At 37.8% G+C, this 288,358-nt stretch overlaps 3 protein-coding genes across 4 annotated transcripts; all 3 read right to left on the reverse strand.

Annotated features, from left to right (window-relative positions):
- Window positions 1-11,868: 11,868 nt before the first annotated feature.
- LOC118845328 (interleukin 18 receptor accessory protein) lies at window positions 11,869-40,088 on the reverse strand. Its single transcript, XM_036753225.1, has 11 exons — window positions 40,072-40,088; window positions 36,149-36,261; window positions 35,268-35,586; window positions 34,993-35,176; window positions 29,193-29,343; window positions 26,666-26,737; window positions 25,547-25,670; window positions 23,626-23,777; window positions 22,555-22,692; window positions 12,544-12,717; window positions 11,869-12,388 (listed from the first exon to the last, which is right to left on the reverse strand). Exons 2-11 carry the CDS (start codon window positions 36,219-36,221, stop codon window positions 12,000-12,002), a joined length of 1,776 nt encoding a protein of 591 aa, XP_036609120.1. The 5' UTR covers window positions 36,222-36,261; window positions 40,072-40,088; the 3' UTR covers window positions 11,869-11,999.
- A 26,773-nt stretch (window positions 40,089-66,861) lies between these two features.
- IL18R1 (interleukin 18 receptor 1) lies at window positions 66,862-112,696 on the reverse strand. The gene is made up of 12 exons (XM_036757985.1): window positions 112,405-112,696; window positions 112,074-112,244; window positions 107,525-107,602; window positions 105,535-105,775; window positions 91,002-91,167; window positions 86,813-86,960; window positions 84,698-84,760; window positions 82,549-82,663; window positions 77,565-77,704; window positions 74,705-74,854; window positions 70,291-70,449; window positions 66,862-67,960 (listed from the first exon to the last, which is right to left on the reverse strand). The coding sequence occupies exons 3-12, from the start codon at window positions 107,580-107,582 to the stop codon at window positions 67,590-67,592; spliced, it is 1,611 nt and encodes a 536-aa protein (XP_036613880.1). The 5' UTR covers window positions 107,583-107,602; window positions 112,074-112,244; window positions 112,405-112,696; the 3' UTR covers window positions 66,862-67,589.
- A 15,629-nt stretch (window positions 112,697-128,325) lies between these two features.
- IL1RL1 (interleukin 1 receptor like 1) lies at window positions 128,326-181,550 on the reverse strand. Of its 2 annotated transcripts, XM_036758274.1 has the most exons (12): window positions 181,453-181,550; window positions 157,969-158,004; window positions 156,239-156,412; window positions 154,756-154,966; window positions 149,444-149,618; window positions 149,191-149,353; window positions 145,944-146,015; window positions 143,632-143,773; window positions 143,401-143,537; window positions 136,343-136,489; window positions 133,668-133,835; window positions 128,326-129,578 (listed from the first exon to the last, which is right to left on the reverse strand). In XM_036758274.1, the coding sequence occupies exons 3-12, from the start codon at window positions 156,360-156,362 to the stop codon at window positions 129,229-129,231; spliced, it is 1,689 nt and encodes a 562-aa protein (XP_036614169.1). In that variant the 5' UTR covers window positions 156,363-156,412; window positions 157,969-158,004; window positions 181,453-181,550; the 3' UTR covers window positions 128,326-129,228. The 2 variants fall into 2 exon arrangements, with proteins under 2 accessions (XP_036614169.1, XP_036614170.1); XM_036758275.1 differs by lacking the exon at window positions 157,969-158,004.
- Window positions 181,551-288,358: the final 106,808 nt, after the last annotated feature.

Raw genomic sequence — 288,358 nt, forward strand, 5'->3', positions numbered from 1 at the left:
CTGTTTCCTCTGCAGCAATAAAAAATGACATTGTGCTTTTACATATATTATCCCATTTAAACCCCACAATGGCCCTGCCAAGTAGTACTGTAGGTATCATTATGGCCATTTCACAGATGAGGAAACTGAGTCTGTCACAGGTAAACTGACTTGCCTAAACTTGCATGCCTACTAAGTGTTAAGAGGTGGGATTTGAGTAAAGGTCTTCCTGACTTTTAAATCTAGTGCTCTAACCATTAGGCCGTGCTGCCTCTCAAATGGCCTAGATAATCTCTTAAGATGTCTTCCAGGTATTACATTCTATGACTATGACATGTGTAAGTTACCCCTGACCCAGGACTTTCAGGCCTGGTTCCTTTTCCTGACGACAATTTGTCTGCTGGTTACTAAGATTGCTTTGACCTTTAGATGTAACACAGTTTCTTCATGCTTTAGAGGTGACACTGTTTCTTCATGGTTTAGATGTAACATGGTTTCTTGATGCTCTGCTCTGGATACCAGAGAATTACTTACGTGCTTGGATTAGCTCCTTCTCCCCAATTTTGGACTCAGCAAAGGCCCTCAAATCAACTCAGCTCCTTTTCCTGTTCAAAATTAATGGCCTCTTTGGACCTTCCATCACATTCTTCTTTCTGGTTAGAAATTGACAGAACTTAGATAACAGACACATCTTGAAAATAGTGAATACGTCGTACCTTTCTGGACACAACTACCAGGTCTACCTACTGCTCTCTACTTTCAGATTAGAAACTCTTCTTAAATCTCCTGGTTTCTTCTTCTTCCTCTTCTCTTCCCCAGGAAAGTAGATTCTCCAGAATTCAGTTTAACAAGAAAACTATTTTTCACCCGCAACCATTCAGGGAATCATTATTCCCACTCTCAGGAAGGCTAGGTCTCACTCAGTACCATAGACTTCCTCAGACAGCTTCAGTACCATCACAGGCCTCCTTGTGATACCTGAAGATATGACTCTCTAGGTGGTAAAATAATTTCTCTCTTTTCTTTCTTTCTCTTTAGCAAAGAAAAGAAAAGAAAGGAAGGGAAGGCAAAGGAAAAGAAAGAAGAGAAAAGAAAAGGAAGGAAAAGCAGAGAAAAGGAAAGGAAAAACAAGGCAAGAAAAGAAAAAAAGGGAAAAATGAAAAAGAAAAGAAACTTGAATTTTCTTTGATGAGGGGAAGGGGGGAGGGGAGGAATAAGCATTTGCATACAACACATTCTCATTTTATCCGCTGGGAGGTCGGTGCTAGTATTATCTCCATTTCACATTTGAGAAAACTGAGATAAAGAGATTAAGTGACTTGCCCAGGTTTACACAGCTTGTAAGTGCCCAAGGCTGAATTTGAACTCAGGTCCTCCTGACTCCAAACCCAGTGTTCTTTACACTGTAACACCTAGTTAAGAACAAAGCTACCAAACCAGGTAGGTGGTCCATTGGACAGAGTGCTTGATTTGGAGTCAAGAAGATGTGAGTTCAAACCCTGTCTCAGTTATTTACTAGCTGTATGAGTGTGAGCAAGTCATTTCTCTACTCCAAGACTCTGTTTCTTTATCTATAAGATGGGGATAATGATAGTACCTGCTTCATAGGGTTGTTGTAAGGCCCAGACAACAGAGGAAAAAAATTATTTTATGTTCCCTTCCATACCCTGAAAAAACAAAAAGATAAATAAAGTCCTTGCAACAGGTCGCATAGTTGGAACAACAAGTTCTCACATTGGTTATAGACAAATGTGTGTGTTTCGTTCCATATTGAGTCCATCAGTTCTCTGTCAGGAGGCTGGTTACATTTTTTATCATCGGGACTCTGGAGTCACGTTTGATCATTATGTTGATCATTGTTCTCAAGTCTTTCAAAATTGTTCCTTTTTTAAATGTTGTTATTGTATTAATTGTTCTTTGGCTTCTGCCCACTTAATTCTGCATCGTTTCACACAAGTCTCCCTAGGTTTCCTTGAAGCTTTATCATTTCTTACAGCACAATAATATTCCATTATGTTTATATAACATAATTGGTTCGGGCATTCCCCAATTGATAGGTACCTTCAGTTTCCAATTCTTTGATACCACAAAAAGAGTTGCTATAAATATTTTTGTTCATACGGTTTTTTGCTCCTTTCTTTGGTAACCTTAGATTTAGAACTGAAAAGGAACTTAAAAGTAACCAAGTCTAGTCACCTCAGTTTTCAGAGTTGAAAACATAGGCCCAGAAATTTTAAGAGACTTGTCCATGGTCATATAGGTAGTTACCAATAGAGTCAGGATTTTAACCCACTTCCTCTGACTCCAAAGCCAGCATTCTCTTCATTGTACCATGAAATAAGAAGATCATTGTTCAAATGTAGATTTCTAGGGTGGGGCTAACATATAATAAAGTTGCTAGGAGATCAACAGGACTCAGGGTTCATTTTATGCATGAGCAGAGTAGAAAGTCATTTATGTTAAGGGAAATAGGAAGATTCATGTGCCCCTCTCTAATTTCTGCTGCTGCACTTGACAGAGTGACCATGATTCCATTGTTAAATATTTTATTTGGATTAAAGTATTGTCATCATATTTTTTTAAAGAAATGAATGTCCTATGAATGAGATGCTATAGTAAGTAAGCATCAGTCCTTAACACCTTACCGTGAATTTGCATACCCCTTGCTTTCCTCCAATACAGCTAGCTGAGAATATAATACTTAAGAAAGAATATTGGTATAGAAGGAAGAAAAGAATATACTTTATGCACATTGGATATGCCCAGGGAAAGCAGGAATATTTGACCTTAGAGAATTATATATGTATATATAAAGAATATATATGTGTGTATATATGTATATATATACACATACACATATATAGATATATAAATACATATGTAAATATATGTATATTTATAGAAAGAGAGAATATATTAGAGAATATATGTATATATGTATATTGTGCTTATATATACATATACACATACACATATATGTGTGTATGCGTGCATACACAGACACACACACACACACACAGTCAAGGGGTGGGAACAGGGCTTCTGGAATCCCACTGGAGCATAAAGCTCTCTTTAGGATCTTTGCCATTGGCCTCATGTAGCAAGTGGCATTTGATCTGAGATTGGAAGTCTAATTCAGCTTTGCTTCATACAGTCAGAGATCTAGTCGTCTTTAAATCATCCTAGAAATGCTTTATGGCAGTTTATTTAACTTAAGAAGTTGTCTGCATTATCACACCACTGCCACACTTGCCAGGAAGAAGAACTACACCAATGGGAAATAAGTGAAAAGAATGCCTGGTGATAATATTTTTAGCCATAAAAACAAAAGAAGAAGGTCATATATTTGGAATCAGAAGGGACCTTAAGTCATTTAATCCAATTTCCTCCTTTTGGAGATGTGGAAATTGAGGCCTAACAACTTGCCCAATTTCACAGAGGTAGAAGTAGCAGAGCCAAGGGTTGAATTCAGATCCTCTGATGCCAAAGCCCACACTCTTCCCACTGTTCCATATTCAGTTGGAATTCAATAGGAGGGTGCAGCCACATTAATAAAACCACAGGTTCTTAAGGGAAAATGTGAGAGATAGGGAAAGTTAGGTTTCTACAGAAGAGTTAATTAAGTTCCACAGAATAATTGATTAAGTGTCAGCTTGAACAAAGAAGGAGTAAAGATTAACCAGGATGAGAGCCCTCAGCCAATGGGAATAGAGTTTGTGGTTTTGCAGAAACCTCAGTTTCATGATATAAGCAAAACTGGCCTAAACTGGCCAGATAATGGTCAAGGTTGAAGAGACAACTGCTTAATTGGCTAATTGAATATTACCTCACACACCCACAGGGAGGAGCTTTCCATCATTTTTGAACATGGGACATATGTTGAGGAGGGGGGAACATGCCAAGGAGTTGCATGTTGGGGGCATATAGGGAAGATTGTGACCTAGAAGGCAGTGGACCAATCTGTTCCCTGAAGGGAGGTACTGAGCTGATCAGTCTATGTCAGTCTAACAGAATAAAGTTGGTCTCACTCCTGTACTCTCTACTCCCTCTTCCTAAAGAAGGGTGGAGTCCGCTCCTGGACAGGAACGTTTACCAATTCCTTTGAATTCCTCAATGATAATAAATTGCCTTTGATACCTGAATTTCAGTGTCAAGCCTATTTCTAACAAACAGGAACTTTTTCCATAGTAAATTACCAATAAACTCCTAGATTACTGCCTATAGGAGCAATTTAGCATAAAAGCATATCATTTTAGAGCTGGAAAAGGCCTTTGAGATAATCTAGTGAACTTCCTTTATTTTACAAATGAGAATACTGCACCAGAGAAGATAAGTGATCACCCAGCTCACACAGCCAGTTGGTGATGAAAAAGGCTTCTACTCCAGGACTCATGACTCCCAATTTGGGGCTCTTCCCATCATACCATGGCTCATCTTTAACCTCTTCACTCTGCTTTTCAATTGGGATATCAACTTAGTGCCAGTTCTTCAGTGGTTTTTATGATGTGGGTGCCTTTGGGATGTGAAAGGAGACCTGAAATTTTCTTCACACAGGCCACCAGGCAGCAACTGAATGGTAGTAATTTCTAGCCACTTCCAAATTGGAACATATTCAGACCACAGAAGATGACATGTCCCAAAAGACCAATCCTACAAGTTGGTTTGCTTCTTTGTCTAAAATGACAGATCATTCCATCTCAATGGAGGTCTTAGAGGATAAAGTTGCTATAGCAGTTAGCAATATGTAAGGATGCTGCTTTAGCACAACCAGGCATACTGAATATAGCTCAGATGATTAAACTTAGAGAATGAAATTACCTCAATACTTCAGTGGAGTAATTTAATTTTTTAAGGGATCTGTGATCTCATCAATATGTATATTCCACTCCATGATAAAGCTCACAGCATATATATGTGTGTGTGTACACACATATACACGTATGTATATTTATGTATGTATGTGTGCATGTATACACACACACACCCAATATCACTAGAAGAGTGATGAATTTAAGACAGATCTTTGTTTTAGGGAGAAACTTGGGGTCTGCAGTTTCCTAAAGCCAATAACAGCTTACTGTCCACCTGGTGAATTTTAGACTCCTCTTAGTGTTAATTTGCAGTGTGTCTCCAAATGAGTTCTATGGACAATCTATTCAACTGTGTGATGGTCTAAATAATCAGCTTTCTTTATCCACTTGTTTTTGCCTGTATGGATTGGATAGTGAGGCTGAACTCTTTTCAGTGATTAGAGATCTTCTCTAGGAGGCTTTGAAGCGTTGCAGGGTTTACTGCGATAAGCAATACATTATCTGTAAAGAAGATCATCTGAATGACATCATTATTTATAGTCTCCATCTTTGATTTGAACTCTATGCTAGATATCATTCAGAAAAATATCAAACTCCTTGGAAAAGGACCCAACTACTTATTTTAAGCTTGATGCTAATACTCAGAGAGTTGTCAAACAAAGATCATGCATTTTGCTATACTTTCAAAGACATTTGTATAATCTTGACATAGGCATGGGAAACACTTTTGGAGGACAGTCTTTCAGGTGACATTTAGCTCTACTAAATCAAATACTTTTTTAATAATCAATCAACACAGTCTTATACTCACTAAGTCTTTCAGTTAGTCATGTGACTATAAAAGTGTTCTGCCAAAGAATGGCATCCACAAAAACCTCCATGCCATCTTCTCATATCTTGTTTAAGGATGGCCTTGATGTATATGTAGGCTATTCTCTTAACAGTTTTGTAGAGAGGTGAGAAAGTAGAGATATGGGTCAGCAATTATTGTATTCTCTCTATTATCTTTTTAATAATAATGTTACAAGATTGATTTTATGCTGTTGGTATAGTCCTGTCTCAGAAATCTTGAAATTTGATTTCTCAACATCTTTAAAACTTTAGTATTTCAGCATAGACTTTATCAATGTTTGGTTCACAGTTGTTCCCTACATTTGTTTTCTTAAGGACCATGACCATTTCTTCATGCAGTACATCAGGACTGTGATGTTAGAATCCAAATGTGGTGGTACCATAGTTTTTGATGGTGAAAAGAATTTATTATAAAAATCTTTATATATTTTTGAATTTTTCATCAGTTTGTTGGCTTCCTTCCAGTTTCGTCTTTAAACATCCTAGAGATAGCTTTACGTGGTTGGATATCTTACTAAACTTCTTTTAAATTTATTTTTACCTGCACCATTTCTTGCCATGTTATGATGTGACACTTCATGGTCTCCACCTTCTGTTTTCTTTAAAATTCAATAAATGAATTTACTAAAGATTAAATTTAAAGTGTTGGTTTTGGCTACTATGTTCTCTGTCTGGAAAAGATCAAGTATTTATTGTTTAATGGGAAATTTCTAGGTCTTTTGATCTTTTCCTTATCACAATTAATTTATATATCAGTTAAAGGTTTTTGGGAATTGGTGTTCATCAATTTCTCATTTTTCATACCAAGAGCTAATTTAAACAGATTATATTGGAGTCATTTCAATTGTATACCATATCTTTCCATCATTTTTATTAGAATCACAAGTATACAACTGGAAAGGACTTAGAGAATATATAGTCTAACACATTCTTTTTATGGATGAGGAAACTGAGGCGCGGAGAGGTTAAGTTGTCCAAGATTACACAAGTAGCAAAGAGCAGAATCACAATTTGAATTCAAGTCTTTGAATTGATTTTAATCTTTGTTCTAACAATTTGATAGCATGACTGTACATAGACAGCTGATTTCTGAATGAATCCTATACTAGTAAAAGAGTCATTTCCTTTTTATCAAAATATTATCAGTTTCTTTTTTTGTTGCTATTTGGTACTTACCATGTCCAGCACCTTCTTCATTTCTGGAAGAAAGTATCATGATATATTAATGTCAAACCTCTTTGTAGAATTAGGTCCTTCTTGTTTCTTATTCTTGACTCATATTTACCAATGCACTTTCCCATTCTTCCCTATGCCCACCTTTGCAATCAAATTGCAAGATATCAAAATATAGGTTGATATAGTCTGGAGGGCATTCTTGACCTCTCCATGGAATTTTCCTGACTCCTCAACTTTTGAAATAGATGTTAGTTCATAAGCTGAAATGATTGTCAGTGTTTTATTTGCAAATTCTTATCTTGAACATTGAAATATGAGATAACCACATGTCCCATGAAGGGATGTTTCATATTGCTTTCGCTGCAAGGAAAAACCAGCCTCTCCTGTTTCTTTACCTTTTCAAGGAGGACCTGTGAGCCATCCTAAAACTTAGTTGCACTTTCTTTTTTGTCTTTTGGATTTGTTTGTGACAAGAATGTCAAGATGACTGAATTCAGTTCTTCCAGTGGTGGGTCAGCTCATTGATCACTTGATAAAGATCTCACATTTATAATATCAACAATTAATTTAATGTTTATATATAGAGAAAACTATGAGAGAATAGTAGTAGGAGTCAGTATGATAAAGGTCAAAAGCCTGTTAAAATTTCCCACATAACATAGCCATTTCTACTTGTATAGAAGTGAGGAACATGATCAGTGGGGTGAAAATGAAGGAATAACATGGAAGGGGAGGTTAGATAAGTCTCTTCAATATGGCATCATGGCTCTTTTTTCATTTTGGGTTAATTTACTTAGTCATGTATATATTTAAAGAAAAAAACCTTTAGAACTAAAATAGGTTTATGATCATAAATTAATCATTGAATTGAAAGACTCAGGAAAGACTGTGATGAATCAAATATAGCTATCCCTTTCACATGGTGACTTTCCCCCATTGTGGTTTTGATATATCACTGGTTGGCATAAGAAATTAAATGGGAATTTGAGGGGAGTTATGCAGATGATACAGATGACACAGAAAAAGTTTAGAAACAAAACATTTTCCTTGGATTTTTCAGATCAGGAGGGCACTGCACCCTTAAACCCTGAGATGTGGAAGGCATAACTGGTTGTTAAATTCACAGAAGAGTACACCAAAGATGAGCACAATCACATTATTAGAAGACATTGACAGCTTTGTAGCATTAGGTGTGAATTTCCCTTCCATGAATGTGTTCTTTGTACCTATACTTTTCCATATGGATGCTTTGGCTACATGTGTTCCTATGTGTGGATAATCCACACATTATACCTATGTAGGGCCACTCTTACCACTAAGGACATGTTTAATTGTGGGTGTGGACTCAAACCTGTTATTATTTTTTTTTATGTTGCTATTTCCTTAAATGGCTTTGTTATGAACTGTATTTGTTCTCTGGCTGATTAATAGAAGTAGGTACATTGGTGGCTTGGCAAAGATTTGGCAAAGATTCTTACCTGCCTTTATACTGTGTGTATAAAGCATATATATATGTGTACGTATATATATATATATATAGTATATATGTATAACATGAAGTATATGTATGTGTGTGCATATATACAATGTATATATCAAGTATAGTATATAGTAGCTGACTAGAGAATTGTTGGAGTAGGGTGGGTAATGTTGAGGTAATACAGATAGTCTAAAAATGCTTAGCATCCTACCAGTTGGCCTCCAAGACTGGAGAAGCAGACAGGGGCTTCACAGGATTGCGGACCATTAGCCAAAGAATTCACCAGCTGACTGGTGATGAGCCTCTCTGTACTTAGCAGTTATAGTCTATTGCCAAGACCATATTAGAAGTCATCTCAGCAAGGCAGAACATGCTAGCACTTGTGGTCTGCTAGCATAACTAGCAAGAACCCACTAATACTTCCACACCTCTATGAGTCACCAAGGAGGAACTTTGTGTCGAATGAAACTAATCTCAACTATATCAGGCTAGTTATCCTCTCATCTAGGACTCCATTCATTTAATAAATATTTAATGAGTACCTACTACAAGGAGAACAATGCATTAAGTCACTCATGCCTGGACTCTGTCTCTCTCTCTCTGGATTCCTTCCCTTTCTCTTCCTTGTCACATTGTCACATTGGAAAATCCTCTACCCTGAGACCCTTCCCACCTGATTTGTGACTTCTTCCCCACAACTACATTTTAAGAAGGATTCCAGCCTTCTAAATTGTAAGTTCCTTGAGGGCAGGAACTGTCTTTTGCCTCTTTTTGTATACCCAACACTTAGCATAGTGCTTGGAATGTAATAGGTGCTAAGTTGTTGTTCAGTCATTTCAGTCATGTCCAAGTCTTTGAGACCCCATTTGGGGTTTCATTGGCAAAGATATTGGAGTGGTTTGCCATTCCCTTCCCCAGCCTTTTTTACAAATGAGGAATGGAGGCCAACAGGGTTAAGTGACTTGCCCAGGGTCACGCAGCTAGTAAATGTCTTAGGTAAGATTTAAACTCAGGCAGAGGAGTCTTCCTGATTCTATCCACTGAGCCATCTAACTGTCCTAATAAATATATAATAGGAGCTTAATAAATATTTATTGATTGCTTGATTAATTGATCTCATGTCCAAGCTCTCTTGGCTCCTCCTTTCCTTGTCCTGCTACATTCTCCCTCTCAACTCTTCTTGCCCCTTTCTGGCTCTCTTTTTGGGGAATATCTTCCTCAATAAGAAAGTAAGGTCCTCGATGGCAAGGTCTATCTTGCTTGCTTGTATTTGTATCCCCAGTGATTAGCACAGTGCCTGAGACAGAGTGAATACTTAATAAATGCTTTGTCTATTTCTCTCTTTCTAAATGCTGTGTACTTATTCCAACCATACTCTAAGACTACTTTAGGAATTATGCACAGAGCTCCTGTCTCAGAAAGCTTTATTTGTTTGTTTGTTTACTGATGGTGTAGTCAAAACAACTCTGGACTGGAAGTCCTATGACCTGGTTCTAGTTCCAGGCTTTCCATTTACTAGCTGTGTGACTTTAGGCGAGTCAGTCACTTAAAAACTTTCTGAACCTGATTTGTAAAATTGGAATCACACAGTCTCAGAGTTCTCAGGCGCCTGAGGGCCCAGCACATGATGGAACAAGGATCCCCTCTGTAACCATTGGTTATCCATCTTGTATTTGCTTGAAGAGTTCTGGTGAATAAGAATCCACCAACTCCTCGGGCAGCCCATTATACTCTGATCAGAAAAAGTATTTTTTAGATTTTTTTCTCCTTTTTTTTAAAGGAGTGGCTGGCTCGCCAGGATGATGATATTGTTCTGTGTACTTATTTTGTATTGTCCTTGTGGTATGGTTTTATTGCTATGGTAATATTGACACCCGTTTCCCATGGACCTATGTAATGGATACAGAGATCTAGGGGCCCACAAGTGAGTCATGTGGCCACTCTGATGATGAGATATTATGTTAAATATTTTGCAAAAGTGATGTGTTCATTTCGGCGGGGGCAGGGGGGGATTCCATTGTACAAAAACAAAAAAAGAAGGCAACGTTAAAGGGATTAATCATCTTACTTTAATCCAACATATGAATACCATTCACTTAGTTCAGGGGAAAAAGCCAGCACCCTGAACTTCAGAGCAAATACAAACAAATTACAAACATTGACAGACAGGCCAAATACAACCCATAGTTACCAACATCTAAGTTCAGCTCGGGAGCTCATAGCAAGGGCTGGCCCAGAGTCACATGCGCCACCATGACTGTGGGTCAGAGCTCCAAAAAAGAGAAAGCCAGCCCCTGGTTTTATATCTTTTGCTGGGTCAAGGGAGAGTCACACATGTGACTCACCCACGTGACCTAAAATGGTCACAAAGATGCAACTTAAACCCACGTGGTCTAAAAGCCTCTGATGTCGCAAACATGTCACTCAAACCCATGTAAACTAGGCTTTCCCTTGAGGTAAGGAGGTCCTCAAGGACTCCTAATTTAATCAAGAAAATAAAAGTCAAACCCTTCAAGGGCACTTGGTTGAACTAAGTTCTAGGAGCCCATTTTGATTGCCAACACATTTGCCTAGCATCTGCTTGGCCTATACATTTTTTTTAAACATATCCTCGCTTGAATCCCAGATCCAGTGGTATTTAACAACTAGATATCGTTTTTTAAAAAAAGTACACAGGGCATACTTTTGTGTTTAATTTGCATTATTAACATTTTCTCCATTACTTTCTTAAATCTATAAAATGATAAATCAAGCCCTGATGTTTATGGCGTTTCCCGATTTCCAAGGCTTAAAATGTAACAAGCAGTCCTCCTGACTGTTGAGGGTTGGCTCCAGCACACCCTTGTTGTCTTCCTCTGTTCATTTCTGACTCCTGGGTTCCCCACTCATGAAATCATCAACTCTCAGAAGTGGAAGTGCCTTTTGTGCTTACGTAGACCTGCTTTCATTTTACAGACAAAGTGGTCCAGAGACATGTAATGGCTTGCTTAAAGTAACTAACTAAAAATTAACTTAGTGGCTAACTTGAGACTACAGCCTTCACCTTTCTTTCTACCTATGGTCCAGTGTCCTTTCCACTCCACCATGCTGTCTCCCTATTATTCACACCTGCTCTCCTGGATGCTTATCTTGTTAGTCACAGGCTTGAGTATTTAAGACCATCCCAGTCCTTACTCTTCCTTGTGGTCACACCCATCTGCTTCCCCATCCACACCCCCTCCTTCCCAACACCCCAGATGGGTCAGTGGAGCAATGAACAGTAACTCTGCCAAGAAACCTTCAGCTAGGTTCATAATCATTTCAAATGCAAAACCTTTATTTGATTTTGTTAACAGATGAAAAAAAAAGTCATGAATACAATATATCCATTAATCATTTTAAATGACAATATATGCCCCTAAAGTACATAGATGAGCTTTAGTAATCTCTTTTTCTGCTGTTGAATTCACTCCCATATCAGAGGGGAAAAATGTCAAGAACCCTTGGATGATGGGCAACACGGGGCTTGGGGGACGTATAGCCTTTCCAGTGAAAGAAGCCTAAGGTTGAACAATACTTTCCTAAGCTTGTTGCTGTGCCCACACTGGCACTGACTTAGAGGAAACCTTCCAGTGTATTCCCTGCAGTCCCTTGGGAAGGCAGGAGGCAGCTCTTCTAACTTTACCATTCCTTGAGCCAGTAGCGCCTCCCAGTGGTTTCTCTCATAGTGAATAACTTTCTTCTTTTTGTTTTAATGAGAAAATTCTTGGAAAAATCTTGAACCCTTTCTCTCCTAATCCCCGATGGTTTTTCACAGGCATATGGTAGCGAACGCAGTTCCAGAATCGGGAATCTGAAGGAGCTGATTTTGAACTTCTCCAAGTGATGGTGGGAAGTACAGTAAGGGCTTTCTTCACTCGGTGAGGTAAAGAATCTGGCTCTTTGAAGGGAGAAAATTTAATTAAAATGAGTTTCAATGTTTGGTCTTCCAAGGCAAGATTGACTGCAGCTTGCAATTCAAAGACAGTGGGGCTGCTCACATAGCTGGGGCTCAGGATACAAATGACTCTCCGACTCTGCTTGATAATTTTCACGATATCGTCTGTGTAAGCTGGAGGGAAAGAAACAAGTATTTCATTATGTATACTCTGTGACACCCCTCACCAGTGCAAACTTCAGAGGTCTTGGTGTCCTCCATGAAATCTAGTGGGTGCTAACAACACAGATGCCCAAGTAATGAAGGAAACTCTACCTACACCCACTTACCTCCTCCTGGGATCACATCCCTTTCAAACAAACACAAAGTGTATCCATATTTTTTTTCCAACACTTTAGGGAGTAAATCCAATGCAAAGCTTTCCTCATTCAGAGATGAAGGGTCCAGGCTGTCAAAGGAGTCTTGTTTAGCATAAGACACAAAGGCATCAAATTCTTTTCTATCTGATGAGGAAAAAAAGAGGGAGCATTTAATTCATTTTCTGTTTTAACATCATCTATAATTGACATGTAATTTCAGTTGTGTCTGATTCTTTGTGATTCCATTTGGGGTTTTCTTGGTCATGATATTGGAGTGGTTTGCCATTTCCTTCTCCAGCTCATTTAAGGATGAGATAACTGAGGCAAACAGGGTTAAATGATTTGCCCAGGGGTCACACATCTAGTAAGTGTCTGAGGCCAGTTTTGAACTCATAAATATGAGTCTTCCTGACTCTAGGCCCAGTACTCTATCCACTGGGACACCTAGCTGCCCATCATATAAAATGGATACATCCATAGGCTTACATAAGGTACATGAAAAAGTATGCATTAATATACTGATTTCATTTATCAAAAAAAAATATGATATGAAATACTTTGCAAATCTCAAAGTACTATATCAGTTACTAATTAATAATGAATTACATTTATTATTAGTAATTTGTTAATAATTGGTGGGGCAGCTAGGTGGCACAGTAGATAGAGTGCTGGGCTTGGAATCAGGAAGACACATCTTCCTGGGCTCAAAACTGGCCTTAGACATTTATTAGCTGTATGACCCCGGACAAGTCAATTAACCCTGTTTACCTCCATTTCTTCATCTATAAAATGAAGGAAATATATCCAAAATATTTGCCAAGAAAACCTCAAAAAGGGTCATAAAGAATTGGACACAAAGTGAAAAAGGAGTAAACAACAAATTAGTTGATAGTATTTAAAAAGTTGATATGCTCATTTAATGACCAATAGTACTAGCCTGGAGTTAGGAAGATTTGGGTTCAAGTCTTACTTTCAACATACACTGTCTGTGTGACCCTGGGCCAGTCATTTAATTCTTTAATGCTCTCTGTTGGATTGTAAATGGTGGAACAATTGTTGATTTGCTTTGGTAAAGGACCTCACCTGAAATGGCACATGTAATCCCTCTCCCAGAAAGGAATCATGAGGCATACAAATCTCCATGCCAAGGGCATAGTAGAATAGGCACTTTTTAATTTTAGGTGAATGCTTGGATTTGAGTTAGACAAATAATGTTTCAGGATTCTGTCATGACACAAACCAATCATTCTTGGAAAACAGTGACTGAATTCATCAATGTTTATTAGAAGGAAAAGGCAAATATGTGAAAAGAGAGATGGTATTAAAAACTGATGATTGGTTCTCTGTTTGGATACAATAGTGGACTTTATTTTAGTGGACTTAAAGTTTTCCATAGCTTTCTATCTCACACTAATTTTGTGAGATAAATTAGCTTTGATTTGCCCATTTTAGGGGTAAGGGAATTCTAAGAGGTAATGTGACTAGCCAGTAAGTGTTCCCACAAGAGTTTGATGCAGATATTTCCATTGTCTAATTATCTACTATCTAGTCTAATTATCTACTATATTTATTATCTAATGATGCACATAGCAGTTCTCTGTTGCCTCCATGACCTTCATAACAGATAGCAACTAAATATCTCATCCAAAACCTTTTTTTTTAATTAAAAGAAAATAAAACTGGGTCTCCCAGTTTTATCCAGGTTGGAAATGCAGTGTCCACTTACAAGTCTGATCCTACTACTGATCATCATGGGAGCTTTTTGACTTCTATGTCTGGCCTGGGTAGTTTCCCTCCTTCCTAATGCAAGCTTCCATGGATCCGCCATGTTGATTCAGAATTTAGTGTGATCAGCTTAGCCAACTGTAGGTCAGAATTGCTGAGCTCAAGGGATCTGCCAATCAGTCTCAGCTACCACTAACTGATCCATCCAACACTTTCCCTAATTTTGGAGGTTGCTGTTTGTTGTTGTTTAATCATTTTTGATTCACATCCAACTCTTTGTGAACTCTTTTGGGAGTTTTCTTGGAAAAGACACTGGAATGGTTTGCCATTTCCTTCTCCTGTTCATTTTACAGATGAGGAATTGAGGTAAACAGGGTTAAATGACTTGCCCAGGATCACATAGTTAGAAAGTTAGAAAGTATCTAAGACAGGATCTGATCAGGTCTTTCTGACTTCAGACCCCAGCATCCTACCCACATCCTATCCATCCTATCCAGTGCCACCTACCAGACAAATTTTGTGGGTCCGTATTGGTTTAAAGTTATAAGGGGCTAATTACAGGCCATACTCCATTGCAGGGAATTCCATTATAATGCAATAAAATAAAATAAAATACTACCACCAACAGCAACTCTTCAAAATGAAGTTTTCTATGAAAGCCAGTCAGTGGCCCACTTATTTAAAAGTGAGGTTTCACACAAAAAATTCCAGAAATCACAACAACACAACTTGGATTTCTCCTTAAAGTTCATTGTGATGACATTTTGCTCAGGCAGCAATAACAATTACCTATAATTATGTAGCTTTTATTATACCTACATTTTACTCTCCCATAAATTTCTTTATTCTTAATAGTAATTTCCATCTTCAAAGCTCTATGGAAAAAGTGTGCTAGCAAAACTAACACATAATTAAAGTAGTGTTGCCTGGATTTTAATCTTGGCCTTTTCCCTAGCTTGCCTTGGGGGACAAGTCACTTAACATCTTGCAATCTCAGTTTACATGTTTGTAAAACAAAGATAATACAACTCTGCATACGTCACAGGAATATTTTGATAGGAAAATGAGAAAATAGATGTGAAAGTGCTTTGAGATGCATAAAACAATAATCTTGAATTTGGCATCAGAGAAGAAAGACCTATTTTCTTACTCTAGCCCTTATGAGCTTCGTGGCCATGCTAAGTCATCTAACAACAGTGATGATGAAAATGATGATGAAATTGATGTATGTGATGAGTAAGAGTAAATACATGAGGTCAAAGCCTCAGTTTCTTGTCTGTAAAATGGGAATGATATTTGTATTGGCAACCTCTGAGTGTTAAAGAGAGGAAAATGCTAAATTATAGTATATTATATGAACATGAAACTAAATTATATTAAGTAGGCATAAATTCACACACACGCATATACATATATATAATGATTGCTCTTATTACAGCATTCTGAATGATTCATAAAGTATATTTATTTCCTTTACCAAATTTTGGACATATATTATTAAATGGTGTTCTATAGTTTATGTGAGGTAGAAAGAGCTCTGGCTCTGGAGTCAGAGGACTGAGGTTCAAATTCTGCATCTGATCTTTACTACCTATGTGACTTTAGTTCAGTCACTTAGCCTTCCCAGGTCTCAGTTTTCTCATCTGAAAGATGGGGGCTTGGACTAGATGATTTCTAAGGTCCCTGCCAGCTCTAGGGCTGTGATTCAATAATGATGATTGTGATAATTATAATTATAATGATGATTATCATCATGATTCACTGTAGCATCTTTCCATATCATTCAGTTAGTCAACAAGCATTTATTAAGCACACACACATATGTATATATGTATGTATGAAACACTGTACTAAGCACTAGCGATACAAAGAAAGAAAAAAAAACAACAGTCCTTACCCTCAAGGAGCTCACATTCTAATTGGGGGAGACTAAATGCCAACACTTAAGTATGTATGAGATATATACAGAGTAAATTAGAAAAAATCTCAGAGGGTGACACTAACAGTGGTAAGGTAGGAAAAGGGACTGAGAAAAACTTCTTTCAGAAAGTGGGATTCGGGTTAAGTCCTGAAAGAAACCAGGAGATGGAGATGAGGAGAGACACCATTCTAGGCATGGGAGATAGCCAACAGAAAGGCCCAGAGTTGAGAGAGGGAATGTTGTATTCAAGGAATAGCAAGAAGGATCATGTTGCTGGATCATAGAATACATGGAGGGGAGTATAAAGTGTAAGGAAACTGGACGTGCATAAAGGTCTCTGGTTGGGAAGGCTTTAAATGGCAAAGGATTTTATATTTGATCCTGAATATAATAGGGAGCTACTGTAGTTCACTAAGTAGGGGGCATGGCATGGTCAAACCTTTGCTTTAGAAAGATCATATTGGCAACTGGGTGGAGGCTAGACTGAAGGTAGGGAAACAAAATTAGAAATCTATTTCAATAGACCAGGAGTAAAGTGAAGATTTTGTACTAGGGCTATGTCAGAGGAGAAAAGGAGACGTGTTTTGCAGGTAGAAATGACAGGACCCAGCAACAAACTGAATATATGGGGTGTGGAATGTGGAGTGAGGAATAAAGGATGACACTGAGGTCAACAGCCTGGGACAATTAGAGAATGGTTGTGCCCTTGAGAGTAAAGGGAAAGTTGGGAAATGGGGAAAGTGTGAAAAGAAATATAATGAGCTCTGTTTTTGGAAAGTTGAGTTGAATGTTTATGGACATCTAATTTGAGATGTCTAATAGGTAAGTTACTGATGTGAGACTGGAGGTCTGCTGGATAAGTAGATCTTAGAATTAGTAATTGAATACAGAAAAGCTGACAAGATCACCAACCAAGGGAAAAGAGAAAAGGGCAATTGTAGACCTTTAGGATCATACGGTTAATCGTTTCACCTGGATGAAAATCCAGCAAAGGAGGGTGGAGAAGACACATCAGATGGGTAGGAAATAGGACCATGAGAGAGCAGTGTCACAAAATCCTAGAGAAGAGACAAAACCAAGGAGAAAAGAAACCATCTCTTCCTTTTTAAGCCACTAGGTCTATTTATATTTTGTTGGTGCACTTAGCATACGCAGTGGAATCCTAGCGTCACCAAGCTTTGCTTAGGTTTTAGTTGACCCAATTTGAAAGCAATTTAAAAGCCCACCACTAAAGTCCCACTCTAATGCTTTATTAAGGAAAGGAGATGAGTTTGTCTTCTTCCATCAACATAGTGAAATCTTTGTCAAGTCCTTCCAAGCTAGAAAGGCCCCAAGCATGAACCTGAACATAGACTATGCAGCTGCTGAAACCAGATAGTCTAGTGAGCCAGCTTAGTGAGGGTAAAACTAGCTAAGGTCAGAGACTCATCACCAGACATCTGGCAATGGAGTGATGGATTTTCTGGCCATAGTAAATCATGGAGACTACTGAGGTTTAGAAATGGTATACTCTCTCACCTTGAGAGATCATGGGTTCCCTCTCTTTCAAAGTCTTCAAGAAAAGCTGGACAGCTATTTGTTGGGTGTGTTATAATAAGTATTCCTTTCCTGTGTGGGTTGAAATATATAGCCTTCTGATCCTCAGATTCTGTGATTCTGTGACTCAATGAGTGCCCACAACATTGAAATATCATACCTTTTGAGGTGCTAAAGTAATTTAAAAGTAAGCTAAAACTTTACTGAGAAGATTGAGGCCATTTGCCAAAAGCTACTTCCTCTCTAATTCTCCATCTTCAGACCCCGTAACATTATCTCCTGTTCTCTCATCTATTATTTTTTAATTTTTTTCTATTTTTTTTCTTTTGCAGGGGGGAAGGCAGGGCAATTGGGGTAAAGTGACTTGCCCAAGGTCACACAGCTAGTAAGTGTGTCAAGTATCTGAGGCCGGATTTGAACTCAAGTCCTCCTGACTCCAGGGCCGATGCTCTACTCACTGTGCCACCTAGCTGCCCCTCTCTCATCTATTTTAGTTTCTGAAGAGGTGGCCTTTCAAAGCTCACCCTTCAACTTGACCCTTTGATCTTATCCCTTCCAGTCCCTTCTTGTACTTGCTCTTCCAATCAGCCCATCTCAATTCCAGTCTCTATCCCATGGTTCTTTTCCTACTGTCTAGAAAGAGAGCTGAATGTCCCTCTTCCTTAAAAACCTTTACTTGACCCTGCCTCACTTCAAAGCTAGCATTCTCTACCTCTGTTCCTTTTCGTAGCCAAATTCTAGAAAAAGTCATTTACAATGAACCATCTACACCGAGTCCGCTTCTGCTCTCAGTCCCTTCTCACTCCTTTCTAATCTAGAATCTAACCTCATCACTCAACCAAAATTACTCTATCCTGGACATTAAGACAATCTTTTAATGGTCTGCCTTCCTCAAGACTTTCTCCACTCCAATTCATCTTCCACATCTTCTCCTAACAGAGAAGTCTGGCCATGTCATTTGACAGTCAAAACTCTTCACAACTTGGCATCTTCCTACCTTTTCAGTCTTCTTAAACATTACCCCTTTTCCCACACTCTACAATCCAGCAATACTGGCCTCCTTCTTGTTCCTCAAACAGGATGCTCCCATCTCCATCGCCTTTGCCCTGGCTGTCTCCCAGGTCTGGAATATTCTTCTCCACCTTACCCTCAGCCTAAGGGGGACCTTCAGCAGGATATTTTCCCTGGTACCCCCAGCTGATAATTCCTTGTATTTAGTGATTTGTGACCTTGTGATTACCTTGTATTTAGTTTTTAATTCAATTTTATTTTATTTTTTGGTCCCTTGTGTCTACTTTGCATCTAAATTGCATGTACCTACATATGGATGTAGAATATAAGCCATTAAAGGGCATTTTGATTTTTTTCTTTCTACCCCTAGCTCATATTGCAGTAGCCTTTAATAAATGCTTTTTGGTTGATTGACTGACTGAACTCCCAAAGATCCAATGATATTTTAAATGCAAAGTCCAATGGCTTTTTTTCCAGTCTTAATCTTTCATGACCTTACTCTAGCATTTGATATTGTTTGCTACCATCTCTTCCTACATATTCTTTCTTTTCTGGGCTTTTCCCCTCTTTTTCTCCTCCTATCTGCATAACTGACCCTTCTCAAGTCTTCTTTGGTGGGTCTTCATGTTTTATCTGCTAATTATCAATGTCTTCTGTTATTGTTGTTCAGTTGCTTCAGTTATGCCTGACCCTTTGTGACCCCATTTGGGACTTTCTTGATAAAGATACTAGAGCGATTTGCCATTTCTTTCTCCAGCTCATGTTTACAGATAAGAAACTAAAGCAAAAGGATTACATAACTTGCCCAGGGTCACACAGCTAGCAAGTGTCTGAGGCCAGATTTGAATTCAGGAAGACGAGTCTTTCTGACTTCAGGCCTGGCACTGTATCCACTGCACCACTGGTAAATAGTAAGTACTTATTAAATACCTGAATAAATTAACTGGAATTCAAAGAAAGTTTCTAAATATTGCCATCAGAGGGCACTATATTACTGCTCTAAAAATATAACTTTGAAATTCAGGACTAGATGGCAAAAAAAAAAAAAAATCAAAGAATTTAAGAGCTGAAGAGATCTTACCGTAATCTGATTTTTAGTCACCCTCCTTCATTTTACAGATGAGAGGTAGATAATTTCCTGAAGTTTAAAAGTCAGTTACTTGGTCACTAAGGCACTATCAGAGTCTTACAATGAAAAAAAAAACAAGCCATTTTAATGTTTTAGAGCTGACTAACTTATCTTTGCAAAATTTAAAGATTTCTTTGTGTTGTAATTCTTTTTAGTAAGGAGCATGTGTAGTTACTCTGAGGTTCCTACTAAGATACATCCTATAGTACCTGTTGAATTGAAAGAACGTTTTAAAACCAATTACTAAAACTACAAAGACCAGGTATGATGGGGTGAAATTTGTTTTGGCCCAACTACAAATTAAATCAGGGGTATCTAAGTGGTTCAGTGGATAGAGTACCTGGCCTGGAGCCAGGAAGACCTGCATTCAAATCCAGCCTCTGACACTCACTAGCTGTGTAACCATAGACAAGTCATGTAACTCTGTTTGCTTCAGTTTCCTTATCTGTAAAGAGTTGGAGGGGAAAAAAAGCAGTTCCAGTATCTTTGCCAAGAATACCCTAAATGGGGTCACAAAGAATCAAACACTACTGGAACCATTGAACAACAAGGAGAAATGAAATCTACATTCCCCTACCCCCAGCCTCATTCATGTATCACAATACCTTATATCTGAATGCAGTTTCTGAAAGTTATTTTTCCCCCCCATAACAGATCAAATCTAAATAATAGCTTGAAATGGTGGGGAAAAGGCTCAATCTAGAAATAGGAGAAGCTAGGGTTCAAATCTTACCTCTGATATTTACTAATTCTGTGACTCTAGGCAAGTCACTTAAACTCCCTGAATTTAGGACCACTAAACTGTCTAATCTAAGAGATTAGAGTAATTGTGTCAATGAGAGTTTTAAGGATCAACTAAAGATAGAATATGTGCAGTAATTTACAAAAGTTTAAAACATTATATAAATAAATATAATCTTCTACTCATGCTTTTTCTTTAGGTTTTGTGAAAATTGTATTTTACCTCATTATGGATTTTGGCATTTAGACTAGAGTATGGAAAGCACAAGGTAGTCAGGTGATCGGCTCCCTATAAGAAGTCATTTCAAACTCAACATGTCCACCTCATTATTCTGCCTCATCCCCACCCCCAAGACCTCCTCTATTCTAGACATCCTTGAGGCACTACCATCCTCCCTGTCACCTGGACTTCTAACTGCAATATTATCTCTGATTCCTCTCTCTTGACCACAACGTATATCTGATCAGTTGTCAGATCCCATAATTTTTTTCTCCACAATATCTCTTACAAACTCTCTTTTCTCTTCACTCACACAAATAGCAGCCTAATTCATGCTTTTATGACCTCTTGTTTGGACTATCGCAATAAGCTTACCCTGTCTCAAATCCTTCGCTATTCTATACCATCATCAACTCAGCTACCAAAATGATTTCACCACCCTGCTTAAGAAACTCCATTAAATGTTAAATTTGAAGTCCTTTGTCATTAAAAGCTCTTTATATCTTGGCCCCTTCTGACCTTTTCAATCTTTGTGCATTACATCCCCCTCCACATATTCTACAATCTAGCAATACTGGCCTACCTTGTCCATGACACCCCTATCTCCAGCCTCCATGCCTTGGTACTGGATTTTTTGACCTCAAGAAATCTTGGCTCCTTTAAGACTCAGCTCAAACACGAAATCCTGCAGGAGACTTTTCCTTGTCCCAGCTAATAGTGCAGTCTCTTCTAGGGTTACCTACCATATTCTTTTTATTTATCTTGTTTATTCTGATTTATAGATGTCTCCCCGAGTTCAGCATAAATTCTTTGAGACTGGGTACTGTTTTTGCTTTCTCTTTGTTTCTCAAGTGCTTAGAGCAGCACCTGGCACATAGTAAGCCCTTAATAAATGCCTGTTGTTGAATTGATTGAGAGTACCCACGCTGGGATGGTGGCTACATGTCTGTAATCTGTGCTACCTGGGAGCTTGAGGCTGGAGGATCTCAGTTCTGAGGTATCCACATTAAGTTCACCATTAATATGGTGAGGCTTTTGGAAAGCAGGACCACTAAGCTGCCTAAGGAAGGCAAATCAGCCCAGGTCAGAAAACAGGGCAGGTTATGGAATTTCTTAAGTGGGGTGGTGATGTGAACCTGTTCACAGTGTAGGAAATCATTTTGGTAGCTGAGATGATAATGGTGCAGAATGGGGAAGGACTTCAGATGAGGAGAAGTTATTGCTAACAGATTAGCTCTCATGCTAATCAGAGTGGAATCGACCCTGTATTTCCAGCCTGGGTGAGATAGTAAGCACCAGTCTTAATTTAAAAACAAAAGCAAGACAAAGCAATTTCCCCTCAAAAAAACCCAAATCTTACCAATTCAAACAGCATAGCCCAGTGGTTAAGACAACTATTTTTTGGAAAATCATTTTTTTTTATTATGAATTACAAATTCTCTGCTTCCCTCTAGCTATTCCCCTACCTATTAAGAAGGCAAGCAATATGATATCCATTATACATGTGAAATCACGCAAAACATATTTCCATATTTGCTGTTGCAAATAAAAAAGCAAGAAACATAAAGAAAACGAAAAAAATATATTTTAATCTGAACTCGGACTTCATCGATACTAAGAGAACATTTTCAAACATCCACTTGCTATTGACCATATATTTCAGTTCCTTAAGAGAAAATCCAAGGCTGCAGAACTTACCCCCTAGAGTTTCATCCTTGGCTTGGTAAGTTCGGTACAGAAGGACTATTTCAACCCAGTAACGGTAGATGAAGGCAGTTGCCATGAGGATTGACACAAGTGTTATGGTGGTGCCAAATAGTATGTATGTGAAAAGCACTGGGAAGAAAAAATATCACAGCTGTTATTCTCCATTAATACTCTTGCAAGCAACAGGTCTAGAGAAAAGACCACTTTTGCATAAGAATACATTGTGGAGGAACCCATATTCCCAAACAGAACCTTTTAGCTTACAATCGTTTTCACAAAAACTCCTCCATTGGAAGCATTCCATCCATATGTTTTAACTCTTTGGAGAAAACTAGATGAAAGGTGGTGTTGGATGTATAGAGAGTCCTGTATTTGGTATTGGATCTCAACTTGCCACTTAATAGCTATGTGACAAGGTATTTAATCTCTCTGGGCTTGTTTTCTCATTTTAAAAGTTAGGTGGTTGGGATTAGATGATTTTGAAAGTCCCTTCCAGTTATAAAATAAGATGCTTATCATTTTGGGATGAGTGAGGAAGCCCAGGAACCCTGGGAATTTGTCATATAGTATTAGATAGGTTGCAGGCTCTCAGATGATTGGCTCTTGCTCAAGAAAAGTCTAGATTGTTACAAGGGCCCTGTTGGTTTCTGGAGTCAGCAGATAGAACACTGGGCCTGGAGGTGGGAAGACCTAAGTTCAAATCCAGCCTCAGACACTTCCTAGCTGAGTGACCTTAGGCAAAATACTTAACCTCTGTCTGCCTCAATTTCCTGAAACATAAAGTAGGGATAATAATAGCACCTACCTCCCAGGGTTATTGTGAGCATCAAATGAGACAATATTTGTAAAACACTGGTATATAGTAGGTGCTTAATAAAAGCTTATTTCTTTTCCTTCTTCCTAATGAATATGAGCAATAAGATTAGTCCCCAGGGGTAGGCAGTTACTTAGAAGTGAAGTCAAATGGAACTAGATATCTCCTTGACAACAAAGTTTACCTCATACCCACTTCCCTGTAGACGTGGATAGACCACATCTCTAACATGATGCTTTGGGGTTTACCTCCTCTTTTCTGTTTTAGCTTGATGGTCCGTGTACTATTCCCCACAGAATTCTGAGCAAAACATATAAAATTCCTTAGTAGATCCTTTTTAGTTACTTGCTTCAAGAAGGCAGTATAATATATAGTTTTCTTCTCCACTTGATTGATGATACTGGGAAAGAAAGACACTACCGTCATGTACCTGGGTCATCACCTATGCAAAGAACATAAGTCAGCACCTCTTGTGAGCCTACTCAGCTGTCACCTAATACTTATCTATAGTCATAAAAATGAGAAATTTATTACAGAAGTGGCATAAAGTGGAAGGAAAGTGTAGAATTTGGAGTCAGAGAACTCAGGTTTGAATCCCTAGCTTTGCTACTCACTACCTATCCAAAGTCTCTCTCCCAAACCATTCTCCCAAAGACAAAAGTGTTTGGACCACAGTTTCATATCTGCAGAATGATAGGTTTGGCCTACATAATTTCTAAAGACTCTTGTCTATCTAGATCCTATGATTCAATGTCTTTATGATTTAATCTGGTTGCATTTAATAGGAATAAGAAGTCAGACTGGATTGTAATGCTGGATTCTCTTGTCCTGATAGTAATGATATGGATTAAGAATCAAAGCATTGAATACCTTTACCAGAGATATACCTCATCTGTCAATCAATAAATATTTAATGAGTGTCTACCATGTGCCAGGGCAAGGTTACTGGGGCTTGGAGATTTAAGGGTATTGGCAAGCTACTGAAGAAGGCAAGGGCAGGGGTGGGGGGAAGGGTTGGGTAGGTAGGAGTAAAGGCATAGTAGTTTCTAGTTGGTGACAAGGACATCCAGTTGATGACAGGACAGTCAGAACAGAGAAGGGAGCAGTTTGATTGTCCCTCTCATAGAATCTAAAGCCTTGGTGCCATATATAGGAATTGAGAAAGAAGCTTAGCCCTAGCCTAATGAACCCACCCATTCTCCAGAAAACCCTTTCTCTCAGAGTAGTGAGTGGCCCAAGGCCTGCCTTGAAACATATCTCACCACCTAAAAAGATGGGTACCTGGAAGGACCACAGTATCCTTCAACCTGTTTGAGTTGCTTGTCCTGAGTCATAGGATCATGTAATAATGCTCTGGAAGAAACAGTGGCCCTGATGAAGGCCAAGAGTGTGTGTGTGTGTGTGTGTGTGTGTGTGTGTGTGTGTGTGTGCATGAATGAGCAGGGTACATAGAGAAAGGACTATATATGGTTTGTGGTTTTACATGTACATATGAGAAAGATGTACATATATGTATGTACAGGGGCTGACCCATGATCCCACTTCTTATAACCTTAGAAAAGTCCCTTAACCTTTCTCTACTTCAGTTTCCTCATCTATATGGCTTCTAAGTTCCTTCCACATCTTGTGCTATGATTCTATGATCCCATTTCATTGATGTAGGAATTCCTAATGAAGCATCTCCTTCTACTGTTGTAGACTGGTATTTGTTCTGTGACTTACAATCACAGAAAGTTGTCTGGGAAACTGAAACATTAAGTGACTTGCCCAGGGTCACATGGTATGTGTGAGAGGTAAGGCTTGAGTCCTGGTCTTCTCTCTCTGACTATCCATCTACCTGCCATCTTTTTTTCTCTCCCTAAATGTATGTATACACACATATATTTATATGTATGTATATATGTAAAATCATATGTGCACAATGTATATACATATGTGTGTACCTGCACACACAGTTTTCCAAAATCTTATTAAATCTATTAAAGTTTAAACCTACACTAAGACTTTTCAGATACCCTGTATAATTTATAGGTTCAGAAATCTAGAGCTAAGAAGGATTTTAGGAGTCAACTGGTTCCTTTATTTCATTTTCAGATGATTAAACTGATATGTAAGAGGATAAAACATTTCATAAAGTTGAAGTTTGATTTCACTGGATTTTCATCTTACCTTATATTTTCTTGTCTTAGTTCTTCCCTGTTAAGCTCAGCATCTTCAACATACCATTTTATTACAGGGTTGAAATTTCTTTCCTGGCCAAAATGTGCTTTGCATTCAAGAGTCAATGGCATTCCTGGAAATAGGGAATGGGAAAGAAGAATATGATCATTTTACAGATGAAGAAACTGAGGCTGCAGGTGGTACAAAAAGCAAGGGAGTTGTTCTCAAAGATGAACACTGCCACACAGGAATGGCAGTTCTGGTAGAAGAGATGCAAATAAGGAGCAACAGAGATAAGTGGCTTCCATTGTCCCTATGTTGTATCAGTAAGGCAAGATTCATGACCTGGAGGATGACCACGAACAGTCCTGTATGGTTTGGAATTGCAAAGTATGAAAAACTCTTTAGGTAGAAGGCAGAGGAAGTATAACATTTATTTAGACTCCAGAGGATAAAATCTCAAGACCAATATCTCCAATTTGATATAGCAGTAATTATATTCCAAAACCAGTAATCCCACCTCAATGTAGCAACAAGGAAACTATAACATAATAGATAGCAAGGCACCAAGTCATCCTGTAACCTTCCCCCTTGCTAGAGCCTTCCTGTAAACAATCCCTCATGAATCCTAACTCTCTGCTCAGCACTCTCTTCTGCAGCTTTGCTGACCTTGGCTCTCTCAATGTCTGCTCTTCAGCACCCTCTTGATGTCTGCTGCCTCAATGTCTTCTTCTCAGTTCTGTTGCTCTCAGTTCTGCTGCTCTCAGTTCTGTCCCTCTTCAATTCTGATTCTCTCACAGCTATGCTCTCCTTATGTACGGTCCTAGCTGACGTCTGATTGGTTAGAACTCAGGTCTCTGATTGGCTGAATTCATGATTGACTAGAACTCAGCGCACATACCATTGGCTCTGGTCTCAGCAACTCCCCTTAGGGCCCTGATGGCTTTACGCCCAAATCACCTTAGTACCTGGTGAGTAGAGGCTTTAGCCCTACTTACAAAGATATAATCAAGCTTTCTCACCTAGCGCCACCCAAGGCCTATTGAATGGGTAGGGAAGATCTTTGATCACATTAATACTAAATATGTCCATGGTCCTTTCCAAGGAGAGAAATATGTCCCAACTTACCAAGTTCCACTTCCAACGTGAACTTGTCATGTGGTGGATCAGAAATGATAGGTGTGAATGAAGTATTTTGCACTAGAAGAGAAAACAAAACTTTACTCTTTATACTATGGAAACTGACAAATTTATTTATAACCTTTTAGAACAAGGTCTTGATTTGGAGACAAGTATTTCAAATTTTCATCCTTCCTCATCAATTCTTACCACTGTGATACTAGGACAGCAGGTTTTTTGTTTTGTTATGTTGTGTTATATTATGTGTATGTTGGGAGTGGGGGTTGGGACTCTTATCTTAAAGCCTTCTAGATGAAAGTAAATTCCCCAAAGACTCAGTAAGGGAGTACTATGGCACAGTATTTTCTTCACAAGTTGAGACAGGCTTATGGAACAACAGTTGACAGTTTTGAGATTATGACCCCTTCCTTGAAGAGCAATGACTAGCCTGAGATCACATGGGTGATACACACACACACACACACACACACACACATATAAACACATGCACAGGCACATGCATACCCCTACTCACACACATCTATACAGGGTGTTCAAAAAATCTTCTGCTATTGAACCTTCAAATAGCACCAAGGCTTTTGGGACAGCTTGTATATACATATATACCTCCCCATAAACCTGCTTCTCTTCCCTCACCTTAATATTATACATCTTTCATTCTTCTCAATGAATTCCATTATTATCTTATCTATCACTGAGGAGTACCCCTTTAATAGGTTTACTGGCATGGCATTAAAAATGTAAATTAACATTACTGGTAGTCTCATTAATATTATTATTGGCATGGTTCAGCCATGGACAATGGATATTCCTCCAGCTATTCTATTTGTTCCTTATATCTTTAAGAAGCACTTTGAAAATTTTGATTGATTCCCAAAATATATAGATTTTGTACAATTAAAAAATACATAGATATTGTCTCCCATTTAGTGATTATATATCTTGAATGTACATAGTTGTTGTCATAACATCTCCCTAATTAGATAAAGTGTACATTCCTTGAGAGCAGGAACTTTTATTTTTTTCATATCTTCATCAAGTAGTAAAATTCCTGGCATAAAGTAATACCTTAATAACTGCTTGTTGTCCATGATAACATACATACAGCAGATTGGGAAAACCTTACCTAAAAATTAGGTATAAGGCATTATTAGTATAAATAAGAATTTCTGCCACTGGTGCATTCATTGCAAACCATGCCTAGGGCAATATGGAACCAGCAGTTGGTGAGGACACTAGGCTATGGAGAAAGACAGGAGCCCTACATACCACAAGGCTGCCCCTCCTCTATCTCCCCTTCCCCTTCCTGCCAAGGAATCATGCCATTTGATAACTTTCAGTTTCAACTTATCTTCCTTGATGTTGTTGTTTAGTTGTTGTCGTGTCTAACTCTCCATGACCTTGTGGACCATTCTGTTTATGAGATTTTCTTGGCAAAGATATGGAACGGTTGGCCATTTCCTTCTCCAGTGGATTAAAACAAACAGAAGCTGTGACTTACCCAGGGTCCCACAGATAATAAGTGTTTGAGATCAGATTTGAATTCAAGTTTTCCTGACTCTAGGCCCAGAATTCTATCCACTGAGCCACACAGCTGCTTCTTTTTTTTTCTTTTATAGGTAACTGCTAAGGTCAGTTTTTGCTGTTCTTGTTGTTTTCCCATATTAGACATCCTAAAAAGAAATCTTGCTGTTGGGGAGAGGAAAGGTGCTGGAATGGAAACTATTATAGGGAGGCAGTTAGGTGGCACAGAGGATAGAACATTGAACCTGGAGTCAGGAAGACCTGATTTCAAATCCAGCCCCAGAAACTTATTAACTGTGTGTCCCTGGGTAAGTCATTTAACTTCAGTTTTCTCATCTGTGAAATTAGTATAATAATAGCACCTACCTCCCAGGGTTGTTGCAGGGACAAAGAGAGATAATATTTGTAAAGTTGTTTGTAGGCCTTAAAACAATTTATAAATGGTAGGTATCATTATTATTATTATTATTGTAGACAACAGATAATTTGTGAGAGAGTTCTGAAGGAAGCTGGGGAAACATTTGTTTTATTTTATTGATATAACCTTTACAGATAAAATGTTTTGAAAGCTTTCAACTCTAATAGCCAAAATTGCACTAAAACTTTTGGGATACTGATTTTTAAAACTGCATAGACTTTGTAAATTTATGGGGGGAAACCCTCTACATAGAGAAATTAAATAAAGTTTTTTATTAACTTGTACTTTTTTTCCGTGACTAGAGCTTTCATCTGACTATTACTTTGCACTTTATGAAAATCACTTTTGTGACTGAATGGGAGATGGATTGGGATGGAGAGAAGGTTGAGGCAAGTAGACTCATCAGAAAGCTATTACAATCATAAAGGCATGAGGTGATAGAAGGCCTGCACCAGAGTGGTGGAAATGTCAAAGGAGAGAGTAATGACACTAAGACCAACTAGCTTAATTTAATGTGAATCAGAATCTCAGTGCTACATTTTAAGGAATTGCATTGAACTAAATACTACTTACCAATGGTTTTCACTTCAACAACTGCTCTGACTATCCACCAAGTTGAGTTAATAGACTGGTTATAATCACATACATACAAACCACGATTGTAATGGTAAATGTCATCAAAGATTATGTTAGTGTTTTTCCAATTAGGACATAGCATTCCATTCTAATCCAAGAGAAAACAGAAATCAAATAATTAGACTTTTAATTTTGTCATTAATTCATAGTAGTGGTCCCATTCCCTGTGACATGACACGCCATAGTAAACCTTGATGATTTGGTCAGTCCAAATTATAGAAAGTCCCACCCTTGCAAACCACCTTTGCCTCAAGAGTTATTTGTAAATTGGTTTGGAATTTGGAATGCATTTTCCCACAGAAACAATATTATATGAATTAGTTGGACCCTCCTCCCTGTCATAATCAAGTTCAAAAAAAGCTTCTTATATTTCTGAGGTATTGTGCCATTAGAACTTTAGTCAATAGTAGTCAATAGTGAATAAAGAAGCGGTAAGCAATCAATCAATGAACATCTGTTAAAGACCAACTATGTGCCAGGCACTGTGCTAAGCACTGGAGATACAAGAAGAGGCAAAAATCCCTTCCCCCAAGGAGTTTGTAATCTAGTAGGTGAGACAACATGAAAACAAATATATTCAAAACAGGCTATATACAGTATAAATAGGTAATAATTAACAGATAGAAGGCTCTAGAATTAAGAGGGGCTACAGAAGGCTTCCTATAGGAAGTGGGATTTTAGTAGGGACTTAAAGGATGACAGGGAGGCTAGTAGTCAGGGCAGATGGAGGAGAGCATTCCAGGTATGAGGGACAGCCAGAGAAAATGCCTGGAGCTGAGAGCTTGAGCATCTTGTTTGTGGAACAGCTAGGAGGTCAGTGTCAATGGATCAAATAGTAGGTGTTGGGGTATAATGTCTAAGAGGACTGAAAAAGTAGAAGGTTATGAAGGCTTTGAATGCCAAAAAGAGCATTTTGTATTTAGTCCTGGATATAACAGAGAGAAATTAGAGTTTATTGAATAGGAGGGGGTGACACAAGCAAGCCTGCACTTTATGAAAATCACTTTTGTGACCGAATGGGAGATGGATGGGATGGGGAGAAGGCTGAGGCAAGTAGACTCATCAGAAAGCTACTACAATCATAAAGGCATGAGGTGAGAGAAGGCCTGCACCAGAGTGGTGGAAATGTCAAAGGAGAGAAGGATGTACTCAAGGAATGTTGAAAAAGTGAAATTTACAAGTCTTGACAATAGGTTGGATATGGAGGGTGAAAGATAGTAAGGAATCCAGGATGAATTCTGGGTTGCAAGCCTGAGAGACTGGAAGGATGGTGTTGCCCTCTACAGTAATAGAGAAGGTAAGATGGGGGAAAGATAGATAGATAGATAGATAGATAGATAGATAGATAGATAGATAGATAGATGGATAGACATAGATGAATAGATGGATGGATGGATGGATGGATGGATGGATGGATGGATGGATACATATATAGAGAGAGATAGATAGGAAAGATAACGAATTTCATTTTTGACACATTGAGGTTAAGGTATTTACTGGACATCTGAAAGGAAGTTGGAGATGGGAGATTGGAGGTCAGCAGAGAGTTTGGGGCAGGATAGGTAGATTTGAGAATCAACAGCATAGAGATGGTAATTAAACCCACAGGAACTGAGATCACCAAGTGAAGTAGTATAAAGGGAGAAGAGAAGAGTCTAGAACAGAACACTGAGGGGACATCTATAGTTAGAGGGTGTGATCCTGCAAAGGAGGCAGAGAAGTTGTCAGATAGGTAGGAAGAGAAACAGAGAGATTAGTGCTCCCAAAACCTAGAGATTACAGATTATCAAGAAGAAGAAAGTGATAACAGTGTTGAAGGATGCAGGTCAAGTGGAATAAGGCCATTGGATTTGACAATTAAGAGATCATTAGTAACTTCAGAAAGAATACTTTCAGTGGAATGATAAGGTTGGAGGCAGGATTTTAAGGGGTTAAGAACAGAGTGAGAAGAAAGTGGAGGCACCTATTACAGATAGGTTTTTCAATGAGTTTAGCTACAAAGGCAGAAGAGATATAGGGCAATAGTAACTGGGGATGGAAGGATCAAGTGAAGGTTTTTTTTCAAGATAAGGGAGACAGCTCCATGTTTCTAGGCAGTAGAAAATAAGCCAATAAAAAGAAAAAGTTTGAAAATAAGTGAAAAATGGGGACAACAGAGGGGGCAATATGTTACAGGAGGCAGAATGGAATGAGATCACCTTAACAAGTAGAGAAGTTAGCTTCAGTAAGGGATAAGACCAATTCATCATGTGAGATGGGAGGAGAATATAGTGGCAGAAAGCATCTATTATGTGCTAGAAAAAGTGCTAAGCACTAGGAATACAAATATGCAAAACACAGACAATTGCCTTCAAAAAGCATACAAAAGACAACATACAAGAAAAAGCTGAAAAGTGGGTGGAGAAGTCAGAGACATCCAAAATGAGAAATGTGTGCAGCCACAGAACTCAAGGATCAAAATGACTAAGGTATTCTAAAACCTTAGGAACAATGTTTCTAAGGGAAAACTTGTTTAAGATTAGAGGCAAAGAATTTATTTCCTCTCATTCTGGTGAGTTTGAGGATTTTCTTTTCCCATCTTCCCCATTTGCAAGGCAGAAGACTCTCTTAGCCACAGGACACTAATGACGGCTCTTGTGTCTTAGGAAAGAGGATCTTCAGTGTCAGGGGCTGCAAGATGATCTTCAGTGTGAGGGGCTGTGATGGTTAAGGGGCAATGCTGGTGAGCACAGAAGGGAAGAGGTGTTTCCAGAGGCTACAGCTGGCAAGGAACTATCAGGGTCATAGCATCAAGAAATGTGTGCTGGACATTCCCTAATTGATAAATGGGAATAGGAACAGGCAGTTTTCAGATGAAGCAACCACAGCTATTTATAGTGATATGAAGAAATGTTCTAAGCCACTACTGATTAGAGAAATGCATAATGGAAACAACTGAGAGGTACCACCTCACACTTATCAGATTTGCTAATATGACAGAAAAGGAAAATGATGAATGTTGGAGAGGATATGGGAAAATTGGGACACTCATGCATTGCTGATGGAGTTGTGAACTGATCCAACTATTCTGGAAAGCAATTTGGAATTATGCCCAAAGGGTAATCAGACTGTGCATACCCTTTGATTCAGCAATACCACTACTAGGTCTGTATCCCAAAAAGATCACAAAAAAGGAAAAGGACCTACATACACAAAAATATTTATAGCAGCTCTTTTTTTATGGTGGCAAAGAATTGGAAACTTAGGGGATGCCCATCAATTAGGGAATGGCTGAAAAAGCTATGGTATGTGAACATAATGGAGTACCTTGTGCTATAAGAAATGATGAGCAGGCAGATTTCAGAAAAACTTAGAAGGGCTTACATAAACTGATGCTGAGTGAAGTGAGCAGAATCAGCAACATTGTGCAATTATCAACTGTGAATAACTTAGTTCTTCTCAGCAATACTATGATCCAAGACAAACACAAAGGACTCACAAAGGAAAATGCTAACCACATTTAGAGAAAAAACTGATGGAGTCTGAATGCAGATCAAAGCATATTATTTTCACTTTCTATTTTTGTGGTTCTTTTCTTTTTTCCTGTTTCTTCTTTCACACTTCTTTCACAACATGACTAACATGGAAATGTGTTTTACATGATTGCACATACATAACCTATATCAAATTGCTTAGAGAGGAGATAGTGAGGGAGGAAGGAAAAATGTCGAACTCAATTTAAAAAAATGAAAGTTAATAATTGTTTCTATATGTAATTGAAAAAATAAAATGCTGGGTTTTTTTTTAGAAAAAAAGGATACCTGAAGCCAGTTTGAAATGGGAGAGCTGACTGTTAAGTTTTATTTTTTGTTCATTATTTAGACTTAAAACTTGATGAAGAAAATGTTAATAATGAAGATTTAACTTAAAGGTATGTCCTACATATGTTTTATTATTTGGAAAGCCAGTTATTAAAATTTTACCAGCATACACCTACATAGTATCACAGGTTTAGAGCTGGAAGGTATCTTAGAGATCATCTACTTTAATTCTCTCATTTTTGAACCCCAGAAAGAGGAAGGGATTTGTGTACAGTCACACTGGTAATAAGCAGATGTAGGATCTGAACATAGGTCCTCTGATTCCCATCCAATGTACGTTCTGCTGTACCATGTTGCTGCTTCCAAAATGGATGGTAACAAAAGGTTTCACTAAGTGACTTGCCATTGCTAAGTTGACAGGGAGGCAGGGAAGTGGAGTTTGGGGTTGGAGAGGTGATAGAACTAAATATGCAGGAGCTCTTGCAATAAAAGCAATGAAAATAGTGATAAAATACTAGAACAAATATGCCACTGATTATGAATCATTAATTTATACTTAGATTGAACCTCAAAATGAGTTTTCCCAATAGTATCAAATGCTACAAATTCTAATTGTTCTTCCAGTACCACAACTAAAGTTTTCTATTCTCATAATCTTTTTTTTTCTTGTGAGATTGAGTCTCCCTGTCTTACTTGGGCTAGAAGTACAGTAGCCACTCTTGGGCACAGAAGCCTTAACCTGCTGTGCTTTTCTAACATAGCCAGTTTGCCCCTCCTTATGAATCATGGCGACCCTCTGCTCCTCAAGGTTCACCATATTAGTCTCAGACTTATCATATACACCCATTAGCCTATTGCCCTACTGCATCTCAGAACTCCTATACTCAATGATTTACAAAATCTCAATAGTAGGGGTTACAGGCATATACCATAATGCTGTTCTCATAATTTGCTTTCCTGATCAGAGGCATTATGCAGTTAGTAGTCATCCTTCTCAGCTAACTTACCTCATAAATGGAAGCAAAAATGCTCAATACTTAGTGTGTGGTCTAGAGCTTCTTATTCTTGTTGTATTAACTCAATAATGTAAGAAAATTAATGTTTCCTCCCTTTCCCAAATTCCTAGAAAAAAACTTGCTTTCCCTTTCTTTCCTCTCATTCTCTCTTCAATACTCTTCAATTTGGCTGCCCACCTCCTCACATAACTGAAACTACTCTCTTCAAAGTTACCAATAATCTCTTATCTGGTAGACCTAATGGTCTTTTCTCAGACCTTATACTTCCATTTGACTCTGTTTACCACCTTCTCCTCCTGGACATGCTTTTCCTTTCTGGAATTTCATGACACTTAATTTTTCTTAGTTCCTTTCTAATCTGTTTGACAACTCTTCTCAGTCTCCTTTGCTGGTTCATCTTCCATATCATGCCACCTAACCATGGATATGCCAAAAAGTTCTGTATTGAGCCTTCTTTTCTCTCCATGTTCTCTTCTGCCCTGAGCTGTGCCCAACCTCCTGACCTTAACTTCAAACATGTATTCCATTCCTTCGAGGTCCTACCTTCTGCTTTTTCAGATAATAATTAATTATCTAACAAATTAAGCTGGGCTAGGTTAACAGATGCTAATGTGCTCATGGGTTATCTTTCCCTACATAATATTTACATTTCAACAAAAATATTCTAGAGATGATACTTTAACCTTAAGACATGACTCTAAGGCTGGGATCTTTTGGCACTCTTTGCACAATTCTACCTAAGTGCTATAAAGGATGAGTGAGCAACCTTGGCATCAGAGCTTAAGTCTGCTGGGTCTACTGTAGGGACAATTCTATAGAATCGGGAGAATGTGTATTTAAGTCTTTTAGGTGCCCATTATGAGAATGGTGCTTGTGTTTTATACTTGATATCTCTTGGTGACACAATTCAGTCATTCTTACCTTGTACCATGTCATGTCTTGCCTTTGTAAATCTCCCTCACAATTCACCCCAGGACAAGGAATTGAATCAGTGCTACCAATAACAAGGTATAGCTCATTTTTTACGGAGTCCATACAGGGTGTCTTTTCCTTTGGCTGAACTTCTACAGTTATATTAAGAAAACAAGTAATCCCCTTTGATTTTCTGGAAAAGATAACAAGCTCCAGTAAACATAGTTACTGTATTAAAATAAAACAAATATTAGATAGTACTTTCAGATAGGAATGAGCATTACCTGGACTCCTCTACAAGCTTCGGTTTATACTTGATTGCACAAATATAAGACCCAGCGTCATTGATACCAATTGGTGAAAACTGAAGTAAATTGTTTTCCCATGTGATATGAGGGTGGTCATTCTGAATAGCATATGGTTGTGATCCATTTTGAGGTTGTTTGTACCACTGGAACCCTTCACATGCAGTTCTACTACACATCTTTTTGCTTGAATGATCCCTCCTATTGCAGAGACCTAGTTTAGGAATATCACAGAATAATACAAACTTCTCTCCGCTCCTTGCACGGTATCTCCAGGTGTTTTCTGTAGAAGGGCAGCCTGAAAAAGAGAGTAACAGAGAACTGTAGAAACTAGTAATAGGATGAAACTCATAGTCAGATTCCATTTGATGAGTATACCAATGTCTTCTATAATCTTATTTGACAGCAGTTTAATCTTGGTAGCAAGGTACTTATGTGCTTATGCATATTCCTCAAAATAAAACTTTTTTCTACATACACTACCTTAACAAAAAACTGCTACATTTTTAAGCATGGCAATTATCTCTTTGAAGGCTCGTAAAAGCACTTGAAGACATCTGAACTGCCCAATATACTAAAAGTAAGAGACAGACAGCCTGATCATGGCTCATGGTTTTTTGACTGCCTTCACTACTCTCCCATTTGCTGCAAATGGATCCCTGTGTAACTGTTCACTATAGCAGCTAGAAACAATGCTCTCCCAATATTTTCTCCCTCTTTTCCTACTATAGAAGCTTAAAAAAGTCCTCCTTAAAGGCAATAGAAATCATGTGAGTGAATATACACACTAGTTATATTGATGTATCATCTATCACTTTGGACTTTCTCCACAATATGGAAAATGAAAGGTATTTCCTTACCTGACAGATCAGAGTCTGCTTTGACGCCTACCCTTATGACAAGGCAAAGAAAGATGCAAAACAAAGAAAACATTTTGTTTTCTGTGTTCTTGCTTTGCTTCAGTATATCTATGCTGTTGAAAGATCACAATACAGAGTGAATTAGGTCTTCACCTTCATAATCACCTTCATTTCCCTAAAATGACAAATGGGAAATGAGGGAACAGAGGCCAGTTTCATAACAAAAGTCACACAGGAAGTTCTGGGTTGACAAGATCTATGAGAATGAGCTCTTATGCACAATGTTCTTTGGAAAAACAATATGACTTTGACATTCTAAATGGTATGTAATAGTTTCATATTATGTATGTATGTAGAAAGGGAATGCATCAAAAACTCCATTATAGCATTAAAGCTTTAGAATTTTTCCAGTTTGAGGGGGCTATATTTCCTTTTTGAACTTTTTCTCACCTAGAAAGATTGTTTCCATTGACCCTTTGGAAGGTCCTAGATGGTGGTTTCCTAAAGAGATGACTATAGCTAAAGAAAATGTCAGATTGCCCATAGTAAAACTAGAGGTTGGGATGACATTTGTACAAACTAACAATGTGGTAAAAGTCTAAAAGCAGCTTAAAAGTGGAGATGGAAAAGGGCAGAATTATATTAATAGCCAATAAATGTATCAATTCTTATTGCTTTTTTTTCATCAGATTATGGTTCCTTAGTTATTCCCAGATTATTTCCTGTTGGTCACAACTAGCCGTATAACTTTAGGCAAATCATATAAATTTTTTAGGTATGTTTCCTCATCTATGAAGTGGAAAAATTGTACAATTTGTATTAATGTTCCTTCTAACTTTCAATTTCAAAGTTTATATGATCTGTGTCTTCAGTCTCAAGTTTGTCTGACTCAATGCTAATTGCTGGCACTAGGAAGATATATCACAGAATCCTTGAGCTAGAAGATATTTGAAGTTCATCCAGCCTAGTGTGCTGACCCTAACTTTTCATTGTTCTTTAAATTTATGCAATTACATATTCTATAAATGTTTAAAATTCATACAATTTCCAGAAAAATTACAAGCAGAAACAACTTATGCTAAACTGAAAGTTTTTCTATAGGGTTTTGTGTTGTTGATGACTAATTTATTGTCTTCTGTAGCATTGCAATGTGAAATTCATAATTTTGTATACTCACAAATAAAAATATTTTTGCAATTTGTTCTACAAATAGTACTTGAATTTTTTCAGATTACATAGTACAGTCAAAGGAGTATTGTGTCCAATATTTAGAATGGAAGGGAACTTTGAGACTATTAAGTCAATTCCTTCATTTAACAAATGAGAAAACCAAGGCCTAGATAGAGGAGGTAAGATGCTAAAGATCACACAAGAAGCAAGAGTCAGTATTTGATCCCAGGTCTTCTGACACCAGATCAAGCAATCTTTCTCTTGAGCAACTCTTCTTCCTTTCATATACCAAAAAAAGAACTTCAAGGAACTAAAAATGTGACAGGGTTTAAGCTGTTGCTCAATAGAAAGCCATCATCTTGCTTGACTAACAGACCCTGCTCTAGCCCCCATTTGTTTTCTACTACCTGTGTTTCAGCATCTCTGAAGTGACCATCTTTTTCCAACTCAGACTGCCCCACACCAATGTTCACCAATGTGCACAGCTTAAAAATAATAATACATATGTACATGCAAATGAGGCTACATAAACCATAGTTCAAAAATATATAAATACCCATGTGTTCCAATGAGGTATGTTAATCAGATATCACAAGCAGATATTAATATTGTAGAGCTATGTTTTAAGGAAAAATGTGCAGTGGGAATCTAGTCCTAATCATCTGAAATACTAACAAGAGAATGCCATTTCAAATCTATTTTACAAACTTAGGAAAGTTAAATTGAGTGAAAGGGTCAGAATATCATAATAAATACAAAAGTTGCCAGATAGCACCAAATGTAAGTACAATGTACAAAGAACGGAAACTCAGATGCATCATAACGTTTCAATGCATGAAAAAGTCTGACTTTTCTTTTGTCTTTTTTGGGGGGGGCAGGGCAATTGGGGTTAAGTGATTTGCCCAAGATCACACAGCTAGGGCATGTGTCAAGTGTCTGAGGCTGGATTTGAACTCAGGTCCTCCTGACTCCAGGGCTGGTGCTCTACTCACTGCACCACCTAGCTGCCCCTAAAAGTCTGACTTTTTGATACACAAAACCTACAACATGTTGGATATAGGACACCTTAAAAAACTTTAAAAGATAAAAAAACCCATTTGATAACCATCTCAAGTTCAAAGAGTCTCTTCCAAGTAGGGATCAGTAGTGTAGTTAGCACAGTGCAAAATTTGATTATTGACCCTTTGCCCAACACACATATACTTGTGTGCACGCACACACACACACACAAGTTCTAGGATCCTTTCTGCCATCTTAAACTGCCTACAATTCTTTCCTATGTATACCTTTGCATCTATGGAGACAATGGAGAGGTGGAGAGATGAAGCTTTATCATTTTCTTAGCTGTTAGTTTAAATCTCTTATTTGACAAGGCCTCCTTTGAAGGGCATTCACTCTCTATTTTGTTGTTGTTGAGTCATTTCAGTCATGTCCAACTCTCTGTGACCTGGTCTGGGGTTTTCTTGGCAAAGATACTGGAGTGATTCACCATTCCCTTTTCCAGCTCATTTTGCAGATAAGGAACTGAGGCAAACAGGGTTATGTGACTTGCCCAGGGATGCACAGCTAGTAAATGTCTGAGGTGAAATTTGAACTTATGAAGATGACTTCCTGATTGCAAGTCCAGTGCTCTATCTGCTGTGCCACCTACTTTACCCTCTCCCACTATTACCAGGTAGTTTTTAAAAGATTCCCTAATATAAACTCAAAGCCCCTATGCAACAAACACATTGTGTGAAATAAAGCACTAGGAGGCATTGGCTAAATTAAGTTACACTCTACATGTATGAACATAAAGAGTAACTTTAATGACAGACAGAGTAGGTGGCCACCTACATGGTTTGATTTTAGGGACTCTGGAAGATACCTTTGCTTTCCCCTAATGTATGACATGGGAAATTCCTTCATTTTAAATCCAGAGATAAGACTGAAAATGCAAATAAATCTGAGAGAGGTGTTATCTTAAAATCAGAAATATCTAAATAACTGACTTCAATGTTTTCCATGTAGAATACAATGAACAAATATTTGTAAAGAAAAAAATGAATATAACCTCATTTCATGAGAATAGATTTTTAAATGGGAAAGGAAAGAGATAGAAAAAGAGCTTGAAAAAAGGGGAGAAAGATGACAGGCAGAAATAAAAGGGAAGACTAAGGTACACAAAAGAAGCATATTGCCTGAAGACAGTCCTAATGAAAGCATTTCAGTGGATTTTTTTAAGAGAATATTTTATGGTTTTTGCTGTTCTTGCTATTTTTTAATTACTTGCTTTTTAAAGAAAAGTAAGACCAGAAGAGGTTTGGGGAAAAGTGATCTGTGTAAAAACAATGAGAAAAATAAATTCTTACATAAGGTCCAACATATCCTATTTCTATCTGGTGCATGAGAGGAAGCACAGTCCCTGCTCTCAAACAATTGATAAGCTCTAATGTGAATAATCTAATTTAGACATCATGAGTCCATCCATACTCTAATATTTTCATTATTAATTCCTCAAAACATACTTTATTCATAAAAACATTCTTTATTCAAAAATATTCATAAAAATATAGAATAATCTATATTCATAAAAGAGTATACAGTGTATATACACCCTAGTTATGGGCACTTCTCATCTGCTACAACCATTTGCTAATAGGAAAGCTAGCCCGGAGGATGTGCCATTTGTTGCCAGCACTGCCCAAGTCATTTGCGCATGGGTATTTTATCAGTAGCACCCAAAATTGAATGATGGGTAACAATTGTCTTACCTTGGTTACCAGTAGTGAGGCATGAGAAGTGCAGAGAGAGCTGTATTTCCTTCCTATTTCAGTCATTTCAAGGTAATGCAACTGATGAGAAGCTTTTGGGAATATCCATTTTCATATTATCCCATGTTTTTCATAGCCAGAGTGAGAGAGCACACGGGAAAAAAAAAAAACCAAATTTTAGGGTCTGATGTTGATAAATTAGACCTGTAAAAAGAAAGGAACCATTATCATGAAACCTTCAGTTAGCCAGCAGGAATTTTAACTTAAGTTTTAAACAAGCCCCTAAAAAGGGTTGTTTTCAACCAGATAAATGGTCGTTTTGTACAAAACCAGATTCACCATTCTTCTGTCAAGCGGAGGAAATATCACATATTTTAAAACCTTAAAAGATGAGCATCTACAAACTCTTCCTCTGGCCATCTGATTCAGTCTGATAAGATGTGTGGTCTGGTTAAAATGAAAGAGTATATATGCCTATTTCTTTTAAAGGAAATTCCTCTGTACAGACCCTTTCTCAAGTGTGGTTTTTTTCTTGTAATACTAACTAAAGAACATGTATATTAGTTGTAACCTCAAGACTGAATAAGCTTCTTCTGGTATTTCTTTCATATCAAAAGCAAACAAATGAGGGTGAAAAATCCCTCTGAATTCCTCTCATATAAAGTAACTGTTTGGTTCATTTGGTTGGGGTTTTTTGGTGTTTTGGTTTTGGTTTTTTTTTGTTTGTTTTTGTTTTTGGGGGGTTTTTTGTCTGGTTAGTTGGTTTTACTGGAAGGGAAATAACATTTACATAACAAAATCTTGACAGTTTTACAGTTTCTGTTCCAAAAAATGAAACATTCACAATGGATGATGTAATTAGGAGGGTTCTATACAGCTTCTGGAAATCATTTACAAATATTTAATAACCTGGTGCATAAATAAAATTATAGTACCTACATGAATACAAAGGAATAGGGACAGAAAAATGAAAGAAAGGAAGAAATTCATAAAATCCTATATATGTCCAAAATCTTTTTGGTGGGAGACATAGAAGAAGCAAGAAAGAGTACAGTGACTTGTAATTGCATTCTACTGAGATCCCCAGGCAAACAACAGCTGAACTGGTTCTATTTGTTTTGAGATTCTAGCATAAAGCCATTGATAGTAATCAAAGGGAATTGAGCAAGGTAGCTATTATGAGAAAAGGCAAAAGAGAACTATTTACAAAGGTTTCCCTAGGGGTCAACAAAAATGGAGGAAAAAAAGTAAGAGAAAAAGTGAGAAGAGTGCTTTGCATAAATAAAACTTTCAATGGGAGCCCCATTGACTGGAGAATTTATTAGCCGGCGGCCATTGGGATACTGCAATGGCCATGTGTTGGGGTGATTTGGCTTATATAGGATATGTGGGAGTACAGGGCAGGGAAACAGGAAAAAAGGTCCTGGCTGATCAAAAGATTCAGTCAGGTTATCGTACTAGTGGGATAATCTTATTTACATTCCTTGGTGGAGTCATGGAGCCCCAGGGATATCTGCTAGAAAGGGTCTGCCAGGTTATCCTTCAGTGGGATGGTCCTATCTATTGACATTCCTTGGTGGAGTCATGGAGTCCCAGGGGGTTTGCTAAATGCCAAAGATATCTGAGTCCATTCTTTCTGGGGGTGCTTGTCAGTAGCTAGGGGTTACTCAGGGGTTCCTAATTTTCCCTGTATTACACAACACATAAGGGACGCAGTTTTAACTCAAGTTCCACATAACATTGGTCCTATCACATTCACCCAAATAAGGCATGACTGATGGATGAGTCCTCTTCCCAGTTACCATTAGACTAGGTCACAAAGATCTCTCCCAAAGATCACCATTTGCCCCTTGAGACATGTATGCTATGCCAGACAAAAACCTGGGATTCTGGGTTCTGAGGTTCCCTCCTGACTTTCCAAAGGTCATGAGAACAGATATGCCTTTACCTAGAACAGAGAAGAACAAGTACAAAGGCCAAGGACCTAAGTCCATGACCTTCCTAGGGAAGTCCTTTCCCTTTATAGCATTGTCTCTCACCAACCATTTTGAGTGAAGTCAAACTACCAGAACAGAGGCTAAAAGAATGAGATGAGAGATCAAGTCAGTGCTGACTCAGACCTTTTAAATGCCTCTGAAGCCAATAAAAGTTCTTCCCATTCACCATGTTGTCAGACAGTGAGAATCAGTTATAGATATCTGTATACCCTCCCCAGGCACTTACATGTTACATCACAACTCTCCTAGAAGCTTTAAATGGAAATGAAATGAAGAGAAAATTGCCTTCATATATTTGCCCAGCTAAATAAAGTAGCAGCTTCCTTCAAAAATCAGCTTAGATGCCACCTTCTCCCTGAGGCCCTTCCTAATTCCCTTTGGTAGTTATTGCTCTCTAACTCTTGAAATTACATCATATGACTTTGTATATACTTTTTTATTTACTTAACTTTGTATGTATCCTAATCTCCTGGGAAAATATATTCTCCTTGAGGGCAGAGGCAACTTCTTTTCTTTGTTTTTGTCTCTGTAGCCCCAGTTCTTAGCAAATACTAACCCTACATACAAGAGGTGCTTAATTAATTCTTGTAAAATTGAGTTTAAGAATACCAATGGTACTGGGAAAACTTTAAAATTACCATGGAGTCACTTTATAGGACTAGACAAAATAATAACAAAGCTCATCCAGAGGAGCAAAGAGTCGAAAATCTCAAGGGAAAGGATGAAAGAAAAATAGAGATGAAGGCAGCCTAGTATATTCTGGTAAATAGTTTGTATACACTCCAAAAATCAATAAACTAATCTTTGACTCAGAAATAACACTGTTAGGCATATGTTTCAAAGAAGTAAAAGACAGAGGGAACAGAGAGATATGCTTGAAAATATTTACAGAAGTTCTTTTTGTTAAGCAAAGTATTATAAACAATATGGGTGACTTCTGGATTAGGTAAGCAATAGGATGGTAGGCTAAACATTTTCTCTAATACTTATGACCCCTCAGATTGTGCCAAAGATAAAGCAACTTCAGCTATCCCTGTGGTCTGGGACACCAAGAATACAAAAGAAGGTTAAAAAAAAAGGAAATGACATTCACTGACTCTAAGCTTACTCAGCACTCCTACCCCTTCTCCCATTTTACCAGCAGGAAGGAATGCACTAGCAGATGCAAAGACACACAAAGGCTTACATCAAAACCTATCCCTACACTTTAGTCTCCTCTTCATCTTTCCAATGTCATAGAAACTCCAGATCTAGACTGTGGAAGTTTCCTTGGGCCTTAACATCTGATTTGCCCATAGCCTTTCAGGAATAAAAGCCTGCTTGGTGCTGCAACCCAGAAGCACCAATACTGCAAAGTTCTCAACTGCTGGTAGTTCTGAACGGCTGGTTCTGGAGAAAGCAGATCCTGAACTGCTTGTGCTAGCAAGTTTTTAACTGCCAGTGCTGGGCCAAAGAACCAATGAACAGAGGGAATGGAACAGGTTCTAGGGGCCCATTGCACTGTTTGTGGAATTGTGTGTATGGAGACTTGTGCAACACTCCACCAAGCCTGAAGGGAGAGCAGAACATCCACTTGGGGCCAGTTCTGGACCCAAAATCAGTTGAGATAAAGATGAAAGGTGGTGATCTGTGAATTGCCCAGAGTGAGAGGAGACTGATACACTTTAAAATCCAGCTTCTAAGGAAACCACACTTAGAGGGAAGGGAATCAGGAGTGAGCAATAAAGAAAAGAAAAGAAAAGAAAAGAAAAGAAAAGAAAAGAAAAGAAAAGAAAAGAAAAGAAAAGAAAAGAAAAGAGAAGAGAAGAGAAGAGAAGAGAAGAGAAGAGAAGAGAAGAGAAGAGAAGAGAAGAGAAGAAAAGAAAAGAAAAGAAAAGAGAAGAGAAGAAAAGAAAAGAAAAGAAAGGAGGAGAGAAAGAGAGACAGAGAGAAAGAGATGGAGAGACAGAGAGAGTTAAAAAAATTTAAGGAAGAAGAAATCTCAAAGATCTTGAACATAAACAGATAAATCCATAGGAAGAACAGAAGGAAATCTGGCCTATACATATAGTAAAAGAATTCAAGGATCTGTGAATAAATGGTACAAAATAAAGTAAAATGATCCGACATTTGATGAGGCAGTGAACCCTGTGGGAATTAAGAACATGAAAATACAACATACTGTTCCTGTATGATTTAAAAGAGAAATGTGAATTAGGAGAGCAAAATTATGGTCTGCACAGCAAAAATAATAAGGAGAATAGAAAAACTTGAATCTGCAGCGGCAAGCCTCACCAAAGAAACAAAAGAGAGAAAAACAGATTGGGAATGCAAATACACAGAAGTGAAAGACAATCCAAAAGAAGAGGATCAAAAAACAAGAACACTAAAAGAAAATATACTCACTATGTAAGCAAAACATACAGATCTTGAAGACAGGATGAGTAGAAACAATCCAAGGATCATATTTCTCCCAGAAGCACATGATAGGACAAAAAAAAAACCTTGGTTGGTTGTTGTCCCTCATTCTGGAAGAGTACTAAAATGACACTGTGGTGTGGTCAAGGTACAGGGTATCCAACAACGATTGATCAGACCAATATGAGCTCTGAAGGCTCTATCACAGGTCAGGCACAAATAGTCTGTATGAACATCTCTGATGAAATCTCTACGTTTGGAAACCATGGGGTAAGCCCTACAAGGCAATGGCAGAAAGCACATGGAGAGCAGAATTTATAATGGACACCTTGAAAATTTTGAATGTGTGAAAAACACAGAGAAAAGTGAGAGACCATATGACTATAGGAGTTGGTTGGCTGTTGTCCTTTGTTTTCAAAGGGGACAAAAATGACTGTGTTGGGGTGTATCTGACTGTGGCTGATCAGATCAATATGAGATCAGAAGGCTCTACCATAGGTTGGGCACAGATAATCCATATGAACATTTGGCATGGAGATGTCTCTAAATTTGTGCTTCTTGTGTTTCTTTTGAGCTACTGTAAAGGCAAGTAAAGTGGGATTTTTTGCTGTTTTTCTGTGTGCGTCATTCAATTTGCCAGCCTCAGTCTTACATGCCTCTGTGCTGAGCCAAACAGACATATGCATGTGGGCTCTAGTCAATCAGATGCTGAGTAGAACTGTATATATAAAGAGCTGGTGTTGAGGAAGTAGACATTAAGAAAATCAGCACTGAGGGAGTGAGCCAGCAATGAGAAGAAAAGAATGAGAGAAGACCTCTGAAGGTAGAGACTTGCTGAAGGAGCCTCTGAACTTTGAAAGTGAAAAGAGCTGTACTGCAGAAACCTGCCCATGGAAAGGAGGCTTAGCTTAAGACCCTTTTGAGAGCTGTTAAAGCGAGCTGAGCTGTTATCACAGAGCCTCTGGACTTTGGAAGTGAATTCAGATGACCATGCTAGTGATGTGTGTAAGTATTGCTGTTGTTCTGTTAAGCTTTGTTTTTCCAGGGGCAGAAGCTGCTGGCCCTGGAGCCTGCTGTCAGGAAGGAGCAGGAAGATCCTGGAATAGAGCAGTCCCCATGAGCTGAGGCAAGGAACAGGAGCAGAGAGCTGCCTGCCTGTGAACCCAGGTGAGAGTCAGGAGCAGTCATCTTAGAGGAAGAGCCATGGAACTTGGAAGTCAACCTTGAGTTAAGATGAAAGGACTTTACTTGGACACTTGGTATTGATTAAGGAGATTGTTCTTACTGTGACCTAGGCGTGGATAGTATGGTATTTTCTGCTACCCCTTAAGGATGTATTGTGCTAGTGAAGACCCTAGCCTGGTGTAATGACAATTTAGATTTGAAGATCTTTCCCACCCATTGATAGGCCATATGACCTGTTTATGTCGCAGGACGCCTAAGTCACATGTGGTAGGAGGAGCTTGCTGAGAGGAAAAGGAAAGTGTGTCACAGGAAATGCTCATAGAGAATGCAGTTAGAGCTGAGGGAAAGAGCAGACCTTTGGTCGCTCTGAGTATGTTTGTGGGAAGGCCCCAGCAGGGGGGTCATAAGCTTGTGAGATGGATTGGTTCTCTGCTGTGACTTCATGTATTGAATTCCTTGCTGCTATGATGGATTGGGCTTATTGGTTTCGGGATCTGGTCCCCTGATGTCTAAGCAAATGTTTTACTTCTTCTACCTTCTATGTGGAGAGTCTCTTATATTTTGCAATACAGACCCATGCAGGCATTTTGACAATTATCATCTATATTGTGATTATTGCCTTGCTATACAATTGGCTCCGGATTTATGACTTATGCAAAGTGGCCCAGTAGAATTGTAAGAGACTGTACAAGATGACTATGCAAACTGGTGTTTATGGCAAAAAACAACCAAGTTGAAATGTACCCTTAGGATTTTGGTCTAGGAAACTACCTTCATCTGGAATACAATATACACCTTTTGAAAAGCAGCTATTAGCTGCATATTGGACTTTAGTAGAGACTGAACAACTGACTCTGGGCCATGAAGTGATATTGAGGCTGGAATCCTGATTATGACCTGGGTAATGAGTAGCCCAGCTTCTCACAGAATTTGACATGGTCGAGAGGCTAGCATAATTAAATGGAAATGGTACATTCAAATAGGTTTAAAACAGGCAAAAGTGAAGTTTCTGCTCTATGTGAATTTATAGTAAGCATAGATATTGAGGGAAATGACAAATCCCCTGAACCAAGGCAACAGTTGGTACAGTCCTTGATAAAGTGGAATGACAGATATGATGGACTAACTGAAGAACAGAAGAAACATTCATGGTTTACTGATGGGACTCATATTTGGGTCATAAAATACATTGGAAAACAGTAGCCTACAACCCATGTACTAAGAGAACTTTGGAAAGTACTGGGATAGGTGGAAGTAGTCAATATTCTAAATTTATGGCAGTACATCAAGCTATTAAAGAAGAACAAGGAAGGTAGTGTCATATATTTACTGAATTGTGGACAGTAGCTAATGAGTTAGCTACTTGGATGCTCATGTGGAAAAATCAAAATTGGGAAATTCATGGTAAACAAGTTTGGGGCAAAGAATTATGGGAAGATATATGGGACATGTCTTTGGTTACTAATTTGTTAGTTTTTCATGTAGATGCTCACATGGCCCTCACTACGCCAGAACATGAGTACAATGCACATGCTGATCGACTAGCTAAGATTGCTACTGAACATATTTTCCCTACTCTGACACTAGCTGATGATTCAGTACTAGCAAAGTGGGTCAAAAAAATGGCCAGCCATTTAGGGGTCCAGGTCACACACTGGTGGGGCACAAGATTGAGGTATTAGTATCTCTCATTCATTGTTAAAACAAGTAACAGAGAAATGTTATATATGTCAATTGGAAAAGAAACGAACTGTTCCTTGGGTAGTAACTAGAGAAATAGCAAGGGGAAAAGTTCCAGCCTAGTTTTGGCAGATAGATTATAGTGGACCACTACCCCAAGACAAAGGATGTAAATTTATATGTACTTCTGTTGACATCTATTCAGGTGGGACATGTCTTTGGTTACTATTCAGATATACTAGTGGCTTGTCCTTATAAGAATGCAGCTCTGAAAAATACCTGCAAAACTCTAGATATCATAAGTCTATATTATGGAACCCCAATGCAAGTTCAAAGTGACAATGGTTCACATTTCAAAGGTAATGAAATGAAGAGATGTTGTGTATTGAACAATATAGAATGGATATATCATATTCCGTATTATCCACAAGCCTCTGGGTTAATTGAAAGAATGAATGAATTATTGAAAGAACAGTTCAAATAATTTGTATCAACATTAGAAGGATAATTTGTTCACTGCTTTAGGTAATTTGAATAACAGACCATTAGAAGGAAGTCCACCTCTAGCCAGAATGATGACCCCAAATCTGCAGATTAGAAAACAGCAAACACATAAGATCTCATATATTGAGTATTGGACTCCGCCAATGCTGGAGATGTCCCACCACTGTATCCAAGAATACCTAGTTCGGCAGGATGTGATTTACATTGTTTAGAGAACTTTTGGTTGGATAGAAAAGAAATAAGAAATATCTCTGCTGGGATATGTATGAGAATCTCTAAGAATCATTTTGGACAGATATTACCTAAATCAGGATTAGCAGCTTGAGGAATACATGTATTGGCTGGAGTGATATTATCCAGGAGAAATTATTGTGACATTCCAGAATATGGGTTTAGAACCCATACAGTTTTGTAATCAAATGATTATTATTCCTTGTGAAACCATACCCCTTATGAAGACTGACCCTCCTTCCAAAATAACTATCAGAGGAAATGAAGGACTTGGTTCTACTGATAGAATACAATTGGGAGCTCAAATATGGGTAAAACAGAAGCCAGACTATGTTCCAAAGACTGCAGAAATTATAGAACATGGGAAGGATAATACCATAACTTTTGTTTACTCAGGAGAAAATAATTATCAAATTGTATCCTTGACTCATGTATTCCATTGTGAATGAGGCTATGATTGTTTCCTTGTTTCTTTTTGGCTTTTGTCTGTTAAATTCGTTTGTGAGATTCGTTTCCTGCAAGCTTAGTACTATCCACCTGCAGATGCCTGATTGCTTAAGCCAGATGTCACCCTCTGATGTGTTCAGATGTCATCTCCGGACCTGTCCATGACTCTGATGTGTCATTCCTGGACTTGTCCACAACTGTGATGTGTCATCACTGGACCTGATGACCGTAATGGGCCATCCCTAGACCTTGCGTCAAATGAGTTCCAGATGCCAGCTTGCTAAAGAACTGACCTCTTGAATGGTACTTTTTACCTCTTGGGGCAGGGACAGCTCCACATCCAATTTCTGTAGGAAGAAGCTATGGAGGATGAGAGTTTTGCCCTTTACCCCAAGATTTTGAGCCCCATTCGTTTGAGGGGGGAATGATGACATTGTTTTATATACTTATTTTGTGTTATCCCTGTTATATTATTCTAAAGTTCTGTAGACACCAGTTATCCCATAACTCCCATTGCCCTATGTAATGGATAAGAAAGGTATTTGGGCCGAATGAAACGACAATTTACATTTGAAGAAATTCTCCACCCATTAATAAGCCATGTGACCTACTTATGTCCCAGGAAGCCTAACTCACATGTGGTGGGAGGAGCTTGCTGAGAGGAAAAGGAAAGTGCGTCACAGGAAATGCAGAAAGAGCAGCTAGAGCTGAGGGAAAGAGCAGACTTGGGGTGGCTCTGAGTGTGTTTGTGGGAAGGCCCCAGCAGGGGGCTCATAAGCTTATGAGAGGGATTGGTTCTTTGCTGTGATTTTGTGTATTGAATTCTTTGCTGCTATGATGGGTTAGGCTTATTGGTGTTGGGATCTGGTCTTCTGGTATCTAAATAAATGTTTTACCTTCTATGTGGAGAGTCTCTCATACTTTGCGATTTGGAACTACATGGGCATTTTGACAATTATCATCTATATTGTGATCATTGCCTTGCTAATACACCTGGAACCTCCTGATTTGGGGGATGCAATGATATATGCTGTGTAGTGCAATGTTCTTTCACACACACATACACACATATATATAAATATAGATACAGATATAGATATGTTTTGCTTAAAGATGTTGCTATGAATGTTATGCTTTACTTTATTGAACAATATTTAGTTTTGAATAAATAGAAAGTTCATTATACTATGCGATTAGACCCTTAAAATTATTCACAGCAGCAGTTCTCAGGTGTGCTGCCATGACTGGCATTACAAGTACCAAAATTCAGCTTTGCTCATTGAGCACAGAACCTGCTTTGATACGGGCATACCATTCTGGGTGGTCCTTTGCCAGTGCTTTCTATGTCTCACAATCAATTCCAAAGTTCTTCAGAGAGACCGTGAGAGTATCCTTGTATCACTTCTGGCTTCCGTGGGAGTCTTTGCCTTGTGTGAGTTCTCTGTAAATAGTCTTTTAGGCAAACATACATTTAACATTCAAACAATGTGCCAGCCCACCAGAGTTGTGTCCTTTGTAGCAGAGTTTGAATGCTTAGCAATTTAGCTCAAGAAAGGACCTCAGCATTTGATACCTTATCTTGCACATGATCTTCAGAATCTTCCTAAGACAATTTATATGGAAGCAATTCATTTTCCTGGCATGTCACTGATATACTGTCCAGGTTTTACAGGCATACAACAATGAGGTGAGCACAACAGCTCTGTAGACCTCTGATTTGGTAGGCAGTCTAATAACTCTTCTCTCCCACACTTTCTTTTTTTTCCTTTCTACCTATATTGTGTACTTATTGCATCTATTATTTTCCTGTTTCTGGTTACTTCACTCTATGTCACATGTTTCTTTGAATTTTTTCTTTTATAAGACATATATACGACATATGAATGTCAAATAGATGTATATATATGTATATAATATGATTTTTATATTCCACTGCATTTATGTGCCAGATTTCATTTAGCTAGACCTCTATCAATGGGTACCTATTTTGCTTCTTTTTCTTGGGTATGAAAAAGTGCTGAAAATAATTTTTTTTTTGAGGAGGGAAGGTAGGGCAATCGGGGTTAAGTGACTTCCCCAAGGTCACACAGCTAGTAAGTGTCAAGTGTCTGTGGCTGGATTTGAATGCAGGTCTTACTGATTCCAGGGCTGGTGCTTTACTTGATGTGCCATGTAGCTGCCCCTAAGAATATTTTTTTAACAATATATGGAATGTTTTTCCTCTCTTTAAATTCCTTGGTGGCAGAGTATTGACTCTTTCTTTTGTCATCTTTGTCAACTTGCTGTGTTTGAGTTGTTCTGATGTACATACATTATATTCTTTTATGATTTGGAGCATTCTTTCGTATGTTTGTTAATTGTTTGTACTTCTCTTTTCTTGAGAATTTTTTGTTCTTATCTGCTAAACATTTATCCATTGATGAATGGCTTTGATCTTAAATATTTATGAAATTCCCTATATACTTTGGATATTAGAAATTTATGAGAAAATTTATATATTTTTTCCAGTTCCAAATTTCTCCTTATCCAACTGCATTGATTGTATAAAAAGATTTTCAGTTTAATGAAATCAAAATGACATTTTATCTTTTATGATCTTTTATCTCCCCCATCTAATTAAGAATTCTCCCCCTATTGTATTTGAATTCTTAGCTAAAAATGGGATAGTAGTGGTCACAAAAAGATAACCTAGACAAATTAAATAACTTGAAATTGAAAGACTTTTGCATAAACAATAGTAACACAATTAGGATAAGAAGGGAAGCAGTCAAATGGAAAGAAAATGAATCAAATATCTTTGATAGGGCTTAGTATCTAAACTATATAAGCAACTAATAAATATATATGACCAAATGGCTGTTTCTTTCAGAGCCTCCAAAATACTGAGTTAGCTCTGGCAATGCATGCATAAACCACATCATCTATGTGCACATCCCTGGAAAGTATCCCAGGATAAGTGAACTTATCTATAGCATTCAACATTTCTGCATTTGCTGTAACCAATGGTTCCACATATGTATAACGTGGTGCTGGCTGGTACAGAACCTGTGTTTTCCTGGTGTTAATTGTTGGGTCAAAATTCCCACAAGCAACAGAGAAATTCTTATCTGGTCAGAGGTGCAGTTACACCTCCCTACCATACCAAATGCTGGGTGTATGGCCTAGAATTGCTCAGGCAATTGTCAAAACAGGGTTGAAATGACTGAGGGTATACCTTTCTTCCTGCCTCATTTTACAGTCCTCTGTTTCTGGGCCCCCTCCCACCCTCCTGCAATACAAACTTGTTTTCTTACTCCCATTAAGTTAAGTTCTTAGCGTGCCCATTGCTCTTGAGATCTATTTACAGCAGCTGGATCTTATATGGGATTGCAGCAGAACCCATGTGTTAAAATTGTATTTTGTCCTGGTTGTCCTAAACACCTTCTCTTCTTGTCCCCCCCTTCTAGTCAGTATAATAAGTTTATTAGTAGTCAGGATAAAGAAACAATAGCAGGAAATAAGATCACAAAGGTGAACCCGGAAATCCCATACAAACTACCCCAAAGATCAAAGCAACATAATTTACAAATTGTTTTACGTATGAGCCAAAACTCACATTATAGTAGTATCAGGGGAAGCCGTCTAGGCTCTGCTTGTCAAGATTCTGTTGTAATAATATGGAAAGTCCCAGACAAAATCCAATACAGGTCCAGATCAGCAAAATATCAAAAAGATGATAACTTTGAGATGTAAATTTGAAGTTTTACCAATAACTTTGAGATGATTTGGATATATTAATGAAATAACCCCAAGGTTGCACAAATATTATTGGTCTGTTTCAAAAAAAAAAACAGCCTATAAAAATGAGACCTCAAAAATTCCTGGTCACTGAGAACTCTTCCATCTTCATCCAGTCCATGCTGCCGAATGCTCTCAACTCTAATCCTTGGTTACAAGAGTGTTATTTTCTGCCTTTTCCTGGCCATCCCTCTGCCCCCTGCTGCTCCTATCTTTCTAAGGTTCCTTTCCTTCACCATCCCATTTCCCCTGTCCTGAGTCATGCCATCTGACACCATATCCCTCCCCACTTTTTGCTGCTTGTCTCTGTGCCTTATTAAAGTTTTAAAGTATGATTGCCACCCCATTTTCCACAACCAAATATGGTCATTGAGTACTGTATCAGTAAGGCAATAATAACAATGTAGATGATAGTCGTCAAAATGCCTATGTAGTTCTGTATTGCAAAGTATACGAGACTCTCCACATAGAGGGTAGAAAAAGTAAACCACTTAGACACCAAGCCATTTATCCAATCTATCAGAGCAGTAAAACATGGAGCCTCACCATCCCAAAAACCTCTCTGACCCCCTGCTGGGGTCTTCCCAAAAACAAACTCACAGTGGATGTGTCATAGCCTGTTCAGCTATCAGAGGTCGACTTGTGTTACCTCAGCTCTAACAATGACAATGGCCGTTAACAGCCATAACAGCTCTCTCTCTCAGCATTTTCCATGACACAACTTCTTTTTCCTCTCAGCACAGGTGACATAGGCTTCCTTTGATGTAAGCAGGTCACATGGTTTATTAATGGGTGGGAAAGATATTCAAATCTAAATTGCTATTACAAGTGCCCAAAGAACCAAGAGGTGCCAGCCCCATTGTCATAATTTCATAAATTAATTATTAACTCAACCCACAACTATGGATGTGGGTTTTGAGAGAATGTGGCAGCTCAGAAAGCTACATAAAGCAAGAGTTCTTAATGTCAAGTCCATGAATTTTTAACATATATATTTTTATAATCAATCAGGGGATAAATATTTATTAAGTATGGGCTATTTGCCAGGCTCTATGCTAAATGCTGAGAATACAAAGAAAGGTAAAAGACAGACCCTGGCCTTGAGAGCTCGTAAACTCATGGGAATAACAACATGCAAACGACTACGTACAAATTAAGCTATGCGAAGGCAGGTGTCTTAACTTCGTATCTGCCCAGTGCTTAAAAACCTTTATTCTATGCACTGATGTAATCGTATGTATTTCAAGTTTTGTTTTTTACAACATTATTCTGGGGAATCCATAGGTTTCACCAACTGCCAAAGGGGCTCGTGACAGGACAGGACACATTAAGAATTCCTGACACAAGACTGATCTACAAGTCACTATCCAGTAAAGACATCAACATGCCATTGGTTCCAGTAGCCCAGCGCCAGTTTCCAGTACCTGACAGTCACATGTTGTTGCTGCTGTTGTTGAGTCATTTAAGTTGTATCCCACTCTTCATGACCCCATTTGAAGTTTTCTTGGCAAAGGAAGTGGAGTAGTTTGCCATTTCCTACTCCGGCTCATTTTATAGGTGAGGAAACTGAGGCAGACAGGGTGAAGTGATTTGCCTCACACAGCTAGCAAGTGTTTGAGGCCAGATATGAATTTAGGTCTTCTTGACTTCAGGTTCAACGCTCTATCCACTGTGTCATTTAGCTGTCCTCACAGTCATGTACCAGTCAATGAAATCAGTAGATTCCTATCAGGGCACCCCACCCACTCTGGTTTATGAAGGGCAAGACATGGCTACCCTATAGCAGCACCAGAAGTTTTAACCAGGATTCTCAGTACTTCCACTCTAACTCCCTTAGCATGTTCAACTGGGGAGGGTGGGTACAAAAGGAAGTGATGGTTGTTTCTTGCTGGGTTAAGAGGGAAAATCATTTCGAGTTACTATCAAGACAACTGTTGCTGCTATTCTTTCTAAAATAGGTTTTGGCACAGAGGCACATTAAAAAAAAAAGCTGCCTAGGGCTTCAGTGGATCCAGCAGCATGACTAATGATTTACACTTTGCAACTAACCTTGTCTTAGGTTAATACCTAGTATGGTCATTTAGAAGGAAGCATTCAGGGAGAGAAAGATAAAATAAAAAATATCTACAAAATGCTTTAAATGGTTTATCAAATGGGAAGTAAACATTAAAATTCCTTCAGCTTCTTCCAGTTCCTTCCCAACTTCAGCAAAAGCTGCCACCACTCTATTGTTACAGGAAATGAAAGGATGTAGCCACCTCATGAAAACCATAGGCCAACCACGATTGATGCTCATAAAGTAACTCATGTAGAGAGAGAGTCAGACACAGGAGGAAGAGTAGTTCTGCAGGTTTTGAGGAGTTTTCTTCTATTTTCCTTATCCTATCCTCATGCATTTCTTTGGGTAGAAACATGTTAACTTTCCAAGTTACTCCAAAGGAAGAGAGAGGAGAAGGGAAAGGGAATCTGGTAGGGTTTATATCACCTCCTAATGTTGTGGGGGATATGCTTGTGGGCGTATTCTAACTAAAAACATACCAAAAGGTAAATTAAATTCAAAAGCCTATTCCCAGTAACAGGTAGGAACAAAGTTTGCCATCATTTCATACCCCACCTTAGAACTGTTTGTTCTTTTATGCCCTCTTCTCACCTATTCAAGATAACCAGTGATTTCATGTGACTTTCATTCAGAGTAAACTTGGATCTTTCTTTTAAGGCCATGTCCAATTTTCTTGACCTTTTACTGATTAGAGCAATTCAGTTTCCTGGCATGTCACTGATATACTGTCCAGATTTTACAGGCGTACAACAAGGAGGTGAGCACAACAGCTCTGTAGACCTCTGATTTGGCAGGCAGTCTAATAACTCTTCTCTCCCACACTTTCTTTTTTTTTTTCTTTCTACCTATATTGTGTACTTATTGCATCTATTATTTTCCTGTTTCTGATTACTTCACTCTATGTCAATGTTTCTTTGAATTTTTTCTTTTATAAGACATATATATGACATATGAATGTCATATAGATGTATATATATGCATATAATATGATTTTTATATTCCACTGCATTTATGTGCCAGATTTCATTTAGCTAGACCTCTATCAATGGGTACCTATTTTGCTTCTTTTTCTTGGGTATGAAAAAGTGCTGAAAATAATTTTTTTTTGAGGAGGGAAGGATAAATTAGAGACTCTGGCTGGAGATGATATGAGACAGAAGAATGTTGAGTGAAAAAAATTCCTTCTGGATTTTTTAGTTATTGGTCATAGCAGGCATTTCAACCCAGAGAAATAAGTGAACTTTGTTGGTCATGGTATCTAATACCACCAAGGTGACATTGCAACCATTGGATTGTAACAGGTACATTACAAAGTATAGGGATAGTAGTACTCAGAGATAGAGGGGGAAATAAGAGGTTCCAATAGCTCAGTGGGTTACCTGGTAGAATACTTAGCTACATATTTCATAGGGCTGGACATACAAACAATCATGTCTTGGTTGTAACCATCAAAAGTCCCAGGAGAATTTGTAAGGATTTGAATGGAAGTCCCCCTACCACACACACACACACACACACACACACACACACCCCACCACCACCACCACCAGCACCACCACCACCACCACTATGGACTGTCACCAGGCTGTTACGGTAGAGAAAGAGATCATTGAGCATTACCAGGAATATATAGTGACAGCAACCAACAAATTTATCCTTCATCAGATGTTGGTCTTATACCTTCCTGAAGGGCTGGGGAAATGGGTTCATATGAAAATTAGAGTTTTCAGTATACCACATATACCTACATATTGTAATTTGTGAGAAAATAGGTAATGATAAAATTCAACATATCAAAAAAATCTGAAATTGATTCATCTCCCAGGTATTCTAGGTTTCTATGACAGGTGTGGGTGATAATGGAGAGTCACACTCTTTAAAAAAGGTGTTTCCAATTGCCTTAGAGCTCTATGAGAAAAGGTACCAAGCTGTTTATCTTTTCTGACCCACAATTCCAATATTGGGCGCAATCCTCAAGGATGTCAGAGAGAAAGACCCAATATATACTAAAATATTTTTTAGCAGCACTTTTCATGGTACTACAGACTGGATGAAAGGCAATACGGTATAGTGCAGGAGTGTCATGTAGCTCACAACAGTGAGTGAACCTGTACCAGGATAAAATGTAATGGAAAAATATTTAACAAAATAAAAATACAATAAAACATAGATAATATTAATTTGTGGATTTCTAAGTCAGTATGTGATTTGCAGGTAGGGATCCTTATGTATATCTTAGTGGCCCCATTTTTAATGGAGTTTGACACTACTGATGTGTGGTATAATAGGCTACTCTAGAGTTGCTGTCTCCAAAGCTACCAATAATCTCTTAATCATCAAATTTATTGGCCTTTTCTCAATCCTCATTCTTCTTGACTTTTCTGAAGACTGGCACCTGTTGATCACCTTCTTCTCCTTGATACTCTCTTCTCTTTCTGGGTTTCTGTGATATCAATTAAGTTGGAACTTTCTTACTGTTTTAAAATGATTAAGTGTCTTTGAAGGAGCCTTATTAGGTGCAAAGCCCCAGGCCCAACCCCTATCTACTAGGTGCTTAAGCCTATGTGGGCGTGAAGCCCTCAGGGTCCTAAGGGGAGTTGCTAAAACCAGAGTCAATAGTCACTCAGATGTTTGATGAGGACTAAAGAGGGTATAAAAAACTAGAACAGAGCTATTTGCGAGGGCTCTCAGTCTTGGAGGTGTGTTGATGTGAAGACTCTGGGCAGCTGTAGTTAAGAGCCCTCCAGGTTGTAAATCCAGATATTCAGATTTGTTAAACTCTGGTAACTACGCATTGAGATTTGAATCAGACAAGGTCTGTCTGTTAATGTTTGTAATTTGTTTGTGTTTGCTCTGAAGTTCAGGGTGCTGGCTTTTTTCCCTGAACTAAGTAAATGATATTTGTATGTTTGATTAAATTGAGATTGTTAACCCCTTAGCATTGCTTTCCTTAGTAAAGCAGATCAAAAGAATCTGTGTTGGCAGCTTTCTGCGTGCTGGTTGTTGGTGGGTCTTACACCCCTTCAGCAGACGCTAGCAGATTGTTGCAAGTTTCTTTTTGTGACTTTTCTGGAAAACCACCTCCTTCTTTTCTGGCTGTTTTCCCTCAAATTCCTTTGCTGGATCATCATCCAGATCAAGCCTACTAATCATGAGTATCCCCAAGGCTTTCTCCTGGGTCCTCTTCTCTTTTCCCTCTAACCTACTTTGCTTGTTCATCTCAACCATTTCCATGGATTTGATGATCATCTCCATGCAGAGGATTCTTATGTTTATTTCTTCAGCCCTAACCTCTCTCCTGACCTCCAGTCTTCCATCTCTAACTGCCTTTTGGACGTCTTGAGCTGGATGGCTTGTAGACATCTTAAACTGAATATATCCTAAAGTGAACTCATCATTTCCCCAACCTTCACCCCAACACACAAGCCTTCCTCTTTTCCTGACTTTCCTGTTACTGTCAAGGAAGCCATCATTCTTTAGATCTCCCAGGCTCACAACCTAGGTGTCATCCTTGACTTCTCTCCCACTCACTCCCACATCCAATCAGTTGCCAAATCTCTCACATTCCCTCTTTTTTTTCCTCTGACGCTCCCACTATGCTGGTAGACACGCTCATCACTTCATGCCTAGATTACTGCAATAGTCTTCTGGTTGGTCTCCCCAACTCAAGTCTCACTCCACCCCAATCCATCTTTCACTCTGTTGCATTCAGTTAAATTGATCTTCCTAAAGCAGGTCTGACCCACTTATTCAATAAATTCCAAAGGCTCCATCTTCAGGATCAAATATAAAATCCTGCTTAGCATTCAAAGCCCTTCATAATCTGACCTTCATTTCCCATCTTCTTAAATCTTTATCTCTTCCACATAATCTGTGATCCAGGGACACTGTCCTCTTTGCTATTTCTTGAACAAGATACTCCATCTCCTAACTTTACGCATTTCATTGATGGTTTCCATGCTAGGATTGTCTCCTTCCTCATTTCCATCTCATAACTTTCTGATTTTTTTTAACTTCCAGCTAAAATAACACCTCCTACTAGACTTCTTTCCTGAACCCCTTAATGCTAATGCTTTCACTCTGTGATCATTTCCAATTTATTTTGTATATATCTTGTTTGTACATATTTATTTACATGCTGTCTACCTTCATTAGACTTGAGAACATGGAATTGTTCTTTGTCTATCTTTCCTTTCTCGGTAGTCTCAGATCTTAGCAGTTCATGACACAGAGCAAGCACTTAATTAAATGCTTGTTGACTTGACTAGTCTTGAATGTATGACAATGTGTGTTCAAATCCTCTGAACCAAGTCATTTAACATCTTGGTGTCCCTAGAATATTTTCTAAGATCATAGATTAGAGGAGTTGCTGATCTCTAAGATCATAGATTAGGTTGAGTGTTTCAGATAAGAAAATTGAGTCTCAGAGATGATGTAAAGGTCAGAGGTGAGACTCAAACTCAGGTTGTTCTGACTCAAAATCTAACACTCTATGGTACTACATCAAACAGATGGATACAAAACACCCAAAATTAATAATCTAATCATTGTGTACTTGGGGAGAGAGGCCTATATTTGTTTCTTATGCTTTCCATGCATTGCAGTGATAATTACATATTTTGTGTTCTTTTTAAACCTAATGATGTGACTATATTTAGATAATTTATCCATTCTAAACTTATTGTGACTTATTGTGACCCAACACTTTTCTGTCAAACTAACTTCTGGTTTTCCCAGCAGTTCTTGTAAAACAAAGTTACTCCCCCAAGAATCTTGTGCTCTTGAGTTTAACACTACGCTATTGTAGCTGCTTCTTGATCTTGCTTATTTAATCTGTTCTATTTATCTGCTTCTTGGCCATGACACAAATAAAAAAGTTTGAGAAATAAAGGAAAACATGTATGAACTGATGAAAAGTCTGGAAAGCGAACCTCAGGTACAATATACACAATGAAGACAGCATATCAGATAAAAAAAATTTCTAAATTTACACATTCTTCTTCTTAGAACATGATGAACTATAAATATGGAAAATAACGTCTCCTGACTGTCAGTAGTTTTGTTTAGCTGTTTATTACTATAATACATGTTTGGGGAGATGGGGTTACTTGTTGGGAATTGACTAATGCAGCAAACAAAATGAATTTAAAAAACAACTGCTGAATATGAACTTGGAGCAAGAAAGGGAAGGAAGATAGATTATTGATGGATATATAAAATAGTATTTTGCCAATGAAGCATTTTTTTCTTCTATCTAAGTACAAAATTGATGGCATTAGTCAGTAAAAATTTGTTGGGAACATATTATATATGTGCGTGTACATATATGTGTGTATATGTATATATACATACATATGTGTGCACATATATGTATATGTACACACAATGCATATATTACACGTGTGTGGTTTTATTATAAATTTTATATATAAATACATATACACATATACAAATGTGTGCGAAGAATAGATATAGACATATGTGTATGGGGAGAGAGATGGATGGACACTTCTTAATCTGATCCTGGTTGGGGAGAAGGAAGGAAGAAAAAAAATTAGATATTTTGAGGTGAGGAGTAAATAAGGAAGTTCACACTTCTTTTTTCTCAGGAAAATGGAAAAAAATGTCATCTAGGCCACAGTTTCCTCATCTTAAAAATAAGGAGACTAGATTAGATGATCCTAAAGTTCCTTCCAACTCTAATACTTTCTGTGACTGTGATTTTATGAGGAGAAAATCAAAGATTTCATACTTTAAAAAGTCAAAATATATGAAATCAAGGAGTTCACTTTGTTTTTAAAAATCCATATACCAAAGAAAAAGATAACTGAACATTCTCATTGTAATTCATAGTCTCAAGAATTAATGATCCTGGCTAGTTTTTTGCTAAGGATCACATTCAAATGTATGACATGTAAAGTTCAAATAGAACTACATTAAGGTTTCAATTTAGACAAACATATCTAACTTCAAAACTACCTATATCATAAATGCAAAAGGGAAAACCTTTCTCTGCATGTAGTTTAACACTTTATATTTCCTTCACTTAAAAAAATCCATCTGAAATCATTAACCAGGTTTATGAAAATGCATCATCATCATCATTATCCCATAGATCTAGAACAGAAAGGGAATTTAGAGATTTTTTTAAACATTATTTTCATTTCCAAATTGTGTCCCTCCTTCCACCCCTCTCCTACCCATTAAGAAGGTACGAAATACAATTCCCCTCATCTATATGAAGTCATACAAAACATATTTCCACTATAGCCACGTTGGGGGGGGGAAGCAACAAAAATAAAGTGGAAAAAATATACTTCAATCTGTAGTCAAAGTTCAGCAGTTCTCTCTCTGGAGGTAGATAGCATTTTTCATTATGAGTCCTTTGGAATTGTTGTGAATCATTGTTCTGGTCAGAATATTAAGTCTTTCACAGTTGGTTATCATTACAAAATTGTTGTTACTGTTTACAATGTTCTCCTAGTTCTGATCATATCACTTTGTATTAGCTCATATAAAACTTTCTAGGTTTTTCTGAACCCCTTTGTCATTTCTTGTAGCATAATTCTTCCATCCCTCAATTAACAGATATCCAATCAGTTTCCAACTCTATTCTACTACAAAAAGAGCTGTTGTAAATATTTTGTACATATAGATTTCTTCCCCCTTCTTATATTTTTTTTAGGATATTCACCTAGTAGTGGTATTGTCGTATCAAAGAGTATGCATAGTTTAATAGCTCTTTGGGCATAGTTTCAAGTTGTTCTTCAAAATGGTTGTTCAGTTCACAGCTCCACCAAGAGTGGAGTGCTTATATTTTCATACATTCTTTAGATGTCATTTTCCTTTTCTGTCACATGAGCCAAACTGATAGGTGTGAGATGGTAGCTTAGAGTTGTTTTAATTTATATTTTCCAATTATTAGTAATTTAGAACATTTTTTATATGACTATTGACAATTTTTATTTCTTCCTTTGAAAATGCCTGTTTATATCTCTGATCATTTACCAATTGGGCAATGGTTCTCATTTCCATAAATTTGACTCAGTTCCCTATATATCTGAGAAATGAAATGATTATCAGAGAAATTTGCTATAAATATTTTCCCTAATATTCCAATTTCCTTCTAAATTTGGCTGAATTGATTTTATTTGTGCAAAAAATTTTAATTTAATGAAATAAAAATTATCCACAATACCTCACATGATCATCTTGTTTGGTCATAATCTCTTCCCTTATCCATAGATCTGACAGGTAATTTTTTCAACACTCTCTTAATTTGCTTATAATACCACCCTCTATGACCAAATCATGTACCCATTGTAAGCTTATTTTGGTATATGGTGTGAGATTCCTAGTTTCTGCTGAAAGAATTTTCAGTTTTTCCAGTTTTTTTTGAAAAGTGAGTTATTGCTGAGATGGGGTTATTTAGAAATAACTCACTTTGCTCTTCTCAGTAACACAATGTGCAGAGACAGCTCCAAAGGACTCATGATGGAGAATGCTATCTACATTCAGAGAAAGAACTACGAAGTATGAATGCAGATCGAGGCACACTTCATGCTTGCCTTTTTTTCCCCACTTTTTTTTTCTCTCTCTTGTATTTGTTGTTGGGTTGTGTTTTTTTTTTCTTTTTTTTTCTGGTTCTGTTTCTATTTCTCATGATTCACTTCATTGGTCATAATTCTTCTCCACAACTTGACTAGTATGTAAATTAATTCAATGCCAAGTTATGCATAGAAGTTATATGGGATTCCATGCCATCTTGGGGAGGGAGGGGGAGAGGGAGGGAGAGAGGAAGGGAAGAAAATCTGGAACTCAAAATTATGTAGAACCGTGTGTTGCATACTAAAAATAAAAATAAAAAAAAGAAAAGTGAGTTATTGCTCCAATTGCTTGGATCTTTGGGTTTATCAAATATCAAGTTACTGCAGTCATTTACTTCTGTATATTGAGTGTCTATTCTATGCCATCAGTCAACCACTTTATTTCTTATCTGATTCCAAATTGTTTGGTGACTATCACTTTCTAGCATGGTTTGAGATCTGGTATTGTTATGCAGCCCTCCTGCACTTTTATTTTCATTAATTCACGTTATATTTTTGAACATTGTTCCTCCAGATGAATTTTGTTAGTATATTTTTCACTCTATGAAATAAATCTTTGGTAGTTGGATTGGTATAGTACTGAATAAGGAAATTAGCTTAGGTAGAACTGTCATTTTTATCATATTGCCTTGGCCTGCCCATGAGCGATTAATATTTGCAATTGCTTACCTGTCTTTATTTGTGTGAAAAGTGTTTTGAAGTTTCATTTATATAGTTCCTGTGTATGTCTTGACAGGTAGACTCTCAGATATTTTGTGCTATTTGCAGTTGTTTTAAATGAAATTCCTCTTGCTATCCTTCTTGCTGGATTTTGTTGGAAATATAGAGAAATTCTCATGATTTATATAGGTTTATTTTATATTCTGCAACTATGCTAAGGCTGTTGATTATTTCAACTCGTTTTATGTTGTTGATTCTCTAGGATTCTCTAAGTATGATGTTATAATATGCAAAAAGTAACAGTTTTGTTTCATTGTAACCTATTATTTCTTCATTTTTTCCTTGCCTTTTTAATAATGCTAGCATTTGTAGCACAATATTGAATAATAATGGTGATAATGGACGTCTTTGTTTCTCCCCTGATTTTATTGTGAAGGCTTCTAGTTTATCTCCATTACAGATGTTTACTTTTTGTTTTAGACAGAATTACTCATCATTATTTTAAGAAAAGCTCCATTTATTCCTATGCTTTCAAATTTTTTTAATAGCAATGGGTATTATATTTAGTTAAAAAGTTTTTTCTTCATCTACTGATAAAAGTATGTATTTTTGTTGTTTTTGTTATTAACACAGTCAATTATGCTTATAGTTTTCCTAACATCAAACCAACCTTGCATGCCTTGTGTAAGTCCCGTCCCATCCCATCCTTGTGAAATATTTATGTAATCTCCTTCCTAATATTTCATTTAAATTTTTTGCTTCAATATTCATTAGAGAAATTGGTCTGTAGTTTTCTATTTTTGTTATCCCTGGTTTAGGTGTCAAAATCATATTTGTGTCATAAAAGGAATTTGGTAGAACTTCTATACCTACGTTTTCTAATAGCTTTTATAACATTGAGATTGATCATTCCTTGGAGGCTTGGTAGAATTCACTTGTGTGAGTGGCCCTGGGTGTCCCATCCCCACCAAGGGAGCTCATTTATGGCTTGTTCAATTTTTTTTTCTATGATAGGGTATTCTATTTCCTCTTCTATTAATCTGGGCAGTTCATATTTTTGTAAATATTTATCCATTTCATTTAGATTGTCAGTTCTCTTGACATATAATTGAGCTTCTTACAATTGTTTTAATTTCTTCTTCACCGTGCATTCACCATTTTAATTTTTGATAAAGGTAATTATTCCTTCTCTCTCTTTTTAAACAAGTTAACCAATGGTTTATCTATTTTTTAAAATTAAAACTAGCTTCTAATTCTATTAGTTCAATTTTTTAAACTTTAAATCTTATTAATCTCTCCTTTGATTTTTCAGGATTTTGTTGTTTGGGGATTTTTAATAGGTTATTTTCATAGTCTTATTAGTTGCATGACCTGCTCTTTCTCTGTTTTACTGATATAAGCATTTATAAATATAAATTTTCCCTTAAGTATTTAGAAATTTTGCAATCTAATCACCTCATTTATAGATGGAGAGAATAAGGCCCATAGAACAAGTAAATTGCTCAAGTCACAAAGGTTGTAAATAAGTCAGGATTTGAATTTAGATCATGATTCCAAATTCAGTGTTCTTTCCATTTTACCACATTCTCTCACTAAATTTTCCTAGATTTTGTCGAAGTCACATTTTGCCCCTAAATTGGTAGGGCATGACTGATTCAATTTCTGTAAATATATTTAAGCCTGATAAAGGTACTGAAGTATAATAGAAAAAGTACTATATTTGAAGTCAGAAGATCTGAATTTGAGTTCCAAGACTGCCACTTACTAGCTATGTGATTTTTATCAAGGCAGTTCCCATCTCTGAAACTTGGTTTCCTCACATGTAAAGTAAGGAATATATCTAAATATATATACATATATGTTAATATGTATATAAACAAATGAATAATGTAATGTAAATATACCCTGGCTCATAAGATTGTTGCGATAGAAGTGTTTTATAAAATGCTTTACAAATGTGAACCATTCTTATTACATATAGTGGATGTGCAGAGACATTGCTCAGAATCCTTAGAACCCTACTAAAAAGGGCTTTGTTGTGGCATGATTAGTGTCTCTTAAACAAGGTGTGAAATTCTCTTAACGAGTTTAAGTCTTAATAAATTGTTAAGTATAACTGATTTATTTTCAGTTCGTAGATCTGGGCCACAAACTCAGGTTTAGGCCTTTAAATGGAAAGCTAGATATATGAAATAATAGGTCAGAAAAAAATTGTTCAGACACAAATAGGTTCTCTTCCCTTGGGAGAAGGCTGCCAAGACAACATGCCATTCCAGAAAACCATGTGCTCTAGGAAACTATGTGCATTAGTTTCCTAGACTAATCTTCCTGGACGTAGAAAAGAAATTGTTGGGCAAAGTAGAAGCTAAAACTGAGAGTCAAAAAGAGATGCAGTCACAAGTTAGAGGAGTAAACCTGGACCTTGCAAGGGTCCACTGGTATAGTGAGTTTCCTGGACTGTGTAGGTCTTGGAAAAGGGGACTCTACTCTCTCATGACTCTGAGCTCTTTTTGCTACTTGTGGGAAGAGGGTATCTAAAGCAATACTATATGCCTGGAGGATTGTATAGGTGTCATAGAGGTGGATCATTTAACTCTTCAGCAACCCTGAGTTCTATCCCTTGTGCTGTGCCCTTCCATCCTCCATGTCCTAAGCCCAGAATCCAGAGAAGTGATACTGAAGAATTGTATGAGACCCTGGGGAGAGTTTAATGTTTTGCCTGAGTATCTCCATAGAGGCTGAGGGCCCTTTTCCTTTTCATCAGAGACCTAGACATGAACCAAATTCTGATATTCTAGGGGAAAGCCTGGGTATGGACAAAACAAATCAATGTTCTCAAGGAAAACCTTCAGTAGAGCCATGAGGCAAACAAAGAGATACTTAATATGATTTCTCAATATTTAGACCCAGTTAATGTGTATTACATACTAATCACTTAAACCAACTGGATAGTGTTACTTATTGATGGGTGAGACTCCTGGAATGATGGTGTAGGCCTTCCTGTATTTTGGTCATTTCATTTATTTAGACATTACCCTAGTCACTCTTTTTGTGTCAAAAGTACTATCTTTTTTGTACCTGCCCTCATTTCTCTCAGACTTGGAGCAAATTTCCACAGCTCACTCTGAACACTTTTATGACTTCCTTCCTTGCCCTTATCAGATTTCACTTTAGTCCACATATTCTTAACCCTAGATACCTTTCAGGGAATCCATGAACTTGGATGGGAAAAACATTTTCTTCAATTAAAAAAAAAACAAATCATTATTCTGAGAAGGGCTCACAAGCCTTAACAGACTTCCCAAAGGGTTCATGACACTGAACAGGTTAAGAACCCCTACTTTAAACTATTACCAAAAACTTGATGGTAAGTATTGGCCCTAGGTGCATATCAATCTTATCCTGCTTAGAATTATATGCATCTTCCTTAAAAAAAAACAAAAAAAACTAAAAAACTAATGAACCCATGTGACTTCTGACCCATCCCTAAATATAAGTGAGATTAACATAGACCAGCAATTTTCATACTTTTTTATATCAGGATACCTTTAACCTCTTAAAAATTGTTGAGGACTCCAGAGAGCTTTTGTTTATCAAGTTATACATATTGATATTTACTATATTACAAATTAAAACTGGTCAGATTTTAAATTATTTATTCATTCATTTAAAAATAACCATGATAAACCCATTACATATTAACAGAAATATTGTTCTTATAAAAATAGTATTTCCCCCAAAAATAGGATAGTGGCATTGTTCTACATATTTCTGTAAATCTCTTTAAGTGTGGCTTAATAAAAGACAGGCGGATTCTTATATATGCTGCTGTATTCAGTCTGCTCTGATACATTGTTTTGGTTGAAATCCATGAAGAATATCTGGCCTCATACAGATACATAGTTGGAAAAAGGAATATTCTGAATAGACAAATAATGCTTTAGTATTATTATGAAAATAATTTTGACCTCACAGACCACTTGAAAGGGACTTGGGGACTCTAAGGGTCCTTGGGGACCACACTTGGAGAAACACTGATATAAAGTAAATAAGATTTTAATTTATTACAAATAAGCAGCAGCATAATTCTGTATGTTTTCCATACAAACAGATGACAAAGTTCTTGAGGCATCTTTAAAGAAATTTTTAAGGGTTTTGTTGTTATTCAGTTGTTTGAGTTGTATCTGACTATTTGTGACCTCATTTGGGGCCAAAGATTCTGGAGTGGTTTGCCATTTCCTTCTCCAGCTCATTTTACAGATGAGGAACTGAGGCAAACAGGGTTAACTGACTTGCCCAGTCACACAGCTAGTAAGCCACTGAGTCCAGATTTGATTTCAATATATGAGTCTTCCTGATTCAAGGCCTGGCCTCTATCTACTGCACCGCCTAACAGTTCAATTTTTAGGGATAAGCCTAATTAATTAGATGGATACTTTTTAATGCCTCACTGGAATAGTGGGAATCAAGCATAAAATAAGATGAATTAGTGGTAAGCAGAATATTTGGTCAACAAGATGTATATTTCCCCCTTCCTTCTGATCTAAGATATTTCACATAAGCAATGTGGAGAAGTAGGCAGTTATTGAGAGAGAATGAAGGCATCTACCTCAATCTACATGAAATGTTCTTGTATCTCCTTCTAATAGTAAACACTTAGTCCAATGGAGTTATTAGCATTCAGAACTAAAGATCTACACTCAAGCAAATACAACACACTTCAAAGTACATGCAACCCTCTCTGGGAAATGTAAGCAATAAACAAAGTCAGGACAAAACAAGAAGGGAGAGGAAAGAGGACTTCAGTTAGGTCGCTCTCAATATGATGAGTTTGTACTGATTCCAAAATAAGATCTCTTTTAAATGAACTCTTCAGTTTTCTGCAATGAAGTGAGGTCATTTTCATTTAAGTCTTTCGTTACATAGCCTCATGATGTCTTTATAATCACCCACTTGACTTGGTCATCTTGAAGACTAAACCTTTGAAAGAACAGGCAATGATTCATTTCCCAAGGGATCTGCAGAAAAAACAATTGACTTGGCAGTTTTGGCAGGCATCAAGTATCGAAGATTTTTCCAAAATCTCGAGTTGTAAGGAAGAGACTTATCTGCCTTCCACTTCAAAATCCTGTGAGATTTCAGAAGCTCCAAGGACTGTGGCAAGAATGTAAAGTCGCTAATAGGTGTGAATTCGATTAAGATGATTTTAATTTTTCTTTCCACCAGTGCTTCATGAAGTCCACTTTCAAGTTCATATCTGACTTTATCAGACATGTAATTTTCACTCAGGACAATGATTAGCCTTCTGCTTTTTTTAATCAATGAATGGATGTCATCGACAATAGCTGATAATTAAAAATGTATATTTGGTTAGAACAGCTAAAAGGACAGGCAGGAAATTACAATCATCCAAAAAACTTTTAAATAGGAGTAATACAGTTTATTCTGTTATATTTGTGAACCTTATAAAATCAGGGTGTCCTTTTGGAAGTCATAGGATTATTCCCAAATGGAAAATAAGACTAAAAAGTTATTCCCAAATAGAAAACGAGACTAAAAAATAATTTTGTTAGGCCTATTTAAAATGAACCCATCTTTTCTAAATTATGATAATCTCACATTTACATAGTATTTGAATTTATAAAATATTTTCCTCAAAACTACCACATAAAGGAGATGGTACAAATATTATCTCAATTTTACAGGTCAGGAAAGTGAGCTTAGAAAAATAACATGATTTGCCAAGTGAATACAATCAGTATGTGTCTGAGGAAGATTACAAATTCAGTATCTGAATTTCAAGTCCAGTTCTGCCAAGTCAATTTCAAGTCCATTCCACAAATATAGGCATTAGACCCACGATTTGATATAGAGAACTCCTAACTTAGGAAAACTGCCTCTACCAATACACAGAGTTAATTTCTCTGCAACATATAGTCTTAGAGAGTTGCTAGACTACTAAGAGTTTAAGTGATTTGCTCAGGGTCACAGTGTCAGTAAATGGCAGAGGGAGGTTTTGAACTCAGGCAGCTCTAAGCAGCTAGCTGTCTACCCCCAAGTAACAGTGCTTCTCAGAATGTCACTGCATAAATATAACGTACAATACACACCTGTGTGTAGAGAAGACAGTGATTTTCTTGATGACAAGAATGTAAAACAAAAGGGTATACATACGATATCATTCACTAACCCCTTTAACCTTTCCTCACTCAGTCCCTCTGATATGCATGGACCATGCTTGGAGTTATAGCATTACTAAGAAGTTGATAATAATTTTCTTAACTCTAAATCAAATACAATTTCACACTGAAAGAACCCACAAAAGCAGGGGAAAAGCAGTTCAAAAGAAAGCATTGAATGTCTGAAGGCTTTTCTAGTTAGTTGGCTAGGGGCAATTAATTGTTGTGGGTTGACATCTCTGAAAATCATCTGAGCTTTTTAGAGCTAAGATTCTGTAGCTGTGGAGTAGCAAAGAACCCACATCACAGCTGAAGACCACCGCTGACAGAAAAGCCCAACCACTGAGCAGTAAATCGGCAGACACCTGCTGAGAGTGGCAAAAAAAAAAAAAACCAGAACTGTGACATCATCAGAGAAGATGAGCAGCTCTGCCCCATGAGTAACCCCAGCCCTACATTTTTTCTCTGTCTCCTCTTTCACTAGTAGTATGACTGAACCAGTAGGGGAGTGTACAATATGTATGGAGTGGAATTTTTCTTGTCACTTATTCTGATATGTGATTTAAGTATATTTTAATTTCAAATGACATATTTTCTGGTTGCTTAAATAAAAATAAACAAATGAATCAAATAATGAAAGAATAAACAAACAAACATCAATGGAAGAATAGGCTATTTCAGTTCTTGTGAAAGGCAGAGGTCAAAGTCTTAAGTCTGTCTTTAGAATTGCTTTTCTCCTCCTCCGGGTCTTTCAATCTAAATTCTTTTTAATGCCTTTCCACTTCTGTAATGCCCGTTATGACCCATGCAAATCATAGGGGCTGGGTAAAGACTGAAAGGGGCTGAGGGTCTTTGTCCAACACAACTTTTGTTTTGCATTCCTGCCAGCAAAAAATTATCATTCTCCACACACACACACACACACACACACACACACACACACACACGAGCCTCTCCAAAGTTCATGAATAAAGAGATAATAATCATTCCTTGTACTACCAACTTGCTATTTTTCTTTATTTTTGTCAGCTGTGGTTTGGCTTTGTAAAGACCAGTAAATATTTTATAGAAGGATATTACTTGTATTAATTGCATAGTGGTTAGTTTCTTAAGAGTGGGAACCACTTTTGTCCCACAAAATGTTTCATCAAAATAGGTACAGGATTCTGGCTTTCTAGTCAAAGGAATTTGATTAGGTTAATATCAAAATTGATCTTAAAAACAGTAAGCCCACCCTACAGTTTCAGAGAAATGTGTGAAGAATAGCAAATAAACAGATTCTTAGAAAGGAAGTTACCAGGGCTACCACAATGAACATGTGTTTAGCTGCTGGGTAAACCCAAAATAAAAGCACAAATACCAAAGGTTTCTGTGTGCTGTTCTTTTTTTTTTTTATTAGAAAAGACAAGGAAAAAAAGTAGTCATTTACAAGGTTATCTTCTATTGAGATAGAAAACACCTTCGCTGGTTTTCCACCCTATATTTTCTTTGCTTACCTCCTCCAGGAATTATATCCCTTTCAAATATGCACAATTTATAGCCAAAATGTCTTTCTAAGGCTCCAGGTAAAATCTCTAAAGCAAACTTGTGCTCCTCTCCATTATCTGGTCCGCAGTCTTTCAGGTAAGACACAAATGCATCATACTCTTTTCCATCTGGGGGGGAAAAGTTTTCCTCTTAAATTACTGGATATGTAAATAAAATTTGATGAAGACCATAATTTGAAGAAAAAGCTCAAAATATTGATAACCACTAGATATCACTTGAATAAGATTAAATTATACTATATGTTTAACAGATATCCAGCTAAGAAATAAATGGAGTACTTACTCCCTGCCTTATAAATGCATTTTAAGGACACTTGAGTGGAAATGCATTTAGGAGTATATATACATACACATATATACATACATAACATACATATATGTCAGATGTGTGTATATACACTTACATATATCTTTATATATACACACATATAATAAAATATTTTTATGGCTAAAAATTTTTCTGAACTTAGATAACTAATACATAAAAATCACCAAAAGATCACAATCAAGAGGGAGAAAAATACTTGCTTTGACATTTACCCCGCATATGTCATTTTCTCCTCTTAGAAGATGTATCTGTGGAATTTCAGTAATAAACTTTAACTGTAATTATCTACTGAGCGTGACATCAAGTACAGATAAATCAACAAGTATTTAGTGAATGTCTGCTGTACTCTTAGTTAATTATTAAGTGCCTGTTATGTGCCTAATGAAGTTATAGACAGTGCAAGAATGGGGAACCTGTGGCCTCAAGGCTACATGTGGCCCTCTAGGTCCTCAAGTACAGCCCTTTGACTGAATCCAAACTTCATAGCTGTGGCCCTAGAGGGTCACATGTGGCCTCGAGGCTGCAGGTTCTCCACCGCTGGGTAGCAGATAGAAAGAAATATAAGTTGCCCTGGGACTTGGAGACCTTAAAATCTAACTGCAGAGATGTCACACATACAAGAAAAAGTTAAATCATAGCAAATGACTGACTAGCTAACTAATATTCTTGTGAGCTGATAACAAAGGAAAGTAACCAATCATTTCTTTGCTACATGATAGCAGGAATGCCCGACCTTGGATTTTATTTATCTCTATGACAGACCTAAATAACACTTTCAAGTGATGGATATGCTCAAGGGACAGGAAAAAATAGAGATAAAGACTGAGGAGTCTATACTAGAAAGGGGTGTACAAGACATTAATATAACGTACTCCTTGACTTGTCATTGCCTTTTATTAAGAAAGCTTCTTCTGGCATGGAGAAAAACATTACTCACAGAAAATAACAACTGCCCCTATTAGGTCCACAAGGATGTAATTGTTCGCTGCTCAAGGAACAAAGGGGAAAACTGAGGAGGTGTTAGTTTTTTTGAAAAAAAAGAAATCACTTATTGCACAGGATACCCCACCAAAATGGAAGATGCTCAAAACTTCTAGGATCTTCCAATCTAGTTGAAGAGACAAAACATACAATGAAATAATATGAACAATTACGAAACAACGTAACAACATGTGCAAAGTAACGTGACATAAACTGAAAAGCCATGAATATTAAGGAGACACAGAAGGAAAATGTGTTCAGAATGGGAGGAATGTCCATTAGGGAATGCTTCCTAATAGACCTAAGTTTGAAGTCATACTTTGAAGTATATGACGGATATAAACTAGTAGAGGAAGGATTACAAGGGATGGGAATATGAGAATGGTCTAACTTTGATGGCTAAAAAGACATGTAACTGGCATAAGTAGACTTATAGGAGAGAATCAGTATTCTCTTAAGAGTTCCACTTATTAGTCCATTAGTACTAATTCATTTATTAAGTCATACCTGAAGGTGATTGTGTTTTTGGTCAGATTTTTAAAATATAACATATTCCACTAGCATAATTCATCATCTCAATAAGCTGTGCCTGAACTCATAAAATGTGGAGTTCAAAAAGACCCTTTCATTTCACAGGTAAGAAACATTATTTACACCTGTCAGTGTGCATATTTTCTCTCCAACCAATCCTATCACACTAATCTTTAATATCTTTCCATCTCACCAGCTTCAGGATAAAATTGTTTTCTACTTCACCTTTAAAATTTTGATTGCCAAAGACTCAGTAATTTTTCATTTATATGATATCCCACAATCCTTATTTTAATCAATATTAGGGCCTTTGAACTAAAACAGGGAATCACTATTGTGAACTGTTATCCTTTGTTAGAGTAAGAATTGATTTTCTTATTGTGAAATATTACTTGTTAGAATAAGATTCCAACTTTCTGAGAAGTGCCATCATATCAGACCATGGAGTAAAGCTGGACCTTGAAACAGAAGATATATATAAAAGCACACGTAATTGCAGAATTTAAGCACATTTTCAGTAGAGGTAGGTTGTAATAAATGAGCTAAGACAAGTTCGAACTAACAAATGACCACATTTGCATTAGTGAGTATATAACCACAATATACATAATATACAATGTTTTAAAAATTATTCTGTCAATACTGAATTTTAGTAAATCACACGCTTCATAGAGTTATTAGCAGATGGGTTATGTGTGTATGTGTTGTGGACTTTTAAAATTTCCGAAAATAAATGTTAACACCCAGGGATATTTTGGGCAATTCTGTTTAACAAAGTTTTATTTCTCATTTCTTCTTGTTTACCTGCTTCCATACCTATCTGCTCTAATTGGTTTATACTAAATAAGATACAGCTGCTTTGGAAGACTACTTGTGTAGAGGGCAGAATTATGAATTAACTAGCAATTTTTTACTCATCAAAATTGCTGAACTTTTCATTTTAGCATTAGATCTGTAATGCCCATTCTCCCAAAGGATCATCTTTTTCTAAGCTTAAATCACCTTAAAAATCAAATGGACCCGTGTATTTCACTGGTCCTACTAGGAAAGAAATCTCCCCTCCCCCCAAAAAAACCCATAAATTTTAAAAATGTGTACATATTCCATGATGTAGTCTGATCACTTAAAATAAACACCTAAGGATGCATTTCTATGAACTGGCCAGCTTGAGAAAAATGAACAGAAAGACTTACAATTAAGAATATTTCTAATTCAGGTCAGATATACCTAGAAAATACTTGTTTGAAAAACACAGGAGGCTGCTGAAATTGCTGTACTTTGTTTGGATTCTTTATAAAAGCCAAACTGCAAATAAAATAAATTCCTATAGTTTGCTGCAGCTTCTCTTCACCAGAAAGCCATGCCTCTCACAACAAAGCCTATGAGCTCTTTTGATCTTGCAATGTTATTTTTTATCTCCATAAATCCAACAGATGATAATTACCTTATCCCACATTAATTTTACGGCCATAGAATTAGACTCTGGCAGCTAGGTGGCATAGTGGATAGAGTGCCAGGTCAGGAGTCAAGAAGAACTGAGCACAAATTCAGCTTGCACTTACTAGCTCTGTGACCCTGGGCAAGTCACTTAACCCCATTTGCCTCAGTTTCCTCATCTGCGAAATGAAGTGGAGAAGGAAAAATGGCAAACCACTCCAGTATCTTTGCCAAAAAAAACCTCAAAAGGGTGCCATAAAGAATTGGACATGACTGAAAAAAAAATAAACAACAACATAAACATAATACTTTAAAGTTTACAAAATGCTTTACGAATATTTCATTTTATCTTCACAAAAACCCTAGACTATGATTATGCTTGTTTTACAGGTGAGGAAAATGAAGCAGACAGAGTTGTGACTTCACCAGTGTCACATGACTAGTAAGTATATGAACTCAGGCCTTCCTGTCTCCAGATCCAGCACTCTATCCTCTGCCACCCACTCATCCTTCATATTGCAAATGAATAAACTCATGTTCAAAATGATAAATGATTCGCCTGACATCACACACTATTGGAAGGGAAAAAAACTAATACTAGAAATAACCCCGATTTTGTGACTCCATATACAATGTTCCTCCTGTTACCCAATGTTGTTCCTCTTTCCAGGCCAAAACAATCAATAGAAATTCAGCTTAGTTCAACAAATATTTATTAAGAATATAACATCGTACAGCACATACAAAATAAAACGACCTTATTCTTGAGGAGGTTCCCACGTCTTTGAAGGGTACAAGACAAACAGATATACAATGATAAAACAGTCAGAGCAGAATTCCTAGATAACATTTAGACAACTAGAAGAGAGCACAGTAGAAACTCATTGAGTGGTAAGGTAATTCAAAGTGTCACCACAGATAATAGGAGGTATTGTTTGTCCCTAGAATCCTCTTTATGGTTATATCTAACGACAAATATTACGTCATAACAATGCAATAGAATTAAATGCACACTAACTTCTCATTTGAGAATGGAGTATATATATGAGACAAGAAAAGAAAGTCCAGTAAAGCGATAAATTTTACCTGTTAAAGTCTCATCTCTTCTAATTAGGTCCCTGTAACATAGAAGTATATCAACTCTATAAATGACACACATAATCACTAGGAAGATGACTGCAGCTGAAGATACAAGGACAATAATGAAAAAGTGTCTGGAAACATCAGCAGTACCTTCTGGGGAAAAAAGAGAAAGAAAAAAATCATTTTTAAATTAGAAAGAAATGAATAATCCAGCCTCTTTAATGCCATCCACTCCCTTACAGATTTACAAACATCTTCTTCTCAACTCAAATGTTTACCCCTTTGGCTCAGTACAGTGTTCTGCCTTGAAGGCAAATTGGGATACATGTCATTATTTTTCAACTCAAAATCTGTGCATATATTTATTTTAAGCCTTGAAGGAGTCATACCCCTTTAAGGGTCGAGACTTAATATGAAAGGAAGAAGAAGAAATAAAGGGAGAAGCCTTTGGAAATAATGCAGCCATAACCTCAGGAACACAGCAATTATTCCAGTGCTAACAGTGCCCTTAAAGTGGGGGGGGGGGGGAGGGTCCAGTTCTCTAGCAGGATTCTTAATTATAGCCTTTCACTTAAGAACCCTCATCAATATAATTGACCATCACAATTCCAAAGACGAAACACACTACCCAGCTTCTGTTATGGAGGTGACAGACTCAAGGCAAGTATGGAAACAAGTATTTTGGGGACATTACTAATATGGGAATTTGTTTTGCTTGACTTTGCATATTTGTTACCAAGGTTTTGTTTTTCTTTATCTTTCTTTTTGTACCCTCAGTGTGTGGGGGGAGGTGGAAGGAAAATAAATTTTTGTTAATTGAAAAAAAATCTAATTTTAAAAAGGAATGAAAATTAAAAAAAGAAAAAGATGAAGGTAATATAAAAACAAGGTATCAATTAAAATAAGATTTTTAAAAGATGAAGTAAAATAAATAACCACAGATGTTCTAATACAATTGGCTATTAAAACAATATGGATATGACTGTGGTTGTTAAGTAAGGGACCTGTCTAGTGAAGGCCACGCCAATGTATCTCTGGACCTTTTACAGGACTAAATATGTAGGTTTTACTATATTCCTCTTTCCCACCCCACTACCACCAAGGCCTCCTCCTGGACAGTTGGTGACCTAGCATAAAAGGGGTCAAAACAGGAGGAAAACTGGTAGTGGCAGAAGCACTAATGGCAGTGGAGGTTGGGGGACTGGGAGCAGAGGAAAGGCAGAAAAAGAAGAGAGGAAGAACAGTAGCAGGAGCAGCAGCAGCAACCCCTTGGGCTCACTTCTTAGCCCATCTCATCTCCTGGTCCCTCACCTAGGGTATTGCACATTTATGAGTCAAGCAAAGCCAAAGGAATGTGAAAATGGTAAAGGACTTTTTAGGCCTCCAGCTAGGAAGCAAATAAATAAATGAATGAATGAATGAATGAATGGATAAATAGATAAATAAATAAGTAGGTAAGTAAAAAATAAGCAAATAAATGAACAAGGAAACAAATAAGTAAATAAATAAAACATATATACACATATATATGTATGGGTGTGCATGTATATGTATATCTATACACACATATATACACACGCACATATACAGACACACATACATATATACACACGTACACATATATATATATATAAATGCTTGTGGATGAAGTGTTTGATGCACATGCATCCTCATCAAGAAAAATAATATTGGTTGGGAGTTTCATAGTTCATCTAATATTCCTTTGGTTTGCAGAGGTGGGGAACCTTAGGCCTCCAAGGCCACATGTGGCCTTCTAGGTCCTTTTGTCTGAGTCCAAGTTCCACAGAATGAATCCTTTTATTAAGGGGATTTGCTCTGTGAAGTTCAGATTCAGTCAAAGAGCCACACTTGAGGACCTAGAGGGCCACATGTGGTTTTGAGGCCACAGGTTCCCCATCCCTGGTTTAGTGACATTATTTTCAAGTGGTGGTGGGGGGGGGGTTGTTGAATTGCAAGTGATTGTAGCCCCTAAGGGAGTTCTGTCCCAGGTCCTAATAGCATCTTGCCCATCCTCACCTTCCTAACAAATCTGCCTTTGCTCTCATCCCAACCTTCTTTGCATCTTCCTACCCAGGAAGTTGACAGTCTAGGGTGGCATCAGAAAGTACAAGACCCACTCTAGTCCTGCCAAATCAACATTGACTACAGGCTTTTTAATTTTTATATTTTGGTAGAGCATTAAAGCAAGGCATGAGGATTATGGTAAACTTCCATTGAGAAACACCTATTTAAAACAACCAGGTAAGGATACGATTGCTCATGTGCCTAGCATAGTGATTCATACATGTTGGGCATTCAATAAATATCCAGAAGATGGAAGGAAGGAAGAAGCAGATATGCTCAAGGACTCTAAACCTAAGTGTCAATGAAAAGAGACCTGGGGGCCAGAAATTATCTCTAATTTTTAAATTTCATGCTCTGCCATTTAGCCTCAAACCTTACTCTATTAGTCTAAAGGTAAAGAGGAGCTGAGGAAAAAAGAGAGAAGAGGCCCCTCAGTTCCCATGCAAACTGATTTCAACCACATCTGAGGCCTACAACACTAGACTCAATTCTTATCTCTGATCATGAGTTTCTATATCTGAAATAGAAAACAGAGTGAAATTAAGTACATCTTTCTCTTTCTTCTTCTGATGTAGAGAATTATCTGCTTGTTATAATGGAAAGCAATGGGACCTGAATTCTATTATCAATTGTGGTATAACTATGTATGGCAAATGACTATCTTTTCTGGTCTCAATTTCTCCTTTGGTAAAATGTGGTGATTGAGACTCTGTGATTTATAAACAAATAATATAGCTAAGATGCTATTAATCCCTGAAGTAAAATTGGGCTAACAAACCTTTCTTCTTCAAAAAGAATCCCATAGTCTCTAAGACTCCAGCAGATGCCAAGGTACAATTATACCAAACATTCAAATTCTCTTCTTTAACAAGTTTAATCTTCAGTAGACTGGAAACATATACCTTGCCACTTGAATCACTGTAAGAGAAGTTCAAATTTAGGAATTATGTTTGCTTAACATTACCAAAATGTTACTTGAATAAAAAACCTGTATGTGGGCAATTCTTCAACTCCACTGACTGTTTACCTGTATAATTCCCTCCCCCCCCCCCAGTAATAGATATTTTAAAAGGAATGATAGTGAGAGAGCCTCATAGTCTCTCTGATGACCTATCAAGGGATATCAGAGATTGCTGGAGATCAATATTAAAAGAGTGATTCAGAACTAAAAGTCTTGGGAGGCAATGGAGATAGAATGAAAATACAAAAGGTTCAAATATAAAAAAAATATTGTTTCCTGCTCTCCCAAAATAAGGTCTGCTGCAGGTAGGGACAGAATTTGAAACTACTTAGATCAGACTAACATGGATTTGCAAGGACTTTTTAAAAGCATACATTTTCTTTTCTTGAATTTGGAACTGTTTCAGAAAATCTTAAATCTAGAGCCTCTCCTTCATATATGGTACATCCATAACTTGAGCACCTGTAAGTCTGGGACCAACTAAAAGAAGAATTATACCACCATACCACATATGGAGATGCTTCCAATGAATTTTTCATGATGCAGAGAAGTAATTATAAGACTTAATGAGAGAAAACAGGCCAAACCTTATGTAACACATATGCAAACAATGAAAGTGAGTAGAATAAAGATTTCCAAACTCCAGCTCATAATCTTTTATTATTTTCTTTTTTGACATGACCTGTGATTTTATTGGTATCAGGAACTCCCAATGAGGAAATTTCCTGTATTAAACCTGATAAATAGGTACCTACTCTGCGGCCCAGTGTCTTTGAGATTTACCTTGTGTATTGCCCAGGATCATGAAACCAATGTTAGTCAGAAGAAAACTTAAATTTAGGTCTATCCCAGGGCCTACATTATGAGGCCTCAGGTTAGTGAAATATTGCGCCTCCATTATTTAGTGCAATAGTATGTCAACTTAGTTAAAAAGAAAATGTCCTGTCCCTTGGGCAGCTATGAGTCTCAGTGGGTAGTGTGCCAGGCCTGGAATCTGGAAGACTCAATTTCCTGAGTTCAAATCTGACTGAAAACGCTTACTAGTTCTGTGACCTTGGGCAAATAACTTAATCTTCTTTACCTCTGTTTCCACATCTATGAAATGAGTTAGAGAAGGAAATGGCAAGCCATTCCAATATCTTTGCCAAGAACACCTCACATGGGGTCAGGAAGAGTTGGACACACCTGAAAATGACTGAACAACAAAAATAACACTGCCCTTTGGAGTTATTTGCAATGGGATTTGCCCTTTGGTGTGTGAACTTATTTAAAAGTCACTTTCATGTTAGGGGAAAGATATAAGGGAGGAAGCATTTGTATAGCACCTACTAAGTGCCAGGTACTGAGCTAAGTTCTTTTACAAATATTATCCTTACAACAATCCTGAGAGGTAAGTGCTGTTATCATCCTCATTTTACAAAATGAGGAAATGGAAGTAGAAGTTAAATGATTTGCCCAAAGTCACACTGCTAGTATGTTATCTGAGGCTGGATTTGAACTCAGGACTTGATGACTCCAGGCCTAGCACTCTGTCCACTAGGCTACCAGCTGTGGTAAGGCAGCTGGTGTTAAGGTTACATGTTAAAATAACCTCGTAAGGATTTGGGGCAATGAATATCTCTTTTGTACGGGTGCTTTCAGCAATTTGTGGCTCTCATTCGGTTTGACCCTGGATCCTTTGCTGACTAGCAGCCACTGACAACAGCTCCTTGGACCAACACCTCCCGTGGCTTCTGAGGAGCGATAGTACCACTGGTGTTCCCCGGCTATTTCCAGGGTAGGTCCAGGCATTGGCAGCTAGATGGTGCTAGGTATAGAGTCCTACCTAGACTTGGAGTTGATGTTATTGGTGGTGGTGGTGGTGGTGGTGAAGACCTGAGTTCCAATTCTACCTCTCATACGAAATAGTTGTGGGACCTCGGCAAGTCATTTAACCTCACCTGGCTTCCTTTGTAAAGTGGAGATAATAAAGGTACCTACCTCATAGGGTTGCTCTCAGGACCAAAGGAGAGAGCATATGTAAATTGCTTTGTTAACCCTTAGTGCTTATTATTCAACTGAGTAGAGATGATAACTGACCCATTGATAGATTTTTTCCTTTTTAATTTGAAAAGCTGAACTTAAGAACTCATGTTATTTCCATTCTTATATATTAGCATAGCAAATGGTATTATTCTCCATATTTCTTTATCAAAACATAGATTAGACTGTTCTAATAGGACTGTGAATTAAAGAAAAAAATTAATATATTTAAATTTTGAATTTGAAGTCTTTTTAGAAATGTGATTTTCATCATTGAAGTAATATTTATATGTTACTGACTAGATTCAAGAAATAGGTGCTATCTAATTGTATGGGAAATGATTTTTAGGGAATGGACTGTGACTTCGTTCTGTGTTAAAGTTTGTTGATGCATCATTTTCTTTGCAACAGGAGAGTTGGCAAATACAGGCTTTGGCAATATGAAATACAGTAAATGAATCTACTGCTTGCACCACGTCCTGTCACTAGTAGTGAAATAGAATGTCGATTAGCAAATCCACATAAAACTTTTAGTGAGAGAAAGCAGTCAGATTTCCCATGAACTAGAAAAGTGAGTGTTTGATGGGGGAATCTGTTGGTACCTAGACAAAAGAAATAACAGGTTTTAAATCCTCTGAAGTTATATGTTTAAATCACATGGTGTTAAGTTAAATGTTTCCACAATAGATGTTTGAAAAGACCAAACTCAGAGCCTAGGTTTCTTTATCTCTAAGATGAGGGAGTGGGACAGATGTCCTTTGAGGACTCTTCCACCTCAAGAGCTATGATTCTATTAACTGAATGTGCTAAATAGAAATTAAAGGCCACAGCTTTGATTGATCACTGTAAAGATTTGGCTCCACTAGATAAAGCTCCTAGAAAATAATAGCTATATTCATTGACAATTCAAAAACTGGACATATAAGGCTATGTCTATGAAAAAAGTGAAATGGTAATTTAATTAATTAAGAAGAGTCCCTTACCCACCCATTCAATGTGGGATCCTGACCTGTGTATAGATACAGTTTAAAATATAGCAATACAATTACAGACTGAAATTTCAGAGTTGAAAGGGTCTAAGGTCCCATCTGGCATAGTGATGAAGCTCTGGGTCTGGAGTCAGAAAAGCCTGAGTTCTAACTCAGCCTCAGACACTTCCTAGCTGTGTGACCCTGGGCAAGATACCTTTTGTTAACTTCTTTTTCCCCAACTGTAAAACTGGGATAATAATAGTACCTACCTCCCAAGGTTAGTGTGGGGATCAAGGAGGTTAGATTTGTAAAAAAAAAAAACAAACAAAAAAAAACCACTTAGCATAGTGCATGGTGCATACTAAGGATTATATAAATATTCATTCCCTTCTTTTTTCTCCTTCCCCATTTAGTCTAACCCCCTCATTTTAAAGTTAGGGTAATTGAAGTCCTGAAGTACTTTCCTCATTCATTCAGAGAGTGAATGCGAGACAAATGACTCAGACCTATCTCTTGATTCTCAGACCAATGTTCATTTTATTATATCAATTTGTCTCCATAATGTTCACCAGAAAAAAAGAATAATATTCAGCTAGAAGGCTTACATAAAATTTGGGTGGAGATTTGTAGCTTGATTTGGGTGTTAGAAACATTTTCAGAATCCCTCTCCTTCCTCAGAGAATCTGACAAAAACCTTTAGCAGGCAGATGTCAATGCCTGTGGTATACTAAAATAAAAATGCCAAAATAAATGCTACCATGATTTTAATTTTCATCATCAAAAATCATAAGATCACAAATTGGGAGCTGGAGGGGCCCTCAGAGTCTATCTGATCAAATTCTCTCATTTTACAAACAAGGAAACTGAAGTCTAAAAAGGTTAATTGATTTAGAGGTCACATAGATAGCAAATAGAGGTGGGTGTTGAACCCAGGTCTATTAACTCTATTGCCAATGCACTCTCCACTGTACCACATCCCCCTATACATCATTTCTGTCAGTTCAGCTAATGAGATGCCACGTAGAATTGGGAGTTAGAAGGTAAGGTAGTGTAAATGTTATTGTCCCCGTTCTCCAAACAGGAAAACTGATGCTCAAGAGGGTAAGTTACTTGATCAGTGTTACACAAGATTAAGTGGGAGAGGTTGGAAGTAACCTTAGTCTTCTGATTCTGAGGCCCTCATAGACCATGAACTGTTAACATGAGTAGGTTCTTTATGACTAGCATCGAAGAATACACTTATGTTTGGCTTGGGCAGATGCCACTACCCAAGGATCTTTAGATGGTACCATGCTATTAAAGAATAGAGTCCCTAATGGATTCCTCTATGTTCAGAAGCAGGAAAATATTCCCTTAAAGTTCCCAAATATGTGGTCTACTATGTGCCTACTCAAATATCTGTTGGAAAGCCCAAGCTTTTAAGTCCTTTTTTGTGATGACCAAAGGGAACTAAAAGGAAATGAGTTAGATCTGTAAAGCCCCTTTCAGCTCTGAAATATCTATAACTGGTTTTAGACTGTAATCTATAAACAGATCAAAATGATCCTGCATGAGTGGGTGGCTGGGAAGCCCTATTCACCATTTCCATTTTTTTCCACACGAACACAGCTCTGTGTATGGTCTAGTAAGTTTACGTGGTCAACTTTCTACCTGCTCTTTCCGGTTTGAAGGTCTGCAGTAACTTCCTGCACATTCAATTAGACTAGTCAAGTACTTAATCTGATTTGGTGAATAAAATGGCATGCTACAAATCATCATATCACATGCAAAGTTAATTTGACATATTGTAAAATACACTCATATACCACCTGGTTATTAGCTTCTCTTTATGTATATTAGTATCATTATCGTGCTCTTCATTCCAATAAATTATGCCAGTAGGGCCCCTCAATAAAGCAGTACAGTTGAGTGTTTTCTCTTTCCCTAGAAAAAGATACACAACCTTAAAGAGAGATTTCCTGTTTAGCAGAACGCCAAAACTACAGTTTTCCCTCAAACAATATTAAGAGATTTAATTCCCATCATCACCAATATATGTGAAACATACAGAACTAGGCACTTAAAAAGTGTAAATATTCAAGTGTTCTTTTGAGAAGCCTGATTTATAAAATGTAAACACAGGAAATGACAAATTACGTGTTTTTTTTAAGTTGTCCCCAATTTTACAAATAGAGTATTATCCAAAATTTTATTTTTAAATTGATGGTTTAGAATGTAGAATACGTTTTATACCATGGTAATAATGGCATCAAGGGTGGTTTAGTTTCCCAGGATAGGATATAAAAGACTAGGCTATAGAATTATAGAAGTGAGAAGAAATCTCAAAGGTCAACCAGTACAACTCATTAAATAAGGAATGGTGGATAAAGAACTGGCCTCAGAGTCTGAAGGATCTGAGTTAAAGTCCCAGCTCTGATATAAACTGGCTGGGTGAACCTGAGAATCAAGTCACTTAACCAGTCAGAGTACCCAATCAACTCTCTTAAGACTCTAAATTACAGAAAAGACATCAAGCTGCACTGATTGAGAAAGTTGTTCAGAGTGAGTAAAATCAGTTCCAAGAATCATAGACCAAGAATTTGGGAGCTAGACCAAACTTCATAGATAATCTAGTCTATTGGATTGGGAAATAGAGACCCTGAGAAGCTAAATAACTTTCTCAGATCACACAGCTGACATTTATATAACATTTTACAATTTATAAAGTGTTTTATATTATTTTAGCCTCACCACTAATCTATGAGGTTGTTATTAATATTATTTCAGAGGTAAAGTAACTGAGGATCAAACATGTTAAGTGACTTGCCCATGGTTATATAGGTAGTGTCAGAATATTTAAAGCCAGATCTTCCTAACTCGAAGTCCAGCCCTCTAATCACTCCCTCTTACTATGAATGCACTTTCCCCTGATTCAGAATCTAGAAATCAACCAATTTCCCAACCAATATTCCATTCCAAATGGAAAATATTTTTTTCATAGTGTTTTTCCTAGCTTTACAACCAAATGGTCTGATTGTGATGGCACCACAAAGGTAGTCTCCAGAACACTCAAGTATTTATGTTCAATTCTAGACAGCATACCTGAAGGACATTGATTGGGCTACAGTGCATCTAGAGAAGTATGACTGAGATTATGAAGGGCTGTGGTTGAAGAAATGGGCAATGTTTAGCTTTAAAAAGAGGAGACATGAGACAAGAGAGGGAGCATAAAGGCTGTTTTCAAAAATATCTACAGGAATGTACTGTAGAAGAGGGATCAAGCTTGTTATATTTCACCCCAGAGAGAAGAACTAGGGACAATCCATAGAAATTGTGGAAAGGCAAATTAAGGTTTGATATCAGGAAAAACTCCCCAATACTTAAAGCTGTCCAAAACTAGAATAGGGTGCTTTAAGAGATGGTGATTTCCCTATCACTGGAAGTCTTTAAGCAGAGGCTGGATGACCACTTTCAGATATATTACCAAGGAGATTCCTTTTCAATACAGGTTGGATTATGAAATAGCTGAGGTCCCTTCCAACTCTCAAATTCTTTGAAGTTGAGAAATTTTAACTTCTCCAGTAGGATGGCATCATCAGCACAATGACAGAACACCAACCTAAGTATTTGACCACTTCATTATGATGTAGTCGACCTATTCTAATCCGTTTAACCAAAGGTTAGTTAATTATTCTTTGAAACCCTATTTGTCCCAATTTCCTCATCTGTAAAATGAGTTGGGGAAGGAAACAGCAAACCACTTCAGTATCTTTACCAAGAAAACCCCAAATGGGGTCACAAAGAGTTAGACATGACTGAAACAACTGAACAACAATAACTTTGAAACTCAACTCTGTTCTTTTCGCTACCTTCATATAAACTTTCTACTTTCATATAAACACATGATATAAACTCACCACTTCATATAATCTTACCACTCTCATATGAACATAGGATATATGTATATTATAAATATACCTAATTCAGCTTCAACATAATTAATGCTGTTCCCATATAGTGTTGGCATTATATCTGTATTATCTGTTTTTGTAAAGAGAGAAAAAATACATTATTCCTGTACAGTGCTTTTCTAATGCATACAGTAAGGTACATGAACTATATAAAACACACTAGAAGTTCATATGTTTACCACATTTGTGACATATTTTCATTTAGCAATTATTTCACTCCATTCCATAATAACTAGAAAATGCTTAAGGTATTTGGGAGTGAAATTACCAAGACACACTCAAGACATATACATACATACATACACACACATATACACATACATATGTGCATATGTATGTGTATATATGTATGGATACATGTATATATAAACCTATAAAATTCTCTTCACAGAAATTTTAAAAAAGACTTACATAACTGGCAGAATATTTGTTACACATGGCTGGGTCCTATACATACAATAAAAATGATGATACTACCTAAATTAATTTATGAATTAATATTACAGTAATCAAACCATCAAGTAGTCACTTTATAGAACTAGATAAAATAACAAAATTTATTTGAATGAAGAAAGGGTCAAAAGTAGAATGTCAAAAGTAGAAATGAAGTAGAAACAGCACTCAGACTTCAAACCATGTCATAAAACAACAATCATCTACTCCATTTAGTACAAGTTAAAAAATAGAAAATTAGATCACTGGTAAAGAATTGATAAACAAGAATCAGAAACAAACTCAAAAAAATATAAACTGTTTTCAAAAGGATTCACTACTGAATAAGAAAAAAAAAACTAGAAAAAAAACTGGAAAAAACTGGAAAAACTAGAAAGCAGTTTTGCCAAAGGAAAAAAAAAAGAAAAAAACTTTAATCTGGCATCTTATGCCATATATCACAGCTGATCTCCAATAGATAGTTTACCTAAATATGAAGCATATTTTTTAAAATTAGAAAGAATAGATGGAAAAACTATTCAAAACTTTTCCTAAATAGACAATTCTTAGCCAAACTATAAATAGAAGTGGTCACAAAAGACAAAAGAAACTATTTTGGCTACACGAAATTAAAAATCTTTTGCAGAGACAAAATCATTACAGTGAGGATTAAAAAGGGAAACTGTCAAGAGATCAATAAATAATGTGTGGAACAAATATCTTTGATAAGGGTCTGACATACAATATTAAGAGGGAATTCACATGCACAGTAGACATACATGCACACATATATATTATGTATAAATCACATGAAATACTATGGGAATATAAATACATGAGATTAAGAACCATTCCCCAGTGGATAACTGGGCAACAGATACAACAGTTCTCAAAAAAGCTGCAGCTATTAACAACTATACAAAAGATTTTTCTCAATCATAATAAGAGAAATACAAATCAAAACAATTCTGAGATTTCGCCTCACACTCAGCAAATTGGCAAAGATGACAATTTAGTCAACGTGAAATAGGCTGCAGGATGATGAGCCTGCTAATATGCTGTTGGCGGACCTGTAAGTAGGTCCAACCATTCTGGAAAACAATTTGGAATTAAATGGAAAAAAAAAGTAGTTAAAATGTATACACTCTTCAACCCAGAGATGCTATTGTCCCCTCAAAGAGATAAAATACAGAAAGAAGGATCTCATTCACATATCAAAATATTCATAACCAATTTTTGTGCTATTAAGCAACTGGAAATACAATAGATAACCCATTAGTTGGGGAATAGCTAAACAAATTCTAATATATAAATGGAATGGAGTAGCATTGTGCTATACAAAATAATAAATATGAGCAATACTGTAAGATTTCTTTAGCTCATAAAGTACTTAAGTGAAAATTATATCTAAGGCTCCAACTTACTCAAATTCATAGAAGGATCAGAGTAAAAACACTGTCAGCACAAAATAAATATCAACTCATAAAAATGCTCCTTTACTCCTGAAAATGCTTTTGTTTCTTCCATGTAGTAAGAGCTGAAAATAAGGTTTTTGCTTCAGTCATTGGTCCTCTGTGCGCACTGCCTCTGTGGTCCACTATGGGTCCTCTGACTACCATCAAACAAATATAAAACAAACTTTTTATTCAAAAATCCCTCAGTCTTTTAGGTTTTCCAGAATTACTCTTACCTTTTATTTTTACATTGAAAGTTTTAGTGACATTAAATGATCTTCCATTTTTATAAAGGAAAAACATACAGGTATAATTTCCTGCATCATTCAACATGGCATTCTTCCGAATATATGGTTTGTGATTCCCTGGAATCGGAGAACAGTCCTGTATGTTTATAAAACAAAGAAGTTTAAATACTTTACGTAAGCAAAAGCAATGTTACTATCAGGTCAATATGTAATCTTGGGCAGCCAGGTGACATAGTGGATGGAGGAGCACTAGGCTTCGAATCAGGAAGAGCCATCTTTATGAGTTCAAATACAACCTCAGACACTTAGGAGCTGTGTGACCCTGGGCAAGTCACTTTACCCTGTTTGCCTCCATTCCATTTCCTTATCTATAAGATGAACTGGAGAAGGAAATGGCAAATGACTCCAATATTTTTGCCAAGAAAACCAATATGGGGTTTTCTCACGAAGAATTGGACATGACTGAACAACAATAACAATCTTTAATCATATGATGAAAGATGTTTTGCCTTTTAAAGATTAAACCAAGTAAAAAGTAGAAAATGATGAATCAGAAAGTTCTAGTAGTCTATGATTATTTCTAGGGGTATAAGACTATTGGATCTGAAATAATAACAATTGGTCTTATCATTAATATTAGGAAATGATCATTTCTTCATAGCCAGTAGTTTTAAGTATTTTGTTTTGCTTAATCATACTCCTTAGCAATTTTGCAAATATATCCTTTGCCATGTCAGTGTGGAGAACAGTGCAGGTTAAAGAAAACACCATTTTTGTCAGCCATGAACAAAAACTGAATTACAAACACAGATAAAAAAGTGATGCTGCTACTGTCAGAAAAATTTCACCAAATGAAACCCATGAAAGCCATGAAGAAGTAGCTAGGTGGTACAGTAGATATAGTGTTGTGACTGGAGTCAAGAAGATGTGGGTTCAAATCCAGCCTCAGATACTTACTAGCTGTATGATCCTAGGTGAGTCACTTAACCTAGTCTCTATCTGCCTCAATATTCTCATCAGTAAAAAGGGGTAACAACAGCACCTACTTCACAGGCTTATCTTGAGGCTCAATTGAGATAATATTTGTAAAGTTCTTAGCATATAATCAATACTTAGTAAATATTCATTTCCCCTTACTTTTTTATTCAACATATTCACCTCTAATAATACTTTAGCAACATTCAAGAAACTGAACTCCATTTAAGATCTGGGGAAAAGGAAACCCATGCTTCTGTTGCATGAATTTTTAGCAAACAAGAACAAAGCCTAGAAGGTTTACACCATGCCTACCCCTCCCTTGCCTTCGGTCAGTGATGACTAGCTTTGAAATGGCGTTGATCCAAGCCATCAAAGTTGAGTTTCCAACCACAATTTATCAAGGGTCCTTCTTTCACTTCTTCAAGTGAATGAGAAGTCCACAAGCCAACTGCCTGAAACAATGCTAAGAGAAAAATGACCACTCTGCTTTGAAGGTTTGTTCACCTCCGAGTTCTGGCACTCATCCCAGCTACAGGTGTTGCTGTTTGTTTGGTTTTTTACACATTTTTTTGGAATGCCACACCATACCAAAAGCATGATCATCTTCACCTGGTTTTGAACTATTTGACAAGGAGTGTAGAATAGCAAGTTGAGAGCTGGATTTGACTAATAAAAATAAAAATGACAACAACTAACATTTTACAATTATTAGCTCATTTGCTTTTCACAACAACCCTGGGAGGTACTTGCTATTTTTATCCCCATTTTACAGATGAGGAAACTGAGGCAAACAGCAGTAAATCTACTTGCCCAGGGTCACAGCTAGCACGTGTCTGAGGCCAGTTTTAACTCTGATCTTCCTGACTAATGCTCTATCCACTCCACCACCTAGCAGTCCTCAAGGATATCTTCAAGGACTTGAATCCCACACCCCAGATGTTTATTTAGGGTCTCTGAGCCTCAATTTCCTTAAATATAGAATGCTAATTATAAAAAATCCACCTACCTCTCAGAACTGTTGCAGAGTTCAAATGTGATAAAATATGTTAGTGGTTTGTGCAAACTTTAAATCATTACATAAATGCGTTATTTTTATTTTTCTTATTAATCTGAGCAAAAATGTAGAACTCCTATGAAAACATGCCCATGGGCTGGACAAAAAGAAAAACGACACTGGTGGTCATTCCATCAGATTGTATCTAGTGCCCATTTAAGCTCAGGAAGTTCACTGAATAAACAGTATCTGAATAAAGTACTCAAGATATACAGCATTAACAGAAACCACTTATCTCTATTTCAAAAGATGGTACAGAAAGGCTGAGAATGGTCCATGTCTTAAGTCTTAATGTAAATATTTGAAATTAATTTCGTGCAACTGCTCATACCCCTGGGCTACTCTGTGTCTGTTACTATTTTATGACACAATATCATACTATGTTTATAGTACCATAAAAAATAAAATGCAGTGGAGCTCACTCTCCAGTAGATGGTGTTTTATTAACAAGAATGACCAATGGGTATGTCCAAATAGGCTTATTAATAATGATAGCTTATAAATTGATTGAGCATTTATGATTTATAAAGTTTCTGGACAACCTCCATGTAAAGTAGTTAGTACAAGTAATCTCTTCCTTATAGACCCGATGAAGAAACTAAAGTTCAAAGATAGCCACCTGCCCTCAGTCTCACAGCTACTAAGTGGTCAAATGAAGACACAAATTAAGACACAAAGCTCTTTCCACTAACTCATAATGCCTTCCAATAGATAAATTGAACAAGTTCCCAAAGTTAGATGAAACAGTAGAAAAAAATAAAATGGGGGTCAACATATTAAAAAGGCATTAAATAATCACTGTTCTATATTAAATATTTATTTTGATAAGTGCTTTTTAGTTTTTCATTGTAACAATGTTCTTAGATAAATTAGGCTAAAATGTTCAAAAACAAACACAATTAAAAATAAAATACATACCAATGTGATACAAAAATGCTTACTTAGCAGAATATAAAACTATAAAAGTAATTTTTAAAAAATCTCTCAGGTGGAAAAAAATTAAAATGCTGCCAAAATACTTAGTAGTATTAGGCAAGCTAACAATTAAGCAAATTAGCTTAAACTGGCTTTCATCAAATCAAATCAAAAAAACTGACAAGCTGAAATCCCACTGTTTCTCATGGGAATGATGACACTTGGAGGTGGCACATGACTACTCTTCCTGGACTTGCTGCCTTGGCCTGCCAAAGACAACAGGGAAATCCAGAACTATCAGGCAATACTCAGGAGATGATGCTCTAATCAGAGAACTGTCACAGGTATCTGCACCAATCTATACAAAATGATATGTGTCCATGACAAATTCCTCTTACCCTGAATTCATCTATTTGAGTCATAGAAAGAGGTGCTTCCTTCTTCAATATGAGTCCCAAGGAAAAATGGTTGTGGTGGAACAGGATTCATATCCACCACAAATGTTTTGCTGCTTTCTTTCATGTAGGTCAGTTTATGCCAATTATATGATTTCGGAAACTTGTTTGGAGTATGCTATAAACATTTCTCCAACTAACTAGCCCACTGCCCAGGGCCCACCTACTGATAACAAAGCAAGAATAGACCAGTGGCAACAGAAGCTAACTACCTGAAAGGGATCTGCAATTCTAGGATTACTACCATTTCATACGTACGTATTTCATATGTATGCCTTGCTCCTGTGTATAGCAAGCTGGGCTTCCCTCAGGCGAATCACACTTTTCCTTTCACTTTATTTTAAGAACTCTATTTTCATTTTTGATCAATTTCTAGTTAGCAGTGGCATTTAACATCAATTCGTTGCAAGAAGACTTTTATCTTATGGTGAATCCCTAACGGACATAAGGCAAAACCAAAACTTTCTGGCAAATTCCGCCTCAACATTTAAATTGTCTCAGATCTTAATATTCAGATGAATCCTTCTCACAACTTTACAAAGCTTCTAAGACAGATTCAAACTCGAGCCTTCTGCTCCAATTTAAAAAAAAAATCCCAATGAAGATGGATAATTTACTATGAAAGAAAAGAACAAGAAGTCCTTTAACTGATAACCCTATAACAATTAATAGAACGTTACAGATGAACAGGACAGAAGCACTACATTACAGAGACTAGCCTTTCTTGAACTCTGTCTCCCCCTCAGTCCTTAATAGAATTTTCAATAATTGTTACCTTGAATAAAGATATATAATAGGCCTTTGTCTGGAAGTAATCATGGGTACAGTTTATGTTTAAAGATTTCCCAAGTTCTACTTCTTTAGTCAGTAAATATTTTGGATGAAAACAACCATGATCACTTCTTTTAGTGACACTTATATTCCATTGATTTTCTTTGTGTCTGTATGGGGGAAAAAGTTTTAAGGACAATTTAAAGCATTTTAATACAGTGAAATCTTGCATGTGATTTTAAAAAAAAAATACATCACCACCACCTGCCTTCCCACCCTGCCCCTTTAGCACTATTCTATGAGATACTATCTTTTTTTTATGCAACCAAAGGAAATGGAAAAAAAAAAAACCTCATAGAATCACACCCATTTCCACACACCCAGACCCATTCTTCCTGCTTTGCAGCAGATTCAGCAGTAGCAATTTTACCAACCAACTGTATTACAATACAATAACTGGAGATTAAAAATAATCACAGACTCTTAGAACTGGAAAGAACTTTAAAGATCAGATAATTCAACTCTCTTATTTTGCAAATGAGGAAATTAAGATCCAGAAGGGTTAAATCAATCACAGAATGAATAGTAGACCTGAGATATGAACCTTGGGCTCTTGATTCTGGTCCAGTGCTCTATCATATCACATAGCCCCCTATGACCGTAGGAGTGAGCTTTAGGGGTAATCATCTTTTCCTTATAGTTTCTTTACCAAAGAATAAGCTATGATATGTGATAGCAATCTCATAAAACCTAGTTATGTTTATCTTATTTATACTGCTATATGTGCCCACTCATGAGGCTGAGACACAAATTTATCATATTTGTGGATGACACTGTGCTGGGAGAATTAGAAAATACAACTGAGAGCAGAACTGGGATCCCATAACCTTCTAAACAAGCTGGAACTATGCCCAATAAAATGAAATTTACTAAATATAAATAAACAACCCTGCCCCTAAGCAATATATATATATATATATGTATATACATATGTGTGTATATGTGTGTTTGTATGTGTTCAAGATGGGAAGATAAGAGTATGCATCATTCAAATAGAAAAGATTTGGGGGATTTTATAGACTAAAAGTTCAGTATAACACAATATTGTTAGGTAAAAATTTTAAAACCTTAATAACCCTTAGGCTGCATTTGAAGAAATATAATATTTTGAATAAGAGATGTAACAATCCCACTGCACCCTGCCTTGATGAGACCATATCTAAAGTATTGTGTCCAATTCTAGATACTAAATTTTAGGAAGTACATTAAGTTGAAAATTATAAGATGAGAATGGTAAAAGGACACAAAATTATGATATAAAGAATTAGTTAAAATAATAGTTTTCTAACTTTTTTGTCTCCAAACCCCTTTATGCTCTTTTTTTTGGGGGGGTGGTGAGGAAATTGGGGTTAAGTGACTTGGCCAGGATCACACAGCTGCAAAGTGTCAGGGGCAGGATTTGAACTCACGTCCTCCCTACTCCAGAGCTTGTGTTCTATCCACTGCACCCACCTAGCTGCCCCACCCCTTCATATGCTTAAAAATTATGCAGGACCCCAAAGAGCTTTTGTTTTTTGTGAATTCTACCTACTGCTATTTACATATTAATATTACAACATATTACTGTGAAAATAATTTTGACCTTGTGTTCCCTCAGGGGTCCCTGTACCACTTTGAGAGGTGCTGAGTTAAAGGAATGAGTCTAGAGGACAAAAAGAGTTTGGGTGAGAGGGAATAAGAAGGAAAGAAAAAAGACATGGTAGGCATCTTCAAATCTCTAAAGCGTTGTTAGGTAGAAGATGGAGTAGAATTGTTCCATTTGGGCCCCAAAGGCAGAACTTGAAACAACTATATATACATTATTTTTATATACAACTATATATACAACTTTACATACAACTATATATACAACTATATATACAGTCCTTTTCTGTTGAATCTGACTCTTTGTGACCCTATTTGGGGGTTTCTTGGCAAAGATACCAAAATGATTTGTCATTTCTTTTTCCAGCTCACTTTACAGATGAGGAAACTGAGGCAAAGAAGGTTGAGTAACTTGCCCAGGGTCACACATATAGTAAGTGTCTGAGGCCAGATTTGAACTCAGGAAGATGGATCTTCCTAACTCTAGGCCTGGCACTCTATTCACTGCACCATCTAGATGTCCCATATACATTATACTTAAGCACTTACATGAATAAGAAACAAATTCCTAACAATGAAGACTATCCACAGTTGGAAAGGGCTGTCTCAGAAATCATCCCATCACAAGAACAATACCAAGGACTTTGGTGGCAAGAACTCTCTGTGTCTTGGGCTGTGGTGTCTGTGTAGCACCTGCAGGAGTAGTTGCCGGGCTAAGATCCCACAGTGGGGGATTTCCTGCTTTCCCAGGATGATGGCTGAGGGCACTCAGCTGGAGCATCCTAAGGCTCTTGGGTTCAGGCTCCTGGGCTACCTTCATCAGGATCTGAGGGGAGATGGTGGTCCTGGTGGTGGGAGGGAAGGGGGTAGTGGTTTGACTTGCCTAACATGTCCTGCCTTCTTTCTCTTCCTCAGAGGGCCTTGCTGCTTCAGTTAGGCTGGCCTATCTGCTCTGGGTGTGGCAGTTGTGGGGATGGCTGGCTCCTTTTCCATAGAAATTGCAAAGTAGGAGTGATGGTGTGTGTACTGTCACTCTTAGGGTTCTTGTGCCTATCTGATGGTTAGTGACAGTTGATCAGCAGTTTTTTTCCGGTGGTTATGAGTCACAAAGGTCCTCTTTCCATAATGATTTCTCCCCTCAATGATAGCGATATGGGCTGTGCTTGAAAGAAATCTAATTGGGGGGAGGGGGGGTGGAGGATGGCTATTCCCAATACTCTTCAACTCAAGGTCCTGGGCTGTCTCTATCATGGTCATGTTGCTTAGACAACACAACTCATACCCAATTGTGAGTCAGTAGCAGTATTCTTACATATGAAACCTAGTACACTGATTTAGTGTCAAGAGGAAGGCTTTGGTGTATGACCACATTTTAACCAGTCCTGTTACATCTGTGATATATAGATAATGCTAATGAAAACTTAAAAAAAAAATAAATGTGCTACTATAGGTAGCCTTGATTCTGAAAGTCAAGATTAAATAGATAACTGCTTCCCAAAGGGGTGTCGTTTGATGGGGACCTTTGTGGCCCCAAATATTTCTCTCACTGGCTGTGATCTGGATATATGAAATTTCTACCAATAGAGATTCATTCCTTTGTGTTAAGAGGTTCAATTGTGATGAAAAACAAACACTTCTTTAAAGATAGCACATTTGGCACTTATCAGTCACTAATACCTTAGTTTACTGGGTCCTTTTTAGCTTAATAGTTGTCAATCAGTGTATCAGTACACAGTGAACTGCTTGGGCAGTGAAATATTGCAGAAGTTTCAACTCTGTATTCTAAGTGAAATCCAGTGTATGAAGTTTTTCTGGCTCTGGCTTGTATGAGACTTCAGTTTTTGTTTTTGTTTTTGGTCCTGTTTCAGGTTTATAGCATTTCAGTTAACTCTGCAAAAATGGTCTTTGATCTTTTCCATACTTCCTCATATCAGTGTTTTGAGAACAGATTTGTAACTTTCTAGAAAAAAAATCTCTTCCTATATTCTGCCAACCCTTTCCCAACACTGTGCCCCTTCCCTTCCATAGACACTGACAAATTAAACATAAAATGGTCACTTGAAGACTCTTTGACAGAATTTTCAGCATCTTATATATAAAGTATGCGAGTGGCATGTAGGATGTGTCAGCTAAAAGTTCAGTGTAACTTTTAGTTATCCTGGATCATGTAGTCTCAGAGTTACAAGAGACCTCAGACCTTGATTACATCTAATCTAATAGTATTTTGTTTTCGTTTCTCTCTGTCCGCCCCCCCCCATTACAGGTTAAGATTAGCATTCAGTTTTACAAGATTTTGAGTTCCAAATTTTTCTCATGACCCACCCCTCTTCTGAAAATGGCAGGCAATTTGACATAGGTTATACATGTGCTACCATGTAAAATATAGCTCCGTATTCATCACAGTTGTGAAAGAAAAAACAAATCAAAAGGGAAAAAGAATAAATAAGTGGAAAAAAAAAGCTTTGATCTGCAATCAACATCCATCTATCAAGAACTACTAAAAATATTTTTGCACATGTAGGTGGGGTCCTCTTCTTTGTGATCTCTTTGGGATACAGACCTGGTAGTGAGATTGCTGGATCAAAGGGTATGCAGAGTCTGGCTGCCCTTTGGGCATAGTTCCAAATTGCTCCCCAGAATGGTTGGATCAATTCACAACTCCACCAACAGTGCATGAGTGTACTGTATCATAACAGCAAGAAACTTAAAACACAATATCACAACAGGGAGCCTCTCCTTCCCAAAACCTCTCTGGCCTCCTGCTGGGGCCTTCCCCAAAACTCACAGTACAGCTATCACAGGTCAGCTTTCTTTACCTCAGCTCTAACTATCACGACAGCCATTAACAGTGATAACAGTTCTCTCTCTCTGCATTTCCTGTGACATAACTTCCTTTTCCTCTCAGCAAGCTTCTCCCTCTACACGTGACTTAGACTTCCTGTGACATAAGCAGGTCACATGGCCTAGTAACGGGTGGGAAATATCTTCAAATCTAAATTGCTATAACAACATAGTACTTTAAAGTCTGCAAAACACATTTTCACATATAATCTCATTTGATCTTTCAATAACTCTTTGAGGTAAGTACCATTATTATTTCCATTTTGCAGCTGAGGAATCTAAGGTTAAATGTCTACCCCAGGGTCACACTGCTCATCCTGAAGAAGGATTTGAACTCAGGTGTTCCTGAGTCCAAATCTAGCTCTCCAACCCCTATGCCACCTAGGTAGAGCTGAAAACCAATCCATCCATAGCAGTAAGCAAGTGAAATTGGTGAGATGCAACCAGGAATGGGTTATAACTCTCTTGGAGAGAAGGAAGAGAACCCCCATGCAACCAAAAGTCCCTGAAATCTTGAAAAGTTTCCTTAGACCCACTTCTAAATGACTTTCGGATATTTCCCTAAAAACAAACAAACAAACAAACAAAACCTACCTTCAGAGAATGAAAGTATGCCATCATTGAGAATACTTACTACACTCAGTATGTAACTTGTGTGTACCTATTTATTAACATGTTGCCTCTCCCATTAGAAAGTAAGATCATTGAGGGAAGGTAAGGCTTTTGCCTTCTCTTTTTTTAACCCCAGGACTTATTACAAGTACTTCTTGATTGACTGCATCTATGTATTTCTTAACACTTACCTTTAATTTCTTTCTATGTTCTGTGGTATTCCCTCCCAGTAGAACATAAGTTCCACGAGGGCAAGAACTGTTTTTATATCTCCAGCACCTGAGACAATGCTTTGTGCTTGGTAAATAGTTATTGAATCGACATACCCAACTGGCATCTCAAACTCAACATGCTTAAAACTTAATTCATTATTTTTCTGTCTCAGCTTGTTCCTCCTTCTGACACCTCTGTTTCTGTCAATGGCTTCTTAGGATCAGAGGATCACAGATCTAAAGCTTGAAGTGACCTTGGAGGCCATCCAGTTCAATCCCTCATTTTAGAGATAAGAAAATGGGGGAGAATGTGGTGGTTGAGTGATTTTCCCAAGGTCACATAGGCAGTACGTATTATTTCCCTAAAATTTTCTCCCCCTCTCTTAGGCACTTCCAGCTAGTAAGTCACCAAATCCTGTCAATTCCATAACCAAAATTTCTTTCAAGTTTGTCTTCTCCTCATCATCCTGATGGCACCTCCCTAGATCAGGCCATGATAACTTAAATTTTACAAGATAATTAGTTTCATCTCTCCCCATTCCAATCCTTCCTACACAAAAATGTAAAATTAACATTTCTAATGCACAGGTGTAAAATGCATTACTATGTTACCCAACAAACTTTAGTATTCCCCTCATTGCCTAATGAATAAAGCTTGAACGCTGTAGCTTGATATTCAAAGTTCTGCAAGATTTAATTCTAAACTACCTTTTAACTTTATTTCCCATAATCCTTCCTCATACATTATCTTCGAACAACTCACCCTACTTATCGCATACTTTCTCATCAATTCACTTTGGCACATTCTATTCTTTTCTTATGGGCCGGTAGGCATCACAGTGAAGAGAGTGTCATGTGTGAAGTCAGGAAGATCATCCTCCTGAGTTCAAATGTGGCCTCAGACACTTGCTAGCTGTGTGACAAGTCATTTAACTCTGTTTATCTCAGTTTCCTCAACTGTAAAATGAACTGAACAAGGAAGTGGAAAACCACTCAGGTATCTTTGCCAAGAAAAGCCCAAGTGGGGTCACAAAGAATTGGACATGACTGAAAATCAACAATTCCTTCCTTATACCTGATTCACTGTTCTCTCTCTGGAACCCTAATCATCATTCAAGGCTCAGTTACAAAGCTGCCTCTTCATTAAGTCTGCCCTGAGTCCCTCAATCAACTGTGATTTCTCCCTCATCTGTACTGATAGCCCGTGTGTGTGTGTGTGTGTGTGTGTGTGTGTGTATCTTATGTACTTACATTCCAATTTGTATTGCAGTCATTCCTGTTTATACTTAGGAAAATCCTCTTCTTGGCCTAGACGTGATCCTGGATTCTCAAAGGCTAGACCCATGAAGTACAAACCCTGACTGCTTCTGTCAAGCTGGAAAGCCTTTGAGTATCATTCTCTGAACTTGAGTACAGATTGCTTCATTATCAGAGTGATTAATGTAACGGAAAAACTTTTTAAGACCATCTATTAAATCATAGAGAGGCTATCATCTGTGGTTATGGAAGTACTCACACTGGTAAAAGCATAGATCCTTTATGTATGAAAATGACTATATACATGCTTTACTTCCTATATCAGACTATAAGCTCCCTGAGAGTGAGGATCTTATTTTGTTTATTTCTGTCTCCTTCTACCACCAAGCAAGGTATATTGTATATGGGAAATAATAAATTTTCATCGCATAAATGAATGAGAGTCAAAAAGAATGAATTTAGAGTGAGGAGGGAGAAGAAAGATGATGAGTTTAGCATTGGAAATTTTGAATTTTAGGTGCAAACAAGTCACTTAGGTAGAAATGTAAAGAATGCAATTAGAAATGCTAAAATGAAGTTCAAGAAAGAAGGTAAACCTAAAGTTAAAAATTTGGGAGTCATGAAAAAGAGAGTGAGATGAAAGTGGAAGGCAGAGAACAGAGATTCCTTCTAGGGAACCCCTACATTGAGAGGAAGCACAATACATTAGAAAAAGCTTTGGACTGGTAATCAAGGTACTTGTGCCTCTGCTAACTTGTTAGATGAGTGGGTAAATCTAGATCTCTTTGGGTCTGAGGTTTATTATCTGGGAAAAGAGGAAATTAGACTAGGTAATATGATTCAGGGGGGCAGCTAGATTGCACAGTGGATAGAGTAGACTTAGGAAGACCTGAGTTCAAAATTGGCCTCAGACATTTACTAGCTGTGTGACCCTGGGCAAGTCACTTCACCCTGTTTGCCTCAGTTTCCTCATCTGCAAAATGAGCTGGAGAAGGAAATGGGGAACCACTCTGGGATCTTTGCCAAGAAAACCCCAAAAAGGGGTTTCAAAGAGTCAGAAACAATTAAAAAACAACTAAATAATAAAAAATGTTTCGGTAAGAAGGGACATATGATCAATCACGGTAGCAGCTTTCAAGTGTCTGAAGAATTGTCATATAGAGGAGGGTTTAACTTTGTTTTGTTTGGCCCCAGAGGGTAGAACTGGGAGCAAGGGGCCGGAAGTTTAAAAAAAAAAAGACAAAGCAAAAATGGAACAACCCTTGCCCTCAAGGAGTTTATGTCCCATAGGGAGAGACAACATGTTGAAAACAACATGATATAGTGAATAGGGCACGGGACTTGGAGTCAGGAAGATCTGGATTCAAATCCTGCTTTGGAGGTTGGATGTGATGGCCTTGTGTATGTGTATGCACACACACACACACACACACACACACACACTTATTTTGCATACATATATATGGATAAATATGGAATATTTCCTTACTTCCTTACTTCCACCTTTTAGAATCCCTAGCATCATTCAAAATTCAGCTTAAGGACCACCATAAGAAACCTCTCCCTAGGATCCAGACACATACTAAGAATAGACAGAACCCGACCTGGTTTTGGTTACCAGGCCAATCAATTGCCTGGGGCTGACCAGACATCTTCACTCCAGCCTCTGATTAATTTGTAAATTGGACTTTTGCTTGTTATGCAAAACAATTTATCAGGTGAAACTGAGAGATACCTAACTCCTCCCACCTGCAGCTTAGTCATTCTCTCTGCCTTATTATCCTGTATAAATCCTGTTTCCAGTCCCCTCCCAAGGCACCCCAGCACTTGTTGTGTGGCACCCCAAGTTGCAACTCACTTGTCCCGATTAAAGACCTCCATTTTGTTGTTTTGTTGTATTGACTGTTTTCATTAAAATTCAGGTTGACACTCACATATGCTAGTGCAATTACCTTTAATTTATTTTGTGTATACATACACACAGACACACACACACACACACACACACACACGGCCATGTGTATATGAATAGATACATATACATATTTACACACATGTGTATATACATACATATGTATACATGCACAATATACATACATATATTTTCATGTATTTATTTTGCATGGTTGTTGTCCTTTGGTCTTGCAAAGGACCAAAATGACATCGCTGCGCTAGAGCCAAGCTACAGTGTGTCCGACTGTGGCTGATCAGACCAATATGAGCTCAGAATGTTGTACCACAGGTTGGGCACAAATAATCCGTGTGAACAATTGAGGTGGATTCTCCAAATTTGCACATCTCACATTTCTTTTGAGCCACTTCAATTCTGCTTTGCTCATAGAGCACAGTACCTTCTCTGATGATGGCACACCATGCTAAGCTGTCCTGTGCCAGTGTCTCCCATGTCACACACTCAAGAGACCTTGAGAGTGGCTTTATATCACTTCACTGTATATATGTATATATGTATATACACATATACTTACATACACATACATATGTATACAAGGCCATCTATACATGTGCATTATTTATTTTACATACATATATTTATACACAAGGCCATCTACATACGTGTGTATATTTATTTTTCTTACATATATACATATATTTCTCTCTCTCTCTCTCTATATATATATATACACACACACACACACACACACACACACACACATACACACACACATACGTAGACACACAAAGCCGTACATATGTACAAGGTAATTTGAAGGGAGAGGAGGCACTAGCAGATGAGATCATGGTGCTTGAGTTGAGTTTTGAATGATACTAAGGATTCTAAAAGGTAGAGGTGAGAAAGAAATACATTTCAAGCATGGCTAACAATCCTGTGTAAAGGCAGGATGATGGGAAATGTGGTACTGTGCTGAGGAACTGTAAAATGGCACGTTTGATTAGACCCTAGAGTGTGCAGGAGAGAAATATGTAATGATACTCAAAAAGTATTCTGGAGCCAAACCGTGAAAAGCTTTAAATGACAAAAGGAGAAAATTCATTCTACCCTAGATGTACCAGAGGATCACTGGACATCTAAGTAACATGCTTAGACTTGGGCTTTGCAAAAAATCACTTTGGCAATTTGTGTGGAAGATGACTTGGAGAGAAGACAGACTTGAAACAAGTAGACCAGTTAGGATGCTCTTTCAATAGTCCATATAAGAGGTGTTAAGTGCTTAAACTAGGATGCTGGCTATGCTAGAAGACAGAAGAGAAATAGATGAGAGATGTTACATAGGTAGAATGGACAAGGCTTCACAACTGATTGGCTATTTGGGGTCAGGGACCTATCCTTATTTAATTCACTATGTTTGCCAAGGTTGTAGCCACCCTCCCCCCAACGCCCCTCCAGCCATCAACTTCCCATAGCACTATGAGTCAGGATTAAATCCTTCATGTTTTCATGCAAAGTCTTTCATCTGGCTCTACATCACTTACCTTATCTTGTCCAACTGCTCAGCCCATCCACCTCCATAATTCCTTTCATACCTCATAACTTCACTTCATCTGTCAACTTCAAACCTGCTCCCTGACTACACCCTGTTCCTGGAACACCCTCCCCACTCCTGCAATCTTCTTCTTTTCTTCATCTAGTACCTACTAAAATCCTACTATAACTATGAAACCTTCCCTCAGTAGATGAAAAAAAGAGTGAATAGAATATTCTTGGTTGCATAGATCTAAAAATGAAACCCTCATGGGCTCCCTCTCCACCTATTACTATATGGTTTGCATTTTCTCCTTTGTTTTCACAATGTAAATTTATCAAGTTAAAGCTTATGGTTACTCAAGCCTTGAGGTAGAGAAATAGGAGTGGCTTCCCTTCTCTTTTGCCTGATTCCTCTATTACTTCTTCCTCTCTTCTCCACACCCTACTACCAAAAGTAGGGGAACAGGGAGGAAATTAATTATGGAGAAATAAGTCCAAGGGAATTTTTCCAGAGTTGTTCTTCTCCCACTCAGAAGTACTGTAGTAATACACTGATAAAGCAGTATAGTAATATGAACTACAAAAATGTTCATAATATAACATAGAACCCCATGTCTCTACTGCTGGGATTATGCCCTGAAGAGTTCACTTAGAGGGGGAAAAAAGAATCTTCTACACACAGGAAAAAACCAAAACATTCCAACAGCACTAATTATACTAGCTAGAAAGAAATTAGGTGCCTAATGATAATGAATGTTGGTAAATGCCTAATGATAATGAATGTTGAGATATGTGAAAATTAAAAAAAAACCCTATAGTATATGAATATGATGGAATATTATTGAATCTTAAGAAATTACGAGAGGCAGTGAATAGCAAGCCAGCTTTGGAGTGAAGAGGACCTAGGTTCCAATCCTGATATATACTAGTTATATGGATACGTGTAAATCACAATTAGCTCCCCAAGAAAGTTTATAAATTACACAGTGGTGGAAGGGTATTCTACATCTTCCAATTTGGATTTCCCAAAATGATGATGATCATAGAGAGGAAAGAAATAAAGGAAGGAAGGAAGGAAGGAAGGAAGGAAGGAAGGAAGGAAGGAAGGAAGGAAGGAAGGAAGGAAGGAAGAAGGAAGGAGGAAGGAAGGAAGGAAGGAAGGAAGGAAGGAAGGAAGGAAGGAAGGAAGGAAGGAAGGAAGGAAGAAGGAAGGAAGAAGGAAGGAAGGAAGGAAGGAAATGAGGGAGTGAGGGAGGAAGAAAGGAAGAAAGAAAGAGAAAGATGAAGGAAAGAAAGCTAGGTAGAGGAAGAAAGGAAGGGAGAAAGAGGAGAGAATGAGAGACAAGTAGAAAAAATGAGAAAAAGTGAAAGGAATAAGGAAAAAAGGAAGGAAGGAAAGAAAGAAGGAAGGAGGGAAAGTAGGACAAATATGAAAAATTTAAAAAACAAAGAAAGACATGAAATGACACCATTTGAAGAAAACAGAACAAAATATACACACTCACTGCAACTATCCATCTATCTATACTCCATATGTAGGTAAGCACCTTTTCTTCAACTTAAAGTCTTAGGGAGTTGCCTTGAGTGCTGAGGTAACAAGTAACAGTGAGGGGATTCCCAGTTCTCACTCTGCAGCTAGGTTCCTGTTTCTTATATAGAAGTGATCTCTCCCTTCTTGCTTCTTTTATGGCTAAGAAATGGATTATCTGGAACCTAGTTGTAGAGTGAGAACTGGGAGCCCCCTCTCACTGTTACTTATAACCCTTGTACCATTGATTCCAGTCAGTTCAATAAGCACTTGTTAAATACCTACTATGTTCTGGGCACTGGGGATACAAGTCAAGTTAAATCAACAAGCATTTGTTGTATTGAGCACTTACTATGTGCCAGGTACTGTGCTCAGCACTGGAAATATAAATACAAAAAGACAGACCCTCAAGGAATTTTCATTCTAAGGAAGGAAGATAGCACACAAAGGTGGCTGAGAGGCTGGGAGGAGGCGGGGAGGTACCCTTGTGAAAAGTGAGCAGTAGAGTCAGAGAGGAGAGAAGATCAAGCTTGTCTGGCATGGGATACAAAAATCAAAATATAAACAATCGCTGTCCTCCAGGAAATTGCATTCTACTGGGGGAAACAACATATGCACAGTTTTAAAAAATGGCTTTTTTTGTTGTTGTTCTGTTCTGGTTTTTTGGTGAGGTTTGTTTTGTCTTGTTTTGTTTTGTTTTGTTTTAAGGGAAGACTGTGAACTAAGTTATTTTGAGGAAAGTGCCTAAGGGGGAAGACTGGGAGGAAGATATGGAAAGTCATAGATGGTAGCACTGATATTAACACAGCTGATTGAAAGGAGGAAGGCAAAACTAGCACATGCAAACACACATATACACACACAAACACACTCCTCTATCACAGGACCACAGCCAAGAAATTAGCCCTGCCCTAATGCAGGAATGAATTTAGTCCATGTCAATAAGACTATGAAACCATAGTTACTTCGTTTGGTTGGAGAGTAAATCTATACAACCGGGGACAGCTGAATCAGAATTCCTGACAATGACAATCAGTCACCATAAATCCCTGGGAATAATTGCCTAAAACATCACATATTGTAGAATTATGTTTTTATTTTAGGTCACCAAGACTTGTTCCCAATTACACAAATCTGTTTAACCTGAATTTTAGGTGATGAGGAAATTTCATATATGTTAATGGTGGATGTAATTAGTTGAAAGAAACATTAATCATCTGGCTTAGTATGCATTTTGTTTGCTGATTGGCATAATAAATAATAAGACTTCAAGGAGCCTGTGCACATATTGATAAGCATGGATAACAACAACAACAAAAAATAATGTAATCTTGTGAATAACTGAGACTGTTTTATTTCATCTTTGTATTGGAAAAGTGAGGCAGAAGGAGTGTTGGAAGACCAGGAACTTTTCAGGGAAGGGAATTTCAGAAGTCAGGATCATGGAATTATGTATACAATTATGCAAGATGTTGTGGTCTAAGGTATGACTATGTCTGTTGAGTAGTTGAGTATAAATTACAGGAATTAAAGAGGCTGATGAATTAAGAGACCAGAGTTTTTCAGAGGTTATCATGGTCTACTTAAGTCCCCACGTATGAGGACAGGGTTTAGGGTAGAAAGGAAGATTTTGAACTAAGTACTGATCTCCTTGTGCAAGGGAAAAGATGACCTTGAGTCTGGTAGATGATTTCCAAAAGGATATGCACAGTGATGATACAGATGAAGGGAATCTTAGAAAAGAAGTTGCTGAGAAACAGAAGAAAAAGGATAGTATAGAAGTGGTATGGAGAAACAAAGGCTTTGTCTATCCATTGTCTTGACCCAGAGTGTAGAAGGGCATGAGAAAAAACAAAACAAAACATTAAGTAATGAAGATAATGGCCAGGTAGACAATGCATTCTGGAGGGAGATAACTTCCTAACTGCAAAATGCTGGAAAAGGGTGTGAGAGGAAGAAATCTGGGGTAAAGATATATATATATATATATATATATTTAATGATAGAATGAAAATTCCAGAAAGCACAATGGAAGAGGATGGCATAGGAGGAATGAGTGATGAAGGAGAGGAGGTGTAGGGTGGTGCTGGATAGGAATGAGAAAGCATGGAGTAGTAATAGGAAAAGTGGTTTTTTTCCTTACCAAATAGCAATTTTGAATCACAGGTTTATGATAGAAGAAAGAAGTAGATTTAGTCAACAATAGATAATATGTTAAAAGTGAGTCACTTATGAAAACTACAATATTTGAGGTTGGGAGAATGAATGAATTGCTCAAGGTGTAGAATATAACCCTAATTTTTGAGATCAATTTTAAAAAGGATAACCATGTTCTCCCTTGGGCTTGATGGGCCATGAAGCATTATGAAATACCAGAAAGAAAACTAGGCTTAAAATCAGAACCCTGGAATTTGAATTCTGACTTATTAGCCATGTGTATATACCTCTCTCTACTTTTAAAATGTTCTTCCCCCTCATTCACTGTTTTTAAGGGAAAAAAAGAATCATAATCTTTGTAGAAAACCAGTCAATAAAGCAAAAGCTAGATGACCATTTGGGTATATTATAAAAGAGCTTTTTATTTAGAGATGGGTTATATTATATGAAAGGCAACACAATGATATGGAAAGAGCTCTGGATTTGGACTCAGAGAATTTGGGATTCAATTGGATTAAATCCTAATTTACTTAGCCTTTGTGACCTTGGATGTCATTTCATTTCCCAAGGCTTCAAATTCCTCATCTGTAAAATGCAGGGATTGAACTACATGACCCTTAAGTTCCTTTATAGTTATAAATTTCTCACCTTATGATCCTATGAATGGAAATGTCTTTAAATTCAGATTCTATGAAACCATAGTAGGAAATTAATACATGTTTGTTGAATCACACTAAATATGCTTCTACAGTTTTTGCAGCACTTTCATATATATTAAATCCTCACTAATAAACTTAAATTCATATTAAATTAATCAATGTGAAAGAATAAATGTACTTACCCTACTGCACAAGAGTACATTCCTTCATCAATCATTTCTATTGGCCAAAATTCTAGAGCATCATCATTAAAAATGATTCTCTCACTTGAGCTCAGGGGTACTGATGCTCTATTTGGTCCAGAGCGTTTTGACCACCTGACAGTATAGTTTCTATGATGATGGTGATCATTGGACAGGCAGCATTTCAAATGATAAGGTTCACCTGCGAGTGCAGTGATGTGATCTCGGAAAACACACAAATCTTCACAAGAAACGCAGAATTAAAGGGAAAATATGGTTAAAAAGTAAAATGCCATTTTTAAAACAAAACAATAAAAACAAACAGGTAGGAAAAAAATTACATTAGCTAAACAAAGGGATTCTAGAAGGCGTTTCTAGAGGTGTTCAAAGATACTCCAGGGGCTACTGGCCTCCTCTAAATTGGATTGTGTACCTGTCTCCTTCTCCCCCAATATTCTGATATAGCTAAAATCAGGATAAAATAAGCATCAAGGACAACCTTGAAAATAAGTCCCAAAAAAGCAACATAGAGCCAGACAGGTTCATCATACAGGATCATAACATTATGGACTCATTTAGTCCAAACCTTCATTTTATAGATAAGGAAACTGAGGTAGAGTGGTTAAGTGACTTTCTGAAATCACAAAAGTCTTACATGGCTGAGTGAGAATTGCAACTCAGATGCTAGGACTCCAAACCAGAGGTCTTCCCTGTTACCTTTGAAAAGGGGAAAAATCTTACCACCATGGAAGAGCATTCCCACCCACTTTGTTTTGCTGTTAGAGTCGGACAAAGGAAATTACAGGTAGCCATCTGGTTACTAAATTTCCTCCCTTCAGTCACCACCATCCTAAACCAGGCACAGAGAAAAGTGAGTGTATAGCTATGTGAGTGTGTGTGTATGCATGTGTATATTGGAGGGTGGGAAGAATTGTGTAACTGAAAGTATGCATGAATTACCCCGTCTTGTAAATAAATTAACCACTCCATGACTTCTATCCATTCCCATAGATAATCAAGAGTTAATTATATGAAAATGTGCTCTCTATGTCCTCTAATCACACCCTTAATCCTTCTGCTATCACCTGTCCTTTCTGTGGCTGCCATATTTTTTTTATTCTTTTTCCTATGATGCAACCTTTTTCCAGTTCAGGTTAAAAAACAAGGGTTCCCCCAAACAGTGAAAATACAGGCTGTCCCAAAAATCTTAGTGAACTTAAAATTTCACTAAGACTTTTGGGACATCCGGTATATCTCCCCCTCAGCTGAAATTACTAAATTCTCTCAGATTAGTGCTATAATATTCCTCTCAGAAGCCCAGCCTCTTTCCTTTAAAAACTAATCTCAACCTGTTTTCAAAAAAGTAGAAATGTTTATTGTTTCCTGTCTGATTCTTGAGATGCAAGACCTCAATGTCTCAGCTTGAGGTTTTCAAGAGGTCATTTTACACATCCTGCAGCCTCATCTGCCCTATTTATTCATGGGGTTTGACTAAACTTGCCCTAGATCTCGGCTTCCTAGGGCCACACAAGTCTTAACTAATCAAGGAGTTACAGAGGAAACAGAAAAATAAGTAAGTTGTAATAAACTAAGTTAAGATAAACTAATAAATTCCTTCTTTGTGATTAAGGGATGCCTACCATCAAAGCATTAAGGCATTAACTAATCACATTGGTGAGTTACCAAGGAGAAGGGGCTGAAATAAAATGCACTGAAGATACTGCTTACCAATGCTCATAAACATTCATCTCCAAGGAAAGGGGTATGCTAATATTCATTCTAACAGAAACATGACCAAAGTGACTCCTAACTGTATGATCAATTTAATTGCATGTGAAAGTCTGTTCATTTGATGGTTGTGTCAAGACAGATTAAGTTCAACACTGAAATAGGAAAGTAAATGCTTACACCACCCAGGATGTAGAACAAAGAAAAACTTACAGAGTGGAGGGAGTTTATTGAATACATACATTATGATATGAGCACTTACCTGGGGTGCTTTGTTCCATAAATACCAAAAATAAAATGACCAGGACTCTCGAAGGCATTTCGGAGGTTCAAGATTTTTCTGTAAAAGGCAAAATAATAGAGACTCAGCTAATGTGCTCAGATACAGATCATCCTTACCTTGAGGACACGTTAAAAAAATTATTTTGACTTCTGGTTGTTGTTCAGTTATGTCAAACTCTTTGTGAGTCCATACAAGGTTTTCTTGGCAGAGATACTGGAGTGCTTTGCCACTTCCTTCTCCAGCTCATTTTACAGATGAGGAAGCTGAGGCAAACAGAACTTAAGTGCTTTGCCTTGGGTCACACAGCTAGGAAACCTCTGAGGTTAGTTTTGTACTCCAGGCCCATCACCTTCTCCACTAGATAGAGATAGAGTGCCACCTAGCTGCCCCTTTTGACTCAATACCAGTCTAGTATATTTTGAAGTTCTTCTGGTAGCACCACTACAGGGTTCTAAACACAATAAGCAGTCAACAAAATGCTTATCAACTTGACTTTGCACCTGCCTGCCCTTGCTAGATGTTTTACGTGAACAGCGTTAATTCTGGCAATGGACTTTTAATGTAATAGTAATTCTATAGATGGGAAGCTACCATTTCCATTAGTATTCCTATCCCTCTTCTCCCTCCCCCCCACCCCCCACCCCCACCCAGATTTCTTTTAGGCCTACTGTAATACCTGCTAGATCCTATGCAAAGGTGGCATGCTTGGAATTGCCATCAGAGTATGTGGGTATCAGGACAGGTAGAGAGGAGAACAGTAACCAAAACTGGAGTCTCCCAACTAAATTACCAACTTGGGGCTGGGAAGTTATCATTTGCTTTAAAGGTGACTTGGAGTGGAAGAAGGATCTGCATTCTTAGCCATCCAACAAGACCTTAGTTCTACACATGGTTCTGCCATTTTCAGACAGTGGAAGGGCCTGGAGGGACATAGTTCTCAAGGTTGGGAAAGAGGAAGGTCATTTATTAATCTATTTCCAGACTTCCATACCCCTCTCTTTTCTCATCCATCCAGCCATATAATCTTAAATTAATCAACATGCACCTCATAAGCACTATCTATGTGTCAGGCACTATGCTAATCACTGGGGATTCGACACGGTTTCTGTCTTCAAGCAGCTCACATTCTACTGGGGAAGAAAACATTTAAACAACTAAGTGCATTATAAGATGTATACAGTATAAATGACCAGATTTCTCAAAGGGAAGGCACTAGCATGCAGTATGTGGGGGAGAGGTGACAGCAGGATACTCATAACTAACATTTAGAGTGGTTACTATGTGCAAGGCATTTGCTAAGTGCTTAACAATTATTATCTCATTTGATTCCCACAACAACCCTAGGAGGTTATCCCCATTTGACAGATGAAGAAACTAAGGCAAACAGAGGTGAAGTGAGTTGCTCAGGATCACACAGCTAGTAAGTGTCTGAGGCAAGTTTCAGACTCAGGTCTTCCTTACTTCAAGCCCAGCACTTTAACCACTGTACCATCTGGCTGCCCCTAAGAGACTTATTTCAGAAGGTGGGGCTGAAACTTAGCCTTGAAGGAAGCCAGTAGGTCCAAGTAAGGACAGAGACAATATTAGACATAGAAAAGGCACCAAGTCAGGAGATGGAGTATGTTGTGTGAGAAATAGCAGTGTCTCTGGATAGCAGAGTACTGAGAGGAGAATGAAATGTAACAAGACTGAAAGAGGTAGGAAGAGGCTAGGTTGTAGGGCAGGGCTGTCCAACCTTAGGTTTTTATTGAAACAACAGACAATATTTTTGGATTTGCCATTTTAGTGAGAGCTCTGCAGTACCTCTGTTTCCTTTACTAAAGCATTTATGTAAATTTCTATGCTTATAGGCAGGCCACATTTTGGACAGCCCTGTTGTAGAGGGTTTTAAAAGCCAAAATGGTAGTTCTACCTGTTCTTGTATTAATTTTAACCTAGCTCTGCAAACATATTACTTTTAAGCATATGAGTTATGCCACCAAAGGCTAAAATAGATTTAAAGAAAAAACAAATGTACTTATTCAATAACATAAAGACCTTTAGCAATTAAAAAAATACCTATGGAAAGTACCAACTGCTGCCTTTTTAGGTTCATTTTTAAATTTTTAAAGAAGCAAATAGCAGCTCAGCTCAACATCTAGCTGCACTATGATTTGGGGCTTTTCCCCCACTTGCATACACTTTTCAAAACTCTTTCTTTGAAATCTTCTCAGATTTATCATGCAGAAGAATTTCCTTTATGATGCTCCTCTGAACACTTTTGTCACAACCTTCTAAAGGCCACTTTTATGTTTTCATAAGATACTGTAAGATAAGGTATTCAGAGATTATTCAGCATTTATGATGAGTTAATTCTTGCTTTCAATATGAAACCTGCTAAAAGAAATAGGTTTTCATGTATACAAATTGTCCTTTGTGTACCTAATTAGATCATGACACAACTTCAAAATACTTGTTTAATACTTCTTTTAAAATGGATGCCAGATGTTAGAAATGTTGAAAGGGATGGTGTTAGGAAAACATGGGAGGACATATGAAATAATATAGAATAAAGTGAGCAAAATCAAAAGAATAATTGCTATAATAATAATATTATAAATATAAACAGTTTTGAAAAACTTAAGGACTCTGATCCACACAATAACCAATAAAAATGGCAGAGGACCAATGGCGAAGCAAAGCAACCTTATCAGGGAGTTATGCTACCAGGGTTCTGAAGAAGACATATTTTTTGGACACAGTCAATGCAGGAATTTGTTTTTCTTGACTTTGCACATTTGCTACAAGAATTTTCTTTTTTTTTTTTCTTTTTTTCTCCATAGTGGGAAGGTAGGAGGTAGGAGGGAGAGAAAATCAGTTTTTATTCATTGAAAAAAATTTAAATGTAAATAAGTAAAATGGATACGAAACCAAAGATGAATTCCTTGATTGTGTAACCAAGTCATTTTTTTAAGTCAACTTGGAAAATGTCACAGATTGTTAAAATTGTTCTTTTAGTTAAACTGGATGATATATGCTGATCAACCTACTAGGGTTACAGGAGATCATAGAATCAATTTGTTTAGAGCTGGAAGGAACCTCAGAAACCACTTCATATTAAGAAGGGAGGATTTAAATCTAGTTCCTCTCACCCCAGAGCTAGCATTGTACCACACTCCTACAATCTTTAGTAGTAAAGGGTTGAAGAGGGAAGAGAAAGTTACTTTTCCTTCTACCACGCTTAAAGAAAGGGGAATAGATGTTTCTCTGCTTCCTGCCTGTAACTGCCCAATAACCAAGTGAAAAGTGAAAACATTCAGTCTCTAGTGATTTAATGTCACAGAAACATATCTACACATTTTAAACTTTAGAAATATGTTTTAGTGACTAGAAAGTGATTTGATTACTACTAACAACAACAAAAAAAGCCATAGACCTGAGATCCCGTGGGAAGCTATCCTGTTTATTTCCTTATCAACATCAGAGTCAAGTATTTTCTCCTTTCACTTTAGCAAAGCAGTAGTAATTGATAGCATACATATTTGCTTTTGATTTTCACTCTGGATTCACCCTTGTCCCCAAAGCTAAGCATGGGGAGGATTAGAGAGGGGAAGAGAAAGATAACAAAAGTGAAGAGGGGTGAAGTCATCTGTAGCATGAGAGACAGAATCTCTAGCCAAAAAGATTACTGCCATAATATAAATAATAATAAAACACATCCACAGGACACTTAATGGTTTAAAAGAATTTTCCTTACAACCACAAGAATAAACTCCTATTTACAATTGAATAAACAACAAAGAAGACAGAGAGAAGAAACAGAGAGAGATGGAGAGACAGGGAGAGGGAGAGAGGGAGGCAGAGAGAGACAGAGACAGATAGAGACAGAAAGACAGAGACACACACACACACACAGAGGGAGAGAGAGAGAGAGAGAGAGAGAGAGAGAGAGAGAGAGAGAGAGAGAGAGAGAGAGAGAGAGAGAGAGAGAAATGACAAGGAACATTGGAAATTAAAAAAAAATAACCTCCTCATTTCAGACGTGAGGAAACCTAGACCCACAATGGTTAAAGTAATATACAAAATCATACAGTAATAGCAAAACTGAGTTAAGATTTGAACACGAATCCTCTGCCCCGCAAAAACAGTTACTGCACTGTGAAGTAGCTTCCCAAGGGATCAGACAAGTAAGAACTTTCCTGGGCCTGACTTCTAACTGATCCTGGCTCCATCCAATAATCATTTTACCAGGTGCGACTGAAGGAAATAATAGCTATAATCTCAATGTACACTGCCGCATAACAAGGAACTTTCCTAGTAGGTGCGAAGGATAAAGGAGGACAAGGTGAGATTCCTCAACTGGTATCTAACTTCTATGAAGGAGAGAGGATTCCCTGGTGAGTAGAACGAGCAAGCAAAGAGTCATTTTCACTAGTGAAGCCCTTTTCCCCTTAGTATTGGGTAGGTACTATCTTTTCTAGCACAAAGTTGCATCACAGATCAGTTTCCCCCCAAAGGAGGGGTAAAGTGATAGTTATCTTTTGTTTACCTTAAAATAGGCGTCCTTGAAGGTTGGAGTCTGGTCGGGAGAGGGTGGAGTGTGAGGAGATGACTCCAGGTGCCTCCGCAAGGGTAAAAGATGTGGGGGTGAAAAAAGTTCAAGAAGCTATCTGGATACTCCCAGAGGAAGCTGAGATAAGAAAACTGAAAACGTACGACCCTGGGGAAGGAGAGGGGAGATTGTCATAAAAAATAAAGGCAAAGCAGGAAAAAAAATGAAGAAAAGAAAGAAGGGGGAGTGTAACTTCTCACTGCAGACGACAGTGAAAGTTTAGTTGTGCTGCAGGTACAGAGCGGGAGGAAGGAGTTGCAGGAAAGACCTTTTCTGAGCTGAGAGAAGCAGAGTCGGGCTGTACTGGGCGCTGTATCTGTATCCCTCTGTCTCTGCTTCTTTTCGCCTGGGCACAAGTGAGCAGCTCTAACTAGCCAGCCCTGCCCGCAGGCCTAGGCTGTGGAATTTCCTGCTCCTGCATGTGGTTAACACGGCCGTGGACTCCCTCCCCCGCCTCGAATAGTCGCCCCAGCCCAAGTGGCTTCGCCAGCCGCCCTTGCCCTGCTGGGAGGCGGGTGCGCCTAAGGCTTCTCTGCATTTGCTTTACGCTTGCACTCCACCTTCAGTCCAACAGAATGGATGGGCTGGGGTGGAGTTTAAGAATCTTTTATAGATGAGTGTCTTCACTTCTTTTTCTTTAAGAGATTCTTAAGCGCGAAACAAGTCTTGGTTTGGGTTGGGTTTTTTTTTTTCTTTTTGGTTTGGTTTGTTGTAAAAGGAAACGCAGAGTAATTCTGGCAATGCCTAATAGTGAAAGTGGGCTGGAGAAAGGGGAAGAAATTTAACAACAGTTCAAGAGAAGTGGGGCAGACTCTTGAAGACAGTGCTCCAGGAGTTGTGGAAGGAGCCCTCTTCTCAGGAAGAGATTGGGTCCTGGCTTTGGTTCAGCCCAAACTGGTTTTCAGAGGCATGTTTTTGGTCGTAAGTTTAACTGCAGCCATCCTGTTAACACATTTGCCTTATTCTGTCTCCTAACTACAAGATCTTGCGTTCCATTTTTTGGTTTTTTGACTCTGACTTCAAAGTAGTCCTTCAAAGGGTACCTCCAAAGATAAGAGAAAAGAATCAAAAAGGGTAGTGAGTTGACGACGTTCCTCCCTTCTTGACATGGAATTAAACTCACAATTCAGAGCCCAAAGGCCATTTACCTTCTCCTTTGCTACCCCTTCTGCAATGTGCTGAATATCAGTTATGTATTCTTTGAGGTACATTTCTGGGTGGCTTGCAGTAACTAGAAGCTGGCACCGTGTCTAGGCTTTATGTAATGTTAAAATTCTGTTTCCTCCACAATCACAATTATGAAGCAAGGCTACCAAGTGAGGCTGGTATAATAATGATGGCAGCAGCAGGAACAGCAGTGGTAGTAGTAGCAAGAATTTAAGGTTTGCAAGATACCTTGCATACATAATCTCATTTGAGCCTCTCAAAAACCCTGTTGGTATGGGGCTAATATGATTTCTAATAAACAGAAACCCCCATTCCACTATTAGAGCATGTTCTGATGAACAGCTCCAAAACCAGATGACCAGAAAGATACTTTATTCCAGTACAATCCCTTTAGGCATTATGCACCTCCATTGTGAGAGCCTGGTTGGATTCCCAAGAATCTTAAAATCATTCTCCCCTGACTTCCTCCTCTTCTCAGTGCAAAGTATCAGAATCCTCAACACAATCCAATACCTCTTTCCAGAGCCCACGTGATAGACCACCCTGGGACCAAAATGCCCATTTTTTGGGTAACAGGTGGAGTATGTGTGGACATTATGTAAGGAGTTGATTCTGGGCCACCTCTGTGCTTCATTTGAGTCTCATTGGTTCTAGTGAGAGATTATGTTGCAAGGGTTCAAAACAAGCCTCTGCCCTTCGACTTTGTGAGGAATGATTCATTTGGACCCTACTGTATTCTAATCAGTATTAATCAGTTTGATATTTTACATAAATCAGATAGGGATAATTAGATAAGATTAGTTCTTATAGTAGTCTTCAAATTTTAATGTGAAGAAGTTGATTCATTGAAGACCCCTACTCTATTCTAACCACTATCAATCAATTTGATATGATTATAAATTCTGTATATTTGGCCCCAGAGCTGCGGATAGTAAGAAAAGTTGCATAATCACAGCAGTGGTGGGATTCAAATAAATTAACAAGCAGTTCTCTGCTCTAATGACCATTGAGTGAATGTTGGTGAATGTATATGAATGTGTGTGTTTGTGTGTGTGTGTATGACAATATGTATAGTCTCTGAGTGTGTCAGCTTGTGTATGTGTGAGTATGTGAATGTGTATGAGTATGTAAGTGAACATATGTGAATGTATATGAGTATGTGACTGTGTGTGGATGTATATTTGTGAGTGTGTATGAATGTGTATAAGTATGTGAGTGAATATTAGTGAATTTGTATGAATGTGTGTGTGTGTGTTTGTGTTTGTGATAAGGCACTGGACCAGCTCAGAAAAATGCTCTTGTGTTGGGTTCTATACATGGGGTTATTGTACCCATGGACTCACACCCTGACTTCTCCCAGGAGTCAGCCAACACCATCCTGAGACCTGGAGACATCAGGACTAAGGTGAGCTCAGGGCCAGGGAAAAAGTCCGAGTTTCTCTTGAATAGCTTTAGTTACTCTAAAGGGCCAAGTCTGAGGCGCCAAGGACAATCTGATTTTTAACACCACCCCCCTCCTCCTGCCTCCCATGGAACATTCCCTCTGAGCCCTTGGCATCCTTGATTTCCATGACAACAGGGTCCTTCAATCATCAGGATCAGTTGGGACCAGCTCTGGTCAGGGCTCAGGCCCAGGGAGAAAGAGGCAGGCTGATTACAAGAGGGGGAGAGGGTGGTGGTGGGGAGAGCAGGGTCAGTAAGGGCCAGGCCAGGTGTGTAAGGGCCGGAGGGTGATGGTGGTCAGGGATGGTGGGGTGGGGGGGCAGCAGAGGCCATGTGTTGGGTGACTTCCACCATCAACGCCTTCTGCCTCCTCATGCTAGGTACAGTAGGAGTGCCAAGCAGGCCGGAGGCAGAAGATCCTGGGAGAAAGCCTTGGGTGCCTGTGCCTGGACCCCAGTTCTAAAATCACATTTCTCCTTAGCTTCAAAATGCTGCCTCTGACAGTTTCTCTCTAGTTCAAGGGCAGTATGCCCTAGCAGAATACTTATCTCTACTCCTTTCACAGTAGGCAGCTGTGCCTTCCTATAGACTGACTCCCTGTGTACTACTAATTGGCTGTGCACTGGAACATAATAATGTTTACTACTTACTGACCTTCCTGATATGTATCCTAGACATATTCAAATGTATACTCCCTTACACTCATCATGTCTAACAAGACATTTGATGGAGGCCACCTGGATATTGCCAGTCAGCTGTGACCTTTGGTTGACTTAGTGATATTTCACAGTCAAAACCACACCCCCAGGTAGCCCCAATTTGGGCTATTTCCCAGTGAACTCTGGGTAAGATACCTGTGCAGTAGATGCAAAAAGTGCATGCTCCTTTAAGAACTAACCACCCCTTAACCACTCCCTAATCCCACCCCAAAACACCTAATTGACAGGTTTCACTCCCAAACCTTGTACTTTCCCTGTAGCCCTGTAAGGTTGCAGGTTCCCTAAGAACTCTTGCTTTCTGTAAAGCGTAATAAATCTTTGCCACCTTGACTTAGAGAATGCTTGCATAGGTGAATTCATTCCAGGCAACATTGCCCTGGGAATTTTGGTTTGGGATTCCTACATCCTGAGGTTTCTTTTCTCCCTCAACACTGAGTCTTCCTCCCCCTGCCCCAATGGCAGCAGCTTCTGCTGGGGGTGTAGGCACCCCTCCCATCCCAGGCCTAGCTCACCTCTTCCCTTCCTTCTTCCATCTCGTGCTGGCACCTCATTACTGCATTCCCAACTTTCCCCTGTGCCACCATCCTGGACCCCATTTCCGGGCCAGGACACAGCACTGCCTTTGGGGGGGAGGCAGGGAATATATATTTGTGATTTCCAATTGGGGGCTGCCCAGGCACCCACCTTAGAGAGAATCCTGATTACAAGTGCCATTTTAACAGCCTGTTCGCTGAACTCAACATAAAATCAAGTATCAATTCTGCTAAACCAGTGCAAACTGGCTGAATCCCACCACTGAATCATAGGTAGTTAGCGAGCCACCCTCCATCCTTGTCTTTCCTTGTCATGGTGACCAAACCCGGTGTGGCGGAGGTAACTCAACTGTATGAAAAGTCCCCCCAAATTATTTTTGTGCCTCTGGGATATGCTCTCTTGTCCAACATGAGCAGGTGTCCATCTTATGGACATCTAGTCCATGGAGATGCCCTGTGATTCACCCATCTTATGACTACCTTGTGGCTACCTAGTCAGTGGAAATATTTCCTTCTTTGCCACACCTGTGACTCTGGTTATATCTTGTTTTGCTTATTTTAGTTAATGCATCATATGTCAACCAGTGGAATTATTCTGTATATGGTATAGTGGTTTTTGAATGCTTAGATATCTAACCCTATAAAAATAGGGCCCTGGAAAACAGGGTCCTCTCAGATCATGAGGAAGATCTGAAGTCCACTTCATTAGAAGGGATCATGGACTTTTTAATAAAGTACCATTGGCTCAGAGCTGAGCCTTAGTTTCTCTTGTTATAGGTTGGATAATTTTTATCTCCACAATAATGGCGACTCCAGATGGGACAGCAATGCATGGATCCCAAACTCTTTTGGCCAGTCCCTGCAAGGGACCCAAAGAGGATGTGTGCACCAGGTTGAATTTCTTTGGATAGCTCCCCCACAGAAACTGGCCCTGGGAGGTTGGACTCACCTCTCTATCTGTATTCAAATTCTCTGAGTCTGCCTTGATTTACCCTAAATTTATTTTTCTCTAAGAAAGGTCTGCAATTGGACTAAGAGAAACTATTTGAATTTATAAATTCCTTTTTTAAAAAATTACATGGCCATAATTTTAACTTTTTAAACATAGGCTATTGGCTATTATTTTTTCTTTTTTCCCACTGTTTCTCTCACTTTCATTTTTTAATTTAATTTCTTTTTTTTTTCTTGGAGTGGGGAAGGCAGGGCAATTGGGGTTAAGTGACTTGCCCAAGGTCACACAGCTAGTTAGTGTCTGAGGTTGGATTTGAACTCAGGTCCTCCAGACTCCAGAGGTGGTACTCTACCTACTGCCCCACTTAGCTGCCCCTCTCACTTTCATTTTATTAAGACCAGGGAGATTCAGCAGTGGAATTGCTAGTTCCTCATTTTTCAGCCAGCTAGCCACTAGCTAATTTTAAAACTTCCTGTTGGCAAGGTTAAAATAGATTTGTCTTTAAATTCTTTTAACAATGAATAATTAAATAATTCTTGTCATCAGTAGAGAAATCTCTCAAATTGGCCGAAGGGGAACTTTTGGGGCCTTAGAGGAAAGATTCCAAACCTCAGCAGTAAGCAGTCAAGGCTGTGACTATGCTGGGAGCAATCCTACCCTCTTTTGACCTAAGAAGTAGGCTTATTTTAGTTTTACAGATATGAGGAAAGGAAAGGTTATTTTCATTTATATTTGCTTAGGATTGTCAGCACTAAACTTTCATGAAGTTTTGAAGGAAAATGGGTATAAATTTTGCTGAATGTTCCCTTATAAAGCACCATTAGGCCCTAGTTGACCTGTATTAGGACCCTAGAAGGTAAGTCCAGATATTAAAAATTGGAAGTATTGGAGAAATTTCCAAAACTAAATATTAGTGTTAGCTGTAAGGAAAGATACACATACAGGTGGAACTCAGGCAGGTAGGAAATTATCCCTATATTCAAGGGAGATAATCTCCAACACCTTTAGGTGGGGAACTTCTCAGAAGTAATAACCAAAAAGGTATGGACCTCGGGAATCTAGTCCAATTTTTCCAAGGATAGTTCCTCTGAAGATGCTGTTCCTGGTTGGGAACACCTGCAGGGAGAGATAGGGTCAGAGAGAAGAAATTCATCCTACGGGATCCTCATTAGGACAGGCTTGGAAAAGGGTGGACTCCCTGTCTCAGGGATTGAGGATGACTAAAGAAAGAGCTATTAAGTTGTTTAAAGTTTGGTTTGAGAAAACAAAATGTTTTGGGAATTGTTTTGGTCAAAGCATAGAACTTTTGATTAATTAGAAAAGTTATGGAATTTTATTGAATAACCTCCCAAATCAGCTTAGAACAAATGAACTATAGATAGATATTGCTAAATTCTTCATCATTTGTGGTTTTTCTTCCTGTGATTATACTTTGGCAAGAAGTCTAGAGGAATGGAACGTTAATCAGCTCTTCTATTTATTAGGGACTTGTTCTAAAAACAAAGTGCATTTTAAATGGGTGAACCCAATTGGCAAATTAGACTAACCTAATTTGTATTGTTACTAAATATCATGTTTTATTGATAAGATTCTAAAAGCATTAACATAATTAGGATACAGAAGAATTATCTTAGGCTGACAGCAGGACATCAGCAACAAGATAGTCATAGGTTCTATACTTAAGAGAGGAGAAAGGTAAGATCTTGACTTCAAAATCTCATAGAGAAAAACTTAGAAGTTCAGGCCTGATTTTGTGTCTTGCTATTATAAGTTATGTGTGTGTGTGTTTGAAACTAAGTTTAGGAATAGTGGGTTCTTTATTTCAGATAGAAAAGGACCTTATACAATTAGGAAAATCTTTAAGAGAATGGGAAATGTATCTATTTTTTCTGTGCTCTTTGTGCTTTGTACTAACCCATAGCTAACAGGTATTTTACCTATGCCTTTTCTTTTAGCAATATCAACCAAGAAACAGGCTATTTAAAAAAGAGTCTTAAAAAAGGACAAATCTCTCTTTTTACTCTGTTTCCAACACTGGTCATGTTGGAGATTGATGAGATGAAAGACAGATACCGAAATTAATTGAAAACTAAAGATACAAAAAAAAAAATCACTGGAAACCAAATTTGTGAAAAAGAAATAATTAAATTTCTTTCACTCATAAATTATAATTTGGATCTTTTTATAAAGTACTTTGATGAGCTTATAAGGGTAGTACCAAACTCTCTAGGATTTAGTGAAAACAACAATAAACAAACAAAATTCACCGATCAATTATTCCTTAAAAGGGACCTTTAAAATGACTAGGGATTGATTTAAAGCTGGAGTTTGCATTTTAAGAACTGTCTTAATAGTTGTGAGATACGTTCAGGAAAGCTTCAATGAAATATAAATTCAGGAAAGTTTTAAAATAAGAAAAACTTAGTGTAGTGTGTTAGAAAAATAGTGTAGGAGAAATTAAATTAAAAATCTTGTGAGCTTAAATAATTCCACAACTCAGAATTTTAAAAGGAAACACATTTGCTGTTGAAGAAATTTCAGCTAGCCAATCCCTAAGTCTGAAGTTTTGGGGTCATCAATCTGTGAAACTGGTTTTAATTTTAGAGTAGAACAAAGGTGTACTGAAAAACTATACTTAAAGTTGGGATAAGTTTATCATAGGATGGAATTTTTATCATTAGAAGTCAGAGTGAGGAAATTTTAGACCATCTTCAGAAAAGAATAAAAGTGGGTAGAGCTGGAGTTCATTCGCCCTTTTTCTGTTTACTGCTTTTAAGCAACCAAGCTGATTAGGGGTCCCAGATTGAAGGTGATTCCCCAAGTGCTCCCAGAAAAAGGAAAAACTTGTTTTGAAATTTAAAAGCAACTGGTGGGAAGTGAAATTTAACGACACTATTGCAGTTCAAGTCAGTTGTTTAGGTAAACTAAAACACAGTAAATACTAGAAACAAAGTATGTGCCCATGATTGGAGAATGGCTAAGTAAGACTTATATGAATTGACATAGAGTGAAATAAGCAGAACCAGAAAACAGCATATGCAATAAATGAAAAAAATAAACTGGAAGCTGTGTAATTATATTAATCAAGCATTAACAGAGAGAGTAAAGGAGGGAGAAGGAAGGAGAGACGGAGGGGAGAGAGACAGAGACAGAGAGAGACTGAGATTGAAAGTGACTAGAGAAAATACATGGCTAGTCCCAGAGGTGATGCAAGAATGAGATCAAGGATATTGATTTAATCCAAGGAATGCCGCGTGAGAATGTCTTAATTTTGTCAGTAAAATAGAAGGCCCTTCCTGAAAACTGTCATCTTCTCACTCTACCCTACTTCCTAAGCAGGAATACAAAAAGAAATTGCATTATGAGATTGTTGAAACTATGGTGATGTAATGCCCCAGGACCAGTTTTACTAAAATGGCTGCCATGGGGTGTGACAAAATGTGAGTGTAAAAGACCCAGCTTGATGCAGCCCCCCTCCCTCAAAAAAAAAAAATCTTTCTCATCAGTGTGACATAGTCTGAAAATCATATAGCTGAATTAAAATGAATCAGTGTAACAACAATGTTGCTAGCAGCTACTGTAGCTGTGTAAGACCAACAGCAAGAGCACACAGAAGGGCTGCCAGCACAGATTCTTTGATCTGATTTTCTAAGGAAAGCAATTTTAAGAGGTTAACAATCTCACTTTAATTAAACATACATATATCATTCACTTAGTTCAGGAGGAAAAGATCAGCCCCCTGAACTTCAGGGCAAGCCGATGTGGGCGTGAAGCTCCCAGGGTCCTAAGGGGAGGGCCTAGTTTACACATGAGTTTGAGTGACATGTCTGGGACAGCAGGGGCTTTTAGACCACGTGGGTTTAAGTTGCCTCTTTGTGATGATTCTAGGTCATGTGGGTGAGTCACATGTGTGGCTCACCCCTGACCCTGAAAAAGATATAAAACCAGGGGTTGGCTTTCTCTTCTTTGGAGCTCTTTCCCACAGCCATGGTGGTGCGAGTGACTCTGAGCCAGCCCTCGTTATGAGCTCCCGGCTGAACCTAGATGTTGGTAACTATGAATCTGTATTTGGTCTGTCTGTCGATGTTTGTAATTTGTTTGGGGCTCTCACTCGTGCTAGTGTGCTGATATGGAGACTCTGGGCAGCTGTAGCTAAGGGCCCTCCAGCTTGTAACCCGGATGCTGGGACTTTGTTAAACTCTGGTAACTATGTATTGGGATTTGAATCAGACAAGGTCTGTCTGTCCGTGTTTGTACTTTGTTTGTATTTTGCTCTGAAGTTTGGGGTGGTGGTTTTTTCCCCTGAACTAAGTGAATGATATTTGTATGCTGAATTAAAGTAAGCTTGTCAACCCCTTAACGTTGCTTTCCTTACTAAAGCGATCAAAAGAACGTGTGCTTTTGCAGTGTGCTGGTAGCATTCTTGTTGTTGGGGTTGTGTTGATCTTTCACCCCCACAACAGCTGCTAGCCGGATTGTTGAAACACAAACACAAACAGAAATTACAAACAGATCAACAGACAGACCTTGTCTGATCATTCCCTTACATAGTTACCAAAAAGGGAAGCACCAGCATCTGGATTTTCAAAGCAATGGGGGCTGCTTCAATGGCTTGCCCAGAGTCTTGTCACCCACACTCTTTCAATACGTGTGCCCCCAAAAGTCAAATGCTAACCTTCCAGTAAATATACACTGTTCAGGACCCTGAGGGCTGGGGGCCTACCATTTAGGGTGTGGGAAAGCTAGATCTTCAATCTCTAGACCCAGGGTGTGGGAAAATTCTTCAATCACTAGTATCATATCATATGCATTGTTTCAAATCAATGACTCCTGATTGCCTTAGTGCTGAGAAACACTCCAAAACAAAAAGGTGTCCACTTTATTTGTCCCATTCAAACAAAGGCAAGACTCATTAAAGGCGCTTGATAGCCTTAGCATCCCCAAAGAGAAAAACAGCAAAAAAGTCCTGTCCTGATTACCATTACAAGCAGATAACCAAAAAAGTTTATATGTAGGCACAGTTAATATGAAAGTATTTCATTGAAGCAACTCTCTGAGCCTTTTTTTTTATTGGTATATTAGTAGGAAATTAGTCTTGCAAATTATCTAGTAGATACCCTGGTTCCTAAGGGGACAAAATACAGAGCAAAGAAATTTTCATGGGGACAACCTCTGAGTGACAGATGTTTTTCGCATCTCTCATTTTACTTGACCCTTGACAACCCTGTGGAATGGGTAGGACAGGTACATCAACAAATCCTATAAGAATTAAAATTACAGATTCATAGAATATTATGTCTGAAAGGAGAGAACTCTGAGAAGATAGTGGAGGTCAGAAAATTCCACTCTCCAGATTTCCTCCACAAACTAAACAAAACATCACCTAAGGGTGAACAATGAGCAGCAAAAATAAGCAGAACTGTGGTCCTCCCAGGACAGCTGGAGAGGATCTGACCCCAGGTTGGAGTTGAGCCTAAATGGAGTATAAACACCTCCAGGCTATCTCCATTGAAACAATAAGCAAACAATAAACAAACAATAAGCCCTGGGGGCACTTGAGTTGGGAGGTAGTCTTGGCCTCAGCCACTGGAATTGTCTCCTCAAAGACAGTGTGGGGGAAAAGAGGGTGTTTCAGACATCTGAGTAGGGGAAGATTGAAGGAACCTCTGCTGCCAAAGCCAGGCTAAGGTGAGAAGAAACCAGTGCATGACCAGTGAGTTCAGAAGCAGTGGGGCTGGGGTGCTACTGGCTGTGGGCACTTACAGGAGAGCTGAGTTTTAGGCTTCAGTTCTAAGCTAGAGGGGAGAACTGAAAGTTATAGTCACTGGAGGGTCCTCAAAGAACTAAGGCATTTCCAACATAGGGTGCCTGGGGGCCCTAGCTATGGCTTGGAGGTAGAAAGGATTACAGAGGTTGGGCCCAGGACAAAGTTCAAAAAATGACAATAAGAAGAACCTGAGTCCAGAGGCACCATCCCTCACACCCTAGGACTAGAGGTGATTATAATAACAAGCTGCAAAAATAAAAACAAACAAACAAACAAAAATGAGCAAGCAAAGGAGAAAGAACCCAACCATAGACAGTTACTGTGGGAATAGAAGAGACTGGGGTTCATTTTTAGAGGAGGATACTGAAGGAAAAAATGCCTCTCCTGCCCAAAGAGTAACATAAAATGGTCACCTGTCCAAAAGTAATTCATAGAAGGACTCAAAAAAGACTTTAAAAATGAAATGAGAGATTGAGGAAAAACTAAAAAAGAAAAAAAGAGCAATCCAAGTGTAATGTTAATGGGATATAAGATCTCCCCTGCCCATTAATAAGCCTCATGTGGAGCCTTGACACAAAGCCAATTAGGCTCTGGGCCACAAGGATTTCCACACCTTTCCAATTAAGTGCTGATTTCCAAGTTTGTCAGCATTAAGCTGATCAAGTGCATTTGACTAAGTCTTGCCTTTGACTGAATCAAGAGTCTTTGATTGGAAACAGTATATATACTCTGAGGTGAGGTTTTGCCTTGGGGGCTTGCTTATGAGAAGGACCTTGTGATTCTGTGGTTGAGACTCTGAGTGGTCATATGTTCAGAGCTCCCTGACTGCTTAGAGGTAAAGGCTTTCTCGATCTGGGGATGTATGTAAAGTGTATAGCAATGTTGATTCAGGCGGTAGAGCCCTGTCTGTTGGTCTTTGTTTCTCTGCTTATATTTTCTCTGAAATTCAGGGTGATGACTTTTCCCCTGAACTAGTAAATGTAATTAAAGAAGATTGTTGACCCCTTAAACAACTGTCTTTCCTAGTGAAGCAGATCTAAGAACCTGTGCTAGCAGCCATCCTGGTTATGCCAGTGTGGTTGCTGTTTCATCAAGAAAGTCAACCAAATGGAAAAGGAGATCCAGAATCTTAAGAAACTGCAAGGGCTCTCAGAACTGAAAGCTCTTAGAACTTTGGTAAGAGAGCTTGAAGGCAAGCAGACAGCTAGGATTTGTGAGTGAATGTTTATGGGAGGGCCCCAGTGAAGGGGAAGGTTACAGGATGGCTTGGCTCCCTGCTGTGTTATTGTGTTTTAGTTTCCTTGCTATTATGATAAAGTGGACTTACTGGTTTTGGAATACAACTGCTGCTATGTCAAATTGGAGTTGTTGGTTTGGGGATTTGATCCTCTGGTGCCTGAATAAATGTTTTACTTCTTCTACCTTCTACATAAAGAGTGTCATATTCTGTGATACCAAGCTATAAAGGCATATTCATGGTCACCATTGATATTGTGAATCTTGCCTTACTGATATATCCTGAAGTTTTATGAACAACAGGGTAAAAGTAGAAATAGAAAAAATGCACCCATCACCACCTAAAAAAGATCCCAGGATAAAAACCTACAGGAATATCATAGACAAATTCTAAAACTGCCAGGTTAATAAGAGAATATCACAAGCAACAAGAATAAAACAATTCAAATACTGCAGAGTCACAATGAGAATGACCCAAGACTGAACAGCAGCTACACTAAAAGAACATAGGTCTTAGAACACGCACACACACACACTCTCTCTCTCTCCATACACACACACAGACACACACATACATATATACATATATATGATATATACATCAAAGAGCAAAAAAAAAAAAAACAACTGGGGTTGTGGGCAAAATACCATACCTAAATATAATTCTGAAGGGAAAAAAAAAAGATATTCAATGAACTGACAGACTTTCAGGATTTTGTCACAAAAAGAACAGAGCTTAATAGAAAAATTGACATACAAGATCCAGGAGAAATATGAGGTGAATGTCAAAGACAAGTTACAAGGGACTCAATAAAGACAAATTGTTTACTTTTTATATGTGGAAATGTAAACTTCATGCCTAAGATTGTTGTTAGTAATTGGGTAATTAAAAAAAAAAAGATTGAGGTAGAGTTGAGTATGATGTGATAAAAAAAAAAAGAAAAATTGTGTAGAAAAAGATAAAAAGAGTAATTATCTCATACAAATGAACCATGAGAGGAAGAATTGATATAGAGGAATCAAATGGGGAAGCAGGGCTGGTAATGCTGGAACCCTACTCACATCAGATCTGGATAAGAGAGAACAACATTTACATTTAGAAGGTTATAAAAGTCTTCTAAATTTATAAAGGAATAAGAGGGTGAATGAAGAGCATAAGGGGAACAGTATGGAAGGGTGTGTAGATTCATGGGAATGGGTTAAAGAGAGGACAATACATATCTAGAAGGGTATAAGTTTTCTAAATTCAGAAAGAAACAAGAGGGCAAGGGGATAGGGTTGGGGGAAATGATAAGGGAGAGATTTTTGGAGGAGGGGTAGGTTAAGGAATAGGAGGACAAGGTAGTGGATAGAATTAGTACTTTTACAGCAGAGGAGCGAGGAGACATAGGGTAAGAAGGATAGTGAGGAAAAATAAGGGGGGAAATATACAAGTAATTATAGCTTACAACATGAATGGGATAAATTTATCCATAAAATGGAAACTGATAGCATATTAAAAACTTGAATTCGACAATATGTTGTTTTCAGGAAATGCTATAAAAATGAGAGATACAAACAAACAAAATAAAGTAGTAGAGGAGTAGAATTTATTATGTAAAAAAAAGCAAGGGTGGTAATCTTTGTCTCAGACAAAGTGAAAGCTTTAACTAGATTTAATCAAAAGAGAAAAATACACTATATGTAAGCTGTATTATTCAACATTATTTAGAACATTTAAAATAACTAGACAGTATAAAAAACCTGAGAATATATCTGCCAAAACAGACACAGGAATTATATGAATATAAACAGAAAACACCTTTTATGCAAATAGAGTTAGATCTAAATAATTGGAGTAATATTTATTGCACATTGGTAGGTAAAGCCAACATAACAAAAAAAAATTACAATTTTACCTAACGAAACTATGTATGTAATACCCAACCAATTAAATTACAAAAAATTATCTGAGTTAGAAAAAAAATAATAACAGATTTCATTTGGAAGAACAGAGGGTCAGGAACTTCAAGGAAACTAGGGGGAAAAGATGTGAAGGAACCAGATTAGACTTTAAACCATATTATGAGGTGAGAGCATTGTTAAAGTGTAAAATGGATAATTTTGATTATTTTAAATTAAAATTTTCTTGTATAAATAAAACCTATTTAGCCAAGAATAGAAAGAATGCAGAAAATTGGGGAGAAAACTTTCATAAACAGTATCTCAGATAGGACATGATTGGGTTGGTATATTGCTGTGGTGTAGGAAATAATGAACTGGTTGATTTAGAAAAACATAGAAAGACTTGGACACATGAAGGAAGATGTTATCCACCTTCAGAGAAACAGGTGACAAGTGGACATAAGTATAGTATGATCCTACATATATGTGTATGAGTGTATATATACGTGTATGTTTTAATCTATATGCATATATTCCCACGATTAATTGCAGCCTTCTGAGTGGGTGGGTGGGTGGGGCTGTTGGATAGAGTAAAAAGTGCACAGTAGAAGACAAAAGAAAATCTACAAGAAAGTAAGGAAAATCTGGACAGATTTGAAAACAACATGTAGTATACATTATATAGGTATTCTTGAAACGTAAATTTATCGCTTTAAATTGAATCCTCTCTTATGTTCTGCTGTGTACATGGCACTGGCTTTTTTTTTCTTTTCTTTTCTTATTTTGTATTTAAGTTTAAAATAAATTTTAAAATAAAAAAAAAAAAACTGAAAGAGATCTCATTCTTCAGTTGTGTTTGACTCTTTGTGACCCTGTAGGGTTTTTTTTTTAAAGGACACTTGAGTAGTTTGCCATTTCCTTCTCTAGTGGATTAAGCCAACTGGAGGATAAGTGTCACTTAGCTAGTGAGTGTCTGAGGCTGGATTTGAACTCAGGTCTATCCTGATTCCAGGTCCAGTGCTCTAGCCACTGAGCCACTTAGCTATTAGGTATCACCTAGTTCAAAGTTAGTAACTTTTTCGGTATGTTATGGACTCCTTTGACAATCTTGTAATGCCTATAGACCCCTTCTTAGAATAATGGTTTTAAATGCATAAATAAAATGTATAGGAATAGAAAGGAAACCAATTACATTTAAATACAGTTATAATATTTTTTTTCTCTTAAATTCATAGACCCTAGGTTAAGAACCCTTGGTCTAGTTCAACCCCTTCTTTTTATAGCTAAGGCCACTTAGGTTTAGATAAGTGAAGACATCTTATGTGAGGATATTCAAGAGTGAAAAAGGATGGATAGAGGAGTTCCAATGGCAAACTTTACTTCCCAATTTTGCACAACAGCCTGACTTGGAAGTCTTGAACCTGTGTCTGTTCTGTTCATAGTACCTTCCTAGGAGTCATAGGATTGTGTGGGGTGAGACCATTCTCCATCAGTTAATTAAAAGAGTCAGAGGTCTCAAGGTAGAAACAGAAAACTTCTTTATTAGGATCTTGAGAAAGGGCTGTCCCTGAACCCATAGACAATAGGTAGGGAGAGACAGCGCCCAGAAGGCAGAACTTAGCTTTTATACCCTAATGCAAACCCCACCACCCCACCACTGACCTTTTACTCTCATTAGTGGAGTCCAGGCTCACAATTTCACGAGAAATCTAACACAGGTACAAGGGACAAGGAAACGCTAATTGAGCCAATAACAACTCTTAACAACGCTTTTATCCTTATTTGGCAAGGACACAGTTCAGGTGATTTTAGTAACTCGAAACTTAGGCCTAGCTGTCAATCAAAAGCCCTGAGCCACGCTGAAAGGTCTCCACCCCTTTCATCCCATTTAACTCACAGAAAGATCCAGATTCCATGAGAAGGTTTCACCGTCCCACTCAGGATCATAGATTGCGAACTGAAGTGGGGCTCAGATTTCCTCATTTTATGGGTATGGAAACTGAGGCCCAAAGAAGTTAAATGATTTAGCCAACAATATAGATGGTGTTTAAACCCAAATACTCCAACTCCAAACCCAGCATCTTGGAGGCACTGGGCTGTGTTGGAAAGATCACTGGACAAGGAGTCAAAAGTCCTGGGTTCTAATCCCAACTCAGCCCTCATTTATCTGTGTGATCTTGAGCAAGTAACAAGCCCTATTTGACTCATTTCCGTCATCTTGAGGACAGTAATACTTGCTTTGCTTATGTCACAGGGCTCAAATAAGAAAACACATATGAAACTGCTTCTGAAATTATGAGCACGTCGTATACATGGGAATTATTATACAAATCATATTGTCACGTCTGCACATTATGAGGGAATACTGTCTTTTTAAATGCATGCAGGCAGCTAGATAGCACAGTGGATAAAGCCCTAGACCTAGTCAGGAAGACCTAGGTATATATTATATTTCAGATGCTTACTAGCTCAGTGACCCTGAACAATATATTTAACCTCTGTCTGCCTCAGTTTCCTCATCTATAACATGGAATAACAGCATCTACCTACCAGAGTTGTTTCAAAGATAAAAGGAGATACTTCTTGTAAAGAGCTCTGCAAACTTTAAAGTGCTATTATAAATGCTAGTTATTTGATTAAATGTGGATTTTTTTCCAACAGTAAAATGGAAATAACAGCATCTGTGCATGCAAACATCATAGGGAGAAGTAAAATGCCTTGGGGACTATGGGGGTAGGGATAGATGCCTTTTTTTCACTGAAAAATATGAGGTTTGATATTAAAGGTGAAAAACCTGAATTCTGTATATCGATAAAATTTTCAATATGAAGAGTACAAAATAAAAGAAATATAAGGCCTCTTTGAATTGGTTTCTTAGTTTATGTACTTTTCATGGAGATAAAATATTCACTGTTTTGTCATCTAGGTTGAGGTCCAATATTCATGAAGGCCTCTTTGTATGAAAATATTCTAGGATTCTATTGCTCCAGTTTTTCAGAATGTGGATTGTGGTGACTAAGGATGTATGCAGCTAGAACGAGATTTGGAAGTGGGAGGGAGAGAAGGTTTCCTTCATACACACAACTTGGGTTTTGGGGTATGACAAAAGAAGAAGGAAGTGGAGCAGAAACAGACAAAAAGTGGGAAACTTTCTGAGCCATTTGCACTGACTAGAAAGTAGGACAGAGAAATTAGAGCTGCCAAAGGAAGACTTCTTAAAGTATTTATTGCCTTTTAATTCTTGCTTACTTCCTTCTCTCTATCCCCATCCTTTAGGTGAAATACCAGCTTACCCTGAAAATTAAAAAGAAAAATCTAAAGACAGATATGAAAACAAACATTTTTTTTTCCTAATAGGAGCTTGGGAAAGCTAACAATCATGTCCTGGCCTTCACATGCCACTGTGAAGTGGACCTAAGGATTTGCTTCTCGCTGGCATCAGGTACTGTATACGCTTCCAGAAGTTGGAATTAAATGAGTATGTGTTGGTGACATGGTCTCCCTTCCACTTAAGGATGCCTTGCTGTTTAATAATGTGCTTGAGAGAATCCTGCAGTTCTCCAGTGTCACCATTTGTCTCCATTTCAATAAGGATCACCTTGGAGTCATTCTGCATCAAAGCACAGTGTAAAGCGATCTCTTGCTCATAGGCAAATTCCTCACCGTGCTCCACTTTGGGATTCAATATGATAATTTGCCTTCGGCTCTTCTGTATGCATTTTACCATTTCACTTGCTGCATCTGTTAACAAAGGAGGGAAATGATATTTCTTATGGTTCTGTTGCAACAATTGGCTAGCAGCTGCTGTGGGGGTGAAAAACCAACACAAGACCAACAACAAGACCGCTGTAAGCCCAGGTCCTTTGATCTGCTTTACTAAGGAAAGCAATGTTAAGTGGTTAAAAATCTTACTTTAATCCAGCATACAAGTATCATTCATTTAGTTCAGGGGGAAAAAGCCAGCACCCTGAACTTCAGAGCAAATACAATCAAATTGCAAACAGACCCAATACAATTCATAGTTACCAAGAAAACCATCAACATCTGAGTTCAGCCAGAAGGCCTTTACAGCAGCTGCTCAGAGTCCTGTGCCTCTGGGAGTGAGAACCTTCAGCAAATAGCTCTGTCTTCCCTTTTTATGCAGTTTCAGACCTCATCAAACATCATCTGAGTGACCAGAACTTAGGCTTCTATGATTGGCTCTGGTGTTAGTACCTCCCTTCATTGGCCCCACCTGGAGCCCCACCTTAGTTACCAATTCATGCCCCCATAGGCTTAGCACCTAATAGATAGCGGTTTGGGCCTGGGGTTTAGCACCTAGTAAGACTCAATCAAAAACACTGAATTAATCAAAGGAAATGAAGGCCAAACTCTTCAAGGACCCCCAATATAGGTTCCTTCGCTAGTTTGATGGTACGACATTTAAAAAGTTCAAAACACATAATTTCTGGGTAATTTAATCATTTTATTAATAAGGCTAGCATGTTTGTTAATTAAAAAAAAAGGTCAGTGGCCCTCTTAAATGCCAAAAACCCCTCATGGTGGTAGGCTCACAGTTTATGGGCCTTCAGAAGAGTGGGTATTCTTGAGGGTGGCAGTCAACTCTGATTGGTTAATAATTAATGAGAAAATTAATATTACAATGAGATGTGGGCTCATTCTAATGAGGGTCTTGAGATAAATGACCAGGATCACCCAAGTCTTAGTCAAAGAGTCATCAGTTTCCATATTACCTATCTGACAAAAGGGAGAATCAACATTTTCCCAGATCTGTCTGAGTAAACACAATAAGAATCCATCCATTAGCCTAAATTTAGAATTTCTTTTGTTGTCTGATTAAATCTTTGCCTGAACAAATCTTTTCCTAAGATTTCCCACACTAGTTGATTTCTGGATGTGGAAATAGAAAAGGGGAAAAACCTTGGTCCCGATTGAATAATTAGTTATTCATACAAGAAAGAAATAATCATTTTTCTCTATGGCTACTCTGAGCATAAGAACTTTAGAAATTCTCTTAATAGTATTTCTATGATTTGGCAAAGACTTCACAACTACATACTCAGTTCATTAATCCTGAAGAATAAAGAATCCAGTTGAATAGAGAAGAATATTGTCCTTCTCCCAAACTTTTCTGCTTTCCTATTCCCCCTGCCACTGTATTAGGGCAGTCATATACCCGACTTCATCGGCTTCATGGGAGACATCAGTTATCAATGGGATTTTCCTGACTCTATGTCCTACGCTCTGTCAACTACACCAAACAGCCTTTCTAGATCTTTTGTAAGATTCCTTCTAGCTCAAAAGCTATGATTCCATTAATGAGGGTACAGTCTCTGGTAACCCGCTTGAATCAGGAGTACAGTCTCTGGGAACCCCCTTGAACTCTCCTTGAATCTTCCCGCTTGATCTGGCCTTGGACCCAGGCTATAACCTTACATTATCATTAGGCCCAAATCTCTACCTAGCCTTGCCCTTTATTGTCCAGCTACCTCCCACCCTTGATACCATCAATATCCATGCCTTCAGCTACTTCCCATCCTTAATCCTATTCTCCTGGTGCCTGGAGTCTGACCTCATCCAGGTCTCATCAAGCTCCTCCTTAGACTCCTCCTCAAGACCCTCCCTAAACTCCTCCTCTAGTCACCCCAGACCACCCCTCAATCCCTCCTACAATCTTTATGTATATGTCTCATCTTGCCTTCACGAAGGTGCTCAGATTCAATCTAGCTCAGATTGAATCTGGCCCGCTTGTGAAAACAAGTATCACAAAGGGTAAGATTTCTTAAGACAACCCATTATGGCAAATCCGTAATAAACTTTGTCTTTTTCCTTGGTTGAGAAGGCTTGAGTCGAATTCTTTCGGCAGGACCCTGCGTGTCTGTATTTTGGGGTCTCGAGCACCCCTAAAAACCTATGGTTTCCTACCATCATCACTTTTTTTTAACCTCTTCATTTTTTTTTATATGCCAACTCTTTCTATGAACAACCACATATAATCTTTACATTCCCATATTTCTTCAGGGTATAGTAGATAGAGAGCTGAGCTTGAAGCTAGGATACACCTGGAAACGTTTAGAATGAGAGCTGCCCTGATCCAGGACAGATGACTCTGAAGAATAATACACATTCAGAGGGTCAATCCCCATTTCCATCGTTTACTATATTGTGAGCTCCTTGAAGGCAGGGGGCTATCTTTTGCTTCTTTTTGTATCCTCAGCACTTAGCACAGTATATGGCACATGTAGGCACTTAATGAATGTTTATTGATTGAGTACTACTCATGACTTTGGGATATTCTAGCAATTGTGTATCACTGAAATTGGAGAAAAACCTATTCAGGAAGGACTAAGGAGCATACATTTTAAAGAACATTTTATTTTAAATTTTTTTTTAGATAGGGGGAGGCAGGGCAATTGGGGTTAAGTGACTTGCCCAAGGTCACACAGCTAGTAAGCATATCAAGTATCTGAGGCCCGATTTGAACTCAGGTCCTCCTGACTCGAGGACCGGTGTTCTATTCACTGTGCCACCTAGCTGCCCATTATACATTTTAAATTGTCCTGTATTTAATTTTTTTTAACAATATCCCAGAAGCTATTACTTCAGATATTTTTAAAAAATTAAATTTATTTTATTTTCAGTTCATGAAACAAAACAAGCATTTCCATGACACAGTACAACAAAAAAGATGATTGCACATGAATCGACAAATCTACCATGTACAACTTGCTGTTCCCTCCAAATATACAACAAATTTAGATGGCTGCCATTAGACACAAATAAGTGTGTGTGTGTGTGTGTGTGTATACATATATATAGATACATATATATGTGTATATATGTATATATATGTGTGTGTATACATATATATACATATATGTGTGTATATATGTGTGTATATATATATATATATATATATATATATATATATATATACGTATACACACACACACACATACGTGTGAACCTGGGCAAGTGCCTTAACCCCAATTGCCTAAAAAAAAAAAATAGAAAGGAAATGCTACTTGGATAACTTTTTATGATAAGTAGGTGACTGTATGTAAGGAGGATTTTGTTATCCTTTTTTTAGTTTAGTTTGTCAAGATCCATGGCCACGGCAATGTCTAGTTTCTAGGTGTTAGATATAACTTCTAGAATAGCCCAAGGATCCTAGATAGTAATTCCTAGAATCATAGTGATAGGCAGTCGTACTGAGGCTGCGCCTTGACATAAGGGGTGACATGATGTGATATTTACTACACTTGTGCAGAATGACAATATTGCTAAAGTTAACCTGTGAGTTTAATGTTGGCAAGATTCCTTCTTTGTCTGTTGCCCTATAAAGCAAGTGGGCACTGGTCAGTGAGGGGGGAACATTACAATGTAATACTGTGTGTGCCTTAACCGGCCCCCAGTGAGGCTTCAGGGGATTTAGGGGTGTGCACAACCTGTGCCTGTCACATCTTTAGGATAACACAGTGTTCTCCTCATATTTATGGTAGAAAGAGTAAGGAGCAGAAAGGAAGGGAAAATGTGCATAGTCAAGTATTGTCAAGGGAGGTTTAAGTTCCAGAATTTTCACCACGGATAGAGTTTTGATGTAGTTACATTGAAACATTGTGACTGATTGAGCTTTGAAGAACAAAGGTATAGAAGAAATTGTTCTCCAAGGTACAGAAGAAATCGTGGCATAGATCCAAGCTCTGAGCTTCAGGGATTGGGCTATCTTGTTCAGTTATCCATCAACAGTGAATGAGATGAGATAAGCATCTATATTTGACATCCTATAATAATGAAAGGGAACTGTTGCAACATAATTAAAAGTCTCACCTTCTCCAGGCAGAAGGTCTCTTCCATAGATACATAAGCTATAACCACATTTCTTTTCAAGAACTTCAGGCAGAATCTGGTGAATAAAATGTTCCATGGAATTAACATTCTCAGTCCTGCTTTTGTAGTTTCTGGGATAGATGATATAAGCATCATATATCTTTCCATCTGAAAACAAAAGCAAATCAAAGTTCTATTAATGTGCTTAAATGGTTATTTGACTCAGAGAGAGAGAGAGAGAGAGAGATGGGTATATTTGTACATGTATATACATATGTGTATGTGTGTTCAATGGTTGTTTTGTGGTTATATATGAGTGTTTTCAACCCTACAAAAATGTTAGGCATGTAATCATAGCAGCTATTTGCTGCTTAAAATCTGTAAACCACAGATTTCTCATTTTTTCAGTGTCTCCAACTAAATAGAGTAGATAGAGTTGAGTGTGGTCTATTTGAGGTAAGCCAGACTGAGTCATCTGATTATTAATCAGGATTTTCTAATTACTCCACAAGTATTTATCAATTGATGACTTTGACATTAAATCATATCTTCCTGATTCAAAGTTCAGCTGTACCCTCTGTACCACCTAGTTGCCTATGAGCATATGTACTTATATGCATATACATATATCAAGTTGTTGTTAACAGATGTGTTAAAACTGCCAATTCAGTGAGCTCTACCATATGCCCATTATTTTATTAGGTCTATGGAGAATACAAAAAAAGGGATAAAGATGTGACTTTTGCTTTCAAAAGATTTTAATCAATCAATCAGACAACCAACAAGCATTTAATATTCATAATAATATAATTTAAGATAGAAAAAAAGCACAAAGAGCAGTAAATAAGTATGAAACTATATAGAATTGATTACTGCTGTTAATAGAAAATAATGAAAATTATGGATAAATAAATTTCAGGGGGAGTCTTCTTGATCAATAAGATCAAACCATTCAATTTTTTAATTGAGTTCATAAAAAGTAATTAAATTTGCTAACGTAAATTTCTACCTTTCCTTTCCTTTATTTTCCCTCTGGTAGGTATGCTCATGAAAATGCTAAAAAGAAAAAAAAAGACAACAGCAAGAAAGATGAGGAGGCTTGGAACAGTTGGGGAATAACCCTAAAACACAGTAATTATTTACTAAGTGAATAGGTTATGTGAATGAATCTAACATACATCTAGCCTAATTGAATTAACCTTATTTACTAAAGTAGCCCAGGGGATAGAGTGCTGGGGCTGGAGTCAGGGAAACTGATTTCCTGAGTTCAAATCTGGTCTCAGACACTTGCTAGCTGTGTGAACCTGGGCAAGTCACTTAACCCTGCTTACCTCAGTTCCTCACTTGTAAAATGAGTTGGAGAAGGAAATAGAAAATGACTTCAGTATCTTTGCCAAGAAAACTCCAAATAGGATCAGAGAGTCAGACATGACTGAAAAGGCTGATCAACAACATCGTGGGGGGCTGGAGAGCATGCCTTACAAGGATCAGTTGTAGGAACTGGGGTGTGTTTAGCTTAGAGGAAAACAGACTGAAAGGAGATAGGATTCCTGTCCTCAGGTACTTGAAAGGCTGTCACATGGAAATAGGATATGATTTGTTCTGCTTGGTGAGGAAAGGGGAACAATGAGGAATTTGTTGAGAGAGATGTTAGCTTGATGTAATGAAAAACTTCCCAACAATTGCTGCTGTCCAAAAGTAAAATGCATTATGAAAAACCAGAAAGGCTTTTTGAGCAAAGAAGTGCTGTCTTTTTCATCATTAAAGGATTTAAAGAACCAGAGGCTAGATGGCCTTTTGTTATAGAGGATATTCTTTTTCAGGTGTTAGTTGGAATAGATTGTCTCTTAGGTTCTTTCCAACTCAGATTCTGTGAATTTCTAAATGAGTACTATACTAGGATTTGTAGGTTTGAAGGCTTTCAAAGTATTTTATGTATGTTGTTTAATTTGGCACAATAATTTTGTAAGGTAAGCGCTTATTGTCTTCATTTTACAGATGAGGAAATCAAGACTAAAAGAAGTTAAGTGACTTGTCCACAGTCACACAGCTAGTACATGTGTGGCAAAATTTGAACACGGGTCTCCCTGATTCCAATTCTAAAACTCTAGCCTCTGTACTACCTAGCTGTCAATGGGTATGTATGCACATTGCTGTTAATGGATACATTAAATCTGCCAGTTCACTGACCTCTGTTCACATTCAGGCAGTGAACACAAGCAGAATCTGTATTCATTTTTAATCTCATGATGCTTTGCTAATATTAATAACTAGCATTGAGATAGGTTTCAAGGCTTGCAAAACATTTTGCAAATATTTTCTCATTGTATCTTTACAATAATCCTGAGAGGTTAAGTACTAACATTCATGCTTACAATTTTATAAACAGCTCTGAAATTGGGCTAGTTTCTGCAAAAGAGAGCCTCAGTAACAAATTTTTAAAAAATCTAATTGGAAAACATATTGAAGTTTTGGATAATAATCTCAGCTTGAAGACTTGCCTGGGTATAGCTCAGCATAAGTCACTGGCAGTATATTCATGACTAAACTAATAGCAACATATAACAACATTTTAATTGAATTAATAAAGGAGCCATACATTAAAAATCTAAAAATAATATACATCTTCTATGAAAAATTTCCATGAAAAAAGAAAATTTAAACTTAATACTCACCATCCCTGGATTTATAAGGTCTAGCTACCTCTCGCCATAGCAGAATCAAATCAATCCAGAAGACTTTTAATATTACTGTTAATGTAATAATTAGGATTAACAATGTACTAAATCCTGCAAGTATGTAGTAGGTGCTTTGTTGACCAGCTATTTTGAAAAAAACAGAAGAGTGGGGAGAGAAGAGATAAAGAAGGAAGAAAAAAAGTTGTTATAATTAAAGCAATGAATGGCATCACATTAAAAAAATTTTCATCCAAAAGTTGATCTTTACTTGCAATAATATGTTTGTTTTCTATTCAGAGTTTTTATGGCCTATATTGGTGTCAGTTAGTAAAAACATGTTTAGCACCATGTATAAGACCTTGTATTAGGTACTAGCAAGAGCAGAAGCTGCAAAGAAATTGCAAAGAAATGTAAAAACAGTCCCTAATGTTGAGACATTGAGAATCCAGATAATAAGATAAAAAAGCTCCATATGAAAAAGTAACAAATTTAACAAAAGTTTGCAATAGAAGTCAAACACGTAAATAAATCTTCTACTCTTTGGATTCTGTCATTGCCCCAAATCTTGTCTATTTTCTCTTCCCCTTTTCAGGCCCACTATCCATTTTAGCTTGGGCCTTTATATCACCTCCTACATAGACTACGGAAGCAGTCTCCAAATTACAGGCATTCAGAGGTAAGAGAGATTATTCTGGTCTGGAAATGGCCAGCTAGCCAGTTGCTGGATGGATAGATAGGTAGATAGTACATTAATCGCTTAATAAGTGCTGGAGACTGTATGAAGAGATAGGGATATAAATAAAAGCAAGCAAAACAGCCCTTCTACTCCAGTAACATATCCTAATGGAGGAAGAAAAAACCTATGGAGAAGGAAGGCAGAGGGGAGAAAAGGATGATGATACCTAGCTGGCAGCAGTGTGTGGAATGAAGGAGAAATCCAGAGAGTTAAATCCAGATGAAAGTATGGCAGTATAGCTGGACTTCTTCCTATGATGGTGGTCCCAAGGAGGAAATCATCAATCAAGAGAGCAGGGTGGGAGGTTTTGTAGTGAGGTTAAGAGATAAGATAGTCAGCTACATAGTACATTGTACAGAGCGTTGGGCCTGGAGTCGAGAAGACTCATCTTCCTGAGTCCAAATCTAGCCTCAGACATTTACTAGACTATTACCCTGGGCAAGTCTCTTAACCCTGTTTGCCTCAGTTCCTGATCTGTAAAATGAACTGGAGAAGGAAATGGCAAACCACTCCAAGTATCTTTACTAAAAACAAACAAAAACAAAACCCAAATGAGGTCATGAAGAGTCAGACATGACTGAAACAAATTAACAACAAAAAAGAGACAAGATGGGGAGAGGAAGAAGACTAGAAAGTGAATTAGGGAAGTCCAGAGGGTTTAGGAAAGGTTTAATATAATGATAGTGACATTATATAGCACATTAAGATTTGCGAAGCTCTGTTAACACATTAAAACAAATAATCCTCACAATAACCCTGTAACGTAGCTACTATAATTGTTATTTACCGCATTTTATAGTCGAGGAAACATAGAGCCAGAAAACTAAAGACACTCGTCCAAGATCACACAGCTAGTAAATGTCAGATGTGGGATTCAAACCCAGATATTACTGACTCCTTAAACTGAGGTCTTGCTGGCTCTTGTATAATACTTTTCTCAGAACAATATATTGCCTTTTAATGTAAGACTTGAGGTGGGCTTTACAGGATGGCTAGACTTCAGAGTGGTAGAATGAAAGACATTCAATCAGGGAATAACGTAGTAGGTAAAAGTAGAAAGACAGAAATGTATGAGACATATTTGGGGGATAAAGAGCAAATTTGGCACAGTGAGTAGGGCACTGGCCAGAGTCAGGAGAACCTGAGTTCAAATCCAGCTGGACACACTTACTAGTTGCGTGACCTTGGGCAAATCACTTAACCCCAATTGCCCTGCCTACCCCCCTCCAAAAAAAAAAAGAGTAAGTTTGACTTCAGTAAAGGTTTTGTTCTGAGGAAATGTCTGGACAAGTAGAATATGGTCAGATCATGAAGGATCAAGAATGCCAGGCTAGGGGTCAAATTTCATGCTCTATGCTCTAGGTGGTCACTGAAATTTTTTGTTGTTGTTGTCGTTTTTGGTTGGTTGCTTGCTTTTTGAGCAAGGGAGTAATATAAGGAAGAAAGAAAGCATTGGTCAAGGAATAATTAGTTCATTAATTATTATGGCACTATTCATGATGATTTCTTAATCAAAAACCAAAAGATATATTTTCAAGTACTACTTAGTGGTCCTGATGAGACATACTAAGTTTATCTCACTACTTCTTCTCCATTAAGCATCTTAACAAATGGTGGTTAACAACTAAGGTCATTTTCTTCTGCATCTGGTTCTCTTCCAAACCCCTCAAGTCTTTGCATTGGCCCTCTATCTTTGCCACATAGGTTCCCTCTCTTCTTTCAAGGTGGAGCTCAACCACCATCTTTGAAAAGAAACCTTTCCTGTTTTACCCCGACTATTAGTCCCCTCCTTCCCAAACCACTCTGGATTTCACTCGTTCTATGGGCATGTGTTTATGTGTGTGTGTATATGTATATTTGTATATGTATGTTTGTATGTGTATACACATATGCATACTTGTCACAAGGAGGAAACTCATTACCCTGGGGAATGGACCTTGCTGTGACAGAAATGGTTAGATGATTAGGTTAACAAGAAGGTGATAAAGTCTCAGAAGAAGCTCGTTCCTAAGAATACTGACTCATATAATATTTCCTGGGGTGGTGATTGTTGTTACGCAAGAGGCTAAGCTTTTATGGGAAGACATGCTCTTGAAGAAAACAGGATAGAAGAGGCAGCAGTGATCTACGTCACTCTGATGACACCTCAATTCATTTCCCTACCAAAAGAATCAAATACTAATGATAATTTACACATGGTATTTTTAGGCATATAAGAGGCTTTTTCCACACTAGCTCTCATCAGTCAGAAATATTGTAATCTCCAATTTCATAAGTGAAGAAATTAAGACTGCAGCAAGAAGTGACTTTCCCACCAGCCGCTGGTGCTCTTCAGAGACAAAGTTTAAGCCCCAGAGTTCTGATTCCAAGCAGCACCCTCTCCACAGATGATACTGCTTCCTGAATCCTCATATCACTCTGTTTTCTTCCCCATTAAAAGACATAGCAGCAGGTGGCATTCCCTCACTCCCTGTTTTACCTCTGCCCTGTCCCCAAAACAATATAACCAAGCAATTAATTAGGTTGCTCAAAAGAAGGTTAAAATGTAACCATACTGTTTTTTAAAAAATGATCGGCATTTTAAAAATGATTTACTTCTGTCTTTCTAATATTTCTTTGAGTGACAAATAACATGGGCATTAATAAAATTTAAGTGTAGTATATATTTTAAATAAACTATGCCTCCAATGCCTAAATTCTAAGACTGTAGAACCTCTCTTTAAAGAAAGTTACTCCTGTTTTTTCCTTTTTATTTCCAAGTCTTTTTTTGTTGTGTCCTCCTCCATATATCCACATTACACTAGGAAACTTTCTTCATATAATAAAGTTGAGTGACACATACAAACACAACAGCATGTGCAACATTCAGCCCCTGAAACTGTAATTTCCCCCATCTCCACCCAGATGGAGGAAAGTCACATTGTTTTCAAAAATTTACCAACTCTCTAGACTAGACAGAAGGATGGCAAATTTTGTAAAATGATATATCAAATGGCAAAGGAACAGTGGACAGAGCACTGGTCCTGAAATCAGGAAGATGGCATCAATTTGACCTTACATACAACTAGCTCTGTGATCCTGGGCAAATCATTGAACCTTTCATTTGTAACATGGGGATAATAATAGCATCTACCTCCAGGGTTGTTGTGAGGATAAAATGAGATAGTATTTGTAAAGTATTTTACAAACATTGAAGTACTATGTAAATGCTTATATCAAGTACATGTAAGCTACATATAAGCAATATAAAACTACATTTTCAAATATTAAACAGTTGAAGTATTAAAACAATGTATTTTATAATTTCTGCTTTCAAAAAAAAGAAAAGATTTTTTTTCTTTCTTTTATTCTATGATTAGAGATAAAATATTCCAGTAGGGAATAAAACTTCAAGTCATTAGTTTTTCATTTAATACACAGAGCTATCAAAGCAGTGTGTCACTTGCTTATAAAGAAAAACATAAAATACAGAGAATACAGACAAGGCAGAATATCAAAGTTAGCAAAGACATAAACTGAAAGCAATTTTAATGCACAGATAACTGGAAAGCCTTTGTCAAACAATGCAGGAGCTCATCTGAACATCAATGTTTGGCCTCCTGACAGGGAAACATCTGAGCAACCTGTGTATACCTATGGTTGTCGAAACCTGTCTTTAAATATTTGGCTTTCAAAGTTCATAACTTCCCCCCATAACCATGAAGCTACCAAATGGAATGATAAGGGTGAAATATATGTTGATGCTCAGAGTCAGTTAATAAACAGGCTGTCTCGAGATTCAGAAGAAGTGACCAAAATAAGAAGTCTTGTCAATCCTTTGTAATGAAAATGGAGAAGATGACTTAGTAAGTGATGGTGAACTTGTCTTGTGCTCAGGTTATGTGTGAAAGAAGATTTCCCATTTGAAGAAACAACAACACAGAAATAGCAGGGTCACTCTTCAGAGGCTAACTCTCTATCCACTACACCCATTTTGTCTCTCATATACTTGTTGTGTGACGCTAGACCGGTCACTTGCCCTCTCAGTACCTCAGACACCTTTCTAAAATTATATATGGCAGAAAAAGTGTTGTATCCATTCATAAAAGGTGTTTCTTCAGTGGGAGTTCCCTCCTACAGAGGATCAAATACATGAAGCACAAGTCACATTGCGCCCCTCCCCCCCAATCAGATTAAAATGTAATTGGAAAATATTTAACAAAATAAACAAAAATACAATGGAACACAATTTGTGGTTTTCAAAATAAATGTGTTTTAACAAAATAAATAGAACATTGGTTTCCTAAGTCAATATGCAGCCTGTAGGGATACATATCTTGCTTCTTTGTTTTCATTTAGTGTCTCCCCTTTCTATTTTAATCTGACACTACTGTCCTATATCAATGAAAATCAAAGGTTCAGACCCTCCCCCGCCAAACAAGTAAAGGCACACCAGATTCAGGAAGAACTGTCGAAAAACACTTGGTTTCATAACCTGATAATGGGGAGCAAAATCCCAGGGAGGCTATTAATAATAATTTCTAATTTGTATAAAATATAATATAAATATAATAAAATAATAAAAATAAATAGAAAATTACTATCATGATTAATAACAGAAGGAAGTATGAAAATATCACAGTACTTATATATAATAATGTAAATGTATACAAAGAATTAAGAAATATGCAGCTTGGGGTAATGGAGGGAGAACTACCCTAGGACTCAGAAAGATCTGAGTTCAAATCTAGTTTCTGGCACATAGTAGCTGTGTAATCTAATTTAACTTCACAGTGTTTCAGGAAACTCTCGGATATTTTAAGCTATATTGCAAGCATTGATTTACATTGTTAGAGAGGATTTCCTCACTAAGGGTTCCCTATGCCAAAGATATTTCAAGTCTAGAGAGATCCCTCCATCCCCTGTCATCCATATAAATATATGATCTATATACTCAGCATATATAGGATATAATAGGGATGAATATCCAAATACAGTGATTTGATCAATTTAATTCAATAAACATTATTGTGTTCACTGTCTGAAGAACCGTTATTCACAACCATATTTTAAATGAGCTACATTTAATAGGATCATTAATTTAGAGTTATTTAGAACTTTCGAGGTCCCTTAATTCAAACATCTCCCACCACCATTTTATAGATAAGTAGACTGAGGCTTACAATGACAAAATAGTCATTTTGCCCACACTTAGAGACCTAGCAATTGAGCTGGGATTCAAACCCAGACCTTCCAACTCTTGCACCAAGGATTTTTCCATTATAAGATGGGTACTTAACCTATTATCTGAAGCTGAACAAAGACATGGATCTCTCACCTCTATGATCATAAAGTGTTTGCACTAAAATCATACAGTAATATAACAGAACATAGATCCAGAGCAGACCTTAGAAGTCATCTTATTTTCAGTTCAGTCGTTTTTCAGTCATGTCCAACTCTTTGTGACCCCATAGGGGGTTTCCGTGGCACAGATACCGAAGTGGTTTGCCATTTCCTTCTCAAGTTTATTTTTCATACGAGGAAACTGAGGTAAACAGGTTAAAGTGACTTGCCCACACAGGATCACAAAGCTAATAAGTGTCCGAGGCCAGATTAGAGCTCAGGAGGATGAGTCTTCCTGACTTTAGGCCCAGAACTCTAACCATTAAGCCATCTAGCTTCCTAGCCATTTTATTGGACACCACCCCTACCTGCCCCCACAATTTTATAATTGAAGAAACTGAGGCCCAGAGAGGTTAAGTATCCAAAGCCACCTATCTATTAAGTGTCAGATGCGATGATTAGAACTCAGGTTTAATAACTCCACAAGTAGCACTCCTTCCACTGGAGTGCTTCCCAAAGTTAGAAAAATAGGCTACTTTAACTGCATAACAACTTTGTTAACTTCAGAAACAGCCAAAAAGTGTGTGTGTGTGTGTGTGTGTATACACATACATCTGTTGAGGAAATTTATGTGTTGGCTAAATTATAATAATAAAATGTATAAAAATTACAAGTAAGTTACCTGCTATATATAATGAATTAGAGGGCCAATTGGAGGAAAAGGAAAAGGTGATGTAAGAGCTGAATTCTGAGAGAGAGGAGAAAGGCCCACAAAATACTGTTCAGTAACCTGGGCCACGGGAAAGCCATTTTCTCAAAGCCCCTCAAAGCTTCTCATCCACCCAACAATCAAGAAAATGCCCACAGCTTGCCCTAATAAGGGAATTAAATCAACTTTGATTCCCAGGCTTAGACAACAGAAGAAATAGAATATGTGAGAAAACATCCAAAATATCACTAAAACTTCCACAGACACATCAATAGACTTTCTTCTTACTTGTTTTTATTCTGATCTGTAAGCTGTGTTCTTTCACTCCATGCCCATTCAACGCCCAACAATAAAATTCCAAGGAGAGGTCTTCTTTTTTCAGATTGGCTATTCTTAAAGTGATGGTTCTACAGTATAAGTGCTTGCTAGACCCAAGAAACCAAATTGTTACCTTTAGTAGTTATTCTGTAGGTTGTAAAATTCATGAAAAGAAAAAAAAATAAGCCCAACTAATATTACTTTGTTGCTTTGTTTTCCTCATGAAATCGAGAATTTTTGATGCAGTTAATACTATTTTTCTCTCTAATGCACCATCCGACTTCATCTATCATCTGTAAGCCTCTCCCGAAACAAGCTTTACATGGCATACTCACATTGGTCCCTAGGCAGAAATGAAAAAAAAAACAACATTGACATATTTACATTTTAACTCATTTTTTAAATGAATAAACTTTTTCTCTCCCACTTTGCCCTTCCTCATAGAGGAGGGGAGAAAAACAAAACTCATGTGAACAAATACGCATGGTCAACTATTTGTACAAAAATATTTATAGCAGCTTTTTTTGTGGTGGCTAAGAACTGGAAATCAAAGGGATGTACATTAATTGGGGAATAGCTAAACAAGCTACGGTATATGATTGTGGTGGAATATAATTGTGCTATAAGAAATGACAAGCAGGATGATATCAGAAAAACTTGGAAAGACTTACATGAATTGATGCAAAGTGAAGTGAACAAAACAGAAGTGAATCATACACAGTAACAGCAACACAATGATCCAAGACAATCCAAAGGACTAATGATGAAGTACACTATCTGCCTCCAGAGAAAGAACAGAATACAGACTTTTCACTTTCTTTTTTTTCTTTTATTCGAGTCCCCTTGTACAAAATGATTAATATGAAAATGTTTTAGATGATTGCACACGTATAATGTATATCTGATTGCTTACCATCTCCAAGAGCGGGATGTGTTGGCAACCAAAAATGGGCTCCTTAGCACTTAGTCAACAAGTACCCTTGACTAGTTTGGCTTTTTCCCCTGAACTGAATGCTGTTTGTATGTTGGACTGGAGTAAGCTTGTCGGCCCCTTCACCTTGCTTCCCTTGCTTAAGCTGATGGAAAGAACCTGTGCTTTCCCAGTCAACCGCTTCACCTTGCTTAAGCTGATGGAAAGAACCTGTGCTTTCCTGGTCAAGCCCTTCACCTTGCTTAAGCAGATTGAAAGAACCTGTGCTTTCCCCGCGTACCTTACACCCCCGCAGAAGCTGGATGGTTAAAAGCAGCTCCCGTTGGAGCCAGAGGCTGCTATAGCCACAGCCACAGCCGAAGCAGGAGCTGCCAGTGGCAGAGCTGACCTACGGGAGGAAGCTGAACAAGGACTTGAAGCCAGTGGGTAATCTTTTTACCATAGAGGGGGAAGCATGATTTTGCTTTACGCAATCATGCTTCTCTGTAGCCTCCTGGTTACTCTTTCAAGGTGTACTTATTGGGCCTGGAAGCTTTTGATCAATATATCAAAATGGGGTTGCTGGTTCATGGGTTGGTTACTGTGGAGCCTAAATATATGCTTTGATTCTTCTGCCTTCTACTTTGAGAGTTTCTTATATCTGGCGGTTCCGAACCTTTCAGACATGTTTATGATCCTCTTTGAGATTATAAACTCTGCCCTCCGAATACAGGGGAGGGGAGAGAGAGAGGGAGGAAGAGATAGAATTTGGCTCTTAAAACTTTTAAAAAGGTGCAAAATTGTTTTAACATGTAATTAGGGGAAAATTATGTTTATATATATATATATACATATGTGCGTCTGTGTGTATATATGTATATAAAAATTTACGTAGTCAAGCAAAACAAATTACCCATTGGCCGTGCCAAAAATCTGTATCTTACTCTGTATGTTGAGTCTATCACCTCTCAGTTAAAATGTGGCTAACATTCTTCGATCCTGGTACTCTGGAATCATGGCAGGACATTGCATTGACCAGAGTTACTGTGTTTTGATAATAACACTTTTGAAATTGTTCATTTTTACAATAATGTTATTGCATAAATTGTTCTCTTGGTTCTGTTCACTGTACTCTGTATCGCTTCATAGAAGTCTTGTCAGGTTTCACTGAAGCTATCCCTTTTGTCATTTTTTTATGATGTAATTCTTCCATTACCTTCATATATCTTATTTTTTTTTTTAGCCATTTGCCAATTGATGTGTATTCCTTTAGTTTCCAGTTTTTTGCCACTACAAAATGGGATGCTACAAACATTTTTTTCATATGGGTCCTTGTCTTCTTTCTTTGATATCTTTGCACGTAATTTTCTTTTTTCCAATTAATTCATTTGGAATCACATGGACTAAGACTTAGTATGTTCATGCTAGACCAAGTGACATCAGGAAATGCTCTTCAATTTTTCAGAGCTCCAATACATGAGATAGTATTATTACCTAATCCCTACTAGAGCAACTGTGAAGAGCAACTAGAGCAACCTAGAAGTTATGAAACATAGTTCCCAACCTTCCAATCGATCACGGTAGTATTTGAAGAAATTCTTACCAAGCTCTACTGCTAATACATGATGGTGCATAGGGGAAGTAATTTCTGGAAGCATGGAGAAATTACTTTTACCTTGAAAGTAGAGAAAAAGAATACTGAGTATTACTCAAGTTAGGAACTTGAAGTTCATATTCTGAGCTATCATTTATTTGTGTTCTTGGATGGAATCAGAGAAAACTAGGGAAACCTAATAGAAGAAGCACGATCACAATTAGGAACCAATCTGTCCTCTGAATTGCTCACATTACGCCACCAATGTACTGGGTTCATGGAAGGGAAAATTCATTCCTCCTGTTATAAGAAATTTTGGTTTTTAGTACCTTTTAAATTACACAAACATAGCTGCTAATCCTGTGAATACTAAGACCGAATCTAGAAAGTTATTAAGGAATAGCAAAAGCATTAATGATGATTTCATGGACCGGCTTAAAGAAATTATAGGCAGAGGTCTCCAGTGTTTGTTTGTTTTCATTTTAAGGGTTTTGTTTGGTTTGGTCTACCTGTGATTTTATCCCTATATGGAATTTCTAGCATGGAACTTTCCAGCTCTCCCACTTTCAACTGTTTGACTATAACCAAGGTATTCCACCTCTCTCCAGGATTCATTTTCCTCATCTGTTAAATGGTAGTGTTAAATTAGATGATTTCTAAGGTCTTTTTCACCTTCAAATTCTATGATCTACTGATACACATTGACAATTTCTCAGCAACTTAGAGTTTTGGAGGAGTTATTTGGAGCTCTGAAAGATTCATTAACTTGCTCAAGTTCACGTTAACAATCTGTCTCTTAGATGGAACTTGAAAGCAAGACTTTCCAATACCCAGGCAGCTAGCTAGGTGGCGTAATGGATGGAGCTCTGGGCCTGGAGCTAAGAAAACTTTAGTTAAGGTCTTGCCTCCGACACTAACTGGGTGACCCTGGGCAAGTTAGTTAACCTCTGCCTGCCTTAGTTTCCTCAACTGTAAAATGGGGATAATAATAGCACCTACCTCCCACAGTTGTTGTGTAAAGCACTTAGCACAGTGCCTAGCCAACAACAGGCACTTAATAAGTGCTCGTTACCTCCCCTGTTCCCTTTCTAAGGCTAGTTCTCCATCCACTATACTCTGTTACCTTCATTTAAAGAAAGGGCAAATGTATCAAGTGACATGATTTAATCATGTAGACCATACTATATTAATGAACCTTGTCTTCCCAGAACTTATAGTACACTGTCATTTGTTTCATAGAGTGACCTCTTCCTCATTCCCTTGAAAATTCTATAGGGGTATGTATTTAAGAACTAAAAGTGAATTTTTTAAAAAAAGTTCATTGTGGTAATCATTTATTGTTGTTGAGTCATTTTAGTCCTATCTGACTCTCTATGATCCCACTTAGGGTTTTCTTGTAAAAATACTGAAGTGGTCTTCCATTTTCTTTTCCAGCTCATTTTACAGATGAGGAGTGGGGCAAACAGGGTTAAGAAACTTGCCCAAGCTCATACAGCTAGTAAGGGTCTAAGGCTAGATTTGAACTTAGGTCCTCCTAACTCTGGGACTGGCACTCTATTCACTGCACCACCAAATTGTACAGCATCTCCAAAAATAACCTCTCTCTGATCCTGATGTCCTTTCAAGTAATCATATCTCACATACTTTTCACTGCCAAATTTCTAGAAAGAATTCTCATCACTCAATTTCAATGCCCTTACCACACCCACTCAGGCTTCAGCTTCCTACAATTTGGCTCTCATGCCTACCAACCACTACAGTGAAACTTCTCTTCTAAAGTCATTAATGATTTCCTTACCACAAAAACCAAGGGAATCTTTTATTAACGCTCATTTTTTTTTTAGCTCAATAAAGTATTTGATACTGTTTATCACCCCACCCCACTCTTAGGATCTTTTCTTTGGATTCTAGGATGCAGCACTGGACTAGTTTTCTTCTTTTCTGATCCTTCCTTCTAAATTTTCATTGCTGGCTCTACTTTCTCCTATCTCCTGAAGATACTGGAGTAGGTTTCCAATTTCCTTCTATAGTTTGTTTTACAGATGAGAAAACTGAGGCATACAGGGCTTCATGACCTTCCCAGAGTCACACAGCTAGGAAGTATCTGAGATGAGGATCCCATTAGACTTTGTTCTTGTCCTTGATCTATAAACTTTTGTTTCTAAGACTACAGTTCTTCCTAGTATTGGATTACATGTAAGTCTCTATATCCAGCTCTGACCACCTCTCTGATCTCTAATTTAACATTTACAGCTGCCCGCTGGATATCTCCACTGGGATGTCTAGAACATTAATAAGTTCAAAATTAAATTCATCATTTTCCACATTAAATCTGCTCCTCTACTAAATTACTCACCATTCACAGATTCAAAATCTTAGAGCCATTCTTGACTCTTATGATGTCGTTATTCTCCCACCCACCCTCTTGACAATACCACCCCAATAACTTTTTCGTTTGCCCCTTCTCTTCTATTCTCACAGTTGCCATGGTTGAATTCTTAACTACCATCCTGCCACTCAAATCATTCTCTTAATTCATTTCCTCTCTTTTCTCTCCCAGTCATCCTTCACTCAGCTGCCAGAGTATCTTCTTAATGCATAGTTATGGCCGTGACTACTAAACTTCCTTAGTGGTTTCCCATTGTTTGAAAGACAAAATATGACATAAAATATAAACTCCTTAGCCCGGAATTCATGGCCCTCTACAATCTGGATCCAATCTACCTTTCTTTATTTTATACTATTCCACTTCATGCATTCTACACTATGGCCTAACTGGACTGTGATGGATTTAGAGTCAAAAGACCTAATTTCAACTACTGACCCCATTATGTACTCCTTGTGTGTAACCTTGTTCAAGCCCTTTAGTCTTTATTAGCCTCAGTTTCCTAATATGCAAATGAAGTGTCCAACTAGGGGGATTATGGTTCCTTCCAGCTCTAAATTTAGAATCCTATGAATTTATGTTCCTGATTTTCAGTGATGCATAGGTAATGGGAAACACCCAATATGGAAAGTTGGTGCTTTTAATGGAAATATACTGTTAACAAAACCACTTATCTTTGTAAAATCAAATGCCATGCAAAAGGAATAATTATGATTTGGGTACACCCATCCTTAATAATTATCATCAGAGATCATAAAAGAACATAACATAGGGTGGGGGGAGAGGGAAACAATTTAAAAGAGCATATTTTTTAAAAGAGAACTATTACTTTGTTCTCATCAAAGACTTCACTGTCATACAGTAATTTACCTTGAAATATAAATGACCTAGAGGCAGTAACAGCATAATTGACTCCATTTTCACTGTAAATGAATTTACAGGTATAATCTCCTGTATCAGCAGCTGTTGGATTTTTAATTATCAGATAATCTTCCTTTGCATAGTAATGTTGTCCTTTGAGGGCTTTACAATTCTGAAAAATAAAATCGTATTCAATTTCCAGCTAGCCTTAATGCTCTAAATTAATTATCTAGCATCAATCGATATCACTGCTATTTCTCACCTTAAACCAGTCAACACGTGCTATTTCATTATAACGTTCAATTGTAGGACAATGAATCATTGACCTCACTTCTGATCCTTGTGCTGTTTTATACAACAAGTCTTTGGGGACAACACAACCTTGTGGTTTGGGATATATTGTGATATTAACATATCCACCAAAAGAGACCTTGGGGCTGTTAAAATAAAAGGAATCAAAATCAAAAATTTAAAACCAAGGTTTCCACCAAGCATTTTGAAAAGAAATAAGCCTAACTCTAGTTATTATTCATTATTTTTACACTTTATGAAAACTGATATAGAATGAGACTTCTAGGAAGATGAAGAAGAAAGTTGCAAGCAAACCTGTCTCCTTGTAATTTCCCCTTGGGAAAAAAAGTTAATTGAATTTCTGAAAAAAAAATAAAATTGCCAAAAATTCCTTACAAAAAATGAAAATTCACCTAAGAGACAATGAACAAACTGATGCAATTCAAAAAATATATTGTAGGAACAGTAGGAGAAAGATATTGGAAAAGGTGAATAGTGAAAGAGTATAATCAATAGCATCAGAAATGGTACAACATATTTTGTGCTATAGTGAAGGAATAGAAATAGTAAGGCTAAGTCTGTGTTACATTTTTTCAAAAGGGATTACAATTGACAAAGAAAGGTAGAAGTTATATAGGGATTAAATTACTTTATAAAAATCATAAGTTAATGTACAAATCCCCCAAAATATGTTCAATGTAAGAAATAGATCTAATGCCAAAAGATATCGGGATATACACAAATTCAGACTAGTCTTTTAGGCTAAAATTGAACACATTATACCTTGCTCAAGAAAATATGCAAATGCTGACTATACATGTATAACCTATATTGAATTGCTTGCCTTCTCAGTGAGGGAGGGTGGGGAGGGCGTAAGGGAGGAAAGTTGGAACTCAAAGGTTTAAAATTTAGTGTTAAAAATTGTTTTTACATGCAGCTAGGAAATAAGATACATAGGCAATGGGCTACAGATATCTATCTTGCCCTACAGGAAAATAGAAGGAGAAGGGGATAAGAGAAAGAGGGGGTGGGGGTGATAGAAGGGAAGGCAGATTGGGGAAAGGGGTAATCAGAATGCATGCTGTCTTAGGTTGCAGGGAAGGGAGAGATGAGGAGAAAATTTGGAACTCATCTTGTGGAAGTGAATGTTGAAAACTAAAAATAAATTAATTTAAAAAACAAAAAATATTCAAAAGCAGCAAAGATAATTGACATATTTTTTTAAAAAAATCATATACTCAAAGATACTTAGAAAGCATAACAGTTAAACATATAAAGAAAAAACTTATTGTCTCCTGTAAAATAAAAAAAGATTGGGAATTAGTAATAGTAGAATATGGTAAACCCAGCAAAACATATATTTGGAATATATGATAAAGCTTTGAACAGAGTTTTTAAGAACCTAGGTTTAATAAATATATGAAAATAATGCAATGAAAAAGCAGAGAATATATGCATTTTACCCCAAATATATGAAGGAATTAATTAATTATAAAATTAATCATGTTATCGTAGGCAAATTTTGAAATGAAATCTTCAACAATCCATGCAGATCATAACAGAGTAGAGCTAGTAACGAGAATATGATCAAAACGTACACGGAAATCAATAAAATTTATCAAGGCTTTATTGAACAAAGCCTTGGTTTAAAAAAAGTTATATAGAGAAGGAATAATGGATTAGAGGACTTTTAATAAAATTGAGTGTCCCAATCACATTAAGGATGTCAAACCCTAAGTAGTCCATTTGTAGCTTGATAGTGATATGAGACTTTGTATACATAAAATGATTAGGAATCAGCACAAGATTGGCAAAGAAAATAGACCTGACCTTGAGTATCATTTGCCTCTGTATATCCCTTTCTCTGCCTTCTGCCCACAGTAAAAAAGAGGAACCATTCTGGCTCAAGTATGGGCAACAAGAGAGAATCCAGTGCCTGGGCAGAATCCTGCTTTTCAAAGGATGAAAAACAGAGCTCAGAATCTGAAGGAACCAAACTGGGGAGGCTTCCTGCTGGTTCTTCTAGGTTAAAGTTCTGGCTCTTTCCACAATTCAATTAATTTTGCATTAATTCTAGCAGCCTATTGGCTTGTCTTTCATAATCCATCTTGATTAAAGTCACATTCATGCCACATAAGTGCACATAGCAGTGCCAGAGGCAAAAATCCCAAGACAGTGGAGACCATGAGTCAGTGGTGCAGTCACATACTCAACATAGCACGAATGTTGTTTCCTGGTGGGAAATACACCATATAAGTCCAGCAATGATGTTATGTACTGTTGAGGAACAAATCCCAGAAACTCAAACACATTGACTAACTCGAGAGAGATAACTGTGTCCATTGAGGAACAGCTTGAGAATACCATGAGAAGAAATTAATGACCCTGAGGTATTAGAGATGAAAATTGCCCTTCCACATGTCTTCTACATGTGTTGGCCTTTCTAGATGTGTTCAGTCTCTCCACTGATGACATATATACTTGACAGAGAATAGGGATTTTGTTTGTTGAGGTAAACATTCTATTGTGAACCTTACTATGTTATACCAATAAATGCCACGGCTAAAAGCCAACTGTGTCCTCTGGCTGACTGATGAATGATAAATGTATTGGTAGGGGCAATAGGCAGCTACTGAAGAAGACTTCATGCTCAGAGGATTGATAAGGTCAGACCTGTGCTTCAGCAATATCAGTATGGCAGCTGTGTTGAGGACGAATAGGAAAGAGGGGAAGCAGGGAAAGCAATTAGGAAGCGTTTGCAATAACCCAACCAAGCAGGGATAAGGGCCTATTTAGAGGTAAATTTGTGGAACTAAATTGTCTAGTATACTTAAATTAGAAAATGAACAAAATACCAAAATGAAAGCAGAAAAGGAGAGAGCATCAAGATTAGAACAGATATTAATAAAATGGAACATAACAGAGCAATTGAATTGATAAACAAAACCAATAAAACTAAGGGAAGTTTGGGGCAGAGCTTCTAAAAAAAGGAAGGAAATAAACAGTTAGAAAATTTTATTTTTATAAAGGGAAAGAGAAAAATCAAGTGATTAAAACTGAAATCAGAGATTATTAACAAGAGTAAAATAATTTAAGAAAACTGTCAGGAATTACTAGCCCCATTTTATGTTGATAAAATATATAATTTAAAAAAAAAAATAAATTTACATCCCAAGAAAGAACTGATGAATAGAAGTACGTATAGAATGAATTTACATGCCCACAGACACACAAGACATATATATGTATACACATATATATATACACATATATATACATATATATATATATATATACACATACATGTTTGTATCTAATGATAGCCATCTCTAGGGTGAGGGAGGAACAAAAAAAGGAAAAAAAGAATTTTACATGATAAGTTTATTATATATTTAAAAGGAATAACCAGTTCTACATAATAGACTTGCAAGTTCTTGCACAATCATCTTTTTTTAATCAGACTACGTTATGGAAATGTTTGTCTTATTTCATGAATTAAATAAAAAATTTTAAAAAGAAAAGAAAAAGAGGAATGTGTTATGAGACTTACCAAACAGAGAATTTAAAATGTAAAAAGACAAATCTCGAAATATGAGCTCTTTAATGAACTTGCCACGTTTGGGCCAGTGTGCTCCAGTAGATTAGCAAAGAAAATTCTTCTAAATAGTTAAAGAACAAGTAATCCTTTTATTACCTAAAGATAGCATCCTATCCACTTTTCTCTATAGGTTTAGCATGTGTATATTTCTCAAATATCACCAAGATAAGAATCAAAATTTTAAAAATATAGTGTAATGGAATCTTTCTCACGTTATCTCACAGAACTTAATCAGTTTTAAAGTGTTAATTTGATCATTACAAACACTCCCTGTTTTACCTGCTTCAAGTTTACTGGTTCTTTACCTTTTAGTCCCTCAGAGCTTTCTTAGTTTTTCATTTATATTTATTCCCCAAATTCAAAGCTAAACTATTTCTCTAAGGTCCCCCAGTCATTGGTAAAGCCAGGTACTTTTTCTACTGAGCTTCACATGAGTCATTCAGATTCAGGTAAAAACCCATTCACTGTCAGAGCTGTTGGCAGTGTCCCTGGAAGTGATTTTATATTGCAATAATATTAGGTTCATAAGATAGCTTAAGGGAGACAGAAAGAAGACATTACTTAAAGGACTAGCTAGAAGAAGAATGAGAGAATGCCACAGTTAGGGATCTCTGTAATTTCACTAGTATACTGAATTGTTGTTTAGTCACTTTTCAGCTCTGTTGGACTCTCCATGACCTCATTTGGGGTTTTCTTGGCAAAGATGCTGGAGTGTTTTTCCATTTCCTTCTCCAACTCATTTTACAGATGAGGGAACTTAGTCAAGCAGGGAAAAGTGACTTGCCCAGGGTCACACAGCTAGTGTCTGAGGCCACATTTGAACTTAGGAAGATGTGTCTTACCAGATGAGGAAAGTTCCTGTGCCAATGCCAGTCTGTACCTTTTCTGCAACTTGCAGTCAAAGAGTTGTATCAAGCAATGAGAAATTTTTGATTTGCCCAGAGTCTCACAGTATGTGGGATTTGAACCCAAGTTTTTCTGGCTTGAAGGCAGGACTTCTATCAATTATTATTCTGTCTCTCAGCAGAGAGAATCTTACCAAGACAGAGATCAAAATGACTGACATCCATAGGTTGGCTGCCTGAAGTTTTTTTCTTTTATTATTTTCTCGTTAAGTGGAATGCTGAAATAGTGAAGGCCCCTCAGTATGGTATTGAATAGAATACTGAAATAGTGAAGCTCCCCTCAGCATGGGAAAAGACCTTGTCTCTCCTACCATCCACTCCCTGACTCTGCACCCCTTCTATATTTTTTAGAAACTGCTTTGCTGAGAAAGTAGAGGTAAGAAATTACATCAGTAGACAGACATCTGCAAGGTCCTGCTTATCTGGCTTTTACTCCCTTTTCCCTGGTCTCATGCCTGTCTTTTTGTTCTTTGCTCTCTGTTGCTGGGAAAAGATTCCATGTTTAGAATGTGAGCTCCAAATCCAGTCAATGGGAAGAGGAGCCAGTAGGGGGTGGGGGAAATCTGCGTTAGGGTCTATATAACTTGCTTTGAGCTGAATGCAACACACACACACACACACACACACACACACGTGCTGGCATCATCTTGGGCCATGCTGGGGTGTGTCCTTTCTCATGAGAAAGTAATAAACTCCTTTTTGCCTTTTCTCAAGAACAGTCTCTGTCTATTTTTAATGTGAGTAGAGGTCTCTGACCCACACATCCTCATCTCTACATACCTTTTTATAGTACAATTATATATTCCAGAGTCTTTCACTGAAGTTGGTAGAAATTTGAGTTGGACCCCTGAGGAATATATCCGACTTCTTTTACTGGTAGTAATGCTTTTATTAGATTTAAAGTAAGTCCAGTAAACTTGGGATCCAGGTTTTGTTGATCTGGGACACAACGCAATTAAAGCCTCGTTTTCCATTGCGTTATAGTGTCGGCCTGCAAATGAAGAAGACAGATTAAATGAAAGTCATATGTGTGTATATATTCGTGTATGTGTGTACACACGAACACATACACACATATACATATATAAAGACACTCCACTGTGTATGTTTTAGTTGAATCATTTCAGTCATGTCTGACTCTTCATGATCCTATTTTGAATTTTCTTGGCGAAGATACTGGAGTGGTTTGCCCTTTTCTTTTCCCAGCTCATTTTACAGATGAGAAAACTGAGGCAAAAAAGTGTAAGTGATTTGCCCAGGGACACCAAAATATTAAGCTTTTGAGGCTGAATTTGAATCTAGGGAGATGAGTCTTCCTGACTCCAGGCCTAGCACTCTATCCACTGTACCATCTGCCTCCACTGTGCATAGCTTTAAAAATTATTTCTTAGTGGAATTTGTATTCACAGCTGTATCAGAAATGAAAATTCTAATTTCTGATCCAGCTAAAGAAGGCCCAGGTGAATAATCGCTTGGCTGGGTACCATGGACTACCTTTTATAGTATAAGGAGTAATAATTATAGGCTCTGGAGTCACAGGACCAAGGTTCAAATTCAGCCTCTGACACTTACTATCCATGTGGCTGTGGGTAGGTGGCAGAGAAGATGGTGAGCTGAATCTGGAGTCAGCAAGACCTAAGTTCAAATCTGGACTATTTCTTTCACTAGCTGTGTGACCCTGGACAAGGCATTTAACTTCTCTCTCAGTTCCCTGAACTGTTATAAGGGGATAATAACAGCACCTACCTCAAAGGATTGATGAAGATCAAGTGACATACTATTTGTAAAGTGCTTTAGAAGTGGGCACAGAATAGGCACTTTAAAAAATGCTTGCTTTTTTCCTTTCTTCATCTGGAAAATAAGAGTGTTTGTCTAGAGAACCTCTGAGGTCCCTACCAGCTCTAGAGCTATAATGCTATAATTTGGAACTGGATTCACTGCAATGCTTCAATGGAAAAGTTGTTTGTCTGTGTAAAAGTAGGTCCATTGGTCAAAGTCTCAAATGATTTTAGAGCTAAAGAGACCTGCTCTCTCATATTACAGATGGGGAAAGATCGAATGACTGACTTGACTGACTTGCCCAAAGTCACAAATGGCAGTTAGGACTAGAGTCCAAACCAGCACAACACAAAAGGACCTTTGCCTTGACAACAGCAAGTATTCTAACATAAAGTAAAAATATCTGGAATTAGTTTTAGTCAAGGTCAGATAAGAAGTTTTTTTTAATTAAAAATGGTTTTTAAATCAATGGAAAGAATCTTACCTCGCATTGCTGCTATGGACTCTATAAAGAGAGCTGATAAAACCAGGAAGCACCAGAACTCCATTTTTCCCCCAGTTTGGTACAATTTAATTAGATAATGAACACTGGGATAAACTGGTAGCATGTGATGGTAAAGATGATCGTCCACCAGATTGCTGGTGTTCACTGCAAGGCCTATAGAACATAGCAAACAGTATTTGCACACACACACACATCACTGAGAGGCAGATTATAGTTATCAAGCATATATCCATACTGAGCTTCAAAAGAACAAATGAATCACACCCCCAACCAATTCTGTGCATTTTCCCCAGTTGTATCCTATGCCTGGAATTCCCTCCCTCTTTCATCTCCACCTCCTGACACCCTAGGGTTCCTTCAAATTCCAGCTAACTTTCTGCCTTCTGCAAGAAACCTTTCTTGATCCCCCTTAAAGCCAGCACCTTCAATCTGTTGATTATTTCCCATTCTCCTGCGTCTATCTTACTTGTATAAAGTTGTATGCATGTGGCCTCCTCCATTAGACATGAGTTTCTTGAGAGACTGCCTTTTGCCTTTCTTTGTGTATGCAAAGCTTATAACAGCGCCTTACATATAGTAGACACTTAAACAGTGCTTGTTGGTTGATTGAGCACCTACTTTATCCTTAACATTATCTTAGCTACCCAGAACTCTATTCTTGCTGGTCTGACAAAGCAACATTTTCTAATGGATACTGTCACAAAGACCTATGTTCAAAGCCTGCCTCTGACTTATACTAGCTTGGCGGTCCTGGGCAAATTGCTTCATATCTCTGGCACTCCGTTTCCTCCTCTGCAAAATAAGGGAATTGGACCTAGTAACCTTTGGGTCCCTCCCAGCTCTAAATCTATGATCTTTTGTCCCATGATCCTTCTGACTATTGATGCATTTCAATGACCCCTTCATTTTAAAGTTTCATTTCAATACCCACTTGGAATATTGAAGGTGTAGACAGAGTATACTAAGAAAGAATTCAAACGCTTTACAATTTTCAAAGTAATTTATATGCATTATTTCATTTCATCCTCACAACAACCCTGTGACATAGGCACTTAAGGGATTAAAATGCTTATTTTGTAGAAGATGAAGTTAAATTCTAGAGATTTTAAGTGGCTTGCCCAATGTAATATTGCTGGTAAGCATAAAAAATAGGATTTGAATCCAGGTTTTCTGATCACAGTTGCTGTGAAAGATCATATAATAACTCCCCCTTCCCCCATCTCAACTTTTATCAAATCTTTCACAGCCAAAAACTTTTCAAAGTCAACGGGAAATTATTAGAAATTATTCTGGCAAATTGTGTATGTATGCTTAAAAATTATTGACATATATAAGCTGTGCGGTTTAGAAAGCAATTTACATTCATTGCCTTACTAGAGCCTCAAAATAATCCTATGACATAAGTATTACAGGTGTTTTTAGCTCTGTTTTACAGACTCAGAAAAAGTTAAGTGATTTTCCCATGTTGACACAGCTAGTAAATGTTAGTTTTAGGTTTCAAACCCACATTTCTCTCCTGACTACAAATTCAGTCTTCTTTATACCTCACCAAGGAAACCAAGATATCTAAAGAGATTTCTCTTCTTTCCCCTCCACCACACACACATACACACATGGAGAGAGATTAAGCACTCTCATGTTAATTTAAGCAAATAGGATCATTCAAACTAGTTTGTGGCAAAAATCATTTGGACCTCATTTGGACTCACCCAACTTCAGAGAAGCTGCTTTTGCTGCCAGCACACCTGTCAGGAAGAAACTTTGTGAGAAAACATCCTTTTTTTCCTTTAAAATGGTATGAGTAAGAAGGTGAGAATGTGGTGTTGGGGGGTGGAATTCAGGGATAGAAACATGAGCACAAAATTTTAAATATAATAGTAGTCCCTGAAAGCTTTCTAATACTTTTTTTCCCCTTGAGTTTATTTGCTGAAATCACTATTTTTCTTAACTAGGTTGACATTATAGACAGATAGTTATTTTGTACTCACCCAGACTAAGGGACCAAAGAGAATGCATTGATAACTAATTCAGGTAGGACAGATCCAAATTTGGGGGCTTTTATTCTAAGCCATTAGACACCCCTGCTCAGTGTTAAACTAGGAATCTACCAAATGAAAAATCTTCATGCCCACATTATTTCCATTCACCCACCCACCAACCCTCCCACTAAAGTTCATTTTAATCCAAAATCAATGATTTGATTCGGCATGAAGAAAAAACACTGAGATCATAATTCTTTCGCTTAGTATAGAAACACTAAAAACATCATTTCAACATCTAGAGGAAGAATTTGTTTTAGTAAATTACCAAACAGTCTCAATTCTGCCTGGTCAATTGCCTTAAAAAATATTTGCTTATCTCAGCAATTTACTCTTATTTTGACTTTCTGGCTCAGGCTGGGAGACACTGGTCTGGAGGCTATCCAAAGGTCTGCTACAGAATCTTTCCCTCTGTCTGGAATGAAAGGGAGATTGCTCTCTAGGCACACATCCCTTTTCATATGTTAAATTCTGTTACAAACAAAAGTCAAAAGAATTGAACATATAGTAAAAGGTCCCCAAATTCACATAAATGATTCATTGAAACCATTGAATGGTTTCATTCAAAGAAGTCAAGGTTAGGCCTACGGTTCAACAGATTGAACTCAAATCCCTTTGAACAGAAGGCAGCTTTTACAAATTAGGGATGGATGCAAAGAGGGAACAGATAGGGGTAGCTATCTCACCCTTCCGGGAGTCCTGCAGGCCATCTGGTATGCCTAATCTGAGTGAATTTCCCCATAACAGTGTGGTAATCACCCATGATATTTGGAATGGGAAGTTCTGCATTCAAATGTTGTCTCCTGAATTTTCTTTCTTTCTACCTGCTTGACTTTGGGCCAATACCTTCTTTCTAGGTACTAGTTTCTTCATCTATAAAATGAGAGGGTTAGATTAGGTAATGAAGAAAGACCACTCTAGCTGTAAATCTAAGAACTTCTGATGATCCAGAGCTGCTGTTGGAGAGTAAGGAACTAAAGTAGGCCATCAGTGAAAGAAGATGTCTCTGTCAACTGATTCACTCTACAAATACTTAATTAAGCACCTACTACAACCATGCTCTCTCTGTATATAGATGATTCTCAACTTGTATAGATATAAAAGTATGCACTAAGTAGTCATTGAGGTTCTTTTGGTCTCCTTTTTTTGGTACTCAAAAGGTTTCACACACACACACACACACACAATTGTGTCACTCTTTCAGGTACCTTTTATTCATTGATGCCTTGGCAACTGCGTCATCTCCAGCTCCAATCTCCTCTACATGCATTTAACCAATATGGCTGCCCTTCCTATCTTTGTTTTTCTCAATGTCATTTCTTGTTTTTTCCCCCAATTTATTTTTTGAAATAAGAAAATTTTATTGATGTAGTTTATTTTTTTAGAATGCCCAGGGTCACACAGCTAGTAAGTATCTGAGGCCAGATTTGAACTCAGGTTTTCCTGACGCCAGGCCTGGTACTCTATCCGCTATGCCACCTACCTGCCCCCTAATTTGAAATTTAAGCAATATAAAAAATAAACTACATCAATGACATGTTCTTATTTAAACAAAGTATAGCACTAAGAATTCTCTTTGCTTTGACTTTGTATTTATCTTCCATTAATATACCTGTAGCCGTGTTTTAACAATTCGGCTAGCAGCTGCTGTGGGGGTGTAAAACCAACAACAACCACTGCAAGCCCAGGTTCTTTTGATCTGCTTTACTAAGGAAAGCAATGTTAAGGGGTTAACAATCTTACTTTAATCTAGCATACAGATATCATTCACTTAGTTCAGGGAAAAAGCCAGCATCCTGAACTTCAGAGCAAAAATGATCAGATTACAAACAGACCCAATGCAATTCATAGTTACCAAGAAAACCATCAACATCTGAGTTCGGCCAGAAGGCACTTACAGCGGCTTCCCAGAGTCCCACGCCTCCAGGAGCAGAGCCTTAAGCAAATAGCTCTGTCTTCTCTTTTTATACAGTTTCAGACTTCATCAAATGTCATCTGAGCCACCAGAACTTAGGCTCCTATGATTGGCTCTGGTGTTAGCACCTCCCTTCATTGGCCCCACCTGGAGCCCCACCTTAGTTACCCATTCACACCCACATAAGCTTAGCACTAATAGATAGGGGTTTGGGCCTAGGGCTTAGCACCTAGTAAGACTCAAAGACACTGAATTAATCAAAGGAAACAAAGGCCAAACTCTTCAAGGATCCCCAATACAACACCCCCCCCCTCCACTTGTCCACCATCCATGGCCAAGTTAAATTAAATCAAATATCCTGTCATTTTATCCACACTTGATGTCTCTAACACCAAATGGCATCCTTTTTGTGACTTCTATTCCCTTCAAGGCTGACCTTGGCACTCCTTTTAACCTGTTTTTCTTTACTAAAATGTCATTAGGTACCATGATTTTCCCTATGCCCTCTAATCTCCATACAGGAAAATATGTAGATGAGGTGAAAGTTTATGTTCCATTACACTTCACAAATGGACGTAAGCCTCATTTCTAATATATTATCTGACCTTGCATCATTCCTGTCTCTCAACAGAATTCAAAAGAACTATAAATTCACAAAGTAACCAAAGCAGCACAGTTTGAATGATGTAGGGATAAGCCAAAGGAGGAGCATTTATACACCCCTTTATACACCCATTTATATACCACAGATAATTAAGTAATTTCTAAGCTTCCTAATATTTTTATTAATTTAATATTAATTAATTAATTAAAATTAATTTAATATTTTCTAATATTTTTATTAATAACAATAAGGCAAAATTACTTACATTATCTCATTTGATCTTCATAAGAACCCAGTGAGGAAAGTGCTGTTGTTATCCGCATTTTATACATTAGGAAAAGGAGGATTAGAGAAGTTAAGTGACTTTCCCAGGGTCATATAGACAGTAAATGCCAGAGGTAGGTTTCAAACCGAGGTCTTTCTGACTCTAAGATCAAAATGTTTTCCAATATGCCAAGTTGCAGAATGAGCTGACTCCATATGCTCTCAAACAGAGCACAGAGGCATCCTCTGTTCAACAAATATTTAATAAACAATCCCAAGGAAGATGATGACCCTGGACCGAGGACTTGTGATAGTCTTATCTGGATGGCTAGAGACATGCCAATAGTAAGCTTTCACAGCTTACAATTTAATTAAGGGCTACTTCTGAATGTGAAATCCTATGAGAGATAAGCTGAGGGTTGAAATTTGGGTTCCTTAAAGGGTTCCTTCAAAAAAAATAGAGGGAAAAACATCAGATCCTCATTAAGAATGAGACTAAATGTGGAAATATGTTTAATATGATTGTACATGTGTAGCCTATATCAGATTGCATGCCTTCTTGGGGAGAGGGGAGGGGAGAGAGGGGGGAAAATTTGGAACTCAAAATCTTATAGAAGTGAATGGTGAAAACTAAAAATAAATAAAAGAATGAGACTAGAGCCCTAGAACAAGGATTTGGGGATGATGCAACCCAGGCATTGTGGCATAGCGAACATAGAGAGGGCTTTGAAATCAAGAAGACTTGGGCTATCTGTAACACACTATTCCTGTGACCCTGATAGATCACTTAACTTCACAATATGCTTAGCCAACTTTCTAACATTTTAAGTAGTAGAGAAAGTGTCAACCCACATTGGTAAAGGTAATTTCCTCACCTGGGAGGGACCAAACCAGGGAAATAATCATTCATCCAGTCTCTGTCCCATGCAAATTTTGCTAATTCATTGAATGGTAAGAAAGGGGGAAAAGCACAGTGTTTCTTTCCCTGATTTGTTAGCCAAGTCTCCTGACCTTTCTGTCTAAGAAATGGTAAATTATGATAATTTCTCCATAAGAAGAAAGAAAGAACTATGTCCCTAGGTTCCTCTAGCTTCCTTCTCTTACTGTGAAGGGAAGCTGGCATCCAAGTTCATGGAAAAGTATTTCAAACACGAGTGCAAATTAAAATCAGAGTAGCTTTTCATTCTAATGCTACAATTCTATTCAGTTCAAATCAACAAACATTTGCTAAGCACCCTTTAGATACCAAGGCAATGTGCTAGGCTTGGCATATGGGACCCCTAGACTTGGTTAGCAAATACTAATAACATGTATCCCCCCAAACATGGTGATCAATTAGCAAATATTTGCTAATGATTTTAGCTTTGACTGATAGATTCCTTTCATCATAACCTTAGGAAAGCAATGAAGAAGCAGGTCTTGGTTAACACCTACAGAAAGAACTAGAAGAAACTACTAGAGATCCCCATTCTGAACTTAAGGAAAAGCAGACCTGATTTCATAGAAGTGAGGGATGCCCCACCTATGGAAATAGAAAATAGATTTTAAAAGACAGTAAAGATAACGAGCACATGATCTAGGATACAATATGTGAAGTAGCTTTCAGACATAAGACAGTAAAAGCACTTTTAGATATAGGATGATAAACACTCTAAGCAAAAAATATTTTTTTCTGAGGCTTTTGGTGGAAGGGAGGAAAGAGAAAGAAGGAAGGAAGGGAGGGAGTGAAAAAGGAAGGCAGGGAGGAAAAGGGAAGAAGAGCAAAACAGAGAAAAGAAGAAAAAAGAAAGAGAAAGTGATCAGTGTTTATTTGTGCTTGTTTTAAGTAATTTAGAGTTTTCAGTGTTGTCTATTTCTGTGTCACAGCAAATCCAGTTAACTCTTTTATGCTGTGGTCTGATCAGCCAAGAGAAATAGAGTAAAAGGAAAGAACTTTTCTGCTGAAAACTTCAAACCTTTCAAAAGACATAATCTCATCCTTCTGTTCCTAATTCTGGTTAAGTTGAGAATGGAGAGAGAGAGAGAGACAGATAGGGAGGGAGGGAGGGAGGGAGAGAGAGAGAGAGAGAGAGAGAGAGAGAGAGAGAGAGAGAGAGAGAGAGAATCAGAGCAGCAGAAGCTCAAAAAAAATCCCAATCCATTTGGACGCTGATAGAAATGTGACAATATCCAGTGAAGGAGGAGAGGAACAATTGAAAAGCATTATTTGTTACAAGAAACCAAAGGTTATGTATACAGCAAAGGAACTGGGATATTAAATTTTTTGTCCTTTTTTTTCTCTATGTGCTTGTAATTTAGTTTCAATGTTCTGGTCTTTGAAAAGTTGGCGTCTCTATTGACTTTTCCTGAGCCCTATTTCTCACTCACTCCCAACCAGGTGCTCCTAGCCTCTTACCTGGACTTTTAGAATAGTCTCCTAATTGGTGTTGCTGCTTCCCTTCATTTTCTAATCCTGATATCAAATTGACATTTCAAAAACATTGGTCTGCCTATGTCAACTCTCCATTCCCCCCAGCCCCCCAGATACACATACTCAAAAAAGCCTCACTGGCTCTCCTTGGATAAAAATATTAAGTCCTCTGCCTGGAAATTCAAGTCCTTCAGAACTTATCGCTCATCAACTTGTCAGTTTTATTTCACCTTCCTCTCCTTCACACATGCTCTATTCCAATCAAAATGATCCATTTGCATATAACCCCTGTATTTGACATTCCATCTCACATCTCTGTGGAATCCTGCTTTTGTCTATGAAGTTCCTCATGTTAGGAGTGTACTCCTTCCTCCCCTGTATCTCTTAGAATTTTTAGCTTCCTTCAAAACACAGTTCAGGTGCTACTTCTTTAAACAAGGCCTTCCCTGATACCCTCAATTAATAATCTCACTCTTTAGAAATTAATTTGTATTATAAGAGGCAATCTGGGATAATTAGAGGCTGGCTTTGGAATCAGGAAGACCTAGGTTTTAGTCCTAATTGTGACATATTCTGATTGTAGAACCCTACGTGAGTCACTTAATCTCTTAGTATCCCAAACAACTCTATAGGACTATAAGTCGCACAACATTTGCCTGTGAGAGAACTCCCTACAACAATGAACCCATAGGTGTAAACTTTAACAACCAAAAAAGAAAGCCTTCATATTTACTGTATATTCATATATTTGTATACATATCATATCCCCTCCCCTGTAAAATATTAGTTCCTAGATGGTAAGAATGATCTCATTTTTATCTTTGTTTCTTTATATTATCTTTATCTCAACACTGTCCTAGAACAATGCCATACACCAGGGCAGTCCAAAATACAGCCTGACTACAAGCATAGAAATTTACATAAATGCTTTAGTAACTGAAGCTGAGCTACTGCAGAGCTCTCACTAAAATGGTAAATCAAAATATATTGTCTATTGTTTCAATAAAAACCTAAGGTTGGACAGCTCTGCCTTACACATAGTAGGCACTGATCAAATTCTAATTGAATTGAATTTTGTTGAATTAATACCTGCTGTTGGGTATTAATAAATGTTAGCCAGTCTTTGAGAGAACATAGTTATTAGAGGAAGAAACCCAAGTTCCCTGAAATTTTTAAAGTCTTTCTAATAAAATCATTCATATAAACTCAAGAAATTCAGTGTGGTATCTGATCTACTCAATACACTTATAAAAATGCTTATTTGAATCAGTGTCAGAACATCAAGAATGTTAGTCAGAACACAACTCCTGTATTTTAAAGCATCATATGTTTTTTTTTCCTCTGACAGAATAGCAACAACTTCTAGAATAAACAAAATTTTCTTGGAGCAGTTAATTTCATCAGTTGACATAACTTCATTTCCAAAGTCCAACAGAAACCAAATTCCAACAGATTAATTTTTATTTATTCCCCAATATAAACAAATCCATTTCATCCAACGGGATGCTATGCTAAACATTAAAAGTCTTAAGACTAGCTTTAAAATAATTGTGTATGAGGATTTTTTCCCATAAACAAAAGCTCGAAATATGTTTTAGTTATGTTAACCCCTCTGTTAAGAAGAGGATGATAAACAACCCTTTATTAAGTCCTTTCTATCTGCCAGGAATTGAGCTTAGCATCTTATAAATGCAACTGAGAATTCAAACAGCCCAAGGTATTTACAATTCTCTAATACCCCTTTTGAAGGAGCAATTAAAAATCATTCAAGTTCTCAAATTTCAGCCTAATCATTTGGATTGTTATTAGAATAGAACTGGTTAGTTACGGGTTAACAATTAACAAGACAGCTTGAACCTGCAAAGTTTATCAGTTTTCTGATACAGCGGTTCCTTCATTTCTAATTTTCTATTGAGATAACTGGGAGTGATGAATCCAGTCTTTTCTTTTCCACTCTTGCCAAGTCATTCTTGACAGTGGATCTAATTTATGCTATCCTAATTAAGCCAGATTTTTCTTGTCTTCTATTTACAAATTATTTAATTGTGACCTATTGAAATATAAACCTTTTTCTCTGGTCTGTTTCAGCAGAAGAATATTCTTTACCATGACCACATCTAGGACTCTACATTTTGATTTTTAGCTTTTTATATTCTACTACTTAGAGAAAATCTCAGAAAAATGCCATTAACATAAATGCTCAAGAACATATGTTCAGTTAGATATACATGTGAAAGTCTTTGTATCTCAGCTTGTTTAATATTTGTTCCTAACTGTCAAATGTGCTAGATTGCAGCTGACCATCTATTTCCTACCCTTATGATCAACTTAAGTCATGAGACAGGAAACACTTACCAGTTAAGTTGATAGAATGAAACAAAACCAACCAACCAACCAACCAAACAAACAAAAGACATTGTCTTATGAGTCAGAAGACTTCAATTCAATTCCTGGCTTTGCCACTAACTGGTTAGTTAGGTTGACATTGGCAAATTGTTGAACCTCTCTGGATCTCATTGTCTTTTTCTCTTAAGTTTAGAGGTTGGGCTACAACTCTGAAATTTAGATTCTAAATTAAAATAGAGTCAGGTTTTCATGCTATGATTCTTTGAGTATGATAGAGAAGGAAATGCTTCTCCTTCCCACTGCAGCCATACTCTCTGTTCCTCACATACATATAATCACCATAATGATAATCATAATTATTTAATATTAATTGATCAATGAAATATTTACTATTATGATTATATTATTGTATATTAATATTATACATTATTTATATAATGCATGAATTAACATTAATTACTCAATTAATTAGTTAATAATATTGATTTTTATAGGATTGATGAACAGGAGTGAGTACTCTATTATATTTAAGTGTCATGAATTTTTAGTAGGCAAATTGGCATTTTTTCATGACTTCCTCTAGCAGTGCTAGGTAGCCTGGGAATGAGAAGGAAGACTCTAAATGGTGACACTCAATCAGGGTCATAATAGTCAATGATGATAATGGTAATTATTGCTATCATCAATGAGCCAACTAGATTACTATGGTCATTTACTATAGTGTAATTTGTACCTAATCTGTTCCACTGATACACCACTCTATTTCTTAATCAGTACCAGATTGTTTTGATAATTGCTGCTTTATAATACAGTTCAAGATCTGGTACAGCTAGACCACCTTCTTTTGCTTTTTTTTTTTAATTGACTCCCTTGATAGCCTTGAGATTTTGTTTTTCCAGATGAATTGCATTATTTTTTCGAACTCTATAAAATAATTTTTTTGATAGCTCAATTGGCATGACACTGAATAAGTAGATTAATTTAGGTAGAATTGTCATTTTTATTATGTTGGCTCAGTCTACCTGTGAGCAATTAATATTTTTCCAATTGTTAAGATCTGACTTTATTTGTGTGAAAAATGTTTTGTAACTATGTTCATATAGTTCCTGGGTTTTTCTTGGCAGGTAGACTCCCAGGTAGTTTATATTGTCTACAATTACTTTAAATGGAATTTCTCTTTCTATCTCTTGCTGCTTGACTTTGTAATGTATAGAGATGCTGATGATTCATAGGGGTTTATTTTGTATCCTGCAACTTTGCTAAAGTTTTTAATAATTTCAAGTAGCTTTTTAGTTGATTCTCTAGAGTTTTCTAAGTATAATGTCATATCATTGGTGAGGAGAGATAGTTTTGTTTGCTCATTGCCTATTGTAATTCATTTAATTTCTTTTTTCTTCTCTTATTGCTATAGCTAACATTTCTAGTACAACATTAAATAAGAGAAGTGACAATGGGCACCCTTACTTTGTGCCTGATTGTATTGGGAAGGCTTTTAACTTATTGCAATTACAGATAATGCTTGCTGATGATTTTACATAAGTATTACTTATCATATTAAGGTAAGTTCCATTTATTCCTATGCTCTCTAGTGTTTTTAATAGGAATAAGTTCTGTATTTTGTCAAAGGCTTTTTCTGCAACTATTGTAACAGTCGTAAGATTTCTATTAGTTTTGTTATTGATATGGTCAGTTATACTGATAGTTTCCCTAGTGTTAAACCAGCCCTGCATTCCTGGTATAAATCCCACCCAGTCATAGTGTATGATCCTTGTGATATATTGCCATAATTTCTTTCGTAATATTTTATTTATTTATTGGTTTTTAACTTTCTTTCTCTGTTTTGGCTCTTCTTGGTTTGGGTATCAGCACCATATTTGTGTCATAAAAGGAATTTGGTAGAACTACTTCTCCATCAATTTTTCCAAGTAATTTATATAGTATTGGGATTAATTGTTCTTTAAATGTTGGGTAGAATTTGCTTGTGAATCTCTCTGGTCCTGGGGATTTTTTCTTAGAAAATTCACTTATGGCTTGTTCAACTTCTTTTTCTAAGATTGAGTTTTTTAAGTACTTTTTCTGCTTCAGCTAATCTGGGTAATTTATATTTTTGTAGATATTCATCCGTGTCATTTAGATTGCCAAATTTATTAGCATATAAGTGAGCAAAATAACTTCTAAAAATTGTCCTAATTTCCCCTTCATTTTGCATTTTTGATATTAGTAATTTGGTTTTCTTCTTTCCTTTTTTAAATCAAATTAACCAATGGTTTATCTATTTTATTTCCTCCCCATAAACCCAACTTCCAATTTGATTAATTAGTTCAATCATTCTCTAACTTTCAATTTTATTAATCTTCCTTTGATTTTTCAGGATTTTCAATTTGGTGTTTAAGTGGGGATTTTAAAATTTGTTCATTTTGTAGTTTTTTTTAATTATATGCCTAATTCATTGATCTGCTTTTACTCTATTTTATTGATGTAAGCAATTAGAGACACAAATTTTCCCCCAAGGATCACTTTGGTATATTGTCTTGTCATTTTCTTTAATGAAATTGTCAATCATTTCTATGATTTGTTCTTTGATCCACTTTTTTTTGAGGATTAGATTATTTAATTTCCAATTAATTTTTAATGCCTCTTTACAATGCCCATTACTGAATGTAAATATTATTGCATTTTTATTTGAAAAGAATGAGCTTACTATTTCTGCTTTTCTGCATTTGGTTGTGAGGTTTTTGTCCTAATACATGATCAATTTTTGTGTAAATGTCATGCCCTGCTGAGGGAAAGGTATATTCCTTTCTATCCCCATTCAATTTTCTCCAAAGATCTATCATATCTAAAATGTCCAGAATTCTATTGACCTCTTTAACTTCTTGTAATCCTAACTCCTTTCCCTTCCAATATATCATATTACAAGCCCTCCAGTTCTTTAATATGGAAGCTACCAAATCCTGTCTAATCCTGACTGTAGCTCCATGATAATTGAATTGTTTCTTTTTGGTTGTTTGCAATACTTTCTCCTTAATCTGTGAGCTCTGGAATTTGGCTATGATGTTCCTGGGAGTGTTCATTTTGGGATCTTTTTTAGGTGGTGATCAGTAGATTCTTTCAATTTCTATTTTGCCCTCTGGTTCTAATATATCAGGACAATTTTCTTTAATAATTTATTGAAAATGCTGTCCAGGATTTTATTTTTTAATCATGTCTTTCCAGTGGTCCCGTAATTTTTATTTTATCTTTCCTGGACCTATTTTCAAGGTGAGTTGTATTTTCAATGAAAAATTTCATATTTTCTTCTATTTTTTTAAACATTTTTGATTTTGTTTCATTGTATCTTGATGTCTTATAGAGTTAATAGTTTCCAATTGTTCAACTCTAATTTTTAAGGAATTATTTTCTTCAGTTAGCTTTTATATTTCCTTTTCAGTTTGGCCAATTTTATTTTTTAGGGAGTTTTTTTTTGGTAAATTTTTGTGTATCTTTCCTAGTGCTATTTACTCTTTTTTTCATGATTCTCTTGCATTACTCTCATTTCTTTTCCCAATTTTTCTTGTACTTCTCTAATTTGCTTTTTAAAATCCTTTTTAAGCTCTTCCAAGAATTCTTTTTGGGCTTGAGAACAAATTACATTTTTCTTTTGGGCTTCATGTTTAGCCATTTTGACACTATTGTCCTCTTCTAAGTTTATGCCTTGATCCTCCCTATCACCACAGTAACTTTCTGTAGTCAAGCTCTTTTTTTGTTTGTTTTTTTGCTCATTTTTTCTGCCTTTTTTGTGACTTGGTGTTTTTATGTGAGAGTTGGGCTCTGGTCCTGTACTATCCCAAGCTTTTTGTGCTGGGGTTCTGTGTCTTACTGCTGGCTTTCACTGTGCTTCAGGGCTTAGCTTCTTGCTTTCTCTGAAGGGTAGGCTTCCCTTCTGGATTATATTGGGGGGTGAGGCCTCCCTGTTGGTCTCTCTGGGTGTGGGGTTTAGCTGCTGGCCTGCTCCAAAGGTGGAGCCTTGGCACTGGGTTGCTATCATAACAGAGTCTTTCTGGTGGCTGGCCCTGGAAGAGGGATATTGTTGCTGGTCTGCCCCAGGGTGGGGATTCACAACTGGTCAGCAATGAGGTCAAGTCCTCTCTGGTGCCTTATGCTGGGGATGGGGAGGTTAAGGTAAGACCTTGCTGCCCTGCACAGACTGCTCACTTGCTTAGGGGTCTGCTATCTTGCAGGAGGGGGGTGCCTTGCTGCAGGTCCCCTACTATGAGGCCGGCTGCAGCTGCTGCTCTTAGGCTTCACTCCCCTTCCACAATGGGACAGACCTTTCCTACTGGGCAGGTAAGCTGCTTCTCTGCTCCTAGATCAGTTCTAAGGTAGTTTTCTAGTTGTCTGGAGAGGAATTTGGGAGGGCTTCAGATTGTTCCTTCCTCACTCTGACATTTTGACCTCAGAAGTTGTGGATTTTTCTAAAGAACCAGTTTCAATAAGGCTAAGGCATGAGAAAGGCGAGGGGGCAGACAGTATTCCATTAGGAAATCATAAACACTTTGAAAACAAATTGAAATAATTTCCCTAAGAAAGGGTAAATTTCCACAAATAGGAGAGCATATCAGAAGGAGAGATTAATAATGTAGATGTAAGTCTTTGAGGCTAAATCAAGTTAATCCCAGAAAAGGGGAATCTCTGCTCCCTGTGGGTATATCCTCAGTGCTTTATGTTGGGACCTTATCCTTGGCAATTAATTTTTGAAGGGTTAATTGGTTTTTTCTTGTCTTCCTTTTCTACCCCTCCATATTAATAGAATTATGTTTGTTTGTTTTATTACTTCTTAAAAGCACATTTTAATCTCTTGTGCTTGTTAATATTAGTAACAATTTGTAGTTTAAATGGTACTGTGGCTTGAGTTTTGCTGCTGAAGGAATTTTGTTTCATTCACTTGACATATTATAGCTCAGTTGTTTAATTTTAAGCATCTTTGTTCTTTTTCATTGATTATTTTTCCATTATGACTTTTAAAATACTGTTTTAGCTTTAGTTTTGTTTAAGATTGACTGTTTCTTTTGCATCCAATGGAATACTCACCTCTCTACTCCAGAATTTTTTTTCCCGCCATAAACCATCATCTCCTTTGGAATGCATTTTCCAATTGTTCTGGTTTTCCTTTTTTGATATGCAGATGTATTACATTTTCTATGTACTATACCTTATATATACTTATTCAAGGAAGATCCTATTTTATTGGTAGATTCATTTTCCATTTTTGTTGGGTGTTATCCCCAAGCCTCAAACAAAAATGCCTTATTTCAACAAACTATGCTCTGAAAATGTTGTTATGTGAAATATTGTCACTTTTGTCTGTTTTTCCAGCATCTAGCATAGTGCCTGACACATAGTACATATTTAATAACTTGCTTATTGATTGATTGATGCTATTAACTGATAAGTTAAATTGATGAAGCATGACCTTGAACGCTTGAGCAAGTGTTTTAATTCACTGCATGTTAATTGCTATAAATTGGTTGGTATATGAAAATGTTATTGGCACTGTTTTTCATTATCTTGAATATATTTCTATTGCACTGACATAAAGTTGCATTATTTTCTTATTGTGTGTGTGTCTTATATTAATTCCTCACCTCTGCCTCTTGGTCATGCCTTCTGCCAGGAGCCTTTGCCATTCCTCCTTAATCTTAATACCTTCTCTTTGAGATGGTCCTCCAATCTACACTGTACAGTGTATATCCCACTTGTATAAAGCTGTTTTCATGTTGTCTCCCCAATCAGACTGTGAGTTCTTTGAGAGCCAAGACTGTCTTTTGCCTTTCTTTGTTTTCCTAGCACTTAGCACAGTCCCTGCTGTAGAGCAGGTGCTTAACAAATGTTTGCATATTGACTGATCAAAAGCAGTGCACATCAAACCTGGGAAAGCTGCAAGAGATTCCAAAACCAGGTTTTACACTTTATGGGACCCCTCTTTCACACTTGGAATTAGAAAGAAATCTTTCCCTTTTTGGTCCTACAACTAATTAAATGAGTTGGAGAGGTAAAGGGAAAATGGGGTGAGAGAGGTATTTTAGATTCTTACACCACTTTTATCATCACCTTTGTATCCCCCGTGCTTAGCCTAGTGCTTCGTACGGGCTTAATTAATGTGTTTTTTTCTTTTAATTGAATTTGGGGCTTGCAGGCCCTTGAATTCACCATTCCTTAAGGTATGTACCCTTTCTTTATTTTCAAGCCCATAGGTATCAATTTCAAATCAAGGCCTTTGAGAAAAAATTTTGAATGATTCTCCTTCCCTCAACCATTTACCACTCTTGACCCATAACTAATTCTCTCAAAATACACTTGGATTAGCACTACAACCCTTTTGATTTAGGGAGGCCAGAAATCAAAGGATCATAGACTCACAGAATCTCAAAAGTTGTACCTTAGAGAATGTCTTTTTTTTTAAAGGCTAAATCTTCTCATTTCATCCAAACTGAGGATGACTGCTTGTGGACCTAATCCCACTAATAATCAGCATGAGATCTTTGACATGCTCCATTTCTTACCTTGGCTGGTTCTGGGAGGTGTAAATTTGGGAGTGCACCTACCAAGAAACACTCAGAACTTATATGAACACAACTGCAAGATATTTACAGAAATGAAGGCTTTAAGTGGAGAGATATTAACCATTCATAATTAGACTGTGCTACTATAAGAAAAATGACAATGCTATCTAAGTAAATTTATATGTTTAGCACCATATCAATCAGATTACTTAAAGGTTATTTTGTAAAACTAAGTAAAAAGCTTATTTGAAGAAATACAAGGTCAAAAAATCTCAAAAAAATAATCCCAACAATTCTAAAAGTAGGAATAAAGGGGGATAGTAGTACCAGATAACAAATTATAATCAGAAGCAGTTCTCATCAGAACTATTTGGCATGGTTAGAAAAAATGAGCAATAGAACAGATTAAGTAAAGAAGATTCAGAATTAATTAAGAAGCAATCAAATCAAAACTATCAAACAGTAACTAGTGATCAATAAACCCCAAAATGTTAATGCTTAAAGTTAGAAGTCCATATTCAACAAAATCTGCTGCAAAGACTGGAAATTAAGCAAGCCAAAATTGTTTTTAGTCCAACATCTCAAGTCACATGTCATAATAAGCTTGAAATGGACAGCTGATCTAAATATTAAAGGTTGTAGCATAAACAAACTAGAGGATAAGGAAAGAAAATAGCTTAGAATTCTAAACTGAACAAGGGAGAGATGTTATAGAAGATAAAATGGGCAGTTTTGATTATAGAAAATTGGAAATCTTTTGCACAAGCAAATCAGTGAGGAAGAGTTGATAGCAAAATAGTGAACTGGGAAAAAATTTGCAGGTGACTTATCTGATAGAAGTCTGATTTCCAATTTATAAAGGGAAATGATACAAATATATAATAATAACATTCTTCCTTAGATCAGTGAACAAACAGGGAGATATGAACAGGCAGTTTTCAGATGAAGAAATGCAATCTATAAAGAAATCACACAAGAAAAAATTTCTAAATAACTAATGAGAGAACTTCAAATTAAAACAACTTTAAGTTTCAATTTCACACTCATGATGTTGACAAAGATGTAAAAGTGAAGAAAATTACAATTATTGGAGGGTCTATGGAAGAACAGACACACTAATGTATTGTTGGTGGAGCTAAGAATTAGTTCAGAAAGTCTGGAAAGACATTTAAAACTGTGCTTAAAGAATCACTTCACTGTGCATACCCTTTGACTCTAGTGGTATGCATTCCCCCCCCCCAAAAAAGAGTGAATGAAAGAGGGAAAAAATTCATCTTTAAAAAATATGTAGAATTATGCAGAAGTAGAAACAAAGTGGATAGGATGGAATGCTCTTGCCTTATATAAAAAGAGACAAATATGACAGATACGGAGAAATTTGGGAAGACTTGTATGAATTGAGGCAGAAAATTGGCAGGTAGGTGGTCCAATGGATAAGGCACCAGGCCTGAAATCAGAAAGATCTGAGTTAAAATCCAGTCTCAAATATTCACTAGCTGGGTGCCCCTGGGCAAGTGACTTAACCCCTATTTGCATCTGAAAATGGAGAAACATTTGACAAGAAAATGGCAAACCACTCTAGTATTCTTTGCCAAGATTCCATGGGGTCACAAAGAGTTGGACATGACTAAACAATGACTACAAAATAGAACAGAATTGAGAAAATAATTTACACAATGACCACAGTAGTATAATAAAGGAGACTAGCTTGGAAAGATATCAGAATTCTAATCAATGCTGTGACCAATCAAAATATTGATGATGAACATGCTCATCTCCTATTGACTGAGAGGTGATGGACTAGAAATGCAGAGTGAGTCATATTTTCTACCGTGTTACGTATAGATTTGTTTTGCCTGACTATGATCATATGTATAATCAGGAGAGGACTCCTATTTTCAATGGACAGTGGAACAATGAAGAGAGTTAGTGAGTAATGATAGAGATGTTCCTCAAAAGAAGAAAAGAATGGCAGTGAAACTTAAAAAAAAAAGTAGAAAGAAGTTCAGAAAGGAACACAAAGCAGCACAGTCTTATTACCATGTTAAATTTAATATATATTTTTTTAAAAAAAAGCTATGTCTATATTAAAGAAGTTCACAATTTCATCAATAGTCCTTTGTTGTCAGTATATTGAGATGCTCATGTTTGTTGATATTGGCTAAGTTGATAATAAAAAGAAATTTAATGAAAATGTCAACTAATATGACTTTTTAGGTCTTTTCCTACTCTAAATTTATGATCCTATGAACTTTTGAGGAAGTACATTCTCCTTTTGGATAACTATAAATATTCAGCAGGTTTTTCCCTTATGTCAAACTAACATTAAAATTTCCAGGCTTTGTTTCTGATTTTGGCCTCTAGAGCCATGCAGAGTAAGTGTATTTCTCTTCCATGTAAGAGCTCTTTAAGTACTCGAAGATGGCTATCGTTATCTGTCTAAGTTGTCTCTTCTCTGGGCTAAATATTCCTAGTTTCTTAGACCAGTACACATATCAAATGCTTTTGAGGTCCCTCAGCGTTCTAGTTCCCATCAGTTGGAGCTCCCTGGTGATTAACCTTCTCCTACTTAGAATCTACAGCGCATCACTAGAAAGAGTTATAAAATCAAATTGATTTCACTCACTCTAAATTCATAGTATGAAATCTCTCCTGGATTTCAGTTATTGTTTGACAATTCTTCTGCACTGTTATATTGGAACCCTCTTTAATTCCTCACAGCAACAGTTTAGATCTTTTTCCTGATTTTTGAAATCCACAACCACATCACAACTCCAATACTTACAGCAGATGATTTAGTCTCCCCTTTCATTGAGAAAATTGAGGTTATCCAGCATAATAAGTTCCCTCAGCTCCCTTCCTTCATTCCTCAGAAGTTTTCTGTGTCATTATCTATTCTCTCCTCTTTCTGTCTGGTCAAACATCCCTATATTTCATTGAGGCCAATCATTCTGACTGGACCCTTGAGACTGATATCTTCTTTCTAACTTGAGCAGACATCACGTTTCCCTTATGCATTACCAATTTAATCTCTCTACTGACTTCTTCACATATGCCTAGAAACATGATCAAAATCTCCAAGTCCCTCTCTCCTGCCTCCCACAAAACCCTTCCCTTGACTTTTTAAACAAAGAAACAGCAAACCCATCTCCTTCCTCTTCACTACAAACTTCTTCAAAAATTATCTTCTTTTGATGTCTTCACTTCCTCTCCACCCACTCTTTCAAGAAGTTTTTGCAGTCTGATTTCCCCTGCTGCTAATCTACTGAAACTGCTCTAATGTCACTGATGACATGTTAATCACTAAAAACAATACTTTTTTTTGAGTTATCATCATTGAGGTACCAACTACATTTGATTCTGGTAACCACTCCCTTGTACTGGATACTCTTTTCTCCATTGATTACTCTATTTTCATTTTTATAAAACATTAGTTTTCCCCAACCAAAACCATATGTAAAAGAAATAGACATTAACAAAATGGAAGAAAATCCAAGTGCTGGAGCCCTGAATTTGATGCCAAAATACCATGGTTTGAAGGCCTCTTCTGCTACCTAGTATATGTAGGACCCAGGATTAGCCAATCAACCCCTTTGAATCTCCGTTTCCTCATCTATATTTCACTACTAAGTGGCACTACTGGCCATTTTCTTAGTCCTCTTCAACAATATGAAGCAGGTTCACCAAATGATAACTGGTCATACAGTGTAGTATAAAATACAGGCAGTTTTATAAGGAAGAAATTGAAGCTATCAATAGCCCTAAGAAAAAATACTCCAAAACACTAATAATTAGAAAATAATTTGCAATTAAAGCAATCTGAGGTGGGCAACCTTACACCCATTAGATTGTTAAAGTTGACCCCCCAAAAAAAGAAATTGTAAATGCTGGAGGGACTCAACATTAATGCATTGTTGGTAGAGCTGTGGATTTTCCTATTTTGGCAAGTAATTTGAAACTATGCCTGAAAAAGTCACTAAATTGTGCATACTCCTTGACCCAGAAAAAAAACTACAAAATTGATAATAGCATCAAAGAAATCAAGGAAGGAATAAAAGATACATATGTACAAAAATATTTATAGCAAATCTTTTCATACTAACAAAGAACTGGAAATTAAGGGGCTGCCTATCATTTGGGATGGATATAATAGAATGCTATTGTGCCATGTGAAATTATGAAACGAGTGGTTTCAACAAAACCAGAGAAATGTGTATGAAGTGATGTAGGGAAAAGCGAGCAAAACTAGGAAAACAGTTTAGACAATAACCACAACATTATACAAACAATTTTGAAAGTATTAAAAATTCCATTCAACGCAATTACCAGATATTTCAGGGGACCTGAGAAGAAGCATGCTACCTGACACAAAGAGTGTAGGAACTTGAGGTACAGAATGAAACAAATTTTTTTTAGCTTGGCTGACAAGAAGTCTTAAACAGGGTTGGGGGTGGATACGAAGGAAAGAACATAAACTTTTGGCAATTAAAAAGAAAATTGATTTAAAAAATACAATTAAGAACAGATCAGCCTACATTCATTGTATTGGTTATGCTCCACCCAACACCAGTGATTGCTCTAGGAAAATACCAAGCTCTTTAAGTTTCTCTTCAAGCTTTCTACCTCTGTTCCCTAGCTCCACCTCTTTATAGGTGATAGCCCTTCTCTTATTTATCCATGTATTATCTAATGAGATGGTTATGGTTCCTCCCCTCACCCAGTGAGAAAAAATTCCAAATATTTTCTTTTGTGCTATATTTTCATTTAGTCACACTAACCTAACTTAATAGAGCACATAAACACAATTTGACATACTGAGTTTTCTTTTTTATTCATACCCAAAAAAGAAAAAGAAATAAAATCAAGTATACTAAAGCAACTACCATCTAGTTTGCATGTTCTTAGCTTCTTCCAGACCCTTGAAACTTCAACTAACTATAGCCTTTAACTAGTTTATTTGTTGTGGTGGTTGTTGTTTAGTCATTTGGTTATGTCTGACTATTCAAGAGCCCATGGACCACAGTTTGCCAGGCCTGGGCTCTATCCACTACACCACCTAGCTGCCCTATTTAACTAGTTTATAGACATAGCCAAATCCAGGAGCTCCAGGAGCACACTTTAAATATTTGCACTCATACCCCATTCCTCACCTCTTGTTCCCCCTCTAAATTGTAAACATTCCCAACTCTTGTTTACTGTTATTCCTCGCCTCCAGTGAGGTCAGCGTCCAGTCCTTTGTGAAATTTTCAGTCTGAGGCATCTTAGTCTCTTCAAAAGCAGCCATGGGTAATCTAGATTTGGAAGCTAATTCCTTCCCTTGCTGATCAGGTCTGCTAGTCAGTTGTCCACCTAGGCCATCCTCCCAACTTTCATGACTCACAAACCCCAAGGCCTAGCACCACTCTCAAAGCATCATCATAGAAATGGGGTTACAAGGTCAGAAGCGGGCTGTCTCCATACAGATGCTATCTTGTCTTTACAATGCTGTCGCTCAGAGCTATTTCTCAAATTCTCACCAGAGGATTGGTTTGCTTAGAGTGTAGCTGATACCTCAGATTCAAAAGCACACTCTGCATCTGCATACATAACATTATAGGGCATGACCCTTCACCATGAACTCACCTTTAAGGGTTAGCCAGGAAGCAGAATTAATTCAAAGCAAACGCATTTACTAAGATAATATACAACAATAGTGGCTGTAACCTCCCCCACCCCCACACCCAGGCCACACTCTCTCACAAATACACATAGAATCAGTGGGAATAGTGGACAAAAGCTTAGAAGACAATGCTTGTGAGGCACACACATAGGGAGCACATGTGGCCAAGGCAATTCAGGTCTCCATAACTGCAAGGTTCAGAGGGCTTCAAATTTCTGTCAATGTCCTGGCCCAGAATTCCTCTTAGCCTGGAAAATGTCCATGACAGGACACTCCTGCAAGGGGAGGCTTGTTCCTTACAAGCAACTAGAGACCTTATGGCCTTCACTTTCAGGCTTCCATGCAGTCTTTGTCTAGAGTACTGCTCTGTTCTCTCACGAAAGGCAGGAGAGATGCCTCTCTGTCTCCCTCTGGAGGTTGGCTTTGAGGTCTGCCATACTTTAGGAAAGAGGCAGGAAAGTAGTTACCTTGTCAAGCTGAGCCTTTTAAACTTTGCTTTTCCATAGTTTTTCTTTCTTTCTCTCTCTTTTCCTTTCCTTCCTTCTTCCTTCCTTTCTTCCTTCCTTCTCTCTCTCTCTCTCTCTCTCTCTCTCTCTCTCTCTCTCTCTCTCTCTTGCAAATAATATAATGCTGCACAGAAAAGATAGGGATTGGAGCCCAATGGAAAACTCATGGGGAGCCCACAATGGGAGAAAAAGACTTTTCCAACAAGGAGCTATGAATAACCCTTTTGCCACATGTGGTCTCTAAGCACTAAATAGCACTTTTGCCTGGACTCTGTTTGTACTATTGGTACAGTATGCTTCCAGCTCTTATGGGGAATATTCTGTATCAAAGATTGTCAACATGCCACCCTGGGAAATAGTCCTAATGAAAATTCCTTATACTGGCTAATTGGTGTTTTCTCTGGCTGTCCCCAATGCCTGTAACAATCTTTGTCCTCAGCTCCAACTACCGATCTCTTTGGCTTCCTTTAATTCCCACCTAAAATCCCACATTCTACAGGAAACCTTCCTCAACTCTTAATTCTAATACCTCCCCTCTGTTAACTATTTCCTTCTTATCCCATATATAGCTTGCTTTGTATATATTTGTTTATATATTGTCTCTCTCATTAGATTGCAAACTCCTTGAGGGCAGGAATTCTTTTGCCTCTTTTTGTATCACCAGCACTTAACAGAGTGCCTGGCATATAGAAGGTGCTTGATAAATGTTTATGGATTATTGATTCACTGATATCCATTGGACAATCAACTACTGGTGGAGGCTCCTAAGCTACAGTACTAGAGAAACCACAAGCTCTCAGGACTACCGCAAGACTCACAGGTGGAAAAGTAATCAAACATCCTCTGGGAATATAACGTAACTGGGAGAATAAGAGTGAGGACAGTAATCCAGAGCATAAGCTTGACCAGAAAGATGCTAGTCTATAATTCTGATACTAATATTTCTTTCATAAACTACTGGCAGTTGTTCACTACGAGTATGTTACACTGCAATTTATCTAAAGGAAATTTATAAGGACTAAAATTATAAAGGACTAATTATAGATGATGCTTTAAAGTTCATAAAGCATTTTACCTATGTGATCTTATTTAAACCTCACAACAAGTCTTTGAAATAGGAAATAGTTGTTATTATTATCCCTATGTTGCTTAAGGGGGAACTGAGGCTCAGTGAGGTTTGTTGACTTGCCAAGGCTAATAATAAATAAGTTCTAATGACAGACTTTGAGCTTAGGGCTTCTCAGCTCTGAGCTGAACCCCCTCTTGGAGACTGCCACTCTGGCAGTGGAAATAAAGGTCATCATTTGTAGGATTACTGTCACCAATTCTCTCAATAGCAAATAAAAATAGGAAAATTTAGCAAAATAGCAAAAAAAATAGCAAATTAAAATTATTTGCAACCATCAGTTTCATGGTGGTATTTTATGGTGCCTCCACAAAGTGTCATTAAACAAAATAAATGCTAAATTATTTTATAAAATTCACTAATAATATTGCCAGAGGATAGCTTCTATCGTTTGGTACACCAATTACATATGTGTCCTACCTTAACAATAAATATCTTTCAGAAAGATAAGCATACAAACTTGATTAAATTATGGAAAGATTCTTTACTTCACAAAAGAGTTTTCTCTAGGGCTCCTTTAAAAGGTCATGTACTTATATAAAACATGTATGTGCATGTATCAATCATCAGAAATCCATACACATGGGAGCTAAATGATTTTCAGTTGAATCAATGAAGATGTTGGTATATATAGAAGATAAATTCATATTTATATAAATTTTATACAAATACATTTAATATATTTATATATAATTTATTTATATATTCATATTTTTTTATTTTGATGAAAAGTTTCAGTGTTCCATACCTCCTCAGTTTCAAGCACAACCCATCTATCTCATAGACCCCATGTTGCAGGTCCAGTCTTTAAAGCACAGATAGTTTTTTAAAATAATTTTTTAATGGGTCATTAATTACTTGACCCTCAACTCCAGTAGTCCTCCATTGCTACATGCTGTCCTATAAATGACAAAGGTGTCTTGAAGGCTCCAATAGTATTCTGGAAGGACCTACCTGGCTAGAAAGATGTCAAGAATGGATCTGTTGACATACTTTACATTTGTTATCTAATGACTACCCCAGCTAAATCTCTAGAATTCATCTCCAGATTGGCTACAATTCTCCATTAATAAATTGAGGAGAGAATCTTAATCTGCCTCATTGGAGTAATGAAGAAACTACTACACAGGGACTGAATAGATATCAGAAAAACAAAGTTTTAGTGGCTGTTACCAAGTCAAGAACAGTAAGAGATAATGATAAACCATCTGTGAAAAAATTGAATTCAACTTGCCAAAAAAAATTCCAATCTTTTTATAATAATTTTACTGTAGAAAGGCAGCTAGGTGCAGTGGACAGAACACTGTACTTGCATCCAGGAAGACCTGAATTAAAATTGTGCTTTTGACATTTGCTAGCTATATGATCCTGGACAAGTCACTTAATCTCTGTTTGCCTCAGTCTCCTCATATGTAAGTGGGGATAATCACAAGACCATGTGAGGATCAAATGAGATTAGACATGTAAAATGTTTTGCCAACTTTAATGGAAAAATGCCAGCTATCTTAAAGCAAAGTATATCTTTTCCAAGTAAAGACAAATTAAGATGATGTAAAGAAAAGTTTAAGAATAGACTGATCAAAGGATAACTTTTATGATTATAGGATCATAGATTTGTAGTTGGGAGAGACTTTTAGAAGTCATCTAGTTCAGCTCCTTATTTGTTGAGAACAAAACCAACTGCTCAGTCAACAAGCATTTATTAAACAAGCACTCTGTGCCAGGTATCATGGTAGGTGTTGGGAATACAAAGACAAGGGTAAGAGAGGTTAAATGTCTTACCTTCGTTCAGACAGCTGCTACGTGGTAGAATCCAAATGCTTCAGAAACCTAAGAAAGCAATTTTGAAATATGCACCCTGATGTAGGGCTTGTGATAACACAGATATGTCTGTTATTATGCATTTGGGAGGACACTAAACAGACTCTGCCAAATTTCAAAGATGTTAGGCATAAAGGCTCCTCCCAAATATCTGTGAAATTTCCCCATCTGAGGAAAGGTCTTTTTGCTTTTTCAGCTTGCGTGTTGATGTTTCTGAGGCTTCTGTTGACCCTATATCTGGAGCCTGGCTTTTTCTGTCTGGACTACTGAAGGGATTAATGCTCTTCATCCAATCATCAGGATATTCTCTACACCTACACAGTTACGAATGCAGCTAGGTGGCACAGTGAATAAAGTGCTGGGCCTGGAGTCAGGAAGACTCATCTCCCTCGGTTCAAATCTGACCTCAGAAATTGGCTGTGTGACCCTGGGCAAGTTACTTAACCCTGTTTGCCTCAGTTTTCTCATCCATAAAATGAGCTGAAGAAGGAAATGGCAAATCACTCCAGTATCTTTGCCAAGACAACCCCAAAGGGAGTGATGAAGAGTTGGACATGGATGAACAACAATAACAATGCTATAGTCATGTTCCTTCTTTGCCTTTCACTTCCTAGCTACTCCTCATTACCCACTTAGTCTTTTCCTCAGCTTCTTGGACTATAACAATCCCATTCTGCTCCTCAATCCCTTCTAGCTCTCATTACTTTTCTACCATGTGGATAAATTCCATTCTAGGATTTTTTAATAACTTTGATAGAAGGATAGATAGGATTTTTAACAACCTTGAACTTCAGTGAAAATTCCACTACACATACTTCAGTTGCTTTAGAAACGCAACCTGATGTGGTAGATAGAAAGCCAGACAAAGTCAAGACCTGACTTTGATCTTTTCTCTGACACAGCCAATGTGACATTGGGTAGATGACTTAACTCCTCGGTGATAACAGGCAAATTTAAGACTATGTTAGATAAAAATTGCCAGTCTGCATTAGTGGAGGAAGTTTCCATGCTGGGACCAAACAATAAACAAGTAAATTCAAACTTAATATGCATACAGTCCTAGATACATATTGAGCTAAGTGGATCTCTCTGGAGTTCCTCATCAATGAAAGACTTTGAAGCTATTCTCCATTCAAATATCTGGGTGGTTTTTTATCTGTAAAATGGTGCCAATATTACTACCACCGCACTCATATTTTTCATAAGCATAATAGATGTTTTTTTGCACTGGACTGATGACTTCATCAGAGCAGTTAGCTCTTGGTAAGAGATTCCCTCACCCATGAAAATCACCTTGTTCTGTAAACTGTTCTACAATTTATAATCTTAAAGTTGCCTGGGGCACTGAAAATTTAATGACCCTCCCAAGATCACACAAGTAACAGAGATTGAACCCAGATCTTCGGGTGGCCTGAGACCAACTCTCTATACCCTAGGCCACCATTGCCTCCAATATAACATAGATTGCAAATATTGTTTCTCTATCTGCAAGAGATGTTTCATTTTATAACTATATTCCATTCAGGTCTGAAAAAAGTAAATAAATTCTGAGGAATTATGCTACCTCAAAGCACTTACCATTAGCCAAAGTGATCACTTTCTTTCTTCTCTCTCCTCCTTGCAGCAAAACTTAATTGTTCTGAAATGCAGTTTCTCTAAGTCAAGTAACATCCACCCTTATATTCACTAATGCTAAGATTTTTCTTATCAGTTGAGACACAAGATTTCTCTTACCGATAAGCTCAAGCTTTAGCATCATCAGCACCCACATTGCCCCTGTCTTTGAGAGATTGTTCATGAAAATGCATTTTCTACTTTAAAGAACTCTCTGTACAATAAGATCTCTAGAAGTGTTATCAAAGTTCACTTCAAATATAATCTTTACTGTAACCACACTTACCAATAACCATTTGGATTAGGAGCAGTGAGGGCGAAAGGAGAGGAAAAGAGATAACTTCTCAGATTTGATCTGGGGCCATTACCTAGCAATTCAGGTTACACTAAATTCAGTTCACATCTATAGAAAAATTGCTATCCCCCAGGACTATCATTGGAAATGTGAATTGTTATTACACCATGGAATTAGAATAGGTTGCAAATGGGATTTCAGATAAGCAAGATTTGGCATCTCTTTATTTTTATAAAATCAATCAATAAGTATTTATTAGGTGCTTACTAAATGCCAGGGAGTGCCTAGGCATAAGCACAAGGAATGAAACAACATCTATATGTGAGGAGCTTCTAGTCTAATGTAATTCCAATTCAATCTAGAGGCAGCTGGGTAACACAATAGACTGGGCACTTGGCCTGGGGTTAGGGAGACCTGAATTCAGATCCAGTCTCAGACACTAACTGTGTGACTCTCAGGTAAGTCACTTAATTTATGTGTGCCTCACTTTCGTCATCTGTTAAATGGACATAGTAAATAGAACCTACCCATCAGGGTTGTTGTGAGCATCGAATACAATAATATTTGCTAAGTACTTAACACAGTAACTGGCACATTGTAGGTGTTTAATGATTGCTTTTCCCCTTTCCCTTCACCTAAAGAAAGAGATGACAAGTGCAAATGGATGGATAGATAGAATAAATGTAAAGTTAGTTACACAAATATATGCAAAGTAGTTAAATGCAAGGTAGGTTGGGAGGAAGAGCGGTAGCAATTGGAAATATGAGGAAAGGTTTCATGCAGCTCATCTTAAAGGAGAAAAAGAAACTCTAAAGAAAGAAATTGAGTTATTTAATGTGAACCCCTGCCTCACATACAAATTCCTTTGATGACATCTCTGTCCAGGGATCATCAAGCTTCTACCTGAATGCTTTAAGTGATAGTCAACTCATGACCTCATGAGATAGCTTTTTTTAGAAAGCTCTAATTGATAGTTCTTTGTTCCATTGAGCCAAGGTCTGCCTCCCTGTAATTTCCACACATTGGTCCTAATTTTATCCTTTGGGCTACATAGAACAATTATAATCCCTTTTCCAGATGATAGCCCTCCAAATATTTACAAATAGCTATCATGCCTCTCCAAATTTCTTTTTTTTTCTATTTTAGGCTAAACATTCACAGTGTTTTCGATCTTTCTTCATAGGACATGGTTTTGAGACACCGCCACCCCTAGCATCCAAATCATCCTCTTTTGGATGCCCAGTATGTCAATGACCTTCTTGCAGTGTGGTGCCTGGAACTGAACTTGTTATTCCAGAAGCCATCTGAGCAGTACCAGGCATTTACCCTTGTTCTAGTCGCTAGACTCACAAAATCACAGATTCATAGAGGAAATGCCTGTAGTGGGATTTCAGGGACCTTGAGACCATGTAGGCCAATGGACTCATTATAAAGATGAGGAAATTGATTACTGACATACCATACTGTAACATAATCTTATTAACATGCTGGAGATAGTGTTATGTTTTCTGGTAGTCACATCATATCTTACTTCATATTGAGTTTTTAGCCAACTAAACCCACTGGTGTTCTGTTTTTGTTTTTGTTTTCATAGGAACTACTATTAAGCCACATTTCCCATATCCTTAATTTAAGTGCCAATTTTTGAAATCTAATGGCAAGACTTTATATTTCTCTCCCTTGAGTTTAATCTAATAAGATGCACCCCACTGTTTCAACCTGGTGACATATTTTTGGGTGGTGGTTTTCTCATCTAGTATATTGGTTGTGTCTCCTAGTCTCCTCCCTTCCTCAGATCTGATAAGTATATCACTTATATATTCATTGAAATCAATTGTTAAAATATATATGTATCAAATATAATGAGGCCTATGAGGGAGTCCTGAAGCAGGTCAGTTAGGATTCAATAGTCTTCCTTCAGGCTCACCTCTATCATTCAGCCAATTTGAGGGGAAGCAGTGAGGTACAGTATAAAGAATACTGGTCTTACAGTCAGAAGATATGATCTTGACTCAATTCTAGTACTTATTAGCCATGGGGACTTGGACAAGTGACTTAATCTCTCTGAGTCTTAGTGTCCTCATCTATGAAATGGAAATAATGACATTTGCCCCTCCCCACAAGACAGGATTTTTGCAAAGAAAGTGCTTTTTAGATCTTATAATGAAAGGGCCAAGTCAAGAAGATAGAGTAAAGGGAGCATTCTAACTGAAATGTCTCAGCATTCTCCTCTAAACAATTTTAAAGTAATGCATCAAATCTAATGCTAAAGCAGCATGACTAACAAAAGGTTGGGGTGAGACATTTTACAACTTAAGAGAACAAGAGATTTGTGCCAGTGGAGTGGAGGCTAGCTGGGAGTGCAGTGCTGGGGCAACCCCAGCTGTGGGCCTTGGAGGTGGAGGCAGCAATGGTACTAGGACCTCTCACCAGCCATAGATGCTAAGAGGATTAAACATGTGATCAGAAAGAGATTCTGGGGACCCTTGTGCTAGCACTAGGTGGCAAAATCAGGTACCATTTGGCAATCCCATTGCCCATTACCCAGTTTTGGGTTACAGTTCTAGGGCAGAGAGGAGTGCTTGTAGTCACAAGAGACCAAGAACCCTACCGGTGTGTGGGTCATAGTTCCAGAGAGGAAAGGAGTTGTGATCACGAGAGAGCAGGACCCCTACCTGGGTAAGGATAGCAGTGACCCTACCTCTCCATGGATCACATCACCTCAAAAGTATCAAAAGCTTATAGACCTCCAGAAGTAGCTGTGAAAACAGCAAGGCAAAAAAGTCTGAAACTCAGGACAGTGATGCCAACACTCACCCCAGGATTAAGCAGGGCCCAACTCTAACATAAAGACCAAAGTCAAAAAATAAGTTAGAAAAATTAGCAAACAACAAGAAAAGAACCTGACCATAAAATGCTACTATGGTGAAGGAAGCTCAGGGCACAAACTCAGAAGGTGACAATAACATGAAAATATTGACAAGAAAAGCCTCAAAGAAAAATGCAAACACAAGCCCAAGAATTCCTAGAAGATATTTTTTTTTGAAAAAGAGATTTAAAAAGAGCAAAAAAATTTAAAAATCAAAGAAGAGTGGAAAAGGAAAATTGGGTAAAGAAATGAGAGCAATACAAGAAAATTATGAAAAGAAAATTAACAACTTTGTAAAAGAGGCAATAAGAAGGCAAAGTGGAAAGAAGGGCCAGTGATTATTCAGTTTTAGCTGGAATATAGAAATAGCTCAAGGGAAATGGTAAGAGACAAGACTAGAAAAGTAGGTTGGAGGCAGTTTACGCAGGGCCTTAAGCCACTGAAGGTACATAGAAGCTGGGTATCAGAAAAGATTAAAGGTTTGTTTTTGTTTAGTATGTATGTGTGTGTATTTTGCATGAGGCAGCAATTCATTTCGAGACCAGAAGAGAAAAATATAATTCTGCCAAATTCAGGATCACACATTTCCTCAGATATTAAAAATGTCACCATACCAAATTTATATTCTTGAAAGTTAGAGATCCTTAAAGACAATGCTTAACTCACAAGCCTAAGTGTACTAAAAATCATGTGTCACATTACTTTGCACAAGTATGCCTTCTCTGCTGGAATCCTAGCCAACTTTCTGAAACATTTTTGGTTAAAGTTTGAGTTTGAGGGTAGAAGACTGAGGAAAGTTCAGAGGAGATGAATGAAGGAAAGTACAAATTAATGCTTCCTTGGTGACTGTCTTCAAGGAAGTACGATTAGGTCATTGATTTAGAATTGTTTTTGCTATGAGGACTTTTTTGGGGGGGTGTTGTGCTCCAATGTGGTAACTGTTTACAAACTTGGTTTCTTTGTTGGGGTGCCTAACTATCTCTGAATTAGCATTGAAAAGGGAATTTAAAATGTTCATATTAATTGATATGTTATGTGTAATGAATATACTAATAATTTAGTTTTCTCAAGAGCTACCTCTCTGGCTCAGGAGTCAGAACTCACAATGCAGATTAAACTGATTAATCAAAACTGACAATGCTCACAGTCACTAGACTTTAAGTGAAGCTAATCAAAGGTTTTAGAACCTGTTCCCATCACAGAACTCTGGCTCTGTACTCTAGGGGAGGTGGTCACGACCCCCAAAGACTTGACTCCAGAATTGTTGTATTGCGGGACTTGTGGGTTTCTTGTAGGAAACCACTAAATGATTGCAATCCACCTGCCCTACTCCTTGACCACTTGTGATTTAAGTATATAACCTGTGCTTTACTTCAGGTCTGAGAACATTCCTCACTGCAAAACTGATTAATTAAATTATTTGGTTACTCCTGTCTCTAGGCCTGCTTTGTGAAGCTCTGAGCATTCTCAGATTAGAGACTCACTCAGGAAAAATCCTGTGAACATTAATTGGTGTCAGAAGTTTTTAAGGGATGGATGTAGGGTGAAGCCTTGAGCTCTCAAGCATGGGGAGAAGGGACAGGGGAAACTGGATTTTTTTCCCAGAGTCCCGTCTCACTTGACTGACAAGTTCAATGCTCCCAACTCTTGCTCTTCAATTACAGGCCCAGCCTCTGACCAAGCCCAGCTTTTCATTGTGAGCAATGCTCCAAGGCCCCTTTTCTTGATCTGGAACACTTTGGTAAGGCCTGTATTTTTGTTTTGTTTTGTTTTGGTTTTTGGCACATGGATTTGGCTTTGTGTGCGTCTTTTCTCTTTGTAATGCAGGGTCGGCTATGGCCTGCAGTTTTTCCCTTCTTTTATAAATGCGGTCTGAGCTATGGACTGCAGGGTTTTTTTTTTTTAATTTCTCCAATGTGGTAAAAAAATTTTCTGTCTTAGGAGTTGCTTGCAAGGTTGGTTTTGTGGGCAGTTAAACCAGTTGAAATTAACTTTTTAATTGCACATTTGGTTAGAATTGTAGAATGTTTACTTCTATAATTCAAATGAATTGCTAGCATAGTATGGCATACTTAAATTTATCTATTTGTATTTTGTGTATTTTGTGCATTCCCTTATAGTGTATTTGTATTTGTGTATTGTGTGTACTTGTTAGTTAAGTGGTGTTATTATCTTTGAGTATATCTTTAAGATGGGACAGATGTGTGGTAAAGGCATGGGGAAGATACAGCAGCTCCTACTGACAACCTCCCAAAATGAACATGTTCCTTTCAAATGTATAGGAAATATGGCCTTGACTGTCCCTTACATTGCCAGGATTGGGTTGATTTGACTAGTGATGATCCTAAACTTTGCTGGCCTTGTTGGGGCAGCTTTGATAAGAACAAACTAGAGTATTTAAGTCGGAGACCAATGAATAAGGAAACTCAGCCTCTTGAGTGGGATGGTTTTAACAAATGGTACTCAGAGGTGAGGAAAGAGAGCATAGGTCTGAGTTAGAATCAGTGAAAGAAAAGATTAAATCAGTTGAAAACTTTCTCCTTGATAACCCCCAACTACCCAGCTACCCAAAATATACCCACCTTTACCAAAATACTCCTCCAGCTTTCCAGTTTCAATGTTCCTCTTCGAAGTGCAAGTCAAAGTTCTTCCAGGAAAAAGCCTTGAGGAGAGTGGCTTGATCAGTACCTGTAGTTTCAAGTTCTGGCAGCATGGAGAACTCCAGGCTATTGCCAAGGAGAGTCCCAGCTGCAGGGGGATCCCATAGGTTTTGCTGAGCAGTTTTGACTCACTCTGTGTTCATACAGACCCAGGTATCTGGTTGTCTTAGTTGGGAAAGGGGAGACTAGGAGTTGGTGCCAGAAAGCATCCCAGAAAGCATTGAAAGATGGTTCCTGCAATCCAGATTACTAAGCCTAACTAGGCTCCAGGGAGGGCTAGTAGAAAGGGTGGCAAAAGGAGGGTACAGGTAATGCCTGTTACCCCCATGACAACTGTTGGAGATGTTTCCTTGCTCACACAGGGGCAAGAGGTGTCTCCTTTAGTTTTAAAGCCTCTGCCTTCCCCACTCCACTCCCCGGGGTTGAGTGTGTCTCAGTTCTGGGGATTGCTAATCAGACCACTGTAGCCCATATCTCAGAACCACTCTCCCTTTTTATTGGGGGGATCAGTGCCTTCCAGCCTCCCTGAGGCCCTAGATACTTCCTAAGATAGGCCACTATTTTGTTTGACCCAGAAGGGACCACTTCCTTATGTCTTTTATCCCCAATACCTTCCTTATCCCCTTCAAACCATCTGGCTCTCAACCAAGTTCCCTCTACCTTTTGGGCTTCACGTGATACTGATATTAGGTCAGTCATCAGTGCTCCAAATATTGTTGTGCATCTAGCACTCCTATTTGATTTGTTAACCTCTGAGAAAAGAGGGAATGTAGTTGGTGTTAACACATTCAATCCTGCCACCTATTTACCTGAGATGGAAACTGAGGATGAGACTTTGGACAATGACTTTGGCATGATATGGAAACATGGGGGCTTCCTCACCTCACCCTCAGCCCATTAAAAATCAGAAAGAGGTTCCTCATGTATTAGACTGTTTACTGCTTCCCCAAATTGTATCAGTAATTAAAATTTCAGGACACAGCTGAGAGAACAGCATCCATGCCTGTGGAAATGACTTGGTTAACCAACCAGCAAAAACCACAACTTTAACTCCTTCAACTCCTCCAACTCCTGAGGGAGTGGCTCCTATAGTACAGATCCCTATGGAACTTTCACTTTGCCCGGTAATCATGGCCTTAGGATTTTCGTCTAGTACTGAAGGCCTGCCTAAGACTTTTGGTCCTTCTAGAGAAGAGATAGCCATGGCCCAGAAAAGAATGCTTATCAAAAAACAAGAGAAGCTTCAAAAGGAAGGATGTGAACTTGATGAGACTATGGGACGGGAGTTTTCACAGGGCTACTGTCACCACCTATGAGATGTGTCCCATCTGCCCCAAACACAATGCATTCCAGCCTCTGAAGTCTGCTCGTGGGCTGTTTCCTCTCTCAGATGCACACTTTGAAACCCGGCAGATTGACTTTATTCAGTTGCCACCTGCCCTTGGATACAAATATGCTTTGGTTATTGTCTGTGTGCTTTCCCAGTGGGTGAAAATGTTCCCCTGTCATACTGCCGTAGCCTTTAGGGTAGCAAAAATCCTCTTAGAAAAAAATTATTCCATTATGGGGAGTTCCTAAAGAGATAAATACTGAGAGAGGTACCCATTTCACAGGAGCTTCCTTAGCTAAGCTACTTTCATCCTGGCCAATTACTAAGCACCTCCATTTTGCCTATCATCCCCAGTCATCAGGAATGGTTGAAAGAGTTAATGGGACACTAAAAATCTCCCTTGCTAAATTCTTCAAGGAACTAGGTATCCTCTGGCTCAAAGCCCTTCCTTTAGCCCTTCTAAGCCTTAGGTCTAGATTATTTGGTTCCCATAAGCTCAGTCCCTATGAGATAGTAACAGGACTCCCAATGCTGCTGTACTGTGGGTGGGAAACAGCAGCCAAAGGCTCCCTCCTATAATACTGCATTGGGCTGGCTTAGAAGATATCAGAGACTTACCAACTTGTCTCACAATCCTATTCTTTAGAAACTTCAATCTAAACTCAAGCCCTTGATCCAACCCAGTGACTGGGTCTACTGGAAATTTCACCTCTGAAAAACTCCTTGGAGCCACAGTGGAAAGGCCCCTTTGAAGTCCTGCTCACTACTCCCACTGCAGCCAAACTCAGGGGAATGGAGTCCTAGATCCACCTGTCATATCTCAAAAGGGCAGTATTGCCCACTTGGATTTCAGAACCCACCAATGACCTGACCCTACAGATTAAACAAGGTTCAGAGCAGCTGACATCTGAGATCAGCTGTTCCCAGGATACCCGGGATGAGAAGGTGATGTAGACCACCAACCCAAGAAACTGAATGTGGGCTGAGGTTTGCAGTTACTCCCTCTATGAACTAAGCCTCTTTTTTTCTCTCCTTGCCACTGTCCCCTCAACCTTTTTTTTTAAATATTTATTTTATTTATTTAATATATTTAGTTTTCAGCATTGATTTTCACAAGAGTTTGAATTACAAATTTTTTCCCCATTTCTACCCACCCCCCCACCCCAAGATGGCGTATATATTCTGGTTACCCTGTTCCCCAGTCAGCCCTCCCTTCTGTCACCCCACTGTCCTTCCATCCCCTTTTCCCTTCCTTTCTTGTAGGGCAAGATAAATTTCTACGCCCCATTGCTTGTGTATCTTATTTTCTAGTTGCATGCAAAAACTTTTTTTTTGTTTTTGAACATCTGTTTTTAAAACTTTGAGTTCCAAATTCTCTCCCTTCTTCCCTTCCCACCCACCCTCCCTAAGAAGTCAAGCAATTCAACATAGGCCACATGTGTATCATTATGTATAACCCTTCCACAATACTTATGTTGTGAAAAACTAACTATATTTTGCTCCTTCCTAACCTATCCCCCTTTATCCAATTTTCTCCCTTGATCCTGTCCCTTTTCAAAAGTGTTTGTTTTTTATTACCTCCACCCACATCTGCCCTCCCTTCTATCATCCCCCTCCCTTTTTTATCTTCTTCCTTCTTTCCTGTGGGGTAAGATACCCAATTGAGTATGTATGGTATTCCCTTCTCAGGTCAAATCTAATGAGAGCAAGATTCACTCATTCCCCCCTCACCTGCCTTCTCTTCTCTTCCTACAGAATTGCTTTTTCTTGCCACTTTTATGCAAGATAATTTACCCCATTTCATCTCTCCCTATCTCCCTCTCTCAATATATTCCTCTCTCATCCCTTAATTTGATTTTATTTCTTTTAGATATATTCTCTTCATCTTCAACTCACCCTGTGCTTGCTCTCTCTCTCTCTCTCTCTCTATATATATATATATATATACACATACATATATACATACATACACATTCACTTATACATATATACATAAACATATATATGTATATGTATATATATGTATGTATATATATATATATATGCATCATCTTTCCATGTAGGAATGTAAACAAAACAGTTCAACTTTGGTAAGTCCCTTGCAATTTCTTTTTCTTGTTCTTTTTCTTGATTACCTTTTCATGCTTCTCTTGATTCTTGTGTTTGAAAGTCAAATTTTCTATTCAGCTCTGGTCTTTTCACTGAGAAAGCTTGAAAGTCCTCTATTTTATTGAAAATCCATATTTTGCCTTGGAGCATTATACTCAGTTTTGCTGGGTAAGTGATTCTTGGTTTTAGTCCTAGCTCCATTGACCTCTGGAATATCATATTCCAAGCCCTTTGATCTCTTAATGTAGAAGCTGCCAGATCTTGGGTTATCCTGATTGTGGTTCCACAATATTCCAATTGTTTCTTTATGGTTGCTTGCAGTATTTTCTCCTTGATCTGGGAGCTCTGGAACTTGGCGACAATATTCCTAGGAGATTTCTTTTTGGGATCTATTTGAGGAGGCGATCGATGGATTCTTTCAATTTCTATTTTGCCCTGTGGCTCTAGAATATCAGGGCAGTTCTCCTTGATCATTTCTTGAAAGATGATATCTAGGCTGTATTTTTGATCATGGCTTTCAGGTAGTCCAATAATTTTTAAATTATGTCTCCTGGATCTATTTTCCAGGTCAGCGGTTTTTCCAATGAGATATTTCACATTGTCTTCCACTTTTTCATTCCTTTGTTTCTGTTTATCTTAATTTCTCATCAAGTCACTAGCTTCCACTTGCTCCAATCTAATTTTTAAGGTAGTGTTTTCTTCAGTGGTCTTTTGGACCTCCTTTTCCATTTGGCTAATTCTGCCTTTCAAGGCATTCTTCTCCTCATTGGCTTTTTGGAGCTCTTTTGCCATTTGAGTTAGTCTATTTTTTAAGATGTTGTTTTCTTCAGTATATTTTTCAGTATTCTTTTGGGTCTCCTTTAGCAAGTCATTGACTTGTTTTTCATAGTTTTCTCGTATCCTTCTCATTTCTCTTCCCAATTTTTCCTCTACTTCTCTAACTTGCTTTTCCAAATCCTTTTTGAGCTCTTCCATGGCCTGAGAGCAGTTTATGTTTTTCTTGGAGGCTTTTGTTGTAGGCTCTTTGACTTTGTTAACTTCTTCTGTCTGTATGTTTTGGTCTTCTTTGTCACCAAAGAAAGAACCCAAAGTCTGAGACTGAATCGGGGTGCGTTTTCGCTGCCTGGCCATATTCCCAGCCAACTATCTTGACCCTTGAGTTTTTCAGTGGGGTATGATTGCTTGTAGAATTTAGAGAACTATGTTCCAAGCTTGGGGTGATGCGCCAGCTCTGCCACACCAGCACTCCTCCTTCCCCAAGAACACCCAACCCAGACTGGACTTAGATCTTCAGCAGGCTCTTCACTCCTGCTCTGATCCGCCACTTAATTCCTCCCACCAGGTGGGCCTGGGGCCGGAAGCAACTGCAGCTGTAGTTCTATGGCTGCCTCACCTCCTCTGCCCCCTGGGGCAGTAGTTGAACCACAAACTTCTTCCACTCCCGCAGCTTTTCCCACTAACCTTCTCTGTTGTCGTTGGTGTTTGTGGGTTGAGAAGTCTGGTAACTGCTGCAGCTCACTGATTCAGGGGGCTAGGGCACACTCCATCCAGCTCCTGGTCTGGTTGGTCCGTGCCACTCACACTGGGCTCTGCTCCATTCCGCGTCGCTCTGCTCCCAGCTCCGTGCGGGATAGACCTAACCAAGAGATCATCCAGGCTGTCCTAGGCTGGAGCCCTGCTTCCCTCTGCTGTTTTGTGGGTTCTGCAGTTCCAGAATTGGTTCAGAGCCATTTTTTATAGGTTTTTGGCAGGACTCGACGGGGAGCTCATGCTAGTCCCTGCTTTCCAGCCGCCATCTTGGCTTTGCCCCCTCCTCACCCCCTCAATCTTTTAATGATGGTGGAAATAGCAGTTTTTTCTCCTTAAGTTATGATTAATAAAAATTTGCTATTTAAGGTAAAAATTCCTGGGATTGTAATTTGTTTTGAAATGTTTGGCTGTAAGATATGACTCATGCCTGGAGTCAAACAGAGTTAAGGCAATTTTTCCCCTGTTATATGATAACTATGTCCCTCTTTTTTCCCTTTTATATCAAATTTCTATAATCAAGACATTTTTCAAAATCATATTTCAAATGAATGTTCCTTATTAGTCTTCAAGGGTCATTCTAACCTTTATGGGCAAAGCAGGGAATGATAAAGGAATTTTTAATTTTCTTATTAATTGCTGTGATACACATAATGAATATATTAATAATTTAGTTTTCTCAAGAGCTACATCTCTGGCTCAGGAGTCAGAGCTCACAATGCATATTAAACTGATAAGTTAAAACTGACAATGCTCACAATCACTGGACCTTAAGTGAAGCAAATCAAAGGTTGTAGAATCTGTTCCTATCACAGAACTCTGGTTCTGTACTCTAGAGGAGGTGGTCACGACCCCCAAATACTTGATTCCAGAATTAATGTATTGTGGGACTTGTGGTTTCTTGTGGGAAGCCACTAAATAATTGTAATCCACCTACTCCCTTTCCTTCCCCACTTGTGATTTAAGCATATAACCTGTGCTTTTACTTCAGCTCTGAGAACATTCCTCATTCTGTAATTGATTAATTAAATTATTTGATTATTCCTGTCTCTACGCCTGTGAAGCTCTGAGTATTCTCAAGTTTGAGACTGGCTCAGTAAAAATGCTGTTAACAATATACAGTAATTCTTTTTTCACAATTATTCATACTGTTAACATTGGATTTTACTGAGCCAGTCTTTAACCTGTGAATGATGAAACAGCAGGGCAGAGACAACATGACGGTAATCAGGTAGCACTTTAATTAATTAGTTTCATTATGACAAACAGATTTGCAAATAGGGAATTCTCCTGATCAGAATTTCACCTGACTAAAATGAAGACAGAGATTATGTACATAAATCACAAGTGAGAAGAAAGGGGGGAAGGTGGATTACAAACAATGTTTTCCTGGGCTTGAGCAGTTTCCCATGACAAACACACAAATGGAAGACAATACAATAAGTCTGGAGTCCTGTGGGAGCGATATTGCTTGAGTCCTTGGGGGTTGTTACTTGGTAGGTCACAGGACCAGAGTTCTGTGATGGGAACAAGTTCTACGGCCTTTGATTCACTTCACTTCAGGTTGCACAGGCAGAAGGATGCCAGTGATTATGAGCCTTGTCAACGTTTGATTGATCCGCTCAAGTTGCATGAGTCTGACTCACATTCTGAAAAAGGCAGATTATAATAATCATATCGATTATTATAAAAATCATAATTCCCTCCACAGTACTAAGATTCAAAGCCTGGAGTCAGGAAGACCTGAGTTTTGATCTAGTCTTACTAGCTGTGTGACTCTGGTGTGCTGGCAATCAAAATGGGCTCTTAGCACTTAGTTCAACCAAGAGTTTGGCCTTTATTTCTTTGATTAAATTAGGAGTCCTTGGTGACTTCCTTGCTTCAAGGAAAAGCCTAGTTTACATGGGTTTGAGTGACATGTTTGTGACATCAGAGGCTTTTAGACCACGTGGGTTTAAGTCACCTCTTTGTGATGATTTTAGGTCACATGGGTGAGTCGCATGTGTGACTCACCCTTGACCCTGAAAAAGATATAAAACCAGGGGTTGGCTTTCTCTTTTCTGGAGCTCTGACCCACAGCCATGGTGGCACGTGTGGCTCTGGACCGGCCCTTGTTATGAGCTCCTGGGCTGAACTTAGATGTTGGTAACTATAAATCGTATTTGGCCTGTCTGTCGATGTTTGTAATTTGTTTGTATTTTCTCTGAAGTTCAGGGTGCTGGCTTTTTCCCCTGAACTAAGAGAATGGTATTTGTATGCTGAATTAAAGTAAGCTTGTTAACCCCTTAACATTGCTTTCCTTAGTAAAGCAGATCAAAAGAACCTGGGCTTTTGCAGCATTCTGTGGGCTGGTTGTTGATGATTTTACACCCCCCACAGCAGCTGTTAGCCGGATTGGTGAAACACCTGGGCAAGTCACTTAACTTTTGTTTGCCTTAGTCTTCTCAACTGAAAAATGAGGGTGATAATAGCATCTACCTTAAAGAGTTATTGTGAAGATGAAATGAGATAGTATTTGAAAAGTATTTAGCACAGTATTTGGTACATAGTAAGCACAATATAAATGCTTGTTCTCTTCCCCTCTTTCCCCTTTCCACTGGCCAAACTCAGACTTGAATGAATCATTAAAATACTCATTAAACATCTACTAGGTACCAGGCAGGGCAGCTAGGCAATACAGTGGATAAGGCCTAGGGTCAGGAAGATCTGAGTTCAAAGGTGGCCTTAGACATTTACTACCTGTGTGATTCTGGGGAAGACATTTAATCCCTATTTGCCTCAGTTCCTCATCTGTAAAATGAAGACACACTGGAGAAAGAAATGGCCAACCACTCCAGTATCTTTGACAAAAGCCCCTGGTACATTAGGCCTGGAGTTGGGAAGATGTGAACTCAAATTTGACCTCACTGATCCTGTGGAAGTCAGTCCTATTCATCTCAGTTCCTCATCTGTAAAATGCGGACACACTAGAGAAGAAAATGGCAAACTACTCCAGGATCTTTTCCAAGAAAATCCCATGTCCATAGGGTCACAAAGAGTTGGACATGACTGAGTGACTGAACAATAACCTTGAAAAGGAAGAGAGGAAGGGTACACCCTACTTAGTGTATGGAGCTCATGTCATGGGTGAATAGTACCTTGCACCTGGGGACACAGCTGGCAAGAGAGAAGCTGTAATTCCCTTGTACATGTTAGTTTTAAAAATTTTATCTTTGTTTTCCAAATACTAAGAGTGGCTTTTACATAGTAGCCACTTAATAAATATTTATTGGATTGAGATTGTATTACCATGTCCTTTTAGACGAAGTAAAGGTTAGGTATGAAGTGGCCAAAGAAAAACAATGACAGAAACCTGAAAATGTAGACATAGAGTCCTTTTAGAAGTAAAAGATGCCTTTTCATACCTTAGAAAGGATCAGTCTTGCTCAATTACGTATGAAAAAGCCAGATAGAAGATAACTTGCCCCAGGGCACAGACTGCTTCTCTGCCTTTGTGACCAGATGTTCATTTGAAGAAGACCCTAACCTAATCACTGCAGACAATGACTGCAGCTAGGAAATTAAAAGACACTTGCTCCTGGGAATGAAAGCTATGGCAAATCTAGACAGCATACTAAAAAGTAGACATTATCTTGCCAGCAAAGTTCTGTATAGTCAAAGCTATGGCTGTGAGAGTTGAACTATAACAAAAGCTGAGTGCTGCAGAAACAATGCTTTTGAATTGTGGTGCTAGAGAAGACTTTTGAGAGTCCTTGAATAAGCGAGGAGGTCAAAACAGTTAATACTAAGAGAAATTAATTTAGGCTATTCACTGGAAGGTCAATTATTGAAGTTGAAGCTTAAATACATTGGCCACAAGAGAAGACTAGACTCACTGGAAAAGACCCTGAAAGATTGAAGGCAAAAGAAAAAGGGGATGGGAGAAGATGAGATGGATAGATAGTGTTATGAAAACAATGAACATGAATTTGGAAAGACTTTGAGAGAAAGTGGAGGATAGAAGGGCCTGGTGTACTATGGTCCATGGGCTCATGAAGAGTCAGAAACAATTGAAAACAACAAAACATCTATCAGAAATCTGGAAAGTATAACTGACATCACCATAAGGCAGAATTTCTGATTAATGGGAACTGTCAAATAGAAGCTCTCCCACTGACTGCCTGGAGGCGACAAACCTTGGAACTAAGTCCCTATGGAAGTCAAAAGGCAGAGGTTTCTGCCGGTACTAAACTAAAGGTCATTTTGTCCTTGCTGAAAGAGCACCATAGCATTTTAGGTGAAGGATACAGCCAAAATGGAAGAGTAGGAAAAAGCAGTTTATCTCACCTTCCCTGACAACTACTACAACAAAAATCTCAAGAGCCAGATAAGGGTACAGAAATCTAAAGGGAAACCACAGTGGGTCATCTTTCTAGCACAATATCAGAAACTCAACTCACAGGCACATGACTAAGGCAACAACAGGAGAACTGCAAAACAGGAGTGGCTAGGATATCAGAGCCAGACTTTGGGAATAGAGTTATTGGTCCTGGGTATGAGGACCATGCTGCCATGATTCTAACACAGGATGGGAGATCTCAGGACCAGATCCTGGAAGCAGAACAGACAGATCCTGGAAGCAGCATTATCACTCTGACCCAGGAAAGGATATCTTGAACTCAGGTCCTGGAACAGAACAGGCTATCATTATGATCCCAGAAGCAGGAAACCAGATAAAAAAGGCCAAGACCACATAAGACCATTATAGTCCAACCAAAACTACACTGAGCCTAGCCCTATCACAAAGCTCCAATCAAGGAAGTAAGGTTGGAAGAATTAGTAACAAAAAAAGATGAAGAGCTATCATGATTTAGGGATCCCCAAAACAAAGCTAAAAGAAGAGAATAACTATAAAACACAAATCCTACAAATGACCTTTATTTCCACTGCCAGAATGGCAGGTCAAATTGGGGGCTCAGCTAGGAGTTGGGAAACCCTAAACTCAAAGTCTGCCATTAGAACTTACTTATGATTAGCCTTGGAAAGTCAACAAATCTCATTGAGCCTCAGTTTCCCCTTCAGCAACATGGGAATGATAATAACTGTGTTTCCTATTTCAGAGTTCTTGTGAGGATTCAATGAGAACACAGAGGTAGAATGCATTGTGAATTTTAATGTCATCTATAATTACTCATACTTTTCCTTTAGATAAATTGCAGCGTACCATATTGGTAGTGAACAACTGTGCCAGAAGTTTATGAGAGAAATGTTAGTATCAGAATTATAGACTAACATATTTCTGGTCAAGCTTGTGCTCTGGGTGACTGTCCTCATTCTTGCTCTCCCAAGTATGTTGTATTCCCAAAGGGTATTTGATTACTTTTCCGCTCATGATTCTTGGGGGTAATCCTGAGGGCTTGTGGTTTCTCCAGTACTGTAGCTTATGAGCCTCCATCAGTAGTTGATTATCCAGTTAATATCAGTGAATCAATATTCCATAAACATTTATTAAGCATCTTCTATATTCCAGGCACTGTGTTAAGTGCTGGTGATACAGAAAGAGGCAAAAGAATTCCTGCCCTCAAGGAGCTTACAATCTAATGAGAGAGACAATATGTAAACAAATATATACAAAGCAAACTATATATGGGATAAGAAGGGAATAGTTAACGGAGGGGAGGTACTAGAATTAAGAGTTGAGGAAGGCTTCCTGTAGAAGGTGGGATTTTAGGTGGGAATTAAAGGAAGCCAGAGAGATCGGTAGTTGGAGCAGGGGAGGAATTGTGTTCCAAGCATTGGGGACAGCCAGAGAAAACATCAATTAGTTAGCCAGTAGAAGGAATTTTCATTAGGAGTCTTTACCGAGATGGCATGGTAAGAATTGTTGACACAGAACATTCCCCATAAGAGTTGGAGGCACATGTCGCAACAATTCTGCTAGCAGCTGCTGTAGGGGTGAAAGACCAACACAAGGCTCATTTGATCTGCTTTACTAAGGAAAGCAACGTTAAGGGGTTAACAGTCTTACTTTAATCCAGCATACAAATATCATTCACTTAGTTCAGGGGAAGAGACCAGCACCCTGAACCTCAGAGCAAATACAAACAAATGACAAACATACATTTATGAACAGATGAAATACAATTCATAGTTACCAAGGAAACATCAACATCTGAGTTCAGCCGGGAGCTCGACAAGGCTGGCTCAGAGTCATGTGTGACTCCTGCTGCGGCTCAGAGCTCAAACCTCTGTGTTTATATGTCTTTTTCAGGGTTAAAGGTGAGTCACACATGTGAGTCACCCACATCACAAAAATGCGACTTAAACCCATGTAGTCTAAAAGCCTCTGATGTCACAAACGTGTCACTCAAAACATGTCAATCTAAACTAGGCTTTCCCTTGAGGCAAGGAGGTCATCAAGGACTCCTACTTTAATCAAGGAAACAAAGGCCAAACTCTTCTAGGGCACTTGGTTGAATAAGTGCTAAGAGCCCATGTTGATCCCCAATACAAAGCCATGCTAGGCCTTGGGGTTTGTGAGTCAGGAAAAGTTGGAGGTACGGCCTAGGTAGACAACTGACTAGCAGGCCTGATCAGCAAGGGAAGGAATTAGCTTCCAAATCTAGATTACCCATGGCTGCTTTTGAAGAGACTAAGATGCCTCAGACGGTAAATTTCACAAAGGACTGGATGCTGACCTCACTGGAGGCCAGGAATAAACAGTAAATGAGAGTTTGGAATGTTTACAACTTAGAGGGGGAACAAGAGATGAGGAATGGGGTATGAGTGCAAATATTTAAAGTGTGCTCCTGGAGCTCCTGGATTTGGCTATGTCTATAAACTAGTTAAATAGGGCAGCTAGGTGGTGTAGTGGATAGAGCCCAGGCCTGGCAAACTGTGATCCATGGGGTCATGAAGAGTCAGGATCAACTGAATGACTAAACTACCACAACAACAAATAAACAAGTTAAAGGCTACAGTCACTTGAAGTTTCAAGGGTCTGGAAGAAGCTAAGGACATGCAAACTAGATAGCAGTTGTTTTAGTATACTTGATTTTATTTCTTTTTCTTTTTTGGGTATGAATAAAAAAGAAAACTCCATATGTCAAATTGTGTTTATGTGCTCTATTAAGTTAGGTTAGTGTGACTAAATGAAAATGTAGCACAAAAGAAAATATTTGGAATTTTTTCTCACTGGGTGAGGGGAGGAACCATAAACATCTCATTAGATAATACATGGATAAATGAGAGAAGGGCTATCACCTAAAGGGGTGGAGCTAGGGGGACAGAGGTTGAAAGCTTGATGAAAAACTTAAAGAGCTTGGTATTTTCCTAGAGCAGTCACTGGTATTGGGTGGATCATAACCAACACTATGAATGCAAGTTGGTCTGTGCCTGATTCTTAATTTTGTTTGTTTTTTAACTTCGATTGCCTTTTCAATTACAAAAAAAACCCAAAAAACAAAACTGATGTTCTTCCCCTCATCTCCCCCCGCCCCCTGGCCATGTTTAATTAAATTATGTTTCATTCTTTACCTCAAGTTCCTAAACTCTTTGTCAGGAGTTAGGTAGCATGCCTCTTCTCAGGTCCCCTGAAATGTTTCGTAATTGTGTTGAATAGAGTTCTTAAGACTTTCAAAATTGTTTTGTGTAATTTTGTAGTTATTGTATAAACTGTTCTCCTAGTTTTGTTCATTTTTCCCTTCATCGCTTCATACGCATCTCCAGTGTGTTGAAATCACTCCTTTCATGATTTCTTATGGCACAATAGTCTTCCATTATATCCATATACAATAAATTGTTCAGACATTCCTCAACCGATAGCCCCTTAGTTTCCAGTTTTTTGTTGTTTGCTACAAACATTTTTATACATATTTATCCTTTTCCTTTTTCCTTGATTCCTTTGAAGCTATGAACCTAGTGGTTGTTTTTCTAGGTGAAGGAGTATGCACAATTTAGTAACTTTTTGAGGCATAGTTTCAAATTGCTTTCCAAAATAGCAATACTACAATAATTTACAGCTCCACCAACAATGCATTAATGTACCTATTTATCAACAGTCCCTCCAACATTTAGCATTTTCCTTTTTTTTTGGTCAACTTTGAAAATCTAATGGGTATAAGGTTGCTCACCTCAGATTGCTTTAATTGTAAATTATTTTCTAATTATTAGTGTTTTGGAGCATTTTTTCTTAGGGCTATTGATAGCTTGAATTTCTTCCTTATAAAACTGCCTGTATTTTATACTACACTGTATGACCAGTTATCATTTGGTGAGCTTGTTTCATACTGTTGAATAGGACTAAAAAAATGACCAGTAGTACCACTTACTAGTGAAATAGATGAGGAAACTAAGATTCAAAGGAGTTGATTGGCTAGGCCTGGAGTCATACAGCTACTAGGTGGTAGAAGAGGCCTTCAAACCATGGTATTTTGGCATCAAATTCAGGGCTCCAGCATTTGGATTTTCTTCCATTTTATTTCATTTATTGCTGTCTCTTTCTTTTACAAATGGTTTTGATTGGGGAAAAGTAACTTTTTATAAAAAAGAAAATAAAGTAATTAATGGAGAAAAAAGTGTCCAGTACAAGGGAGTGGTTACCAGAATCAAATGCAGTTGGGACCTCAATGATGACAGCTCAAAAAAAGTATTGTTTTTAGTGATTAACATGTCATCAGTGACATTAGAGAGAGCAGTTTCAGTAGATTAGCAGCAGGGGAAATCAGACTGCAAAAAGTTCGTGAAACAGTGGGTGGAGAGGAAGTGAAGACGTCAAAAGTAGATAATTTTTTCAAGAAGTTTAGTAGTGAAGAGGAAGGAGATGGGTTTGCTGTTTCTTTGGTTAGAAAATCAAGAGCAGGGTTTTGTGGGAGGCAGGAGAGAGGGACTTGGAGGTTTTGATCATGTTTCTAGGCATATGAGAAGAAGTCAGTAGAGAGATTAAATTGGAACTGAATAAGGGATGAGGAATGGCTCCTTGAGTTAGAAAGAAGAGATCAGTCTCAAGGGTCCAGACAGAATTATTGGCCTTAGTGAAATATAGGGATGTTTGACCAGACAGAAAGAGGAGACAATAGATAATGACATGGAAAACTTCTGAGGAATGAAGGAAGGGAGCTGAGGGAACTTATGCTGGATAACCTCAATTTTCTCAATGAAAGGGGAGACTAAATTATCTGCTGTTAAGTATTGGAGTTGTGGTGTGGTTGTGGATTTTAAAAAATCAGGAAAAAGATCTAAACTGAGGCTGTGAAGAATTACAAAGTGACCCAATATAACAGTGTAGAAGAATTGTCAAGAAATAAGAAAAAACCAGCAGAAATTTCATGCTATGAATTTATATGAGTGAAATCAATTTGATTTAACTTTCATGATGCTCTCTAGAGCATCTAGGTAGGAGAAGATGATTAGTCACAAGGTAGTTCCAACTGATGGCAACTAGGATACTGAAAGGCCTCAAGAGTATTTGATATGTGTACTGGTCTAAGAAACTAGTAATGTTTTGCCTGGAGAAGAGATGATTTAGGCAAACAATGATAGCCATCTTCAAGTATTTAAAGGGCTCCTACATGGAAGAGGAATACACTTACTCCGCATAGCTCCAGAGGCCAAAATTAGAAATAATGGCTAGAAATTTCAATGCAGATTTGGTGTAATATTTATAGTTATCCAAAAGGAGCATAGGATCAAAAATTCAGAATAGGAAAAGACCTGAAAGGCCATAGAGTTTGACTTCTTCATTAAAAACAATTATCATAAACTTAGCCAACATTAACAAACATGAACATTTCAATATATAGAAAACCAAAGACTATATATGAAATTGTGGACTTCTTTTATATAGATGTACTTTTTTTTTTAGAAAAGCATATATCAAATTTACCATGGTAACAATAAGACTGTGCTACTTTGTGTTCCTTTCCGAACTTCCTTCTACTTTTTTTTAAAGTTTCACTGCCATTCTTTTCTTCTTTGGGAGGGCATCTCTATCATTACTCACCAACTCTCTTCATTGTTCCACTGTCCATTGAAAATACAAGTCCTCTCCTGATTATACATATGATCATAGTCAGGCAAAACAAATCTATACATAACGTGGTAGAAAATATGACTCACTCTGAGTTTCTGGTCCATCACCCCTCAGTCAATAGGAGATGAGCATGTTCATCACCAATATTTTGATAGGTCACAGCATTGATTAGAGTTCTGCTATCTTTCCAAGCTGGTTTCCTTTATTATACTATTGTGGACATTGTGTAAATTACGTTCTCAATTCTGATCAATTTTGTGGTCGTTATTTAGTCACGTCCAACTCTTCGTGAATCTTGGCAAAGAATACTAGAGTGCTTTGCCATGTCTTTATCCAGTGTGTCTCCAGTTTACAGATGGAGGAACTGATGCAAATAGGGGTTAAGTAGCTTGCCCAGGGGCACCCAGCTAGTAAAAGTCTGAGGCTGGATTTGAACTCAGATCTTTCTGATTCCAGGCCTGGTGCCTTATCCATCGGATTCCCTCGCTGCCAATTTGCTCTGCCTCAATTCATACAAGTCTTCCCAAATTTCTCTGAATCTGTTATATTTGTCACTTTTATATAGATCAAGAGCATTCCATCCTACCCACTTTGTTTCTACCTCTTCACAATTATAAATATTTTTATAGATGGGTCTTTTCCCTTATTTTTTCACTTTTTGGGGGGGCGGCGGTGGGGAATGCCCAGCACTAGGGCCAAAGGGTTTTCACGGTGAAGTGATTCTTTGGGTATAGTTAAAAGTGCCTTTGCAGACTTTTTGGACCAATTCTTAGCTCCACTAACAATGTATTAGTGTGTCTGTCCTTCCATAGAACCTCCAATAATTGTAATTTTCTTCTTTCTTATGTCTTGATCAAGATTATGAGTGTGAAATTGAAACTTGGAGTTGTTTTAATTTGAAGTTCTCTCATTAGTGATTTAGAGATTTTTTCTTGTGTGATTCTTGTGTGATTCATCTGAAAACTTCCTGTTCATACTTGCCTGTTTGGTCACTGATATAATGAAGAATAGTTCTGGTTATTATTATATATTTATATCAATTCCCTTTGTATCTTGGAAATCAGACTTCTATCAGGTAAATCATATGTAAAAATTTTTTTCTCAGTTAACTATTTTGCCATCAATTCTTCCTCGCTTGATTTGCTTGTGCAAAAGGTTTCCAATTTGCTAGAACCAAAACTAACCATTTTACCTTCTATAACATCTCTCCCTTATTCAGTCTAGAATTCTTCCCTTGGTCATATTTGGAAAAGTTATTTCCCTCTCTTATCCTCTAGTTTGTTTATGCTATATCCTTTAATGTTTAGGTCAGCTAAATACAATTTTGGCCTGTTTAATTTCCAATCTTTGCAGTAGATTTCATTGAATATGGAGTTCTAACTTCAAAATTAGCATCTTTGGGTTTATGGATCACTATACGGTTGTGTTTGATTACTTCTGGATCATCTTTCCTTAATCTGTTCCATCGCCCACTTTTTCTAACCATGCCAAATAATTTTAATAAGAACTGCTTCTTATTATAATTTGTTATCTGGTACTACTATCCCCCTTTATTCCTACTTTTAAAATTGTTGGGATTTTTTTTGAGATTTTTTGACCTTGTATAATATAAATAATAAGCTTTTTACTTTTTGCTTAGTTTTACAAAATAATCTTTAAGTAATCTGATTGATATGGTGCTAAACATATAAATTTACTTAGATAGTATTGTCATTTTTCTTATAGTAGCATAGTCTAATCATGAATGGTTAATATCTCTCCACTTAAAGCCTTCATTTCTGTAAATATCTTGCAGTTGTGTTCATATAAGTTCTGCGTGTTTCTTGGTAGGTGCACTCCCAAATTTACACCTCCCAGAACCAGCCAAGGTAAGAAATAGAGAAGGTCAAAGATCTCATTCTGATTAGTAGTAGGATTAGGCCCATGAACAGTCATCCTTCAATTTGGATGAAATGAGGTTTAATCTTTTTAAAAAAAGACTTCTTCTCTAAAATCCCTTTCAGCCATGAGACTCTGTGAATCTATGATCCTTTGATTTCTCTCCTTCCTAGATCAAAAGGGTTGTCGTGATAGTCTAAGTGTATTTTGAGAGAATTAATCATGGGTCAAGAGTGGTAAGTGGTTGAGGAAAGGAGGAACATTCAAATTTTTTTTTCAAAGGCCCTGATTTGAAATTGATACATATGGGCTTGAAAGTAAAGAAAGGGTATATACCTTAAGGAATGGTGAATTAGGTCAAGAAGGCCTAAAATCACTTAAAGAAAAAATACATTTATTAAGCCCATACTATGTACAAAGCACTAGGCTAGGCACTGGGTATCCAAAAGCGACAATAAAAATGGTGTAAGGAGTTTAATTACTCCCCCACCCCATTTTCCCTATACCTTCCCAACCAATTGAATTAGCTGGTAGGACCAGAAAGAGAAAGATTTCTTCCTAAAGCCAAGTGTGAAAGTGGAGTCCCATAAAGTGAAAACCCTGGTTCTGGAATCTCTTGCAACTTTTCCCAGGTTTGATGTGACTGTTTGGGATTAATCAATAAGCAAGGCACCTTCTACATGGCAGGCACCGTGCTAAGTGCTGGGAAAACAAGGAAAGGCATATGACAGTTTTGGCTCTCAGAGAACTCACAATTTAATGGGGGAGACAAAATACTGGGCGGGATAAATTGGTGATGGTCTCAAAGGGAAGGCTTTAAGATTAAGGAGGAATGGCAAAGGCTTCTTGCACAATATCTGACTTTAGCTGAGACTTGAAGGAAGGCAGGACAGCCAGGAGGCAGAGATGAGGAAGAGGAGCATTCCAGGCATGGGGGACAGCCAGTGAAAATACAAGGAATCATGGGGATTGAGAGCCTTGTGGGAGGAACAGCAAGGTGTTCTATCAAGCCTTCTTGGCTTTCATTCCATTGCCTTTTACCTTCCCAAGGAAAATGATTTTGTTCGCTCTTCCATCTCTCATCTAAACTCAGTAGATCAGATGAGATCCAAAGATGACAATTAAAAAAAGTCTGAGGAGCTTAAATACCTCCAACTGCATATCTGCTGTGTATCTCTGTTGCATTCCTTGTATGGTTCACACTCAAGAAAATATTTTAAGATTAATCTCTCTTTTGCAAAAGTATTGAAATACTTTTTAAAAAGTTTCTCCTGGGGGTGGTGGTGGAGAGGGGAGTTATGGTGGACAGATAAGTTTCCAGGTACTATCTCCTCCCATCAGTGCGTCACTAACGCTTGAACTATCAAATGGGTCTAGGCATTCACAAATCCCTCTCTGATTTTCTCCTCTGGGCTGATTTTACAAAACATTACTTTGCAATTTCCCAAGCTTTTTACCTTTCAACATTTTGGCATTATCATCAGAATTGTAATCTGCATATACTTCTATGATCGCATCTTTGCATTTCAACACCAATAACATTGTAATTGCTTTTAAACCAATTTAACACTCATCTTTTCAAGTTTGCTGTGTGATTAAGAAAAGTTAACAAAATCCATAATGTGAAGTTTAGCAATAAATATGTCAAGTTGCACCACAATAACATAGCAAGAAAGAGTGTTTTAATTAATTTGGACACATAATAAAAAATATGAAACTTTATGTCAGTGCAATAGAAATAAATTCAAGATCATGAAAAACAGTATCTTGTGCCCACCATCATATAGCAATTAACATGCAGTGAATTAAAACACTTGTGTTCAAGTTTATGCTTCTTCAATTTAGCTTATCACTTAATCAATCTATCAATAAGTATGATGTTAAACACCTGCTATGTGTCAAGCACTATGCTAGGTGCCGAAGAGACGAAGATAAAAGCAATGATATTTTGAATAACAATATTTTCATAGCAGTAGATAGTTTGTAGAAATAAAGCATTTTTGTTTAAGGGTTGGATCAGACACCCAACAAAAATGAAAAATGAAACTCCCAATAAAATAGAATCTTCCTGGAATAAACACATATAAAATACAGTACATAGAAAATGTAATATATCTGTGTATCCAAAAATGAAAACCAAAGAAATTGGAAAATGCACGACAAAGGAAATAATGAAATGCTTGTTTATGGGAGGAAAAAAAATCCCTAGTAGGAAGGCGAATAGTCCATTGGGTGGAAAAAAGAGTCAATCTTAAACAAAAGTAAAACTAAACCAGAATTTTAAAGGTCACAATGGAAAAATAATCAATGAAAGTGCAGAAAGATGCTTAAAATTAAAGAACTGAGCTATGGTGTGTCAAGTGAGTGAGACAAAATTCCTTCAGATCAACAGCAACAAAACCCAAGCTATTGCCCAATTCAGACTTCAAACTATTACTAATAATAAGAAGCACAAGAGAAGATTAAATGACCTTTCAAGAAGTAATAAAACAAATGACGATCGTGAGACAATATACCAAAATTTATGGGTTGCAGACAAGGTATATTGGGAACTCTGTTCTAACTTTAATTTTATTAAAATGTATGTTTTTTTTAAGAGAAAGCTGGGATTTTGAGCCCCCTATCAAGGAAGGAGATGGGAAGTTTTTCTTCCACCCTCCAGTCCTCCAATCACAAGGACACAAACAATTGAGTGTACAGGTGGTATAGTGGATACAATGCATAGGCCTGGAATCAAGAAGACCTTAGTTCAAATCCAGTTTCAGATACTTCCTAATTGTATAATTCTTGGAACATCACCTAATCTCTGTTTGCCTCAGTTTCCTCAACTGAAAAAAGAGACAATAATAGGACCTAGCTCCCAGGGTTATTATGAAGATCAAATGAGATAATAATTATAAAAAATATTTAATATGATATAATATGTATAATATGCAATTATACAATAATATATTGTTATACATGTGAAAAATCACAAGTAATTATAAAAATTATGCACAGTGCATAAAATGTACATTCATAAGAAACCTCCCTGGGAATAAGTTTTGAGGACAATAACACGTATAAGACTAACTTCACTTGGTTGATGTGAGGAAAATGTTCTGTAAAATGGAAATTATAAAGTAGATAATTTTGGACCTAGGCATAACATTAGAGCCAATCTCCATAAAAATGAGAGAACTGAGGCCTAGAAGTTAAAGTCACTTTGTCAAAGGTCACGCAACTTGCTTATAATAGAGGCAGGATTAGAACCCAAGTTTCTTGCTTCTGAGTGCTCATCTTAGCATACAATAGGCATCTTTTTTTCCTTCATGAGTATAGACTCAAAGTTAAAATTAGTCTAGCCTATCTGGATGAACATTTCTTCAAGTATAAATTAAGTTGTGACTAGAACAGGGCCACAGGAACACTGGCCCTGACTGAGACATATAAAGTGTGCCAGTAACATCATCTGGAAAACATACTTCCTGCCCAAAATCCTCCTTTGCCTGGCACTGCCCCCAGAAGCAGCCCAGAATTGGGTACAATGGGATGCACAATGGGTGCAGTGATGACTTGCTTCCTTGGAGCAGGGTGGCAGAGAGTAAACTGGACACCAAAAACACTTATGTGTGCCATACCGAACTGAATGCCATTATGAACAAAAACTCAGTGGATGTGAAGGGTTGTATCATGTATGTTGCCTTATTCCCATGTAATGAATGTGCTAAACTCATTATCCAGGCAGGTATAAAAGAAGTTATTTTTATATCTGATAAATGCCATGATTGTGATGAAACCACAGCTGAAAGACTCATGTTTGACTTGGCTGGATTAAATTCAGGAAATTCACACCCAAGTATAGCAAGATTGTCATTGACTGATTCATTGATTCAATTAACAGCCAATGGAGTCAGAAGCCTTAGTTACATCTCATTAAAACTCTAGAAGATTCGGACTATCCTCCTCTAAGAAGCTGCTAATGCCTTGTATTTGAAATTTACCCAAAACTTTTTAATATCCAGCACAGCAAAAATAGACATCTAAAGAAAATAAAGCCTCAAATCTTCCTTACTGTCTCTCTAGTCACATGGAATCTACATCTATCTAAACTATTGATTTGTGATTTGAAATGGAAACATCTATAGCATGGGCAAGGCTGGGGTGTAAGAGTGTTGCTTTTCTTCCTTCCCTAGAAAAAAACAAGGCAGTGAAAGGAGACAGATCTGGAGTCAAAGGACCTGGGTTCAACTCCTGACTGCCATTTACCAGCTACTATAATCCGTTGGCCTCTGTCTTCTCATCTGTAAAAATAACAGGTTGGGGTTACATGAACTATGGCTCTATGATAAGAGCCCCTTCCTGTTACCCTGGTACCTTACCACTAAGGCCAGTTGGGATTACTAGGTAAGCTCTGCCCTATCTTATTGCTTCTGTTTAGCAGTGGTCCTTCACTGTATAGTAATACAGTGTGCTTACTTGTGCTAGAAGAACAGATAAGTAATTGTTGTTGGGGCAGCTAGGTGGCTCTGTGAGTAGAGCACCGGCCTTGGAGTCAGGAGGACCTGAGTTCAAATCCGACCTCAGACACTTGACACATGTACTAGCTCTGTGACCTTGGGCAAGTCACTTAACCTCAATTGCCCTGCCAAAAAACAAACAAAAAAACCCCCAATAATTGTTGTTGTCTTTCTTAGTAGGGATGAGCAGACACACTGAGTGGAACATCTGGTCCCAATGAAATAGAATATGGAAGTGCCCTTGTAAAAAGCAGAGGCTCAAATTACAGTAGCTTCAAAATAGTGTTGGGAGAAGGTCACAAAAAAGATGATGGTCACATATTTAGGATTGCTGGTTTGTCCTGTCAGATCCTGACAGAGGACATCACACCATATCAGTAAATATGGAATGAGTGCCTACCTGGGTGGTTCAGGCAGTTATCATTTACCTTAGTCATGAGATCTGAGCAGAAACGGAGTGTTATTTGTGAATCATTTTATATCTTCTTATCAGGCACTGCATTTAATTCACCTTGCTCTTTAAGAGTTCCCATAAATTGTCAGTTGTATGGAATAACCTGTTCCTGAACTTCAAAACACTGTTAATTGATTGTAGGTCAAGGACTCACAGGATTTCATGTTTCAAAGGACTTCCGATACTACTTAGTCTTACTTTTCATTTAACAGATGACACAACTGAGGCAAGAAGAAGAGAAATGACTCACCAAGGTTTACCCAGGGAATAAGTGTCAGAGTTGGCATTCTGACCCATAATTTCAGATCCATTGTTCTTTCTCCTTCCCCTTCTTGTTTGCTGGAAAATGTCTCCACACCAAGACTGGGTTCTGTCTGTCCTCTCGAAGACCACCTTTGTTCATCAGCACCTGGGCTACTCTTAAACACTAGATTGGATTTAAAACTCGGAGGAAGCCTGTTCTAGCTAGAGTGGTGACTTGGGCATACTTAATCAAGATGGCTCATTGCCTTTGTCTTCAAAAATATTGCTTAACCAAATAGCCTCACTAATCATCATGAAGCTTGGGAATGCATGTTAGTGTACCTTGCTTTTTATCTATCTATTAGCTGTGTTTAGTACCTTTGTTTAGAAATGACTCTCTTCTGTTGGAAAGCATTACTTGCTCTCTTTTAAAAAAAGCATTATATTTTGCAGAACTTTTATTGTCTCCAAGGCTTTTGTACTCCATATTTTCAGTCATTATGCAATTTTGTGTTTTACCAGTATTATTAAAATCTAAAAAAAAAAGAGTTGGAAGGCCTGCATGTTGTTGTTCATTCATGTCCACTCTGTGACCACTTTTAGGTTTTTCTTGGCAAAGACACTGGAGTGATTTACCATTTCCTTCTCCAGCTCATTTTATAGATGAGGAATTGAGGCAAACAGGGTTAAGTGACTAGCCCAGGGTCACACAACTAGTAAGTGTTGAGGCTAGATTTGAACTCCGGAAGATGAATCTTCTTGACTTCAGGCCTAGCACTCTATCCTCTGTGCCACTTAGCTGAAGGTCTGCAGTTTGTGGCAATTCAACCAATACAATATAATTTCAACATTTATTAAGCACCTAGCACCTAGTATATGTATGCTGTGCTAGGTGGTGAAGAAAGAAATAAAGATGGAGAGAGAGGGAGACAGAGAGAGAGAGAGAGAGAGAGAGAGAGAGAGAGAGAGAGAGAGAGAGAGAGAGAGCTTGTATTTTCCTATAAGGATATAACAAGTAATGAGATAAGAAAATATAATGTTTATGCAAAATAATTCAAAGTAATTTCAAAAGGCAGAGAACACTAATATCTAGGAGGATCAGAAAATAACCCAAATAGGATGTAACACAAGATGATCTTTGAGGGAATTCAGTGATTCCACAAGGTATTACCATGGTGTGTGAGAAGAGAATGCATTTCAGACTGAGGACCACCTGCCTCAAGACATGGAGCCAAGAGATAGAATGTCATGATGTGGAGTAATACGAAATAAGACTGGCAAGGTAGGTAGGAATCATAAAGTACCCTCCCTGGCCACAGCTACCCTATTGTCTTTCCCTGTTGGAATGGTAGCATCTTGAGGGCAATCTCTCTTTGCATTTGTATTTTTACTCCCAATGACTGGTACTTATTGAGTGTTTGATGATTTTTTTTTCATTTATTCATTTAGCTTCAAATATCAGGCTAAGGAATTTGTATCTTATCCTAGAGGCTATGGGGAATTACCATAGATTTTTGAGTAAGAGAGTAAGAAATTTCAAGACAATTGAGTATTTTTATGGCCAGAGCAGGAAAGGTAAGGCAAGGGAGGTAAGGAAAACTTGTCTAGGGCTGCCAAGAGGATGAGTGTCTGAACTAAATCTCAAACATTATTCCTGACAAGTTCTCAACCCGGTTTCTCGCTTTGACACATCATTTCAAATTATAACCCTGCTAGTTCTTGGGGAATCAGTATGAATGTATGTGCTTGCAGAAGGAATGGGAGAAGGTAGTGGTTGAGATGTGTGATAAATGCTCATACCCCATCACACTGCAATACTAGAGAGCCATGATGACAGCCCAGTCAGATTCTGTCTGATAGTGCAAGGCTGAATTGACAGATCATATCTAAAAAATCTCTGTAGTTTCTACAAGGGAAGAATGTTGTCAACCAGGAAAAATGCAGAGGAGTCCAAACTGAGTTGAAAGCAGCAATGCTTTACTAAAACGAAAATTAGACACTAGTGGCGAGGTACCGCAGTTCAAAGTACGAGAGGCAGGAAAGATTTATGCTTGAAAACCACAAAGGGGAAGTTTGGGGAGAGGTTAGGGCTAGGAACAGGTGGGACACAGAAGCAGGATGTTTTGCAGGAACAGTTGACCGCAAGGCTGGTTTAGGCCATTTTGAGGTGCACATCTCAGCAAGATCAGTCAGCAAATACCAGCAAAGGCATCTGGGAGTGAGCAAGACTTTAGCTCACTGCAGGTGCCTGATTGGCTCCTTTTGGCAAATAGTTTTACTCTGTGTCTGGTGCATCTGCCTGATAAGGTAACTCTTAGAAAGCAGACATATTAATCTCGGGGATACTCTCACAATGTCTACTTGGGAGGGCTATGCATGTAGACAGGCATAAGGACACTTAGAGGATAAGATGCCCATAGAGCATGAGATAAATACAAATGCAAGTCATCATTAAGATGGATCCTGAAAGAAGGAAGAAAGAATGGCAAAAGTTATTCTAGGAATAAAGAACATCAGTGCAGCAAACACTGTCCTTCATGTGGGGTGTTGTTTCATGGCTCAAAGGGAGAGAGAATAGACATCTTTTTTAATGTCTTTTTTTCCCCACTCTTTTCCAAGGGTGCTTTTAATTCCTTCCAGGAAAGGAAACAGAAAGATAGGGCCAGAGGCTGTCACTGTGCTATTCTCACAGAGAGAGGGTATCTGTCGAAAACTATATCTATCTGCTCCCTTAAGTATTATTAGTTTAGGGGATGTGATTTTCAGGTCCAATATAAATTCTCATGGCTGTTCACTATTGGGGGGAAGCAGGACCCCCAATTTTTATATTCAAGGTTTGACTTCTTTCCCTCTCAATACCAGTTCCACAATGAATACATGTAACATTTAGGCAATAAGTCTATTTATTCAAATTGGTAGTGGCACAGAAATTAGAGAAAGTATACATAGGAGAGTATATACCAGACAATTCAGAGTGAAGATGTGCTCCCATTGGGAGCAAGGTAACTTGGCTCAACCAGGAGAAAGAGTCCTAGAGCTCACCAGAGGGGCCATTCCCCAAGTCTCTAGTGTAGCAAGTCAAGGATAGGGACTGCTATCTTCTCTTATGTTGGCTTCTTATGTTATCTTTTCCTTCTGCTTCCAGAAGTGGAGTTGGAATCTTCTTTCTCCTCTCATGAAGATGGAAGCCAGAAGTGCCTGAAGCCTAAAGAGAATGAAGAGATTCTCAAGCTCAAAGGAGACTGAGGAATTCTCTCTCCCACTCCCAACTCCACACCACCCCTTAGATATGTGTGGGGCATTCAACTCTACCATGGAGGAAAGAGTCCCGTACCAATGGGCTTTGAATCTGGGGTTACAGCAGCATGATCAAAGCATAGAGCTGATAAAGTACAGACCAAAATAGTGTCAGAGGATTTGGAACAGGATGTTTATGTTCCAGGTAGGGAATCTGGCTGAAGTCTTTTCATGCTCTAATCACACATTAACATATATATAGTTATATATGTTATATATAACTATATAGTGTTATAGTGGTCACAATGGAAATCAATTATCTTTCTATCTTCAGGACTAAATGAATGACCATTGGGCATGTTTTCAACCTTCTGTACCCCTCACACATGCATTTAAAACTGGAAATTGTATAGAAAAAAGGCCCTAGTTGGTCATGAAAAGTGGTTATCCCCAACAAATGAGTAGGAAGCCTGAAATTCTGTTGGGGCAAACTGATGAAAGCTTGGGAGCTGCAGCCAGAAAATTCCCTCTTGAATTCAATAGAATTTCAGGTTCCTAGTCATTATATTTTTAATATTTTCAAAAATATTTTTTATATTTGTATCCTTAGCATGTAGCACAGTGTGTGTCATCTAATAAGGTGGTTAATAAATGTTTATTGGCTGACAGGAAAACGAGAGCATTAGTCCAACACCTTCGTTTGGCAGATTAGGAAACGGAGGCCCAAAGAGGTACAGTGATCTTCCTGTATTCATAAGGTGGTATAAATAACCTCCAACTTAAAATGAGATCCTTTTAACCCTCACAGATCCTATATGTACTATATAACTAATTTCTGCGTAACAAAGTTATAAAAATTCTATCCCTTTCCCTAAACCCCTTCACATCAACTTTTCTTTTAAAATGAATCATTCCTTTTCCTCTTTCAGTCTTCTCTTTCCCCTTACCTCTGCATTCTTCTGTATTCACTTCTCTACTCCTCTGTCTCTTCTTGTTTCCTTTTTCCTCCCAGGGAGAAACTTGATTCAAAATGGAAGAATTGCCATAAATATGGTTTGTTATTTAAAAAAAAACCACTAAGACTTTGGCCTCTTGTTTCAACTGAAAAAGAAGCGTGGTTCCAAAGAATTGACTGAACTGTTCAATGTGTCAGAGTCACATGGTTGACAGGCAACTTGAGAGGTCATCTTGTCCTGTTGCCTTTGGGAAGAAACTCATTTAAATCATATTAAACTAATGGAAATGTGATGTTTGGTGTTTTTCTTTTATTTTTCAAAAATATTCTGAAATATAGATGCATCAATGAGAATATCTATCTGTCTGAATGTCTCTTTTCATTAAGACATACACACACACATATAAATATATCAAGATATAGAACAAACATCTTAATATGTCATGTACACACACACATACACATATATAATGTATAACATGAGTTAAAACTAGTCTTTTTGATAGCTTTGCCTAGAGTTTCTGGTCCTTCCACCTAGGCCACTTCTTTATATCACCTGAGCATGTCCTCTCCCTCCATCACAATGAACAATCCTTTGATTCTTTCCTTTTTCAGGTAACTCTGGAGCCCTGCTCCATTAGTCAGCCATTTACTCTTTTTTTCCATTTTAATCTCTCCTTCTACAATGATTTGCACCTTTCCTACTGCCCATGAGCATGCTCAGAGCTCTTCTATTCTGAAAACTAATTGGAATTTCCAATGATGTCCTACTCCCTAAAGCTGCCATCTCATTTCTCTCCCTTATTTTACTGCTGCAAGTCTAGAAAGAGCCATGTATAGTATACATTTCTGCTTCCCTGTGCTCAGCACTAACATTTAAACCCTTCTTCTCTATCACCCAATGCAACTACTTCCTTGAAGGTCACTAAATACCTCAATCACCAAATAGTCATTTCTCAGTCTCAACTTTTTAACTTCTATGCATTATTTGAGACTATTGGCCTCCCCATTCTTCCCTAAAACTCTCTCCTGTCTTAGGTTCCAGGGCAAAGCATTATTTTACTTCCCTTTTCTATTCTTTTAATAATTTAATAATTAATTAAGGCCTTGAATCCTTGATTTCACAACTGCCTTGTCATTCATTCTCAGCCTCCTACATTTCAATGCTCTAACATATACCCTGGTACCAACTAGCCTAGCTTTTGGGTTTCACTTGCTTTCCTCCCAACTTGGGGTTTGCCCTTTGTGTCTGCTATCTAGAGATATACCTAATCATTAGAATTTATCATGCCCTTCCCTAAACAGGAACTTTAACTACAATCTGATTCTGAAAATTAAGGTTGCCATAGCAAAATCTACTTTTTGCACTCAAGCCCCACAGCCTGGGGCTCTGAAAAGATCAAAATTAACATTGTCTTGAGTTTCTCCTGTATTGATTCTACAATGGTACTTTTTATGTTGTATTAACTCTATAATTGATTTTTAGAGGGGAGAATGAGAGAATAGGTAAAAGGGGGTATAGAAGGGTGTTCAGATTTATGGGAATGGGATGATAAAGAAGAGATACTTGGAGGGGGGTAGGCAAGTAATAGGAGGGCAAAGTAGTGGGTAGAAGTAAAGTAGAGGAGGTAGGAAGGATAGGAAACAAGAGATATGCACAAACATTAAAAACAAAGATCAGGAGTAGAATACGTTTGGGAAAGTATATATGCATGTATATGTGTGTATATATCTAGAGCTATAGAGATACATATCTAAACTTTATTGTAGTCTTTTCTGGGAGGGCGGGGGAGGGAAAAAATAACAAAGTAAAAAAAATGCGCAGCAGAGAACAAAAGAAAACCCACAAGGAAGCAAAGGAAAGATGGGCAATTCTCAACACGACGTGCATTATTTATCATACAGCCTTTCTTGAAATGAAAATTTATTGTTACATATTTTGAATCCTCTCATGTCCTGCTATACACACAACATGCTTTTTTTCTTTCTTACTTTGTATTTAAGTTTCAATATTTAAGTTTATGATATGTTTTTCTTTCTTTTCTCTATTCTGTATGTGTGTTCTGGCCCTTGAGTCTAAAATAAAATTAAAAAACACTTCATAATTCAGTTAGTATCTGCCTATAGCTACTTTTCTATGGTGAGTTAAGCTCAGGAATTTTGCTTTCCTTCTGAGTTAGTTTAAAGGTATAGTTAAAAGAAAAGTTGCTATCTCTCATACTGATAGCCCCTGGGATATTTTCAGGACATCTATTTGCTATCTTTAAGCCCCTAGAATTAATCTGGTATCATCCCCAAAAGAGATGTCTTCTGTCCTTTTTGTCTTTGTGCAACTGGGAGAAATTTTTCTCTCTTCCAAGGCGACAGCAAGTCTGGTGGTTTTGTTCTCCTAGCAAAGATTACAAGATGCAAATGAATCCCATAAAATAATTAACATTCCTTAATAAAGGGGCATGATTAGCCTCACCTGATTTCCAGCCCACCTTTCTTAGTATACCCAACTGTAATGATCCATTACTGCAAAGAGCCCTTCTTTCTTGTATATTAATAAAGAGGGGCTCCTCTTTCTCACTGGGGATACTGACTTTACTGAGGTGGACAGTCTGATCCCCTTTGTTAACAGTTATACACATCACTGTTAATGAACTGATTTTGCTCAAGGTATGTACCTTAGCCTACCTTTATTAAATTTACTCAAGACATTTCCAAAGACAAAATTTTAAGGCAAATGCCTTAAGGGATGACATAGTATCAATGCATGGTACATGGAGAATTCTGAGGATCACAAAATTCCTGACTTGGCCATTGTTTGTAGTATGTGACCTGAGCCCTAGGCAGTAATCTGGAGGCCTCCAGACTTTTTCATCAAACTTGACGAAGACCTCCTAGCATTCCTTGTGTGGTATAAGTTGGCTGTGGAAATCCCTTTCCTAGAGAATTCTCCATAAGGTAGTTCAACATGACCTTCATGGTGTTTGACAAAACAAGGTAAGTTACCTTTTGAGCCACCAATTTGAGAGGATGGGGGTGTGGTAGCCCAGTGTCTGATTTCATTTTGTGCAGGGAATACTCACTCTAGAGATTGTCCCTATGATGCAGATCAACAACTCACCTGTAACTTAGAGTTGCCTGGCGTAATTGGGAGGTAAGTGATTTGACCAGTATAAGAGAGCTAGTATGTGTCCCAGGGAGGACTTGAACTCAGGTTCTTCTGACTCCAAGGCTGGCCATCTATCTCCTATGCCATGCTGACTTTTGGGCCACCACTAATCTCACTTAATAGCCCACTACTGGACAAAGTAAAGAAGCTCCAGGGACTTAATATACTTTTGACATTTCTTTAGAGATTGTATCACTAATATATAGTCACACCCTAGAAAATAGGGAAGGGTACAGAAGGCATTATCACAGAAGCAGTAGTCACTGACCTTGTGACAAAGGGACATCACTGCCCAAGCTCTCTTATGTGATCTGTTTTGAGATCTTTGGCAGCTTGAAGTACAAACCATCACACAATGCTCTTCTTTTTTTTGAGAGTTGTTATTTTTAGTTTACCAACACTCGGTTCTACGTAATTTTGAGTTCCAGGTTTTCTTCCCCCACTCTGCACCTCCCTCCCCAAGATGGCATGGAATCCAATATATCTTCTACATATAACACACTAGTCAAGTTGTGAAGAAGAATTATGACCAATGGAATCAATCATGAGAAAGAGGAAACAGAACCAAAAAAAACCACCCCAAAACAAAAACAAAAGAGAAAAAAAGGGAAAAAAAGGGCAAGCATAAAGTATGCCTCAATCTGCATTCAGACTCTGTAGTTCTTTCTCTGGATAGCATTCTCCATCATGAGTCCTCTGGAGTTGTCTTTGCACCTTGTGTTGCTGAGAAGAGCAAAGTCTATCAGGGTTAGTCGTCACAGAATCCATATATCTGTGGTTGTGTATAATGTTCTCCTGGTTGTGCTCCACTCACTCAGCATGATATAGTGTAGGTTTTTCCAGGTGATTATGAAGTCCGTATCATCCCCATTTCTTATAGCACAATAGTATTCTATTACCTTCAAATACCACAACTTGTTCAGCCATTCCCCAATTGATGGGCATCCCTTTGATTTCCAATTCTTAGCTACCACAAAAAGAGCCTCTATGAATATTTTTGTACATATGGATCCTTTTCACACTTGTGTGATCTCTTTGGGCTACAACCCTAGAAGTGCTATTGCTGGGTCAAAGGGTATGAACATTTTTATAGCCCCTTGGGCATAGTTCCAAATTGCTCTCCAGAATGACTGGATCAGTTCACAACTCCACCAGCAATGTAACAATGTTCTAATTTTCCTACATCCTCTCCAGCATTTATCATTTTCCTGTTTTGTCATTTTAGCCAATCTGACAGGAGAGATGTGGTACCTAAGAGTTGTTTTGATTTGCATTTCTCTAATCAGTAGTGATCTCAAGCATTTTTTCATATGCCTATAGATATCTTTAATTTCTTCCTCTGAAAACTGCCTGTTCATATCTTTTGACCATTTCTCAATCAGGGAATGACTTGTATTCGTATAAATTTGGCTCAGTTCCCTGTATATTTTAGAAATGAGGCCTTTATCAGAGATACTGGTTGTAAAGATTTTCTCTGAATTTTCTGCTTCCCTCCTAATCTTCATTGCATTGGCTTTTTTATACAAAAACATTTCAATTTAACATAATCAAAATTATCCATTTCGCATTTTGTAATGCTCTCTTTCTCTTGTTGGGTCATGAATTCTTTTCTTTTCCATAAAGCTGATAGGTAAACTGTTCCTTGCTCTCCCAAATTGCTTATAGTATCAGCCTTTATTCCTAAATCATGAACCCATTTTGACTTTATTTTGGGATATGGTGTAAGATATTGGTCTATGCCCAGTTTCTGCCCTACCGTTTTCCAATTTTCCCAGTAATTTTTGTGAAATAGTGAATTCTGAGCCTAGAAGCTGGATTATTTGGATTTACCAAAGAGCAGATTTCTGTAGTCATTGACTTCTCCATCTTGTGTACCTATCCTATTCCACTGATCCACAACTCTGTTTCTTAGCCAGAACCAGGTAGTTTTGATAACTGCTGCTTTATAGTACAGTTTAATATGTGGTATGGCGAGGCTACCTTCCCTAGTATTTCTTTTCATTAATACCCTAGATATTCTAGACCTCCTGTTCTTGCAGATGAATTTTGATTTTATCCAGCTCTGTAAAATAGTTTTTTGGTAGTTTGATTGGTATGGCACTGGATAGATTAATTTAAGTAAAATTGTCATTTTTATTATATTAACTCGGCCTGATATTTTTCCATTTATTTAGATCTGACTTTATTTGCGTGAAAAGTGTTTCATAATTATGTTCACATAGGCGCTGGGTTTGTCTTGGCAGATAGACTCCCAAATATTTTATAGTGTCTACAGTAACTTTGAATGGAATTTCTCTATCTCTTGCTGTTGGGCTTTGTTAGAAATGTATAGGAATGCCAAGGATTTATGTGGGTTTATTTTATATCCTGCAACTTTGCTAAAGTTGTTCATTATTTCAAGTAGTTTTTTTACTTGATTCTCTAGGATTCTCTAAGTAAATGATCATATCACCTGCAAAGAGTGATGATTTAGTTTCTTCTTTACCTATTCTAATTCCTTTAATTTCTTTTTCTTCTCTTATTGCTACAGCTAACGTTTCTAGTACCAAATTGAATAGTAAGGGTGATAATGGACATCCTTGTTTCACATCTGATCTTATTGGGAATGCATCTAACTTATCCCCATTACAAATAATGCTTGTTGATGGTTTTAAGTAGATGCTATTTATTCCTATGTTTTCTAGTGTTTTAAATAGGAATGGGTGTTGTATTTTGTCAAAGGCTTTTTCTTCATCTATTGAGATGATCATAAGGTTTCTGCTAGTTTTGTGGCTGATATGGTCAATTATGCTAATAGTTTTCCTAATATTGAACCATCCTTGCATTCCTGGAATAAATCCTACCTGGTCATAGTGTATTATTCTCATGATAAGTTGCTGCAATCTTTTTGCTAATATTTTATTTAAAATTTTTGCATCAATATTCATTAGGGAAATTGGTCTATAACTTTCTTTCTCTGTTTTGACTCTACCTGGTTTGGGTATTAGTACCATATTTGTGTCATAAAAAGAATTTGGTAGGACTCCTTCACCTATTTTCCCAAATAGTTTATAAAGTATAGGAATTAATTGTTCTTTAAATGTTTGATAAAATTCACATGTAAAACCATCTGGATCTGGAGATTTTTTCCTAGGGAGTTCACTGATGGCTTGCTCAATGTCTTTTTCTGAGATGCAGTTATTTAGAAATTTTACTTCCTCTTCTGTTAAGCTGGGCAATTTATGTTTTTGTAGATATTAATCCATATCCCTAAGGTTGTCAAATTTATGGGCATACAATTGGGCAAAATAATTCCTAATTATTTTTTTGATTTCCTCTTCATTAGAGGTGAATTTGCCCTTTTCATTTTTGATAGTGGTAATTTGATTTTCTTCTTTCTTTTTTTTAATCAAATTGACCAAAAGTTTATCAATTTCATTGGTTTTTTTCATAAAACCAGCTCTTGGTTTTATTTATTAATTCAATAGTTTTCTTGGTTTCAATTTTATTAATCTTTCCTTTGATTTTCAGTATTTCTAATTTGGTATTTAATTAGGGTTTTTCAATTTCTTCCTTTTCTAACTTTTTCAGTTGTATGCCCAATTCATTGATCTCCTTTTTCTCTATTTTATTCATGTAAGCATTTAGGGATATACAGAACCACAGAGAACCTTAAGTAGCAACCAGGTTTCTGAGAGCTGGCTCTTTAGTTTTCTCTCCTAACAACACAGGCAGCTCTATAATCTGAAATCACATTTAGAGTCACTAGTCCAAAATCCTGGGCTAACTTAGCTTTTCCAGACCGTCTATAGGCATCCTTGGATAGGGAAGAGTGGATAGTGCTTTCCTCAGAGTTTCTGGCAACAACTATTGCTTTCCTGACTCATAGACTGACTGTGTTAACACTTATGCTCCTATACACGGAAGTCTTCAGGAAGATGCAATTGATTTTGTCAACTGAATGATCAATCACCCTCACAGGCTCTTCTTGAAGCCACTTCTTGTTTGGTCATTCAGTTATGTATGATTTCATTTGCTTGGCAAAGATACTGGAGTGGTATGACATTTCCTTCTCCAGCAAGTCTCCATTTTATAAAGGAGGAACTGAAGTAAATAAGAATTAAGTGACTTGTCCAGCTAATAGGTGTCTGAGGCCTGATTTGAACTTAGATCTTCCAGACTCCAGGTGTACTGCACCACCTAGCTGCCCAAACTGAGGCTGATAGAGGTTAAGTGCCTTGCCCAGGGTAATACAGCTGAGGCAAAATTTGACCTCAGATCTTCCTGATTCCAAGTTCAGCACTCTTATCCAATAGACTTAATGAAAGCTGTGAACTGGACCATAACCAGTTTCTAACCTGTGGGTGGATGGAGTCACACAAAACAGACCAGAGGCAGGAGAATCAGGACACAAACAGAAGTTTAATTTTAGAGTGAGGAAATGCTTGCTAGCAGAAGGAAGAAGAGGGCTTAATATGCTGAAGCAAAGGCAGTGCTTTATATACATAAAAAAACACAGGTGATCTGAACCATAACATAATCATTCTTAGGTCCTGAGTAGCAGTTCCTGCACAGGCTCATGTGTTGACAATGCAGGTGTTCCAGGGTCCTGTGGGAACAGTCTCCAAGTAGGGTACAATGCTAGAGTTAGTGTAGTAGGAACAGGAGTGCAGTACCTGGTTCAGTTCACTTAACAATTACAAGAAACAGGGATTGTGAGCATATCAAGAGGTGTGATGGATGGCTTTAGGCTGCAGCACATTGGCTCTCAGGTCCCTGGCAAAGAGGAGGCAGTGAACACCTGGTGTTGGTCAAAGCAACACACTTTGCCAGAGGGTGAGAGCATCCAGAGAGTAGATGATTATTGTTATGCCAAGCTCAGGGCATAGGCTGCTTAGTTGCCCTTAGCTCTGGGAATCTCTCCAAATACCTTGACATTTCCCTCTTTTGGCCAAAGGGAGGGTATCTGAAAGAACCCCCACCCTAATGGTCAATAAAGGAGAGGCAGGTGTAAGCCAAGATGCCATGAAAGGACAGTTGGGCCAAGACAAGACATTACCAAGGCCTCAGGGGGTTAGTTCCTTGAGAGGACTTTTTGGGGTGTCTGTCCCAGGTATTATTACTAGCCCTTGTTTGCTTCTAAGTAGAAAAGAGGAGGCCAAGAATATAAAGGAAGAAAATGCCAACATGCACTTGAATCAGGGCTTTGGTGGTTGGGCACATTACTACACACCCACAAGTTTGGAAGCTGTGGGAGGTGTCAGAAAGACCTGGTAGGGGCACTTAGAAACAATAATTGTTCAGTACAGGGTCAGTTTTCAGAGAAGAAAACTCCTTTCATGAGTCCTTGGATCTGAGTTTCTGGTCAGCATAACATTGACCTTAGTCTCTAAACAACATATAGAGATGATTCAGTTTCCCCACAACACAGGGCTAGTTCCAAGCAATGCAACAACATTTTCACAATTCCTATAATTGCATTACAGTAGAAATGTACAAGTACAGATCAAACTATTTATAGGGCTTACAATGGACTACTTCTGAGAAGGGAGATTTACATATCACCAAGGTAACCAACAGAACATAAACTAACATCAAGTTCCATCTGATAGAGTGAGGAGCTAACTGAACATTCCTCTTAGTCTGAGACAGGGCCAAAACTGGAACAGAGCAAGTAAGAGCCTCCTGGTCTGCAGAGGTCAGAGCCAAACAGAGTAGGCAGGAACAGTTGGTTAGGGGAACAGAGCATGCAGAAAGGATAGTTCCAGATGTTTCATGTAGTTATCTGGTCCCGAGATATCTTTTCTTGGACAATATGCTTTATTCTTGGGACAATGCTAGAGGGGGCTCTCAGGTACCCAATCGAGAGGTTCCTAGATAATTCTGAATTAATATGATTTAGTATAATCACTTAAATTTTGGTTCTCCAATTTTGAAACTTTAGAGAATTTCAATTCACATATCATTGGCTGTCTCTATCCTAAATCCTGTACCTGATATAATAATCTTCAAAAAACTTATGAAGGTCTAACTGAAAACAAGCTCTTCTGCCTTTGAGTTAAGTGACTTCCCCAAGGTCACACAACTAGTAAGTATGTCAAGTGTCTGAGGCCGGATTTGAACTTAGGTCCTCCTGACTCCAGGGCCAGTGCTCTACTCACTGAGCCATCTAGCTGCTGCTCCAGACGGATACTTTAAAAAATAGGAAAATAATTTCACTTTCTTTACCATTATCAATATAATTTATGTGTAAAATCTAATTAATCCTTAATTAATAAATCCTTAATCCAATTTTGAGAACTTATTATCAAAATATACTCAGAGTTCGAATTTCCATAATAGATACATTTTGGAAACCAATTTTATATATATATATATATATATACATATATATATATATATATATACACACACACACACACACATATATATATACACACACATATATATACACACACATATGTATATATACACATATGCACACATGTATATACATAATACACATATATATGTACACACGCATATATATAATACACATACATATATGTGTATATACACACAGAGGTTATATATATGCATATAGTTCTTATAGAAAACAGTCTAATCCTGTTGCTTTTCTCAAAATTTACTATTCTTTATTTAGAAAACTTTCACATTACATCTTTGTCTTATTACTTTATCTAATCATTTCCCCCTTTGGAGGATATCATCCCTACATTATAATTTAACCAGAAATGTGGGTTAAAACTGTAGGATGTTCACGTTTGCATCCATTATAGTAATTCAGAGATATTCCAGTATCAATCTATTATTTAATATATTTAGTATTATACTTACAAAACTTCTTGATTATAGACATATTTCTATAACAGGAAGAAAGAGGGATATAATTATAACAATGTTATGTATCATAACAGGAGGAAAAAATCTCCCTTAACTCTGTTTGATTCCAAATATGAGTCAGACCTGACAGCCAATCATGTAGTGACAAAATGTTAAAGGCAAGGCTTAGAATTAACCAGGTGGGAACTTTTCCTTTTCAGAAAGAAAACAGCATAATGGGGAAATAGAATGAGAGGGATCCTACCTAGGCCATGTCTGAAGTCATCCCCCAAATCTTTCCCGAGCACAGGCATCTTTAGCAGGTCCCAGACTACAGCACTTGCCATTTTCTTTTGGCTTCATAACAATTTAGATAATTATCCTTGTGATCAAAGCTCAAAACAATAGTAAATTACAGTCCCAGAAATTTTTACCTAAAATGGCAAAATTTCACAAACTACAACTTAGGGCTTAAATATCTTTCCTGATGTTTCCCTAACAGTTTCATTAATCTTTTACTTATAAATTAAACCTACATATATTCTGGGCTTCAGACATTCAGCAAATACTTGAGAGTTGACTCACCATTAACATATTGAAACTATATCTTTAAACCACTATATACACTTTCATAATAGACAAGATTTTCAAAGGAAAATTTGCTATTTTAGTAATAGTAGTAGTGGTGGTGGTGGTGATAGTACTAGTAGTAGTAGCAGTAGTACCTGTTTCATAACAAAACATACTAACAGTTTTCCAAGTTTTATCACATCCCTTTAAAAGCCCAATTCATATATGACAACATCCACGTTAAAAGGGAAGTTTTATCTAACAGTATTTCTAGTTTGCAATGATCTCTCAAATTTTACAACTGCAGTCATTTCTGGGGCTGGTGCAGGATATACTGCACCTAGGTGATGCCCCCATGCTTGTGTAGAGGGGCAGGTTGCAGGATGCCCAGGGGCATGGGGTCATTGAGGCCACTGCCATTGTGGGGGGCTCAGCCACAGCTGCTGCTGCCCCATCTCCACCAGGTAGGGCAGAATGTAATTCAAGTTATCCTACAATTCTCCAGCATTCTCTTTTCTTAATCTGATCTGAGATGAAAGGGATTAACAGAGAGACATGGGTTGTAATGGTTTTGTTAGCAATCCCTATAACTGAGATACCTTCATGACTCCAGGGAAGGAGAGTGGGGAAGGCAGGGAGATTTACTGAATATCCCCCTCCTCTTGCCCTCTGTCCCTGGAGCTGATCACGCTGAGTGATTGGGGTTGTGGGGAGGGTTCCTCAATACTTTCAGGAGTGCTTTACTTTTTTTCAGCATCTACCCTAGCCTTTATTCTACATTCTGTTTTCCAGTAACCAGGTTTCTTACAGCAAAAAAAAAAAAAAAACCAGATTTCTAGCTTGCATCTCTTGTTGATTAAAGGGACCATATGTTCTTTTCCTAATGGTGCAGTAGGGACTCAGGGACTAGTTTTATCCTCTTCTTCTATATATGGTCTCAAGGCAGGTGAGTAGGGTGGGGATCCAATGTCAGAATGTTGCCAATCAGAAATATCAGCTTAATTTGTTTAGAGGTGGGTCGGTGAAGTTTATTAACAAAATAGGATAAAAGCTGAAAAGTCAAGGAAGGATTAACAAGAGGTTGCTATAAGGTGCTTAGCATACTAAGCTAGGTACTGTTGCCTATTTTTCATTCTGGGATCACTACCAAACTAGCTTGTCTTCATTGCTCTAGAAAAATGAAGCTAGATGGGGCGGAGCCAAGATAGTGGCTGGAAAGCAGGGACTAGCATGACCTCCCTGCCGAGTCCCGCCAAAAACCTATAAAAAATGGCTCGGAACCAATTCTAGAACTGCAGAACCCACAAAACAGCAGAGGGAAGCAGGGCTCCAGCCCAGGACAGCCTGGATGGTCTCTGGGTGAGGTCTATCCCACACAGAGCTGGGAGCTGGGAAAGGAGTGGAGCAGAGCCCAGCCTGAGCGGCGCGGACCAACCAGACCAGGAGCCAGGCGGAGCGGGTCCTAGCGCCCTGAATCAGTGAGTTGTGGCAGTTACCAGACTTCTCAACCCACAAACACCAAAGACAGCGGAGAAGATTAGTGGGAAAAGCTGCGGGAGTAGAAGGAGTTCGAGGTTTGGCTTCCAGCCCCAGGGGCAGCGGAGGTGGGGCAGCTACAGCTGTTGTTGCTTCTGGCCCCAGGCCCACCTGGTGGGAGAAATTAAGTGGCGGATCAGAGCAGGAGTGCACAGCCTGCTGAAGATCTAAGCCCAGTCCGGGTTGGGGGTTCTTGGGGAAGGAGCAGTGCTGATGTGGCGGAGCTGGCACCTCCCCCCCAAACGTGGAACATAGAACTCTTTAGTCTACAAGCAGTCATACCCCGCTGAAAAACTCAAGGGTCAAGTTAGTTGGTTGGGGATATGGCCAGGCAGCGAAAACACACCCAGATTCAGTCTCAGACTTTGCATTCTTTCTTTGCTGACAAAGAAGACCAAAACATACAGACAGAAGTTAACAAAGTCAAAGAGCCTACAACAGAAACCTCCAAGAAAAATATGAACTGGTCCCAGGCCATGGAAGAGCTCAAAAAGGATTTGGAAAAGCAAGTTAGAGAAGTAGAGGAAAATTGGGAAGAGAAATGAGAAGGATGCAAGAAAAGCATGAAAAACAAGTCAATGACTTGCTAAAGGAGATCCAAAAAATACTGAAAAATATACTGAAGAAAACAACACTTTAAAAAATAGACTAACTCAAATGGCAAAAGAGCTACAAAAAGCCAATGAGGAGAAGAATGCCTTGAAAGGCACAATTAGCCAAATGGAAAAGGAGGACCAAAGGACCACTGAAGAAAATACTACCTTAAAAATTAGATTGGAGCAAGTGGAAGCTAGTGACTTGATGAGAAATCAAGATATTATAAAACAGAACCAGAGGAATGAAAAAATGGAAGACAATGTGAAATATCTCCTTGGAAAAACCACTGACCTGGAAAATAGATCCAGGAGAGATAATTTAAAAATTATTGGACTACCTGAAAGCCATGATCAAAAATACAGCCTAGATATCATCTTTCAAAAAATTATTAAGGAGAACTGCCCTGATATTCTAGAGCCACAGGGCAAAATAGAAATTGAAAGAATCCACCGATCACCTCCTCAAATAGATCCCCAAAAGAAACCTCCTAGGAATATTGTCGCAAAATTCCAGAGCTCCCAGATCAAGGAGAAAATACTGCAAGCAGCCAGAAAGAAACAATTTGAGTATTGTGGAAACCCAATCAGAATAACCCAAGATCTGGCAGCTTCTACATTAAGAGATCGAAGGGCTTGGAATACGATATTCTGGAGGTCAATGGAGCTAGGATTAAAACCAAGAATCACATACCCAGCAAAACTGAGTATCATGCTTCAAGGCAAAATATAGACTTTTAATAAAATAGAGGACTTTCAAGCTTTCTCAGTGAAAAGACCAGAACTGAATAGAAAATTTGACTTTCAAACACAAGAATCAAGAGAAGCATGAAAAGGTAATCAAGAAAAAGAACAAGAAAAAGAAATTGCAAGGGACTTACTAAAGTTGAACTGCTTTGTTTACATTCCTACGTGGGAAGATAACATGTATGATTCATGAGACCTCAGTATTAGGGTAGCTAAAGGGAATATGCATATATGTATATATGTTTATGTGTATATATATATATATAAGTGAATGTGTATGTATGTATATATCTATGTGTACATATATATATATATATATATATATATATATATATATATATACAGAGAGAGAGAGAGAGAGAGAGAGAGGGAGAGAGAGACAGAAAGAGAGAGAGAGAGAGAGAGAGAGGGAGGGAGGGAGGGAGGGGAGAGAGAGAGAGAGAGAGAGAGAGAGAGAGAGAGAGAGAGAGCGGATATAGGGTAAATTGAAGATGAAGGGAAGATATCTAAAAGAAATAAAATCAAATTAAGGGATGAGAGAGGAACATATTGAGAGAGGGAGATAGGGAGAGACAGAATGGGGTGAATTATCTTGCATAAAGGTGGCAAGAGGAAGCAGTTCTGTGGGAGGAGGGGAGAGGGCAGGTGAGGGGGGAATGAGTAAATCTTGCTCTCATCAGATTTGGCCTGAGGAGGGAATACCATACATACCCAATTGGGTATCTTACCCCACAGGAAAGAAGAGGGAAGAAGATTAAAAAAAGGAGGGGATGATAGAGGGGAGGGCAGATGGGGGTGGAGGTAATCTAAAACAAACACTTTCAAAAGGGGACAGGGTCAAGGGAGAAAACTCAATAAAGGGGGAGGGGTTGGGAAGGAGCAAAATATAGTTAGTCTTTCAGAACATGAGTATTGTGGAAGGATTATACATAATGATACACATATGGCCTATGTTGAATTGCTTGACTTCTTTGGGAGGGTGGGTGGGAAGGGAAGAGGGGGGAGAATTTGGAACTCAAAGTTTTTAAAAACAGACTTTCAAAAAAAAAGTTTTTTGCATGCAACTAGAAAATAAGATACACAGGCAATGGGGAGTAGAAATTTAGCTTGCCTACAAAAAAGGAAGGGAAAAGGGGATGGGAGGGGAGTGGGGTGACAGAAGGGAGGGCTGACTGGGGAACAGGGCAACCAGAATATACGCCATCTTGGAGTGGCGGGGAGGGTAGAAATGGGGAGAAAATTTGTAATTCAAACTCTTGTGAAAACCAATGCTGAAAACTAAATATGTTAAATAAATAAATTAAATTTTAAAAAAAAAGAAAAATGAAGCTATTAATTTTGCCAATTACTTTTTAAAAACCTTTGAAAATTTTTAATAAGATTTAATCTGTATTTTTCCTTAAAGCTAATCCTATAGGGTGTTACCCCAAAACTTGCTAAGATGTTCAGAAGGGAGTGAGTTCCTATAATTACTCCAAAGTCTCAGGAGTTCTCCCCTGCAATCTTAAAACGACTAATTGCTAAACTCCTTAATGATTAATTTCCAAATCTCCAGAGTCTGCTAAGATGTTTTTGGTGGTTCTACAGCTTTGATTATCTAACAATTACTTTTGTAGTTCCAACTTTGCCAATGGTGAAATGACAGAAAAAAAACATATCTTATGGGTTTTTCTCTTTTCTTATAATCTAATCTCCCACAGAAAGCCTAAAATTGGAGTTAGTCCTGCTTCAACTATGAAAGTTCATTAATCTTTCTCAGTGTTCTAAAACTCTCTGGCTACAGCCCTTAGAGGTTTTCTGACTGGTGACATTTTAAATTTTTCACTGTAACGGAGTCAAGCTCACAGCACAAACCTGACACAGACATTCTGCATCTTACAAAGACAGAAAAAATGACAAGACAAATACAAATAACAAAGTGCACAAATCTAATTTTACCCAGTTAACTCAGGCCACACAGAACCTGAGATGTGCAGAAACCAAACCAAACCAAACCAGAGGCATACGCAGACCAGAGGCACACAGAGGGGCCAAATTACAGAAGTGTGCTGTTCATGGAGCTAACCAGATATTCTCTTAGCCTGCAGGGAACTGAAACTAGAACAGAGGCAGGTAAGAGTTTCCTAGCCTGAGAGGCTGGAGCCAAGCAGAGCAAGCAGGAATGGTTGATTAAGGGAGGCACATGATGCTGAGACATGCAGAAAAAAGCAGCAAATTTGCACAGGTGCAAAGAAAATGGTGGTGTGCATTGGATATTCTTACCAGAATCAGGTCAAGGGAGGGGCACTGGAGTTTTCCTCACAAAGAAAGTTAAGCTCAATCAAGCGTGAGTTCAGGGGATTGGAGCAGGAATAAAGGGCAGAAGACTCACCCGATTGGGGGAGGGGGTGTCAGACTCCAGAGAAATAAATTTCTGGTGGTCCATTCCCACTGGTACTGGAGAATCCAATAACCTGGTTCCATGTCCAATACTACTTCTGATGCTGGTTAATGTCAACCAGACTGGAACCAGCCTCTAACCTGTGGGTGGCTGGAGTTGCACAAAGCAGACCAGAAGGCAGGAGAGTCAGGACACAAAAAGAAGTTTAATTTCAGAGTGAGGAAAGGCTTGTCAACAGAAAGAGGAGGAGAGCTTAACATCCTGAGGCAAAGGCAGTACATTAAAAACCACAAGTGGGCTGAACCATGACATAATCATTCTTCCTGGGTCCTGAGGGAACATTCTCCAAGTTGATTGTCTCACAGCAGGGTACAAAACCAGGGTTACCAGAGTAAGAACAGGAGTGCAGTACCTGGTTCAATTCACTTAACATTTACAAGAAACAGGGATTGTGAGCATGTCAAGAGGTATGATGGATGGCTTTAGGCTGCAGTACATATTGACTCCCAGGTCCCTAGGACATATGGGGCAGTGAACACCTGGTGTTGGTCAAAGCAATACACTTTGCCAGAGGGTGAGATCATCCAGGGAGCAGAAGATTATTGTTGTACCAAGCTGAGGTCTCGACCTGCTTGGTGGGCCTTAGCTCCGGGAAACAGGGTATATCCAAATACCTTGACAGAGCAAATCCATCAGGAGCAAATAATGACACCTATGTTCAGATCCAGTTGTCCACTCTCCAAATGAACACAAAGTCCACACATAAAGGAATATTATAATCTTAAGCCTCCAGTGCCCCTACTCACACCTGTACTTCCTTCTAGTAAGGCTCAATAGCCAGGGTTCCAAGGCTGTGTATTGGGGATCCTTGAAGCGTTTGGCCTTTGTTTTCTTTGATTAATTCAATGTCTTTGACTGAGTCTTACTAGGTGCTAAGCCCCAGGCCCAAACCCCTGTCTATTAGGTGCTAAGCCTATGTGGGTGTGAATTGGTAACTAAGGTGGGGCTCCAGGTGGGGCCAATGAAGGGAGGTGCTAACACCAGAGCCAATCATAGGAGCTTAAGTTCTGGTGACTCAGATGACATTTGATGAAGTCTGAAACTGTATAAAAAGGGAGAACAGAGCTATTTGCTTAAGGCTCTTACTTCTGGAGGCATGGGGCTCTGGGCAGGTGCTGTAAGGGCCTTCTGGCTGAACTCAGATGTCAATGGTTTTCTTGGTAACTATGAATTGTATTTGGTCTGTTTGTAATTCGATTGTTTTTGCTATGAAGTTCAGGATGCTGGTTTTTTTCCCTGAACTAAGTGAATGGTGTTTGTATGCTGGATTAAAGTAAGATTGTTAACCCCTTAACGTTGCTTTCCTTAGTAAAGCAAAAACATGGGCTTGCAGAATTCTGTGAGCTGGTTGTTCTTGACTTTTCACCCCCACAGCAGCTGCTAGCTGGATTGTTGAAACAGGCTGCCACAAAAGCAGGGGGTCATGCCAGCCTATTCAAAACCTTACACATAGTTTCATACAGCAACCATGACTATGACACCATGTTGGGTGTTAACCATGTGCTTGGGCAAAGTACCAGTAGCCTTTTTATACTCCTTGCCAATCCCTGATGACCGATGATGGCTTTTTTTCCAAGTGACTCCCCAGACACAGGACACATAGGAAATCTCATTAACATCTCATTAACCATTTCACCGAAGACTCTATTGCTGTTCAGCAACTTCTTTTTCTGGGGTGTGCTAAAAGGAGAAGGTGTACTCAATGAAAAGTGACAAAGTGATGCAACACACTTGATTGAACACATAAAGAGTGAATGTGCTAAAATTAATGGCAATGTGGACTTAGTGCATCGAGTTCACATGAATCCCGCAAAGCGTATCAACCTTTGCATCACAAATGATGACAATCATATTGAAGATGTTACTTGTTAATATTCCAATTAAATAAAATGTTGAAAATTTCATTCATTTCGCTTCTTGAAAATATGCATTTTTGCCTACGTGTCTGGACTTTAGGAACACCCTGTAATATCCTTTTGTGCAGGAGGTATTTTCTGGTCTCTTCAGCTACTAGTGCCTTCAAGTCTAAGGTTACCTTATGTCTGCTATTCACATGATTTGCTTATACCGATTTATGCACATGTTGTCTCCCTAATTAGAATATAAGTTCCTGGTTCTGCTAATTTGGCTCTTCATTATTTTGTGTAAGTCTTTCCACATTTTTCTAAGATCTTTGAGCTCGTTATTTCTTATAGCACAGTATATTCTATCACAATCACATACCACCACTTGTTTAGCCATTCCCCAATTGATGGGCATCCTTGTAATTTCTAGTTCTTTGCCTCCAGAGAAAGAACTGATAAATATAAGTACGTATAGAATAATTTTATATATGTGTGCCTATTTGTCTCTAATGGTGGCCATCTCTGGTGGGGTGGGGAACAGAAGAAAATAAAAGGAAAAAAAGAAAAAAATTTGTGTGATAACTTTGTTTTGTATTTTAAAAGAATAGTAGGTTGTATATGGTAGATTTGCAGTCTGATGTGTAATCTTTTTTAATTATACTATGTTATGAAAATGCTTATTTTATTCCATGAATTAAAAATAAAATACTTTTTAAAAAAAGAATATGTTTCTGGAGAATGGAAACTGTTTTTGCCTTTCTTTGTGTCCTCAATGCTTCACATAGTACCTGGCACATAGCGGGTGTTTAATAAATGCTTGTGATTTCTAGATTGATCATCTCCAGTAGAGTTTTCAGGTAAACTGATATATTTGGAGTGGTTTATTCACAGATCTTCAGGCTAAGACTCACTTGTCCGTGGCATGCCATCCATAGTCCAGGGAGTAAAAGGAGCACACAAATAGAATTCCGGAATAATATCTCCAGTATTCTAACTCCTGCCATCAGGGTCATTGGGCTGCCATACTACTTCCTATAATAATTTAGTCCACCCAGAACATGTTCTTTTCTATAAATTATGTTTTACCCATTCATCTGTTGTCTTTGTTGCTGCTTTCCATGCACTGAATTTCCAGCTGCAGTCACCCGAGCTGACTTGTAAACAACTATGAAAGCAAAGTGACATGCCAACATCACGGAGGGTGGGCCAGCTTGACACTATCACACCAGACTGTTAGCATTGAGGACTAGATTTTCTTTGTGTCCCACAACCTCAACACCAACTGACCCTGGCAGGTAGGCTACACAGTGGATAGAGTGGTGGGCCTGAAGTCAAGAAGAACTGAGTTCAAATCCAGATTCAGATATTTACTAACTCTGTGACCTGTAGGCATGGCCCACTTAACCTTTATTTGCCTCAGTTTCCTCATCTCTAGAATGGGAATAATAATAGCATCTGCCTCTCAGGTTGTTGTAAGGGTCAAATGGGATAATAATCATAAAGCACTTGGCACAATGCCTGGCACATGGTAAATACTTTCTTAATGCTACCCATCATTATCATCATCATCACTGTTATCATTACCTTCTCAGAAACAGGAAGTGGCAGCAGGTCCTTTCTCATCATTTTCATCACTAATCCAATGTTCTACTGGTTAGAGTTACCTTCTTCAAAACTTACACACCTGGTGTTCAGTAAATAGTCAGTTAACAAGGGTTTATTATGTTCTTGTTATGTGAAGCACACTGCTTCCTAAGTGCAATCCCATTGGTGTTTGCTCATCTTGAATCTGAACCTCACCTGCTGAGTCCTCCTCCTTCTTGGGCTTCCTCCCATTCCCCTCCCCCTCAACTTCCGTATACACACACAACACTTGTGGTCAGGAGGAATATATAGCTCCATATATACTTAACTCAAGGAGGCAATGGAGACACCTCCAGTGCCTAATGGAGTGGTAGACTCCCTCGTTCCTACTAGTCTTAATTTTTGGTTTCTTCTTGCTATTCTCCAAGTTCAGACCTTGTCTCTAAGATTCTAAGAAGGAATTTTCCTCCTGTCTCATACTTCATTCCATCTACCTTCCCTCACACCCCAACATTGCCGTCTCAACATACACACACACACACACACACACACACACACACACACACACACAAACACAATGATTTATCTAATCACTGGCACCTATTATCTTAGCAATATTTCTTTAGCATCTTTCTCTCTCTCCCAGTGTAGAGTTTCAGTTAGCCAATGAGAGTGCGAGGTTGGGGGGAAGTGGGATATAGATAGATATAGATACATAATATAATGATAAATATCTCTATATTACATATAGATATATAAAGAGAGCTAGATACATCTCTCTCTCTCTCTCTCTCTCTCTCTCTCTCTCTCTCTGTGTGTGTGTCTATATACGTATATGGTGTTAAGAACTCTAAAGCTGTCATATGAAAAAGGAAATATCTCCTATCTCTTTATGACCACAGATAATAGAGCTAGATTTTCTTTTTTTTCTTTCTTCAAGAATCTAATTTAGACTTTCAACTAAAGTAAAGGGGATAATTTGGGTTCTAGATATTTCATTCACCATTTCAGGGGTGGGAAGAGAAAGAAGAATCATTGAAGGAGGCATCAAAGGATCCCTCTGAGATGAAGGAAGGGCACAATAAAATGAAATGCCATGGTGTGGCAACAATGTGCTAGCAGCTGCTGTAGGGGTGTAAGACCCACCAATAACCAGCACCCAGAAAGCTGCGAATACAGGTTCTTTGATCTGCTTTACTAAAGAAAGTAACGTTAAAAGGTTAACAATCTCAATTTAATCAAACACAAATATCATTTACTTAGTTCAGGGGAAAAAGCCAGCCCCCTGAACTTCAGAGCAAACACAAACAAATTGCAAACATCAACAGACTTTGTGTGATTCAAATCTCAATGCATAGTTACCAGGGTTTAACAAAGTCCCAACATCCAGGTTTACAAGCTGGAGGTCTCTTAACTACAGCTGCCCAGAGTCTCCACATCAACACACCTCCAAGAGTGAGAGACCCCAGCAAATAGCTCTGTTCTCTCTTTTTATATGCTTTTTAGTTGTCATCAAACGTCATCTGAGCCACCAGAACTCAGGCTCCTACTACTGGCTCTGGTCTTAGCAACTCCCCCTAGAACCCTGAGGGCTTCACACCCACATAGACTTAAGCACCTGGTAGATAGGGATTTGGGCCTGGGGCTTTGCACCTAGTAAAGCTCAATCAAAGGTACTTAATCATTCTAAAACAGTAAGAAAGTCCCAACTTAATTGCCAATACACATGGAAATGAAAAGAAGAGAGAGTTTCAAGAAGCAAAGCCTCTTGGAGGAGATGCCACCTAAGCTAGGCCTTAAAGCAGGGACTTTTAATCTCTTTTGATTTCATAGACCCATTTGACAATTTGGTGAAGCCTATGGACCCCTTTTAAGCATGATGGTTTTAAGTGCATAAAGTAAAATATGTAGGATTGCAAACGAAATCAATTAAATTGAAAGTTATCCATTTTTTTAAAGGAAAAAATAAACAAGTTCACAGACCCCAGGTTAAGAACCTCTACCTTTAAAGGAAAGGATTGCAACAAGCTGAGAATATTTTTTAGGGGGAGGGGAGTAGCGTTAGAGATTTTGTATATGGCGGGTGAATTATTCTAAACACACAGAGGCAGGACAAAATGGGAACAGCCATCAGTAAGCAGAATTTGACTAGAATTTAGTATGCATAATATCATACGACATAGTATGAACTAAGGTTGAGAAGGTAGGTTGGAACCTGACCATATAGAGGGCTAGAAGGGAAACTGACTGACTGGTAAAGCCAGGCAACCTGGATCCTGATCTGCATCATTCTACTAACCAACCTTTGGTAACACAGTTCACCTCTGTGAGACTCAATTTCCTCATCTGTAAATTGAGAGGAACTACAACAGATGATCTCACAGAAACAGTGTGGCATAGAGGAGAGTATGCTGGACTTGAAGCCAAGAAGACCTGGGTTCAAAACTCATTTCACACTACTAGCTGCGTGACCCTGGGTAGATTGCTTAACCTGTCTGAGTCTCAGTTTCCTTATCTTTCAAATGGGCTTAATGATAACAATACTCCATAGAGCTGAACATGCAATGAGATGATGTATTGAAAGTATTTTCAGATCTTGAAACCTTCCATAATTGCTAGCTATCTCAAAAATCCCTTCCAACCGAAGAAATATCTATAATACAAATTTTCTGTTGTAATATTTTGTGCATAAAATTTTAATGGCAGAAAAGATGGCACTAAATTTATTTCAGCAAGGCTCAACATTTCTGGGCCTCAATTTCTTCTTCTATAAAATGGTGGGGATTGAACTAGATGACCTCTAAGGTCCCTTCCAGCTCTTAATCTATGAGCCTTAGGAACCACCAGCAAGACCCAGAGGAAAAGGCTCAGGATTTGGAGACAGACAACATAGGTCCAAATATGCCACTTACTTCCTGTGGTAACCAAGTCACTGAACCTCTGTGAGTCTCAATTGCCTCACCTGAGACTATAGGCCTCTATGCTCCTAAGGTTCCTTCCTGTTGTAAGTCTATGTTGCTATGACAATGACCAAGTAATTATGAGATCATGAGACTGGGAGAAGAGACAAAGCAACCAACCCCATAACTAACAGCTATAAATGGCAACCATATCTAAGTAAGGAATCTGATTTGAAGGTAAAAGAGCAAAATTCCTTCCTATAATGCCAAAATGTATTATCCTTTGACCAAGCAATACCACTACAAGGTGTATATCCCAAAAAGATTTTTTAAAAAAGGAAAAGGACCTACATGTACAAAAATATTTATAGCAGCTCTTTTAGAGGTGACAAAGAACTGGAAACTGAGGGAATGTCCGTTGACAGGGGAATGGCTGATTGTGATGGAATATTCCTATACTCTCAGAAAAATCTGGAAAGATTCACATGAACTGATGCAAAATGAAGTGTGCAGAACCAAAACATTGTACACAATAACAAAAATCAATAATGAACTATGAATGACTTAGTTATTCTCAGCAATACTAATTCTCAGCAAGAGAATTCTAAAGGACTTACGATGAAAGGTGCTATCTCCAGAGAATGAACTGGTAGAGTTTGAATGCAGATGGAAGAATACATTTTCTTTACTTTATTTTTCTTTTTTGTCTGTGTTTTCTTTCACAGCATGACTTACGTGGAAATGTGTTTTACATGACTACATATGTAGAACTTATATCAATTTCCCTGCCTTCTCAATAAGGAGGAGGGGAAGGAGGCATGGAGAGAATTTGGAATTCAAAATTTGAAAAAAAAAATATTAATATTGTTTTTACGTGGAATTGGGAAAAAATAAAATATGGAATTAAAGCTAGAGAATTGCAAAGCTCATCAAACTGCTTTTCTCTTGGCTATACATTACTAAGCCAGTCATTCACTCACCTAGCTGTTGTGAAACAAAATGTAGCTTAAAGCAGCACAGCTTAGGCTGAGTCTTTCTTTAAGCTAGCTTACCTGAATATCAAAGCAACTATGAATTCCCTTATCTGCTTTTTCTTATGAAGTCAGAGGAGGCAACAGAAAATAACATGTCCTCATTAGCAGTTTCACCTGTATAATTGCAGAGGTGATGCTAAAATAATGTGTGTTCTGGAGCTCTTGGCTAATGAAATCAATTCTTTCTCCACCTATAAGGAATCATTCAGCTTAAGCCTTCTGTCAGCTGACTAGTTCTAAATTTCATAGCTCCATTAGAATATGCCTGACTTTTGAGAAGTTCCCTAATTTAGTGGATCAGGAGATTACATCGAATATTCTTGTTGCAATAGATGCAAACTGCCACCACCACCACTTTGAACACCATCTCCTCTCCAACCCATACAGAGAAAGTCAAATCCTGAACCCAAAGCCTTAAGAAAAGCAATGTCATACAAATCATTAGAATGTTTCTAGACTAGCTCCTACATCCATCACTGAGGAAGCAAATCATTCTGCAGAAGTAGCCCCCTTTCCTCATCCTCACCAATAATAACCCCTGACCAGCAGCAATCAACAATTGTTGATAAGCACAGAAGCCCTAAGAGTGGTGGTACTTCCTCTCCCACCCCTACCCCACCCCTAAAACGGTCCCCTCTAGAATATCACTTTACCCTTAGACTCCTCACAATGGAAGTACTCTCTGCCCTTAAGGCCTCTTACTCTGTTTGGCTGATTCCTAACAGAAACACCATTTTAAGAGAAATGCCTAGGACAGCCATCTCTTCATTCCTCTATTGGATCCCCTTCTGAATCTCCAAACTTTCTCTATCATACCCTCTTTCAATACCTTTTCTCTCTTTTCACCCCTATTTGAATTCCCTCTGCTTTTTAGTAGAGTAATGTCTTCCCTCATTAGAATGTGAACTTCTTGAGTACCAGGACTACATTTCTTTCTGCTCATATCTATATTCCCAGCACATAGCACAGTGCCTGGCACATAGTAGTGCTTAATAAATACTTGATAGTTTTTGTCAATAGTTTTTCAGGTCAAGGTGGGAGAGAGAAGCCAGGAACTTGCCTGAGCTCTCCCCAGTTTCCCTTTGAAAAAAACATTAAATTAAGTCTCTAAACAGATTCTGGAGTGACAGACCCAACAAAAAAATTGAGTGAAACATTTTCCAGCTTATACTAACTTAGAAGGACTTCAGAAAAGGTCTGTCTCACTTGGGTAAAAGGAGAGTGTAGGCCAGGGAAGATGGTGTCTGGGCAAGCCAGCAGGAGGCTCTTAGACATAGCACAGATCAGCAACTGAGTCCCCCTCAGTCCTGGTTCAGCAGGCCAGCAATGAGACCTCCACCCCAGCACAGAAAGCAAATTGTGAGCCATGGAACCCCAGCACAGCAGACAAGCCATAAGTACCTGTAGCCCAGCATGGAAAGTCAGTGACCAGACCCCTAGTCCCCAACATAAGAAGCTGGGTTAGTGTCCCCTGTGCTCCAGGAGCAGAGCTCAACTTTAGTCACGAAATAGACTGAAAAATGAGTAAGAAAAAGAAGAGATCCCTAACCATAGGAGGATACTATGGCAACAGGGAAGATCAAAACACAAACCCAGAAGAAGACAAAAACATCACAGTACTTACATTTGAAGACTCAAAGAGGAATATAAATTGGTTGCAAGCCCAAAAAGTCCTCTTGGAAGAGGTCAAAAGTCAAGAGAGGTAGAAGAAAAAATGGGAAAAGAAATGCAAGTTATGAAAGAGAATTATGAATAAAAGAGTCAACAGCTTGGAAAAGGAAGCATAAAAATTAACTGAAGAAAACAATTCTTAAAGAATAGAATTAGCCAAATGGATTTTAAAAATCCACTGAAGAAAACAACTCCTTTAAAAGTAGAATTACTCGTAAGATGCTGGCTGGAAAACAGGAACTTGCCTAAGCTTACCCCCAGGTCCTTGCAAACACCTATAAAAAATGGCTCTGAACAAATTCTAGAACTTCAGAACCCATGAAATAGCAGAGGGAAGCAGGGATCCAGCCCAGGACAGCCTGGATGGTCGCTAGGTAAGGTCTATTGCAGGGAGCTGAGAGCAGAGTGGAGCAGAGCCCAGCGTGGGCCGTACCAGGACCAACCAGATCAGGAGCTGGGCAGAACAGGCCCTAGCACCCTGAATCAGTGAGCTGTGGCAGTTACCAGACTTCTCAACTCACAAACGCCAAAGACAACAGAGCAGGTTAGTGGGAAAAAACTGCTGGGACAGAGTGAAAGGAGTTTGTGATTGGCTACTGCCCCAGGGGTGGCAGAAGTGGTGCAGCTCTGAGGCTGCTTACAGAGATCCAGCTGCAGTTGCTTCTGGCCCCAGGTCCACCTGGTGGGAGGAAATAAGTGGCAGATCAGAGCGGGAGTGCAGAGCCTGCTTGTATCTGAGTCACAGTTCAGGTTGGCAGTTTTTGGGGGAGAAGGAGCGCTGGTGTGGCACAGCTTGCTGTGTAGAAATAGCTCTGAAAACAGCAGCACAACCCTTCAAGCTTGGGACAAAGTACTCTCTACTCTACAAGCAGTCATACCCCGATGAAAAACTCAAGGGTCAAGTAAGTTGGCTGGGAACGTGAACAGGGACTTGAACTTAGACTTTGGAATATTTTTTTAGTGACAAAGAAGACCAAAACATACAACCAGAAGAAGTCAACAGAGTCAAAGAGCCTACATCAAAAGCCTCCAAGAAAAACATGAATTGGTCTCAGGCCATGGAAGAGCTCAAAAAGGATTTGGAAAAGCAAGTTAGAGAAGTAGAGGAAAAATTGGGAAGAGAAATGAGAGTGATGCGAGAAAACCATAAAAACAAGTCAATGACTTGCTAAAGGAGACCCAAAAAATACTGAAGAAAAGAACACCTTAAAAAATAGATTAACTCAAATGGCAAAAGAGCTCCAAAAAGCCAATGAGGAGAAGAATGCCTTGAAAGGCAGAATTAGCCAAATGGAAAAGGAGGTCCAAAAGAACACTGAAGAAAATACTACCTTAAAAATTAGATTGGAGCAAGTGGAAGCTAGTGACTTGATGAGAAATCAAGATATTATAAAACAGAAACAAAGCAATGAAAAAATCGAAGACAATATGAAATATCTCATTGGAAAAAGCACTGACCTGGAGAATAGATCCAGAAGAGAAAATTTAAAAATTATTGGACTACCTGAAAGCCATGACCAAAAAAGAGCCTAGACATCATCTTTCAAGAAATTATCAAGGAGAACTGCCCTGATATTCTAGATCCAGAGGGTAAAATAGAAATTGAAAGAATCCACCTATCACCTCTTGAAAAAGATCCCAAAAAGATTAACTCCTAGGAATATTGTTTTAAATTCCAGAGTTCCCAGGTCAAGGAGAAAATACTGCAAGCAGCCAGAAAGAAACACTTTGAGTATTGTGGAATAATCAGAATAATACAAGATCTAGCAGCTTCCACATTAAGGGATGGAAGGACTTGGAATGTGACATTCAGGAGATCAATGGAGCTAGGATTAAAACCAAGAATCACCTATCCAGCAAAACTGAGTATAATGCTCCAAGGCAAAATATGGATTTTCAACAAAATAGAGGACTTTCAGACTTTCTCAGTGAAAAGACCAGAGCTGAATAGAAAATTTGAGTTTCAAACACAAGAATCAAGAGAAGCATGAAAAGGTAAACAAGAAAGAGAAATCATAGGGGACTTACTAAAGTGGAACTATTTTGTTTACATTCCTACATGGAAAGATGATGTGTCTGTGTGGCCAGAATGGCCTTTGTTTTCTTTGAATGGCTCAGTTTATCTCATTGGGCCCTGCTGGGTGCCAGGCCTGCTGCTCCTCTTCTGGGGCAGGAAGCCCAGAGACCATGCCTGGGAACAGAGAACTTCCTGTGTGATGAGTCATGGGGCTGGCTGAGGGGAGGTGTTGACCACCTCCCATTGATCCACGCCCTATTGCGTGTTAACCTAGGGGAAGGCACCAACTCAAGAACCAATCGGCCCTGGTCATTCAGGCGGCACTTGATGATGTCAAAAATTCTGTAAGAGGGGAGAAGACGGCTTGAAGCTTCCCTTTTTCCTTTTCCAGTTGGAGCCCGAGACGCTTACAGTCGAAGCTGATGCAGGAGCTGCCGGTAGCAGAGCTGACCCACATGTGGAGCGAGGAGTGCTGAGCAAGGACTGGAGGCCGGTGGGTAATCTTCTTACCGTAGAGGGGAAGCATGTACATGATTTTGCTTTATACCATCATGCTTCTCTGTGGCCTCCTGGTTACTCTTATGAGGCGGACTTATTGGGCCTGGAAGCTTTTGATCAAAATATCAAAATGGGGACGCTGGTTTGTGGGTCTGTTACTGTGGAGTTTAAATACATGGTTTAGTTCTTCTGCCTTCTACCTAGAGAATTCCTTATATCCTGCGGTTCCGAACCTTTCAGGCATATATATGATTCTCTTTGAAATCATAAATTCTGCCTTCATAATACAGTATGATTCATGAGACCTCAGTCTTAGGGTAGCTGAAGGGAATATACATACATATATATGTATGTGTGTGTGTGTGTGTGTGTGTGTGTGTGTACAGAAAAAGAGAGGGAGAGAGAGAGAGAGAGAGAGAGAGAGAGAGAAGGCACAGGGTAAGTTGAGTATGAAGGGATGATATCTAAAAATATAAAATCAAATTAAAGGATGAGAGAGGAATATACTGAGAGAGGGAGAAGGGGAGAGATGGAATGGGGTAAATTATCTCACATAAAAGTGGCAAGAAAAAGCAGTTCATTGGAAAGGAAGCGGGGGCAGGTGAGGGGGAATGAGTGAATCTTGCTGTCATCGGATTTGACTTGAGGAGGAAATAGCATACATACTCAATTGTGTATCTTACCCCACAGGAAAGAAGGAGGAAGGAGATAAAAAAGAAGGGACGATAGAAGGGAGGGAAGATGGGGGAGGAGGTAATCTAAAGTAAACACTTTCCAAAAGGGACAGAGTCAAGGGAGAAAATTGGATAAAGGGGGATAGGATAGGAAGGAGCAAAATATGGTTAGTCTTTCACAACATGAGTATTGTGGAAGGGTTTTGCATTATGATACACATGTAGCCTATGTTGAATTGCTTGCCTTCTTAGGGAGGGTAGGTGGAGAAGGAAGAGGGGAGAGAAGTTGGAACTAAAAATTTTAAAAGCAGATGTTCAAAAAAAAGTTTTTGCATGCAACTAGGAAATAGGATATACAGGCTATGGGGCATAGAAATCTATCTTGTCCTAAAAGAAAATAAGGGAAAAGGGGTGTGCGGGGTGACAGAAGGGAGGGCTGACTGGGGATTGGGGCAATCAGAATATATGCTATCTTGAAGGTGGCGGGGGTGGGGAAGGCAGATATGGGGAGAAAATTTGTAATTCAAACTCTTGTGAAAATCAATGCTGAAAACTAAACATATTAAATAAATAAGAAATCTGGAAAAAAAATAAAGGTACACAGGTATTTCAACCACAAAAAAAAAAATCCTCTTTGAGCTCTTCCAGGAATGCTTTTTGGGCTTGAGACCAGCTCATATTCCCTTTTGAGGTTTCAGATGTGGGTATAGTGTCAATGATGTCCTCTTCTGAATTGGTATTTTGATCTTCCCTGTCTCCATAGTAAGAATCAATGGTCCTTGTTTTTCTGGATTTCTCCTTCATGATGGCTGCCTTTTTCATGGCTTTTTCAGTGGATCTTTACCTTGTTACCTGGGAGCTATTTCCCAAGCTTCTTGTGTTGAGAGCTAGAGTCCTGGTTGCTGGTTTTGTGTGCTGTGACCTCTGGTTTTATCAACTAGAGGGTATACACTGCTGCTGCTCACCTGGTGCTGAGCTGAAGCTGACTAGTGTGTACCAAGGATTGAGGCCCAGTGAAGTCTTTCTAAAGAGTTTCCCCTGGTGTTACAGTGTGAGGTGTGGGGGAAAGGTAGTCTACCTGCTGGAAGTCTCCTCTTCCCTTAGGGCTGTGCTATAGCACCAGTGGTCTCAGGCCTTGTCTGTGCTTGTGTCAGCTAATTCTGCTAGCTGTGCAAACACATGCCTGGTGTGCTGGTATTGGTGTTTGCTGGCTCCATCCCCCTGGGGCTCAGGAACTCCCACTGGTCTGCTAAGGCGGGGCTTGCTGGGATGACTCACTTCCTGTACTGGTCTCCTTCCATCATCTCTAGAGAGTCCACTCTCAAGCCTCCAGAGCTAAAAGGCTACTGAACCCCCACTTTTGGCTCCTCTATTCCAGGGTATTCTCTGGTTATTCAAGGGAAGGATGAGAGCTATTTTACACAGTCATCATTGTCTTTGGAAATTCAAGAAGGTGAGCTTCAAACCTTTAGACTGTGGGCTGATAGCTCCAGCAGTAGCTGCTGCCACTGCCTCAGGCTTCTGTCTCAGCTAGCTCCAACAGACTCGTGCACTGCACTGAGAGGCATGGAGATTGCCACCACAGCCAGCAATTCAACCCTGGGCCTGCTCCCACTCCCACTCTGGTATGGTTTACTTCCAAGTGCCCCGCGCTCTCTTAGCCCAGTTCACTGTCTGGGTTCCACTCTAGTTTGATTTTTAAAGAAAAAAATAGGGTAAAGTAATACAGATGGAAAAATGGCAAATTACCTAATCAATGATGAAGTCATTGAGAATTGGGCAAATTTTGCTTTGTATTTAAGGAAGTTCAATAGATCAGATGGTGGAAAGTTTCTCTTTCAAGATCACATGGTACAGTATCACTTCCATATTGTTGCTTCATATAGAGTACACATGGGATACTACATGAATAAAAAGATTTCTAGGAAAGAAAACTTCATGTCTTCAGAGAGGAAGATAAAAGACAGATGCCAGAAGTAAATACGTTCTTCTCAGAGAAAAGAGAAGAAATAATAAAAGAAACCAGAATTATAGAGCAGATATTCAAGAAAAAGGAACTTTAAAAGAAGAGAGGCAAAATAGAGGTCCAAATATCATTCATGTCAGAAGTGACTGCCTTGTAGGCTCACTGATTTAATTTCAGGATAGGGTGTCAAATGTGTGTGTGTGTGTGTGTGTGTGTGTGTGTGTATGTGTGTGCACAATCTTTGTTTTAATTTATGCTAACTTCCACACTTCTGACATGACATGGCCTTGAGTTTGGGTTTGAGGCCCATGGTTGACTCACTTCTTAAAGAGGCCTATTCACTGGATGGGCATTACCTCACTCTCAGTGAGTACCTAAAAAAGTCCTTAGCCTAAAAGGGCCAGGGTCTCCCATTGAATCCTGGGTCATCTCCAGTCTTCCTGATGAATATCTGGTCACTGGATCCCAATGGCTCTAGAGGAGAAAGTGAGGCTGGTGACTTTGCACAGCCCTCCCTCACTCAAATCAAAGTCAACTGCAAATCACGTCATCATTTCCCTGATATCATGGTCCTCTTCAAAAATGAAGGGCAAACACAACCAGTGAGTAGACCAAGCTGCCTGAATGGGGACCCAGCTGGTTGGGTAACTCAGCTCATCCTGTCCTTCTCCCTCTCCCTTTCCCTCTCCTTCTCCTTCTCCTCTCCAAAGGAAGGTAAATTTTGATGGCCAGAAACTGCCCACTTAACTTGGGGTTTACTGGTTGGATTTTTTTTGGTAGGACTTCTTTCTCACTTTCTCTTTTTGTCTCTTTCTCTCTCTCTCTCTCTCTCTCTCATTCTCTTCCATTCCTTTCCCTTCCTTCTCCTCTCTTCTCCTCTCTTCTCCTCTCTTCTCCTCTCTTCTCCTCTTTTCTCCTCTCTTCTCCTCTTTTTCTTTCTTTCGTTTCTTCCTTCCTTCCTTCCTTTCTTTCTTTCACAAAACCTTAAACCCAGTTCACTCTGAAGCTCATAGATTGGGCGACAATAGGTCCCCACCCAAGCTCCACTTAATGGCAATATTTTGGGACCTCCTGGCTTAGAGTGAATGTCAACAGTAACTGTTTCTCTTGGGAACAATGACCTCGAGGGTCTTCCCCTCTCAGCTTGATTTTTTTCTTTTCTTTTCTAATTAAAGGGGCCATCCCTTGACTCACTTCTTAAAGAGGCCTATTCACCAAATGGATGTTTTGCCTCACTCTAAGTGAGTATCTGAAAAGGCCTTAGCCTAAAATCACTTATAACACTGCTAAAGGTTACAACTCAGCAAAAAGTACTACTATTAAGTAAAAAGTATGGGAGGAAAGGGTCTTTAAAATTGGAGTTGTAAATATGATTTTATTTTATCATGTGAAATAAGAGTGATACAAAGGCAACAAGAGAATCATGGTGTAACAATCCTTCTTGTGTAAGCAAAATCATAAAAATGTTTTAGAAAATAAAGAAAACAATTAAAATTCAATGTCAAAAAGAGAAAATTGAAGATATCAGGGAAAGGAAGAGGGAAGCATTGATATTAATATCTAATTTGATAGTAGATAAAAGGAAAAGCAATGTGAGTAAGAATGAAGGGGAAAAGATAAAATATTCAGGAGTGAAGGCAAAATTCCAATATTTATGATAATAAATGGCACATGACTTAGTTATTGCATTGTAAGAGATAGTGGAGGTATACACCTGATAACTGTTAGAAGAGCTAGACATGAGTTTATCTATCCTCGATGTCTTTGGGGGTGGTAGAAATAAAATAAATTTGCTCAAAGAGCCATTTTCTCCTTACTTTCAAAAACTGGAGAGGGAGTTTATATTAAAAATACATGCTGTAAAATTTACAGATATAATTAAATGGAATTCTTACTACATTTATTATAATTTATCATAAACTGAATATGTAAGCTTGTAGAATATGTAAGGATTGTAAAATTAATAAGATTTTATTCTGCACATTAAATGTAATATACAAGAAACCCAAAGTATTAATAAAATTAATAGATTTTAGGATCAAGACTTTGAAAAAGTGCTATCACTTTTTGCATTAAAATGCAGCTTATATTTTTAAGAACCCCTTTGAATCATGTGTTTGCTCATATATGCCAATGGATAATGGAATCTATTACACAATACTTCAGGAAAATCATTCAAAGTCAATAAGACAAGTTATAGCTTAGTGCTTCATATTCTACCAATTGTTGACATAATTAAGTGAATAGCACAATTAGAATCACTATTTTGTTAGTAGTGATACAGGTGATAAAACTGAAGTACTCTTTACCTAATTAAATGACTGTGAAGAGCCAATTCATTCTTTATGGGGAGAATTAAACACGCAAGAAGCTGAGCCAATTTTCTTTGTCAAACAACTGTGTCCCATTTTTTCTCTAATCTGACTTTATTACCATGAACTTTTAAAATGCATAAATCTTGCTTTATTTGGAATACTTTAAGCACTAAGATTATAAACATTGTATTAGATTCTATATTTACATATAATGAATGTTTTGGAAAAGAGCAATTTCTAAGGTTATCTAGACTCAAAATATGTATATTATAATGGCTAATATTTTTAGTAGTTTGGAAAGTTAATATGGAGCTTAAACTTTGAAGTCAAGGGATAGCCAATTATTAATAACTAATGATAGGAAAAAAGCTCTGATTAAAGATATTACTAATCCCACACTGCTAGGACCCACTCTGCCCTTTTAACTTTACCAGAACTCTAACCCCACATCTTTTCTACAATGCTTGCTTCTAAATATACAAAGAAAAAGTCAGAAATCCAACATAAGAAGCCATTCTCAAAAACAAATTCAATAAATACATTAGCCATTAACTGCTATATTCAAGGCACAGAAAGGACAGAAAGATGGATGGAAGGAAGGAAGGAAAGAAGGAAGGAAGGATGGAAGGATGGAAGGAAGGAAGGAGGAAACAAGCATCATTAAGCTCCCAGTATATGCCTAGAACCATTGCCTCATCTCAAGGAGCTTACATCCTACTGGAAGGAATATAAGGAAGAAAGAGTATAAACTAGATGAAATCAAGAAAACTATCATTTGGGAGGTAGAACTTGAGATAAATGTTAAAGTCAGAGATACCAAGGGATGAAAATGAAGCACAAATGAATTCCAGTCATAGGGGCAACCTAGATAAATGGACAGAATCCATTGTTAGAATGTCAAGTTCTGGGAGCCATTAATAGGCCAGTTTGGGTTGAATGTGTATGTATGTGTACACACACACACACACACGTATGTGTATACATATATATATACACACATATATACACGTACATATGTGTATATTCATCCACATATGCATTCGCATATATATTCATATATATATATGAATAAGAATAATATGAGATAAAAATGAAAATGTGAGTGAGAACAATGTTTTGTAGGGTTTTAGATTCCAGACTCTAAAGTTTGCTAATTATTACCGGGGGCAACAGGGAGCCTCTTTTTTTGGTCAGGGAATTACATGGCTAGACCTCTGTTTTCATTTGGTAGTTTTGGACTGAAGAGGGGGGAGATACTAGAAGTAGGGAGAACACTACTGAAGTATTCCAGATGATGGGCTGATGAATTATGGTTTTGTCCACATGAATGGAAAAAAGGGAAAGGATATAAGACATTTTGTGAGGATTGAATCACCAAGACTTGACAAATGATTAGATACAGTAAGGCACACAGAAGGAAAAATCAAGGTCATAAACCTGAGTGACTTGAAAGACTGTGATGCTCTCAACAAAAATGAGGGAGTTTTGAGAAGGCAAAATAGAGAGGAAAATAATGACTTTATTTTGGACATGTTGAATCTCAGATTCTGGTGGTTGATAGGATGATACTTAGCAGGTACAAAGTGAGACTAAACTTCATAAACAATATAAGTTGTGAATGGATTAATTCTGATAGATTTGAAAAGATTATTGAACTGATGGGAGCTGATGAGATCACCAAGATGGTAGAGGCTCCTGAGAGACACCCATTATTAGTGGGTGGGAAAAAAATAATGTAGGAAAATTGATATCAAAGTATTACTTAGACAGATAAGAAGAGGATCAAGAGAGGAGTGTCATGGAATGCAGGTGAAGAGAGAATACCCAGGATATGAGGGTGGTAGATTCAATTCAATACATTTAATAAATATTTATTAAAGACCTACCATGTGCCAAGCACTGTGACAAGTTCTGAGTACACAAATAATTAAAAGAAACACAGTCCTTGCCCTCAAGAAGCTTATAATATGATGGGGGAAAAGAAAACAAAAAAAGAAGTAGGAAAGGGGAGGGGGAAGGACACCAGGGGATACCTGGAACAGAGGTATCTTATTCTGTGGAGTTCAAATCAAGCAGAGGTGCAGGTGGAAAGGAAAGCTTTGGGAGGAGTTCTGTGCTCCACCCTCCAGGCCTCTAGTCAGAGGTGAGAAGAGAGTAGGAAACTTGTTGAGTATCCAAGGCTGAGTTAAACAGAAGGATGATGAGATTTCAGGTAATCAACTTAACCTTATGGAGGCATTGGAGTTCAAGTTAAGATAGAATGTCAAAAGATGCAGAGGTAAAGTAGAATGAGTACTGGAAAAAAAGGCCGTTAGACTGATCATTATGTGCCTACCTCTTGTTGAGGGAATTGACGCAGTTATTGCCTAAAGGACTTTGAATGCTACTTCTGGATATCAATCATTTCACAAGCTTAACTGAAAGCAAGTTGCTTTTGATTATATTCAACAAACTCAGCAGTATTTACCTATTAAATATTAGACTATTATTGTTTAGTGAGGTAATGTGTGCTTTATTCCAAAAGTAATTCTTTAGGGTTTTTTTTTACCTATTCATAACATCTCTAAGAATGTCTACCACTACTCTTCTAGTGAAAAAGTGCTATCTTTCACTAAGTACGTTAGGATCATGGACAGAATGGTTCAGAGGAGGAGGAACCCCCTCCCCCTCAACTCCATACTCATAGAAAGAAGGTGGGAACACACACGATATTCTGACCCTTTTGCCCACTCCCTCATTTTTGTGGGTCAAGAACCTTCAAGTTTCTTGACTGTGGGGCAGAAATGGCTGTTAGTACTGCAGAAAACCACAAGTTACATTAATCCTGATAAGATGGAAAACCATCAGGGCTTATTATCTGCACAGATATTAAATTCTCTGGTCCGGTGGGCTTTCACATCCATTCCAGATCTCCAGACTTTGCTATCTGCCTTGCTGATGCACTGCAAGACACACCAAACCTTCCTATCCATGTTTGTTATCTGGTCTGCTGGCAAAAAGTTATGTAACCTCAAATCAAAATGTTACATAAATTATCCAGCATACCTCATACCCAATCTAGTAAACCACATGGCTCCAGAGTTGAGTGACACGTGTTTAAAATACTAGTAAAAGAAAATCTGCCTAATAATTAGAGATGTCTGAAAATGGAATGGAAATGCTTTAGGTGTAGTAGGTTCTCAGTTACTAGAAATTTCCAAGTGTAGGCTAAATAACCGCATATAAAGGATATTATAGATAGAATTCATGAAATATAGTATGTCAAACCAATAGAATTACTCCTTTTGTGGTTTTCTATCAGTAGATAAAAGCAATATGGTGCAATAAAACTATTATATCTTAGTCAAGCATTAACTTTTTCGGAAGAACGTCATAAGGAAGTCAAGGCTCAACTATTTTTCACTTTGATGAAGTCACACAGCTGGTAAAATGGCAGAGCCAGAACTGGACTGTAGACCTTGCCTCTACATCCTAGATTTTTTCCACTATAATATATTAATATCACAAACAAGAGTTACTGGTATACAAAGTGACATCTATTAGTATCATGATCAAATGAAAGGAAATATATCTCTAAACACATGATATTGTTAGACAGACCTTGGCTCCGTGCTTACTTTAATTATGATATGTTAAGATGGGAAGATACACAAGTGCCCTCTACTGTCAGAAATTTTCAAAATCATTCAGACAACATAATGGATTAATAATTACTATCCCCTTAACTGCCTATACTATATTACTTTTAAGTCAATTAATATGTCTTTGCATTTTTAGAATTTATCACTAAGTGAATTTGTGTTTACTTCTTATAATATATAAGGCAATACTGGTTTGTTGTTGTTGCTTAGTTGTCTCAGTCATCTGTGATCCCGTTTGGGGGTTTTCTTGGCAAAGATACTAGAGTGGTTTGCCATTTCCTTCTCTAATTCTTTTTATAGGTGAGGAAACTGAAAAAAACAAGGTGGGCTTTCCCACAGTCAAACCTCTAGTAAATGTCAGAGGCCAGATTTTAACACAGGAAGATTAATCTTCCTAACTTTAGGCTGAATGCTATATCCACTTCACCACCTATCCTCTCTAGTATTTATTATGCTCAGATAACATATTAGGTCAGATATAAATAAAGTGCTATTGTGCATAAATATTGTTTGTGTCATAACTGTAAACAAATATGCAATTTAATCAGTCTATATTAGATGATATTTAATGGTGGGTATTCATTTTCAGAATTCTAAAGAAAACATTCCGTATAAAACATTGTCTTCTCAAATATTTTCTCCTATCAACAATGACATGAAAAAAATGCTAGAGCATGAGTATCACTAATATTTAGAGAAATGTAAAATAAAGCAATTTTGAGGCTCTACTTCAGAGCAATCGTACTGGCAAAGACGACAAAACAGGAAAATAACAAGAAGAAGGATTTCTTGAAAATCGAAGTAATAGAACACTGGAAGGAGCCACTATGGGAAGTGTTGAAGTCTTTATGCTAGAAATGGTTAATGTTTGCTTATTGTCTCCTTCACTGGATTGTGAGCTCTTTGAAGGCTGAAACTGTTGCCTTCTTTTTTTTTTTTTTTTTAATCCTTCATTTCAGAGTCCGGTGATTCTTAAATTAAATTCTTAAATTGCTTTTTTTAATATCAGATTCTGATTTTAATATCCAAGAAATAAAAAAAAATAGCAGCTAAAGCAGTTGTTTTATTCCTTGTATTTTTTTTTCTAGGAAGGATCAGCGCTGACAAGATCCTATTTGGTATTTTAAAATGGTTACTGGTTAACAATGTTTGCGATAGAAAAAATGAAAGAAATATGAACAAATATCAGAATGGTTAGTATACATTTAAAATAATAGTATCTTAAAATTTTAGAGCTTAAAAACACAAAAAACACACACAAAAAAAATTTTAGAGCTGAATGGGACCTCTGAGATAATTTATGTCGACCTTCTCATTTTATAGTTTTACAGTTGGTTTATTCAAATTTACTGAAACTGACCTCCTTCTTTTACTCTCTGCTTTGTACATAATATTTCTTTAACATATAGTGTCTTTAGTGACCTTTAGAAGTAACAACCTTAATATTAAAATATTGCAATATTTTGTAGTTATATAACATTCTTTGTTTCAGAATTAATCATCATTCCAATTCATATCTCAACTCTTTAGAATAAAGATCAAATCAAGGTTGTTCTTCACCATTTTGACTTTGCTTGTAAAAAAAACAAAACAAATCACTTAGCTCTTTCAATTAACACTGTGTATAAAAACCCATTGGTGAGAAGATAATGATCCATTATTCATTATGAATTATATTTATGTAAAGTCATTTGACTCATTTTCCCTCTTCTCTGGTCTGAATGCTAACACTGGGAATTTATGGAGCCTACAACTTTAAAGGTTGTAGGTAATAAATTATAGGAACATGTAAAAAAATTTTTGCTATTTTCATCCATTGTCCCTCATGGTGCTCAGCATAATGCCTTATGTATCAAAGGCATTTAATAAGTGTTTTGAGAATTCAGTATATCATAGTCAAGCACGTAAAAAAGATACGCATTTGTACTAGAGATAGCCCAGAATCCTTAACCCATGAATTTGGGAATAGCAAGGCTCCCCAGACCACTGATCTTGCTTCCAAGTTGATTACCAACTACCAAGACAGCAGCTCCAGGATTACTAGTCCTACTTCCAATCTAGTTCTTGTAGCCATCATCTCGGAAAACAACCCCCATAGTGAGGCAGCCTGTGAACTGCTTCTGTGGGTGCTGCAGCCACAGCTATTAAAGGCCCAGAAAGGAAAGTTCTTGCTAAAAAGGTTCTTTTCATTGCCAAATGATTTAAAATCAAAGACAAATAAGATTTTATCAGTTAAAGTCATTGGCATAAGAGCTTTATTGTGTGTTTGTTTGGTATGACATGTAAAAATTGCTTTATCAACTGAAAACTGTCTTCCGTACCATTTAATTGAAAGAAATGTTTCTGCAAATTATAAGATTTGTCAGAAGAAAGATCATTTTTCCTAGCGGAGATATTTATAATGAACAGATTTGGGTCTAAGGAAGAAATAAAGGTGAAGAAGATAAAAAAAATATGGAAACTTGTGAGATGAGGACTAATGTTATAGTCTCTGGGGAGGACATTAGATAAAGGAGCTCAGAGATAGTATTCAAGTCTCCACAAAAGAAGAAATCTGCTTTGGTGGGTGCAGATCTTCAGTAGTTTGTGGTGGAGTCAAATTCCATAGTGTTTTTATAGGCTTGCTAATGGACCTAATTCTTTTTCCTTTGCATCCACTTTTTTTGAAGGGATTGTGCCTATGTCTCACCATTAACAGTCATTTAGACCATGTTTTATAATATGCAATAGAATGAACTTGCCTAGAATTGTTACACATGCCTCTGAGTCTAAGCCAGGGCATGAGTAAAAAAATAAAATAGCAATAATAAAATTAAATAAGAAGTTAACAAATGATTGAGTTAAGAAGAAATGTTTATAGAAAAAAGATAGTGCCTACCCATAACCTAGCAAAGTGTTGTGGCTATAATTATACATGATAAACTCACCATATTTTAAAAGCTAACAGACTGCAGATTCTGAAGCTACAAATATAGATCCCAAAATGTCCTTGGGAATTCAACAAATAAATTTTGCTGGACCTGGATCATTATCACAGGGATAACACTTGTCCAGAATTGTCTGAACATAATAAATCATTATAAATTAAAGATGATTTTAACGTTCTTCACCATACAAAATATTTATAATTGCCAAGCTAGCTGGAATTTTAATAGTACAAAATATAAAACATTTTGCAGAAGAAATTAAAATACCACAGGAACAGATTCAAGTGCAAATCATCCCTGTTGCCTGTTGGTCCCTGGGCTGTCTCAAAAATATATTCAGTGATCCTTCAAGGAATGAGCTTACCTCCTAATATTTGTGATTCTTTTTAAAAAATTTTTATTGTATATCACAAACTCCCTCCCTCCCAACAACACCTCTCTCACCCCTTGAGAAAGCAAGAAATGTGATACCAATCATAATTGTGAATCATTTAAAACATATCCATATTAGCCATGGTGCAAAAAAGAACAAGAAAAATAAAGTGAAAAAAATTATGCTTCAGTCTACATTCAGCCTCCATCATTTCTTGCTCTGGAGAGGGAGAGCATTTTTTGTCTTAAGTTTCAGAGTTATCTTGCATCATTGTATTGGTCAGAATAGCTAAATCATTCACAGTGGATCACTGTGAAATATTGCTGTTGTTGTGTACAATGTTATTTTAGTTTTCCTCACTTCACTTTGTATCAGTTCAAATAAGTCTTCCCAGTTTTTTTTTTCTGAAGCCCTCCCACACATTATTCTGTCATGATCATATACCACAACTTGTTCAGCTATTCCCCATATGATGGACATACCCTCGATTTCCAATTATTTGCCACCACAAAAAGAACTGCTATAAATATTTTTGTACATATAGGTTCTTTTCTTTTGCTTTGATCTCTATGGGATATAGACCTAGGAGTGGTATTGCTGGGTCAAAGGGTATGCACAATTTTAAACTTTTTGGACATAGTTCCAAACTGCTTTCCAGAATGGTTGGACCAGTTCACAACTCCACTAACAATGGATTAGTATCCTGATTTTTCCACAAGGCTTCCACATTTGTCATTTTCTTTTTCTGTTATATTAGACCATCCAATAGGTGGGCTGCAGTACCTCAGAGTTGTTTTAATTTGTATTAAAGGCTATAATAAATAGTGACTTAGATAATTTTTCCTGTAACTAGACGTAACTAATTTCTTCTTCTGAAAAGTTCATATCCTTTTTTAATTTATCCATTGGAAAATGACTTATATTCTTACAAATTTGACTCAGTCCTCTATATATTTGATAAATGAAGTCTTTGTCAGAGAAATTTGCTGTAAATTTTCTCAGGTCACTGACTTCCTTTCAATTTTTACTGCATTATTTTTGTTTGTACAGAAACATTTTAATTTAATGTAATCAAAATTATCTATTTTACATCTTGTAATACTCTCTGTCTTATCTGGTCTTAAATTCTTCCCCAATCAATTTATCTGACAGGTAAATTTTTCCATGCTCCACTAATTTGTTTGAGATTACCAATTATGTCTAAATCATGTACCCATTTTTAGTTTATCTTGGTTTACTATGTGAGACAATGGTCTATACCTAGTTTCTGCCAAATTGCTTTCCAGTTTTCCCAGCAATTTTTGTCAAACAGAGATTTCTTTTCTCAAGAGCCTGGATCTTCGGGATTAACAAACACTAGATTACTAGGGTCATTTACCACCATATATTGTTCACCTAATCTATTCCACTGACCCACCACTGTATTTCTTAGACAATACCAGATTGTTTGGGGTTTTTTGTTTGTTTGATTGTTTTGTTTTCTTGTGAGGAAACTGGGGTTAAGTGACTTGCCCGGGTCAGAGTAGGGACCGCTACTCCCTACCCCAGCTTCAGCCAATACAGATCCCAAACTGCTTAACAATGTAGTCTTAGAGGATTATCTGGAAGCATGGGGAGTTAAGAGACTTTCCCATGATCACACAGCCAGGATATGACAGAGGACAGAATTGAACCCACATATTTCTGACTCATAGGCTAGACTCTACCTAATGTACCATCCTTCCATGAATTGTAAATTTATCAATATTCCCCATTCCAATCAATCCATCTTCTTCTCTTGTATAATTTTCCTGGTACTACTTCTATGCATCTACTCATGCTGTTGATCTCGGTTAAGATATTTCCTCCTCTACTTTTTGCCAATGTTTCTAGTACTTTCTCCACCAAAACTCCTTTTTTCTGACACAATAGGTAACTAAAACAAGTATAGGGTTGCATGCTCATCTGGTAGGGGCCTGTTTTTTCTGCTCCGGGTACTGTATTTGTGATTGTAACTATAGAAATGTTGCTCTATGAGGTGTTCATGAGAAAGTTTCTACCACATTCTTTACCAATGTGGCTAGGGAGGCCTAACTGTTATAAGCACCCGTGATTAAGGACTGTCTACTCCCCAGGCTGCCAGGAACTTGAGACATTAGCCATACACACACAAAGAAATACAGGGATATAGAACAAAGTCCAAAGACTTCCAAGTGAATTCTGAGTAAATCACAGTTCTAGAAATGCTTAAGCAGGAAAACTATACACCTCACCTGTATTGACATTTTTTGTTTCTAAAATATTTCTCAAAATTTCTTCTGTTGTTTTTGTATTTTAATTCATCCAGTAACTTTTCTTCATAAAATTATTATTTTGATTAGAAAAGTCTAGCATCATGATTAGGTAACCAATGCTAGGCAGTGACCTAAAGGGGCTGGAAAACTGAGCCAATCTCTATCCTGTACCTCCTTTCACAGTTTGTCCAGGATTCAGCTTTGGGCACAGCTTGACTTATCAAGAAGAGAAGTAGATTCCCCACTTCTTACACTCATTGGCTCATGACCCCATCTGCTTTAGATGTAATTCTGTTTGTAGAGTTTCTTCCAAAGGGTAGATAAAGCCAAAAAGGTACCAACATTTTAAAACTACATTTGTAGCAGCTGGCACCTGTAGCTTGATTAGTTGGCTTTAATTATAGTTCATATCTTATCAGAGGGAGGTGTCTTTTTCTCTGACAAATCTTTGGAGAGTCCAGTTTTCCTTACTCTACATTCCTTTATAGTAGAAAAATACTCCTACTGCTCTTTCAATTCTTATACTTCTGGACTAAAACAAAAAGCTTCCTAAGGAAAAGGGGAGAAAATGAAAGGTGAGGTGTTGTTTTTGGTTTGATTTTTGTCTTACTGTGTTCCATTTTTAGCCAGCAGACTATGTTCACTTTCCACCCGACTACACTTTTTTGGACTCCATCATGCCCTTTGAAATTCATCATTGGGAAACATCACCATTCTGCAAGATCGAATCAACCTTGGTACTCAGACCTCATCACTACTCTCTGTCCCTCTGATCTGGGTGCCTTCTTTCCCTCCCGCTCTCCATCCCTGCTTTTCAGATTACTTTTGGTGTTGTCTTCTCCCATCAGATTGTGCTTAATAAATGTCTGATTGAATGAATGATTTTTTCTCCCCAATAAGAACCTGCACGTTCACTTTATGTCTCTTCACTCTCCTTTCTATCTTTCATCTGCATTTCATAGCTATCTTCTTAGGCAAGATTGGATTCCTGCCAGTTTTTTTTCCCAAAAATCCAAACTTTGTTTCTAAACGTGAAAAACCTATATTGCCCAAAGTATGAGATGGTCTGGGTGACATTTTAAAATAGTCTATCAATATGCCATTGGGGTAGACACTGGTGTTTATTTATGTTCAATGTCTCTGCTTCCTCACTAGACACTCTCTTCTCAATCTCTTGCAATCTGGTTATCACCACTCTAACACTATAATTGTTCTAAGGTTTCTGACTCATTGAGTACCTTCCCTTAATGGAAATTATTTTGTTTCCTCCTAACAGGTATCTAAGGGATTTTATATACAGATTTATTTAGACCATATAATCCATTTTTTCTCTTCTATTTCCTTCTTACCTCCTCCTTCTCTGTCTCAAAAATAAATGAGAATATTCCTTAACTGTACCTTCTAGCTCCTTTTTCTCTCCCCATAGTCCTATCCAAAGTTTCAACTACCTACTAACGGCCTTCTAAGTAGCTAAGTGAATAAAGTACTAGACTTGGAGGCAGGAAAACCCGAGTTTAAATCCTTCCTCAGATACTTACTAGCTATGTGACCCAAGTCACTATACCTCTCTTAGTTTCAGTTTCCTCCATAAAAATGGGGATATTAATGTCACTTGCCTTGTGAAGTTGGTATAAGCATCAAATATAAAACATTTATTATCACCTCCACATGGATGACTACTAAATCTGCCTCTACAATCTTGACCTCTTTTCTGAGTTCAATCAAAAAGCATATCTCCACCTAGACGATCCAACTGTACTCAAAAACTAACATTTTTATATACTAAAATTATAATCTTTGACTTTAAATTCTTCTTTTAACATTGCCATTTCTGCTTTTATCACTACTATTCTTCCCATATCCTATAGTTACAAATGTAGGGTTATCTTTAACTCTTTCCTCTCTTTGCTTACTGATAAATTTTCATGCAGTTTTGATTTCTTCCATATAACATCTCTGGCATCTGATTCCTTCTTTCTATTCACATCTGATTATGAGCAGTATTTAAAATAGGGTTTGGAATTTAGTAAGTACTTAAATCTTGTGAACTCGCTGACTAGTCTGAGAGAGCTAACTTATTGGATGAGATTCAGTATAGAGAAAAAATAAAGTTTAGAACAGGGATGTCAAAATCAAATAGAAACAAGGACCACCAATCACAATGGACACATACTGGCTTAGTTTTACAATGTAATGTTATCTATGTTTCATTATATTTTTACTCATTTTGTTAAATATTTCCAAATTACATTTTCATCTGATTCTTGTCGTACTTGGAATGTGGCAGGTCTAACTCTTTTACACCACCATTTTAAAATAGTGGAGTGATTTGGTTAGGAAATTTAATAATTATAACTAGATCCATTGTATTTAAGGAAAAAGACATTTCTACTATAATACATTCATTTGTCATATTTGACGAATGAATTTGGGAGAGGCAGAATCAACAAAAGGACAGTGTGAAACAATTTTCCAGCTCAAGAAAATGTAAAAGGTTGACAGGAAAGGTCTGTCTCACTGGAATGAGAGTGGAACACACTCTAGTGCAAGTGGCACCCCAGCAAGCAAGAACAGTCATTGGGGGGTGACTGAATTCATAACAGCTACTTCTGGTGCTCCAAGTCCACTGATGGAAAAGGGGACAGACAACTGGTCAGAGGGAGAGTACTAGGGACATGTTGCTGGCACTGAATGCCGGATTTCATTGCAAAATCCATGGGGATCTGGGTCCCAGATCTAGGTCTCTATCCCAGAGTGAGGAAGAGCACTAGCACGCTAGATGTCACAGCCACAGAGAAGTAGGATGCTGGTCACAGTTCCAGGGCAGAAAACATTGCTTGTGGTTACTGTCAACCTCCAGAGTTGTCTAAGAAAGACAAACAGAGCTGCAGCCATAACTGAGCTCCTTTTGGGGTTAGGCTGCACAAATTATAAAGCCATGAAGCAAGGAGGTGCTCCTGACTCAGGTGGTCTGTCCTTTTGTTAGCCAAGATCACAGTTTCCAGTAAGCAAAGAAGTGCCTATGACTCAGAATGTTTGTAAAAGTTTAATCTGGTCTTGTGATTGCTGACACACCAGGAGGAATATGGGTTCACTCAGAGAACATCGTAGAGGGTTGTTGGCATGTTAGTCCAGAAAGGCTCAAATCATCCTCTCTGATTGGGCAGTAAAGATTTTTGGCTTTCTTCAAATGATGAAGAGCTCAAGCAGGTCTTACATTACTTAAAGAGCAGAACAGATGCCAGGTAAGCAGTGGCCTCACATCGCCTTAGACCATACCACCTTAGAAGAACTGAAAAGTTATAGTTCTTCATAATTAGCTCTGAAAAGAGTAGCACGAAAACCCCAAAGCTTGAGACAGTGCACCCACCATTCCAGCAGCAGAGCACAACTTTAATATAAAAGTTGATATGAAAGGAGGGGCAGGGCTGGAAAATGTCTAGACGACAACAAAAAAGAACTTGACTATTTAAAGATTAAAAAGAAAAATAGTAGAGGACAAAAATATCAAAACATCGACCGGCAAAGCCTCAAAGAAAAATGTAAGTTGGTGTCAGGTATAAAGAGAATTCCTGGAAGATCTTGTAAAGAATTTTATAAACCAAATAAGAAAGGCAAAAGAAAAATTGGGAAAAGAAATGAGAATAATGCAACAGAATCATGAAAAAAGAGTCAATAGCTCACTAAAGTAAGCACAAAAAAGTGGGGAGAAATGTACAAAAACTCACTGAAGAAAATAATTACTTAAAAAGTAGAATTGAACAAATGGAAAAGAAGAAAAAAAGTTCACTGAAGAAAATAATTCCTTAAAAATTAGAATTGAGTAATTGGAAATTAATTACCTCATTTGACAGCAAGAAATAATAAAACAAAATCAAAATAATGAAGAAATAGAAGAAAATGTAAAATAGCTCATTGGTAAAACAACAGACCTGGCTCCCTAGCCTGCCTTAGCTCTCCTTGGCAGCCATGACACTTTGGAACAGCACTAATCATGTAAGCTTCTGAGGTTTTTAGGCCACTTGATTCTTCTCAGGAGTGATTCTTCTGGAGGGCAGAGCCAAGATGGAGCCTGGATAGCAGGGACTTGCCTAAAATTCTCCCCCAGGTCCCTCCAAACACCTATAAAAGTGGCTCTGAACAAATTCTAGTATTGCAGAACCCACGAAATAGCAGAGGGAAGCAGAGATCAAGCCCAGGACAGCCTGGATGGTTGCTAGGTAAGGTCCATTGCGTGGAGCAGGGAGAGGAGCAGAGCAGAGCCCAGTGTGGGTTGCGCCAGGACCAACCAGACTGGGAGCTGGGTGGAACAGGTCATAGCACCCTGAATCAGTAAGCTGTGGCATTTACCAGACTTCTCAACCCACAAATGCCAAAAACAACAGAGAAGGTTAATGGGAAAAGCTTCTGGGACAGAGTGAAAGGAGTTTGTGATCGGCCACTGCCCCAGGGGTGGTGAAGGTAGTGCAGCTCTGAGATTGCTTCCAGAGCTACAGCTGCAGTTGCTTCTGGCCTCAGGCCCACCTGGTGGGAGGAATTAAGTGGTGGATCAGAGCAGGAGTGCAGTTGGTCCCAGTTGGCAGTTCTTGGGGGAGAAAGAGCACTGGTGTGGCAGAGCTTGCTGCATAGAAATAGCTCGAAAACAGCAGCGTATCCCCTCAAGCTTGGAACAAAACACTCTCTACTCTACAAGTAGTCATACCACGATGAAAAACTGAAGGGTCAAGTAGTTGGCTGGGAACATGAACAGGCAGAGAAAAGAATCTCAGATTCAGACTCAGACTTTGGAATCTTTCTTTGGTGACAAAGAAGACCAAAACACACAGCCAGAAGAAGTCAACAAAGTCAAAGAGCCTACATCAAAAGCCTCCAAGAAAAACATGAATTGGTCTCAGGCCATGGAAGAGCTCAAAAAGGATTTGGAAAAGCAAGTAAGAGAAGTAGAGGAAAAATTGGGAAGAGAAATGAGAGTGATGTGAGAAAACCATGAAAAACAAGTCAATGACTTGCTAAAGGAGACCCAAAAATCCTGAAGAAAAGAACACCTTAAAAATAGATTAACTCAAATGGCAAAAGAGCTCCAAAAAGCCAATGAGGAGAAGAATGCCTTGAAAGCCAAATGGAAAAGCAGGTCCAAAAGACCACTGAAGAAAATACCACCTTAAAAATTAGATTGGAGAAAGTGGAAGCTAGTGATTTTATGAGAAGCCAAGATATTATAAAACAGAAACAAAGGAATGAAAAAATGGAAGGAAATGTGAAATATCTCATTGGAAAAACCACTGACCTGGAAAATGGATCCAGGAGAGATAATTTAAAAATTATTGGACTACTTGAAAGCCATGATCAAAAAAAGAGCCTAGATATCATCTTTCAAGAAGTTATCAAGGAAAACTGCCCTGATATTCTAGATCCAGAGGGTAAAATTGAAATTGAAAGAATCCACTGATTGCCTCCTCAAAAAGATGCCAAAAAGAAAACTCCTAGGAATATTGTGGCCAAATTCCAGAGTTCCCAGATCAAGGAGAAAATACTGCAAGCAGCCACAAAGAAACAATTGGAGTATTATGGAAACATAATCAGGATTACACAAGATCTAGCAGCTTCTACATCAAGGGATTGAAGGGTTTGTAATATGATGTTCTGGAGGTCAATGGAACTAGGATTAAAACCAAGAATCACCTACCCAGCCAAACTGAGTATCATGCTCCAAGGCAAAATATGGATTTTCAATAAAATAGAGGACTTTCAAGCTTTCTCAGTGAAAAGACCAGAGTTGAATAGAAAATCTGACTTTCAAATACCAGAATCAAGAGAAGCATGAAAAGGTAAACAAGAAAGAGAAACCATAAGGGACTTAGTAAAGTTGAACTGTTTTGTTTACATTCCTACATGGAAAGATGATGTGTATCATTCATGAGACCTCAGTATTACTGTAGCTGAAGGGAGTATTCATACATACATACACACAGACACACACACACATATATATATATACATATGCAGAGGGCACAGAGTGAGTTGAATTCGAAGGGATGATATCTAAAAAAATAAAATTGAATAAAGGGTCACAGGATAGGAGGGAGCAAAATATAGTTAGTCTTTTACAACATGAGTATTGTGGAAGGGTTTTGCATAATGTGGCCTATATTGAATTGCTTGCCTTCTTGGGCGGGGGAAAGAGGGGAGAGAATTTGGAACTCAAAGTTTTAAAAGCGGACGTTCAAAAAAACAGTTGTTTTTATATGCAACTGGGAAATAAGATATACAGGCAATGGAGCATAGAAATCTATCTTGCCCTACAAGAAAGTTAGGAAAAAGGGGATGGGGGGGGAGTGCGGTGACAGAAGGGAAGGCTGATTGGGGAATGGGGCAATCACAATATATGCCATCTTGAAGTGAGACGGAGGGTAGAAATGGGGAGAAAATTTGTAATTCAAACTCTTTTGATAATCAATGCTGAAAACTAAAAATATTAAATAAAAAAAAAATCCTGGCTTCAAAAAACAACAGACCTGGAAAACAGACCCAGGAGAGATAATTTAAGAATTATTGGACTACCTGAAAGACATGATGAAAAGAGAAATAAGGTTTCATTTTTCAAGAAATTATCAAGGAATAAATACTGCACTGATATCCTAGAATGAGAGGGTAAAATAAACATGGGAAGAATCTGCTAATCACCTCCTAAAAGAGATCTCAAAAAGAAAACTCCTAGGAACATTACAGCCAAATTACATTCCAGGGATCCTAGGTCAAGGAAAAAATATTGAAAGGAGGTAGAAGTAAACAATTCAAATATTGTGGAACCATAGCCAGGATAACATAGACTTTAGCAGCTTCTATATTAAAGGATGAGAGAGCTTGTAATATAATGTTCTGGGTGGCAAAGGAGCTAGGATTACAACCAAGTATCACCTACCCAGCAAAACTGAGTATAATTCTTCAGGGAAAAAGAATATATGTTTAATGAATTAGGGGACTTTCAAGCATTCCTGATCCAGAGCTGAACAGAAAATTTGACTTCCAAATATGACTCAAGAGAAGCATAAAAAAGGTAAACAAAAAAGTGAAACCATAACTGATTAATGAAACCAAATTTTTTTTTACATTCCTATGAGGGAAAATGATACTTGTAACTTCTAAAAAACTTTATCTTTATTAGGGTAGTTAGGAATAGACATACACAGAGGGTAGGGTGTGAGTTGACTATATACAAAACAATAAGGAGCTAGAAAGATGGATACACTGGGAGAAGGGGAAAGATATAGGTAGAATGAAGTAAATTATCTCACAGAAAAGAGACACAGGGGGCAGAGCCAAGATGGCAAAGTAAAAGCAGGTACTTACTTGAGCTCTCCCTCAAACCCCTCCAAATATCTATAGAATGACTGTAAACAAATTCTAGAGCAGCAGAACCCACAAAAAGACAGAGTGAAACAAATTTCCAGCCCCAGACAACCTGGAAGGTCTGGCCCCAGCCCCAGGGGGGGCAGTGGTGGCAGCAGCCATAGTGTTTACTTCCAGAGCTCTCAGCTCCCAGACAGTGAGGGAATCAAGCAGCTGATCAGAGGGGAATTGCAGGGATCTCTTGGCACTGAGACAGGATTCTCTTACTTTGGCCATGCTTGGATCTGGGTTGCAGTCCTAGGGTGTGGTACAGCTTGTGGCAGCAGTGGAGAGGGTATATCTCACAGTTCCAAGGCCGAAAAAAGAGTGCTGGAGATCACTCAGAGCAGAGCACAGATCAGGAGAGGAATAAAACCTCTCCTTTGATCATACAACCTTGGAAGAACTAAAAACTTATGGGTGCCTAGAAATAGCTCTGAAAACAGTTGCACAAAAACCCTGCAGCTTGTTGTGGTTCAGTCTCCACTCTGGAAGCAGAGTCCTACCTTAACAATCAAGCTACCAAAAATTATTTTATAGAGATAGAAAAAATTATAACAAAATTCATCTGGAAGAACAAAAAGTCCAGAACATCAAGGGAATTAATGAAAAAAAAATGCTAGGGAAGGTGGCCTAGCCGTACCAGATCTTAATTTGTATTATACAGCAGCAATTATCAAGACTACTTGGTACTGGCTAAGAGACTAGTGGATCAGTTTAATAGGTTAGGTACACAAGACACAGTAGTCAATGACTATAGTAGTCTACTATTTGATAAATCCAAAGACCCTAGCTTCTGGGATAAGAACTCACTATCTGTAAAGCCAATCAATAAGTGAAAAGATCTTTCCCACCCATTGGATAGGCTACCAGTGGGGTTTCAGGTGGGGCCAACAAAGGGAGGTCTGATTAGAGACAAGCCCATACCGGTTCACTAATTAAGTGTGAGGCCCCCCCAGCTAGTTAGCAAACTAGTTTGGTAGTTTGAGAGAGGCATGAGGCCCTCAGGGCCCTAAGGGGAGTTGCTAAGACCAGAGCCAATGGTAAGTGCCTGAGTTCTAGTCAATCAGATGATGGCTAAGGACTGTATAAAGGGAGAGAACAGAACTCAGAAAGAGCCAGGGACTGAGGACAAGGAGGAGCAGAAAACCGAGAACTAGGAGGAGGAGAAAATGAGTACTGAGAGTGGAGCTGGACACCACAGAGCCAGAAGCCACAGAGCAGAGAACAGCAGGATTCAGAAGCTGAGGGCCAGCTTCCAGAGTGGGCAGAGTGGAGAGTACTGAACACAAGAGGGAGTTTCAAAATTTGTAGTCAGTGGAGCTGTAGGAGAGAGAGCAGGGGACTTAGATGGTCACTATCTTCTTATAGGAGGGCCCTACCATTGAGAGGAAGCACAAGTATAGTTTGGCTTGCTGATATAATATTTTGTTATAATCTCTTTGTTACTATAGTGAGGTGGGCTTATTGGTTTTGGAATGTTATTGCCACAGTATCAAATTGGGGGCATTGGTCCTTGAGTCTGATTGTTTCGAGTCTAAATAAATGTTATACTTCCTCTGCCTTCTACCTAGAGAATTTGTTATACTTTGTAATTCTGAACCATTCGGGCATGCTCATGGTCCTCTCTGATGTCATGAATTTTGTCTTACTGATATACTATCAGACAAAAAACAGCTGAGAAAATTGGAAAATAGTATGGCAGAAACTGGGCGTAGACAAATATCATAAACTGTATACCAAAATAAAGTCAAAATGGTTACATGATTTAGATATAAATGCTGATATTATAAGTGAACTTGGAAAACAAGAAATAGTTTACCTGTCATATTTATGGAGAATGGAAGAATTTATGACCAAACAAGAGATAGAGAACATTATAAATGCAAAACCTAACCAGTGTCTCTAATAATGGCCTCATTTCTAAAATACATAGAGAACTGAGTAAAATTTATAAGAATACAAATCATTCCCTAAATGATAAATGGTCAAAGAATATGAACAAGCAGTTTTCTGAGGAAGAAATTAAAGCTAAATATAATCATATGAAAAAATTCTCTAAATCTCTATTGATTAGAGAAATGCAAATCAAAACAGCTCTTAGATACCACATCATGCCTATCAGATTGGCTAACATGACAAAACAGGAAAATTATAAATGCCGGAGAAGATGTGGGAAAATTGGAACACTAATGAATTGTTGGTGGAGTTGTGAACTGATCCAGCCATTCTGGAGAGCAATTTTCAACTATGTCCAAAGAGCTATAAAAATGTGCATACTCTTTGACCCAGCAATACCACTTCTAGGGCTATATCCCAAAGAGATCATGGAAATGGGAAAAGGACCCGTATGTGCAAAAAATATTTATAGCAGCTCTTTTTGTGGTGGCCAAGAATTAGAAATTGAGGGGATGCACATCAATTGGGGAATGGCTGAAGCAGTTGTGGTATATGAATGTAATGGAATACTATTGTGGTATAAGAAAGGATGAGCAGGTAGACTTCAGAAAAATCTGGAAAGACTTACATGAATTTATGTTGAGTGAAGTGAGCAGAATCAGGAAACCATTGTACACAGCATGAGCAATACTGCCAATGACCAACTTTGATAGACAACACAAAGATCTTCTCAGCAATACAAGGATCTAAGACAACTACAAAAAACTGATGATGAAAAATGCTATCCACATCCAGAGAAAGAACTATGGAGTCTGAATGCAAATCAAAGCATACTATTTGCTCTCTCTTTTATTTTTCTTTTCTTTTTTCTTTCTTGTCTTTTCTCCCATTCATTCTAATTCTGCTTTACAACACGACTAATGTGAAAATATATTTAATAAGAATGTATATATGGAGCCTTTATTAGATTGCATGCCCTCTTGGGGAGGAGAGAGAGTAGGGAGGGGAGAAAATTTAAAACTCAAAAGCTTATGGAAGTGAATGTTAAAAACTAAAATTAAATAAATTAATTTAAAGAAAATGAAATAAAAGCTTAAAGCTGCAAGGAAAAAGGTACCTTAGACAATGAAGTAGTATTACTACTAAATATACATGTACCAAATTGTATAGCACCCAAAATTTCAAAGGAAAAATTAAATGAGTGACAGGAAGAAATAGACAGTAAAACTATACCAGTAGAAAGCCTCAACTCTCCCCTTTCAGAATTATATACATTTAACCAAAAAATAAACAAGAAAGAAGTTAAAGAGATAAATAGAATTTTAGAAAAGTTAAGTATGACGGACCTCTGGGGAAAATTGAATGGTAAAGGTAAGGAATATATCTTTTTCTCACTGTTACATGATACTTACACAAAAACTGACCATGTATCCTGTGTTGGCAACCAAGAATGGGCTCCTTGGCACTTGGTCGGCAGGTGCCCTTGACTGGTTTGGCTTTTTCCCCTGAGCTGAATGCTGTTTGTGTCTTGGGCTGGGGTGGGCTTGTCGGCCCCTTCGCCTTGCTTCCCTTGCTTAAGCTGATGGAGGGGGCCTGTGCTTTTCTGGTCGACCCCTTTGCCTTGCTTGGGCAGATTGGGGGGGGGCCTGTGCTTTCCCCGGCATGCCTTGCACCCCCGCAGAAGCTGGATGGTTAAAAGCAGCTCCCGTTGGAGCCAGAGGCAGTTACAGCTACAGTTACAGCTACAGTTACAGCTACAGTTACAGTTACAGCTACAGTTACAGCTACAGTTACGGCTACAGTTACAGCTACAGTTACAGTTACAGTTACAGCTACAGTTGCAGTCACAGCCACAGCCACAGCCACAGCTGAAGCAGGAGCTGCCAGTAGCAGAGCTGACCTACGGGAGGAAGCTGAACAAAGACTTCAGGCCAGTGGGTAATCTTATTACCATAGAGGGGGAAGCATGATTTTGCTTTACGCAATCATGCTTCTCTGTAGCCTCCTGGTTACTCTTTCAAGGCGTACTTATTGGGCCTGGAAGCCTTTGATCAATATATCAAAATGGGGTTGCTGGTTCATGGGTTGGTTACTGTGGAGCCTAAATATATGTTTTGATTCTTTTGCCTTCTACTTTGAGAGTTTCTTATATCCGGCGGTTCCGAACGTTTCAGACATGTTTATGATCCTCTTTGAGATTATAAACTCTGCCCTCCTAATACATTTGGCTACGAGGATGGGATCGCTAGGTATAAGATCTCTATTTAGAAGCAGAACAATTCCAGAGGAAGAGATGAATATCCCAGGATGGGAGGATCCATTTTATTCCTCCCTAGCAAAAGAATTGGCTAAAAAAGCTGGACCCTGTGAAAACTGGGAACCAAGGCTACGGAGAGGAGATCCTAGGGATTTGGAAAAGTGTTTACGAGAAGTTGGGATTCAGTCAGGGGCATCACTATCTAGGCAAAGCTGGATAGTGTTATCAGCCTACCGGCTAGTATACGAAAGATTGAGATTAAGTGAAAGACATGGGGGCACTCCTACCCCACAGGAAGAAGGGGAATCTCAGATAGCAGGAGACCAAACTGACTCAAATGAGAACTTTTCTATTAATGTGGCTAAGAGCAACAGGAGACCAAAAAAGCCCAGAGTGCATTTCAACCCAGCCCAGAAAGAGCCTGACTGCCTGCTTCGTCCTAGCCATGGTGGCAGAGGAAGTGAGTGGGGAGAGAATGAGACAATGTTAGGGGCTGAGGCACAAAACACTACTGGGGTTCAGGATGTGCCTCACACAGAGAATAGGAGATGGTTAAATGATCAGACAAGGGCTCGACCCATACAAAGGAGGAAGACAGAAACCCGAGGTGAAGATTCAGTTACAAGGGAAATTCAGGAAGATTTCTCACCGCAAGAGGTCACAGATATTTTGAGTAGATTCAGCCAAAGAATAGGAGAACCATTGATATCTTGGATGGTAAGACTCAGTGATCAAGGGGCCAGTGGAATATCAGTAGATAGGACAGACTGCATGAGATTCATAGGTATCAGCCATGATCCTCTAGTTCAACAAGCTTTTAGGGAACATCATCAGCAAGGAGATGGTGATAGCAGGACTACTCTGTTGGCATTAGCCGCTGTGGGATGCAATAAGAGATATGCTACTGATTCTATGTGGCCCACTGAGCACAGACCCTGGTATTCACTTAGAGATTGTATCATGAGACTAAAGGAGGAGGTAATGAAGACTGCCATTATGATAGGAACTGCAGACAAATATTACAATGATCCAATGGGACTGCCTCATAGGAATTTAATAATTAGGACAGCTCCCCCTGCTTATAAACAACTAATTTTGAATTTATTACTTGGAGAAGTAGGGAGCCGTCTTACAACAGTGATAAATAAGATTTTACAGTTACATGACTTAGGTGACTGGGGAAGGGATAGATCTCCTCGAGAGAGAAGGGTGAATAACCAGCAAACTTGGCGCCAAAGGAGAGTAACAAGGAAAGAAATGTTTACTGCTTTATTGAGAGCAGGGGTAGGTTTTGAAATGATAGATGGAATTCCAACCAATGAATTATATAGAATGTACAGAGATAAAGGCCTTGATAACAGGAGAGATAGGGAAATAAGAACTGCTCCTGCAAATACTACAGATGTTGAACCTTCAAACCCAAGTGAATCACATGAAAGGGAATACTAGGGAACAGGCCGAGCCCCAGTCCAAATTAAGGAAATACACAGGCTGGATTGCAGACCTCACATTAACTTGACCATATATTGGAAAAATGGGTCAAGTACGGTAACTGAGGCATTAATAGATACTGGGGCCGAGGCCACCCTTATTTATGGAAATCCAGACAAGTTCAGCCATGGAACTCCTATTACCATTACAGGACTAGGAGGGACTGAAATATCAGCCAGGCAAGTTAAATTAATGATGAAAATTGGACAGTTGCCCAAGAAAGAATATAGTGTGGTTATTGTGCCTATTCCCGAATACATCATTGGAATAGACATATTGAAGGGTATGACCTTAAATTTACCCGAAGGGAAATACCAATTTGCTGTGAGGAAAATGGGCATTAATGCAGTCTTAGTGGGGAAAATCAAGATGGATCCAATCACTTTGCCCGAACCTTCTAAAATAATTACTTTGAGGCAATATCGTGTGCCAGGTGGGCAAGATGAAATTGCCAACACTATAAGAGAATGTGTTGAGGCAGGAGTGTTAGTCCCTACAACTACTCAATGGAACAACCCTGTCTGGCCAGTCCGAAAGTCAGATGGAACATGGAGGATGACAGTAGATTATAGACAGCTGAACAAAGTGACTCCTCCCTTGTATGCTGCTGTCCCAGACACGGTTACTTTAATAGAGAGAATACAAAAACGTGAAGGGACTTGGTATGCAGTTATTGATTTGGCCAATGCCTTCTTTACAATCCCAATAGACCCCAAGCAATGGAATCAGTTTGCTTTTACTTGGCAAGGCCGACAGTATACATTTACACGCCTGCCGCAAGGATATATTCATAGCCCAACTATTTGCCACAGGATTGTAGCTGAACATTTGGATGAATTAAAGTTACCTGGTGTACAGCTTACACATTACATAGATGACATCATGATACAGGGAAAGAATATAAAGGAGGTGGAGGAGAGTTTAGCATTATTAATTGACCATATGAAAAGCAAAGGATGGGAAATCAACCCCGCAAAGGTTCAAGGGCCAGCTCAAACTGTAAAATTCTTGGGGATACAGTGGAATAGAGGACTGCGAGAAATTCTCCCACAAGCTCGACAAAAAATCCAGGATTTTCCCACCCCTACCAATAAGAAAGAGGCCCAAAAGTTCATAGGGCTGTTTGGTTATTGGAGACACCACATCCCACATTTGGGACAGATTTTAAAACCCTTGTATAAAGTCACCAGAAAGAAATATGAATTTGACTGGGGACTTGAACAAAGTAGAGCTTTTGAGGAAGCAAAGGCTGCTATTCAATTAGCTCTAGACTTATGGCCTATGCAAAATGGGCCAGTGGAGTTACAAGTGACTGTACAAGATGACTATGCAAATTGGAGTCTGTGGCAAAAACAACAAAGCCGAAGTGTACCTTTAGGCTTTTGGTCAAGGAAACTGCCCTCATCTGGAGTGCAATATACACCTTTTGAGAAGCAGCTGTTAGCTGCATATTGGGCTTTAGTAGAAACTGAGCAACTAACTCTGGGTCATGAAGTGGTATTAAGGCCTGGAATTCCAATTATGACTTGGGTAATGAGTACCCCAGCTTCTCACAGAATTGGACATGCACAAGAGGCAAGCATAATCAAATGGAAGTGGTATATTCAGAATAGGTCCAGAGCAGGCAAAAATGGAGTTTCTGCTCTACATGAATCTGTGGCGAACATTGATACTGAGAGCAATGAAAAGCCCCTTGAATCTAGGCAACAGATGGTACCATCCTTAGTGAAATGGAATAATGGATATGACGGACTAAATGAAGAACAGAAGAAACATGCTTGGTTTACTGATGGGACAGCAAAATATTTAGGACAGAAGAGACATTGGAAAGCAGTAGCCTATAACCCCTGTACAAGGAGAACTCTGGAAAGTTCTGGGATAGGTGGAAGTAGCCAATATGCTGAACTGATGGCAGTGCATCAGGCCATCAGAGCAGAGAAAGGAGGACAGTGTCATATATTTACTGACTCGTGGGCGGTAGCTAATGGATTAGCTACGTGGATGCCTATATGGAGGAATCAGAATTGGGAGATTCATGGCAAACAAGTTTGGGGTAAAGAGTTATGGGAAAATATATGGGACATGTCTTTGGTTACAGATCTGTCAGTTTTTCATGTTGATGCTCATGCAACCCTGACCACACCAGAACGTGAGTACAATGCACATGCGGATCGACTAGCAAAGATTGCTACTGAATGTATTGTCCCTACTCCGACTCCAACTGATGACCCAGCCTTAGCAAGATGGGTCCACCAGACTGCTGGCCATTTAGGGGTCCAGGCCACCCATCGATGGGCACAGGATCGAGGTATCAGTATTTCTCATGCGTTGTTAAAACAAATAACAGAGGAGTGTTGTATATGCCAATTAGAAAAAGAACGAACTCTTCCTAGGATAGTTACTGGAGAAATAGCAAGGGGAAAAGTTCCAGCCCAAATTTGGCAGATAGATTATATTGGCCCACTACCCCAGGATAAAGGATGTAAATATGTATGTACGTGTGTTGACACCTATTCAGGTGTACTAGTGGCTTGTCCTTATAAAGACGCAACTCAGAAAAACACCTGTAAAACTTTAGATATTGTAAGTTTATATTATGGAACCCCAATGCAGATTCAAAGTGACAATGGGTCACATTTCAAGGGCAAAGAAGTGAAAAGATATTGTGTGTTGAATAATATAGAATGGATATATCATATTCCATATTACCCACAAGCATCTGGGCTAATTGAAAGAATGAATGGATTGTTGAAAGAACAGCTGAGAAAATTGAGCTCAAATAATTCATATCGACATTGGAAGGATAATTTGTCTATTGCCTTACGTAATTTGAATAATAGGCCCTTAGGGGGGAGTACACCTCTAGCCAGAATGATGACCCCAAATCTGCAGATCAGAGAACAGCAAACATGTGAGATCCAAAACATTGAATTTTGGACTGTGAGGGAAGATGTCCCACTACCAAGTCCAGGAACACCTGGTTCAGCAGGATATGATTTACATTGTATAGAGAATTTTAGGTTAAATAGGAAAGAGATAAGAAAAACCCCTACTGGAGTATGTATGAGAATCCCCAAGAATCATCTTGGACGGATATTACCTAAACCAGGATTAGCGGCTCAAGGAATACATGTATTGGCTGGAGTGATAGATTCTAATTATCAAAAAGAAATTGTTGTGACACTCCAGAATATGGGTAAAAAACCTGTACAATTTTGTAGAAATGATAGGATGGTTCAAGTCATTATTATCCCCTGTGAAAAAATACCCTTTGTGAAAACTGACCCTCCTCCCAAAATAACTACTAGAGGGGCAAAAGGGTCTTGCTCCATTGATAGAATAAAGTCAGGAGCTAAGGTATGGGTAAAACGGAAGCCAGATGATATTCCAAAGGCTGCAGAAGTTATAGCCCATGGGAAGGACAACACTGTAACAGTTGTCTATTCAGGGGAAAATAATTACCAAATCGTACCCCTGAACCATATATTTTACCGTGAATAGGTTATAATAATAGATTCATAGACTCCACAGGTATGGCTGATGCTGGTAAATGCCATAAGCCACTCAGAGGAAAGGTAACTTTGTGTGATTAACGGATGAAAACTTGTACATTTGGGGAAAGGCTGGGAGGACAATCTTAGTCTCTATCTAGGGTGGGATCCTCTTGGCTTCCTCATTATGTTCCTTTTGAAAAGAAACATTTCCCACCTGAGTTTGGCTCTGATGTTGGATCTTTGCATAACTGAAATCTCAACCAAACTTGAGATGATTTTATTTGAAGAATTATAGTCCATACTTGTCTATTCTTTTTGTCCTTTGTTTTGGCTAACCTTGTTGCTAGTTTTGTTTCCTTCAGGCTTAAGCACCCTGCACTTTCCGGTGACTGCCTAAGCATGTAGCATTCTTGGAATTCCTGCCAGCTTGTTAAAGAAATGACCTCTGGAATGGGACTTTTTGGGGGCAGGGCCATCTCTACATCCAATTTCAGCATGAAGAAGCTATGGAAAATGAGACCTTCACCCCTCACCCCAAGATTTTGAGCCCCAATCGTTCAAGGGGGGTGGAAATGATGATAGTGTTCTGTTTACTTATTTTGTGTTATCCTTGCTGTGTTGTTTTATTGTTATGATATTATTGATCCTATGTAATGGATACAAGGATTTAGGGGTGGACATTTGAATTATTAATAATTATTTTGGGGATGATTGATTGAAGAGATTATCTTGCTGGGATCTAGGGGTGGATCACATTTGAATCGTAAACCAATATTTAGGAATGTCACCAAATGATATGTTTTGCTTTATAATGAATGATATGTTTTAGTTTCCTTTGTAATTGGATCACAATGTATGTTCTAGGATACATGGCTGATAAGATTATGTATCCTATAACAAGGGGTGGAGTGTGTTGGCAACCAAGAATGGGCTCCTTGGCACTTGGTCGGCAGGTGCCCTTGACTGGTTTGGCTTTTTCCCCTGAGCTGAATGCTGTTTGTGTCTTGGGCTGGGGTGGGCTTGTCGGCCCCTTCGCCTTGCTTCCCTTGCTTAAGCTGATGGAGGGGGCCTGTGCTTTTCTGGTCGACCCCTTTGCCTTGCTTGGGCAGATTGGGGGGGGGCCTGTGCTTTTCCCGGCGTGCCTTGCACCCCCGCAGAAGCTGGATGGTTAAAAGCAGCTCCCGTTGGAGCCAGAGGCAGTTACAGCTACAGTTACAGCTACAGTTACAGCTACAGTTACAGCTACAGTTACAGCTACAGTTACAGTTACAGTTACAGCTACAGTTGCAGTCACAGCCACAGCCACAGCCACAGCTGAAGCAGGAGCTGCCAGTAGCAGAGCTGACCTACGGGAGGAAGCTGAACAAAGACTTCAGGCCAGTGGGTAATCTTATTACCATAGAGGGGGAAGCATGATTTTGCTTTACGCAATCATGCTTCTCTGTAGCCTCCTGGTTACTCTTTCAAGGCGTACTTATTGGGCCTGGAAGCCTTTGATCAATATATCAAAATGGGGTTGCTGGTTCATGGGTTGGTTACTGTGGAGCCTAAATATATGTTTTGATTCTTTTGCCTTCTACTTTGAGAGTTTCTTATATCCGGCGGTTCCGAACGTTTCAGACATGTTTATGATCCTCTTTGAGATTATAAACTCTGCCCTCCTAATACATTATCCTCACAAACAAATGCAGAAAAACAGTAATATTAAATGTATCCTTTTTAGATCATAATAGAATACAAATTATATTCAATAAAGGGCTGTGGAAAAACAGATTAAAAATTCATTGAAAACTAAATAACCCAATCCCAAAGAATCAGTGGGACAAAGAACAATTCATAGAACCAATGAACAATCTCATTAAAGAGAATGACAACTCTGAGACAACATACCAAAATATATGGCATGTAGTCCATGATGAAAGAGATGAATTTACCATCAACAAAAAGGAAATTAAATCAATTATTAGTAGTTATTTTCCAAAAAATATGCCAATAAATCTTACTATCCAAAGGAAATGGATGAATATTTTACAAAAGTATAAATTCTCCAGATTAATAGAAGGAGAAATAGAGTACTTAAATAATGCCATTTTAGGAAAGCAAATTGAAAAAGCCATCAATGAGCTCCCTAAAAAAAATTGCCAGGGCCAGATAGATTCACAAATGAATTCTACCAATCACTTAAAGAACAACTAAATCCAATGCCATATAAACAATTTTGAAAAATACGCAAAGACGGGGCAGAGCCAAGATGGCAGGTGGAAAGCAGCTTAAGCTCTCACCCAAATGTATTAGGAGGGCAGAGTTTATAATCTCAAAGAGGATCATAAACATGTCTGAAAGGTTTGGAACCGCCGGATATAAGAAACTCTCAAAGTAGAAGGCAGAAGAATCAAAACATATATTTAGGCTCCACAGTAACCAACCCATGAACCAGCAACCCCATTTTGATATATTGATCAAAAGCTTCCAGGCCCAATAAGTACGCCTTGAAAGAGTAACCAGGAGGCTACAGAGAAGCATGATTGCGTAAAGCAAAATCATGCTTCCCCCTCTATGGTAAAAAGATTACCCTCTGGCCTGAAGTCCTTGTTCAGCTTCCTCCCGTAGGTCAGCTCTGCCACTGGCAGCTCCTGCTTCAGCTGTAGCTGTGGCTGTGGCTGTGGCTGTGGCTGTGGCTGTGGCTATAGCAGCCTCTGGCTCCCACGCAAGCTGCTTTTAACCATCCGGCTTCTGCGGGGGTGTAAGGTACGCGGGGAAAGCACAGGTTCTTTCAATCTGCTTAAGCAAGGTGAAGGGGTTGACCGGGAAAGCACAGGTTCTTTCCATCAGCTTAAGCAAGGGAAGCAAGGTGAAGGGGCTGACAAGCTTATTCCAGTCCAACATACAAAGAGTATTCAGTTCAGGGGAAAAAGCCAAACTAGTCAAGGGCACTTGTTGACTAAGTGCTAAGGAGCCCATTTTTGGTTGCCAACACACCAAATCCCTCCAAACATCTGTCAAAAATGGCCCTTGCAAGCCTTAAAGAGCTATCTAATTGTTTAATATCATTATATAAAATAACAAAATATGAATTGCTAGCGATTAACAAGGATGGATACCGATAGAGTTCACAATTCAGTGGTATATTCTTGATCCAGCTATTAAGACTATTATTAAATTAGACTTCTTGTCTAATTTAAAAATATATATCATTGCCTTAATCCCTTTTAAATAAATGTCCCCCAAGGAAATTTTTTATTGTATCTTGATGATGACACATCATAAATACTGGTGATCAGATCACCTTTTGTGGGCATGAATTAATTTCTCTGAATATCATTCATTCATTTATTCCACAAGCATTTATTAAGTACCTACTCTAATATGAAGATAGTAAAAATGTTTTGGAATTATCCAAGAATATGAGAATAATTTAAAATACTCTTTTCACTTCTATAGGGTCTAGTTCCCCTAAGTATAAAATGAGGGAATGACATTAGGTAATGATTATGAACTCTTCTAGCTCTTACATTTTGTGGTGCACAATGTACATTTTACATTTAAAATATTAATAATATACTGTGTAATTTAAATAATTAATAAGTAGCACTTTGAAAACCTAAAAGTGTTAAATATATATTTTTTGTTCTTTTCTTTTTTGTCTCCCTTAGTGATCTTATCAGTCACATGAGTTTAAATATTATCACAATGACCATTACTCCAAAATGCATATATCTTGCCCTCATACCTCTCTTACTAATAACTACATACTATACAGTTCCATATGGTTTCCTAAAAGGTATCTCTAAGTCACCACTTCTCAGAGGAACTCATTATACAGTCTCCAATCCTCTCCACTTTCCAAACTTCTATATTTCTGTTGCTAATACTAGCATCCTTCCTGCCTGAGGAAGGATAGTTGAAGATATATTTGATCCTTCCCTCTCTTAGACTCACAAATCCAGTCAATTGCCAAATTTTGTCAGATCTCCCTCCCCAAATATTTCACCTACGTTCTTTTCTTCCTTTCCCACTGAATGGACCTTTGTCCAGTCCTTATTCTTTCTCATGTGGACTGCTGCCATTGTCTCCTAATAAGTTGATATCCCTTCAGAATCTATCCTTCTTCATCTATCCTCTGCATGCCAAATTGACATTCCTGAAACTTGAATCTAACCTTATCTCCACCAATTTCATGTCATTGGCTTTGGAATACAATATCTTCACTCTGGTATTAAAAACTATCCATAATCTGGCTACATATCCAATCTCATTTCAAAATATTTCCCTTGACTCACTTTCCGTTTTAGGCAAATTATTTTACTATTTAGTTAGTCTACTCTTTAGAAATCATTCTTTGTTTTATAGCATAGCAGAACTGCTAAAACTTCCATTCCACCAGCAGAGCCTTCGAAAATACTTCCATAAAATAATGAAGCATAGGAGTGTTTAGTTGAAGTTTCTAGTGTGTTTGGTGACCCCTTGTGGCAAGCTTAGGATAGGACATCAAAAAGAGTTGCCCAGGTTGAGCAGGTCTAAATAGGTTGTGAACCACATCATTGGAAAGAACATCAACACTGGTAAGATTCTAGAACTATTTGAATATGCTTCAGATTTAACTACTTCTAGAATTTCCTTGAGAACCAGGATTTTTTTCTTTGTATCTGAAGCCTCTAGCTTCAGATTTAAAACCACACCATAGATATTAAATGCTTATTACATTGAAATGGATTTTAATTTTCATTAATAATATTCCCCACTTTTGAGTGGGTAGATGTTGCTGCTGACTTTTCTTTCCACTTCTCCCTGCTCAATTACCTTCTGACTTTTCTTCTTGTATTCTATTTTCCTTTCTCTCATCAAAGCTCAAAATAGCAGGAGCTAGTGAGAATTAAGAGATCCAGTAAGGAACTGGTCAGTGGTTAGGGCAGAAAGAGGTGATAGGAGCTCTTTTCTTTTTATTTCAACACTTCAAGCCTCCCTCCCTTTTCTGGACTAACTAGTGAAAAATATGGAAAAGGCAAAGACTGATTTCAAAGAAAATCAAGGGGAGGAAAGTGAGAAATATTCGATGTTCTAGAGTTGCAATGGTATAGGGAAAAGAACATTAGATTTGGAGTCAAAAGCACAATTGAAATTTAGCCTTTATACATTGTGTTATTTAACCTCTCTGGATTTCTGCTTCCATGTATTTAAAATGAGGATTTTTATTAGATAATCTCTAAGGTCCTTCACAGTTCTAAAACCAATAATTCTATGATCCTAATATTCTATGAGTCCTATTGCCTGAATATCATGTTGAAAAATTTCCAAGAGGTGAAATCCTTAACCAAATGATTTGTTACTAGGATTCTGTGAAGCACTAGTTTACTGCCTTTGATGGTCTAAGTATATTGTTCAGGAGGAAGAGAGATACTTAAACATATCCTTAACCATGACAAAAAAGACAACAATAAAACTAAGGTCACCTTGCATTTTTAATAACACTTTCTTCTTTTTTCAGAGTATCTCAGTTGGAAGGAAATCAAGAGTGTTTTTAGTTCAATCTAAATCTGACAAAAGATTCCTTTATTTTTTGCTTTTTATTTTATTTTTCCATAGTTACATGTAAAAATAATTTTTAATATTCATTTTTAAAACTTTAAGTTCCAAATTCTCTCCCTTCCTCCCTCCCTACCTTTCCTCATTGACAAGGCAAGTAATTAGATGTAGGTTATACATGTGTAGTCATGCAAAACACTTCCATAACAGTAGTGTTGTGAAAGAAAACATAGACAAAAAAAGAAAACCTCAAGAAAAATAAAGAAAATAAAAAATAGTATACTTCAATCTGCATTCAGACACCATCAGTTCCTTCTCTGGGGATGGATAGCATTTTTCATCATAAGTCCTTCAGAGTTGTCTTGGGTCATTTCATTGCTGAAAATAGCTAAGTCATTCACAGTTGATCATCCTACAATATTGTCTTTCCTTTGTATACAATACATTTCACTTTTTCATCAACTGATATAAGTCTTTCCAGGTTTCTGTGAGACCATCCTACTCATAATTTCTTATAGCACAATAGTATTCTATCATAATCACATACCACAATTTGTTTAGCCATTCCCCAGTTGATGGACATACCCTCAATTTCTAATTCTTTTCCTCCAGAAAAGAGCCACTATAAATATTTTTGTACATATGGGTCCTTCTCCTTTTTGTTGTTGGTTTTTTTTATATCTTTTGGGATATAGACCTAGTAGTGGTATTTCTAGGTCAAAAGGTATGTGTAGTTTTATAGCCCTTTAGGCATAGTTCTAAATTACTCTAGAAGATGCTTGAATCATTTCACAACTCCCCCACCAATGCATTAATGACTCATTTTTCCCACCTTCCCTGCAACATTTGTCATTTACCTTTGCTGTCCTATTAGCTAATCTAACAGGTATGAGGTAATACCTCAGAATTCTTTTAATTTTCATTTGTCCAATCAATAATGTGTTAGAGTATTTTTAATACGGCTATAGATAGATTTGATTACTTCATCTGAAAACTGATTATACCTTTTGATCATTTATCAGTTGGGGGATGGCTCTCATTTTTATAAATTTGACTCAGTACTCTATGTTTCAGAAATGAGGCTTTTATCAGAGAAACTTAGTTCGAAATTTTTTTCACAGTTACTATTGCCAATTGTATTTACCTCCATCCTCTCTCTCCTCCCTTCCCGCATTCTCTCTCTCCTTTCACCCTGTCCCTTCTCAAAAGTGTTCTGCTTCTGATTATCTGCTGCCCCAATCAGCCTTCACTCCTATCATCCCTCCCTTCTCTTATCCCCTGCCCCCTACTTTCCTGTAGGATTGGATAGATTTCTATGCCCAATTTAATGTATATGTTATTCCCTCTTTGAGCCAATTCTGATAAGAGTAAGGTTCACTCACTCTCCCTCCCCTTCCCCCTCTTCTCCTCCATTGTAAAAACTTTTTCTTGCCTCTTTTATGTGAGATAATTTACCCCATTCTATATTTCCCTTTCTCTTTCCCCCAGTACATTCCTCTCTTACTCATAAATTTTATTTTTTAGATATCATCCTTTCATATTCAACTCACACTGGTGCCCTCTGTCTATATATATTCCTTCTAACTACTCTAATATTGAGAAAGGTCTTATGAGCTAGAAATATCATCTTCCTATGTAGGAATGTAAACAGCCCAACTTTATTAAGTGCCTTATGATTTCTCTCTCCTGTTTATTTTTCTATGCTCCTCTTGAGTCTTGTATTTGAAAATCAACTCTTCTATTCTGCTCTAGTTTTTTCTCAAGAATGTTTGAAATTCCTCTATGTCAATGAATGACCTTTTTTTTCTCCTGAAGAATTATACACGGTTTTGCTGGGTAGGTGATTCTTGTTTATAATCCTAGATCCTTTGCCTTCCATAATACCATATTCCAATTCCAATGTCCATGGTTGGCTTCACGACTGCCATTGTTGAATAACCTGTTTGGTAGCAGAGATTGGCTGGAGGTGGCACCACATGATGTCTTGGGCAATGGGGGGAAGGGGAAAGAGAATAGGGAGTGTAACTGATTTTTAAAGTTCCTTTCTATTCCTTCATATAAGAGTATTAAGATTGCTCCATTTGTTCAATTAGAAATATTCACTTGAGACAGTTACAATGATGTTTTTCATTTATTCAGTACTACGATTTAGTTAATTAGCTGCATTTCAGAGCTAAAACACTGTCTAATTCACATGGAACATAAATTTAAAGCATTTTCTATTCAAAAGATGCCATATACTTGTGTCTGACCAATTGATTCTACAGTAGTATTACAAAAAGAGATGCAACATCCTTGTTTTCCATGGGAAATAACAGGGAAAGAACATAATCATCATTTAAAGTACATGTAACAGATAAAAATAATATGGGAGGAAGCAGGGCCAAAGAGGTTGACAAATTAGAAACTGGAAGGGATATGAAGAAGTTTCTTTTAAAAGGAAAGAAACCAAGTCAATCTTAATACAAAGATAAATTCTCAAGGGGACAGGAGCTATGACAACTTAGAACAAGGATGGAGGGGGGGAATGAGCAACTCTTAAATTGATATTAAGTATTAGGAAAGGGAGATAACTATCCAAAAAAGCTTCTCTTTCATTCAACTGATGACATAAAGAAAGAGATTGGGAGAAAGAAAAGGAAGAGTAGGAGGAGGAGGAGAAGAAGAAGAAGATGATGGTGATGATGATGATGATGACCATAAATTGTGATCATGATAAAGAAAAGGCCACATGATGTATCATAGAGAATCATTCTAGAAAGATGCCAATATTTCTAATGCATTCTGAGATTTCATCATATAATGGAAAGAACATTGGAGGACTGTAATTAAAGAAATGGTTGCTCTACTTTTAAAACTAGGTGCAGAAGTTTGGTCAAGTCACATAACTTCTCTGGGACTCGGTTTGATCATCTGTGGGACAATTGGATAATGTCTGAGACCTTCCAAACCCTCTAAACCTGTGATTCTAAAATATGCTCATATAGCTTTGATAGTTTCTTTAAGTAGGGAATTTAACATATCTGTAGCCAAGGTAGTTATTATATATTTCTTCCCTGAGATGATTTAGTGGATAGTTGATGGAATTGATAGGTGTTTGATAGAGTTGTAAACTTGGATTCAGAAAGACATGAGCTAAATTCTTGCCTCAGTAACTTACTATATATATAACTACGGAAAACATTTTCAGCCTCAGTTTCCTCATCTCTAAATTGAGGATAATAATAGCACCTACAAACAGATTTATTATGAGAATCACATGAGATAATATATGTAAAGCACTTAACAAACCTTAAAGAGCTACCTAAATGTTGGAAACCATTATACAAGAAGAACAAAATGTGAGTTGCTAGAGTTTAAGAAGGATGGACACTGATAGAGTTCACAATTAAATGGAATACTAAGACTATTGCTAGATTGGACTTTGTCAGGTTGTTATATGTAAAAAAATACACACACATATCATTGCCTTTATCCCTTTTAAATCAATGACCCCCAAGGAAAATTTCAATTGTATTTTGATGATGACACATGTCATAGTGATCAGATTTCTTGGTATGAATTAATTTCTCTGAATATCATTCATTTATTCTATAACCATTTATTATGTACCTACTATAATAGGAAGATAATAAAAATGTTTTAGAATTATTCAGGAATATGAGAATGAAATCACATAGTCTATGCAAAGTATGTTGAAATGGACCCAGATGACCTGGTTTCAAGTCAGTTATGACTCACTTGAGGGATTCTTTTCACTTCTTCAGGGCCTAGTTCCCCTAACTGCCAAATGAGAGAATGCCATGAGATACTGTCTACGAACTATTCTGTTACACTTTACATTTTAAAATATTAATAATATAATATGTTTTACATGATTAACAAAATGCACTTTGCAAACCTAAAAGTGTTGTGTACACACACACACACACACACACACACAGTTCCTTCCTTTTTTTCTCCCTTAGTGATCTCATCAGTTACAAGAATTCAAATATTATCACAATGAAAATTGTTCCTAAATTTATATATCCTACAATAATAGTTCTCTCTTGTTAACAACTATATACTACATAATTTCATATGGTTTCCTAAAAGGTACATCAAACTACTAGTTCTCAAAGGAACTCATTATACTATCTCCAATCCTATCCGTTTTCCAAACTTCCATATTTCTGTTGCTGATAACTGCGTCCTTCCTGCCTCTGCTTTGTAAATTTGAAGATGTATCTTATTGTTCTCTCTCTTAGACTTACAAATCTAGTCAATTGCAAATTTTTTCAGATCTCCCTCCCCAAATATTTTATCTGTATCCCCTTCTTCCTTTCCTACTGCATTAACCCTTATCCAGGTCCTCACTTATACTCACCTGGACTGCTGCCATGGCCTCCTAGTAGGTTTTCATGCCTTCAGAATGTACCCTTCTTCATCCATCCTCTGCATATTGCCAAATTGATATTCCTGAAACTTGAATCTAACCCTATCTCCACAAACTTCATGTTATTGCCTCTGGGAATACAAAGTCCTCAGTCCAGTATTAAAAACTATCTATACAATTCCAATCTCATTTCAAATTATTTCCCTTGACTTACTCTCTGTTTTAAGCAAATGATATTACTAACTAGTTAGTCTGTTTTTCAGAAAGCATTCTTTGTTTATTGAAACTTATGAAACATTTTTTTAGCATAGTAAGACCTGCTAAAACTTCCATTTCAAAAATACTTCCATGATATAATGAAGCATAGGAGTCCTTAGAGGAAGGTTCTAACATATTTGGTGACCCCTTGTGGCAAGCTTAGGGGAGAGCATCAAAATTTCACAGGATGAGCAAGTATGAATAGATTATAACCCACATCATTGGAAAGAAAATCAAAATTGATAAGATTCTAGGACCATTTGCATATAATTCAGATATAACTATTTGTATAATGTCCTTGAGAAGCAGGATTTATTTTTCTTGGTATCTAAAACCTCCAGCATAGTACTTTAAACCACATCATCAATAATGTTTATCATTTTAAATTTTATTAATCATATTCCCAGCTTTTGAGTGGGTGTACACTGTTGCTGACTTTTATTTCCACTCTTCCCCACTAAATTACCCTCTGATTTTTCTTCTTTTATTCCATTTTCCTTTCTCTCATCAAATGTCTAAATAATAGATGTTAGTGAGAATTATGAGATCTGGTACAGAACTGGTTAGTAGTTGGGGCAGAAAGAGATGATAGGAGCTCTTTCTTTTTTTAATTTCTCTACTTGAAGCCCTCCTCCCTCTTTTTGGATCAGCTAGTGAATAATATGGTAAAGGCAAAGACTGATTTCAAACAAAATCAAGGGGAGGAAAGTGAGAAACATTTGATGTTCTAGAGTTAGAGTGGTATAGAGAAAAGATCACTAGATTTGGAGTCAAAAGCACAGTTCTAATTTAGCCTAATTTAGCCTCTAATATAGCCCTAATATATTGTATTATTTAATCTCTGAATTTCAGCTTCTATATATTTCAAATGAAAGGTTTGACTAGATAGCATCTAAGGTCATTCTTAGCTCTAAATCCTATAATTCTATGGTCCTACATTCAGGACTAGTGAATTGGATGCAAGAGGTAAAATTCTTAAACCAATGTTTTAATTACTAGGATTCTCTGCCTTCGAAGAGTGGTCTCAATATATTGTGTAGTAGGAAGGGAGATATTTAAACACCTGTTTAAGCACAATGAAAAAGACAACAACACAACTAATGTCACCTTGCATTTTGAATAACATTTTCCTCTTTTTTCACAGAATCTCATTTGGAAAGAAATCACAAGTCTTTTTAGTCTAATCCAAATCTGACAAAAGAATCTGAGTTTCTACAGTATTCTTAACAGGTAGTCATTTAACCTTTGCCAGAAGAATTTAAGTCATCAATTCTTAAACAAACACTTATTAAATTATCTGTATTCACCAGGCACTGTGTCAAGCATGGTGAACTCACTGTCTCCTAAGGCATTCCTTATGTTTTTGATAAACTCTAATTGTTTATAAATTTGTGTGTGGTTATTGCTGATTTTGTTGGGTTATATACGTGCCTGTGTGTGTGTATGTGTGTGTGTGTGTGTGTTTTATGACAACAAGCCTAAATTTTTTCTCTGCAACTTTTACTCATTATTCCTAGTACTGACTTCCGGGAACCTAGTACTCTTATATGTGTCAGCCTTTTAAATATTTGACCCCAGCTATCATCTACTCCCTAAGCCTTATTTCATTCAGGATAAGAACCCCAAATTGCTAAAGTTAATCTACATATGCCACGAACTCATAGACTGTTGCCATATTAGTTACTCTTCTCTGAATATGGTCTAACCATGGCAAATTACAGCAATATTATCCACTTTTTGTTTCTTGAAATTCTGAGGACTTTCTATTTGTTTTGGTATCTAGGTAGTGAAAGTGATTGCTGAGGAATTGTGGATAGAAAACATGGGAAAATTTTTTTTCACTTCACAACAACTATCCATGATGGTTATTTTAACTGGAACATAAGTACCAGATATAATATAAAAGACTTATTTGGCTAAATATTGGAAACAAAATGAATTTTATAAGGTCGTCTTTAATTTCAAAAAGTGAAATAGACTAAGACTTGAATTTCTATCTCCTAGGAGTTTCTTCACGTATATACTCTTGTTTTTGTCTACTGTTTGTTATAGCTATTAATACCTGAATCATTCTATTACCAAGAAAAGTGCTATGCTTTTTTTCATTTTTCAATTCTACTCTCAAATAGCCATGTAATTAAATTTTTGTAATATTATACATCATGTCAATTATAACCACAAAGATACGAAAAAGCAACCAACTTGCTACACCTATAATGATACTTATCACTAATGCAAAATTATAAAAATCAATACTGTCCAATTGACCCAAGTAGAAATCTCCCCCTAAATGAATCATCAAATAACTATGTAGAAGTGCTGTCATCTACTTGAGATATTATCTGAGAAAATAGTTGCAAGCTTCAAACAAAGGGCCATTTCTCCCTGATGTGTTTCATGTAGATATAGTAGCAATTACATTTGAAGACCTTTCCCACCCATTAATAGGCCATGTTACCACTTATATCACAGGAAGCCTGGGTTATGTATGGTGGGAGGAGCTTCCTGACAGGAAAAGGAAGTCGTGTAACAGAAAATGCTGAGAGATGTTATGGCTGCTAATGGCCACCCTTGTGATTGTTAGAACTGAACAGGCTGACTTACCTGCACTGTGAGTTTGTTTTGAGGAAGACCCCAGCAGGAGGTCAGAGAGGTTTTGGGATGGCCAGGCTCCAGGCTGTTATATGGTGTTTTAAGTTCCTTGCTCTTATGATAAAGTGGGCTGACTGGCTGTGGGAGCTGAACATTTGGTTATGGGATATGGTTTTCTGGTGTCTGAATAAACGCTATACTTCTTTTACCTTCTTTATGGAGAGTCTCTCTTACCTTCTGAGACAGAATTACATCGGCATATTCACCATTATCACTGATGTTGTATTTATTGCCTTACTTTTACGTTTGGCAATGAGGATGGGATGGACTTGTGATTTACTGTAACAGTTAATCACAATCAAACTATCACAATCAATTTATTACTTAAATGTAAATTTACCCCTAAGAAATAATACCAAAATTTTTTTAATGTCTTTTTAAATGTCAATTTAAATGTCTTTAATATCTTTTTAATGTCCTTTACTGTCTGAAAGCTTCTTTGCATATTGCATTCTAGATCATATGTTCATTATCTTTACTGTCTTTTAAAATCTATTTTCTATTTCCACATATAGGGCATCCCTCATTTCTATGAAATCAGGTCTGCTTTACCCTAAGTTCAGGGTAAAGAATAGGGATTTTTATTATGTTTCTTATAGTTCTGTCTGTAGGTATTAATCAAGATCTGATGGTTGATTGTTTACCTCAAGTTATGATAAAAGAAAACTATTAATCAAAGCTAACATCTTTAGCAAATGTTTACTAATTATTCACCATGTTCTGGAGATACATATTACTAGTAGTTGTTTACCAAATCTGGGGTTCCCCTATGCCTAGCCTATCATATTGCCTTGGTACCTAGAGGATAATTAGCAAATATTTGTTGATTTGAACTTAATTGCATTGTAGCTTTAGAAATAAAGCTGCTTAGATTTTAATTTGAACTCATATTTGAAATACTTTTCCATGGACTTGGATACCAGTTTCCCTTCACAGTAAGAGAAGGAAGCTAGGGGAAACTAAGGACATGGAATTTTCTTTCTTCTCATGGAGGAATATCTTAATTTTCCATTTCTTAGACAGAAAGGTCAGGAGATTTGGCTAACAAATCAGAGAAGTAAATACTGTGCTTTTTTTCCTTTTCTTTTCTTATGTCACAAGGTTGTTGTGAGGATACGATGAAACAATGCACATAAATTACTTGAAAATTATAGTGTTTTAATTCTTAGTATTTTCTGTCAATACTTTCAACACCCTAAGTGGGTATTGAAATGAAACTGTAAAATGGAGTGGTCATTGAAATGTATCAATAGTCAGAAGAATCATGGGATGAAAGGATCATAGATTTAGAATTGGGAAGGACCCAAAGGTCACTGGGTCCAAGTCCCTCATTTAGCAGATGAGGACACTGAGTGACAGAGATATGAAGCAATTTGTCCGGGGTCCCCCAACTGGTCCAGGTTATAGGAAATCTTTGAACCTAGGTCTTCATGACTGAAAGTCTAGCAGAGTATCAATTATAAAATGTTGCTGTGTTGGAGCAGCAGGAATAGATATAGTTCTGGGTACTTGAGGTAATGTTAGGGAATGATCAAATTAACACTTTAAAACTGGTTAAGTTCAGTGAGGTAAGATGACGAAGATTCCGTCACACTATATTTTTTTGATTCTTATCTTTTCCATATTTGAGAAATATAAGTATATTCACCTTGCAGAGAAAAATGGATAGGATGTTGTCTTTAGGTAAGAAAAGGATTATTTATTCTTTAACAATTTAGAAAAATTTTCTTTGCTGATCTACTAGAACCCACTAACCAAAAATGCTCTCTCTCTCTCTCTCTCTCTCTCTCTCTCTCTCTCTCTCTCTCTTTCTCTCTCTCTCTCTCTTTCTCCCTCCATATATATATATATATATATATATATATAACTTTAACTTTTCTGGGTTAAAAAAAGAAATTAAAATTTACTGATTCTACTACAGTGCTATGTTAAATGGAGTTCTTTGCCTGCTCAGAGATTTAAAGGAGATTTATGAGAATAGAGCTTCATGAAACTCCTTTCTATAACTTCCTCTGACAGAAACACTATCTTACCAAAATAGCTGCTTCTGGAGATCTGAAGTAAAGGGTCAGTCTGAAAAAAAGCTCTTTCAAAAAGAGCTTGTATTATAATGTTAACTTGATATAGCTAAATATCTCTTTGACCTTACCAATTTCTTCTAAAGGCATGCCAAGAGAAATGGTAAAAGCAAGATTTCAACCTTATCTATGATTGAGAGGAAGGTGGAGGTGGCGAGGTGGTTAGATGAAAGGAAGAGAGAGCAGAAATATAAGACAGAAGGGA

This window comes from Trichosurus vulpecula, chromosome 4 (genome assembly GCF_011100635.1).
Source record: "Trichosurus vulpecula isolate mTriVul1 chromosome 4, mTriVul1.pri, whole genome shotgun sequence".
Lineage (NCBI taxonomy): Eukaryota > Metazoa > Chordata > Mammalia > Diprotodontia > Phalangeridae > Trichosurus > Trichosurus vulpecula.

Bases quoted from the DNA above. Each gene is read 5' to 3' on its own strand.
- LOC118845328 (XM_036753225.1), bottom strand. From the start codon at position 36,221: ATGTTTTCTTTGTTTTGCATCTTTCTTTGCCTTGTCATAAGGGTAGGC. The intron at 22,693-23,625 runs GTAAACCCCAAA...TTTTCTTCCCAG, and splicing joins GCTAAAACAGAAAAGAGGAG to TGCTTTTCACATACATACTA. The intron at 12,718-22,554 runs GTAAGTTCTGCA...TTTCCTCATCAG, and splicing joins CAAGGATGAAACTCTAGGGG to ATAGAAAAGAATTTGATGCC.
- IL18R1 (XM_036757985.1), bottom strand. From the start codon at position 107,582: ATGCCTTCGAGAGTCCTGGTCATTTTATTTTTGGTATTTATGGAACAA. The intron at 84,761-86,812 runs GTAAGAGTAATT...TTACAAAAACAG, and splicing joins TTTCAATGTAAAAATAAAAG to ATAATACAGATATAATGCCA. The intron at 77,705-82,548 runs GTGGTATATGAG...CTTCTCTTACAG, and splicing joins AAAGAGAAGCTAATAACCAG to TGATTCAAGTGGCAAGGTAT.
- IL1RL1 (XM_036758275.1), bottom strand. From the start codon at position 156,362: ATGCTACCAGTTTATCCCAGTGTTCATTATCTAATTAAATTGTACCAA. The intron at 149,619-154,755 runs GTATGTAGAGAT...TTATTTTAACAG, and splicing joins TATAATTGTACTATAAAAAG to CCCCAAGGTCTCTTTTGGTG. The intron at 129,579-133,667 runs GTGAGACTTTTA...CTTTGTTAACAG, and splicing joins AGACCTTCTGCCTGGAGAAG to ATGCAGCAAGTGAAATGGTA.